General features: G+C 40.1%; 8 protein-coding genes and 4 long non-coding RNA genes across 13 annotated transcripts; 9 read left to right on the forward strand and 3 right to left on the reverse strand.

Moving 5' to 3' along the window:
- Positions 1-5,948: 5,948 nt before the first annotated feature.
- LOC124269217 (exportin-T-like) lies at positions 5,949-27,136 on the reverse strand. Its single transcript, XM_046704233.1, is given in 24 exon segments — positions 5,949-6,039; positions 6,562-6,677; positions 7,262-7,310; positions 7,880-7,947; positions 9,194-9,383; positions 9,916-10,201; positions 10,630-10,772; positions 11,111-11,276; positions 11,475-11,569; positions 12,066-12,185; positions 12,559-12,627; positions 12,825-12,839; positions 12,841-12,954; positions 16,690-16,761; positions 17,855-17,917; positions 18,531-18,726; positions 19,147-19,226; positions 20,426-20,695; positions 21,471-21,554; positions 21,854-22,072; positions 22,607-22,676; positions 23,104-23,160; positions 24,608-24,693; positions 26,746-27,136. Coding segments are annotated over 24 exon segments (2,775 nt in total). The 5' UTR covers positions 26,806-27,136; the 3' UTR covers positions 5,949-5,952.
- A 2,913-nt stretch (positions 27,137-30,049) lies between these two features.
- LOC124269219 (60S ribosomal protein L18a-like) lies at positions 30,050-38,113 on the forward strand. The gene is made up of 5 exons (XM_046704235.1): positions 30,050-30,206; positions 31,928-32,107; positions 35,193-35,322; positions 37,318-37,427; positions 37,970-38,113. Exons 1-5 carry the CDS (start codon positions 30,189-30,191, stop codon positions 38,063-38,065), a joined length of 534 nt encoding a protein of 177 aa, XP_046560191.1. The 5' UTR covers positions 30,050-30,188; the 3' UTR covers positions 38,066-38,113.
- On the forward strand, positions 33,923-34,809 carry LOC124269220. Its single transcript, XR_006896461.1, has 2 exons — positions 33,923-34,023; positions 34,686-34,809. It is a non-coding gene; the product is annotated as an uncharacterized LOC124269220 (long non-coding RNA).
- A 1,605-nt stretch (positions 38,114-39,718) lies between the features above and the next one.
- On the reverse strand, positions 39,719-64,376 carry LOC124269218 (complex I assembly factor ACAD9, mitochondrial-like). Its single transcript, XM_046704234.1, is given in 20 exon segments — positions 39,719-40,920; positions 40,957-41,088; positions 42,570-42,642; positions 42,878-43,006; positions 43,516-43,593; positions 43,982-44,080; positions 44,082-44,106; positions 44,427-44,506; positions 44,696-44,824; positions 45,177-45,296; positions 46,378-46,448; positions 46,836-46,911; positions 47,440-47,513; positions 48,451-48,553; positions 49,985-50,135; positions 50,769-50,869; positions 53,256-53,362; positions 62,174-62,275; positions 62,967-63,060; positions 64,060-64,376. Coding segments are annotated over 19 exon segments (1,914 nt in total). The 5' UTR covers positions 64,261-64,376; the 3' UTR covers positions 39,719-40,920; positions 40,957-40,987.
- Positions 64,377-64,596: 220 nt separating this feature from the next.
- LOC124269221 lies at positions 64,597-69,451 on the forward strand. The gene is made up of 3 exons (XM_046704236.1): positions 64,597-64,653; positions 66,145-66,480; positions 66,826-69,451. Exons 2-3 carry the CDS (start codon positions 66,156-66,158, stop codon positions 67,143-67,145), a joined length of 645 nt encoding a protein of 214 aa, XP_046560192.1. The 5' UTR covers positions 64,597-64,653; positions 66,145-66,155; the 3' UTR covers positions 67,146-69,451.
- A 7,761-nt stretch (positions 69,452-77,212) lies between these two features.
- LOC124269223 lies at positions 77,213-91,724 on the reverse strand. Its single transcript, XR_006896462.1, has 3 exons — positions 91,711-91,724; positions 84,935-84,938; positions 77,213-77,406 (listed from the first exon to the last, which is right to left on the reverse strand). It is a non-coding gene; the product is annotated as an uncharacterized LOC124269223 (long non-coding RNA).
- On the forward strand, positions 79,015-86,094 carry LOC124269222 (39S ribosomal protein L46, mitochondrial-like). 2 transcript variants are annotated; one of them, XM_046704238.1, is made up of 7 exons: positions 79,016-79,474; positions 81,164-81,215; positions 82,492-82,702; positions 83,389-83,522; positions 83,997-84,139; positions 84,450-84,575; positions 85,327-86,094. In XM_046704238.1, exons 3-7 carry the CDS (start codon positions 82,560-82,562, stop codon positions 85,477-85,479), a joined length of 699 nt encoding a protein of 232 aa, XP_046560194.1. In that variant the 5' UTR covers positions 79,016-79,474; positions 81,164-81,215; positions 82,492-82,559; the 3' UTR covers positions 85,480-86,094. The 2 variants fall into 2 exon arrangements, with proteins under 2 accessions (XP_046560193.1, XP_046560194.1); XM_046704237.1 differs by lacking the exon at positions 81,164-81,215 and having other exon boundaries at positions 79,015-79,474.
- A 4,962-nt stretch (positions 91,725-96,686) lies between the features above and the next one.
- Positions 96,687-116,396, forward strand: LOC124269224. Its single transcript, XM_046704240.1, has 10 exons — positions 96,687-96,782; positions 98,704-98,762; positions 99,300-99,325; positions 100,442-100,781; positions 103,508-103,805; positions 108,839-109,014; positions 109,321-109,418; positions 111,916-111,982; positions 112,440-112,604; positions 114,911-116,396. The coding sequence occupies exons 1-10, from the start codon at positions 96,772-96,774 to the stop codon at positions 114,919-114,921; spliced, it is 1,251 nt and encodes a 416-aa protein (XP_046560196.1). The 5' UTR covers positions 96,687-96,771; the 3' UTR covers positions 114,922-116,396.
- A 6,881-nt stretch (positions 116,397-123,277) lies between these two features.
- LOC124269260 (coiled-coil domain-containing protein 66-like) lies at positions 123,278-151,913 on the forward strand. The gene is given in 25 exon segments (XM_046704270.1): positions 123,278-123,375; positions 129,661-129,722; positions 130,024-130,049; positions 130,604-130,955; positions 132,325-132,469; positions 133,679-133,753; positions 135,569-135,630; positions 135,632-135,877; positions 136,078-136,178; positions 136,881-137,093; positions 138,103-138,175; positions 138,741-138,891; positions 139,205-139,286; positions 139,807-139,879; positions 140,799-141,075; positions 141,427-141,514; positions 141,759-141,920; positions 142,009-142,153; positions 143,023-143,091; positions 144,158-144,424; positions 147,806-147,810; positions 148,767-149,003; positions 149,006-149,689; positions 150,052-150,138; positions 150,465-151,913. Coding segments are annotated over 25 exon segments (3,756 nt in total). The 5' UTR covers positions 123,278-123,364; the 3' UTR covers positions 150,528-151,913.
- A 12,170-nt stretch (positions 151,914-164,083) lies between these two features.
- Positions 164,084-180,946, forward strand: LOC124269225. Its single transcript, XM_046704241.1, has 5 exons — positions 164,084-164,154; positions 178,859-178,878; positions 180,010-180,138; positions 180,406-180,471; positions 180,840-180,946. Exons 1-5 carry the CDS (start codon positions 164,099-164,101, stop codon positions 180,890-180,892), a joined length of 324 nt encoding a protein of 107 aa, XP_046560197.1. The 5' UTR covers positions 164,084-164,098; the 3' UTR covers positions 180,893-180,946.
- Positions 180,947-192,232: 11,286 nt separating this feature from the next.
- LOC124269226 lies at positions 192,233-193,195 on the forward strand. Its single transcript, XR_006896463.1, has 3 exons — positions 192,233-192,393; positions 192,655-192,720; positions 193,089-193,195. It is a non-coding gene; the product is annotated as an uncharacterized LOC124269226 (long non-coding RNA).
- A 2,339-nt stretch (positions 193,196-195,534) lies between these two features.
- LOC124269254 lies at positions 195,535-209,453 on the forward strand. Its single transcript, XR_006896473.1, has 4 exons — positions 195,535-195,545; positions 208,523-208,657; positions 208,913-208,978; positions 209,347-209,453. It is a non-coding gene; the product is annotated as an uncharacterized LOC124269254 (long non-coding RNA).
- Positions 209,454-288,358: the final 78,905 nt, after the last annotated feature.

Below are 288,358 nucleotides of genomic sequence, written 5' to 3' on the forward strand. Positions count from 1 at the left end.
TAGTGATTTAAGTAAGTGATATTGTAATAACCCCTCTTGGGGAACTTCATAAGGCATTGAGACTTAGGATATTTCCCTTATAATAATCCATAGATATATACACTATAAGTGGGGTATTACCTTACTAATATACTGATATATCAATATATATATATAAACTGCTACTCTAACGTAGCTGTACACTGAATATAACTCAGTATGAGCTTAAGGTTGAATAACCTAAGCTAAATATGTACATAGCCCTAGAACTCCATGGAGTTATAAGCTAGTGAATATATGTATCATATATCTAATAATCTCGTAAGTGAATATTAACGCCACGAGGGACTGTCAATTGCTGAGCTTGAGGACCAAAGGACCGAAATGATGAATGCCAGAGACGCCCCTCGGTGGTGATATCTCTGAGATAGTGATTAGCAAACACCATGTTAGATTTCCAAAAGCATCCTTCCATAATTGTATTCAATGAACAGTTACCATGAAGGGCGAGGGTGGATGCCAATGCCCTGATTTCATGGGGATTTGATGCTGTTGGAGGTCCAGTCCTGCTGCCTTATAGGCGTAGAAATGACAGTTCTTATCCATATTGATATGGTGGTGCGAGAGACTTCTGTCTGATTTGTAGGCGATAACGGGATGAACAATCTTCTGAGCGATCTTAAGCCTTGTTTTGGAAACGGCGTAAATAGATTATGAGAGCTCGTACTGGGCATAGAGATAAGTCCAATGTATCTTGAGATCCAAGAATTGAGGATAAGCGCAGGGATGTGAAATAACCTGTCTGGTTGACCTGGTAGTTGATTTTTAGCGATGAAATCCCATCTTAATCCCAGGTGCTGTCTTTGATTTTCATCAAACTGTATCCTCTCATAATCTAGAGCATGAATTTCAGATATTCTGGCTGCCGTGGCTAGCGATAACAGGAAGACTGTTTTCTGTGAGAGAAATTCAAAGCGTTATCGATTCCAATGGTTCGTAATCCTCACTTGTGAGGTGTCGTAAAACTACATTCAGATCCCAAGCTGAAGCGTGGAATTTCCGCTTTTGGTCCTCCATCGGAAAGCACGTAGTAAGGCCAGTAACTCTGGTGTTCTTGTTAATTTAACACCCGTTCTCATAGAAATCACAGAACTAAGCTGCAAGATATGTTGACAATGTCGAGCCTTTTAAATGTTTGTTTTGCCGTAAGTAACACAAATAGTCTGCCACTTGAGGATGCGTAGCATCTCTCGCTGTAAAACCCTTGTTTGTTGCATAATTTTGAAACTTTGCCACTTGTCATCATTACAAGTTACGCGTTGAGTATCGTAAAGGCAAAGCGTGACGCTTTTGCCGCCCTGGTAGAATATCCTCTCTTGTTTAAACACATTTTAATACAGTCCATACGTGAAGTTTGAATACTTCTGGGTTTCTGTGCACCTGTTTGGTGTGAGGATGTATTAACAGGTTTGCCGCAGGTAGTTCTAGTGCCGGTTGACCGATATCTTGTATTAAGGCGGAAACCACGTTCTGGCCGGCCAATAGGAGTGACCAAAGTGAGTTGTAGGCTCTGCGTTTGGTTGATTTTCTGTAATACTAGAGGTATTATTGCTGGGGGCGAACGCTGCGACGCATTGAGGCCTTCCCATGAAATGCTTAGAGCCGTCTGTTGCCCATGCTTGTGGGTCTGGCACTGGTGACAATTTTAATGTCGGTAGTTGATTGTTGAACCTTGTGGCTTAATAGATCTACTAGCGGGCTCCTATTTGCTTGATTATCTGTGCAAATATCTCTGTATTGAGCATCCATTCTGTCGGCGACGGTAGATGTGGCCGAGAGAGTGCGTCTGCTAGTATATTCCTGGCTCTCGAATGTGGCATGCTTTGACATGTAGATTTAGATCTTGGATTAATTGAACAGTTGAAAGGTTAAATTCAAAAGGTTAAGCGATCTCGTTGAGCCTTGTCTGTTCACATAAAACGCCACTGTCGAAGTTGTCGGTATGTATCATCAGGTGCGCATTCTGTAGAATGTTGCTCCAATGTCTTATGGCGTTGATTACAGCTTTCATCTCTAATCGTTTATGTGGAGTTTGCTTTCTAGCTGAGTCCATAACCCTGATGCCGTCGGTTGGAGAGATGAGCTCCCCAACCTTGGAGTGACGATCTACATATAGATGGGTCTTGAATTCCTGCTCTGCTAAACAAATCCCTTCGCGAGACATTCGATTTCTTTGTCCACCATAATAGATGAGGTCTCGAGATGTATCGGTAGACTGAATGGTTGTAGGTCGTCGAGATGTGTATTGATCGAAGACCTGTAACGGACGTAACTGTAATCTGCCTATGACTGTCAAGTCTTGGGCTGATGTTAGAAGACCTAGTAAGCTCTGCCATTGTCGAAGTGGTAGCGGTGACAGTAGAGCTGGTGGAATGATCTGTTGGATCTTGAGCCAACGGTCTTCTGTAAACGACTATACGGTTGAGATTGGTGATAAATCGGATTCCTAGGAATTGCAGATCTTGCGATGGTACTAGGTCCGACTTGTGTAAGTTTACTAACCATCCCAGCTGTGTTAGTAGCTTTATGATGTAGTTTAACTGTAGTTTGAGATGCTGTGGATCTTGATCTACTTGTATCCCGTCGTCGAGGAAGAACGCACTGCGTAGCCCTTGACGATGTAGATAGATAACAATCGGTTTCGTTATCCTCGTGAATAACCATGGGGCTGATGCTATTCGAATGGGAGTACTTTCCACTGGTAATGTAAACCCGTCTAGCGTAAACCGAAGGTATTTCCTGGATTGGGATGTATTGGGATGTGCAGATAAGCATCTTGTAGATCTATACTGCCCATGTAGTCCATGGGGCTTAATCATCTGCGTCAGAAGGCGTAGATGTATCATAGTGAACCTGGGTGGTTTGTTTAAGTAAGTCTTGTTGAATAAGCTCATGTTGTAAATGAGTCTGTATTTCTCCTTGGAGTTCTTCTTGGGTACTAGGAAAACTGGGGAGTAGAAACCTGGTTCGATGTTTCCTTGCTCTATTACTTCTATGGCCTGCTTGGTTAGGAGTAATGTAACCGCCTCTCTTAACTTTAGTAGTTGTTGTGCCTCTACCTCGAACTTGTGAGGGTTGACTGTTAGTGGAGGCTTGGCCTGTAGTGGGATATGAAATCCGGCGTTGAAGAATGTTGGAGACATAGGTGTCTTGAAGTATTCCCCAGTTTTCCCAGTGTAGTTGAAGACGCCCACCCACTTGTGACGGTTGTACTGGAACGGCTGGGGTGGAAGACTCCAGTCGTTCGAACCTGTCTTTCAGCGTTTATAGTTGCGGGAACCTCTGGGTGTCCTGCCTCGCCCTGACCCTCCTCTATAGTTGCCATATGGGCTAATTTAAAAGAATCTCTTCCCCTGGAACTGGCAATCTTCCTGTCTCTAGCTCTTTGTAGGCCCCGTGAATTTAGATCTCCTGAGTATCTTTGTGAAGTCTGTCGAATGACACTGGCTAAAGCGTGTCCATCGATTTAATCATCAGGACTTCTCTAGAATCCTTGGTGACTTCTTTGGAGACTGTGTCTATTCCTCCGTCCAAATATGGATGGGGAAGACCACGGGGCTGTATATAGTGGAGCTGTAAAGTTCTCACCCCAGTTGCAGGAAGCTAGGAGGCCTTGACGACGAGCTAAGGTCAGTGCTGCTGAGACAGGCGTCAGATGATCTGTTAAAACTGCTGGTCCTTCTTTTGCATCAGTAGGGCCGAGTAAATCATTCTGTCATCTTCAGAGGTCGTGTTCAAATCTGGAGATAAGTGTCTCATTTATTGTTCTAGATCTATTTAGACCGAAGAACATACTCGTCATGGTTTCTATCTGAACCAATTTCCGATCATCAATCTTGTAGTACTTGTTCTTGGCATCGGAGATCAGCTTATAGTTCTCATCGATGTCTTGCGCTTTGAAGAAGGGTTCCATATTATGCGTGGAGAACTTCTTGCGCTGAAATTTGGCAGATGTGGCGTCTGAACCTTTGTGGCTTTGTTAAATGCTGTATCTAGGTTCTGAGGTACCGCTACGCAATCGGGTCGATTGGGGGTAGTGTAATAGCATCTGCGTCATCTTCTTTCATCAGATAAGTCTGCGCCTTATTGCCACTCTTGGAAGGTGATGAGAGATCTAGATTATTGACCATCCAATATCTTATCTCTGCATCTGAGAAAATAATTCCTCCATCATCTTCCATTCCATCATCATAGATAAGAGGTTGTTGCTCTTCTGATGTAGGGCTGTGTGGCTCTATCTCTATATCGTTTGACGCTTGTGGAGATCTAGTTGTAGGCTTATGTGCAGACCTGTGAGGTGATCGACGTGGTGATCGGCGAGGTGATCGTCTTGGTGATCTATATCGATAGGTTGACCTTCTTGGCGATCTATGAGGGGACTGATAGCTTCGCGAAGCTCTTGTGTAGTCCCTTGCTGATCTTTTAGATGAAGACGATCTGGGTTCAGGTGTCCTTCGCGAACGCCTTATGCCAGCCGAAGCCAGATCGTCCGGTCCTGGGGAACGATGATATGACCTTAGCGAAGGCTTGCGTGTGGTCTGGTGATCAGATTCCATATCTGAGTATGGCCTTGAAAGGTGATGATGATTCTTCCCGCCGCGAAGGCCTTCGCGAAGGCTGTACATCTGGGTCCTTCGTCGAGGTGGTCTGTGACTTCCTTCAGCGAAGGCTGCATTGTCGTGGCTGCTACGTTGACAGATGGTGCCCTGGGGTGCTGTCACGTTGGAGCCCTTCGAAACTTCGGACCCTGGGATGGCTGCTTCTCCAGTCTATAGTGGCCTTCCATCATAATCATGATCTGTTTCCTAAGATCGTTTGGGATGATCTGCGACGTAGTAGATGGTGCCCTTTCTGCTGTGTTAGCGGTGGGGCCCTCAGCGATCTCGTCTGACATCAGTGTAGAGGCATCAGGCTGCTTGTTGATCTCTGCTGACGTCACTGTCGCTGTCACTGGTCGCTTCTTGTGGCGTATGTCGGGTATGATGATCGGCTGGTCATCGTAGAGGCCCAATTCTGCTGCTGGAACGATCTCGTCTGAGAAAGTTCTCGATGACTTCGTAGATTTCCCTTTGGAGGAAGACGCTGCCCTGGGGGTACGAAGTCTGCGTTGAGAAGACGTTGAGGCCCTCTTGGACTTTGTCTGCGATGACTGGATGTCTGGAGAGGCCGGTCGCTTCTTAGAGGTGACGGACTGCATCCCACGTCCCTCTTCCGATGGGGTCTCAAGCAGAACACCAGACGGGAGGGGATCACTCGACAGCAGTTGACTGGATGGGCAATCCGACGTATCGGCCATGTCTACACCTAGTTTGCGTGACCTATCTGCAACACGTCTCAAGACGCAAAGATGGTATTTATCAAAGGCAGAATTGGTTAAATTTATGCAGTAACTGCAACGTGAGTCAAACGCACAAGGCGTAGTACAACTAGGGCATACCACATGCGGATCCGCAGCGGAAAAACGTAATCTACAAATAGTACAGTTTTTCATCAATGTAAAACTAGCTGAACAATCACGAACTCACGTGAATAAACAGTAGAAATACGATTAATTATTAACGCAAATAACTGAAGGATACTAGCTATACCTTTATAGTAAACTATAAAAGGTAACTAACTAAGAAAAACCAAAGGATATAGTGTGTAAGGAGACACAGGCGCTCTCACATCCTGCTCACTGGGCGAAGAAGGAGAGAGTGAAGCATGAGGCCAGAGGGTGGCGACACCTGTTCCCGCGCTTACGGCAGGGGAGGTAACTCGTGGGTGAGTACCAATTAGTGATTTTACATTGAAGGGAGCTTCAATTAAGGAGATACAAGTGTTCCACTATGTTCGCAAGAGGAAGGGGACAAGCAAAAGAGCATGAGTCAGGATAAGGAAAAAATATAACTGCTGTTTTGTGGGTTTATATGTTTATACTCCATTCAGGTAAGAAGATATTACTGAACCTACCCTCTTGTCAAAAATGCTCTTCAAGCACATGGCACATTCACCCAGAGCCTGAAACAGCAACAGTGAGTGATTGAGTGAGTGAGTGAGTGGCAGTAACCACAAAAGGAACTGAGTAGAAGAATTTGTTCAGTTTTCTCCAAATTTGAAAAGTATTTCTGTTATATTACAGTTGTCAGCTTGATTTTGAAGGAACACTGAAATGACACAGGTCCCCTCTGGTGAACCCACAAGTATCAGAATGGTGCTGACAAACCTGGGTATAAGATATTGCAAACTGGGATTAGTCACATTTTCTGGCATGGCAGGGGACACAACAGCAGAAGGAATGATAATTTGGGCGAGGGTGCTTACCTGGTTGGCCATGCATGCATGGTAAGGGAGGTAACTCCACGTAGTGGGGGGCCGTATACTCAATAAAAAGGCTTTTTTTATTTATTGTACAATCTTTTATTAAAACATTGTTACAACTGTCACATGACATTTTCAGTCACAGAAAATGCATATATGTACCCCAAGGAAGATCTTTATGAAAAAGAATGTATGATATATAACATCGGACTGTAAACTCACTAGTGCTGTTTGACCATCCGTGAGGTCAAAGGTTGGTTTCATCGGTGCCAGGAAACATGCGGGAATTATACTCTTGTACAGGAAGTCAAGGAATCCCACAATGCCATTGTTACCACCTGAAAGAGAGGCCCAATCTTAGACAATGGCTGCAAAACAGACATCATCTGACTTTTTGTGATGCTCACTCCTCGTCACAACACAAGTAATCATGATAAACATGGCCGTCCAAATCTGTATGATGTTCAAAAACCTAATTCCCATATGACAACAGCAGTGTAGGAGGTATTGGTTTCAGTTCTTAACACTGTTTCAAATATCATTACTGGGAACTAAAATTGGAGCACAGCAACATCAGGGACATGATTTAAGGTGGGTCATTGTACCCAGTCACATGACTTGCAAAAATTCAGAGTTCATACAAACAACTGTTTTCACTTTTCAAAGAAATTTTTTTGTTGGAGGTTAAATTAGAGTACTGCTGTACAGCTACAAGTGACCCCAGAGGTACAGCACAATCCTGTACAGATTAACACACTGAGGTCTTCACACAAATAGGATGTCTTATGTTCATTAATAACGTCATTTCCAAGGACTTAAACACAGTTTGATGCAAACTTCTGCCCTGGTATTTTCGATGGTAAAATGGTATATCAAGCATTTAAACAACAATCTCTTCAACACGTGGAAACTCTCAACTCACCCCACGCATCGATGAGTTTCTTCAAGATGTTGAAGCACAATTTCTGGCTCTGAAATTGAACAGAGGACAAAAATAAACGAATGCTGACATCCATGTGGGAATTACATTCACATTAGCACTAAGCTTTGTTAAAATGGACCTTCATTTTTTCATGCGAATATTTTGGTCAACAAATGCAATACCTGAAGAGTCAACATGATCAATAACATGAGATATTGAGTTGCTCCACAGCTGTCACTGGCTGTAGTTTCCACACCAGGCACACAACAGTGTAGTCCGGTGTGTGTCAGTCAGTGTTAATATTGCAACAGGCGACACCAACAGAACACACGGTTCTAGTGGTAATTTGATGTTGCTCCATCAATGTGTCAAGTATAGTGCAGGGTTAGATCAGATATTAGTTCTGAAATACCACTGTACAGTATATGTCATGGCAGATAGCTCCAAGTCTGACAAACTGAGGATCATTATCAAGGTGATATCGTTAATTCAGGCTGATCCTGTCATACCTAAGGGAAGTAATCCTGAATAGAGACCTGCAGTTCCAAGTGCCCGACCACAATGCCTCTACAGATCAGTGTCTGACAACTGGTCTAGATTGTTTAACTCAGCACTTACCTGAGGATCAGGCATCTCCACGGCGCCCTGGACGACGGACATCAACACCTGGTTCAGGTTCTGCATGTCTGGAACAACACCGCCATGTTATATACTGAAGTCCCTGTACTCTTGTGATACTTTCTGAATCAACAGAAGCTGTAAAGACTGGGCGACACCATATATCAGCTATACCTAATAAAATCTGGGAATGTGAGACCAGTCAATACTCTACTCACTTACAAGAGACATTACTTAAGATTCAGTGATTTCATTTTATGTTGGAGAATGGCCACATGAATGATCATACATGTTAGTCGGCTTGCGTGTCAGTGTGTTGGGGGATGGTGATGTGGATGAGTGTGGAGCTCGGGCTGGGCCTTGGCCAGGGGCTGGGGCGGTTCATGCTGAGGCTGAGGCTGGGCTAGGGCAGAGGGACAGGGGCTGGGGCTGGGGGCTGGGGCAGAAGGGCTAGGGCTGGGGCAGAGGGACAGGCTGGGACTGAGGGTCTGAGAGTCTGGGGCTGGGGCAGAGCGTCGGGCTGGGGCTGAGGGGCTGGGTCTGAAGGGCTGGGGCAGAGGGACGGGCTGGGGACTGAGGGTCTGAGGGGCTAGGTCTGGGGCAGAAGGCAGAGGGACGGGTTTGGGCTGCGGCTGGGACTAAGGGGCTGGGTTTGAGGGGCTGGGGCTGGGGCTGGGGCTGGGGCAGAAGGACAGGCTGGGTCTGAGGGACTGGGGCTGGGGCTGGGGTTGGGGCTGAGGGGCTGGGTCTGAGTCTGAGGGGCTGGGGCTGGGGCAGAGGGACGGGCTGGGGCTGCAGCAGAGGGCGGGCTGGGGATCAATTGTGCCACCCCCCAGGTTGATATATAAAGAAGCATTATACCTGAGACAGGAATAATAAATGTAGTAACTTTAAAATGCATAATAATTAGTCTGACTGACTGACTGAGTTTGGTTTTACGCCGCTTTCAGCAATACTCCAGCAATACATCACGGCGGGGGACACCAGAAATGGGCTTCACACATTGTGCCCATGTGGGGATTCAAACCCGGGTCGTCGGCGTGACAATTGATGTATCTGGTCCAACACTTCTAAGTTAAGATGGTAGGAAATGTAGTAAGTGTTTGCCGGGACAGGCCTTGGGTTGGGGCCACAACCAAGAATTCAATATATCTGAGCTTCAGACAGGGGTTCAAATGTACCTCATACAACTTAAAATAGCAGACATATTTTAAGGAGCTGAATACTGGGCTGCATGTCTACTTATGTCTTCTCTCTGTGTAAGTGACAATGACTGTACAACACTTCCTGCTGTGTGGAATACTGGGTTCGTACCTTGAGTTTTGAGGACTTCTAGTGCATCATGGGTAACGATGGTGGACAGGAACTGGTAGTATCCTCGCTGCAGCAGTTTCCTCTCTTCCCTCACCTCCTGATCTCGCTCATCAGCCGGAGATGACAGAACTTGAAAGATCGTCGTCACAAACGGCATGAATACCTCGCTCAGGAACGGCCCAATGGCGGACTGAAACAACAGTAAATCAGATATCAGGGTTAATGATTATGTTTTGTTTGTAGTTTAATGGTGCACTCACCAATACTCATTGCACAAAATACACGTCGGTAGCGTAAAAATAATTAAGCCTGAGCCAATCCAAAGAAGCGATCAAACCATTACTAAAGATGTCAGCTATAACAGTAAGTCAAAGAAGTCACCAAATCTGACCTTCACCTTCATAAAGTCAGTTCTTATGACTGGCCGTGATTGATGGGAAATATTACAATCCCAAATCCCCATGGGAGATTCCAAATCAAGCAATAAGTAGCATGTCTAAATGGTTCCAAACAATGTAGACAACTGACAAGCAGACAAGCAATACAGCATACATCTGTAGTGGAGTCACAAAATTCCTTGCTGTTAAATTCCAATGACACACAATGAACCAAGTCATGAAGTGAACCCCCCTCAGGCTACTAGGGACCTATTCTGATGTTGAGTCTCCTGATAATATATCATTGCATGTTCTCTACTGGTTGCTATGGCAACATGAACTCACCTTAAACTTCATGATGAGCTGATTCATGAGTGGGATGAAGTCGTACATCTCCTTGGCCTCGGGCTGCTTCAGGAGGTGCTCCAGTGTGATGGGGATGAAGGGCAGGATCTCGTCCTCCATGCACACCACCATCCGGTGCAGGTACTGCCGCACACCCATGTGGATCAGCTGGCGGTGCACGGGCGTGTTAAGCGCACTCAGGAACAGCTTCAGCAGCTCCGTGAATGCTGCAATGCAGCCGCTCTGCTTCATTGTCTGCTGGCTGGAGAAACCCTTGCTGGCACGGCTGGATGGAAGAGAGTGAGTGAGGTTTTTGATGCTTTTAGCAATATTCCAGCAATATCACGGCGGGGGACACCAGAAATGGGCTTCACACAGGATGAAAGGGAGAGAGTGGGTTTAGTAAGTGAGTAAATGAACAGTACAACAGTTAGATCATGGTCTGAAAGCTTAGCATGAGAGGAAAGTCTGCACTGGCACCATTCATAGGAAGTACAGGTTTGGAGCTGACAAGAACTCAATCAAAATCAGAGCCAATTACGGATCCAAGGCACAACAACTCTGCACAGCAAACTGTGAAAATTGTTTCCTAAAGAAAGTGCTGAAGGTGAAAACATTTAAGCTTATTCATGGCAAGAAATTATATGAAAATAACCACTCCCAAATCATACATGCTCCATTCCTAAGTGGTGCGGAGCTATTTATCGATCTCACCTTGCTAAAGACATGGCGGTAGAAATACATCTAGCATACAACAGTCTACGGGACTCATCCGTCTCAGTGTACAGCTTTGTCAGCAACTCTTCAAATTTGTTCGCAATTGGTGCCAAGAGATTTTTCATCAGCACTTGTTTCTTCTGGAAACACAAGAAACTTATTTTATTCATCTCTGGTGCAAATAGCCCAACATAACAAAAAGGCAAGTGCATGAGCATAAAATCAGTGATTGTTAACAAGAAAGGGTTTCATCCAACCACATAAAAGGCAATGTTGCTGATTTATAGAAATAATTGCATTTCTTGAATTTATTAGAAGACATTCATAAACCAAACAGATAAAAATGCCAACATGACATTTTTTCAGTGTCAGCAGCCTTGTTTATACATCTGTCGGAGACACTAAACAGAACACAGATCAAAATGTTTTAGGAAGTTTCTGACAACTCTTGTGACATGGCACATATTATCATACTGACCTCTGGTGCCAGGGTGCTGGAGACGACGAGTATACCAGCTGACTCATACATAAACAGCTGGTCATCGTCCGACAGGAGGTGCAAGTAGCCGTTGTCCGGGGTGTTGAGGACAAGGAGGTCCTGGAGCCGTTTGAGGACGTCCTCCAGGTAGGGCTGCATGTGGCCTCTGAGGGACACAGACACATTAAATACAGTCTTGTCAACTTCTGTTATCCATGTCAATATTATTCACTAACCATGTCAGTATTATGTAATGATGTACTGTTTTGACATCATTAATCCCCAATATTTCTAGGAATAAAGTGAATAAAATCTTAAAACAGGAACTATCTTTCATTCATAACAAGATTTGTGTGAAACTTACTTTAATCCCTTGATGAATCTTGAAAATAAGTATGACGTGCGACTACGGACTTTCGGAGACTGGTTGCGGAACCCCCTCTCATCTAAAAACGCCATCTGAAAACAACCAGTACATGAAGGAGACATCCAACTAAGGGGGCATAGATGGATCCAGTGGGGGGTGCAGGGGTGCGCAACCCCCACCCACCTGTCCTGAAAGTTTATTAAATGACCATTGAAATGGAAAATGAAGTGTGCATCCCCCTTTCTCCAAAAGTTGTATCCACCCCTAGCATATTTCTAGCAGAAGACTTTGACTCCAGGCTCCTCAACCATGTTATTCTAACATAACATCTGAATCATGGTAAGGAGTCCCTTGTAACACCTGTTGATTGTGTCAGAACTGTATGGACAACTTGCAGGAAAGACGTCCATCATAATCACACTGATAACCTTATCGTTTGAATCAACCTCAGGGCCACCAGGAAATATTAGTGATAACACGGCTGTAGATCCAGCACTCAGACACTTAGGCTAATGCATCACAAAGCTGACTTCGGAAATACATAATGGCTGACTGGAGTACAGATGTAAATGTTGTGATTCAACTTACCAGAACCTCTGGGATGTGATCTGGTTCGCAGCTAAAGAACTTGTCATATCGGACGACGGTCTCAAAGAACTGGAGCTGTATCATGACATGTCCACTGCAGCTCACGCGGCTGGTGATCAGCTGGAGACACACACAAACAACACCAGGTTAAACAAACCTCGCAGTAATCACGTCAGAAAGTCTACCAAACTCTAGTGCACAGAGAGATTTACAAGACACTCTTCTAACTTTGTTCACATCTATGTAATGTATTCTGAAGAAAGCATTGCAGTCTCTACCGCTCATAAGAGGTTTCATATTACTGTACTTAATCCTCACTGTCACTCCAGATCAACTACAGTGATTTAGCTATAATTGGGTGGTATTTTCGTTTGCTGTTTTTGTGCTGCATGCACGTGCATGTCTTGTTGGTGATGATTCAGGCTGCTGCTGCTGAGATGAGTCCTAATCAGATAGTCACATGTTAGAAAACATATCAAGGAAGCCAACTAACCAGTCTCATCATTTCCTGAAGGGCGGAAGCCTTAGCGAGGTTGCCGCTGAAGTGTTGTCCTTGAGACGCCTGTAGACAAAAGAACATACCAGAGTTACACAGCAGTAAATAATTCTGATATTTGCATGATATAATGAGAAACATTTTATAATGTCAAACAAACTTTATATAATGTCTACCCTATTCCAATCAATCTTTAATTGATCACTGATTGCTCTTTTATCGAATTCCAACAACTAGGTCATCCAGCCCATTATTCTACTGACCGGCACAGCCTCCCCCCAGCATGTACAGCAGGTTGATGGCCATCTCAACGTCCTTCAACTCCACCGCCTCCCACTGTGGCAGCGTCCGTGTCACGATGTTGTGCACCGTCACAATCACCAGCTCCGAGTCCTGCAGGGAGACAACAGCCATGTATTCCACACACATCAGTCAGTCAGTCAACCAAACTAACTATTAGAGTTTCCCCAGAACAAACCACCATGTCGTACAGATCCCTAGCGATGTGATCCCAGTGAAGGAGACTAGGCTCCCACAAATTGTTGGCCTTACAAGTTCTTACATTCAAGGGCATTTGGCAAGCAAATCGTTATTTAATGCATTGGCTTTATTATATTGGGTATCCAACACAAGTTTGGGTTTTAACTTCAATTTGGGACATACTGCTACTTAGTACAGACTTAGGGCCGAATACCAGCCTCAGGACATGTTATAACATGGATACGACATCTCCCACTCTCAGAAATCTAATTCCACTGCAGGGCTTCAATAAGACATGTGCCTTCAATACGAACTAAGGTCTAGAGTCTAGAAAGGACACAGAAAGGAAATATACCACGTACCGATGGACACACAAAAATAATCCCTGATTCTTGACTGGAAATATAAACTATTTAATGGAAGTAATTATCAAATCTATCAATACAGCTTCCTACACCATTATATTACTTAACAGAACCCTCATAAGTCCTGTGTTGACCCTTGACACTAGGTAAGTGAGCAGGCTTTTACGCCGCTTTTAGCAAAATCATCCACCAATATCACAGCGGGGTACACCGGAAATGGGCTTCACACATTGTACCCATGTAGGAAATCGAACCCGGGTCTTCGCATGACAAGTGAATGAATGCTTTAACCACTAGGCTACTCCACCACCCCCTCAACACTGGAGGGGAAGGGGTGGGATGGGAAGTTGTATGGTAGTTGAAGGTAAAACCCTTCCTTTGGAATGATCTGAGTGTACTGACACACATCATGAATGCACATCAACAACCAAGCGAGTGTAGGTGACTCCTAACGTCAGAGGGTTCAGTATCACCGTCTGATCAGTGTAAAGTCATCATTCATGTTGCAACAGGCGACACCAATGCTACAAGCTGTGACATTGGTAATTTGATGTTGCATACATCAGGCTCAATTGTCTTATAACACTGCTGGTAGGCCAGTTGTATACTGATTTTAACTTTTTTTTTAAATGTCTGTTTTATTCATTTATATGTTAAAAAATGTCACAGTAGATGTCATGTGGCTATATCAAATTCTTGCTCAAACTAAATTTGTTCTTTCTGCAAAAATAGATTGAAGCAGCTACAACATTAGACATTATTGTTTATATCCAAGTGCTGTTTATTAATAACAAGAAGACAAAGTCATCAATATCCCCTGCAATGGTAAAATACTCTTCATGAATATGTCAGTTAGTTACAACTATGTCAAATGTTTTAGTGTGTATATAGCAGTGAGTGAGTAAGTTTAGTTTTATGCCACATTTAGCAATATTCCAGCTATATGGCGGCAGTCTGTAAATAATCGAGTCTGGACCAGACAATCCAGTGATCAACAGCATGAGCATCGATATACGCAATTGGGAACTGATGACATGTGGCAACCATTTTGTCATGGAAACGTAAAAATATATTATACTCAGAAATCCAAAACTACCAAAAGGCACCAGTTCACCACTAGACCTGACTATCTGCCAAGTTTGGTGAAGAAATATTGAACAGTTTTAATGTTCTGCTCTGGAAATGTGCATGGACGCAGGGACGGACGGATGGAGTGCGTTTTAATACCCCCCACAAAACATGTTGCGGGGGTTAATAAATGGGTTATAGTTTTGCAGTAAACTAGCAAAGTTCCTATTTCAACGTATGACATTATATGTTTGGGAGTCTTCACCACGTGCTTGATGAAAGCCTCGAGTTGCTCTCCAACTGTCACTGGCTGTAGTTTCCACACCAGGCACACAACAGTGTAGTCCGGTGTGTGTCAGTCAGTGTTAATATTGCAACAGGCGACACCAACAGAACACACGGTTCTAGTGGTAATTTGATGCTGCTATCTACCAAACAATCTACAGATTTTAGCAGTGTGTGGCAACAAGGCATAGTTCATAACAGAGATGAAGTGAGTTAACTGTTTGGCAGTATTTCAGCCATACAGAGATGAAAGATAGCATGCAAGATACTGTGGTACGTACTGGGATACTGTGGTACGTACTGGGATACTGTGGTACGTACTGGGATACAGGAAACACTACTGCAACAAAGTGCAATATGGCAGACAAATACCCTCACTTGTAATCATCAACACAGTGTGTAAGTGTGTAAGCAATTTCAGCTCTACAGCTGTCACTGGCTGTAGTTTTGACACCAGTCACACAACAGTGTAGTCCGGTGTGTGTCAGTCAGTGTTAATATTGCAACAGGCGACACCAACAGAACACACGGTTCTAGCGGTAATTTGATGCTGCTTTCTACAAAACAAATAAAACATTGACACAATGTAGGGGACAGTCAGAATTGAGTGTTACAGCTTTGTTCTATAGTGTTCTGTTATCAGAAAATCCTTCAAATACCTGGTAATTAACAAGAAAATCACAGTAACTATGGAACTAAAACAAAAACTCTAAGACAAATATAAATGTGTTTAACAACATTTTACTCCTGGATGCATACTTGTGGAAAAACTAAGTCAACAGTCAGTGATGTAAAGGTACACAGTATTATTGGTATATCAGTTTATTGAGGTTCATTCTCTCCATGATAGGTATCACAATACTAATGCTCTAGTCTGTATATTGGGTGATTTCATCATGTATTTAATGTTATAAATTAGCCAAACACCTTCAAAATGTATTCTGTAATTTTAAAACTAAAAGGCAAATCCTCAAAGTTCTTAGATACATTGTGTGAAGCCCATTTCTGGTGTTCCCCCGCCGTGATATTGCTGGAATATTGCTAAAAGCGGCGTAAAACTAAACTCACTCACTCACTCCAAGTTCTTAGTGACTTCTCAGTTACCTCCCTTAAGTGCATGCACTTCCTACACTTCTGCCAAAAACATCCATGTCTCAAAGATGGCAGCGTGGTCGGTCATTATCACCAGCATCTTGTTATGTTCTATTTATTAACTTTTCTGATTGCTTCTGAACTCAAACTACAATGATATGAATCTCAATCAAACACTGTGAACCTCCAGCACCTATCCCTACCATCATGAATATTGCACTGCATGGATTTCATACTGACGTCATCAGTATCAAAGTATCATTTTCTGTAGTTTCCAAGTGTTTAGAAATATTGAGAAGCACAAAACATGATATTGATGATAGATATGTTGTAGGTAGTAAAGTTTCAAGTTTCAACCTGTGACACTATAGGTCTGGTAGTCTTCACCAAGTGCTTCATGAAAGCCTCAAGTTTCTCTCCAACTGTCACTGTCTGTAGTTTCCACACCAGGCACAAAACACTGTAGTCCGGTGTGTGTCAGTCAGTGTTAATATTGCAACAGGCGACACCAACAGAACACATGGTTCTAGTGGTAATTTGATGCTGCTTTCTACCAAACAATCTACAGATTTTAACACTGTTTGGCAACAAGGCATAGTTCATTACTACTTTTAGATGCAATATACTATTGAGACGAAACACTACTGCTACAAAGTGCAATATGACAGTCCAATTCCCCTCACTCTGTCAGGGTACCCAATAATTGCCTCCATGTAGAGGACCCAAATGGGGACTCCAACTCTGGTGTTCTCTACCGGCCAACTCATTAACCAGTTAGCTACCTAGCATTTCTTGATACCTCCTCCATTGTTGTTAAAATGTTTTAAGTCGCACTCACCAGCTGAGCCAGGTTGTTGAAGATCACCTTCAGCTGTTTCCGATACTCCTGAAACATGGCCTCATCTTCCCCCTGTATCACGTGACAAACACACGGATTACACACAACTTACAGTTGTAAATCAGTTCAAGACAAAGTATTCCATGTTGCTTTTTTGTTGATCGTTATTGAACACCACACTCAGCAACATTCCAGTTATCTGTCGGCGGTCTGTAAATAATCGAGTCTGGACCAGACAATCCAGTGATCAACAGCATGAGCATCCATCTACACAATTGGGATGTGATGATTCCTTTCGAGACATCCTGACCAATAATAATAACAACAAATAATAGTGCATATTTATAATGTGCACATATCCACGCTCATAAGCATGCTCTTGGCGCTACATAAAAATACATACATAATATATACAGAGTTGAGAAAATGACAATGAATAGGTGCATAATGCATAAACATATTAAGGCTATTGACGATAATATTGAGCAAAGAGGTAAGTTTTGAGATTTGATTTAAAAGAATCCAGAGATTCAGAGTGTTTGAGGTCAAAGCGGAGAGAGTTCCACAAGACAGGGGAAGAGTAGGAGAAAGTTCGGTAGCCAAACGTTTTATGTTTGTAGTTAGACACTGTGAGAAGGTTTTGCTGCAGTGAGCGAAGTACCACTGACTGACTGAGTTTGGTTTTACGCGCTTTTAGCAATATTCCAGCAACATCAGGGCGGGGGACACTAGAAATGGGCTTCACACATTGTACCCATGTGGGGATTCGAACCTGGGTCTTCGGCGTGACGAGCCAACGCTTTAACCACTAGGCTACCCCACTGCCGCAAAGTGCTGCTGTGAGCAAAGTATGCGGGCTGGACTGTAGGGGTTGATCAAGTCAGCAATGTAAGGCGGAGTTTGGCCATGAAGGGACTTGCATGTCAGTCACAGCGTCTTGAATTGGATCCTGGCTCTCACGGGTAACCAGTGGAGCTGCTTTAGAACTGGGGTAATGTGGGTGTGTTTAGAAGTGCGGCTGACGATGCGGCGGCTGTACTTTGGACTTTTTGTAGTCTGTCAAGTAGGGTGTCAGGGAGGCCAATATAGAGACTGTTCACTACACACAAAGTTGACCTTTGACTTAAGATTTTTAAAATGGTAAAAAGTACAAAAAATCTGTTACCTCTTGGTCGAAATTGTAAGAATCGTCATACTTCATTTTCTTGACTATTGTGTAAAGGAGACCCTGCCAAAGAAATAGAATCAATGTCAGCACAACCAGATACAAGAATACAACAACATCGTATGAACATTTTCAGACAATATACGAAACATTTCATCTGGCCATATAAATCGAATAGTTCCCATGATGAGATTGTCATCCTTCACTGCTGAATACCTCATGACAGTTTATTCTCCCCAAGTATGTATGTGATGTAGATGCAGAAAGTAGGAGGTTCATGTCTACTTAATCATGTCTATCATTGGCATACAACAGGGTTTAACGGCGACAAATTACCACATCCTATATCCATAGAAACAGCTGGCCCTGAAAGCTAAATTTTCTTCACTCGCTCATTAATTGCGGAATTTCAGACTTCCTTTATTTGGACACAAAATGATTGTAACATAACAGGTCCTAATAATTTTGTTTAGTTTGGTAAAATAAAGAGAGAAATATCCTATCTAAAGTTGACAGAATTGTGGAAATGTCCCAACAAGATTACTGTAGTTCTGTTTCAAGGAAGGAGAATTCCACCCTTGGTTAGCACAGGAATACTTGGTAGAATCAGTAATGGTGTAGTTCAATTAGTGCAGAAAGGAGTTAACTCAAAGCAGTGTTATATATGAAGTCCTACCTCCATATTGTCCCTCTGTTTGGGCGAGAGAGGAGCTATTTGTTTCAACAAGTTGATGTATTCTTGAGAGAAGTTTGCAACAGCCCCAGACACATCGTCATCTTCATCACCAAGGAACCGCAGCATGTACGGCACTTTGCTTTCCAGCGCTTGTAGAGTGTTATTTGCAGACTGTGTATCGCCACTCTTAGCTAACCTGCAATGGACATAGTCATTGAAGAATGGTTTGTGTCTTGGTAGATATAGATCACACAAAGTAACACAAAGACGAAAGTAACCAGAGACTTTGATGAAATGCACACAAGTGTATTGTGCTGACAATCTTACAACTCTAATAAGGAAATTTGAGACTTGAACCTGGCAAGGGGAACATCTGGCATGGCAAGGGGAAGTAACTCTGCACACCCCACACCCCTACAATTGTCAGGCGTCGAAGTTAAGGTATTATTTTGTTTGTCACATCAGTAAGCATGGTAAACACTGTGACAACCACTGAATCCAGACTGAATCTGTGAACGTTTGTATGAAAAACAATCCACTCAATTGGTGTTCAAACTCTAATAATCATTTCCTGAAACTACAAAAAAGATGCAGAAAATATTAGTTGAGTACTCACTTCTGCCATGATGTCAACAATGCAATGCCAACACCATTGATCAACTTGGACAGCTTGGACAGGAAGTCCCCCTCTTCATCCTTCAAAACAGATATAGAGGCATTAGGCATGTCATATTTAGTATGATTTGACTAACTTGAAAAAGGCAACATCAGGATTCAAACCCACAACCATAGGTTTATTGTGAAGCTAAATAAGGAATCTCTGTACAGTCAACTGAGCGGCTTAGATGACTGGGACACCCACGCCCCCATCAGCAGCAGTGACTGCATGGTATGTGTGCCAGCAATGTTACAGCCATATCATGACATTCTGTAACACAATCCAGTCTGGACCAAGCAAACCAGTGTCTGACCAACAATCCTCCCAATCCCAGCATTTATGACAACATGGCATACTTGGATCATGTTCTTCCCCAGAATCTAAGCTATGTTCCATGGCCGTCTTTAGCTGATGAACAAAATCCTTTTGAATGTGTTACAACACCATCATCAGCAAATAATCCAGCTTGTAAATAGTCAAATGAACACAATCAAGACAACCTAGTAACTGGAACTGCGAACAATGGCCAGTGTCATACCACTTGTATCTCTCCATCAGGTCTCATATTAAACACAGTCACAAAAAAGAGACCATCCGGGTTCCACTACACTAAATCAGTATCACATGCTCCCTGCGCGAGACCTGTATGTAAACAAGTCAAGAGAGACAGAGACATGTGACAGCTGTGATTGGATGAAATAGTGTAAGATGTTTGTTTTTTAAAAGCACATCCAACCAGTAATTAAAACTGAGCACAATTTTAAGTATTTAGTGCTGTCATTTTTATCACCATCACTTATGCTTATTGTGTGTACAGATATTTTCCAGTAGGTGACATTTGGTGCGGAACTGGGGTTGATGTGTTCCGCTTCCTGTGCTCGCAAAACGAGCCGGACAAGTTGGCCAGATATTGTGTTTTATGGTAGTTTAAAGGCCAGAGTGTACCCATGTGTACATGGAATGGCTGTTGATAGCCTGTCTATTTTTTTTTAAATTATAAGGTTACTATAGAAGTCTATGGGAAAACATTTGGTGGTGTGTAACCTCAAAAACAGTGTCTTGGTCGCCTATTTTGACCAAAATGGTTGATGGAGTCCAATTCTAACCTGGAATCATCCATCCCTTACTCAGCAGATAACATTCTTGTGATGATACATCTTGAAATGAAAAGCTTGTAATGTAATCATTATTACAGCAGTTTGTCATTTATTGTTTGGACACTAAGTGCTGCTCTTACCTCCGGTGGGTTGAGCACGCCAGCGTTGTCTAGAAACGTCATGAAAGACTCCACAAGTTTAGTCTTGCTGACAGGATCCATTCCCTTGCTGATGATCTCGTGGATACAGTCACACGCACTCTCTCTCACCAGGGGCAAGGACAGGAACCGCAGCAATGAAGATACAAACTTGTCATTGGCAATGAGGCTGATGTCAATCCAAGACACAAATTTGCCCACAACGTCCAGACAGGCACAGGTTATTTCAGGTTTGTTGGTTTCATACCCTGTCTGAAAACACAATAGACAAAGTCTTCTTATATCTGGCCATCATAGACTTTAAACCACATCCCCAAACATACAACGTCCCATGTCCACTAGTACCGACAAACGTACTACATTCCCTCTATCATGGTAGATAACATAACATACGTCCCATGTCCACTAGTACCGACAAAGGTACTACATTCCCTCTATCATGGTAGATAACATAACATACAACGTCCCATGTCCACTAGTACCGACAAACGTACTACATTCCCTCTATCATGGTAGATAACATAACATACAACGTCCCATGTCCACTAGTACCGACAAACGTACTACATTCCCTCTATCATGGTAGATAACATAACATACAACGTCCCATGTCCACTAGTACCGACAAAGGTACTACATTCCCTCTATCATGGTAGATAGCATAACATACAACGTCCCATGTCCACTAGTACCGACAAACGTACTACATTCCCTCTATCATGGTAGATAACATAACATACAACGTCCCATGTCCACTAGTACCGACAAACGTACTACATTCCCTCTATCATGGTAGATAACATAACATACAACGTCCCATGTCCACTAGTACCGACAAACGTACTACATTCCCTCTATCATGGTAGATAACATAACATACAACGTCCCATGTCCACTAGTACCGACAAACGTACTACATTCCCTCTATCATATTAGATAACGTTAACAATCTCATGACAACAACAGGTTGCTGTGAAAGAACAGTTTTAACCCAGAATCTGTCGGTGTTTCTAAGGTGTTTCCTTACCATGATCTGGTACCAGGAGTCGGCCAGCTGTGCCACACAGTGGTCCCGCATCGTGTCTTTAATCACAGTGTTCCGCTGTGTCTCCTGTAAAACAAGCCAAGATGTCACTCGTCATAGCATCATAAATTGATCTATCTAGCATTGATACAGTCGTAACTGTGGATGTCCAACAATAATTCACTTTGGTAGTCACTACTAGATTATTCTGCTTCAAAGTACAGCAGAACATTGTCAATTATGTCTTAAAAACTTGCAATTACTGCACAATGACTTAATATCAACAGTCACACATTGTAATTGTCAGATACACTGGGGATCTGTTCTGACCCCGACTACTCTGAAAGTACATGTCATGGATACAAATGCCCAATCTATTCTCTCACTTGTGGTGTGTGGACAATCTCTCGGTCCACCACCTCGCTGTCGATGGCCAGCAGTATCCGTAGGAACATGTCCACAGCAAGGTGACCCAGAGACAAGGTGGACAGTAGGTCGTCAAAGAATGTCTGCCATCGGTGGGGATAGTCCACAATGAACGCAAGGGAAACAATCTGGGCGACTTTATTGCGTAGGAAGTTCTTGCCTTGGCTTGCTTCATTTCCCTGAAGTAAAAGAATATGAATGTGTACCATTCCTTAAATATCTCTCAACATCTGATGGAGATGATCTGATATTCAGCTGGGGATAACACTGATTGTTTGTTGTTGAACACTGCACTGAGCAATATTCAAGCTACATGGTGATGGTCTGTAAATAATCTTGTTTGAACCAGACAATCCAGTAATCAACATCATGAGCGTCGATCTACGCATTTGAGATACGACGTGTGAACCAAGTCAGCGAGCCTGACCACCCAATCCCGTCAGTTGCCTCTTACGACAAACATGGGTTACTGAAGATCAATTCTAACCAGGATCTTCACAGGTGCTGAGGATAACAACAGAACCCAATTTGAGCCTCATTTCAAGTTTTACAAAACATAGTGATAAAATGTTCTGTAGGATATTACTGGTATATTTCCTGGGGACTCGTACGGGTGGTCACATTCTTACAGACATGATAAACCAGGTTGTTGATATAATGAGTGAAATGAGAGCATAAGAGGGTTGAGAGCAGCATGAAGGGGTTGACGTTACCTCCATTTGCAAACAGGCATTGATGAAAGACTTGACGTTGTTGTGGTCCTCTTGTGTGGACTGTGCATAACTAAAACGAGAAAAAAAGTCGACACTGAACATGAATGATGATAAAGTAATCAGGGATATAACTTCACTGAAACACTGAGTGGTGGCAACACAAGAAGACACTCTGAAAGGATGAAACTCTACTAGCCCCTGGGGTTGATTTAACTTCACACTAACTGAATCAGGTTGGCAGGGAATCGCTATATACAATCTGTCAATTTAGAAGCACTCTGTTCTTGTATTTATTTGGTATCATCGTCATCATTGAGTAGTGAGTATGGTTTTACACTGATGTAAGCAATATTCCAGCAATGTCACACACTGTACCCATGTGGGGAATCGAACCCTTTTCTTCAGTGTGATGAGCAGACGCTTTAACCATTAGGCTACCCCGCCGCTGTAAATCAATGTTAACTCACAGTTCCTACTTGGTGTGATATAGTACATACCTGTTCTTCAAATAGTGTTCCACAACTTGTAAACAAAAGAACTTCACATGGTCATTGCTGAAAAGAAATATTAAAGCCATGTAGGTGAGGTGAGGTGAAATTGGGTTTAACGTCGTGCTTGAGAATATTTCGCTCATATGACGACATGCATGCGTGTGCACATGTATGTGCGGCTGCTTGTACTAGCCCAGACTTAAGCTGGTTTTTAAAGTGCTAGCCCACCTCTCCGGGCGGATGCTCTAACTACTACACCACGGAGGCGGTCTAGAGCCATGTATGTATAAAGGTCATACAAATGGAGACAATTTACTTCAGACATGAACAAGCCATCAGTGATCTGTCATTGTGTAGTAAGTCTCATGAATAACGTAATTTTATGTGCTTATCGCTGCACTCAACAATATCCCAGCTAAATGACGGTGATCTACACAGTTGGGATATGATCACATGTCAACCAAGTCAAGGAACCTGGCCATGCAATCTCATTAGTCACCTTTAACAACAAGCAAAGGTTGCTGATGATCAATTCTAACCCGGATCTCCACAGGTGAATATCATAAGTAGCCATGATCATTTTCTGTTTTCTAAAATTACTGGCAGTAGTCGACAACCAGTTGACAAACTGTGAATCATGTAAAACATGAAACATATTACACCATCCTCAGCAAAGTATTAAATAACAAAATCTGAAAAGCACTTATTTATTAAATTGTAAACTGTTGTGTACACCACACAACAATTGATTATACCACTACATGATGTTACAGGCAAAACTGCAAAATGGAGGACTATTTAACATTTCACTTAAAGACAAACAAACTTAGATAATGCTGTACACACAACTACATCTTCAGAGAAGCTCTTGAACAAAACTACAATAGGCAGTATTTTTTTCATCATTAGCTCTGTGAACCAGTACCCAAGATTACAACCACAAACTCACAGAGTTAGGTATAACTTTCATAGTTCTTTTTAAACAAAAAAATATGTAATGTATTTATGTCAATAAATCATACTGCAGTATTTGTTTCAAACCATCAAGATTCCACTCAAACTTTCATACCTGCATCTAGGCAGGTAGCTGTCATGTGGCACGATAATCTTATGACTCACAGAACACTGTGGCTCACAATCACACAGACCTGTCAGGGGGTGGAAATAACCCATTGCTCGACGTCCCAGTCCAGTGTTTTTTTCTGTCGGGCAAGCAAATTTGTATATCACTATGTACAGACTGTCCAGTTGACTTTCTAATGTTAATTATGTTGTTTATTTGAAAATCTAAAAGAAAATTGGCCGGTATAGTGGAAAAATTATCAGGGCAAGGGATTTTACATGTGCCACTGTACCGGAGTACACGAGCAATTTTAAAGTTATTTCCACCCCTTCCTGTTCATGACAAACATAACAAAGGTATCAAGCAGTGAAAGATGTGACAAGCTTGGACAAGCAGTAACACATCAAGCAGTAAAAAAGATGTGGCATGTTACAAGTTCCGACGTACCTGTGATACCTGCCACTTGTTAGTGCTTGTGCACAGATCTTCCATCCATCCGGCTGCTGCTTCAGTTCTTCGAAGTACTGCAGGGCCTGGTGAGACAAGACATCACTATAGATACCGCTTGTCTTCATAATCCAGTGATCACCAGCATAAGCATCAATCTACGCAATTGGTATATTATGACATGTGTCAACCAAGTCAGCGAGCCTGACCACTCGATCCCATTAGTCGCCTCTTACGACAAGCAAGGGTTACTGAAGACCAATTCTAACCCGGATCTTTACAGGTGAGTGTTTGATGAAAACATTCAAGTTGATCCTCGTTGTATAACTGTCACTGTCTGTAGTTTCGACACCAGGCACACATCACTGTAGTCCGGTGTGTGTCAGCCAGTGTTAATATTGCAACAGGCGACACCAACAGAACACATGGTTCTAGTGGTAATTTGATGTTGCTTTGATCAATGCATGCATGGTGTTTCTACATTATACTGATGAGGTTAAATCTAAAGGAACCATGTTTAGTTCAAATAGATTTGTTCCATATTTTCATATATAAATGAAGGAAGTTAAGTTCTATGCAACTTGCCTACCTCTCTCTGGCCCTTTCAATACAGTGGTTTAATTATCACAAACCCAAGTTAAAGCATTATGATATCAACAGGATCTAGAAGTTCTTAATGCTTTGCAAAAAGATACACACTGATGATTGAAATCTCATAAAAAGAAACAAATTTGAACATTGCCAGATGAATAATTTAGCATGTTCAGCAGACTAAGGGCATCCAGCTTTATTTTACACACAAGTAAATTGTTACCATTATATATGCACATACCCTTCATGGGTTTTCTCAAAGAGACACTAACAGATTTTACCTATCCATCATATTTACCATTAATCTGATCTTGAGAACAGGTTGATTTCAAATGAGAATTCAAGCATGAGAGGTTGACAGTAATCCTTCTAACATTTGATCTTATCTGAACACGAAACAGTATCGATGATATATTGTGGCAGTTGTTGGTGACAATACTTTTCTATGATCAGAATTTGGCTTCTGGAATTTCAAAGGCACCTAGTAACTCTCTAGATGCCACATTAATGATTATGTTGTAAGAGTTCACCGTCTTGCCATAGAATATGTTGAAGCAAATACACAGTACATATGACGGCTAGAGTGCAGTTTACTGGGTGAAGAACCAGCCAGCTATGACTGCCGGACGCGGAGCAATTATTGCACTATAGCACTCCCGCTGTCTCGCTATATTGCTGCTTGCTTCACACGCCAGTGCTTTCCTCCAAATACGTGCACTTCTTCAGAGGCAAACAATTGAAACTTAGGGAGCCGACACATAGTTTGAGACAATCAACCCTTTCAATTGTTAGGTTTAGGTACGCTTTCCGATCTTTAGGTTTAGGGTTTAGGGTCCTCAGGGTTTGGGACCCTTTCCATCCCTTAGGGATGGAGTTTGGGTAGGGACCCTTTCCAATCCATAGGGAGCTTGAACATCTTTAGAGGGATACAACATTTTCCAATCGGTAGGGTTAGACCTTACCTTTGGGCAGTGTAATCTGACTACATCCAACTGAAACACATTTTGCCCCATCCGGGACCGTCGGTACAGTCCGAGAAACAATGGCGTCAAAAAATGAATGGGAAGGGTGTGGCACTGCTGTGAGAATGACCTTTTAAAGGAGTACTCATTAACAGTGATGGTGCTCGTGGTCCTGATGTAGAACATCCACTAATCATGTCACGCGTTAACAAAGTTGGTAATCCGGGAAAGCCTGTTCAAGACCCAGCAGCGCGCTATTTAATCTGAAAAAGTGCACCGGTAGTGCACTACTCCCCATAGGACATGCTATTGATTTTAATACACACCAAAACGTCTAAACGACACAAGCGTCTACATTTGTGGCCTAACTTGGATCACTCAAGTGAAAGTTCAACATATCATTTTCCAGGAAGTTACATAATTGAATTCAACCCCAAACATATGTCATATTTTTCTCTAATGTCTGCCGATTATAAAGGAAAGAGGAAATGACCTGACGACAGTTAATTCAAAAACTTGCCACGATTACGGTAGAACACAACATGCATGTGAGAACTTGGGACTATCGTTCTTCACATAACTTACCCTATTTTGGGCAAGGCTGTTGCCTTGAGAGCCCAACCCCTGGAGCGCCAGTTCGTCCATAATTGTCTCTTCCTTAGAGAACAGGTTAAAATGTTAAAATGTCAATATTCACAAGCGTAAACGTTGATACACAAACGTTGTTTACATCGTTAAGTTTGGCTATCTTCTACATAACCACGCCGTAAGCGTGACCCGCTTCCTAAACGATCACATATGCGGTGTTTCTTGCGGTATCTCGTCAAATGATAAGTTTCAAGTAAGCAGTGTGGGTCAGCTGTTCATGTGACGTAAGTGTTCGAAACTACCCATGGTTATTACAGCTCATTGCAATCACTGCATTGCATCTGAACGGTTCCACGTTTCATCATCGGCCCATGCGTCAGCCTCCATGTTTTTCGACATGGGTTTATGTAAAAACACACCACATATCCTACTGCGGAAATGGATTAGTCAGAAAAATTCCCCGCAATGTTCTAATTTTAGCAACCTATTTGATAAGAATTTAGCAACGTGAAATCATCAAACACCTTGTATATTACTGAGTGAGGCGTAAAGAACATGACAACGTGGTTGGTTGACGCTGTGTAGATGATCTCCACCTGGGAGGTGACCAAATGTACAGGGAGACGCCCAATTGGTATTTCGGGTTGAGCCCCTGGCAAAATAAAAAAATGTGTGGCCATCTTTTAGGGCCTCTGGGAAGCAGTAAACGTGTCATCCATGGCATGTCGTCCCTAACACTCTGGAGATCCACAAAGCCTCAGAATGTATCATGTTGCAATACACAAACCCCAACCCCCACCCCACCCTGACCGCAGCTCAGGGTGAGTATGGTTTTACGCCGCTTTTAAGAATATTCCAGTAATATCACGATAGAGGAACCCGAAAAGGGCTTCATACATTGTACCCATGCGAGGAATCGAACCCGGGTCTTCGTTGTGACACAGTGAAGGCTTCAACCACAAAGCTATCCCACCTCCCCTTACACACTTCAGACACAACATGACAGTCAGAGAATGTAGACTACTGTTATTGTGATAAAACTGTACACCGATATATTGATGTTATAAGAGTACAAATCATTCTAACGTAACCATGCAGAGACTATATCATAAGACGACACCGACTACCTCAAACCAGGGAGACTATATAACGCGTTGTAGATTATCCCTGCTCAAACAGAGAAATGTCGGTGAACTTTCAGTTAATCTAAATCGGTCAGCGACTCAAAACATTACACTACATGTCACATATATCTCACCTTGTGCGCTTGGTTCCAAAGTTAGTTTTGTGCTGGAAAGTGAACAGGTGACATATGAATATGAAACCACAGTATTTTTTAATTCAAATTAGGACACTGTTTAGTCCAACTAGACTAACATTAAGTTCTGAAACAATAATTTTTTGGTGAAAAAATCAAGCCTCCATTTAAATTGAAAAGGAGTCCGTGTGAGTTGGGAGATACAGCACCTGAGAGATCTGCAGCTGGACTGTCTTCATTTACAGGGCTATTGCACTATATGTGAGGTGAGGTGAGGTGAAATTGGGTTTTACGTCGTACTTGAGAATATTTCGCTCATATGACGACGTGTATGCGTGTGTATGTGTATGTGCGGCTTCTTGTACTAGCCAAGACTTAAGCTGGTTTTATAGTGCTAGCCCACTGAGACACCATGCCGCAGTGAAGCATGAATACCCCACTCAGACACATTATACTGACTCCGAGCCGACCAGTCCTTGTTGTACCCATTAATGCCGAGCGCCAGGCAGGGACCAACAAGTACCATATTTTAACGTCTTTTGGTATGACGCGGTCGGGGATCGAACCCGCGACCCTCCGCTCTCCGGGCGGACACTCTAACCACTACACCACGGAGGAGGTCGCACTATGTGTAGAAAGGACAGGGCGCACGGGAAAATAACGTGGATCTGAGAGATTGATCCATCTGACGACGGAAGAGTTGTTTTTCCCTGAGAGGACTTGGGGGCTCTGCTCTGCTGCATTCGGCAATATTCCAGCTGTACAGAATTCATACTGGCCCGGATATTCCAATGATTGATATTCTGAGCAACCGTTCTCTCTCATAGGATGTTAGAGACATCTTCTAACCCATAATTAAAAAAACGTGATAATAAAACATTATGGGCAGATTATATCGGTTATTTGTAGACTGCATAATGATCATTAGCTGAAATGGTACACTTATGAAAGTAACTCGCTGTACATAGGTATGATATCTGCGTTGTTGGCCCTGTCACTGACAACATATTATCTGTTAAAAAGATTCAGGAAATGAGTGAAATAATGATCCACTGATTATACACACAACAGTTTTCACATACTGTGTATCTTCTACATTCTGTCAGTGATCCAATACCCGACTCTAAGTGCACGGTCGGCTTTGCTGAGGCCAATACGGTAGATATGTTTACATGTGATAAGGGGTTAAAGCGTTAGCTGGTTATGCGCGTTATGCCTCTTGACCATGACCAATATTTAGAAGATTTTTTTTGGTAATGACTTAAACGAACTTTGTTTTGACTACCAACTGACCTAGGTCCGTCGTCCTCTTCAATGGGCTGTACGGTAGCCTGGTAGTTAAAGCGTTCGCTCGTCACGCCAAATATCCGGGTTCGATTTCTCGGCATTGGTACAATGTGTGAAGCCCTCTGGCGTCTCCTGCTGAGACATTGCTGGAATGTTGCTAAAAACGGTTTTTAACTATATTCACTTACTCACTTCTGTGACAATGTGCTCTATGGTTGTAGTCTGAGTAAGAGAATGGTGACTTTTAGGAAATCATCATTAACCATATAAATTTAAGTAACTTCGTGATGCAAGAATGCCGTCCCATTTTGTTCGTACTATTTATAATAAACAATTAACATGCTGTTTCACGCATCATTTATTTTTTAATTTTTTTAGATTAATGATTGAATCCACCGAGTCTCTTTCTTACTTAAAGACTTTGAAGTACGCCACAGGGCTGTGTTTTATTGTACGTTTTTCGTTTTTTACCTCGTGCAATTGGTGTCTTTTTATCCCCCCAGAATATTTTTAGGAACAAGCAGTGAAGAAATGTAACTCTTATTTTTTGCTTTTTTAGTAAATTATTTTGTTTGTTTTTACATTGATTTTGTGATATTGCTGGAATATTGCTAAAAGCGGCGTAAAACCAAACTCATTCACTCTTACGAAGGGCACGAAACCCAAAACGAGATTCAGTTCGTTAGATAATACGGTTGCACTTTTGGGAAAACCCAAGTATAGTCTCAGACACGCGAGACATATTAAACTTATCAAAAGAATTTGAATATATATTTCTAAACATACAAACCTAATATAAAAATAGTTTTTGTGTCACATCTGAATCACCCCATATCTTGTAATTAATTTATACCGGTGAGTCACGTGACTAACCCTTTTCCTCGTGGTAGCAAACATGAAGGCTCGTGGTGAGGTGCGTGCCCAATTTATACCTAAAAACGAACATATTAAGGTCAAAATAAAACATTGAATGTGACCACAAAGATTGTAACATAGTTGTATGCATGCGTAATGTAGATACAAAGGTTTTGTTGTACGTATAATTGGTAATAACCTGTATTTGATGTTGGCGAACAGTGTGTTGGGGAATAATAATGGCGGACGGTCCACACGTGCTGGGATTTACCGTATTTCTGCAGGGAAAGTATTTGTTCCCGAGTTGTTTCACCTCAAAGTGTGAGAGATGAGTATGAAGCATCGTGGAATTAAAATTATTAGGTCATGATAGAATGGTAAACTTGACTTTGCCTGGTGGAGAATGTATCCTGCCACAGTTCACGTGAAATGCCTGTTTTAGTACTGAATCATAGTTGATTCTTGGTTTGTTTTTGAGGTAGTTATGTTATTCGTGGTAACTTTAACGATATTCAGTCGTCAAGACTCTGTATTTGGACACTGTAAAGTTATGTATATTTCACAGAAACTATATAGAGGCATCACTTAATTGTGTCTTTCCAACCTTAATAAATTTCAGAAGAACATTAAGTTAAGCACTAACTCGAATTCCAAGTGGACAGGTTCCATGTGGGATTAATATTTCAGTGCAAAAACAAATGCAACCAGTCGCCTTCCCTAACTTAAACCTATTGTTTTGGAAGTGAATCTTGGGTGCAACAGATCATGTCTATTAAGGCAAACCAATACTTTGAGTCTGCGTCTTGCACCACTGGTCAAAAACCCAAGTCTGATATTCTGTTTTGCCTAATAAGTTCAGCTAATAATAGTCAATATCAAAGAAAAACTGATGGTAACAGTCAAATCCAGACTTCAATCACGTGGAATCAAGGAATTGTCAACTGTCTATATTTATGAAGCTGCCATACTTTTAAAGGAAATGATAAAAGTTGAGAGTTATGAAAGGCAGTTAAGAATGTAAATTGAGATTAATTTATTTCCAACGCAAATTGTATCCTAGTTGTGAGATTAGTGTTTACAATGCTTGGCCTGGGAAATGGTGGATATGTCACAACATATGTGGTTTTTAGTGGTGGTGATATAATTTCTTCAGATGTTTATGAAATAACACTTTTTTCTCTGCTGTACTAAAATATTGAAGATAACTACCAAAAGTCATTAAATTTATAAACTATGGATTCCTTTGATGTACTACCTTTAACCAACAGCACTAACTCGAATTCCATGGGGACGGGTTCCATATGGAATTAATATTTCAGTGCTAAATCAAATGCAACCAGTCGCCTTCCCTAACTTAAACCTATTGTTTTGGAAGTGAATCTTGGGTGTGACATAAATGTCAAAATAGAGCAGTGCTGGGAAACTCTTCTAATATGTCTGTCAAAACTGGCATGATATTTTTTAAGTGTTTGCAGTATTCAGTTGAATTTAATATTTGAGTATTGAAGTAAGAAAACAAGCCTATAGTAAACATGATTCATGTCATAGCCCTTGTAAATTAAGGATGGTGAGCCGAATTCTTCTCTCTATTTCATATCACTGTGCCCTCAATATGTATACTCAAATATGGGATAGTGTATGGGTTAATTCTTGGGGTAAATTGTAAGGTAACTAAATGGTAAAATTTGCATTACATCACAGCTTTAGATTTGTTGCTCAAAATTAAGCTGAAAAGCTAAGATATGATTGAAATACTAATTTGACATTTTTCTTTGACAGCTCAGAGAATTCAAGGTGATGGGGAGGGGAATCCCCAACCCCAAGAACCGCACCCCAGCAATCTACAAGATGAGAATATTTGCTCCAGATGCAGCTACAGCCAAGTCCCGATTCTGGTACTTTGTCAGTTTCCTCAAGTCTCTGAAGAAGGCTAATGGAGAGATCATCCAGTGTTCTGAGGTACGTCTTCAGATTGTGGGTTGGTAGGACCAAGGCCTAGGCATGATTCCTCACATTCCATACTTCCTCACTTCCTTTGCATGATATTTACAGTTTAATGATAAACCCCCTACCTGCTCTTATAATGAGAGTACACGTAACTAGGCATCCCCCATGTCTTGGCTTGAGTATTAAACTTTTCCTAGTTTTCCTTGGGAATATTTTTCAAATGAGGATAACTTGTCACAGGGCATAATGGTGTAATAAATTCATGGACTTTCCAGCAGGTTTAGTTGTATTGACAACTAGTACAGTGGTGTTTGTATAAGACATTCCTTGAGCAATCATATTCAGTGTATCGGTGGCAAATAGGCAAATAGGGCTGGCTGTGGTTATAAATCTAAATATCGATTCATTATCAATAAATATCAAAAGTGAGAAAAAATGCCAGAAAGTCTGGTAGAAATCAACATATTTCACAACACTGAGAGATGACACATTTGCAGGGTTACTATCAAGGAGACAGCAGAAGCAGATAGTTTAGATGCAGCCATGAACATACACATAGCTTTCTAGCATGTGTAAATTGAAACTTTATTTCATCTTGATAGTATATTTTGGATATTATCAGTGACACACTGTTCATGTCGATAATGTTTATTCCCATCAGTGATATTTCCGATCATCAATATTTTTAATCAGATCTAGTGGCATATATTGCTAACTCTTAAGTTGACCATAGGTGAATATGATTAAACAATAAGTTCAGGTTTAGTGGCCATGTTGATAGGCCCTGGGTTGATTTTTCTTACTCGATATGAACGGTGACATGCCTTGACTCTATCACTCTAAACATTCACTGTTGTTGTCTGGATGTGGAGATGAGGCCAGATAGACAGCACTTGGTCCCTCAGCCTCTTCACATCTGGAGAGGTAGAACAAGTAGAGCTGCTCACATTTGTAGCATGATGCCAGTGTGGTGGAAAATATTAAGAGGAGTCCTTGAGGTTATGTCATAGTGTCTGAATCTAAGGACTCCTGAATCTTTGAGTAGTTAGTGATGACAGGGAACCCTTGATTTACTATTTGTATCTTAAGGCCAGACACGGCACCTCAAATTGACATATTTGCTTCAATATGTCAAAATCGAGATTTTGATTTTTTTCGTATAATTAACACATGTACTTCACGATACAACACGTTGTTTTCGATAAAGAGTCTTATTTATTGATATAAACCCCTACAAACATAATCGTATATGTGATAATATTTAAAAATGTGTGAAATCAAACCCTGAAAACGCCGAACTTTCACCCCTAACAACGCCCTCCCAGCAGGGACGAACCATTCATGTTATACATCGCTAGAAAGCTCATCGTGTCCGCCATGTTGTTGGTCAAAAACATTCTAAAAATAGATATTCCACGTGAGGATATCTCTACTTTCCCGCGATAGGTATTCTGTACGAAAACATCCTTGTAAGGCGAAATATCCCACAATGCAACATTCGGCAAGGCGAAATATCCCACAATGCAACATTCGGTAATCTTCGTTACATCCTTATATATGGTAAGCGTATCCCACAATGCACCATTCGGCATATCAACAAAACATCGTCCTTTCCCGGTAACCATTCAAAATGGCGGCTGCTTAGCGAAAACATCGACCGATAAACATCGTATTTGATATATTCTTGACTAACAGTTGTTGTATTCTATAAAAATGAGAAGAACACAGTCAAAGCAGCCTACATTAAGAATAAGAGCCGCATAGTTCGCGACAGGCATGCTTAAAATGCAGTGTCAAAGATCCGACAAGTTTTGACAAGTAGCGATCAAGCATGTGTTTAGATTCTGACAGCTTCTACATTTTCGATGCATTGGAAACATCTGGGGACCACGCCTTTGAGGAAAACATTCCCAATGGAGTCAATGAAGGTAAAAAATAGTTTTTATTGAATGGAGATTCACGCATAGAACTTTCAAAATTTAAAGTTTTTGAAAACCTCCGATCTCATTTCCTTGTCAATGACAAACCTACACCTCAATCAATGGATGCGAAGGGATAGAGTTTATGTTGAAGCAACTGACTACTGAGTGGTTGTTGTATGGTGTAGGGGAGTTTTATGTCTTTTTTTCTTTGTATATGAATTGCTTCATGTATTTGGAATACATCCCTTCAGTAAACTGAGACTTTGAATGTGTTTATCTCGTGCTAAAGTAGGAAAAAACACGACCAAATTTATTTCCTTATTTTCTCCATATACGTCATTTTCGATCTTAGTGAACATAGTTCTCAGTTGTTACTGGCCCGATTTCAATGAAATTTTGTGTACATATAGCCAGTTGATTACTTTATGCAATAACAGAGAGACTTTTTCAAATTTGTTGCAGGTTTTCTTTTTAAAAAATGAAATATGAGTGAAAATCACCCCCAAAAGTGATTTTTTAAAACAAATTTTAAATAAAATAACAGTCTTTTTTAAAAAATATCTGTCATTGCACCCTACACACCCCAAGGTATGTTGTAAAGTTGAAATTATATAGATATCTTTATTAGTTTTAGAGAAAAACTTTCACTAAATTTCATCTTTTTTCAGGCTTGCAGCGTCCATCTTGGACGTTTCCATGGCAACCGGTGGCACCATCACCTGGAAAAGACTCTTTATCGATTGTTAACATGTATACCTCTAAGTTGAAACTAAATAAACCTAACAAATACTTGTTAAGCATTTTGTCATATGTCAGGTGCAGTGTCTGGCCTTAAACACTGGTATTTGTAAGGAAAATGTGGAAATGGTAGAAGAAAGAATGTAACATTCTGTATAGAGCTAAACTCATTGTTTTACTTTCACCCCCCAAAACCGGGGTTCTGTGAAGTAATTAAATGGTGTAGTGCATGGTATAGTAAATTTGATAATTACTTTAATTACAGGAACATTATATTTGGCCTCAAGAATTTGGTGCAATGTTTATTTTTGTGTGTCCATTAGGACAGAAATAATCACAAAAATGTCTGTGTACATTCTGTACAGGTGTGCATAATACTCCTTGTAGTACTGGTACATATTGTTGACTTGCTCCTCATGCTAACCCTTGTTTTTCAGGTGTTCGAAAAGAAACCAACCAGCATCAAGAACTTTGGCATCTGGCTGCGATACACATCCCGTAGTGGCACCCACAACATGTACAGGGAGTACCGGGATCTAACCGCAGCGAAGGCCGTCACACAGTGTTGTAAGTACCTGTTAATGTGGAACACAGTATCCATGTGGCTCACAGTAGCCATATCACAGTAACTAAGTGGCACACAGTAACCAAGTGGCACACAGTAACAATGCATATTACAGTAACAACGTGGCACGCAGTAACTAAGTGGCACACAGTAACCAAGTGGCACACAGTAACCAAGTGGCACACAGTAACCAAGTGGCACACAGTAACCAAGTGGCACACAGTAACCAAGTGGCACACAGTAACCAAGTGGCACACAGTAACAATGTGGCACACAGTAACCATACATATTACAGTAACCATGCATATTACAGTAACAATGTGGCACGCAGTAACCATGCATATTACAGTAACCATGCATATTACAGTAACAATGTGGCACGCAGTAACCATACATATTACAGTAACCATGCATATTACAGTAACAATGTGGCACATTACAGTAACCATGCACATTACAGTAACAATGCATATTACAGTAACAATGTGGCACGCAGTAACCATGCATATTACAGTAACAATGTGGCACGCAGTAACCATACATATTACAGTAACAATGTGGCACGCAGTAACCATGCATATTACAGTAACCATGCATATTACAGTAACAATGTGGCACATTACAGTAACCATGCATATTACAGTAACCATGCATATTACAGTAACAATGTGGCACGCAGTAACCATGCATATAACAGTAACAATGTGGCACACAGTAACCATGCATATTACAGTAACCATGCATATTACAGTAACAATGTGGCACGCAGTAACCATGCATATAACAGTAACAATGTGGCACACAGTAACCATGCATATTACAGTAACCATGCATATTACAGTAACAATGTGGCACGCAGTAACCATGCATATAACAGTAACAATGTGGCACGCAGTAACCATGCATATTACAGTAACAATGTGGCACGCAGTTACCATGCATATTACAGTAACAATGTGGCACGCAGTAACCATGCATATTACAGTAACAATGTGGCACGCAGTAACCATGCATATAACAGTAACAATGTGGCACACACTAACCATGTGGCACACAGTAACCATGCATATTACAGTAACCTTGTGGCACACAGTAACCATGCATATTACAGTAACCTTGTGGCACGCAGTAACCATGCATATTACAGTAACAATGTAGCACGCAGTTACCATGCATATTACAGTAACCATGCATATTACAGTAACAATGTGGCACGCAGTAACCATGCATATTACAGTAACAATGTAGCACGCAGTTACCATGCATATTACAGTAACCATGCATATTACAGTAACAATGTGGCACGCAGTAACCATGCATATTACAGTAACCATGCATATTACAGTAACAATGTGGCACGCAGTAACCATGCACATTACAGTAACCATGCATATTACAGTAACAATGTGGCACGCAGTAACCATGCATATAACTAACAATGTGGCACGCAGTAACCATGCATATTACATTAACCGTGTTGCACGCAGTAACCATGCATATTACAGTAACCATGTGGAACACAGTAACAGGGATTGGGAAAGGCAGGGGCCATGGGTCATTTTGCCCATTAGAATCAAAAATGGCCCATTAAAATTTTGAAGTTTACTATTGATACAAAGGCAGTGGCCCATTCTAACTTCAGAAAATGGTTAATAATCCTGAAAATGGCCCATTGTCAAAAGTTCTCTATCCCAATCCCTGTCAGTAATCATGCATATTACAGTATCCATGTGGCACATGGTAACCATGTGGAACACAGTAACTGTGCGACACGCAGTAACCATTGGGCACAGTAACCTTGTGACTTGTCTGGTGCTCATCTTCCATTTGACACTGAAGCAGCAGATGTTGGGAACCTAAGTATTGCTCTCCAATACTGTTTCTCAGCTGTAAGGTGTAGCATTGTCAGTTGGACATTAGTTGTACGCCCAAACTTTTGACTATTTACTACTAAACTGGTTGAAGTATGTGTGTCAACTAAACACTTCCTGTTTCAGACTGTGACATGGGTGCCCGTCACAGAGCAAGGGCATCATCCATTCAGATCATCCGTGTGGAGATCATCCCCGCTAACAAGTGCAGGAGGGCGAACATCCAGCAGTTCCATGTAAGTGTTGCCATGGCTACAGACTTACTATTTAGCCCCTTTTGGGGATTCCAGGTTGAAATTGTTCCGTAGCCACCAATGTTGGTTGGAAGAAAATGACCTCTGGTCGAGCGAACTGAATTTGTTTGCAGGTATTATTCACTCAGTGGATAGCAGACTGCTATTTACAGGCTAACGTAATGTTGCTGGAATATTGCGTATTGTGGCGTTAACTAAAAGCAAAACATTTTGTGTAGAGGAGGCAGTTTGCTGGTATAAGTTATTGTTAAGCATCACTACCTTGAGGGTCAAGATCCACAAAGCATTTGAGGCACTACAGTGTTAGTAAGCCTGCGATCATCTTTAGTTACGACAGGTTGTAACACTATGCACTGTGTGACGCAGATTAATATGTAAAAGCATTGTTCATTACCTGGGAAAGTTTTCTTGGTGATGAGTCTTGATTGGAATACAAATCCTTCAGTGATTGTAATTTCCAAATCATAAGTTGTGCAAAATATTTTATTGGTATATTTCATGACATGTAATATTTTTGTTTACAGAACAGCAAGATCATCTTCCCTCTGCCCCACCGTGTGGACAGGAAGCTGCACGCCCCCAGGTTCACCACACGAAGACCAACCACCACTTTCAACTAGGTGGTCCATATTGTGTACAGCGGCAAATAAATAACAAGGGGAAACAAAGCTGTTGTCATCTTTTCAAATGAGTATCGGCCGGTGGGGTAGCTAACTGGTTAAAGAGTCCGCTCGTCACGCTGAAGACCCGGGTTCAAATCCCCACATGGGTATAATGTGTGAAGCCCATTTCTGGTGTCCCACACCGTGATATTGCTGGAATATTGCTAAAAGCGGTGTAAAACTAAACTCGCTCACTCACTCAAATGATTATAATAATACGTGCTGTAACGATATGGCAGTACAGTATTGTACCACAATATGAGGCTCATGTTACAATACATTGGTTCACATCCGCTGAATCGGAAGACCTGCCATTCATTACATTACAAGTTACTGATGTAAATATTTGAGTGAAAATAACAAACTGTTCAAGTACCAGTATAGCATTTCCTGGTGGGCTATAAATAGCAGAATCTGCTATGCATCCAAGCTTATGGCTTTCCTTGACAGTATGTTAACTTTACTATCTGAAGTTTGAAAACTAATGATTCAAGATTTCCTAAGAAAGGGAAAGAATATGAAATACAATTCCAGCATTAAGATAAGAATCCTGTCAACCATATCGTTAATACCTCTGTCTTTGTTGCATCTGTAATATTCTATACAACATGATTTGAGCATTTATCATTTTAAGAAGGTTAATTTAGAAAAAGGCCCAATCATGACCCTTTATGCAGAAACCAGTGGCTTGATTGACAAAGTATACTCTTCGATGGCTCATCCAAACTTCAGGGATGTGTCTGGACCTAGTCTATATTGCACCATTCCCATACTTGTGGTTTTCAACAAATTTGTGAAACAAACTAAGCATCATATATGTGATATACCTGTAAGGAATTTCTCATGGTTGAATGTGCAAAACTCCTTCACAGTTCAATGTGTGACGCCTATTTGTGGTGTCCCCTGCTGTGATATTGGTAAAAGCGGCGTAAAACCATCCTCACTCATCCATATTATTTTTGGAGGATTGAGGTTTGGTACATGGAAGAGATATTACCAGTTTGAATTTCAACAGGAGGATGCTTGCCAGTACACACGTACCTCGGTTTATTAACTCTTTGCCTCTCTGAAAAAGACTGGCTCGCTTCATTGCTTGGTCATGGGACTCGTTCCACTGTGACCTTGCTATGGTGGTTTTAATGTATGTTAAAGAATGGGAAATATGAAAACTTTCATAGCAATCCAGAGGCTCCGTTGCACATTATTATTTGCCATATACTTTCTTACCTAGAGACTCTCTGACTTGGTTGACACGTCATCTGTTCCCAATTGCACAGATTGATGCTCATGCTGTTGATCACTGGATTGTCTGGTCCAGGCTCGATTATTTACAGACCGCTGCCATATAGCTGGAATATTGCTGAGTGAGGCGTAAAACTAAACTCACTCACTTATCTAGAGAGGGGTAGCCCAGTGGTTAATGTGTTTGCTTGTCATGCTGAAAATCCGGGTTCAATTCCCCACATGGGTATAATGTGTGAAGCTCAATTCTGTGTCACCCGCCATGATATTGCTAAATGCAGTGTGAAACAAAGACTCACTCACTCTTGCCTGGAGCTGATACTTTGGTGCTTCTTCACACGGATGTGTACATAAGTTTTCCAATACAACTTTCACATATCAATGATTTATTTACATTCGTGTTGTACAATATGTTCAAGGTATGAATCTACAAAATGGTCATGGCATCATGTTTTATAGAATTCCTGATTAATACAATGTCTATTTTATAATCATAGACAGATGGAAAATATACAGAACATCAAATTACCTTATTTGGATATCAGGTGAAAAAACCTAGGCACCATAAGTAAACACATCCACTCAAGATACACATCAACCTCTAACAGTACTTCGAATAAATATGATAAGCATTATTATCATTATCACATACCACTCAAAAGAATTTTAGAAACATTTGCCATGACAAATTTAACTGGGGTTACATGACAGAATTAAGTGGTTTTCTTCACTTTTGATGAATTAATAGTCTCCAACGTAAATTGGTGCATACAGGATAGAAAACACTCAAAAATTCTCAATAAATACTGAATTGATACAGTAAGACATCTCATCAGACCACAGATTCCATAACCTGACCCCATGCTGTTCAGTGGGGTACTGTGATACTGGAACACGTCCTGCTCTGGTTGTCTGGAGGTAGGGAGCTCATTTGTGTAATACCATAATAATGAAGATACTTCGTAATAGATCAAGGATGAGTGATTGACATTATAAGGACAAATTAATGATGATAGAAAAAAAGAGTGACGCAAGTAAATTTTGTTCATGCAACTGAACCGTTAATCTTAATGTAGCATCTTTTTAAACACAGCCAAACATCCCACTTGGCACCCAACACATAGTGTAACAGTCCCATGGGAGAATTATATCTGCAGTACGAGAATCAAATGTAGCTCTAATTTGGTCAAAACATTTCATTCCTCTTGACACTGATGCTACAATAGGATAAAAAACGTATTCAGAGCTGTGGCTGAAAACTTTTAAATTTGAATTAAATTATCATACACAGATATTTATGCTATAGGAACAAATATCTGTAGAGCATATCAGACTGATCAGAATAATTCTGGACTTCAGTGTCAGACAAGTCCTTAAAATTCATGTAGACATTTGCTGATACGTATGATTCAATTCCAGCCTTACACCCAAGTGATTCTTTGCCTCAAGTAGGTTTATACCTTTGACACAGTGTGAAGATCTCTTCATACAATTTTAGGTCATGGACATTGACGTACATCACTTAATGTTCCCAACATATGAATACAAGTTAGTCAAATTAACAAAACTTTCTTTTTGCAAGCTGAATCAAGTGGCGGGGACAGTGTGTATGGCATCCAAGAAGAGTTGTCTCCCTTCCTACCAGTTCCTCTGTAGTGGGTGCTCAGCAGCGTATCCACCATTCTTAAATATTGTCTCTGCGATCTGGCGATAGTTTGTATCCATGTTTGCCGCTGGACCTGAAACAGGTTTGGGAGCAAGTATTACGCTAAGAAAGGTTCTAAGTGGAAGAGGGGCGGTGGGGTAGCCTAGTGGTCAAAGCGTTTGGCTCGTCAAGCCGAAGACCCGGGTTCGAATCCCCACATGGGCACAATGTGTGAAGCCCATTTCTGGTGTCTCCCGGCCGTGATGTTGCTGGAATATTGCTAAATGCGGCATAAAACCAAACTCAAGTCAGTCAGTCGGTCTAAGTGGAAGACCTCTTCATGAACATTTTGTAATTGTTTTTAACACCACACTCAGGAATATTCCAACTAAATGTGGGAAGTGTACACATTAATGATAATAATAATAGCAAATGTGTACCATGCATACATCCACGCCTAAGCATGCTCAAAGCACACAAAACATAATGCCAAAGGTGAAGAGCTACGGTTGTAAGGCTATCTTGAACATGTGCGTCTTTAGATTTGATCTTAATGTTTAAAAGTCACAACAGTCTCTCAGGCTCTGCAGGAGACTGTTCCAGGCCATTGATCCTGCGTGGACAAAGGACCTGTTGCCATACTGCACTTGACTTAACTAGACAATCAAGGGATTGACATAATAAATATTGATCTCAGCAGTTGGGATACAGTGGCATGTATCTATGAAGTTACTGAGCCAGATTTGCCGATTCACTATGTCATTTGTCAATACAAGCATGGGTTGGATTGCTGAAGACTGATTCTAATAACATGCCTTCATTTAGAATTCTGTAATTATCATACTGAGAAAGCTGAAGGTAACACCCCCCAACTTGGTACTTTCCATGAACATCTTTGATTATCCAGTGTATAATATCTCCAATCTGTTGGGACCTGTTCCATAGACCAATAATAGTGCTACAATTGTCGTCAGGATATGTTGAAGTATGATCAATCTTGGTGCGTCACCAATCCCTTAGCCCGATGCTTTGAAATACTCTTTGAAGTTTCAGAATACATGCTATCATCATTCAAAGTGAAAAATGCTTCTTGAAACAAAAATAGTTTGAGTGAAAGACCCATGATGTGCAGATCAGTGTCAACTGCATCCTGTTAGCGTCAGTAGACTCAACTATCAAAGGAGACACATGTTGACTGTTCTAGAGGTCCACATGCTCCCCACAAATCTCCTTGTGATGAGTGAGTGAGTTTAGTTTTATGCTGCACTCAGCAATATTCAAGGTGTATGGCGCGGTCTGTAAATAATCAAGTCTGGACCAGACAATCCAGTGATCAACAGCATGAGCATCGATTTGCGCAATTGTGAACCGATGCCATGTGTCAACCAAGCCAGCGAGTCTGACCACCCAATCCCCTTAGTCACCTCTTACGACAAGAATGGGTACTGAAGGCCAATTCTAACCCGGACCTTCACGGGTATCCTTGTGACGTGAAGAATGAATTTATTCCTTAGTGTATCTCAGGAAACAGATCAGGAAATGGATGACAAATTGCAAGTCAATATAATGACAAACCCATTGCTAGTTCCTTCAGTTTCTCGTCTATCCTCAAGTAGGCCTCATTGCAAAATGTCTTAGCCAGGATCAGCTGAAAATACAAAGTAACATTGAACATTTGCCATGAATGTAATGGTGCTATTCACTATGATGAAATTGAGAAGCGGGTACAAGTATAAAACAGTCTAGAATTTACATTACTTAGTTACTTTGATTTATGTAAAATCTTTTTTGTCTGAGCTACATTGTCGCAATTACCTTTAATCCAGACACATTACAATCAATATGAAAAAACTACCTGTAGAGTTGCACTAACGAGCACCTACCTCATGGTCGGCATTGCGGAGACCTATACAGTAGGACCTCGACGACCGTCCGATACAGGCAGTCATGGCGTACAGGTCGATGGCAACATCAGCAAGACGCTTCAGCTCCATCTGCTCATGGATAACTTTCTGAAAAGAGAAACATGGAAGTTCTGCATATGTAATATATATCAAACTGACAGCACATGAGTGAATGGAGCATTCTGCCCAGTCAGCATAAAATGACATTCCATGTTTGTTTGTTATCTAATGCTACACTCAGCTGCATATTCCAGCTGTATGGTGCTGGTCTGTAAATAACTCAGTGGACCAGACAATCCAGTGATCAACATTGATCTATGCAATTGGGATACGATAACATCTGACAGATTTGTAAGGTGTTGATGTAGGTTTTGAAATGGAACAACTGTTTACCAGATCTGATGAGTGAGTGAGTGAGTTTGGTTTTACGCCGCTTTTAGCAATATTCCAGCAACATCACGGCGGGGGACACCAGAAATGGGCTTCACACAATGTACCCATGTGGGGATTCGAACCCGGGTCCTCGGCGTGACCAGCCAACGCTTTAACCACTAGGCTACCCCACCGCCCACCAGATCTGATGAGACCATGACATATAACTCATGACTGTAACTTACATTTCCATGTTTGGTGAGAACTCCTTCCACAGCCTTCTGGAATCGAAGAACTCCCCTCTCCAGCAAGGCAGAAGAATCCTGAAATTAGGGTACCGGTACATAAAAGTTCTGCAAGATAATGTAACATGTTCCTCTACTTCCAGTAGACAGCAAGATAGGCCTGGTTATCATGACTGGGTCAGCAAGTTTATTTAACTTCCACATTGAAATGCATGCATGTGAGCTATGTTGCTGCTTGTACTAGTTAGGGATTATGAGTTTTATAGTTACTGCTTACATTTAGATTCCATACCACTATTACAATGGATACCCCACTCAGGACACAGTATACCAACTCTATTCTATCCCCATATTGCTGAGAGCTTGACATGGCTGTGGATCAAACTACCAACCTTCCCGCAGTCATTATCTACAGTCAGCTGATAGCGCCAAGCGATGAGACATGGTTGAATTGTACAACTGTTACCTGGAGACTGGGATGCACTTCTTCACTGAGGCGGAGTGACAGCTTGGGGTTGTCAGAACTCTTCAATCGGCCAACAGCAGTGGAGAACACCAGCCCGGGGGTTAGCCATCGGGTTCCGTAGTTTCCTGTCGTGACAGAAACAAGGTTTCTGGGATACGTTTGATGCTGAGAGTTGCTGTTCCCAATTGTCATTAGAGTTTGGCATGTGACTAAATTTTAGTTCTTCACATCAACATTCCATATCCTCCACCCTCACACAGCTCACCCAATCAATACCCCCACCCTCACACCGTCTAATCTCCATCCCGCACACCATCAATAGCACAACACTTACACAGTCCATGCTCACTCTCACACCATCAATACACCCTACCCCACACCTTACACCATCTATGGCCACCCTCAACGTCTACCTCCAGATGTTACAGGATATATTGGTACCTACTTGACCAGCTCTTTCAGCTCCTTGCCAGCATGCTGAATTCCTTGCAGGGCAATAAACAGTCGCAGGATCTCGTTAGTGCCCTGAAATATTCACAGAGTAATTAATAACCAAAAAGATATTACTGATTGTTTTCCTTAGTAAATATGTGTTGCAAATACCTGGGCCTTATTCACCAGAACACAGAGATTATTCCACATCAAGCAACATGATGAACACTACCCTATAATCACATTATAAACGCTTGATGAAATGATGCCCTTTATTTGTACCTCGAATATGAGGAGAATCCTGGCATCACGGAGGAACCTCTCGTAGGGGTAGTCCTTCATGTAACCCAGTCCACCCAGAGTCTGCAGACACTCGCTGACACAGCTCCAACACCCCTCGGAGCTGAACACCTGCAACATCAACAGCAGCACCATCTAACAACACAGCTTCACGTCAACATCGTCTACTGCCGAACTAAAGTCAGCTGAACCGTTATTTGCTGCTGTAGTCATTTGGAAATGGAAAGCCTTCTAAAGCTGTGTATGTTGATTTTATTAAATCAAACAAGTTCTTCTCAAGTGATATTCCTTATGATAGAAGTAAGATTCTTGGAAATCAAGTGAAGAGTGCTGCATGTCATCAGGCAGGGACATGTTACATGCCTGTGACCAATCCCCCTGGATCCTCTGGACCCTACATACCGGTACACAGACCTCAGTAAATCCCTGAATTGTTGAGCTTCTGAATATCATGATGGCTAACCTTCACCATTGCAGCTTCCACAGCACAGTCAGGTTTGTCATACTGGTCAAGGGTGCCAGCTGTCAGGTAGGCCATGCTCTCCATAGCATACACGGTCACAGCCATCTTGGCAAACTTCTCCTGGATAACGACATTCAGTAGCACATGTTATGTAGTGTTAAACTGCATGCTACTGCGGTATAACACATGGTACTGTGTCATAATGAATGATGCTTTGTTATACCTTATACTGCATGGTACTGTATTGTACTACATGGTGTTTCTAAAACGTTGATACTGCACAGTACTGTTTTATACTCCATGGTAATGCTAACACGTTTATACAACAAGCATTGTCACTAAGGTGACATAATCCCCCGCCGCAAATTATCAAATCAAACTTATAAAGTAATGAGAGTTTAAGTTAAATGTCAACAAAAACATGACCAGTCAACCTCTCTTGATATCTTGCTCTTTAGGTGTTCAAACACACACATATTTTCAAGACTGACTTTGACCTTGACATGAATGTCATAGTGTATGACATATGCAAAAATAGTACTAAAGAAATTGCTTATTGAAAAACATGTAAGGGAAGTCTTGAAAGTCTGAAGAAAATCTAGTGAACCGTTCTTGAAATATCTTGCTGACAATTCAGGTTAACATGCTGAAATCTTCAAAGTGTCGCTGTGACCTTGAAAATTAAGTGAAGGTCACCAAAATTGAATGGGCCCTGCACCTTCCCTAGATAAAGCTTGGTTTCAAATATGAAGACAATCCAGTGAACGGTTCTTGAGATAGCTTAACATGCAGGTTTACATGCTGAAATCTTCACAGTGTCGCAATGACCTTGAAAATTATGTGAAGGTCACCAAAATCGACTGGGCCCCCAGCTTTGTATTGAATATGAAGAAAGTCCAGTGAACGGTTGTTGAGATAGTTCAACATGCAGGTACAACGTGAAAGTCCCCTTGTGACCTTGAAATGAAGGTCAAGGTCACCAAACCTGACTTGGACCTTTCTTTTTCTGTGATGAACCTAGGTACCAAATATGAAAAGAATCTAGAGAACAGTTCTTAAGATATTCCAATTTGTACGGACGGACGGACGGACGGACGGACAGAGCCTAATACTATATCCCCCGCTTCGAGCTAAACGCGTGGCGGGGGATAACAAGGTACTGGATTATACTGGAGAGTAGCAGCAGGTGTGAACATAGTACCTGAATCAGTCCAAACTCTGCCAGCTTCCGGCCAAACTGGGACCTGGTGGCTGCATGCTCTGCTGTCCAACCTGGAGGAGAGGAGAGGAGGCCATGATGATTACTTTATGCCACAGCAACATCCAACATGAGCAACTATCCATGCAACCTGCTTATGATTATGGCTTAAAGTAAGTATTTTAGGGTTTGAATATTTCCTCACATGTAACCATTGATACTGTATACATTTTTTCAATTTTTTTTCATGATATTGTTATTCTCTTGGGTCCAACCTATAGGTCAAGAGGAGATATTTACACGAGTAATTCTGTTCAAAATGTTTCAGATTAGTTCTAATATGAAACTGTTCATGACTTTCAAGACATAAATACAAGTCCTACATTAAACACTAATTCCAACAAAACCATTTTGTAACCTTTCAAAGTATCATTGAGAAACAAGTGTAAATAATATATCACCAATGACTTTCTTGAGTATCCCAGCTCCGGAGCTGCCCATGCTGAATCTGCCGCTGTTGAGGATGTTCATAGCCATCTTAAAGTAGATGACATGTCGGTATTGTGAGAATAGGAAATGGTAAGGAATGAAGTGATTTAGAGCACCTTTAAAACTTTCAGGGGTGTTTATACGGTGGGCTTGTGATATGATACATATTCTGATACAATGGGTGTGATACAATTTATGAACTGATACATTACTACATCTTTAGTTGATATTCTTTCTTTTGTCTCTTGAATCTTAACCTTGAATCATTTGTGGTTTAGAAATTAGACTACATGGTGCTGTGGTGATAATATTGATAGCCAACTGTGTAATGCTAGAGAATCTGCATAAGCTGACTGTTGAACAACTTCTGTCATTACACACGTTTCTACACAAATTTAACTTGTAACATATGCATAATATGTTTTGCAGCATTGGGGTTGATGCATTGTCTTGTAAGCCTTGTATCAAGATACAATACTACTGTATTCATACCCTGCTGTAGGCTATTAATAACACCCCTCCTCATGAAGGATCTGTACATTATGATGATGACCTCCAGATTAATGACACACTTGCCTTGAATCCTCCTCCCACCTCCCCCAACACATTCTCTACAGGAACAGGGGTGTTGTCAAAGTGAACTTCACATGCTGAAATGAAGTAAGGTTTGTTTGAAGCTTAACACTACCTATGTGATGATGTTATCTAAATAATCAAGCTTGTACAGGAAATCCAGTGATTGACACCATGAGCATTAGGGCTGCGCAATATAACCGGTTTACCGGTATTTACCCGTTCAGACATGAAAACGATACGTATTGTGATACGCTGATCAAAACACGGTATTTCGACTAGCATTCGGAAAACTTCGTAACACTCGGAAATCTTCGGATATTTCCTTGTTTCGGTTGTGCCAAATATTATTTACATTTTTATTTTGTCATGATTAAAGGTTGTTGTTAACGCTTAATCAAGCATAGTTATTTTGCTGTGTTTTTGCTTTATAAATCAAGCATTAACTCGATTTTAAGTAGTTTTATGTTTAAAAATACTTCTTGCAAATTATTGCAATACATAACGCAATATATGCTTTCGCATCGCAATATATCGCAATATGAAAATTCTCTGCAATACCCACCCCTAATGAGCATCAATTTGAGCAATTTGGATAGCATACATTGTGAGTGCCAGCCAGTTAGACTAGCATAGCCTGCTGAGGATTCATTATAAACCAAACTGTAAGACTGCAAATGAGGAAATGAAAGGTTGGGACATCTAAATATCTCACATACCATTCCATGACACAAAAAAACAAAGTAAACAAGAGTATTTAATAGATTGGGAGATATTTCATAAACAGGTGTTCAACTGCAGGTGTTTGGCTGCAGGTGTAAAATACCTAGTATTACTTTAGCATACGTTCACTAAGGTTGCTTTGTCATATACCAGGAAGTAATCTTTGTGTTGTCATCCTCTCAGTCTTATAAGTTGTGGGGCTAGAATGATGGGAACTGAGTTACAGGAAGTCAGGTGAGAGTGAGCAATGATGTCAGATTGGCAGAACTTTAGAGCACAGATCACACTGACTGTTTGATCCCCGGATTCCAAGCTTGTCTTCAGGTTTGCCGCTTGTAACACCACCAAAATCTCTCTCCACAATGAAGGCGGTCACTTTGTCTGTCTTCTCACCCTGAGGCAATGGAGAAATTTAAAACATGTTAAAGCTTGGCTTTATGAATTGTTAATGGAAGTCTGTAGCACAAAATGATCATAGCACTCTGACTGGCTAGTAGTCTAAGCTAGAATATGGAAGTTTTGATTGTTCAGTGGAAGATCCCAGGTCAGTATTACTTAAAATTTCATATAAAATTGTATTATTAGTATAATTTGAATAACAGAAACATGTACTCATAGTTTTCTGCCCTTGAGCTGTGGGACTGTTTTGACAGAAACTATTTGCAATGTCAGAGCAAATCAGTCACGCTATGATCTGCACAATCCTCAAAACATTTGTTAAACATTCAGTACATATGACTGACAATCTGGTGTGAAATGATTGAAGCCTGAGTGTTAACTTCCATAACAAAGACACAGAGCAGCAATATGTTCCACGATCACAGGAACTGATGTTACATTCATGCATTTACAATGATCAGTTTGAGGCACTGTGAAGATTTGGTTTAAATTCACTTTACAGCACACAACATCCAGTGTGACTCGTGAGTGTGGGGCTGGATGCTGCTTTTAACAATATTCCAGTTGCATTGCATGTCGAGTCAGTATGCTCAAAGTGATGCATGGCCTCAGACCTGTCTTCCACTTTGGTGATAACCACAAACATGGGTGCTGACTAGTGGTGGTCCGATTAATTGAAATAATCGAAGATTGGTCGCAATGGCCAAACGACCAAGCAATTGATCACATTTTCTCATAATCGAACACAAACGATTTTGGAACCGCTGTAATAGAGTTTGAAATACTTGATGATAGAACATATCTAGGATGTTGTCAGGGCCGGAAAACGTGTTTATTTCTAAGAAAACTCACTTCACTTTCTGAAAAGTCATGACTGAATATTTCTTGAAGAATCTGGGAAGTTTATGTTACACAGGAACTGAATCATTTTACACTGGATGTGAAATTTGCAAATGTAATTTGTGCAGTTTCAAAAAACTACAACAGAGAACCAAATGTTTTTTCTTAATACTTATCTGCAACTACAACCTCAATAGGAAAATCTAAAAAATGATGCGAACCAATTTTTTTCGATGATTGGTCGTTGGTATTGAACCAATCATCAATTGTGAGATTTCAACCAATTCCCAACACTAGTGCTGACTAACCTAGGTCAGGGTGATTTGAACCTACAATCACCGGTGTCTGACCTGCCCAAGGAAGGCAACTCTTCACAGCACCAGTGGTGACTGCTGGGGCACCTGTCAGCAACGCGCTTCCCATCAAGTAGTATGGTTTGTTACTCAAGCTGCTCAGCCAAGATCTTAATTCTACTTGAAATATGGTTGACGGATAGCTTGAAAGTCAAGATAAGCTCTCACTGTATAGTGTATGGGAAAATCCTTGAGAACTCATTGGAGGGTCAAGTATAATCTGGATAACTCACATGGCTGTCTGTGACTTCTGTCTTTGCGAACACAGTAAAGATGTCTGCAATTCCTCCATTAGAGATCCAGATCTTACTGCCAGTCAGGTGAAACAATTTGCCATCATCAGACAGAACAGCACGGGACTGGATGGACGCTGCATCACTGCCACTGGAGGGAGAAATGTAACCATGGCAACTGTTCTCAATCACAACTTTACAGGAATGCTAAAGATACAATGCCAGAGATTATGGGCCTTTTTACCTGTATGCTACTGATATGTATACTATGACCCCATAAAATTTAACATTGTACTATGATATTGAATAAGTGAAACTCTTCGGTTTACACATATTAGGCTTATTGCAATAACACAATGACCTTCACCTTTATTTTCAGTATATCCACACATCTGTCAGCAATGATAAGCTTCACATGAAAATACTTATTGCTGGAGTAAATTTATCACGGAAAAAGTTTGCCTTAAAATTCTGTTCCATGGGAATTCCACTTGAGTAAAATAGTACAAAGAACAGTTTCACTCCAGGAAGAGATGCTCTTTGACTAATAATTATTGTACCAACTACTGAAATATCTAAAGCCACAATGATATTCATTCATTTTTAAAGATTCCCCCAAAAGGCAGGAATATTTTAAACATAAGTTTATAAAAAAATCCCAACCTCTCAATGAATGACTAACATGAAAGCCTCAACATTTGCTTGATCATTGAAAAATCTGTTGATATGATAACTTTTTGGCCTGAATGTTCTAAAAGAACTAGCGTTGTTATCATGCAGCTACCTGGAGGGTTCCGTAAGGCAGAAGGCGGCTACGTGTTCTCCAGTGGCCAGACGAGGGAGGTACTTCTGTTTCTGCTCCTCGCTACCAGCAATCAAGATTCCCTGCAAGTACATAGCTGTCTTACATCTCAGTCTCCTCACCTGACATCAGCATGGCAGGGGGAGACACTCAAGGCCAGCGACACAACATGAGCGGTAAACCTAAATCGTGGGTGTTACTACAGGGAACCCATGACTCAACTCACAAGGCCAGCGACACGTGATGAATGGTAAACTTAAATCGTGAGTGTTACTACAGGGAACCCTTGACTCGGCCAAAAAATAAGAGTGATGTGAATGGGGTTTCAAGAAAATTGCACTTCTACAGCAATATACATGCATATGTGTGTGCCTGTTGTACTGCCAGTGTTTAGGGCTATCATGAGACCAATATATATATCACGACTGTGTTTGGGGCTACTATTGGACCAATATACATCATGAATGTGTTTGGGGCTACTATAAAACCAATACACACCATGACAGTGTTTGGGGCTACTATTAGACCAATATACATCATGAATGTGTTTGGGGCTACTATAAAACCAATACATACCATGACACTGTTTGGGGCTAGTAATAGTAGTATTAGATCAATACACACAATGACAGTGTTTGGGGCTACTATTAGATCAATACACACAATGACAGTGTTTGGGGCTACTATTAGACCAATACACACAATGACAGTGTTTGGGGCTACTATTAGATCAATACACACAATGACAGTGTTTGGGGCTACTATTAGACCAATACAGTGCATGACTGTGTTTGGCGCTACTATAAAACCAATACACACCATGACAGTGTTTGGGGCTACTATTAGATCAATACACACAATGACAGTGTTTGGGGCTACTGTTAGACCAATACACACCATGACACTGTTTGGGGCTACTATTAGACCAATACACATCATGACTGTGTTTGGCGCTACTATAAAACCAATACACACCATGACAGTGTTTGGGGCTACTATTAGACCAATACACACAATGACAGTGTTTGGGGCTACTATTAGACCAATACACACCATGACACTGTTTGGGGCTACTATAAAACCAATACACACAATGACAGTGTTTGGGGCTACTATTAGACCACTATGCATCATGACTCTGTTAGGGGCTACTATAAAACCAATACATACCATGACACTGTTTGGGGCTAGTAATAGTAGTATTAGACCAATACACACCATGACAGTGTTTGGGGCTACTTTAAGACCAATACACATCATGACACTGTTTGGGGCTACTATAAAACCAATACACACCATGACTGTGTTTGGGGCTACTATAAGACCAATATACATCATGACTGTGTTTGGGGCTATCATGAGACCAATATGCATCATGACTGTGTTTGGGGCTACTATTAGACCAATATGCATCATGAATGTGTTTGGGGCTACTATAAAACCAATACACACCATGACAGTGTTTGGGGCTACTATAAAACCAATACATACCATGACACTGTTTGGGGCTAGTAATAGTAGTATTAGATCAATACACACAATGACAGTGTTTGGGGCTACTATAAAACCAATACACACCATGACACTGTTTGGGGCTACTATTAGACCAATACACACAATGACAGTGTCTGGGGCTACTATTAGACCAATACACACAATGACAGTGTTTGGGGCTACTATTAGACCAATACACATCATGACTGTGTTTGGGGCTACTATAAAACCAATACACACCATGACAGTGTTTGGGGCTACTATTAGACCAATATGCATCATGACTGTGTTTGGGGCTACTATAAAACCAATACACACCATGACAGTGTTTGGGGCTACTATAAAACCAATACACACAATGACAGTGTTTGGGGCTACTATTAGACCAATACACATCATGACTGTGTTTGGGGCTACTATAAAACCAATACACACCATGACAGTGTTTGGGGCTACTATTAGACCAATATGCATCATGACTGTGTTAGGGGCTACTATAAAACCAATACACATCATGACAGTGTTTATGGCTACTATTAGACCAATATGCATCATGACTGTGTTTGGGGCTACTATTAGACCAATATGCATCATGACTCTGTTAGGGGCTACTATAAAACCAATACACACCATGACAGTGTTTGGGGCTACTATAAAACCAATACACACCATGACAGTGTTTGGGGCTACTATTAGACCAATATGCATCATGACTGTGTTTGGGGCTACTATAAAACCAATACACATCATGACTCTGTTTGGGGCTACTGTAAGACCAATATATATATCAGGACAGTGCAGAAGGCTAACATGAGACTAATTCATATGATGCCAGTCTGAAAACAACAATCATGGGCTCAAGGCAGATTTAACTCTGTCCAGTACTTGGAAGTGGACCAATGGGACATGGGAGAGTGTGGGATAACCCTACAGAACAGTGTGTTGTACATCAGACCAACAGACATCTGGTTTTACCTTGAGACCAATTGACTGGTGGGCAGCCAGTGTAACAGCAATACCGCCATCTTGTGATGTTATCTCAGCTATTCTAGCATATTTGGTTGCATTGAGTCCAAGTCCACCTGAGGGAAAAAGCTAAATCAGTAATTATCAGTGGCAATAACAACATGTTCATTCCATACATTTCAGTGATGATATACTGTGATGGTTTTGACATTTTAGGTTAAATGGCAGAGACACTAAATAGTCTTGCACTGTGTTCTAAATATGTTAGAATGGAAGAGAATGGTATTACACAGCTAAATATAATCATAATATTCATGATAACAAGCATTGTCACTAAGGTGACATAATCCCCCGCCGCAAATTATCAAATCAAACTCATAAAGTAATGAAAGTTTAAGTTAAATGTCAACAAAAACATGACCAGTCAACCTCTTGCTCTTTAGGTGTTCAAACACACACATATTTTCAAGACTGACTTTGACCTTGACATGAATGTCATAGTGTATGACATATGCAAAAATAGTACTAAAGAAATTGCTTATTGAAAAACATTTAAGGGAAGTCTTGAAAGTCTGAAGAAAATCCAGTGAACCGTTCTTGAAATATCTTGCTGACAATTCAGGTTAACATGCTGAAATCTTCAAAGTGTTGCTGTGACCTTGAAAATTAGGCCAAGGTCACCAAAATCGACTGGGCCCTGCGCCTTCCTTGGATAAAGCTTGGTTTCAAATATGAAGAAACTCCAGTGAATGGTTCTTTAGGTATCTCGCTGACAAGCATAACCTGTGTCTCTGTGACCTTGAAATTTAAGTGACTGGGCCCTGCACCTTCCTTAAATAAAGCTTGGTTTCAAATATGAAGACAATCCAGTGAACGGTTCTTGAGATAGCTTAACATGCAGGTTTACATGCTGAAATCTTCAAAGTGTCGCTGTGACCTTGAAAATTATGTGACGATCACCAAAAACGACTGGGCCCTGCACCTTCCCTAGATAAAGCTTTGTATTGAATATGAAGAAAATCCAGAGAACGGTTCTTGAGATAGCTTAACATGCAGGTAAAACGTGAAAGTCCCCATGTGACCTTGAAATGAAGGTCAAGGTCACCAAACCTGACTTGGACCTTTCTTATACTGTGAATCTAGAGAACAGTTCTTAAAGGTCACATGCAACGTAAAACACAACTTTGCAGATTCTGATACCTTTCGGTATGGACTTACCGAAACAAATCATCAAAAATGCAAATTCAACTTATAAAGTTGAAAAATAACGCGATGAAAAAAACCGTGCGAAATCGAAGTTCAAACGATTCACTAATTTTCCCCCGATTTTTAGGGGGAAAACTGGTTTCAACAGCTGGGCTGCACTCATAGCACGTGCGCAGTGAAACAGGTTTGCGCAACTTGGAAGCGGGCTGTCCGGTGAATACTCGGTGAAGGCTTTGGTGTGAGCTATTTTTCTAATGTTTTGTTGATATCTCACAGGGCGAGCTTTTATATGTTATGACAGTAAATAAACTGTTTATATAATTTCATTTGTCTATTTCACCACACGTTCTTCTTACCCAGTCACTTTCTCAGTTCGATACTTAAAAGCAATGTCATTATTTAGCGTTGACAGAATTTCTAACTGTGATATAGATATGTCGTTGTCACAGACAAAACTCAATGTCTTGTTTTATTGACACCTGTGTGTCTGCCTGCCTGTCTGCAAATGACAATATTCAATACACAACTGCAATCACTGACCACATGCAATTTGAACTTAACACCAATCAGGCTATACACCATAAACAAAACGCATTGATTTATGGCCCGAGTTCGGTCTCTGTCACATTATGTAATTACACAGACAGGCAGGTGTGATACTTGAACACATGACATGTTATGATGTCTGTTGATTGCAAAATGTTATACACAAAAAAATGAGCATGTATTTACAAAACCCAACATCTCTATATATACACACACAATGAGCCGTGAGGGCATCAGCAAATGAACCAGCCGTTACACTTGAGTAAACCCAAGTACACAATATTGCACTTTTGATTTGCGATTGTACGCTTATAATTTTGTTTATATGTTTTTTCATAACCAGCAATGTATATTATATGTCATGAATAAGTGATAATTGTGTTTTAATTATGTTTGATTTTTTGGTTGCATGTGACCTTTAAGATATTCCAATTCGTACGTACAGATGTACACGTACATATGGACGGAGCCTAATACTATATTCCCCGCTTCGTGCTAAACGTGCGGCGGGGGATAATAAGGCTACTTATATAGCGCTGAGCTCCACGCCATAGGGACATGCTCTAAGTGCAACATGACAAACATTATTACCCCAGATAACCCAAGCTACCTGTGAGGTACTATAAGATCATGTAATTTTCTGACTAAAATTGATATTTTATACTTATCCTGACTCATGCTTATTGCTTGTCTCCCTTTCCTTCCGAATGCTAGTGGAACACTTGAATCCCCTTTTGAAGCTCCCTTCAAAAAAGCGGACGTAAAATCACATACCAGGAGTCACCTCCCTTCCCAGGTTTTGGCGGGAAATGGCGCCACCTGTCTCCCATGCTCTTCACTCTCTCCGTATTTTATAGCCCGACACACTGATTTACTGGGAAATCCAGAGTGCCTTGAGGGGAGGTTGGGAGGGCTTACCTCATGAGTCAGGATAAGTATAAAATATCAATTTTAGTCAGAAAATTACATATTTTTCCTTATCCTGACTCATGCTTATTGCTTGTAGAATCCGATGGTATAGGTGGTGGGTCAAGCCACCTCTGGATTCCTTAGTGTTGAATTTACGTCCTATAAACCCCCATGGGAACTTTAAATGGCACTGCTGCTGTTGATCCATATGTCGAAATAATTTGGTAATTTGGGGTGACCACAATATATCAAACTCTTCTGTAATCGTACATGTGGATTTAAATAATTCCAACTCTTGATGGTCAAATCAAGTGGAGTAGTGACCCAATCCGTGTACCAGTAATTCCTTACAAGTACAGGGTCCAATATTCATGCTAGTCTGTTCTAGACGTGTACATGGACTATAAGCTCTATTCCTTGGAGTACGAGCTTTGCATGACATGCGGTAAAAGGGCGAGATACATCTCAGCGCCTTTGAGGGACCGTCAGTTGTTGAGCTACAACCAGAGGTCCAAACTGGTGGATACCGGAGACATCCTCAGTAGCAATGTCTCTGAGGTAGTGGTTAGCAAATACTGTCTCCGATTCCCCAAAACACCCTTCCATGATCGTGGATATTGAGCAGTTTCCATGTAGAGTGAGTGTAGATGCCAGTGCTCTAACTCCGTGCGGATTGGAGGCTCGAGGAGGCTCAAGTCCTGCTGCCTTGTAGGCTCGTAGTATGATTGCTCTCATCCAAACTGATATCGAAGTACGTGAGATCTTGTAGGTGACGATATGGGGATGAAAAGGCGTTTGAATTTTCGTCTCCTGTTTTTAGATCTTTGTAAAAAGATTTTCAGTGCTCTGACTGGGCATAAGGATAGATCCTGGATATCCTGTGGCCCAGGGATTGATGATAATGCTGGGACGTGGGACTGTCTGTCGGGTTGACCTGGCAATTGATTCTTAGCTATGAAGTCCCATCTCAATCCCAGATGAACGATGTTGTGATGTGCATCAAACGTATACATTCAAAGTCTAGAGCATGTATATCTGACATCCGTGCTGCTGTTGCCAAGCGATCAGGAAGAGAGTTTTCTGTGTTAGAAACTCATAGGATGTCCTGTCTAGTGGTTCATAAGCATCACTGGTGAGAAGCTGTAGAACTACGTTAAGATCCCAAGCCGGCGCTTGTTGACCTTCCAAATTGAAGGATCGTAGTAAGGCCAGTATTTCTGGTACTTTAGTCAGTTTAACACCTGACTTCCTGGTGATTACTGAGCTGAGGGTCGCTAGGTATGTAGATAGCGTTGAACCTTTTAATTGTATTATTTGTCTGAGATGACAAAGATATTCCGCCACTTGAGGACGAGTTACTTTCATCGCTGTGAAGCCTTTTCTTAAGGCGTATTTCTCAAAACTCTGCCACTTGTCGTTATACAAGGTGCGGGTAGATTTGCGTAAAGCTAGTGTAACTGCTTTCGCTGCTCTGGCGGAGCATTCTTCTTTCGTCAAGCAAGTTTTGATACACTCCATGTGTGTAGCTGGCACACTGTGGGGTTCCCGTGTGCTTGCTTGGTGTGCGGATGTATCAGTAGGTTCGGACACTCTGCGAGTTGCAGTTTTGGACTTCCAAATTCTTGTGTGAGAATAGGAACCCATATTGTCGCTGGCCAGTAAGGCGCGATCAAATCAGTTGCAGCTTCCTCGTCTGCTTGATTTTCTGCAACACTTGTGATATTAGAGCTGGAGGAGGAAACGCCTAAGCGTTTAGTCCTACCCCGGAGATGCTTGGAGCATCTGTTGCCCATGCTTGTGGATCAAGAATCGGAGAGACGAATGTTGGAAGCTGTTTGTTCAATTTTGTTGCAAACAGGTCTATTAGCGAAAATCTATCGTCTGTATGATGTATCTAAAGGCTTCTGGATGTAACATCCATTCCGTCGGGGATGGTTGTGTTGGACGAGATAGGGCGTCTGCTATCACATTCTCGGCTCCAAGAAAGTGGCATGGTCTCATGTAGATGTTCAAGTCATCTATTATGCTGAACAGATGAGAGCTGAGGTATAGTAGATATCTGGACCTTGTTGATCCTTGTTTGTTGATGTAGAATGCCACTGTGTCCGTGTGGATCATCAGTTGTGCATTCCTTAGTATGCTGGATCAGTGTAGTATGGTCCTACTGCTTTCATCTCAAGCATGTTGATATGCAGACTGCTCCTGACTCGACCATTTCCCTGCTGCCACTTCGTTGTCGAGGTGAGCTTCCCAGCCTTGAAGTGATACATGTACGTAGAGATGAGTGTTGCACTCCGCTCTGATAAGTAGATTCCTCCGCAAATATTCGACTTCCGAGTCCACCATAGAATTATGGTTTCAATCCGCCCGGTAGTCCGAAGGAGTCCAGACTATTGAAACGGGCGTACACGCACCTAAAGTTGGCGCAATTGTAGTCTTCCTCTGTGAGTCATGTCTTGGGCTGACGTGAGAATACTGAGTAGGCTCTGCCAACTTCGTAGTGGTAACGGAGAGAGTATTGCTTGAGATACGATGGCTTGTATCTAGACAACGATCCTCTGAGACGATGTTGTAATTCTGTGGAATCCTTGCCATGTCCGTAAAGGAAGCGAAGCAACCTCCGGTTCTGGGACTGCCATCGTTGTGAAGTCTATATATAGTAGACTGGCTGCCACGAACAAATTTCGTCAACGTATGTTGCTGCAATTCGTCGGATAAACAGTCTTCAATCTGCTGACAGGGAAGGTCTCTAAATCCCGTGAAGACGGTCAAATCACGCTGTACCCTGCTAACTGGACTGTAAACGGACTGTAAATGGAGCCCTCCTCCCATGTTGAAATGTTGTTTACAATCTGTAGACAACTTCCTGACATGTGAGCGATGTCCGACTTCTGCGCAGGGCGTTGTCTCTCATGGACCAATCAAAATGCAGCATTTTGATTCCTTTCCGATTCCCGCGATGTGATGTCACCGGTGTTGCAGGAAAAAGATCCTTGTAGAATCTTGTGCAGTCGTTGATTTCTTCATCAACACTTGGCCTTGTCCGTAACATCCCGAAGTAACACGAGTGACCACGTGTATAGAGGGCCTAATGGTAAACGCGCGAAAGATTTCGCCGCGTAATACCGATGTAGGTAGACTGACTCCCTGGCTGCTGTGACTGTTCTTTCATTCCTGAAGATAATGCAGTCGTCATCTTATACAGATGATCAGTTGAAATTCCATACTTGCTTAACGCTGTTACTTGTAGACTGTATTCATCGGTCTCAATGAAGCATCGTAAAATACCCCCTTTGTGTTGAATACACAAAGGTGTTTGTAGAGTTGATACTTGCAACTTCAGTGTAAGATCTACAACGGGAGTCGTTGATGATCTTGCAGTTCACATCAATCGCTGGAGCCTTTCATGAAGGGTTCTGTGTGAAGTAGTGGGAAATCCCTGGCTTAGACGTCGGGGATATGTTGACTGTGGAACTTCATAGACTTACCAAGGCTGCGCTGAAATTCTCCGGTAGTATCTATCAAGTTGTTAGCTCTGAACTGCGACGACTTGATTGCCTGAAGATCTGCCTGTAGGTGAATGATCTGTATATGGACATGAGTCCCTCCTGGATTCTTAAGAAACATCTTTAACCTTCATGAATGTGTAGGTTCTCAGCGTCGAGGAGAGTTTTTGTGCAGTTAATCCCGCTACCCTCTTCTGATGTAGATATATCTTTTTTGAAGACCCTGAATCCTTTCTGGAGATCAGTCTGAAGATCTGCCTGAAGACCTGCCTGAAGATCTGCATGATCGAGATGAGGGTCTCGTTGATAGCTCTTCTCGAAGAAGGTTCGTCTGGTTACTGTGTCTAACTGTGAGACTATATCATCAGTCAACATCAAGTACGAGAGTGCTTCATTGGCCTCCTTAGAGGGTGATGCGAGTTCCAAACCGGGGCGGTGGGGTAGCCTGGTGGTTAAAGCGTTGGCTCGTCACGCCGAAGACCCGGGTTCGATTCCCCACATGGGCACAATGTGTTAAGCCCATTTCTGGTGTCCCCCGCCGTGATATTGCTGGAATATTGCTAAAAGCGGCGTAAAACTAAACTCAGTCAGTCAGTCAGTCCAAACCATTGGCCATCCATGACTTGATTTCAGAGTCGGGAATTTTTTTTAATAATTCCGCCGTCATCTTCCGATTTAGCAGTATCATGCTCTGAGGATTGATGTCTCCTAGTGTCTGGAGACCTGTAAGGTGATCTGTATGAAGATCTATGTGGTGATCTGCGTGGTGATCTGTATGGAGACCTGCGTGGTGAGCTTCGTGGCGAACCTTACGTTCGCGCGAACCTGCGTTGTAGGTGAACAGCTCTGTCGAGGATTGGAGTCTTGTGACGAATCTCTGTGCCTTCGCACGGGTGTAGATTCTCTTCTCCTTGGTAACGAACCCTTGCGTGCGGGTTCGTGACGAATGTCCGCATCTGAGGTAGATGACGATCTACGTGGGTTCGGCCGAACGTAACTGGTGTAGGCTCTACGTTGGTAGGACTGCCAGACCTTCGTGCGGACGTTGTAGTCATGCTTGCGTGCAGGTTCGTGATGAACGTCTGTATCTGACATCGATGGTGATCTACGTGGGTTCGGCGAACGTCTAGTCCTTCCGCCGAACGTAGTCGGTGCAGGTTCCACGTTGGTATGGCTGCCAGATGTTCGTGCGGACGCTGTAGTCGAGCTGGAATCTTCCTGTACGCTCTGCAGGACGTTGGTTCCCAACGGACGTGGTGTGCAGCTCCGTTGACCTTCACTCGGGTTCGTCGCAGACGTCGTCTTCGTCGCAGCTCTCTCGCGTGCGAACCGTTGTTCCATCAGATCCAACATCTGTTGGGTAAATTGCTGCATAAAAGCGCCCGGGTTGAAGGTCTGCGTTGTCTGTTGTACTGACGACGCATCTGAGACGGATGAGGCTTCTTCCGAAGGGCGTTGATCCTTTGTGCCGAACGTCTGCGTTGAAAGGTTGTCCTGCGTGGTCACTGTAGAAGACGTCTTCGTCTTCTTCTTAGATGTGATCTCAGGGATGAGGATGGGCGGTTCATTGTAGACATCTACTTCTTCCAGAGGGACGATCTCAGCTGCAAAGGACCTCGTTTTCTGCGGTGCCCCATGTGGAGACTTCGACGAAGTCTTAGTTGTAGCTGACTTCTTCCTCTGGGAAGATGATGCCCTAGTCTTCTTAGATTGCGAAGAGGAAGTATCAGATGTAGATGACCTCTTCCTCGAGTCAGCATTGTCTATGGCGGCAACCTCCTCCGTAGATGACTCTGGTAGACCACCAGAATGGTGCATCTGCGCAGACACCAACTGCTGGTCCTCTGCAAGCTTAGCCGGTCTCGTCTGGACCTGTCCTTTGCACGTCTAGACAGATAATATGAATATTTGTAAAATGCAATATCAGACTGGTGAAAACACAACTGACAACGAGTGTCAGATAACATACAGGCTTGCAATTAGGACATAGGTTATGTGGATCAACAGCAGACAATCAATACCTACAACCAGGACAAAATTTCATCAATTGTAAACAATGTGAATAATCACGTAAAAACGTGATAAAACAGAGAAATTTGAGAATTAATTCCATAGAATATAGTAGGTAAACGTTAACTAAAGCCTTATACAGCTAATTTAGAAGAAAGGCCTAAATAATAAAAGGATATAATGCCGCATAGGGGACCAGGTGCTCTCACAACCGCCCACTCGGGCGAATCAGGAGAGAGTGAAGAGCATGGGAGACAGGTGGCACCGTTTCCCGCCAAAACCTGGGAAGGGAGGTGACTCCTGGTATGTGATTTTACGTCCGCTTTTTTGAAGGGAGCTTCAAAAGGGGATTCAAGTGTTCCACTAGCATTCGGAAGGAAAGGGAGACAAGCAATAAGCATGAGTCAGGATAAGGAAAAATAATAGTCTTATGACATCCCACCAGGTACCCATTTATTGCTGGGTGAACAGAGGCAATCGTGAACAAACTCACTTGCCTAAGGTGAGACCACAGGTGTGCCTTATTGTGGGACAGGACAAAAGTCCTAGAAACTCTCAGGAGTCAAGTTGCCAAACACAATCACCCAACGTTGCTTAACTTCAACTGATTTGTGATCAGTGAAAACCATATAAGAATCTATACCGAAACATTGCTATTGTGAAAATAAAGAATTTGATAATCCATAAAGTTTTGTCATCTCTCACAACTCTGTGGACAAATTTTGCTGCAGCATGCTTGTTGCTTCTTACCATATTCCTGTGGAATCTGCTGACCAAACAGGCCGAGGTCCTTCAACTGCTGCATGGTTTCTTCAGGGATTTGGGCATTTGTATCAATGGCTCTGGAATCAACTGAAAAAACAATATCTCTGGGTTGTGACTACACACAACATATATTCCCAAACATAATTAAGGTACGCGCCAATGTGAAAAAATAGAATAAAAATACATGTGTTGTTTGTTCCACAAACACTGAAATTATTTCTTACTGAATAAAAAATATGGACAGTATTTATTTGTAAAATATTTACTCATCCATCTTGTCCATGAAGATAGCGTTGTAGGAATCAAGTTCTCACACATAGGAAAATCAAACTTTGCACTTCCTATGCCAGTTTTTAACGTACTGCTAAAATATTCGGGACCGTTCATAATTTATAGCTAGTGGGGAGTGATGATGATTTTTATGGAGAAGCATATACAATGTGAGTGATACATCCCCCCAACCCCCCACTAAATTTCATGTACAAAGTGAGCGATCCTCCTTGCATGTCATGTACAAAATCAATGATTACCCAATGACACTATGTTAAACATGATATTTATTGCATAATATCTCTATGTACAAATTGCTGACACACCCTAGTACGTGTGTACAAAATTGATGACCCCTCTACCTCCCTAGAACAAAAAACCAAAAACAAATAAATAATAAAAATTGTTTTTTAAAAATCATCTACACCTCTACGACCCCCTAGCCATAAATTATGAACGGCCCCTTACCATTGAATCTGTTCATAATGATGAAAGCTAGGACTATTACCTCCTTCATCAAAAAATCTCTCGATGGGTTGCAGCATCTGATTGAGATCATCCCATTCTTCCTTGTCTGCTATTTCAGGATAAACCAACACATCCTGAAAGAAAAGCAGATTGTCTCCCTTTCATTGTCAGTATGTGCTGGTTGAAACAGTTCTTTGGATGTTTGAATTAGCTAATAATTGTAATATTGAGTTGAATTCATGAACGGATATCATTCAGTTCACCAAATATGCGAGTGAATGGTAACAACCCTATGAAGGATGTGAAGGACAGTGGAGCGCTTTGGGCAGTTGTCTAAAAACATCTATGGTAATCATTCAACGACTAATGCAAACCTAATAACATGTCACCGTAACACTGTTTCACTATGTATCTTATCTGAGACATAAAATACCAAACAGTTGTGACAGCTTTTATTGAATATCCCCTACTTTTTGTAAAGGTATATAAGCGGTATCTACACAGCCATAAAGCCCCAATCAAGTAAAACATGGAAGATATGGTTTCTTCGTTACAAAATTCTAGTAAGAGAAACATGAGGCCAAGTTCAAGTTGGATTTAACTTATTCCAATATCATAGGACTTCCAGGTAAGGTCTAACATTCATTACATGACAGTAGTTAATGAAGGTCCATCAGGTGGTAAGGTTTTCACTGTTGGACCCAATATCATGGCTCTCAGCTAGACCCTAAGGGTATATCAATGTTGTCCTTATATTGTATTCTATTTCTGGTTTCCCCTGAAGTGACATTGCTTGAATATTGCTTAAAGCAGGGATACTCTATATAGTCTCCCTGCTTAAAGCAATATAAAAAGAAAACTCACTCACTCTGTTATTAGAGATAATGAGTTGTGTGTTATGTCGCCTTAAGATTATTCCAGCAAATCCACGGCTGGGGACACCAGAAAGGGCTTCAATAATTGTACCCACGTGGGGAATTGAACCCTTGCCTTCGCCGGGAAGAGCGAACGCTTTAACCACTTGGCTACCCTAACAGAGAGCCACGATGCTGTCCTACGCAAGACATGACCCCGCATCTGGGCTACCCCTACTGTCCTCCTTTGTTCATAGAGAATAATTTGCATCTACTCACTTTATCAAATCTTCCAAGAAAGAGGTTTTTGGCAAAAGGAACATTCGTTGAAGGTTTAGATGTGGCGACTTCAGTCTTAGAATCTGTAGCAGACGGTTCCAGCGAATCTTGTGCTTGCGCTGGACTGCTTGATGCTGGTGCTATGAACACCCGGTATGCAATACCTGACCGTCTTGTAAGATGCCTGAGCGTTGAAATCATATTTGTAAACAGGCACTGGCCAAAACTCGGTGACTCTCTGACTCTCTGAAGCTTGTGTAAGTCAAAGATCTTTCGGGGTCGAAGTCTAAGTTGTTCTTCTGCTCTGAAAACAAAACAAAACCAATGTGGGAGACGTTATTAAACTGTGATAATCTAAAGGCATATTATATTGATAAAACGTTCCCAAAGCAAAACACCCCAAACACTGGTGTAAGGATTATATGGCATCTTATTAAAATATTTTTATTATCAATATCTATTTTCTAATTTACGCATAATCAAGCAATGCATGATACATTTTCACTTCCCATAATATGTAATAACCGCTCCCTAAAGCTTGCCTTCCGGTTTCTTCAGCTGTGTTTGTTACCTTGTCGATCGGACCTTTGAAAGGTAAGCTTGTTGTGAAAGACAGGGCGTCGTAGGTGTGTAAATAACGGGCCCATATTCAGTTTACTCTTGCATGATCATGTATGTATAATCAGTCACACATAGCCGAAAACAACCCACACAATTAGCGAAGAATAATCGACTAATTTTACAACAGATATAGGCCTACGTCTTGTAATGAAATGTATACATTAGATGCATGCCCCAGATGTACGGTATATTGATTTAAGGGCAGGTCTGCCAGTCAGTCAGTTATGATTCATCAGCTGTCATTATCGATTACGACTGTTGTCTACATATTTTTTACAGTGGGACGTTATTGGTGTAGATGAGTAATCGTGTAGAGTTTTTTATCTATGTATAATGGCTTTTTTATTAGTGTATATATATCTTTGTATTTGTGGATTTGTGTTGATTTGGCATTATTTATAATAGTTTCATATTTTCAGACAATATATGTTAAACAGCAATGCAAAAATGAAACTTTATGTGCTAACTTGTAAACATTGAATTGTTCCTTTACCTCTCTGATAGCAACATGTCTTAAGTCACTATGTTTAAGTTAAAAGGATACATGGTATGTTTAAATGGTACACAGGTAAAGGAGATTGTTTTTTCATTGATTTAGTAATTGCCACTCAAAAATGTCCATACATATAATCAATCGAACTCCAGTAAACATATTCAAGTGTTCATATATGTATTTGATATTTGTCAAGTAAAATAATAATGTTGTTAACATGCTAGGTTTTCTACAAATGCAAATTCCCTAAACCATGTTATCATGTTTGGTGAGCTGGCAAACTGTATTGCTGTTTTATTGAGATGCCTTCACCATACTTACACCCTTAAAATATACTAAGTACAGTCGTGCCCCGTTTATCCGAACCTCAGATATCCGGAAAACTTGCCTTCCGAACGAATATTCCTTAAAACGAATTCACAACATTGTAAAATTAGTCACTTATCCGGAAATCCGGTTTCTGTAACCGGATGGTCATTTTTACATACAAAACGCTAAATTATATGCATTTTTTTCTCATATATCAGGATGGATGAGCACCTGTCAGTATATTTACACACCTATTTTACTGAGTGGCCTTGCGTGCCCTAACCTAAAAGAGGTCAGCAGTCTTTGAAGTGTGAGAGGATTAACTTCCCATAATTAGCAAGGTGACATTGATGATTGACGTAAACCTTTTGTGATTGGCAAGGCATGACACCCCTGTTGTTTTGGTAGTGACTTTAATCTGGAAATTTATGTTAGGTGCAGGAACAATGCGAAAGCATGGATGACATGTATGTCTTTTTTCAATATAGTCCGCGGTTCAGATATGCAGAAATTCGTTTATCCAGACAAATTCAAGAAAAACACAGGTGTCTGGATAAGTGGGGCATGACTGTAAATAGATAATGAATGAAGGAATAGATAATTTATGAGTTGAACAGTTCATACCAACATGTTATAAATTTCTATGTGATATTTTTTGTTAGTTACTTCACAGATGGCAACTCAGCAAAGAGGCAGACTTCCTCCAGAAGATGAGAAACGGTTACAGTTGAACTATGAATTCCTTAAAAGTGAACTTGATGGAAAAGACATAGTTGATAAAATGTTTCAGAGTGGCATTTTCTCTATGGATGACATGGAAGAAGTAAAAAATGCCATGCCAAATATTCGAAGCAAGAGGGCTGAAGTCTTTCTAACTAAATTATTCAACTCAGGAAGCAATGGTTATACAGTATTCTTAGATGCAATTAAAGGAGCTGGATACCCGCATGTTGCTAAAATTCTCGAAAACACTGTTCTGGTTTCTGAAGTTGAAGAAGGTAATGATGAAAATCACAAGACTTGTCTTTTGTTGAATTTTAATAAATCTGTTTGCCCACTGTAATTAAACTTAGAATGAGTGGAAATCTGCAAGTGATCCAAGACTAATAAAATTTCTAATACTTGGCATTACCTGTTGGTCTATGGGATAGATAAATATTTATGACATCTTTTATCTCATTATCTATATTCTCATTGAAAAACAAATGTCACCCTGCATTATTTGAAATGTTTACACTCAGTGTGTCTTTGGATCGAAGATGTGTCCTCACCATGATGTTGAGGTGGAATTCAGATTGTCAAGTATATTTTCAATATTGGAATTTTATTGTCTGTTGTTTCAGAGGACTGGTTTGAGAGTGTGCCAGGTTCACGCAGGACGGACAAAATACAGGAGAAAGAGTTGAGCAGAATGGTGCAGGCATTTGGCATTGGCTGGGAATTCATCGCCATTGAACTTAAGATGACCAAAGCTCAAATTGAACAGGCCAAATTAGCTGGCCATACACCATACTTGCAGATGTTTAATGTATTTACGAAGTGGAGACAGCGTGAGGCAGGCAGAGCAACGTTCCAGGCATTTGTAAAGGCACTTCGGGCCTGTGAGAACATGTGTACTATAGACTGGGACATCATCAAGAATACAGTGCAAAACTCACATTGACACAAGGTTTAGAGTGCACCCTGGTTAATGCAGGGTATTTTATCTCCAATGTTTTACCATTTATACCCTGGACCTTTGTGCATTGACTAATATACAGGGCCTTTCTCCACAAAGATGTCTTAGCACTAAGACAACAGTATCCCTATTACATTAACTTAGATCTCTGTTACAGTTACAGTGCTAAGATCACTTAGGGCCCAAGGTTTTTGTCTCCTATCACTTAGGACAGAATTTTTGATTACTCATAAACTTCAAATCGGACAACAAATCAAAATGGCTCTTCTGAATGAGAGTTTGGCATTCATCTCCAGTCATCCATATAGTTGGAGTGAAGTAGTTTAGAACTGATTTGAAAACTGTTGTAGATTACTGCTGTAGATTACTTCTGTTTAGGCTGAAGAGATGCGTTAAGACAAAGAGGTAGGTCCTCATGTGTTTGCACTCTGTTAGAGACATGATGTAACAAGCTCAAATAGCTGCCACTTTGTCCCATCGTGAAAAAACAATGTAATTAGATAGCTATTTTTAGCATTTCCTCAAAAACAAAGCTACATCCAAACACTGTGTTGCAGTTGAAGTGACAAATACCTTGACATATATGATTTTCAACACAATCACAAAATGACAAATAAATAACATATTTCAAAATAAAGAATAAAGACTCAGCTTTACTTCAAATAACTGTAAGTTTGACACAACAGCGTTAGACTTTACTTGGAAAAGAGGTCCAGGGTAAATCGTAATCTAATGGAGATATACTCTTGTTAAACAAGGATGAACACAATCCAACAAGTTGTGACGAATATGCCTGAATCAGGTCCACTTACATAATGCTATGTATATGGTCATGTGTTATAATGCTATAGGGAACCCACACGTATTACAGGATCCTCCAAGTCTCTTTGCTAAAGCTAAAATGGGGATGAGTATTGGCTGCTGGGGCTGAGAAGGGAGGTGAATGTATTTTCAAGTAAATGTCCCAAGGTCTGCTATAGACACCAAGATGCAGGCTTGGTAACAGGAGTGATGTTTCTTCACTCCAATATGCTTGTAGTTTGTTTTTCTAAATACATTATTTTTAGAAGGAATTTCACACTTTATATCTTTAACATACATATATGTATATAAGAAAGATCATCAGAACCCAATTCATCGACATTGTTCCAAAGGTCATCAGACAAGTGTCAAACACATTCTCAACTTCCTGGGGAGTGTACAATGAATAAATGGTTAAGGATATATCATATTTATATAATGCCTTGCATATTCCCCTATTCCACAAACTAAGTGATTTGACAAATCACCCTGAATATACTTTTTATGATGCATGTAGAATTTTATTTCTTTAAGTGGTGTATAAAAACTGATTTACCAGTGACACTAAAGCCATGGTGCACAGATGCTTCATACTTACCATACTATACTTGCTGTTTCATAGTTACAAGATGATAATGTATATGAATTAACTGTGATATTTTTGCATGAATTGTTCATCTGCATAGTGCTGTATTAGCTTTAAGTTAGACTCATGTTTTTATCAAGTATTAGTAAGAGTGATGTCTTTATTGTATATATTCCCATCTATGAATCCGAGTGCCACAACTTTGTGTCAGCAAGGAGGTAATGCTGTAGCTTATCTTTTTTGTAGCCATAGTGATAACAATGTCCAAATATATGTGTCTGGCATAAAGCCAGCAAGTCCTGATAATATAATTCCTTTGAGTTCAACAGAGCCAGTCTACAGAGCTGGTTTTCTGATGACAGTAGTGTAGTGGGGTGCTGTGTCAGTTGACATGTTGCAGTGTAATGAAGAAAAGTACATAGCAACAGTGAGGGTATTAATGGATTGTACCACACAGTTCAAGCAGGAGTTTAAGAAGGATTCCCCTACTTGATACACAATATCATCATCCGTATTGACTGTGTCCAGTACTGTTCTAATGTATATTTTCATCATCAAGAGTGCAAGTCAACCTCGTTTAGCACTGTATGCATTATTTTGATTACGGGAAAACTTGCTCAGTCAACAGATGTTTGTTGACTCTCCCATTTTTACGTTTATCTTCATCATGTTTAGTTAAGGTGTATCCGGTACTGATGGATAGAAATTTGTGAAGGTCACATGTATGTTTTGGATAAGATCAAGTTTGTCCAAAAACCTTGCACAGTGACATACTAAGATCTAATATATGTTTTTTAGTTAGTTTTAAGTGAAATGAAATCACTTTTGATTTTCTCGTAATTTCTTGTTTCGATTTTGTTGAACTTGAATCGTGGAATAAATCAGATTATCACCTGGAAACATATAGACGTAGCTGAAGCATGTTTCCTTCAACCTATTAAGAGACTTTGAAAATACACAATGCAATTTAGAAAGTGGTCAAATGTAACATATGTTATATTTGGGATTACACTTTCTTTACACTGTTTTTACACTACCGGATGGGACTCAAGCCAACAAAAGTACTAGAATCTGTACTTTACAAAGAAAGTGTAATCCCAAATATAACATATGTTTTATTAAGAGACTGGTCATTTGTTATAGGCGGGCTGGACAAATGAGATTAAAGCTGGGTCTTTAAAAATGACAGCAAAAGAGGGGTTCACTAAAATATAATGAGGGAAACGAATAAGGGAACACCACTTCAAGGCAGTGTTTCATTATTTAATCTCAGATTTCCTCCCACAGCACTATTCAAAGCTGGTGATGAAAACTGGAAAGTATTAAAGGAATGCTTGAATTTTCCTGTGTTCCTTTATTTGTTTCTTTCAGTATACATAACAACAATGAAAAATGAAATGGTTCTCTTTTGGTTCAAATATATAGGCTGAAATCTTGAACATTATTGAGGGGCTGTCAGGTGTCATCAGGATTAACTGGGGTGGGGTTATGAAATAATCAGTCCTTTACATCAACTTTTGTACATTAGTTTTAACAGTTATGACTTGAATAGACACTCAGTGTCCCAAGTCAGTCAAGTACTGGTAACGGATAACTCTATTTCCTGTATGCACTCCATGTTTATGGTCAGATCCTTCATCAGATGATGCACTGCCACATGCACTTAACCATAAAACTGACCACCCAATCCACTTTGTCACCTGTCAGGACTGGAGTCACTGGGCACCTGTCTAACCTGTAATGCCTGGTATGATGATTTTTTACTGAAAATATGATGTAAATAAACATGATCAACAAAAGTCTCCTTTTGGTCATATATATAATAGTACAAGTATATAATTTAAAAACTTTCCAGCATGTGCCATTTTAGGTGACATCATATGGAGTGTTGACCCAAGAGTATGTCCAGTATTTTCAGGATGGGTTGCTTTCGTGAACTGAGTCAAGCTTGTACAGTTATGTTATTGTGTTTTTGTCACCAAATGAGTAATTTGTAGTGTTGGTAAACATTTACTTTCAGTTAACAATTTGTCTATAATATTTCTTTATTTATTAATGTTTTCAAAGTTTAGTTTACGTCAGAGGTGCACAGCTCATCTTCCAGACCTAGTGTTGACTGTCAGAGGCCTACTGTCTGCTTTGATGGGGTTCAGTTCGACTAACAATAGTGACCCCTGCACGATAAAATCCATGGATCCATGGAAAATTCTCATCCCTGTATCACTGGCACCAAGTGGTTTACCTTTGGCTGGAAGCAGACCATCATTGGTTAGAACAAAAAACCTACCCATGAAGACGCGAGAATTGGTCTTTGTCATAAGAGGCAATGAACGTGATCGGGTCTTCAGGCTCGCTGACTTGATTGACGCACGTCATCGTATCCCAACTGCGTATATCAATGCTTATGTTGTCGATCACTGGAATGGCTGGTCTAGTACCATATTACAGACCACATATAGCAGGAATGTTGCTGAGTGCAGCATTAAACAACAAACAAACAAACACCACTAGAGGAATGCAATCAAACCCATGACGTGTTGGTGATATTCTGTGACTAGGCCGACTGTTCGAATACTTTCCCTCTCTTGACTATGGGTTTGTGCATTTCCCAACTTTCAATCTTACCATATCTTGCCACACTTACTATAAAATACATTGTCAGGATGCAGTGATCTAATAATAACTATGATACTGGCTGACTGATGTTTGAGGCATCACTCAGACATTCACTAGCCATGTGCCAATATTCAAGTTGAGATTTCCACTCTTTAATCAGTATTTGTTTGTAGCATGAGGGACACCACGTGATGTTACATGTTACCCTCATCAGTCATCAAACCCAAAACTTCAGGATCTTGAGGTATATCTATGAAAATATATATATTTGCAGTGTAGGAAAGATGTAGAAAATCTAGCCTGTCCACAGGACTGGCAGGTCAAAATTTTTACCAGTCCTGCCAAAATCTAGCCTGTCCTCCAAATATAAATAAAACACCTTCAGCAGTAAATATTCAAAAAGGTTATAATCATTATATACATTGTATATGTCATTGGTTTGCTAAAATTGACCCGACATGAGGACGGACTAGATATTTTCTTAACCCATCCTCCACAAAATTCACCCGTCTCGGACGTTGGGACGGGCTATCTTTCCTACACTGATATTTGCATTAAGCCCTTAACCACTGCACTAGCCAAGGATCTACACTGCATCCACGTATCCTGGTATAGAAAAATGGACACAACTCTGGATTATTTGCTATAAATGCTGATCCTGTTGACTTGGACTTGTTAGTTCTTCTAAGGATAGGATCCTTTGAGGATTCCTGATCAGGTCATCAGATCCTGGCATGACAAAGGGATCCAACTCTTGGTTACTCGAGATGCTAATCATGTTGACTGCCATAGAGGATTCCAAGGCAGGGGTGTAGCTACCATTATAAAAAAAAAGCCTGGGCTCACACATGACACATGACGGGCTTACACATAAAAAGGTTGGGCAAGCCCTCAATACTATGTAAAGCTTTGCAACCTATTGGGCTAACACGAAAAACTTGGCTTACTACGCGCCTGCAAAGCTGAACACAGAAAGGGTCCTCATGTACCCAGAACATATCCTGTAAGGGAAATAGTGAGGTGTTTTCGTGGCTACATCCACCCATTCTGGAGTTACTCGCAGGCCACATTCATGAAACCCAGTTTACCTGCACATCTCATTCCAAAACATTGTTCCTGACACAAACCAGTTCACTCATATATTGCTTCAACTGAAATGAGGGATTGTGCCTTTCAAAACAGGTGAGAATGGTCTATTGTAGTCATTTATTCAATATTTTCACATTTTATTACACATCTCATTCACACGTGATGAGCAACTGGAGGTATAAAAATACAAAATACAATATATTCATAAAACACATGTATAAAAATAAAAATTATATTTGAAGCCTGTTAGAATCAACTACTGCTATACCACAGTAGTGGAAACTACAAGATGCTTGTGCATGAATGGAGTGATGTTTACAGTAGGGGTGAATACTGAGTGGGAAACAAAACAACTATTGTGATAGCGATAGTCTATTGCAACCAACTATTACAATACTACTGCATAGTTTCTTCTCTCCTTGAATTGTCTCATTTGAAGTCATTTCCCAAACGAATGTATAGTTTATATGAAGTAAAAACAAGTTGAAGTAAGACTTGAAACCCAGATCAAGTAAACAGTTAAAACTCAATGAAGCTGCAAGTCTGCACCCACACTGCGCATTTATCAATGGAAGTCAATTACTAAACTATCGATAGTCACACATACTATCGATGCATCAATAGTTTTTCATTTCTTCTGCCGACTAATTGTTATCGGAGACTCAACAATTGCAATGCATCGATAGTTTGATGCATCGTTACAGTAATGGACGTTAATTGAAACCTTGGAGACCAACTTCTCTTCAAAATACTTCACATTAAGATTATTAGCACTTTAATAGCTAAAATGATTAAAAGACAAAAAGCCATAGATTTCCCTTATCAAAGACTATCAGCCAAGAGTCATCCAGGGTAGTTGTATTAGCGAAAACATTTGCATCTTAGGGACCCTTAATAATTTATGCTTTTTTTGGTGTGTGTGTGTGTGTGAAGAGAGAGAGAGGGGAAAGAAATGATTGGGGGCTCCTCCAATTTTGTTCTGGGAAGCTGGGGTCAGCATTTTGTACATAAAAGTATGTTTAAAAATTATGCTTAGGAATTATGGGAAGGGGGGTCATTGATTTTGTACATTATATGGAGGGGGGTCACTTATTTTGTACATAAAATTTAGGGGGGATCATTCATATTGTACATGCTTCTCCAAAAAAATCATCATCACCCCCCTAGCCATAGATTATGTACGGTCCCTTATATGACTATTCTGTAAACATAGAGATTGTAGAGGATTGTTATCCAATGCTCCATTGTGAAAGTACAACAGAAATATTGTTTGGAAACTCTTGGAAAAGAGCAAATACCATGATTTCAAACTCTACTTCTTGTGTCAATCTGGCAGGTCAAATGTGATTTCTTTCACAACAAAAGAGTAGTCCCTCACATTTATTCTGATTTAACAATGGATTCTTGCAGAAAAAAGATTTCAATCTACTTGATTTTCAACTTAATGTTGCTTGAAAACAAATTCAGGTTATCAACAATACAAAACAAGTGGATTAGCTTGTTAACAGATAAAGCAGATGACTTCTTTTAAGAAATTATTATGTCACATAATTATCACTGTACATTATTGCATGAAGTTCTTGTCATATCACATATTGTGACATTTAATGTAATTTGATGATATATGCAACAATGACAACAAACACAATACAAAGTTACCTTTTAGGTGTAAATGTTAAAATTAAAATACATATTAAAATGTATATATTTACATTAGGCTTGAGAACATCTAATACTGCCATATCGCAGTCTTGGAAAAAGTCAAAAACTAAACTGCTCTTGAATCACTGGAGCTGATAAGCTGCCTCAATCGTTGATCTTGTCTGTGGTCACAATTCATCAATGTTTCAACGTCAGTTTCACAATGCTCTTCCAAAGGGCACTCAAAACAAATGAAAACGCATTTCGGTGGACGATTTGAGATGTAATAAACTGGATTATGAAGGATGACTCAAGGTTCACCTTGATTCCAGCGTGAAAGTGTGATTCAGACAGGCTCTGCTAGACTGGTGCCACTCATTACAACACTTGTCCAGCACAAACTTCTACTTCTTCTATAATGAGTGTTTGGTCATTTAACACCATACACACATCAAAAGACTGTCATGTGATCTTGAAATTCCTGATGTGAGGTCACATTAAGAGAATGCACACAATAGTATTCAGAGCGAGATTCCAGTCCAGTTACACCTGATTGTCTGGATGCGAACATGTCCACCCTGTACATGGTGTGGACCAAGCACTTCAGAAACTAATGCTATAAGCTGGGTTAGATGGTCATGTTAGATGGTCATGTTAGATGGTCATGTTAGCAGGTCATGAGGGTGAGCTGTAAAAAAGTAGTTGTTGCCTATTCAGGTCTGGATATGTTACATACACCACAAGTTTGAATCGAGAAGGAGATGTGGCCTTGTAATGTGTTCATGTTCTCAAGGAAACCATAGTAACAAACCATATGTCAACACAGTTGAGCTACAGCAGCATCACATGATGGAACTTCCAAATCTTGAAGCAACCTTTTAGCTATAAATTCTTGCTCTGTGTTACGCAAGGCAGTAAGAAACGTGTCAAAGGCATCAGGACCTCTTCTTACAAGTAAGTTAAAGAATTCTGTCACTTTTTGTCTTCTTGTTAATTTACTGTAAATTTCATCCAGCATGTCCTCAGAGAATACTCGCTCCTGAAACATATAGTCTGACACACCTGTAGTTATGATAACTTTTTCCAGCAAAAACATCCAATTCCTTTGTATAACGTTCCGGTGAGCATCTTCCATTATGAAATTGAAAAACCTGAAATGAATAACAGCCAGATATATTTTGGAATAACCGAAGATCAAGTACTAGTATTAGAATGTGCTCATGTCACTGATAAAACCTTATGTCCAGATACAATGAAACTAACACAAAGTGTGCAACTCATGATTTATCAGACAGCAGTAACCATATAATATAATATGGTCTCTGGTCAGAGTGTATATAAAATGGTTTATGCCAGATGCAACTAAACTGACCTCTTGGAAGTGGAAAATGTGTTGTCTTATAACCTTCGTGTGATGTTGAGTATTTTCATGTTAGCTGGGATGTTATTGATTTGTCACTTTTTAAAAAAAAAAATAAAATAAAATTTATAAGCACTTTCATCAGTGTACCAGATAAACATTTTATGACCTACATACTCAACTGCGGAAGCTGGAACAACACTTGCCTAACATGTTGAAATCTAACATGTTATATTTGGGATTACACTTTCTATGTTACATTTGACCACTTTCTAAAATGGCATTGTGTATTTCTATTGAAATCTGCCAGATAAAATATATTAAAAATCACATACGTATAACTTGCCTCTTTAAACATCATTCACACATGACGGATACCAAAGTACCACAAGCAGAATCCATCAACAATGTTCGCAATCACGTACATTTTGCCGGCAGTGACGCTATTGTGATAAGTTAGTGGTTGTCCCCCCTAACATCAAAAACGAAGTGGGTGGGCTAATTGGCTGGGACTGGATCGGTCTATTGGCCTAACTTGAGTTGTTTTAAAGGGCCACTGATCCAGAGCAATTTCCATGGACTGGTTGTTGCTTTTGTTATTGTTTTCCTCCAGTGAGTACCTGGATGATATCCCAGAATTCATAACTGGTTCGTTACCGCTGCTGCGCCACCCTCATGCGCAATTGATAGTATAAGTATAGACCGATCAACAAAGATGAAATCTTTTTTACTCAATAATCTTATGTTGACTTTGTTGTAAAATTATGTAGACTTTGATGAATAATTTGGTTTCTTATAAAAAAATATTCACTTGGGGAGAGTATTGAGCTTGGGTTCAGTACTAGTCAGTCTGAACATTGTATTAAATGGCATTATTTTGATAACAAACGAAAACATTTTATGTTTAACCATCTGCCAGTGGTAAAAAATGTTAGGACTGAAATAATGAAGTCAATGTACGTCTTTATATTTTGTCTTATAATCCTAATTAGTTTATCATCATATTTGTATGGATTTTGAAACTTAAGAAAATGCACACGATATGCTACTTAGTGAATATATAACATGATTGTAATATCTAGACATTTTATAGATTGCCAACGCGTATCATATTTCACACACACACACCCTGAGCGCGATCTAGTGTATGTTGTCTGTCTCATTACACTTCACGGTGAAAATAATGATTCTGTCGAATGCCATAACAAATAAATAAAAACAAAATGCAAATATTAAAATCAACACAGACTAATGTTATACTTATAGCAACAATATCAAGCTATTACCTTTTTCGAGGAATGTATCCATCAATATGTATTCAGTGTAGATTAGTAAATCTACATACATAAACACTATCTTTTGACAAAGGATAAAAGCAATCATAATCAATCAGCATGTTATAGGTTAATCCTTTGATCGATGTTTGAACTCAGCTGATAATTCCTCTTACTGTACTTCCATGTGCATATTACATAAAATGGTGTCCTCCCATTACGCAGACAGCCAGTTCGCAGACACCTTAAAACAACAACATTTACGGTTCAGAGAACAGATTATCTACTACCTCTTACCTACACATTATAATGGACTAGTCAAAATAAAAACACAGGAACAAACTGAAGCTATATTATTTATTTTGAAAGATGGACGAAAAGACAGTAATTTGAATTTTCATTGCTGCAATATAAAAACAGTTTGTTTTCATAAACATTTCTGTTTAACCTTCTAGTCTAACGGGAGTCGGCATCATCATATTGAAAACATTAGCTTAGCTATTAGGAATTCCGACACTGTTGTATCATATAAATCAAATAAAGTCAAATGTGAACCTAAATATTATTCATATGGAATAAAGAAGTTATATGTTTTGCACACAATATTAAGATATATGACGAGTGCACTTAATTACGATTTATTTAGAATAAATATTCAAAATATGACGCATCATGACAATGTGGCCATTATTTCCTTGAATGACCATTGTATACTACTCAAAGACATAAACTGTTACAATCTTTAGAAAGTATCGTTAAAATTAGAACACTGATTGGTATTAATCGTATCTTACATGACAATGCAGGTGTCTCATTTACTGCAAATCAGAATGTTTTCAAAAATGTTCATATCTATACCTCTCCAACAAAACGTAACTTCTGTTTGTACATATGCTATTATTGGGAGGGGGCTTTTCTATCAATAAACACAATCAAACATCTCAGTGACAAACCTGTTTTTAAATTCGATAGTAATTGATAGTAAACTAAAATTTGAGAAGAGAAATCATTTATCATTTAATCACAACAAAGTTCTATTTACTCATAATCAAACTTCTCAGTAGCGAACCTGTTTCAGGCTCACCCTGCTCTACTCACTAGACAGCGGACTGTTCCATTGTACTTGTAGGTATTACCCTAATTAACCTTCTAGTTTAGTGTCTGTCAACTGGCTGTCTGTCAAATAGGTGTCTGTCAATTGGGAGATAACCCATAAAATGTAATACATTTGCCAAATCAGACCTCAATTTATAATGATGAGTATTTACTCCAGACACAAGAAATGCCAAATGGGCACCTGTGTCGGGTAATCTGAGTGGTGTTATCACTAATTATACCTGTTATAAATTCATTAACTGACCATCAAGTGAATGATGACAAATAACGTGTAGGTTTACCACCAAACAAGGGTTACAGCAAGAGAGTAGTAATCCCTGTTTAGCATGCAAGTTTGATTGCCTGAAAAAAAACCTGATGGGCTGACACTGTTTTGAGGATACAAACGGAACTTCATTGTTACATAAGAAATATATATATGCATTTGCTGTGACTTAGTTAAAAACTGTATATACCTATGTACCTAAGTAAAATTTCAGATTTATTTTGCAATGGCAAAGTGGGGTTGTTTAGTTTATGGATTCAAATACATATATCAAATGTTGTATTGGATATCATAGCATACGTAATAGACATAATATTTTTACATGATTAAATATTGAGGTAAAAAACACAGAAATAGGATCAAATTGGATCAGTCACCATACCATCCAAACATTTGAAAATCTGAAAAAGCCTACACTGCTGGGATACTTTATTACAATCAGACAAGAACTACTGGGGATATTTTCAAATAAGGGGATCTGATGGGCAAGATTTTTAGCAGAGCCTGAACTGTGTCAGAACGTCTTGATCAGCACAGTTATTTCAAATACCAAACCCAGTTTAGGGGCTCTGTGCTCAGAGTGAATGAGTTTAGTTTTACGCCACTTTTAGCGATATTCCAGCAACATCACGGCTGGGGACACCAGAAATGGGCTTCACACATTGTACCCACGTGGGGAATTGAAGCCAGGTCTTTGACATGACGAGTGAACGCTTTAACCACTAGGCTACCCCACCACGCCTCCTGTGCGCAGAACTGTGAGTACGCCTCATCCAGATAATATAATAGCCAACAGATTCACGTTATAAAAATAAAAGACCGGTTTCTGGGTATTATAGTCGTACAAAGTTTGAAACTAAATGGTAATTACATTTCATCATCATATATTTACTGTTTTGGGAAGCATGTTTCTTTACCTGAGTAAGTGAGTTTCGTGTTATGTTGTCAAACTCTTTTATGATATAAAATGTGAAACAAAAATGAAAACTGTACTATAACTTAATAGAGTTCTTTGAATGTTTCTTCCGCATCCGACTCAACACGAATGCAAGGTGACAATTTCATAACACAGTTGATCTAATTATTCTAGACTTACTCTTCCAAACACAGACGTGTGATGGATCAAGGTGGTGTCAACTTGTTTCGATACCGAAAGTAGATCATAATATGATTCAAGAAGAAATCTTCACGCTGGGCTCTGTCTCTTCGTGTCATAAAAAACGCAAGTTGACGATGCGCAGAGATAATCGTAATATAGTTTAAGCTGCTAGCTCCATCTCATCGCGTGACACTTTCGTCACGCTGAAGACAACTGTGATTTGGAGGGCATAGAGAGCCAGGAACCAGTTTACCGTACGGGTGGCAGCATAGACTGGTTCCCGGAGTCTCCGCTTGCCATCGATGGCAGCGATAGTTTTGATGGACCGCAAACGGGCCATAGCTGTGTGGAGCTTTATTTTGTCGAACGAAGGGGAAGTAACTCTCGGGTAATATCTGACAGCATGGCTGCTAGTTGTTCGAGGTTTGCGGTACTACGTTCACTTTTTCGAAGAAACCGACTTCAAGGTGAAGTAAAAATGCATTGTTATAGTACCAGTTATTTCTTCAGATCACCATTATGGTCTTGGAGCAAGCACCGTGGAACAATCTGTCGTTCTGTATAGCAACAAGGCAATGTCCAACTTGTTTTTTACGGTGCACAGAGAGGTAGTTAATGCAGTCTGGTGCAGACAAACCAAGAAACATGTGTTGCAGCCTGTGCTGGTCCAGTCAAAAATGACCAAGGCGGCGGGTCGTGAGAGATGTATTTATTTGTTGTGTCGCTGTGGCATGACACTCTGTAATAATAATAACAAATATGCAATCCATATTTCCAAACACATTCACATATATACACACGGGTAAATTAAATATTCCAAAGAACAATTAAGATATTATCAAGCCACTGCATACATATGATATGCAGTAATATAATTACATAAGAGGTTCATAAACATAAGCTCATACTCAAACAACTATTAGTTGATTGTCACTGATAGTTAAACACATACTAAATCTGCATTGATTGATCATATATACATATACATGCAATATAACATTTGCATCTTGGCATATCAAGATGAGAAACTATAAAAACGCATACCCTGTGGGTGACACAAAAGTTAGTCTTTGACCTGGGTGGTCGCCAACGCTCAGAACACTGAGCAAAACTCGGAAGGTGTAACCTACTGTGTAAATAAGATAAATGACAGCACATTGTTGAAAGTGAGTACACAATGCAGACTACATATACATAATCTAAATATCATAACTTCCATATTTACAATTTCCTGATTATTACACCTAGGACAATAATCATACAGATAAAGCTTACAATATGCATTTAGATTAAAATAGTACACAACCATTACAATGAGATCTGACACATTCATCCATGACTCCATTCATAACATTCATGCTCATAAATCCCTAACTATGTACCATATCACACATTAGATTACTTAAAGGCATTTAATACAATCATTAAGGTTAATATATTCATACAGTAGACTTAGTTTAGTAAGTAATAATTTTAACTAACCTGTGGACTGATCTGTATGGTGGATGCAGTGCAGTGATTGTGACAAGTGCTGAGAGGTGTTAAAATGGTTGGTTACATAGATATTCAAAATCACCAATCAAGACAAAGAATCAGGCTTCAGTCCTTTGATCAAGACAATAGAGTAAATACACTAAAATGGAATAACCTGACTACCCTTAAATCAAGAATGAACTGACCCTATAAGCTGATTGAGCTCTAAAAGTATATACATGAGGTGAAGATAGACAAACAACTAATTAGATTACTTATTGTAAACAAGCGGTAGTCTGTTGAACAATCCTATACACTATATACAATGATAAAACCTGATTGGTACAAGTAAACAAATATAAAATATGTTTGATTTCATCCCTGTTACACATGTGTGAAGCAGGATTCAAACTCATAATCATAGTTCTAGCTTGCCCATCAGGGAAAGAGTTCCTCACGTATCCCCCGCCTATTTTTGTGATGAGCAAACACTATAGTTTAGTCTATAGTTTATAGTTAAAAATTAGGTGAGGAACTTTTGCTAAAAACTAGGAATGTTGCTTGGCTATTTACTTAATTTTCTTGTATTTTAACATTGTAGGCAATTCATCATTGTAATATGAAGCATAATTATGATAATGCTTCCACTCTTATTGATCTGGTTTCGTTGAAATACATTCCAGATACAATGCCGTCCGGTAATTCCGTGCACATAAGCACATCGATTGCAACACAGTAACTAACGCCACTTATTTTTTGTGGTTTACGTGGCTAAACATGGTGGTATGCATCATATTTACCTAGAAATATAAGTTTTATTGACGACTCTAAGATTCTAAGGTAGCATTATGCCATACGGTTAACTTTACCGGCGTTCTTACGACATTGCTTGCTGTCCGGTAATTCTGTGCAACATCCAGTTGGAGATCCGAAGTATGGAAGCGTATTAGGGCCAGATTATTTTCAAAATCACTTCATCAATGTAAGGAAGAGTGTTTCATATTAAATCCGATTATGAATAATGAAGAAAAAGGTTTAAAAGTCTGAAGAAAACAAATTTTCATAAAACTGTCAATTTATCTGTCAATTACTGATATTTACTTACCTTTAGTGATTAAAAGCCAGTCCCTCGTAGAAATGTCCCGATTTCAAGTGTAAATGTGGCAGCAGACGATGTTTACCTTCGATACGGAAGTACGTTATTGCAGCTGCGCGGAATTACCAGACTCACTTGTATATGTAAAATTACTTCTGGTGATTTATTAACTTGAACTGGGAACGTCTTAGCTCAAGCTTGTAACTGTCACTGACATTTGCTTCAGATTTTGGACCAAATATTTGCATCTGAACATGTGCAGTATGGTGTGAATTACAAATAACTACTATGAGATCTTTTCTAGTTGATATCTATTCTTAATTTGCTGAAGTAAAATAGATTTAAACAAAGAATTTATTACAACATAGTTTGGAAGAAGGTATGATATAATTATATGATAGATTAATGAACATTTTAGATATGCAAAAGGGCTTTGTTCATGTTGAGTGGCTTAAATGAAACAATGGTAGTCCTTGTGTATACAGTGATTTTAAGTCGATGACAAGATACTTATTGGTTTTTATTCACATTAAGGGCACTGGTATACAAACATTTAATGGGATACCTATCTGTCATGTTTGCTTCGTGCTATTAATAAAGGTATGAGCATAAGTGTGACTATCTGAAAGATGAGTTGATAAGGTTAAAGAGCCACATTTTAACAAACTGAACGTATATTTAATTAACTTATATAACTGTAAAGTATGTTCTTTTATGGATGCTTTGATTATTTACCATTGTGTTAGTAGCAGCTCCATAGCTAAAAATGGCTGTTGAAAATCTTAAAAACTGGTTTTAACTATTGTGCACATCCCTTTCTTAAGTCATGGTTGGTATTTGTCAATTCATTTTCTCAAAAAGTACTTGCTGTATTAGTAAGAAACTTCTGAAAACTAATAATGTGTTTTGCTTTAGGATTTCATTATCTGAAACGCTCCGCGAGCAGCTCCCAGACAGGCAAGTCGTTTCAGCAATGGCAGCTGATGAGTGCAGTGTGTGTGGAGAGATTCCCAGTCATAACAGAACTAAAAACCAAGATGGAGGACAGGTTTGGGGAGCTTCTCGACAAGATGGAGTTTGAGAACAGCCTTTTATCAAATCATGAGATACGTCACAGGAATGATATGTAAGATTCAAATGAAACTGTTTATGACTGTCATAGGATTCAAATCAGGCACTAAGTGTCTGCTCGTCACGCTGAAGACCCGGGTTCGATTCCCCACATGGGTACAATGTGTGAAGCCCATATCTGGTGTCCCCCACTGTGATATTGCTGGAATATTGCTAAAAGCGGTGTAAAACCAAACTCACTCACTCATGTTTACAGAAAGATTTAGTAGACTATGAAGATGAAGTTTGTTCAGTAATTACATGAACATTGATCTATCTACATTTGGTGCTGATGTTGGTAAAATTGTTGAGTCATGTGACGAGAGATCCTTATCCACATAACTATGGAGGTTTACCCCTTCAGCAAGCTGACACGGAGAGGTTGTCATCTGTGGGAAGACTCCTTGCTCTGCTACACTTGATGTAACTAGACGTTGATAATTATGAGATTGTCTGTGTTCTGCTTATGTATTGTACTGAATGACTGTGTTCTCTACTGTGGCTGACTCTTCCCACCAAAACTTTGAACTACTCACAGAATACATTTACTTCTAAAGATAAGGTTTTACAGTAAAATTGTCAAGAACATTGTCAGTGTGTTTCAACCATTTGTTATTTCAAACAGTAGTAATGTATTTTATGCTTGAACTATCTGTACCTCTAGCACTCTATGTTTTCTGTACCTGTAGTTGGGGTTTTCAGATTGAGAGAAGCGAGACGCAAAGAGGATGACTTTGAAGAGACGGAAGCCGAGGCCGTCACACAGACAGCTCTTGACCTGGAGGACATGTGGGAGATGGAGACGAAACAGTTCACCCCAGCTGACCGCCTCACTGGTCAGTGCACTGGTCAGCGCTTCGCTCGCTGAACAATAGGATGGATGAGAACACTTTCAAGAGAGAAAATAAAACAGTTCTCCATTTTCATTATTTTCATTGGTAGTTTGTCTCTTCACCCTGAATTGGTCTGAATGTGGTTGATCTACTTAAGGCAGGACCTGCATTCTTCCGTACTAACTTCTTTAGCTATCACAGTATAGTGCAATATGGTTGAAACAATCTCTGTCTTCTCTTCGAATAAAACTACTTCTTGTGTCTATAATTATGTGAAATATGAAAAGACAAGATGATTTCAAATGATAGATGACTGTGCGAACTGAATACCTTTTTAAATGCAAGAATCCGGATAACACAAGGCCCAGGGGTTGCATTCTTCACCAAATATGACGATACATGATATTTCAGGTGATTACCTGTGATGTTTCAGCTGATGATCCCTGATATTGCAGTTGAGAATACCTGATGTTTCAGATGCAGACAAGTCTGGAGACAAGAAGTCCACGGACAGGAAGTTGACAGAGAAGTTGGTACTTCTGGTGAAGCAGAAAGTCGGGGACAAGCCGCTGTGGGTGTTTCCCCAGGGAAGTTGGTCGGAGGGAGAATCTTTGAGAGAGGTGGGTCACAACATTACAACAGTCAGCATCATAAAGCAACAAAAATGTTTAGTATTAAAGTACATGGTCTTGACTTACTCAGAGATGATCTTGGACAGTTTGAGGGGCTGTGCCTTTCCCTTTCAATTGTCAGTGGCATTGTTGAGCTGTATCACATAACTCTCATTTAGAACTGGTCTTTAGCAAGCCATGCTTGTTGTAAGAGACGACTAACTAATGCTTGCTGACTTGGTCTTAGATTTTAGATTTATGATTCTAAGTGACTGTCCATCATACATGCAATGGATGATTGTTAGATTTGGTTGAACAGACTGCAGAGAGAGTTCTTGGTGTCCGTTGTGGGGAGGAGTTATCTGCCCAGTTTGTCGGGAACGCCCCCTGTGGCGTACACCAGTACGTCTTCAGGTCAAGTCCTGAAACAGAAACAGGAGTAAAGGTATGCCTTGATGGGGGTGTTTCAACCAGTTAACATGTTGTTAATTATCAGTTAAGAGCATGAAACATGAATTATTTTGTTACCTTTTGACCAGCCCATTTTAGAGTGTTCAATTAGAACTCTCTGCCCTTATTCCTACATTGTGTATCATTAAGCAATAATTGCTTACTCACCCTTCTTCATATCTGTGATAAGAAGGGACACTTCTTTATGGGCGGGTGGTAGGGTAGTGGTTGAAGCGTTCGCTCGTCAAGCTAGAAACATAGGTTTGCTACCCCACATTGGTACAATGTGTGAAGCCCATTTCTGGTGTCCCCAGCCATGAGATTGCTGAAATATTGCTAAAAGTGGCGTAAAACCTCACTCACTTTATCTGATTGAGTGTATATATGTGTAAAAAAAGAAAGGGTGATTTCCTTTTTAACATAATGAATGTTGTGATGTCATTCTTCCTGTTTTTTTTGTAACCTTTATTCAATAAGAAGAGAAATATACTGTGTTTAATAATGTGAAACTAGGTTACCAGTAGATCAAACTGCACTTTATTGAATTAAGAACTGAACATTAAGTGTGAGGCTTCATATGCTTATCCTTAAATCCAGCACAACATAAATTAGAGTATAAAATTAACATGATTTGGCATGTTAACCTTGAACTTCAATCTACTTAATATCACCAATTTGACACAGTGACAGTGCTTGTTGCATAATAATTCTGGCTAGTGATGTTTGTGTAATGTTGTTTTTTTCAGCTGTTTTTCTTCAAGGCTGCGTACAAGACAGGCAGTGTGAATGTAGATGAGGACAGTACTGAAGACTTTCTGTGGGTGACAAAGAGAGAACTGAGGGATTACCTGCATCCCTCGTATTACAGCAGTGTTAAGTCTTTTATACTTGATATATGAATGTGTGACTTGTGTTTGTGTGTCTGTCATCTCACTTGGCTTAAGAGTATGTTTGGTTCTTAAACCCAAGGTCCAGGGCCTAGATTTTCAAAGCTCTCTTAGAGCTAAGATAGTTGTAAGTTAATGTTAATGTATGGCACTTCTGACTATCTAAGAGCTAAGAGAGCTTTGAAAATCTAGGCCCAGGATCCCATTTCGGACCTAGACCAAACAAGGAATTTATTCTGTCATTCTGGAGGAACACTTAGTTCATAGATTATACAAATGTGAATCATATTTATGTATTTGTTGGTTACTAGAAATGATTATATATGAAAAGAAATCGACAGTGGTGATCTTTCTCTAAGACTAGTCTGAGGGTGTCATCATCCTACGGTGCTCAGAGTTTGTTCTAGTTTGTTTTTGATGTGCAGGAATCAGCGTAAAAGATCAGGTGTTTGATGAGAATTGTTTCTAATGAAATATTAGTTCAACAGTTTAAAAAATCCTGGTTAAATATAAGCATAATTAGAGAACGCCCAAACACTTTGTAGACTGCTCTGTGAGTGAATCATCATGATCAAACTGTGGACGCTGGTTCTTGTGTTGTATTGAAAATAAAGAATACAACACTAACACAACTCTGAACTTGTATTAGCCAAAAAGTTGATGGAACATTTGATTGAGCATCTCTTGCCAACTTGCCAAGCATGCACTGGAACCTGACACTTCCTTGGGTGCATTTTGTATGTCTTTAAGGCCTAAAAAAAAAGTTGTGGTTCCGATTACCCGACCGATGCTTGAATTCTGGTGCCGACCCTGTTTTCTTTAAGCGGTGTGAATAAAATAAGCTTTCAGATACAATTGTTTTTCCCCAGCACCGACGGACATTGGTCATTCTGATAGAGAAAGTCAACATGATGGCTGCAAGCTTGATTGAATAAACAATTACACATTGATAACTTTACTTCTAAAAAAAAATGAAAAAAATCCTACCTACCTACCCTAAATATTAAAGAGGTGTAATCGGAACCACAACATGGTTTTTATTTGGCCTAAGAGTAGCAGGGTGATATAAATCACAATACTTATTTAACTGTAGACTTAGGCCATGGCTAACTGGAGCACTATGTAACGATCACAGGTGACTGTATCCTGACGGAGAGAACCATCTGATGACCTTGGTTTCAGCAGGGATACTCTACCTTATATAGTCTCCCTGGTTTCAGTAACAGTATGAGACCTATTAGACCCTGTGATAAAATTGTTGCCAAGGAGCTTTATGTGGCTATGTGATAGTGGTTCACACAGGACCCTTTTTAAGGGCTGCATTTCCAGGATTGCGAGGGATATCTGACAAGACAGTGAAAGACAAGATCCATGGGGCAGGCCTCAGGGTCAGATGTCAGTCCGTTTTCACAGAACAGTGTCTTAACATCATTACTAGGCCGCCAGTGGTTTTAGGCTGGTGGGAGGGCCCTGATAGTCTCCAACCCCCTGTATACTGGGGTTGACGAATTGGGCCACATAGTTTACAGTTATCAGTGTTAACCAAACAAGCCAAACTTCAATCTCAGTTGGGACTGGATCCAGCGAACATCACCACACCACAGTAACAGAACAAGAAGAAAATATGTTGTATAGACAAATTCTCTGAAGAGTGTGGTTAAAGCGTTCACCAGAGACCCTGGTTCAGTGTGAAGGCCATTTCTGGTGTCCCCCGCCCTGATATTGCTGGAATAATGCTAAAAGCGGCGTAAAACTCACTCACACTGAAGAGCGCATGTAACCTGACGAAAGAAAACAGCATATATAATAGAGGACATAGGTATAAACACCCTGCCATCAGCCTATACCGGCATCATAAATGAATATCGAGCAAATAGAAATATACGTGCCGGTAGTCAAACAGGAAATAATCAACACACTGACATGGCTGACACGTGTCATTGTATCTAATTGGGTAGATCGAAGCTCATGCTTTTGATCAGTAGATCGTCTGGTCCAGTCTCGATTATTTACAGACCGCTGCTGTACAGCTGGAATATTGCTGAGTGCGGCGTAAAGCAACAAACATACAAAGCCCTCATGAACACGTACATGTGCACTATGCAAAGTGAAGGCAATGTTGTATCTTTTGTAATCGGATACAGTTGTGTTTAAAAAAGAAAAAGAACCAAAAGTTAACACAAATAAAGTTGTTTGACAGAGATAGTTTCATCAAAACTGGTGATGTTCTGATAAGTTTTCAGAATTACATACTGTCGTAAACAATTGAACCCAAACAGTGATCATTTTGCCTAAACACCGTGGAAAACCGCCTGTAAATGTGTATGATTCTTACAGTAGACTCAATAGACGAGAGTCTATGGAGTGGAGGGGTGTGAAGTCGGATTTATAGTCAGATATGAATGAGTGAGTGAGTGAATTTAGTTTTACGCCGCACTCAGCAATATTCCAGCTATATGGCGGCGGTCTGTAAATAATCGAGTCTGGACCAGACAATCCAGTGATCAACAGCATGAGCATCGATCAGCGCAACATGGACCGATGACGTGTGTCAACCAAGTCAGCGAGCCTGACCACCCGATCCCGTTAGTCGCATGGGTCCTGTTAGTCGCCTCTTACGACAAGCAATGGTTATTGAAGATCAATATTCTAACACGGACCTTCACGGGTCAGTCAGATATTGTTATAAGGTAAAAATGCATCCCTAAAACCACGAGAGAATTACATCCGATTCCGTATTTAGATTTCCAGTTTTGCTCAGGAGTCACAACGGTTAGGCACGGTATGGAGACGGAAAGTCTCCTCAGAATGGCGTTTAGCCGTAGGCTATAGAAAGAGACACAGAACACATTCGTCCTGAAATACATAACAGATTAATCTTACATTGAAACAATAACAAATCAATTAAAAGAGGTGGTCACCGAACGGTGCTGCCCGATATTCATCCAATCACGACACACGATATTCATCCAACCACGACACACGATATTCATCCAACCACGACACACGATATTCATCCAACCACAACACACGATATTCATCCAATCACGACATACATGAGTGCAAGGTCGGATACACGATTAACGAATTAAAACGAGGAGTTGAAGCATGTGACCAAAAATCAGGCTAGGTTCGAACCATTTAAAAAGACATGTTTGGCATTACGAGCTCAGAGTGCGGGTTGTTCTAACGTAACATTTAGGAAGCTAATGATCCACGCCACTCAGTTGCCCGTGTGGTACGAACCTGTCTGTTGTTGAAGTTGTATGTAGAGAGATGGGCTGGGACTTAGTAAAAACTATGTGAGTATAAACTTGGTGTTGCGTTTATCTTTGAATATATGTGTGCCAGTACATGAATGTTAGGTGGTTAGTTAGGAGTCACGGTCGTCCGACCCCTAACTCCTTGACTTAGCATCCTGCAACGGACCAAGCGAGTAGAGCATCATAGCTACCATCTCCCAGGAAAATGTGGAACGACCATATAGGTAACTGGAACGACCATATAGGTAACTGGAACGACCATATAGGTAACTGGAACGACCATATAGACTGGAACGACCATTTAGGTAACTGGAACGACCATATCGGTAACTCGATATTGCGACATAAAGATATGACGATATAGCGATACTGCGATAAAGCGAAATTGCGATAATGCGAAATGGTTATACGCGACATGGCGAAACAGCGATACTGCGATACTGCGATATATTCATCTTTATATGAGTTTTTGTTTATGTGGTATGTGCGTATGTGTATGTGTGTGTGATGCGTCCATGTTGTATTTGAATCAGTATCGTATTAGCTTAAGTCAGAAAGCAGACACTTTCTAGGGATTTCACGTAATGATAATATTCGGTGTATGCAAGTGGATTATATTCAGTAGTGATCTTCTATGCGTGCATAGCATGAATATGGTGCTATTGTGTAACTCATCGTCTGAATCATCAAAATGCAGCAACAACCGAATAATACATACAGAAAGAAACAAACATGATCGACGAAACACCACGAAGAGAACATAATAAGATGGAGTGGTTATTATTATTTAAGACTGGATCTCTTAAAGCAGCTGTTCAACTTCGGCGTCATATCACCGGTAATTTAAGCACCACGGAACAACGTCGGCGAATGGACTCATTGTTCCATCCATAAGTGTAGAAAATTACACTAAATGCAAAAAGGTTTTATTTATTTACTGGTTTTCTTTAAATAGTCATTACTAGCATATCATTTAGCTGATTATATTCAATCTTAATACATACAACACGAAGTAAAGGTTTGTTATTGTACAAATTTATCATTGTCTTATCTTTAAAACCATCGTATGAGTTACAACCAAAAAGTGTTATTAATAAATTTACTTTATATGTAAAAATAAGGTTCTGCTTTTTTAAAAATAAAGTGTACTATTCAGCTTTTTCTCGAATTGGGTAAACTGCGATGCCGTTTTGGGATGTACATGTCTGTTAAGGCCTATGACAAACGGCGCGTAAACGTGTTGCAACTAAGCATACACGTGAGCGTTAATTAAGCACCACCTGAAACTAATGGCAATTTTAAAACTTCTAATTCAAACAGGTGATCATACTAGAATGCACGAATGCACATGTAAAGCACGTGCTTCACCCAATATATAAAACGCAGTTCGTCGCAGGTTCATGTGCTGCAAAGGCGCCTAGCACACTGGGGTATATATACTCTCCCCAAAAAGAAACGCATGTAGGAATTTCAACTGTATTTTTATGTATATTTTGAAACATCTTGTAGGCTTTATGAGTCAATGAAATATAGCGAAATTGCACTCTGGGAATGCAGACTTATCCGTCTTTGGCACCAACTCGAGGAAAGTCAGTTTGAGTGTCACATGGAGACGTGTGGTGGCGGTGAAGTCAATACCTCGTGTGACCACCGTGGGCAACCAGAACTGCACGTCATCACCTCGGCATCGAACGAATAAGTCTCAGAATTTTGTGTTGCCCAATCGCAGCCCACTCTGCCTGTAGTGCCTGTGCGAGTTGCTGAAGTGTCTGGGGCTGAGGGTTACGGCGTCGCACCCGTCTGTCCAGGGCATCCCACAGATGTTCGATCGGGTTTAAGTCCGGTGATCTTGGGGGCCAGGGGAGCACATTGATGTTGTGACGTCTCTAGTGTGACGTGCTGTGTGTGGCCTGGCATTGTCCTGTTGAAACAACTCCCTCTGGCGATCAATGATTGGAAGGAGGTGTGGGCGTAGGTTTTCGTCACAGTACCGTTGGGCTGTCAGGTTGCCCTGGATCATCACCAAATCACTTCTACGGCAGGTGACATCACCCCCACCCAATCACTTCTACGGCCGAATCTGTCCGCCTGGGGAACGTAAGCGTCGGCACGTTCACGTCGACGTCTGTACACCCGCATTCTTCCATCGCGTCGTTCCAATAGAAATCGTGATTCATCACTGAACCAGATTCTACGCCAATTCGGTAGGTTCCAGGCCTGAACGTTGGTGCACCATTGAACTCGATGTCGACGATGTTGTTGTCGAAGCACAGGGCCAAAATAAGGTCTTCTGGCACGTAAACCAGCCTCTCAACCTGTTCCTGACGGTCTGTGCAGAAAGCCTCCTCAATCCGGGTATTTGTCGAGCGGTACTGGTCTCCGTAGCTGTTCGATGACGCAAGTGATGTACCCGGATGTAGCGATCCTGCGCCGCAGTGGTCGCTCGAGGTCGCCCACTACGAGGGGCATCTGCTACCGCATTCTGCCGGCGATATCTCTCCCAGAGCCGTGAAATGGTGCCTTGGTGAACATTCATGCGTCGGGCAACTGCACGTTGAGACTGGCCAGCTTCAAGCAAACCAATGGCGATATGACGGTTGGCTTCACTTAGACGTGGCATTTTGCGTTCGTCAACAATATTCCAAATACAGTGAATAATCGACAGACAGCGATCAACCTTTTATACCCATCATTGAGACTATCTGATCCCCAACTTTCACGTGCATTACATGTGAATTGTGTATTCTGTGACACTACACGCCGAAATTGAAAATCATGCTGTTAAATACGGGTATTTTCCGGATGGTGCGTTTTGTTGTGATGTTTCAAAACATAAACACCATAGGACTCATAAACAGAGCAAAACCTTTTGTAAAATGAATCACGTTTTAATTCATTGCTACATGATGCGTTTCCTTTTTGGGAGAGTATATTTCAAAATTGCAGTATGTGCACTCTGAACTGATATAAAGTTCTAAACATTAACTTTTCTTGACACGGCATGAAGTAGACTTTCGTAAAACGGAAACTTATTGGCATGAATGACGCCTGCATGCCATGTCAGCATCGGTGCCAAAGTGAACATTATAACGGTTGTTAGTTGACTTGTAAGTAAGCACGTGGTCACCGGTGAACTGAAGGATCGTCCAAGACCAGAAAGATCGAGAAGGCCAATGACCTTGTTGATGCCCCATACCGAGGAATTGTGGCGACAAAGGAAATTGGCTGGGCAGGGGTACGTCGTCAATTAGACTCACCCATTTGGAGAACAACGCCATCGAAACATCACCATGACGTACAAGGAACCCCGATAGAACCCCATCAAGCACCTTAGAGACTACATTGGACGCCAAAATAGAGCTGGGGCTTCTCCTGTACAAAATCTGCAGGATTGGCGCATCGACTCCGTGAAGAATGGCAGAGGAATTCGATGCTTAGACTTACGAGGCATGATTGTCAGTATGAGGGGGAGACTGACACATGTTATCCGTGCGAGGGGTGGCAACACCAGGTACTGATGCGGTCGCCAGTGATGGTTCATACAATCACAACAATTATATTATTTGAGAACTTTTTGACAATTAGATTGGTGACGTAGTCATGGTGACCAAACTTTCCGGCATTGTCCAGCAATTTCAGTTTTGTTTTTGTTTTAATCAGAGTCAAATATTTCTGTTAACATTTTAATACACGGGATTTTTTATTTATTTTTAACGTGTAGTGTTTCTGTACTTATTTAGATAAAATGTGGGTGATGCTTCATTTAATCCTTTTGTGTACATGACCATATCCACACGTTTTTAACTGTTTGTTTCCAAATCGTTTTCCAGTGGCATCATGTTATAACAACTACAAGACAGCATGCTTAATACCATGATCCAGACTTTCATAATCTATGAATAATATATTATCTATATAGACAGAATGATTAATCATATACATTTATTATATATCTGAATTCATACTTTATTAACTAGAATTTTACCCCCAAATGTTTACATTCCCATACATGTACCTTCCCAGTAAAATCCTGGTGCTCTAGCCTCGACACATCTGATAAAAACAAATGAATTGGACCTACTTTTGTATCAAATACTTTAATCCAATCATGTGTAATATTGTATCCAGGGCTGTTTAGTTGGGCTATCTGTCTCCTCAAACACAGAAGCTCCTCAGCAGGTCAACAACACTTTATTCGGCGTCAAATATACAATTACATGATATTGCAGCAACGCACAGATAGCATCTCAGAGGGGATCATCAGTCCACCTGCCTTGCCGTTGTATGAGGGTCCAGTCCCGTTGAACGCCAGAATTCTATATATATTCTCACTTCCAGGCATCCTTGTATCGTATGTACAGTACATGTATGGTCAGTCCGCAGTATCCAGTACCTCATCCACAATATTAAGCTTCCGTGGCCAAAAGGCCATATGCAGTTGACCTACCTATACATGGCTTTGCTGACGGCCATGGTTATAATGGTCAAACTGCTCTGTAAAGATTTAGATATACTACTTTTACTTAAATCAATGAGTGAGTGAGTTTAGTTTAACGCCACACTCAGCACTATTCCAGCTATATGTTGGCGGTCTGTAAATAATCGAGTCTTGACCACACAATCCAGTTATCAACAGCATAAGCATCGATCTACGGAATTGGGAACCGATAACATGTGTCAACCAAGCCAGCGAGTCTGACCACCCGATCCCGTTAGTCGCCTCTTACGACAAGATTGGGTTACTGAAGATCAATTCTAACCCGGACCTTCACGGGTGACTCAACTCACTGACAGGAGCACACGAACGTATCTATACTCCACTTTAAAACCTATATCCCGCCAAATTGCCAACGATAATTGTCAAAAACACTGAGATCTGAGATTGATTTACTACACCTACTGAAATTATTTGGTGTGCAATGTATTATGTACTTATTTATAGATAAAGAAGATAACAACTTTTCGTTTATAACGATATTTTCCTTTCTTGATAAGCAACCACCATTCTTAAAAATAAATCCTTCAGAGATCGATTTCCCATAAGATCAGGCAGATCGATCAGGTACCGTAAGAGCCCAACTCTATTCTGATGGCCTACAGAGTATCACAGTTTGGAATATGTCATCAGTCATCGTGCTTTTGGATGAGCTATTTCAGTAGAATGGATGGTTTTACGAGTACGTTTATCTCACATACTTCCCGCTATCTTATTATCAAATCCTAAGAATGAATCAACTTACCCGCTTTTCTACATATCGCCATATCGCAATGTCGCTGTATCGCCATATTGCGTCACCAAAATCGCAATATCGCCTTTTCGCGTAACCGCCATATCGCCAATGGCGCGCCGTTTTATCGCCATGTCGTGTCGTGTTATCGCAATGACGTGTCGAGTTGTTGCCATTTCGTGTTCCGTTATCGCCATATCGTGTCTAGTTATCGCCATGTCGTGTCGTGATATCGCTATTTCGTTTTTTACTGTATCGCAATATCGCTATATCGTGTCGCCATATCGCAATATCGTGTCGTGCTATCGCTTTGTCGCGATATCGCCTAGATTTTTTCAGGGCGACAAAGCGATGGCCCGAATGAGCCACCATTCTTAGACATTACGTACATATATAACGTCTTAAAGCGACACATGGGAAAGAACACTCTGCCCAAGCATACTGAATAGTGCTGGTATTGGCATACAACCTGGATACAATACATCATGATACTAAAATTTTAGTCACAACGATATATTGCCAAAGTATACGAATCCCGATACAAGGGTATATACGATACGTATCACGATACTAAAATCTTTAATTCTAACATCAACTATAAAACACCTCAAGATCAAAACAAAACCATTTTAAAGTATTTCGTCAAATTCCACCGGCGTTTTTCAATGTTCATTCGCAAATGAGATAAGTAAGTTTATACAAGGACTTTGTGAATGTTAAGGTCACATGCAACCAAAAAATCAAACATAATTAAAACACAATTATCACTTCTTCATGACATATAATATGCATTGCTGATTATGAAAAAACAAATAAACAAAATTATAAGCGTATAGTCGCAAATCAAAAGTGCAATATTTTGTACTTGGGTTTACCTCCCTCGAAACGAAGCAGCCGGGATACCGAACCCAGTCAGAGCGGGTGGGTGTGCACTCAAGTGTAACGGCTGGTTCATTAGCAGATGCCGCCTCCACGGCTCAATTGTGTGTGTATATATAGAAAGTTTGGTTTTGTAAATACATGCTCATTTTTTGTGTATAACATTTTGCAATCAACAGACACCATAACATGTCATGTGTTCAAGTATCACACCTGCCTGTCTGTGTAATTACATAATGTGACAGAGACCGAAGTCGGGCCATAAATCAATGCGTTTTGTTTATGGTGTATAGCCTTATAGGTGTTAAGTTCAAATTGCATGTGGTCAGTGATTGCAGTTGTGTATTGAATATTGTCATTAGCAGACAGGCAGGCAGACACACAGGTGTCAATAAAACAAGACATTGAGTTTTGTCTGTGACAACGACATATCTATATCACAGTTAGAAATTCTGTCAACGCTAAATAATGACATTGCTTTTAAGTATCGAACTGAGAAAGTGACTCGGTAAGAAGAACGTGTGGTGAAATAGACAAATGAAATTATATAAACAGTTTATTTACTGTCATAACATACAAAATGCTCGCAACTGTGAGATATCAAAAAAAAACATTATGAAACTAGCTCACACCAAAGCCTTCACCGAGTATTCACCAGACAGCCCGCTTCCAAGTTGCGCGAACCTATTTCACTGCGCACGTGCTATGAGCGCAGCCAGCTGTTGAAACCCGTATTCCCCAGAAAAGTCTGGGGAAAATTAGTGAAACGTTTGAACTCCGATTTCGCGCGTTTTTTTTCATCGCGTTATTTTTCAACTTTATAAGTTGAATTTGCATTTTTTGACGCTTTGTTTCGGTAAGTCCATAACGAAAGGTATCAGAATCTGCAAAGTTGTGTTTTACGTTGCATGTGACCTTTAATAAAATGCGAGCGCTGTGTTTGACCAGAGACCATATAATAGATATGGTCTCTGGTTTGACACAGTCCCTGACGCAAGAATTTCCGAGAAACTTATGAAGGGAAAATAAGTATGCATATATTATAATCATCAAACAAAAGTAAGTCTTCCTTGACAGATATCGCGATTCGGCAATTGTCAAAGTTCAACATCGATGTATCGTGGCCCATTTGAAGTATTTTATCGGGATATACAACAATGTAAAATTTTGTATCGATTCACTGTACATATCGGCGGCTCATGGATCGATGCATCGATGCGTATCGATGAATCGTCACACCACTAATGTTCATGCTATTGATCACTGGATTGTCTGGTCCAGACTCGGTTATTTACAGACCGCCGCCATATACATATCTAGCGGGAATATTGCTGAGTGTGGCGTTAAACAGCAAACCAACCCAATCACGGTATTCACAAGTATTCACTACCACTTTTCTCGAATAATCAGCTGAAACTTTTGGTATCCACAACACTGAATATGGTAGCGTATAGCAAAGGTACAAGTAGGCTTTCAACAGCCATTACATGTACATGTATGTTCAGCCTTGCATTAAGCATCCATAAGGTTCTATTGAATATTTTAAACCACACATTCTTGGTCATCAATATTTCAAAAGGAGAATTTAGCTGAGAGTATTTTCTTTGTATAGAATTTGATTTGCGAAACGGAACTTGAATCAGTTCTATTTGTATGTTTTTGGATGTATAAACTGTTTTCAGTTTTACGTTTTGTCGCATTTCTGAGTCAATACCATTGATGTGATGGGACAAAGAGACTGTTTTCTTTACTCAGCTGTCAAACATCTCAATCAAGACAAGTTTTTTTCAGGGTGGGTTTTGTTTAATCGTTTACTTACCTCCCTTTACCCGGAAGTCCTTGTCGCGCAGGTGCCCGTGGTCGTTGTGATTGACTACAAGAATTATCAGGTTGACAGTTTTGACAAGTGGAGATGATTTCAGACAACTGACAAGATGAGTTTCAGGTAAAGTTTTGAAAACCCTATATTTGTTATTTGTTTTGATATTTTAGTTTGCTTTCTCTTTTAACGTATCTAGGCGTGATAAGTATGGATCATGTTCGAAATGGAATACTGGTGTTGGTGTTATCGCATGTTTGATCTCCGTGCTCTGTTGTTTTGCTTTTCCCAATATCTGCATTGACCAGGTTCGACACTGTCACGGGGGTATTGCTCTGTACAGTACGGCACGTTTGACGAGCATCCTAAATTTACAAATACAAGATTGACCAGGCTCATAGAATAAATGTCTGCAAACCACAGTGAAATTATTGTATTATTAAAAATGGAGAATGGAAATGTGGTCTTAGTCATTCATGTAGGCCTAGGACGGTTCACTTCTAATTCATTACGTGTACTCTGTTTGGCTAAACTTCAAGATATTTTGTAGATACAGGATAATGGGATTGGGAAGAATGTACATTGTATGTCATGGTAATTAATCATGGTCTTATTAGGCCCCATTGCCACTAAAATATATTGTGTAAAAACACACATACATAAGTTTAGTTTTCAAACTTTACTTTGACAATGGCGACGTTTTGGTATAAATTCTTAAACCTTTTTCAAGAATATGGGTTAATGATGGGGGTACACCAGCTTATATACAAGATACATGTTCATATGATAATGAGACAACAATAACCAAAAAAATTTTAAAGGTGGGAAAACAAGGCATCAAAGAAAGTTACATGGTGAGCTACAATAACATGATGATGAGCTAAGATAACAAACAGACGTATTTTATTTCCTAAAAGCATCACATTGGGGGCATTCAAGTACCACCACCGGCTAATGAAGACAATAGTATTTTGGTAATTAAATGTGATAATGTAAACTCTATTGTGCCCAAAGACAGAGACTGAAAATGTTCAAATGTTGACATTGTGAAGGGTGTGTAGTGACATGTAAATCAGTATTTTAGTCCCTTTCAGAAATAAGACTTGAGTATGACAGAAGTAAATGAATCAAACACAATGAACTTGAACTTCAACTAGAGATTGAAGCAATGTCTAGAGCAGGTAGATAGGGAACATGTTGTACAAGAAATATTGCTGATGTAATAGTGGTGGTCCGATTAGTCGTAGTGACTAAACGACCAAGCAATCGATCACAATTTCTCATAATCGAACACAAACAATTCTGGAACACTTGTTTTCATTAACAATATTTTTCACAAGGTTGGTTTTGTCTGTTACATTTCGTAAGCACTACAAGCTCGTTTCAAGTCACGATTGAATTTATCTTAAAGATTCCAAGAAATTTTTGTTCCTAACATACTAGTTATCCTTTAAAGATGTGAAATTTTGCCCAAAAAACCACAAAGAACTACTTGTTTTTTATCTTATTTTTATGTGCATTAAGAAATTTTATAAATGATGCTAACCAATTATTTTCGATGATTGATCGGTAGTAATGAACCGATCATCAATTATGAGGTTTTAACCAATTCCCAACACTATGATGTAATCTGAGCGCTGATTTGTCAGCAGTTGCTTGTGTCTCTGGAAAGAACAAGGTCATGTGTATCCATTGTTCGTGGGCAGTGGATGGATGTAGTGTATACAAATCTGGAAGCCTAGATTGTAACAAACATCCAGCAAAGAAGATGTTCATACATGATTGACCGATTTTTGATTATCTGGGGTTCTGAACTTTGTTCTCAAACTCTGACATGTTATATACCTGATTTTTTCGTCATTAAAAAGAAAATTATCTTAGCTTAGGGGCAAGTTCCTTATGAAATCAAAGACCAGCATGTTAGCCGACAGTGGCGTTGGACAGATAAAATGTCAGAACCCTGCAGCTGATTTAATGACACTGACACCAAAGTAAGGTTGTGAACTTAGGTTTGCGATAATTGCATTCTGTTTCTTTTTTTTTTCAGTTCTGCAATTCGATTTGAATTGGATGCAAGGGACAAACCTCTTGTCTTTTGGCAGCTTGGTACGTGGCACTAGTGACTTGATATATTTCTATCTGTTTTATGCAAATTTTACTTTAAGGTAAATTGTGACACACTGAAATGTAACAATTTTGGAGTTGTGTGTGAGGTAATTTGTTTTCAAATGATTTAGTTGCATGGGAGAAGTTTTCTCTTTTCACCATTTTGTTATGTTTTTACTCTCGACATATAGCATTTGAGATGTGACTGATAGACGACTGAATCAGTTATGTTAATACCACACTTTGAAATGATAGTTATTTATAGATCTGTATATATGATAAAAATGTTTGCAGAGTATATTAATCAGTTCATTTACTTAATTCAAATTAGCCAGTTATTTATACAAAGAAGAAATCTAAAGCTTTTTGGTCTCTTATCCACAGGACCAAACGTTGGTATCCAGAATATGTCTTGAATAGATCTATGTTAAGGTCATTGATGTTGGTTACCATAGCAATTAGTAATATAATCTGGGTGAGGCAAACCATGGACGCTTATATTATTCCATCATTATAATGGGGACATTTTTATTGCAGCAAAGGAGAAAAAGAACTCTAGAAAAGTAAGTTATCAGGAATTTTGAAAATGCATTTTATATACGTCCACATAAAACAGTTTTTGTCTCTCATTTGCCAATCATAAAAAGTTTATTTTAGGGTTTATTGAATTTGGTTCCAATTCCAATGGTTTTAATGTTATTTTTCTCATTTCCCAGTTGCACATTTGAAAGAAACTTGTCCTGACCCACCTGACCCACTTTTTGATGTAACCTGTCATAACCCACTTTTTGATGTAACCTTTTAATGACACACTTTTTGATGTAATCTCTGATGATAGCCAGTAATGGTGTTCATGATTCATCCCCTTGTTTTGTGTTCAATTTGTACAGTTGTGAATTTACATTGGACTGGTTAGAATATCAAAATATACTAAGAAATGAATTATCAACCTATCTTGTACTTGCCCATATTCTTTTTATAAAAGTTATGAGATACAAAACTGTTAATCACCAAATTAATGTGGCCCAAAATTATTGCGAGTGTGGACACATGTTCTAAAATATTTTATGAAGTTAATGCAAGTAGCCTTCCCTTTAAAATATATAAATATTAAAATAATCCTCCTTACAAGTTGGTGCTATAGTACTGACTGACTGACTGAGTTTGGTTTTACGCCGCTTTTAGCAATATTCCAGCAATATCACGGCGAGGGACACCAGAAATGGGCTTTACTCATTGTACCCATGTGGGGATTCGAACCCGGGTCTTCGGCGTGACGAGCCAACGCTTTAACCACTAGACTACCCCACCGCCCCTGGTGCTATAGTAATGGGTGATAGTAGTTTGATTGAATAATATATTAGGGGCGGTGGGGTAGCCTCGTGGTTAAAGCGTTGGCTCGTCACGCCGAAGACCTGGGTTCGAATCCCCACATGGGTACAATGTGTGAAGCCCATTTCCGGTGTCCCCCGCCGTGATGTTGCTGGAATATTGCTAAAAGCGGCGTAAAACCAAACTCAGTCAGTCAGTGAATAATATATTAGTTGTTGCTGGAAATTATACTTCATCTGTTACTAGTGCTAGACTTGCTATCCACCAAGGGATCTGTGTACCTTGTAGATCCAGGGTATTAGGTGTTATTAACCGATTTTGATGGTATATAAAAAAATTCTTTTCAGTTTGATTATAAAAGCAGAAATCAAAGATTTCCACCGAGGCGATTGCACTTTGAGGAGCACTGTGAAGAATGTCGTTTCAATACGTCTCACAAGCATTCCCACAAACATCTTCCGAGAACCAACTTTGTGAAGAAAAACATGACAGACATCCGAAGTAAATACCACAGCAATTGCAGTGACCGTAGTGAGAAACCTTTTGCAAACAATGTGATCAACCGTTGTACGCCTCGGCGGAGGAACACCAACTCCATCACGTTGACGGACTTACAGCTGAACACGCTGTTGGATGCGGTGCGGAACATGTCTCCCAGCAGTCCGAGCACCATCAGATTCAAGCTGGGTGAGATTCACTGTAGTGTTGTCTTATCAAACTGCAGTGGCCCCAGGTTATTACAGAGACCCCTTAAACCATGCTGACTGTACGGGGCAGAGGGTGGGGGGTAGCCAAGTGAGTGAGTGAGTTTAGTTTTATGCCGCTTTTAGCACTATTCCAGCAATATCACGGCGGGGGACACCAGAAATGGGCTTCACACATTGTACCCATGTGGGGAATAAGAACCTGGACCTTCAGCATGATGGGTGAACGCTTTAACCACTAAGCTACCCTGGGCGGTGGGGTAGCCTAGTGGTTAAAGCGTTCGCTCATCACCCCGAAGACCCAGGTTCTATTCCCCACATGGGTACAATGTGTGAAGCCCATTTCTGGTGTCCCTGCTGTGATATTGCTGGAATGTTGCTAAAAGCAGCGTAAAGATTCACTCACACTTACTCACAGAGTTAATGGATCAGCCTGGGTGGCTTGTGTGATTAAATGTCATCATGACCCAACGATGTGGATTGTTGCTTATGTTGTCAATCACCAGTTTCTCTGGCTTGGAATTGATTGTTTCACGGGTCGATGTCTATTCCCATCCCCTCCAATCTACCAGTGTTACATGTCTGTTTGTTGGTTGTTGTTTGGTGGGGAATTGACTTAGAGCAGAGAGAACCAGAGAGGAAATAATCTTGGATGGGGTAGGGTAGGGTGGGGTGGGTGGAGATGGAGGGGAATGTACTGGGATTGACATAAGGGCCAATTCTCCAGGGGTCAATTACCAGGGGGAGTTTGCCAGGCGGAGGGAATGGGCCTGATAGCTGGAATATTACTGAGGACACTGTAACAAAATCAACAAAAGGAAACATAAAACATTGTGATGTATTACGAAATGATTGAAATATGGAATTCTTCATCTTCATTTAGGGGAAGCAGTAAAAGACACAACACATACTATGTTTTTCATGTACTGTGGGACAGTGGTCACCTTGGGATGCTCAAATTTACAACATGTAACAAAATATTTATGATTGTGTGGATGACACTGCTACAAAAAGGCATACATCAGAGAGTATGACCCGAGGGAGAAGCATACAACGTATTTATCTTTCCGCCATGTTAAATGTTCAAAACATCATTTTGTTTTATGTCAAAGATCGCGACCGACTATGTGAAATGTAAACAAAATGGCGTCTGCGTCTCGACTGGATTTTTAAAATCAGTGAAACATATTCTGACAAGCGTAAAACTGCTATAAAAATGGTTAATTATGTTTAAGTTGAGTGTGCAAACCACTCCATGTATAAACTAGCTTAAATAAAGCAGTGAAAGTCGGTAAAATAAATCTGTACAAAGTGAACACAAAAACGGCTGATCAAACGGTTTTTGAACTCCAGGCACGGCATGCATCATATTATGACGTCATACGATTGTTAGCGCTTCAGCTTCTTGGGGGAGAGCTTGGCGGATACCATGGAAACGGGTAATATCTTTTCCAGTTGTCACCCTCCTGGGAGGGGTGACACGGAAATTTGTTAAAGCGTCATTGACCAATGAAATTAAAGTATTTTACATGAAGGTAAGATAATGTAGCCTGTCGAACCTGTTCCAGGCAGGCCATTGGGGTAGCCTAGTGGTTAAAGCGTTTGCTCCTCACGCCGAAGACCTGGGTTTGATTCCCAATGTGTGAAGCCCATTTCTTGTGTCCACCACCATGGTATTGCTGGAATATTGCCAAAAGCGGCGGAAAACTAAACACTGACTCACTCTACCAGGCATCACTCTGTGCGAGATGCATCCACCCAGTCAGTGAGCTCCATCACCTGGTCCTATGCTGAACATCAATGATAATGATTTGATGTGTCGATAAATATTTTTTTGATTTTTGTAAAAAAGGGAAAGGAGTCCATTTCCAAGGTACCAATTATTCTTTGCTTGTATTCAGAGGCGTTGCAATGAGTATTGGGTGGTTGCGATTTGATTTGTATGGACTGTTGTTCATGCCATCGACCTTCGGTTTTATTGGCCCTAAATATGGTTCCCAGTGTCCTGCCCGTGTAGATGTTGCTGTAATTCAGGTTGATGCTGATTCATTGCTGACACTGATAGCATACATGGAATCCCCGACTACTGGTCCCTATACTTTTCTGTTGTGATAACACGTGAAAATCCGGGTTAGAATTGATCTTTAGCAACCCATGCTTGTTGTAAGAGGCGACTAACGGGATCGGGTGGCCAGGCTTGCTGACTTGGTTGACACATGTCATTGTATCCCAATTGTGTAGATTGATGCTCATGCTTTTGATCACTGGATTGTCTGGTCCAGACTCGATTATTAACACTGTCACCATACAGCTGGAATATTGCTAAGTGTGGCGTAAAACTAAACTCACTCACTCACTGTTGTGATATGACAGCTTTTATGTAATATAATTATTTGGTATCGGAATCTGAATAATTGACTGACCATGATTTCAGTGGAGAAGTTCTTCATTTCCCCCCTTCAGCAGTGTACACACAAAAGTAATAGTATCTGCAGAATTGAACATGAAACTTCTCTTCTGTAACAACTCTTCTGTTATATATCAGATATTTTATTCATTAGGATAAATAATTCACTTGCCATTCAATTTGCAATTGTCTTCCGTTTTGTTTAGTTACTGACTGTACATAAGTCAATTGTGGCAAAGAAATTAAAAGTGTGTAACCATGGTTACCCCAGTGGTGTATGTTTTTATTTTTACTGTTTTCAGATGGAAAGTTGAATAAAATAAACGTTAACTCAAACAGTGACAAAGACTCCCAAGAAGGCGAACCATTACTGAATACTAAGCAGAGTCAAGCCACAGTTTCTGAGAAGACGTACGACCTTGACCCTGCTGCTATGCGCAAAGAGATTGTACCAGTTCTGCGCCCCCTGGAGCTGGAACGTCCTCGGGGTGTTGACCGAAGTGGGATGTTTGATGGAGGAAGCCTGTCTCCGATATTGGACGAGCTTGAGTCGTCTTCAGATGATAAGTGCCTTAGTAGCACAGCAGATCAGGATGGCAGGTGAGATAATGGCAAATATTCAACATCTGGGTGCGGGTTTATTGATAGATTTCATAGTCATCTCTTGTTCTAGGATTTTAAAAATGTATCTATTATTTAATATTTAAATCATTCGTAGATGTGTTTATTGCATTTATAGTAAGTGTGTATAGTTAAATTATTTGTGATTTGTGATTTGTAATAAGTGAATTTGAGATGAAAGTTTAAGATAACTTTTTGTTGTTTGTAAGAAATTCAAAACTTCATTACACTGCTTGCTGATGTGAATTAGTCGGCATTGAAGTGGTTGTGGCTAGAAGAGAGCTTGCTTGGATACATTCAGCTTTTTAGCTGCGTAGAAAATTCTGCAGGTTCAATTTAAAAGATATTTTGGTTTAAGAAATGCCATTTTACCATATATTTAAGAGAGTTATAATTCCCCAGATATGTCGTGATAAATACAATCTTTCTCAATTGCAGTCTGACAGTAAATATTTTTTATTTTGTTTACTACTAGTACTCCATTTTATCTAATGCATTTCTATGCTAACTATTTTCTTGTCCCTAGATATAAATAGAGTTTATCCTGACCGTGTTGTTTTGTCTACACCCATGCTTTTGTCCTCTCTTATTTGTTTAATGTAGAATAATGACAATCATTATGGATATACAGTACAACCAGAAATTATTGAGAATTTAAGATTGTAATTTTGTTCCTTCTTTTTCACTCATTACTCACGTATTAAATGTCAATATTAGCAGAACATAACTCCAGATTCAAAGACAGGTGAACAGTTAGTATTTTGTCAAGTCACCATGGGCAGCAATGCAGGCTTCAATGCGGCGGGGCATACTACTGATCAAAGAAGTTAGAAAGTCGTGGTCCATGCTGTCCCAATATCGGACCACCTCTTCTTTCATTTCAGCAATATCTGTCAGATTTTTCTTATTGACACTTTCCTTAAACATTTTCTATTGGATTTAGGTCAGGGCTATAGCTTGGCAAATCTAATAATGTCATATTTTGGGTCCGAAACCAGGCCTGTGAATGCTTTGAACGATGTTTTGGGTCGTTGTCCTGCTGGAAAATCCAAACATTTCCATAGAACACGTGAGCAGATGGAAGTAAATGTCCCTCGAGAATATCTGTGTACCGCTCACTGTTCATATTCCCTTCAAATACACAGAGGGGCGTTGCCCCTAACACAGATATGCCACCCCACACCTTATATTTCGAACTGTACTTTGGGCGCTAATACAAAAGTTTTTCAGTTTGTTTGGTCCAGAATTTCAGTGTATTAGGAAACAGCCACACAGAACTTTCATCTGAGTAAATCACATTGTCCCAGTTAAAATTTCTATGCTGTACGCACCAGTTCAACCTTCGCTCCATATGTTCAGGTTTCATGATCGGTGATGGAATCCCTAGACTTTTCTGCCAACCCATTGCATACAGCTCAGTTCTTATTGTCTCCTTACAGACAGCCACAGTCCTCTATCAATCATATCCAGCCTTAAGGTTTCTAAACTCCTTCATTTTAGAAACAAGAATACCAAGCTGCCTCCTGTCACAGACAGTCAATTTTCTGGGCCTACCTGCGCCTCCCTGGTGCTCAATGCCATATCCATTTGCAATATTTTTCAAAACACGATAAACAGTGCACGAAGGGATGCCTGTTCTACTTGAAATCGCTTTAGCTGATCTGATGTCCTGGATCCGGTTGTATCATTGCTTTATTAACTAATGTCAACATTAAACCCTAATGATACATTAAATCCTTAATGCATCATTAGTTAATGGCATCATTAAAAACGGTTGTATCAAACACTTATTAGCCTATCATTATCTAATGACGTCTTAATGTAAATATTTCGTTAAATCCGGGGATTCCCCTAATTTTTTCCCACAATTCTACGCTGTAAACATGTAAGTGTTTCTCTCGGTCGTCTGTCAAAATGGCATCTTTAGGGCTAAACCTCGGAACAAAAACAAACATTTCGACTGCTGTGAAGAAACACGTCTAAATAATTCTGAAACGTCGCCGATAAACCTAGAATCGGTTGGGATGTTTTGGAATATACACGAACACGAACGCCGAAGTGAGCTTTCCGCCATATTGGATAGTGTGTACAAAATCAAGTTTCGCTAAGGCCAGTCATAGGACGCCTATTATTATATCATGTATATTTCATATTCAGTTGTGACAAATGCATCGCCTTATTCCTCATACATTTTAGAATCAAATTCCAAATGGTCTTTGTCACTATAACCAAGTGTCTAAGAAAAAACAAAACATATTGGGTGTGAAAACGGGACGTTGTGCTCATTACACAGCGCGCTTGCTAGAAATATAATCAAAGCAAAAATCAGATTTTATACTGTGCAGCATTTTCTCAATTTTTTAGACATCAGTTCGTCTATTCGTAGCATGCATGAGCTCAATATTTTTAGAATATGCACGGAAAGAGTGTCGTAGCAAGAACTAGAAAACTTAAAACTTTCTATGTAATTTTATAGCTGTAGGTAGATCCAGTGCGGTGCAAACGAAATTCTGGCGCAATGTTCACTTTTCCAGGAAGTTTAATGACGCTCTAATGATACCCCAGGACCTTCATTAAGTTAATGATGCACTAATGACAACAGAGCATCATTAAAACGTTAGTACAACAGAATTTAATGATACAGTAGTTAATGAACGTTTAATGGCACGTTAATGCTTCATTAAAGTTTGATACAACCGGGTCCTGTTATAATACTCTAAAATCAACTTCCTCTTCTCTAAATCATCCATACTGAGGATCACTGAAAATGTCGTCTGCTAGCATCAAAGAGAAATTGTGTATGATTTGTTCACATTTCTTTAGGTATTGGTGGGGTAGGACAGTGGTGAAGGCACTCACTTGTCACAGTAAACAGGTTTGATTCCACACATTATCTCCAACATGATTATGTCACATTCAGTTGTTGTAGCAAGCAATATGAGAGAGGACAGTAGCATTGGTTTGTGTTGTTTGTGGCCAATCGTTATGTGCTTATCCATGTCTTCCTCCGACAGCAGCACCACCTAGCAGGCCCACGAGGAACTACTGTAGCTGTTGTACTAACAGCTGACGATGTGACCAACAGCCATCACAGGTACCCAATATCCCCTAATCCCAGCCCCCATTGAATATTGTACTTGTGTATGTCTTGAGAGTTAAGAAATATTATTGGTACATAGATTGCTTGATAGGCAAGTAGCTTTATTAGTAGTTTTTTCACTAATGAAGTGTTATGACATATGTTGCAACATCTGATTGACTAAATAGAAGACAAAACATGTTGTTTGTAACTTTACATGTGTATTTAGATAGCATAATGTGGGGTTTTACAGTAAGTGTGACATTTGCCTTGACACAGACTTCTGAAGGCTTCACATTTGGTAGCCCAGGTCTTGAATGAACCTTGTACAAGTGCCAAGGGACATTACTCTGCACACATTATATAAATCAACTTATCAATTTGAATGTCATATATAATTATGTTTGAAATGATATTTTGTGTCATATGCTTTGTATTGAAATATCCCTAATATGTGTTTTTTATTAGATGTTGTTAATCTGGTACTGGTGTGTAAATAACATTATCTTCATAGATCTAACTTGTATAATTATCTTTATAAATGTTTTTTTATCATTGCTTGTATTCAATTTTCTTAGGAAGTTAGTAGTTCTGTGTTGTGGTACTAGAAAACAATTCTTCTAGCCTAGTTAGTTGTTCATGCTCGTTTAGAGTGGAGTGGTCTTACAGCAGGACCACAGTCACCATCTGTGGTTTAAACATTGTGTTGACATATAGACACACCCTTCATGGAACTTCTACCCACAGCCCTGTCAGTGGGACAACATGGTTTAATGGCTCAGTGTCTTGTGGAGATGTTTGACATCAGTCCTAGTACAGGACCACAACCACTGTCACGTCTGTGGTTAAAGTGTCTTGACATATAGACACACCCTTTATGGAACTTCTACCCATAGCCCTGTCAGTGGGACAACATGGTTTAATGGCTCTGTTACCTTGTGGAGATGTTTGACATCAGTCCTAGTACAGGGCCACAATCACTGTCACGTCTGTGGTTAAAGTGTCTTGACATATAGACACACCCTTCATGGAACTTCTACCCATAGCCCTGTCAGTGGGACAACATGGTTTAATGGCTCAGTGTCTTGTGGAGATGTTTGATATCAGTCCTAGTACAGGACCACAACCACTGTCACGTCTGTGGTTAAAGTGTCTTGACATATAGACACACCCTTCATGGAACTTCTACCCATAGCCCTGTCAGTGGGACAACATTATGGCTCTGTTACCTTATGGAGATGTTTGACATCAGTCCTAGTACAGGGCCACAATCACTATCACATCTGTGGTTAAAGTTTTAATGTATGATGTAATTTGATTGGATGGGGTTATGACCTTGAACTTTGCTCCAAATGGAGGTGATGGCAAATAGGTCCAGGGAAATTATCATAAAAAATGAAGATGATATTACACCGGATAATTGGTAATTACTTTGACAGCATATCTAGACAGCATTGTCTGCAAGGGAAGGAAGGGTAGCCAAGTGGTTGAATCGCTTGTCCCCAAACCAATTTCAATCCCTACATGTGTTTTCAGGGTGTTACCATCATTATTGGTGCCCATATTGCCAAAATGTTGCAAAAAGAATCATACAGTAATAAGAAATTTCATGTTTTTGTAAACTTTAAATTTTTCCCATACATTGAAGTTTGGTCACTTTTAAAATATGTTAATATGAATTTTTGTTTGAAACTCAACTTGGATATCTTATAATGAGCAGTTTTCATTCTGAACCAGAAATGTCGATTGCTGATGTCAATGAAATACTTATGGAAGCATCATTAACAATCTCACTCATTGATGCCCCGATTTTGAGAAAAACTCTTTTGTCTTGAAAAGCACTTATCATCACATTGTTATCAAATGATTTAATGATTGAGTGAATCTTGAAGTACAATGTATAGTTAGTGCAGCAGTTTCTATAAACTTACAGCAAATCCTCAGCTCCACATCCAACAGAATCAGTTAAGGTGGCAACAATCCCTTCCGCAACGGTCTCCATGTCCAACTGGAGTGACCCCTCATTCAGCATAGACTTACCTCCCCTTGTTCCACAACAACATCTCACGTTGGCTGAGAAGAAGAAACCGCAGTGGGTGCGGGAGAGAGGTTAGTTTACTTAGTTGTCATGGTTACATGAAACTAAACAAAATGGATAATATCTGGGTACTTCTAATGTCAAAACTCTCATAGTGCTTCATGCATTATATTTTTAAATGATGCATTCATGACAAGTAGGAAGCATCACTCAGTGATGCATCATGGCTGAAAAACCCAGGAAAATATACTACTCAAAGGAACTTTAAGAATACTTCTTTTTGTCATATGCCAGTTTTTCTAATTAGATCCAAGATGGGTTTTTGTTGGCCCAAGAACATTTTCTTTAGCGTAATTTTTTTTTTTTTTTTGTACCAGCGGAGTTTGATTCCTGCTATGACCCCTGGGGTCGGCGGAGTAGAAGCAAGACCAGGCAATCCATGAGTCGAGCTGGCAGCATCCTAACAGATTATCCAGTGAGTTAATAATTTTTAGTTTCTGTATCTTTCAGCAACTTAGTGTCAAACCATCAATGTTGTTCTGGAGAAAATCATCCCGATGAAGGTGTATGTCTGATAGTTCCCTGCAGGTGATGCATGTTATAAGTTGTGTTATTCCCTGCAGGTGATGCATGTTATAAATTGTGTTATTCTCCTGCAGGTGTTGTATGATGTAGGTTTTGTTATTCCCTGCAGGTGATGGATGATATAAGTTGTGTTATTCCCTGCAGGTGATGCATGTTATAAGTTGTGTTATTCCCTGCAGGTGATGCATGTTATAAATTGTGTTATTCTCCTGCAGGTGTTGTATGATGTAGGTTTTGTTATTCCCTGCAGGTGATGGATGATATAAGTTGTGTTATTCCCTGCAGGTGATGCATGTTATAAGTTGTGTTATTCCCTGCAGGTGATGCATGTTATAAATTGTGTTTTTCTCCTGCAGGTGTTGTATGATGTAGGTTTTGTTATTCCCCGCAGGTGATGGATGATATAAGTTGTGTTATTCCCTGCAGGTGATGGACTATATAAGTTGTGTTATTCCCCGCAGGTGATGGATGATATAAGTTGTGTTATTCCCCGCAGGTGATGGATGTTATAAGTTGTGTTATTCCCTGTATGTGATGGATGGTATAAGTTGTGTTATTCCCTGCAGGTGATGGATGTTATAAGTTGTGTTATTCCCCGCAGGTGATTGATGATATAAGTTGTGTTATTCCCTGCAGGTGATGGATGATATAAGTTGTGTTATTCCCTGCAGGTGATGGATGATATAAGTTGTGTTATTCCCTGCAGGTGATGGATATTATAAGTTGTGTTATTCCACGCAAGTGATGGATGATATAAGTTGTGTTATTCCCTGCAGGTGATGGATGTTATAAGTTGTGTTATTCCCTGCATGTGATGGATGTTATAAGTTGTGTTATTCCCCTGCAGGTGATGGATGTTATAAGTTGTGTTATTCCCTGTATGTGATGGATGATATAAGTTGTGTTATTCCCTGCAGGTGATGGATGTTATAAGTTGTGTTATTCCCCACAGGTGATGGATGATATAAGTTGTGTTATTCCCTGCAGATTATGGATGTTGTAAGTTGTGTTATTCCCTGCAGGTGATGGATGATATAAGATGTGTTATTCCCTGCAGGTGATGGATGATTTAAGTTGTGTTATTCCCCGCAGGTGATGGATGATATAAGATGTGTTATTCCCTGCAGGTGATGGATGATTTAAGTTGTGTTATTCCCTGCAGGTGATGGATGATATAAGATGTGTTATTCCCTGCAGGTGATGGATGATTTAAGTTGTGTTTTTCCCCGTAGGTGATGGATGATATAAGATGTGTTATTCCCCGCAGGTGATTGATGATTTAAGTTGTGTTATTCCCCGCAAGTGATGGATGATATAAGTTGTGTTATTCCCCGCAGGCGATTGATGATTTAAGTTGTGTTATTCCCTGCAGGTGATGGATGATATAAGATGTGTTATTCCCCGCAGGTGATTGATGATTTAAGTTGTGTTATTCCCTGCAGGTGATGGATGATATAAGTTGTGTTATTCCCCGCAGGTGATGGATGATATAAGTTGTGTTATTCCCCGCAGGTGATGGATGATTTAAGTTGTGTTATTCCCTGCAGGTGATGGATGATATAAGTTGTGTTATTCCCCGCAGGTGATGGAGGATTTAAGATGTGTTATTCCCTGCAGGTGATGGATGATTTAAGTTGTGTTATTCCCCGCAGGTGATGGATGATTTAAGTTGTGTTATTCCTTGCAGGTGATGGATGATATAAGTTATGTTATTCCCCGCAGGTGATGGAGGATTTAAGTTGTGTTATTCCCTGCAGGTGATGGATGATATAAGATGTGTTATTCCCCGCAGGTGATGGATGATTTAAGTTGTGTTATACCCTGCAGGTGATGGATGATATAAGTTGTGTTATTCCCCGCAGGTGATGGAGGATTTAAGTTGTGTTATTCCCTGCAGGTGATGGATGATATAAGTTGTGTTATTCCCCGCTGGTGATGGAGGATTTAAGTTGTGTTATTCCCTGCAGGTGATGGATGATATAAGTTGTGTTATTCCCTGCAGGTGATGGATGATATAAGATGTGTTATTCCCTGCAGGTAATGGATGATTTAAGATGTGTTATTCCCCGCAGGTGATGGAGGATTTAAGTTGTGTTATTCCCTGCAGGTGATGGATGATATAAGATGTGTTATTCCCTGCAGGTGATGGATGATATAAGATGTGTGATTCCCTGCAGGTAATGGATGATTTAAGATGTGTAATTCCCCGCAGGTGATGGAGGATTTAAGTTGTGTTATACCCTGCAGGTGATGGATGATATAAGATGTGTTATTCCCTGCAGGTGATGGATGATATAAGATGTGTTATTCCCTGCAGGTAATGGATGATTTAAGATGTGTTATTCCCCGCAGGTGATGGATGATATAAGTTGTGTTATTCCCCACAGGTGATGGAGGATGAGAAGAAGCTGCTGCAGAAGATACAGGATAGATCCAAGTGGCTGGCAGAGCTGGGTCAGTCCTTGTGTCTTCATTAGCTGAGGGACATTGGGGTAACCTAGTGGTTAAAGCATTTGCACATCATGCTGTAAATCTGAGTTTGATTCTCTACAAGGGTACAATGTTTGATGGTGTCCCAGCCGTGTTATTGCTTGAATGTTGTTAAGAGTGGCATAAAACCATACTCACTCACCCTCACTTGAGGCCATTTTGTTAAAGTTTTTGGCAAAGAGAGTATTAATGGAACAGAAATTCTCCTGCTATTCTTGACATTTGTCAGAGAACCTTTGGGATGGCAACAGCTGAGCAGAGTTACATGAATACAAAGACATTTCATGATAGTATTTAATAAGACAAAGCTTTGACATTGCTTTCATTTCTCATTTCTCATTCTCCTGTTTGTGTCAACATCATTTAATATATGCAATATTTAATGTGATTTTTATAGATATATTTCCTTTTTCCACTACAGAGAAACAACGAGAAGAACAGCGACTTCAGAGATTTGAGCGACTGGAAGCTGACAGAAAAGCCGTTCAGAACTCTTTCATTGACAAGTTCTCTCAGGAGCGGAAGCCTGTCCCTCTACCGTCTCAGATCAACATTCAGAAAGATAGGTTGGTGTTTGGTAACCAATGTAAGTGAGACTGTTCAGTGGGCATCTGGTGGTGGATTTGTGAACTGTAGATGGGCACCAGGCTGGTAACCCCTAACTTACTAACTGGATTGAGCTGTGAACATGATTCCAGGCAGGAGCACAGGGCTGAGTCTTGGCTGATCCTCGTCACCATCTTAGATTCCTTAAACACACAACAGGGCTACAGATAAGGGGCATACAGGCGTAATGTACGCCTCAAAATCAATTAAGTACGACATAATATAAGATTTCAAGCGTATCGTGAACGCACATAAATACCTTCGTACGTCTAGCATTTAATTTCCGAGCGTATCATGCAAATGGAAATCTATTTCGGATAAATACTTGTTTAGTTTCTTTTGCGAAACACGATTTGACACATAAGGAAACCCCGACAGTAGGAATCCCTTGCGTTGCCATGCAACGATATGCGTCACTATTTTTCGATTGGCTAAAACTACACTGTTCCCATTTATATCCAGTCGGACCTGACATTTCGCGCATCACACAGTCGCTCAGTTATTTCTCACGCGTCTTCAAATACAAACACATGGTTGGAAATAGTGATCGATGAATCGTCCAGACAAACCGCATCAACTTGCTTACACAAAAACATGTCAGTACTCCTTCAAAATTCTCAGTACACCTCCACTTACAATATGATGTGTAAGTACACTCACACACCCAAAAGTTATCTGGAGCCCTGACACAAGATATTGGGACTGTTTTGTTTCAGTATAACCTGATCCTAATGGTTGAAGATGATCCTTGCAGGCTCCTTGTGTTGTTATTGCACTTCTACGGTTTTTTAATGTAATAGCCTTGTGCAGTTCATTAGTGCCTTGGCCTTGTGCAGTAATCTAATGCTTTGTCTAGCAGTTCTTTAATGCTTGGGCCTTGTGCAGTTCTTTAATACTTTGCCTTCTGCATTACTTAATGCTTTGGCCTTGTACAGTTCTTTACTCCTTTGCCTTCTGCATTACTTAATGCTTTGGCCTTGTACAGTTCTTTACTCCTTTGCCTTCTGCATTACTTAATGCTTGGGCCTTGTGCAGTTCTTTAATGCTTTGCCTTCTGCATTACTTAATGCTTTGGCCTTGTACAGTTCTTTACTCCTTTGCCTTCTGCATTACTTAATGCTTGGGCCTTGTGCAGTTCTTTACTCCTTTGCCTTCTGCATTACTTAATGCTTTGGCCTTGTACAGTTCTTTACTCCTTTGCCTTCTGCATTACTTAATGCTTGGGCCTTGTACAGTTCTTTACTCCTTTGCCTTCTGCATTACTTAATGCTTTGGCCTTGTACAGTTCTTTACTCCTTTGCCTTCTGCATTACTTAATGCTTGGGCCTTGTACAGTTCTTTACTCCTTTGCCTTCTGCATTACTTAATGCTTGGGCCTTGTGCAGTTCTTTACTCCTTTGCCTTCTGCATTGGCCTTGTGCAATTTAATGCTTTGGCCTTGTACAGTTCTTTACTCCTTTGCCTTCTGCATTACTTAATGCTTGGGCCTTGTACAGTTCTTTAATGCATTTGTCTTGTGGATTCCTTTTATGCTTTGGCCTTGTACAGACCTCTGCCATATAGTTGCTGAGTATTGCTGAGTGCGGCTAAACTCACTCACTCTTTAACGCTTTGGCTTTGTGTAGTTCTTTTATACATTGACCATGTACAGTTCTTTAATGCATTTGTATTGTGCATTCCTTTAATACTTTGGCCTTGTGCAGTTCTTTAATACTTTGGCCTTGTGCAGTTCTTTAATACTTTGGCCTTGTGCAGTTCTTTAATACTTTGGCCTTGTGCAGTTCTTTAATACTTTGGCCATGTGCAGTTCTTTAATGCACTTTGGCCTTGTGCAGTTCTTTAATACTTTGGCCTTGTGCAGTTCTTTAATACTTTGGCCTTGTGCAGTTCTTTAATACTTTGGCCTTGTGCAGTTCTTTAATACTTTGGCCTTGTGCAGTTCTTTAATGCATTGGCCTTGTGCATCCCTTTAAAACCAAGTTCTATGGATAAACAACTTCTTTATTGCAATGAATGTGACATTTCATATTGCTCTAGTTTGATATTGTTGATATCTTTTAAAGAAATATGTGTGTAAGTTTGACTGATAACTTAAAAAAAAAGACTGACATGTGATGTAACTCACTGTTTTTCAATCCCAAATTATTAAAAATATAATAACATATACAATCTAAAAGTGTCTATTGCAGCAGGTAACCTATTATTTCATATATATGCTGATAGACTATGTTTTGGTAAACCATTTATTTGAAACACAACTTTGAACTGATTTGTTTTCCGTTTCAGATCTGTTGTAACTACTATGCCAGCAAGACCCCTCAACAGAAAACTTCCAAGATGACCAGATTCTATGCACGATGACTCAGTATGGTTCCATGCACATGTGGTAAAGTGTGGAGCCATCTCACAGACAGCATCTCTCTCTGCTTGATCACCTCTTTGATCATGTGGACAAAGGCATTTGACCTTGGATCTGAAGGTCAATGGTTTGAAAACCATCACAGGACTCCTGAATGTTGAAGGTTGCTGGACACAAGGCTTCAACTCAGTCAAGACTCTACACCTTCCAAATTAATTCTTTAAATGTGATATGTGTACTTCCAGTTTCTAAATATACATTTCAAGTGGAAATATAATTTGTGGAGGTTTTGTTGATATGATTCTGCACTTTATGTTTCTGTATTAAATAAGAATGAGCCCAATCCATTGATATGTGATTAACAGATGTATTGATAATAGGTTCTGAGTTGGTATATTGGGCTTGACATTGTTGTCCAGTAGTTGTCAGTTAAAACAATTGACCGACCACTTGGTTGCCATTTTGAAGTTTCTTGGATGTTATTCAATACTTTATTTCAGACATTTCCTTTTTGGCATAACAATTTGTGAATCAGAATTTTACCTAGACACCAGATATGTCACCCTCCTTGACTATAATTCATGTGACGTTTCACAAACAACAACTCCTTAACAGTTTTGTGAAGTGTTGACATGTCCCATTATTTTGAGAATAAGGTGGTTGTGTTCCGAGTTTACAGGTCTTCATCCTTTGCATTGCTTCCATGTAGAATATAGTTACGTTTCGTGGGCATGTTGCTCATTTTCGATGCCATGGTTACATGTTATTGACAGGCAAGGTTTGCAGGGATACAGTATATCAGGGCGGACTTGAGAATTGTGATGCTGGAGAGTTTGGATAGTCTGACAGGACTATGTTCAACTGACTTTTCAGGGCTTTTACAGTTTAGGGAAATAATTGCAGCTGTTACCTTCGTGTTTAATTCTGAACATGAATGACCTTTCCGTTTCAGGTAAAACCTTTTGAAATACAAATATGACTGTGATTATTTATTAATCATCTCAAATCGTTTTGTGTTGGTCCCAATGGAACTGATTCACCTGTGTGGTACAATGTTATTCAGTGATACTGTGGGTTTTTTTCAGTCATTTGCTAGATTGTCTGGTCCAGACTCGATTAAGTGCAGACCACCGTCATATAGGTCAAATATTGCTTAGTGCGGTGTTAAACAACAAACAAAATATATTTCCTTTTTCATATTGTGAAGGTTGGGGTAAATTTTGATTTCTATGGGATATTTTTTGTTATCAATGTTGATCTGTTAACCTGCTCCAGGGCTGTGCTGATGAGGCAACCAATAACCGGTACTTTCCTGTGTGGCCTTTCTAAAGCACCTAACGTATATATCTGAAATATGAAAGCATACAAGTATTGATTACACAATGCCATTTAGAAAGTGATCAAATGTTACATGTTATATTTGGGATTACACTTTCTTAGTAAAGTACAGATTCTAGTACTTTTGTTGGGTTGAGTCCCATCCGGGATTTGAACCGACACCCTCAGAGTCGGGCACCTAATCACCAGCACACAAAGTCAGCCGACTAACCCGCTCAGCCCGAAGCCACCGCGACTTCCACAAAATGAAAGTCGGACAACTGGTAGTCTAGACTGCGGACTTTGTGTACTCCTCTGATAAGTGTAAACTGGCTAGGCTCCCACAGCCGAAAGCTATGATTACACAATGCCATTTTAGAAAGTAGTCAAATGTAAGAAAGTAATCCCAAATATAACATATGTTACATACAGGTATTGATCTTCAAGCAGTGAATTCGAATATAATATATGTCAGGTTGGCATGGGAAACATTATGTCTGCACAAGGTTGGAGTATTTTTACATACTCAATTTCTTCAAGTCAGATCTGTACATTGTGTTACACATTTTCTCAGTCTGAAGGAAGTATTAACAAGAAACCAAAGTTTTGTTTTGACTGTTATTTAAGACATCACATCCTTTAAACTGGACTCAAAGCAGCTATGGGGATGAGTGAGCGCAGGGTATTTAGTGTGATAGAATGCAGATGTTGTACGCTGGATAACTTAAGTACATGTTGATGTTGAAAAGGTGTGACATGCTTGTCACATTGTCTTGTTGGTATGTTTATTGAATGTTTTGCTAGATTTCCAAATGTTGCACAAATACCATAACATTCTTGTTGTGGAATGTATAGCTTTAACATGTATTGATATCTGTTATTATTTTACAGGTATGTTTTGTTTGTTTATATGCTCTTCTCAAAGTATGTGATAATGATATTCATTCCTATAATCAACAACAGATAGAATCTCTTTGGAAATCTGTTGACATTCATGATTTTGTTCATGCAGAAATACTTAAATGTCAAATAAAATGATCAAATGATGTTATTAATGGCCCATCCCAGAAATACTGGATTTTCAGACAGAGGTGCTTTGTTGTTTCAGCACTTTACTTTTGGATTGCTCAGAGTTTCAGCATTGTGTAACAAATTAGAAACCAAAGTCAAGAACCTTTTATATTACAACTAGTGTGTTACCCTTTTTAAATAAAAAAGAAAACTTCATGTACATGAAATTTTGAATTGACATTCAAAGGAATATGTTTTTGCCTCAATTTCATTGTTTCCTTTTAGGATGTTTTTTCCCTGCTGCAATGCAGAACGGGGGACATTGTATTCAGCATTGTCTGTACATATGTCTGTCTGTACATCAGTACGTACATCCCGATTCTTGTTAACACGATATCTCATGAACTGTTGTACCCAATGTCTTCAAATTTGGTGACACAGGATTATGCAGACACGGGTCGATTTGGGTGACCTTGACCTAATTTTAAAGGTCACAACGACATTTTGACCACGGTTCAAACTCATGTTAGCACAATATTTCATGCACTGTTGTACCCAATATCATCAAATTTGGTGACAGCCTACATTGGGAGTTTACACAGACACTGGTTGATTTGGGTGACCTTAACTGTATTTACAAGGTCACCACGACACTTTGGTCACTTTTCAAAATCTTGTTAACGAGATATCTCATGCACTTGATGTACCCAATGTCTTCAAATTTGGTGACAGCCTACATTGGGAGATTTCACAGATACAAGTGAATTTGGGTGACCTTGACCTTATCTTCAAGGTCACCATGCCACTTTGACCACTTTTCAAACTTATGTAAATGTTGTACCCAATTATAGCCTCCGAGCTGAAGAATATGTTGCCATTTCTTATAAATTTGATGTCAGGAATTAACATATAATTGGTATGAGGCTAGGGTAGGATAGGGTAGGGTAGGGTAGGGTAGGGTAGGGTAGGGTAAATAGTGGGTGGGGTACCTGGGTAGAAAATTTGGCCCCGTACCAGCTCTAATACTGACAGTGGATGTGTGCATCTGCATCTATACATTCAAATATAGTAGATTCCTGAAACATCTTCAGTTTTAAGAGAAGATTCTGAAAAGTGACCTTGGCTAAAAACTACATCACACAAATGGTAATCTTCTATGTGACCAAACGATTAAAACTAGTAAATATGTTATATTTCATTCTTCGTGTTTGTGGCAAACACTTGTAGAATTGGGAGAATACAAAATGTATGTATATCGTGACTAAAAGGAAAGAGCTTATTTTGTAAGGGGGGTCAGAGTTGAAATGAGGCTATTAGAGAGAATCGCACCTTCAAATAAATGTTTGGAATAAATATTGTCAAGACCTTTTGTTCAAAATGTATTTTGTGATATTTTCATAGTTATCATGACCGCGCGTATTCTTCCTTTATGTCATGGAAGGAAATATTGTGTTTGTGTTGTATGTCCAGATTAAGAAATATATAGTACTTATGTGGGCCTTACAAGCTGGCAGTTATAGTTTCCAGATTGGCTTAAGGGCTACATTATAAATATTTAGTCTTTCACTTTTTGATACTTGAGATGTACAACAAGATGTTACTTTGTGTTTTTTCATTAATCAATCTGTTTTGTAGGATAATCTTTAGGTGCTAATTGTTTACTAATATTTGGGTTTGATAATTTTACATTTTATTTAGTTTGTGAGTGTTTTTTCTGCTGTGGTTTTGCTACAGTTTATGTTAAATCCATGTCTGATGAAGCCCTTGATTGTATGTTTAACAATTACTGGGCTGTAGTCACTGACGCTGGCTGGGTCTGTGAAAGATCAACCTTATTCCGAAGTCCAGCTGAAGTGTCATTCCGCCATGCATGCCAGCAGTGTTATTGTGATGGCCTCATCCCATGGTAATGTAGAAACCCCATATTACTGGACAAAGTGATTGATACAGAAGGTGCCATTTTGTCCGACTACTTCATTCAAGTCTTTCTTTAATTAAAGTGATAGATACGTATGATTCAGGCCCCGATTTCTCGAAACAAACTTAAGTCTGAGTTTTTACTTAAGTTAGAGTTTTTACTCAAAATCTGAGAAAATGCAGGCAAATGCATTTCCCAGAATGAACTGAAATCGATATTAAATTCAAACATAGGAGACAATTTGATTTTGGTGGCTAGATTACTTAAATTGTTTTGGCTTTTTTATTTTAAAAATGCTGTTGAGTTAAAAATTCAGCAGTTTCAAATTGTCAAACTCAGTTTGAACTTTCAGTAAAAACTTAAGTTTGTTTCGAGAAATTGGGGCCAGGTCAACTTTCAGGGCATTAATTGTTTTGTACTTCTATATACAGTAAAACCGTAAAACATATGGGGCTGATAATTCGGAGTAATGAGAAACCTATACAACACAAATGCAGTCTGGATTTTGTTACAACTAAAATGCTTTAATGAGTGTGGTAGATGTGGGTGGAAATATCACTTTAATGTGAATTTTGTTTCTTAGATGTGTTTTATATTGCATTTAACCCCAATTTCTTTCATATTTTTTGGTACCTGTGTGTTTAAGATAATGATTTTGATTTGAAATGGCATCTCATCCCTTTTAGCTGTATCAATTCTATATCTATAGTATTACTGCTATTCTCATATCAAACATGTATTATATCCATATCATGTTAATGTCTTTTGTGATTGGTTGGTTATATTGTGCTCTATTCCAATTAGCTGGTTATATGGTGCTGTGTGTCTGATTGACTTGTTATTTTTATGTTGTGTGGAAGAAAATTGATATATGCAAGTTCCATATCGGTGCTTTTGAAAACATGAAACAATTGTTTAGTTGCATATTAAAGACATCCTGTTGCACTTGGGGCAAGTTTCTGGTTCTGAACAGCTCCTTACACCAAACCCTGCAGGAAGTTCAGGTTCTAGACCGTCCCCAGCAGCCAATGGAGGCGAGTTAGGTGATGCCACTTACCTCATATTGTTGATTGTAGCATATAGTATCAATCACTGGATTGTCTGATCCAGAATTGGTTATTTACAGGTCTCCATTCATTTAGCTTGAAGTTAGGTGAAATATGACCGACTGTGACATTAAACAGCAAACACACGCAAACAAAACACATGCAAAAACAAGTGACGCATGGTTAGATACAACAGGAAGGATATAGGGGCGTTGGGGTAGCCTACTGAATAAAGTGTTGACTCGTCATGCTGAAGACCCTGGTTCGATTCCCCACTTAAGAAGCCCATTTCTGGTGTCCCCTGCTGTGATATTGCTGGAATATTGCTAAAAGTGGTGTAAAATTCACTCATTTTTCGATATACAGTGGAAGCCCTCTAAACCGGCATGCGTTGGGACCGGCACAAAATGCCGGAATAGAGGGCATGCCGGTTTGGAGAACTTTCCCTTTTCAACCTGAGAATGATCTTCCGTGTGCCGTAACATACGACTGAACAATGTGTTGATTGTCATCATATTCTTTATTCATCAAAAATACATGTATATAACACAAATGTACATGTTCAGTACAGCTTCCAGTACATTTACGTTATAATTCATAACTCCGAAGTTTCAAGTCCGAAACTGTTTTCTGTTCAAGAGTTAATTCCAATCTAGCCCGCTTGACTGGTCTAGCCATCTTGACACAGTGAGCGACTGACAAATTGTGACACGACAATTTATTTATAATACAAGTGACACGTGGCACTCATCAATTTACCTCACCTACTTATCCATACTCCTTTTATCAGGCAACATCAATGAGCTTAATGCCGATGGTAATCCACTGTGTTGTTAATACACATTCAGCCAATCAGCCAATTAACAGGAGAGCCGAGATACCGGATGCCGATTTAGAGAGCATTAATTACTGTACAATCAGTCAATTGGGCGGCCTTTGTTGTGCCGAAATGGGAATAGACTGATGCCGGATTAAAGGGCGTGTAAATAATCATAAATCAACTAGCTTCTGACGGCACCAAATTCTAGTGCCGATATTGAGGGCTGCCGGTTTAGAGGGCTTCCACTGTATATCTAAATAAATAAGCAGGTTATGGTGGAGAGAGTGTTAGATTCATTTAATGTCTTGTATGACAGCGTATATGTTGTTATTATATGATTTAATATTTTTATCAATGTCATTGTGGAATGGTATTGTGTTTTGGTGATGATTAATTGAGAATATTACCAAATTGTTGAACATTGTTTTCACAAATGGCTGTACAGTATTGTGTGTACTTCATCAATACTCATAAAATGTTATTGCATGTTAATCTAGATGTGACCCATTAAAGAGATTATTGGAACAATGAAGTGTGTTGTTTTTCTGTGTTCTTAATGATGGTGGAATTAGTTTCCAGTACAACATCAGCTGGACTTGGAAGGTCTGTTAGAAACACTTCTCTGAAACATGGCTGTCGTTTGTTACAGAGGACCTTTTTGTGTGAAACTCCACATTGAATAACTTCTGATTTTACTGACAACGGACCACTGTAGAATGTGTAGCTATAATATTGCTGACAACAGACTTCTGTTGATTATGTGTAGCTAAAATATTGCTGACAACTGCCCACTGTTGAATGTGTGTAGCTATAATATTGCTGACAACAGACCACTGTGGAATATATTTGTAGCTATGATACTGCTGAAAACAGGCCACTGATGAAGATGTGTAGCTGTAATATGTAGCTATAATATTACAGACAAAAGACCACTGGAAAATGTATAGCTATAATATTGCTGACAACAGACTTCTGTGGAATATGTGTAGCTACAATATTGCTGACAACAGACCACTGTGGAATATGTGTAGCTACAATGTTGCTGACAACAGACCACTGTGGAATATGTGTAGCTACAATATTGCTGACAACAGACCACTGTGGAATATGTGTAGGTACAATGTTGCTGACAACAGACTTCTGTGGAATATGTGTAGCTACAATATTGCTGACAACAGACCACTGTGGAATATGTGTAGCTACAATATTGCTGACAACAGACCACTGTGGAATATGTGTAGCTACAATGTTGCTGACAACAGACCACTGTGGAATGTGTAGCTAAAATATTGCTGACAACAGACCACTGTGGAATATGTGTAGCTACAATATTGCTGACAACAGACCACTGTGGAATATGTGTAGGTACAATGTTGCTGACAGCAGACAACTGTGGAATATGTGTAGCTACAATATTGCTGACAACAGACTACTGTGGAATATGTGTAGCTATAATATTGCTAACAACAGAGCACTGTTGAAGATATGTAGCTATAATATGTAGCTATGATATTACAGACAAAAGGCCACTGGGAAATGTATTGCTACAATATTGAAGACAACAAGCCACAGTGGAATATGTGTAGCAATAATATTGCTGTGCGGACATGATTTTGTAAGCAAGCCTTACACTGAGGGTGCAGACTGATAAATAATATTTTATACACATTGGCCTCATGTCACTGAAGCCTTTTCAGTGACTGCTGTGGACACATGTTAAACAGATGAAGATCATATAAATGAATCTGAGCTGACAATTGAGGCTGTCAGAAGTTGATGAAAATCAGTTTTGGATTTTTTAAATGGATGAATGAATTACTAATAAAACAATTGATGTCAAGATTTATGTATTACATTTGACACAATAATTATTAACTATGGACAAACAAAGTTTGAAACTAGTGATGACTGGATTACCTGTAAATAATCTTCCAAACATGATATTTGGTATTTCTTTGTTTCTGTGTACATATTATCATTACACAGCTGCTATTCGAGAAAAACATCATCCAATACTGTTAATCGAATTTATAAGACACCGCAATAAATAAAATAAACCAACTCAAACACCTTACGTGCTAAAATGATTCGAACTCAGTGTTTGCAGTTATGAAAAATAACTGACCATGATATTGGGATTACCTCCCTTGGAACCGGAAGCGCCTGTACGCATGATCGAGAAAATAGTTGTTGACGACGGTAAACTTTATCTTGTCTATTTTATTGATCGAGATGCTGTTGCTGATGGATACGGAATAGTTGTGACATCATGAGCTTCGGGTAAGCGGAGAAGTGTACTCCACAATCATAGTTCCAGTCGTGTCAAGTCTGTTACATTGAAGTCAGGTGGGTTTGGTGCAATAAGCGTTGGCCAGTCTGAGCATGTCTTCAACAAGTGACAGTTGCCATGCTTTTCGTTTTCAAATTTATCCGTTCCTCATATTTTGTATTAAAAAATATTTTATCACAATACCAACGACATTCCCGACATATTAACAGTAGCACAGCTACTTCAACGGGTAACCCGTTTCGTTATCATGATTATGGTGATAATTAGACTCGATCATGTTATGAGCTGATCAAAGTCAAAACATTCATTATTGCCATTAACCTTACCTATCTCACATTTTCTCATGATATGTGTCGTGACATTACCATCTATGTGATCCAAGTCAGGGATCTACCATAGAAATCCCTGATCATGCCTGATTATGGACAACTGCACAATCTACCATAGTTGTTCAATAATTTTGTGTTGAATTCTAAGATGACTAACGGTTAGAACAATCGAAAAAAACCAACATTATCAGACAATAAAGGTATAGTTTTTTGATGACGTAACAATTGAATGACGTTATCCCGTCACTGCGCCATTCTAGTGTGCCCCCTCGTAATCGAATTATTTTACATTACATCACAATGTAAGCGACGTCACGATGCATGTCAGTTGTCATCGCCTTGTACGGCCTCCTACAGTAACCTACTCCATTGCATCTCGTTTCTTGGTTTGCAGTTGCTTCACGCAGCTAACATCACTGGTGGAAACATTACGTTTATGTTTTACGATGGTTAAAATGTGTCAATTCGACTCACAAGTTTTCAGCGACACGGTAACGTTCGCAATGTTTACATTCCCACAATGCAATCGTGGAATGTCGCTGACTACTCAGCTTCATCTGGATGTACTGATCTAAACTTACGCTTGTAGTAGAAATGCGACGCTCATATTGCCCAATATGGTTTACGTTAATGACAGATGTAATTAAAATAATTCAGAGAAGATATTTAATCCGAACGTAAACCGCCATCAAACTGTTATCATTTTTTTTTTTTCTGGTAACGTCTTAACGAGGGGGCAGCCTTAATGCCAGTTAGGGCAGACAGGATCAATAGGTCAAAGAATAATCGTTTGTTTTCTGCCCTGAACTATTATAACATCAAAGCACTGGGACTACCCCAATGTGTTTTAATTATAATAGTTCAGAACTATTAAACTATACTTTATTACAAAACATATTGCGGTAGAGCGAACTTTATTTCCTAAATATATCGATATTTACCATGTTTACAATAATTAGATTTTACATAGATATCTGCTGGAGCTAATCGAAATGAACAGAATGCAAAATGGTTATGTGTATAGTATTGTATATGGGTTGCAATTTACTTTCATGACTCTTATCATTGTGTACGGTAGCTTTTATTAAATTATGTTACAATATAGTTCAACTGTTCATTATGTTGGGATGAAGGATGATTTACCATGGCAAGGACTAGCAAAGTAGATGGCTCCCTTGAAGTTGAATATGACATGGTATATCACATCATCTATATTTGTTTTTCACCAACTGTGTTCATTGTTACTGTTCATGGATGGGATTCACATGATGTTTTCACTGCATTATGACTAGCTACTAGTCCCTCATTGTATATATGTATACTATCCACCCACTTTGTTAGCGCTTTGAGCATGGGCCTTGTGCATGGAAAAGGCGCATTATAAGTTCACATTTATTATTATTATTATGTATGTTTGATAGAAGTGCTTAAAAAGTAAGGGAACACAAAATGAAATTTGGAACTTGAGGACAGTAAATGTGAGGACAGTGTGTTTGGCAGCAAGGATGGAACTCATATATACTGTTATCAGTGAAACTTGATCTGTTGAGATAGAAGTTTGTCACAGTAACAAGAAGAAAAGTTATTTTATCTGTTGCCACTTTTGAAAACTAATGTGTGAACCAGCTTGTGTTCAGTACTGACAGTGACCCTGCCTATACAGTTTTCATGGTTATCATGGTCCATTATCTGAGGCTATAACAGGAAGGCAAACTGTACCAATTGTGCCATTATATAGCAATGATATTATATTTCTTTTGGAACTCAATGTATTATCATATTGCAGTGTAAATCGCTCACTATTATCTTATTACTCTGTTTGCCGGCGTTTGATCATGTCTGTGGTGTATTTTTAGAGCAAAATCACAAACCTTGTGTCATGTTCCACATAAGCACATGGAAGTGATATTCCTGTCTGAAGACTGAAGTTATATGAGCATGTACATTCACTGCAGAAGACTTCATGAATATGAGATGCCCGAATTTGATCAGTAAAGGGAGATAAGTAAAGATATACAGTTACTGAGTTAGTGAGTTACACAATTTGAAGTGAATGCATTAGATAATTAGTCATAGTTTTGTTGTACTATTAGATTATACAGTTTGAAATGTGTATTAGTACAGAAGCAGTTTAAAATTAATTGGCTTTTGGTGATTTGACTTGTATTTTACACATATATCTCAAGTTATGTTTTATACTCTCCCTTACTTGAACAATGTTAAATTGTAGTCATAATATAATGGGATGAGATGGTATGTTTAGGATAATACATTTTAACCGATACTTTACAGTACATTATGGTTAGATTCCACTTTGACCATAGGGTCAAGATGGCCTAAAAGGCAAAATCAACTAATGGTCTATGAGATGAAGCCATCATTGGTGGTACAACTGACTGCAGCATTTCAACAGAGAATTAAAGACTATTGGCACTGCTATACTGAGTGTAACAAAACCTAGTAGAAAGTCGCGTCAGCTAACCTTTTGGACTGACCAATCAGAATACAGCTTACCAAATCGCGAAAGTTCACATTCGCACATACCGTTTGAACCTTTACCTAAAAAACTCGAATAATTCTGAATGCTATTTTCCACATGATCACTTCCGAGTTATACACATGGAGGACGCAATGAGTAAACAATCGCTGAAAATAGCGTTTTTGTCAATATTCAAGGATGTCATCTTGCGGAAATATAAGCTAATAGTAACCATGTCATTAAAAACCCCTAAGCGTACATACTGCAGGTCAAATATCTGTGTTTCATGCAGATTTTCGTTTATTGATAGATCAGTGTCAGCGACCAGGGAAGAGAAAATCCGTTTTGTAAGTCCCGCCGAACCCTAACAAGTAGCCATTGTCTGATTGGTTAAATCCGTTCGGCCATCTCACGTTTGATTGGACGGTCATAGATTGCTCAAAGGTTAGCTGACGCGACCTTCTACAAGGTTTTGTTAGACTCAGTATAGCAGTGTAACGAATAATACTGAGCCTAAGTTTACTTAGACTGAGACTTTTGGGTTTAATCACTTTTTGCAATATTTACTGAACATACAAATTAGATATTTTTACTCTTCTATGAAGTCATCCTTCACAATTGGACCTCATTTACTTCACATACACCAAAGAGACCAAAGAAGATGCTTAACATTATTGAGATATGGAGATTTACAAATTATGAAAAGCATAGACAGGTGAGAGGGTTTTGCTAGAAAACAAGGATTTTGTCCTTTTTATAAAATATTATAGAAGACAAAGTACATTATATATCAGTGTGCCCAATTTATGATATTTCAAGATAAAGATTTTTCCAACACTAATTTAAATAATGAATACCTCTCAGAACTTTACAACAAACTTCTAACATTTAAACCTTGATAAAGCTGATATTTCTCAACCCCATTAAACTCATAGAATACTACTATTGTTACGGCTGAGCTATGCTTAATTCACCCAATATAATTGTTGTCAAAAAAACCCCAACAAAGCTTATAACATTACCATATATGTCTGGTGTTGTCTACCCTGAAAACAGATGTCTGATATTTGGACTTAAGATTGTTCTATATCTTATGATAATGAACTGAATAACCGTAAGGTTGAGGTAATAAATAACAGTAAATAAACAAACCCACTGATCATGCTGGAATGTCCTGGTGTCAGTTTTCTCCTGCTACTTTGTAGCGGTCATTTAACTGTTGACTGAGTTTGAGCAGTCCTCTCATCAACCTGCTCTACAGTCAGGCCTGTAGGGTGGAGATGTTGTCGACGTTGACATCTGATACTGCCGCATTACTGCATGGAACTATCACCACACCATCGGTTGAGTGGGTTGTCGTAGGCAGATTGCCAGTGTACCATATACGTTCTGCTAGCAGTGGTTCAACTTAAGCATGAAAGACTGGTGTCCCTAGATTCAAATACCACCTGAGAAGATATCAGTGACCCCAGGTTCCCCTTTATTTTAAACACTGAGGTGCGCAGATTGGGAGAGATGTATGTTACTGTAATGCAGAGACCCAGTAAGTGGGAGAGTTTATTTTTACTCCACTCTCAACAATATTCCAGCTATATGGCAGCGGTCTGTAATCCAGTCTGGACCAGACAATCCAGTGAATGAGTGATCAACAGCATGAACATCAATCTATGCAATTGGGATACGATGACATCTGTCATCCAAGTCAGCGAATTTGACCACCCAATTCCATTAGACCGCCTCTGTGGTGTAGTGGTTAGAGCGTCCGCCCGGAGAGCAGAAGGTCGCGAGTTAGATCACCGACCGCATCATACCATAAGACGTTAAGATATGGTATTTGTTGGTCCCTGCCTGGCACTCGGCTTTCATGGGTACAACAAGGACTGGTCGGTTCGGAGTCAGTATAATGTGTCTGAGTGGGGTATTCATGCTTCACTGCGGCATGGTATCTCAATGGGCAAGCACTATAAGACCAGCTTCAGTTTGGGCTAGTACAAGCAGCCGCACATACACATACCCACGCATGCACATCGTCTTATGAGTGAAATATTCTCAAGCAAGACTTTATACCCAATTTCACCTCACCTCACCCCAATTCCATTAGTCGCCTCTTACGACAAACATGGGTTTAACTGTTACTGAAGATCAGTTCTAACTGGTATCTTCACTGGTGCAGAGACCCAAAACACCCATTTTTCACGATTGGGTTTTGACAAGGACCCATCGACTTTAATCTAAATTTTTACCTCTAGCCATGGTAACAGAATTTTATTTAGCTATGTTTATCATTATTTATATTTATGGTTTAAAGGCCTTTCAGAGCATATTAGCTATAGAAACATAACAGCAATATAGGGGTGAGTTCTGTCACCTTATTGAGTACTTTACAGTAGATCATGTGTTCAGATTGAAACACTCAGAACAAGTGCGCAAGATTGCTGTATCCGTATTTTAGGTTTTTAGCAGCTATTCTATGGCTTATCACAAAGATCACACATGTATTGTACAGGGTGGTTGACACATAACATGTAGGCTGTGGCAGAATAAAAACACAGATACTATCATAATTGCTTCCTGGGCCAGTGTGGGGTTTTGTGAATACAGGTGACTGACAACATCTTGCTGGCTATCACTTCACACTGCATGGCGAGTCTTGTTTATTCTACCCTGAAGTGGTTCTTTCAGTTCAGATCACATATATCTCGACTAGTGTTTTTCACCTTTTTCTGTAGCATTCAGCAGAGGTAATTAGTATGATTATAGAGTTGGGTTTCCGCTCTTGCCTGTTTGTGAGGCTTTTGTCTTGACTTTCTTGAGGACAACTTTTTGTGTGGGATCATTGACTACGTAAACATGAGACTAAAAGATTTACTGCAAAAATGGAGTACATCAATTTCAAAGAACAGTCCTTGGAAGTGAGTGTTCATCAGTAACCATTGTAACAGTTGACTGTCAGATTTCCGCTTCTTTTTTCTTTCAATGGATCATTGACAGGGGCCAGACATACTTGGCAATGTTACTGAGACTTGCAGACTGGCACCTGTACCAAATTGCTGTATTTAAAGAACAAAGAATCTGAAGTCAAGATGCCAACTCACATTCACTGATACTGCAGCTTCAAAAATGAAAGATTAAACAAATTTTACATATACCATGACAACAAGGTGTAATTTAATTTATTTGCTACCTTTGGTAAAAAAAGACTATCGAAAATCCATATTTAACATAGGTACTGTATGTTACACTCACAGTGAGCTTAGAGTGAGGAAGTATGGTTTGATCTTGTTTTAGGAATAATTCAAAAATATCTTGAAAATCCATGAACTGAATAAAATCCAGGACTGATGGGCAAATACTTTGACCATGTTCACTACCTTCCTAAAGTTACTTTGGAAGAGTTTATGGCTATTTTCTGTGATTATCTGATACTGTCTGCGTGTCGACTGACGTCTGTGTTCCATGTATTCCAGGTCATCCATGAGGTTCGAGGTGGGCGGCCAGGCTGGGAAGCCAGCTATATTCTGGGATCAGGGTGAGTGCCTATAGCACCATATTTTATGGACCATTGTAAGAATATTTTGGTGAATTCTGAGAAAAGGCAAAATATTACTTTTGGACAGAGCCATTCCCAGTGTAATGGTCCACTTTCAGTAATATTTGAAAGAACCGTTCATGGATGTGAGTAAACAGCATAAAACACTGTGTATGTATTGCGTATACGGTATGTAGAAGTTCCCAAAGGTATGTGTCCAAGAAGTAGGGCCACCTGACTGACAGGGTAGTTCCAATTCTCCTGATGTTCAACTTACTGATGAAGTTTGTTTTATTTTCAGGCAAGAAGCCAAACAAGACCAGAAAGGTAACTATGACATAGACATGAACTTGAAATTTCTAAGATGAGATTTATACATGTATTTGTGTTTTACGTGTTAAACACAGAGAAATAACCATGACCATGACTCCTGGTTGAACCTGATCATGTGTCTAGGTTTGTTACCAACATACTATACAGCTTATATAGGAGATTTCACAAATGTGGTGAATGTATCATCCAGGTTTTCCTCCCACATTAAGCTGATGAAGTGATATACCTGAAATACTGCTTAGAGGGGTGTTCCCCAAATCTCTCCCTCACTCAGGATATATTTAGGATAAACATACTGATTTTCCAACACAGTACGTTTATCTCCATTCTACCCTAACCTTTTTATTAAGATTTAAAAAAAATACGTACTATGTTGGAAAATCAGAGGTATATAACGTGATTATATACCTCTGAATGACTTTAATTAACCAATCATAATCCATTATTAACTGAAGTCATGGTAGAATTCAGATTAGCAAGTTAAGATTAGCTAGTGAAACTGAAAACATGTTGGTGTTATCTTATACATATTTCTTTGTTGTCCAAAGTTTGGCTACAAGAGCAAGGACATGCGCCACCCAATACGATCTAACCCAAATGATGGTGATCCATTTGAAGAAGAGGTGTATGTTTATCGCCATGACAATACAACGTCTAAGCCAGATATGGTTAATGCCACTGCAGACAAGAAGCCACCAAATCCGCCCCGACCAGAAAAGGATTTCATTCGACGGAACCGAGAACGCTATGCTGAAAAGAAGAAGAAACAGGCAAATGATGTGAAGGTGGAACACCCAATGGCAAACACTGTCACTCTAACACAGGACCAGTTGAATGCTATCTTGGCCTCTGTTGGGAAGATGGCCTCGGGCAAGGAGAATGCACTGAGAATTAGCATAGGTAGGAAGAGATGAAAGACGAAATCAAAGTGCACCAATGTTATCCCTGAAGTTAATTAAACTTTTGTCTGCGAAAAATGTTTGAACAGAAAGCTGACAGCAACTGTTAGTTGTTGTTGATATTTAACACTGTTGACTACAGAGCCAGGTAACATTCATTGCCATGTCACTGTTTTTGTTGGTTACTTGCCTCCTCTTATCAATTATTAATATGATTTTGGGTCACTTGCTTTGAAAAGTTTGGCACCAGTTTATATTATGCTTTGTTAATTATTAATACTCTCAGTGCTAGTATCGAATTAATCCAGCAAGCTAAAGGTGAAGGGGTTATGATATGGGAAAAAACCCCTGCAATGGTTCAATTTTGTTCTGTGCTGCAAATGTAAGAACAGTTGGATCTGCGATCCAAGTTACATAACGGGGTAAAATGGTTGCCCTGACCATGTATATTACACTGCTGGCTCATGAATAATTCATGATGCTTGTATCGTTAGGTTATAGAGTCAAAAACAAAATGTCCTTTAAAGGCGGACTGACACGGGTCATACTGTGGAATCGATATATACCGAATTTGACCGAGTTGTATCGTCTGAGTGATTAATCAAATTCAACCAACCTTACAGTGGGCCACTCGAACTCATGCTGATTGTGTTGCAAGTGTGTAGGGCCTGTTCTAGTTATTTGGCAGGTTGGATGTGGCCCGGCCAAACAAATTGTGTTTTGGTGTCATGTGGTAAATGTTTACATGCAAGCGCGAAATATGGCTTCGTCTGCTTCAAAGAAACCAAGCATCAGTTTTTCACAGGAGGAACTGGAGTGTTTTGTGCCTCATTATCTCATTATTTCAGTAATAGATGGTGAAAACTTTCTTTTCCCATCCGAAAAAAGTTGTAATACGAATGTTCATCTTCAATTTCAAGTTCTTTATGAGATGGGTGTATGCTCCGTGAATGTAGTGATGGAGAATCCAACAACTTCTCTTTTCACTTTGTCATGGCTGTCTTCTCCACATAGTATCACACAATAGATAACTGCTGCTAAGTCTGCTTCAGACATTTTGATACCATGGAAACAAAATACCGCGAGATATTATGAGATGGACACTAATATGGGCAGAACAAATCATGTGAGAGGTAGCAAATCGATCAGTGGATATTTGTTACCCCTACCGAACATGTTGAAAAATGTATGGAAATGAGCAGGTCGTTATGATGTGCTGACCCATGTGAGATGCGTTTAAGGCTTTGCAATGTTGAGTCTGATCTATTGTTTTATTGTCGTATGGTAATAACCAAGTCACAGAGCATATTCACCTGATCCACAATCAGGTTGGTGAGACAGTCCATACAGTTGGACCATGTCTTCTTCAGATAAGGATAACAATGAGATCTCTATTGCTGACGCTGAAACAGAGAAGACTGACCAACAGAAGGCTTCTCCTCGAGAAGAAGACAAGGAGAAGAAGGAAGAAGGCAGTATCTTCTCACTTCTCAATGCTTCCAAGAAAGATGACGGGTAAGGTTATTCCACCTGTGAAAAGCTGTACCAGACATTCACCGCATATATATCTTTAATCATCGTTTAATAGTGAACATGAACATGAACTATTATTACCCTTAAGATAAATTTGTTGAATTCTGATTGGTTAATAGCAAAAACATACAAAACCATGTAGGCGAGTTATCTCCCGTTATGACCGTTCAGGAAAAATAATGGCGAAACGTTTTGGGTCTCATTCTACCGAAGGTTGAATGTTGTTGTTTAAAGATAAGCTAAATTAAAGATCTTAGTAATAAACTCGTCACACAGTGTTTGTGAAAGGGTGTACAGGACTGTAAGACTCTTGTAAATTCCGTATTTCCCGAGGCGGCGTAAATACGGAATTTACAAGGGTCTTACAGTCCTGTACACCCTTTCAAAACACTGTGTAACTGATAGTGTGTAAGTGTAAGTGTGGTTAAAGTTTCACATATAAAAATGTTTATGATGTTAAACATCATAGAGTATTCAATTTCAATAACTTGATAATGACGCTCTGTGCCAAAAAGCTGTTGGGCAGGGGTGGCAAACAGGTTCGAGTGGTTGGGTTTGCTGACTTGGTTGATGCATGTCATCATATCCCAATTGTGTAGATCATATCTCATGACATCTATTATAGGAGGGGCGGTGGGGTAGCCTAGTGGTTAAAGTGTTGGCTCGTCACGCTGAAGACCCGGGTTCGATTCCCCACATGGGCACAATGTGTTAAGCCCATTTCTGGTGTCCCCCGCCGTGATATTGCTGGAATATTGCTAAAAGCGGCGTAAAACTAAACTCTGTCAGTCAGTCTATTATAGGATCGGCTAATCCAGACATTACTCTTTACAAACTGCCATGTATAGCTGGAATATTGCTGAATATAGTGTTTGAACAAATAATGAGACAAACAAATGTACTTGTTTTGCCTTTAAATCTTCATTTGTGGACTATGATAAGCTGTTTCCACAGGACAGGAAGACATCTTAATAAACATCCTGAACTAGAGCTTCAGACCACAGACCAAAGTCTGCAGCACGACACGTATACACCATACATGATTGTATTGAAATTCTTTGTCAATATGTATTATGAATGCTAAACATTAACAAGTGGGGATTATCCTGATGTGTGTGTCTGTGTGACAGTATATTGTATATCAAAACCACATACCGATACTTTATTTGTGAACATGTTTTGTTTTGTAAGGCAAGTTTCAAGTCGCAAACTAAGAGCAGGACATGTGTCTCCTCGAAGGAGAGATGGTAGACGCCAACACAGGAGGTGATTACTGGAACTAGTGCAATACTCTTCTCCACAGAGGCTGTAGCATGCCTTGCAGTTTCTCTTTGGCAACTAACTGCATTTTCAGTTGATTCCTTTGTTTAGATGTTACTGTTTAGAATAGTTTGGTTTTGTTATGTTTTCCATTTGCGCTTACAGTGTTATAGTTGATAGTCTTCTGCACAATTATTTGGAATGTTAAGTTTTTATAAAAGTTCAGTATAGTTTTGTTTGGTCTTCATGTCACATGTCAGTCACGTGTCATTATGATTTCAATTTATCGTTTCAATTTATAAAAGGTGTCCATTGAGCTTGTGACTTGCTATCGTGTGTTTAAGTCTCATATTGATCATAATCTTTGGTTTGTCAACACAAGCAAATCTATCATGTCATCTTTCTTCCTGATATGGCATCCATCTGTACCTGAAATACTGATCAGTCATATTTAGACTCATATAAAAATAAGCTCAGCTGGTTCATCTTAGATTGTGTTTTTCATTGATAGTTAAGTTTGTTTGCACATTTGTTCTATTTGTCAATGATGTTTTCTTTATTTGTTCTTTTCTCCTGTAGTATTTGCTTGTGGTATGAATGTTTTACAGGTGTCACTAACAGCATGATCAATGCCTGATGGGCAGCTTGTTTCACTGTAACATACAATTTGCCATTTTGTCCATTTTCTAGGAGAAGCCTTAATGTAGGGGTCCAGTAGTGGAGCTGTTGCATTAAGTAGATTGTGCCTTGTAGCATGTGCTTTGAGCCTTGTCAGATAGGTCAAAGTTAGTTTGTAATTATTTGTCTGTTTTCCATAATCTGTCTGGTATCATTGTGAACATAGGGAACTTTTTGATGAATATATAGAGAATCTCACTTAAGTGTCTACTCGGCAAGCCTTGGAGATTTGTAACTTTATTAACTATTGTATATATAATTGATATCAGCAGACATGAGGGTGAGATTCTGTTTATCATCAAAAATCACTCTATATTAGTTTTCAATGAAAAATGAACATCTCTGAACACTGTACTGCCATTAGACTTGCAGTGCAGCAATGTCATTGTGATGTCATCAAGTTTATGACATCATAGCATTGTGATGTCATCAGTTTTTTTATATAGCATTGTGAGTCATATAATTGATGATGTCAAAGCATTGTGATCTCATGTAATTGATGACATCAGGGCACTGTACAAAATCTACTGTCAAAACGAACAAGCAATATCTCCAGTGGAACACAGTTTTGGATAATAAATCATAGTTCTATAACACGTTCAACGCTGCATCAGTAGTTGTAGAAAGATTAAAAATGTTGCTGTAGCAACATTTCAATGTGAAGATAACACCCTTCATTTCATCTGCTTCTCTTTAGAAATCATGATGATATATTTTTCAAATATTAAGTATTTCAAAGAATGGTATCAAGACATGCGCTATGAACATCAAGAATAACATTGAAGCTATGTGTACACAAATTGAGTAGCTTGGCTTGGAGCATGTTAGGAGGAGACGGCTTCTTTAGTCTTACTTGTATAAAGAAGATAGGTGAGCTTCTGTACCTCAGGTACTCCGGTTAATGAATGTTTTTTATGCCATCATGAGCAATTTATAACAGTAAAAATCTGGAATTTGTAATCTTAAAATTTCAATTTGACTTCAAATGTTGTTGTCCCGAGTACATTACATGAAAACATATGTAAGACGTGATCCATTTGGAATAATTATGTTCATCATGTAAATTTGTTATTTAGGGTTTGATTATGTGTTATCCAGTATTCATGATGAATACATTTTTAAGTAAGGAAGTGATCTTTCCAGACGGGACGATGATGCATCAGAGTCTGTGTTATCTGTGAAAGAGAAAGGCCGAAAAAGTCAAGGGGGGAAAATCTAACAAATCTGACAAGAAGGTTGTTGAGTCTGAGTCAGGAGACTCACAGGGAAAGGAGAAGTCAGATGTCACCAAGTCAGATGATGCCAAGGGAGATAATCACGAGGCCAAGGGAGATAATAAGGAAGACAAGCAGGAAGGTGGTGACCATGTGCTTTTCTATGAGAGTCCACGGGTACCATGGAAACACATGACAGTTGCGGAAAAGAAGAGGCTCCAGTGGGCTCGGGAGAGAGGTGGGGTCTTCTTCCTTCACATGGAGATATGCAGTGCAGACCTTTTCTAACTCAACATGTCAATATTTCCACCCCTTAATTGTCATGAAGTGGTCTTTCAATTTAAACTCTTTCTACCATTTTAATTGTATTATTCTTGAAATGGTGTAAACATTGTAAAGATGCATTGTGAGTAACTGATGACATATATTGACTTGTAGCTGAACTGGTTCAGAACTATGATCCCTGGGGCCGGCCAGGAGCAGGTGCACCCCTCCGGACCAGTGGTGGGGACGTGCTAGCTGACTTCAATACAAGAAAGGTACAAAGCCTCACCACTTGGCACATTATGTGTGTGATCGTACTGTATGTATGTTATGTTGCCAAGATATCAGTCCCCTTGTAGCCTTTTAGCTGAAGCTCTTCGGCTGGCAAAAACGTCAAGGTTACAATTACACTAGTAAGTCTTGTAGGACCAATTTATTTGAGAACGCTTTTGGACAACTGGCAGCTCTGTAAAGCGAAATATCAATATCAAAACTGTTTATGGGAGTTGCACACAGATATGGTTACTGAAGCATGGGAGTACATTGTGGTAAATTAAGATAATAAAGGACTGTTCATAATTTATGGCTATTGGGGGGGGGGTGATGATGATTTTATGGAGAAGCATGTACTAAAAGTGAACCCCTCTAAAATTTAATTACAAAAGTAAGTGTTCCTCCCCCAACATGTCATGTCATCATCATCACCCCCTCAGCCATAAATTATAGATAGGAGAATATGGTGGTGATGGATTGGGTTTTCTGTCATGTAAGTGGTGTTTATAGAATCAAGTCACACATCTATTATCACAACTTTTATGTGACATTAGATTATCTCGAAACTGCCGTCAGACATTTGGTATGGTAACTGTGATGTGACAAGCATCAAGCACCAACACAAACCAGCGTGTCTACCTGATTTCATAATCAGATAATCAAATAGCTAGGTTATTGATGTGTCATCATCATGTCTGCTACAGGATGAGCTGAACAAATCTGTGGAGAATCTGCCAGAAAAGAAACAGACAGCAGCAGCAACAGACACACATCAGACAGTGGCAGACAGCAAGCAGACGCCACATCAGACAGTGAGAGACACCAAGCAGACGCCGACTGCAGACAAAAGCAAAGATAAGGTGGGGCAGGACAGAGGTGGTGCGCACTCTATTCTGGAGGGCAAGGTAGTCCTGGCAGTGAGTACCCCATGCTGTATGGTGGTTGCCTCCTGTGTCGACTCTCTGCTTCTCGTGACGGGTCAGTCATGGGTTTTCACACACTTCCATCAGTTTATGCTTATCTCTGGACCATATTCAGGCATGTCTGTCGTTTTTAGGTAGGTTTCATATGGCAGATTATTTCTGAACACTGGGTATGATTTTGTCAGTGGAAACTACAGTATTTGCAGGTTTCAGTGTTAATTATTGGGTATTTTTTAGAATCATATTTTAGGTGACTAAAATTAACAAATACAGGAATATTCTGAAGTACGTAGGTTCAGCAGTTTGCTTTAACTTGTTTGCATTCTTTGTTTAGTCCTCTGCATCTCGGCTTAACCTACTTAGTGGCTAAGAAAATCTGTTAGAGCAGAACTAATTGATCTGGACTGAGAATAACTAAAAAACTCCAAACCTGAATCTAATCAAGGCCATCACCAACAGATGTGCTTCTCTCATGAGGAATTGTTTGTAGGTGGGAATGTCTGTAGAAGTGTATGAAAACCAATGACCTGACTGTTGTAATAACAGCCATTTCTGTCTGTGTGATATGGCTCATTGAATAACACATGTTTCCGTGTCTGTGTGATGTGTCTCACTGGATGGTATCCGTTGCTGTGTGCGATTTGTCCTATTGGATAACATCCATTACTGTGTCTGTGTGATATGTCTTTTTGGATAACATCTGATACTCTGTGTGATATATCTTATTGGATAACATTTGTTAGTGTGTCTGTGTGATGTTTCTCATTGAATAACAGCTGTTACTCCGAATTGGATAACATCTGTTTACTCCATGTGATATGTCTCAATGGATAGCAGTTGTTACTCTGTCTAGGCGTTATGTCTTATTGGATAACACTGTTAGGTGTCTGTGTGATATCTCTCACCAGTTTACAAGTAATACAACATGGTGTGTGAGGCAAGTTGACACTGTTAAGGGAAATGTTTATATATGTGTGATATATAGCTGAAGATTTGATTCCAGGGTTTTGTCATTGATGAGGACAAGGTTCTAACTGCGAAGCAGAGTGAAAAGAAAAAGTGGTTGGAAGAACTTGGTGAGTATCTTCTGGAAGCTGCGACTGTGCACCACTCGATTCCTTAGGGTCATTGCTGAAGTACAGTGCACTCAAAATATGCAGTAGAAACAGAATGTATGCTGACCATGTTTGTTGCACACAGCACGTAACATTGATAAGATTATCCATACTAGGAAGGGGTAAGGGTGACTCAGACATCTGAGGTGTAGGAATTGGCGTTGTAGAATTATGTCCCTTGGGAATGTCAGGATCTGATAATTATGGATTTGGCCTGCTTATGATGCTTTGTATTAGCACCATTCTCATGCATATTGTAGAACAACTGTTTCACTTCATGATTTGATTGAACTGAATTACCCATCATATACAGCCTTATCAAACTTGCTCACTTTCTCACTCTGGTTAGTGAAATGTTATTATAATCAATGCCTATTTTGGTAGCCTGTTTGTCAAACATGGGCTTGTCACAAGGTTTGTTTCCTGACAAGATGTTATGTGTGAAGCCCGTACCTAGTGTCCTTTGCCATGATACTGCAGGAATGTTGCAAATTCCCAACTCATTGCCTCACTCACTCTGTTCCAGAGAGACAGAGAGAGGAACAGCGGCTGAAGAAACAGAAGAGCAAGGAGCGAGACAAGGCTGGCCTGGATGACACCTGGGCTGACAGATTCGGCTCGTACAAGCCTGCTCCCTTGCCAGAACAAGAGACTGTCGTCCTCGTCATCGATAAGAGGTGACTCCTGCTATATGGGTCATTGAAATGAGATAGAGCCTGAGAAGTGTATAGAAGATACTGTTGTTTTGTTGGTGTCCCAATCATACAATGGTTATAAGAAAAGAAACCATAGTAAATAGAAGTGGCTTATGAGGAGTTTTATGCCTTTGGATTCCATTAATTTACATGCGAGGAATGGTGTGCCTGGTTTTCCTTTTGAGGTATCATTTCTGAAACGTTTAGCATGGTTGGAGTTTTTCAAACTTTCTTCGCTTTACAACCACATTATACAAAGTGTTTTAGTTACACATGGTTATCTCCCTTTGTGCAGATCATCTCATCTAGAATCTTCCAGTGCTCCTGACATTGCTGACTCACAACCTGCTGCTGTAAGGAGCTCATTTAAAGTTGGCGTAAGTAATGCTTTGATAGTCATGATATGGACAATAACATATTTTGTTTACTAATTTCTGATGATAGAATTCCTTGTCTTTTTCATGGTTTTAACTCGAATAGAAAATCCAAACCACTAGATCTCATTGGTCAAGGTCTTGAATTGTCTGTTCCTCACAATTCAGCAGTGATGTCACAGTGACATCCTGTGTAGATTTATCTACCATCTCAAACAGTAGTTTCTACACAGCCAATGAAATGCAAGCAAAGGGTGTAACTGTCAATAGAGCATTACCGATTCTGTTTTGAGTGGTTGGGTTTGCTGACTTGGTTGATGCATGTCATCATATGCCAATAAAGTAGAGATACAGCTTTTTATTCCCTACTTCTGATATAAATTATACTGACACATGTGATATATGCACCATGCTGACTCAGCTGGCAGGTATTTTAGTGCCTCTGCTCTCAGTGTTTGATTATGTTAGCTATTGTATGTGAGGCTTGGCCTTTTTCAGAAATGCAGATTATCTTGTTTTTTAGAAAGCTACACCAAGTGATGAAAAAATCCTTAAAGATAAACAGGATGAGAAGCGCAGGTGGCTTCAAGATCTTGGTATGTATGCTTATTTAGCACAATTATCACAGGAGGAGTGATTGTGTGGATGAATGAGTGATATTTTTATGCTGCTTTTAACAATATTCCAGCAATATCACGTCAAGGGGACACCAGAAATTGGCTTCACACATTGTACCCATGTGGGAAATCCAACCCTTTAGCCACTAGGCTACCCAACCACCCCTGAGGAGTGATTTGGGACAAATCATTAAATAGTCACGTCCAGTTATTAATGCTATCAGTTGAGTGAAGAGTAAAACTGTGCAGTCAGAGGAAAGATACAGGATAAAATCTGTCGCTTAGTGATTGGAATCAAGCTGACTGCTGATGAATAGAGTGGTATTGCTATCAGGAAGTCTCCCTGTTGCTTTCACAGGGTTTATTACAAATGGAGACTCCCAACTTTAAACATGCCTGGAGGCATGTGATGTTATTATGGGCACAGCTGGCAGGTATACTGTGTGGCATGTGATGATGATGATGATGATGATGATGACTGACTGAGTATAGTTTTACGCTGCTTTTAGCAATATTCCAGCAATATCTGTGGCTGTATCAATGACAGCTTGTATCCATGATGAGTACAGTGATGGTGTTTGTGATAGAGAAGTGGGACAGTGGAAATAGTTTAGTCATGTTTTGTTTCTTATTGTTTTGTTTGTTGTTTAATGCAATATTCCAGCAATATGGCAGCGGTCTGAAAATAATCTAGTCTGGACCAGACAGTCTAGTGAACAACAGTATAAGCATCGATCTACACAATTGGGGTGAGATGATGTGTCATCCAGGACAGCGAGCCTGACCACCCGATCCCCTTCAATTGACTCTATGACAAGCATGAGTTGTTCTAATCCGGATCTTCACGGGTTATTGAGTCATGTCATTCCATGACGACTACATGATGTGTTTGTTACAGAGAAGCAGATGGAGGAGAACAAAGCAAGGAAGTTGCGTGACAAGGAGCGGGACGCTGAAGCTGAGACATGGGCGGACCGCTTCACCCAGAACATCAACCAGTCAGCACTGGACAACAGTGATCTGCAGGACACCATAGGTCGAGTCAGTGATCTGCAGAACACTGTAGGTCGTGTCAGTGATCTGCAGAACAACGTAGGTCGAGTCAGTGATCTGCCAGACAATGGCGGACGTGTCAGCAGTGCCCCACAGGTTTCTGCCAGGGATGCCGATGACATGTAAGTGGAGGGAAGCCATGTTGACAAGCCATGAGCAACAAGCTTATTCTGGTATTTGATTTTGTGCTGCAGAATACTGTCTCGCAAAGTGACAGGATGATGTCCCTTGTTCCCATTGAAACAAGGGGAAACAAACCATTGGGAAACAATGAACCAATGAGAAAGGAACTTAGTAAACAGCACCACAGGTGTTTCAGATCTGAGAAGTTAGCTGATAAATGTTCACTTTTATCTACTGCAGATTTATGGTAATTTTTTTTGCTCTCTTGACTGTACAGAAATGGGTGCTTACCATTTAATTTATGGATACAATCTGAAGTTCAGAGGTTTGCACATTTATCTCTGTTGCAGGAGTTACTTGCGAGGTCAGAACGTCATGATTGATCCCATCACACGCAAGGAGCTGGAACTGAAAAAAGAGAAATACGTTCATCACCAGGTAGCTATGTTACATGACTGGTATAACAAAGAGATTCCCAAATATCTTTTTCCAAAAGTAATTAAAACATTAGAGAATGTATCGTTGACCTGATGTTCTGGTATTGTTGTCGTCTAGCCAAATGTTTAATGAGGCATTTTAATGAGTTTGTAGTTGAAAGACAAATAAAGCTGGGACATTGACATTTGTTGTTGGTGATGTTTGCTTGCCCCTGGCTGTTCACCTTTCTGACATTTGTGTGTAGGAGGCGTTGCGTATGCAGATCGAGGAGAAGGAGCGGCGGAAGCGCGAGGAGCGTGAACGGAAGATGCGAGAGGAGATGGAGGAGGAGATGAAGATGAAGAGTGAGAGAGACAACTTGCAGAATCAGTTTGATAATGAACAGCAGAAGATACGCCAGAAGGAGGTATGAGTTACAGCAGTACAAATTTATACTTCAGAAACAATTGTTTGAAGGATTCAAATCAGTCACCAAATGTTGCTGTGTGTTTTAGGAGGCCCGACAGCGGCGGATCAACGAGCTGAAGATGGCAATGGATGAGGCCCAAGAGAAGGCTCAGCAAGAGAAGCTCATCAAGAAGATGGAGCACCTGCGTCAAGGGGGACATGATATCAGCCATCTCAAGGCCCATCTTGATGGTAAGGGGGCACCTGCAGGGTGGATGTTAAGGGGGCATTTCATGTAGCAGTCTTTCACCAGTTTTTGTTGAAGAATTTATTGCCTCCATTGACTATTGTTTATAGTCAAGGTCACTCCAGAGGTGATTCTAGGTAAGGAGATTTCTAGGTAAGGAGATTCTAGGTAAGGAGATTTCTAGGTAAGGAGATTCTAGGTAAGGAGATTTCTAGGTAAGGAGATTCTAGGTAAGGAGATTTCTAGGTAAGGAGATTCTAGGTAAGGAGATTTCTAGGTAAGGAGATTTCTAGGTAAGGAGATTCTAGGTAAGGAGATTTCTAGGTAAGGTGATTCTAGGTAAGGAGATTTCTAGGTAAGGAGATTCTAGGTAAGGAGATTTCTAGGTAAGGAGATTCTAGGTAAGGAGATTTCTAGGTAAGGAGATTCTAGGTAAGGAGATTTCTAGGTAAGGAGATTTCTAGGTAAGGAGATTCTAGGTAAGGAGATTTCTAGGTAAGGAGATGAGAGACAGTACTCAGCTAGTTTAGGGTCTCCCTTTCTTGACATCTTAGACTATTACTGCACATCCAGATGAGCTACGGTACCATGACGTTATCAAATTAAAGGAAAACGAATCTTGTTTAACCCTCCAATACCTGATGGAGCTGACAACGCTCAAAACCCATGACTGCTTTAGAGAATTCACAATGTCTTAGTGGTGCACCTTCTTTTTCTTATATTTTCATCTTATTTTTCATTGTTTCTGCAGATTTATGAACTCAGTTTGCTTTCTCAGGGATGCACCTTTTATCTTAAATTTTGTCATCATTTTCATTGTTTCTGCTGATTTATGAAGCCAGTTCTGTTTGCATCTGCCACTGTGTTGTTGTAGAGCCGGACGCCAGACAGTCTGTGTTGTCTGACCTCAGTGACCCTGTGGTCAGCGCACGCTCACTTCCAGGTATCTGCACCCCGGATCTCGCACAGCATGCACTTTGTTGACGTCAAGTCAGTCATGCACGTTGTTAAAGCTCAGTCAGTCATGCACCGTGTTGAAGCTCACTCAGTCAGTCATGCACGTTGTTGAAACTCAGTCAGTCAGGCACGTTTGGCACATCAGAGACACCTGTTAATCCTGCATGTTTTGTACAATGAACGATGTTAGTTAGACATTCCATGGATATATGATGGGTTACCCCTGAAGACTTGCTCAATGCAGACTTCTGGCATGCATGATGTTACCAGTATTGTCAGTTCTGTACCACACCAATGTCTCAACAATTTAACAGTTGTTCAGATCATCTGTCATAGGCACTATATTTCATAGTTACATTTCCATGCACCTGTTTGGTTGAGATTTTTCCTGCACAGTTTAAACGTTCATCACAGGGCAGTTGCAAGAAGCTTGCCATTATACTGTCCCTTCCCCTGATGAAGCCTCACAATGTCTGGCATGTTGATATAGGAATGCATGCTTTGTCTGATAATTCATTGTAACTATATACATGTTTGAAATGGGGTGTCGGAGCCATATGTTGTACCAAGTTGATAAGGTTTGTTTGTTGTTAAATACCACACTCAGCAATATTCCAGCTATTTGGCGTTGGTCTGTAATTAATCAAATCTGGACCAGACAATCCAGTGATCTACAGCAATCTACAGAATTGGGATATGATGACATATTCAAACCAACTCAACCAGCCTGACCACCAATTTCAGAAGGCAGTAAATGCATGCATCAGTGTTTATTTTTTGTGTAGCAGTTCAAATTTAAACTTTGTACAATATCAGTCAGTAATGGGTGTGAATCAGGTGAGATTTTGCAAATTGAATTGCTTTCTTCCGAGTTAACTTGTATTTTAGGAAAGCCATACAATAGTCTAAAACATGAGTCAAGGTCTATAAGGACTCCCATGGGCAAAGTCAAATTGTCACAAACATTTCTCCTTCCTTCATGATAAATGGAGTGTACTTGTTTGGATCAGGGGAGATTATATTGTGTAACACTGAGTTATCTTCCCTTGCAGCCATGTCCCCTCGTGTCCAGCAGGTGGAGCCTGTGCATGTTCCAAGTCTTAACCTCACTTCAAGACAAAGCCATGACTCCAGCAACACGAAGTATGGTCTTCCAGAAATCTCATCTCGAACTGTGGATTTGCCCCACCCCGTCGTGGGGAGTCATGACCCGTACACAGAGAACAGAGTCCTCACTCCAAGTAGGTACCGGCATCCCAGTCAGCCCCCGCGCCCCGACCCTAGCTCCCCTAGGCGTGAGATCGGGACACAGACTCTTGGTAAGCTGTTGACGTAGGGAGACCCGTGTAGAGGCAGGTGCTTGCAGTGTTCCTGTAGTTGCTGATCAGGTTGTATATATCCACGCCGTGTGACAGGCAGACTGCATACATACGGTATCTGGTAGACTGGGTTTCATACAGGTTGGCCTGCTTTGACAATTGATGTGATATGACAGTAGAATGTGAAATTAAACCTTCAATCAATTATTGCAAAGACATGGAGTTGGATGTCCATGTAGGGGAAGTCATGTGAGTTGGTCATGCCAGTGTTAATAAGTGGACAGAGAGGCATCAAAAGCAGATACCCTATGTACGCATAAAACAGTTATGATCTTGAGTGGCAATCTTTCCTTAATTATTACGTCTGAAGTCAGAAAAAGGATTCACTGTAACATCAATGTTTTAAAGACCAGACCAATCTTGTTTCATATTTTCATAAACTGCCGAGAAACAAGCAACCAATACAGTTGTCAGGGTTCATTTAAGACTTTTACAAAAATCAGTCAAGTCAAACACTGCATTAAAAAAGGAAAATCTTTGGATATAATTCATGGTAAGTGCATCTAATAAAATGAAAAATAGTTTGACTGGCCAAAAGAGCATCACTGAAATCGATAGTAATTAGCTTTTTGAATTTGCCACTTGAAAATATCTGCTTTGGTCTGCCATTGCAAACCAAGACCTTGTACCACAGCTGCTTTATTTGATTCCTTCAGTCTGGCCATGTGTCTTCCTGACAGTCTCTGTTCTCAAGCTATTAAGGGTATTAATACAGACCTTTCTGCTCCCCTTGTTTAAAACCTCTTGGAGGAAGACTATTGTGCTTGTCCCCTTTGCACAAAGCGATCTTACTGCTGCGACTTCTGTAAACCTATGTTAAAGTATGAGAGTTACGATCCCTTTATCACAGAGCGATCTTACTGCTGCGACTTCTGTAAGCCTTGTTAAAGTATGAGAGTTACAATCTCCCTTGCACAGAGCGATCTTACTGCTGCGACTTCTGTAAGCCTATGTTAAAGTATGAGAGTTACGATCCCCTTAGCACAGAGCGATCTTACTGCTGCGACTTCTGTAAGCCTTGTTAAAGTATGAGAGTTACGATCCCTTTGCTAAAGGTGATCTTACTGCTGCGACTTCTGTAAGCCTATGTTAAAGTATGAGAGGTACGATTCCACTTGGACAGAGCGATCTTACTGCTGCGACTTCTGTAAGCCTTTGTTAAAGTATGAGAGTTACGATCCCCCTTGGACAGAGCGATCTTACTGCTGCGACTTCTGCAAGCCTTTGTTAAAGTATGAGAGTTACGATCCCTTTGCTAAAGGTGATCTTACTGCTGCGACTTCTGTAAGCCTATGTTAAAGTATGAGAGGTACGATTCCACTTGCACAAGGCGATCTTATTGCTGCGACTTCTGTAAGCCTATGTTAAAGTATGAGAGTTACGATCCCTTTGCTAAAGGTGATCTTACTGCTGCGACTTCTGTAAGCCTATGTTAAAGTATGAGAGTTACGATCCCCCTTGGACAGAGCGATCTTACTGCTGCAACTTCTGTAAGCCTTTGTTAAAGTATGAGAGTTACGATCCCCCTTGGACAGAGCGATCTTACTGCTGCGACTTCTGCAAGCCTTTGTTAAAGTATGAGAGTTACGATCCCTTTGCTAAAGGTGATCTTACTGCTGCGACTTCTGTAAGCCTATGTTAAAGTATGAGAGGTATGATCCCTTTGCTAAAGGTGATCTTACTGCTGCGACTTCTGTAAGCCTTTGTTAAAGTATGAGAGTTACGATCCCCCTTGCACAAGGCGATCTTATTGCTGCGACTTCTGTAAGCCTATGTTAAAGTATGAGAGTTACGATCCCTTTGCTAAAGGTGATCTTACTGCTGCGACTTCTGTAAGCCTTTGTTAAAGTATGAGAGTTACGATCCCCCTTGGACAGAGCGATCTTACTGCTGCGACTTCTGTAAGCCTTTGTTAAAGTATGAGAGTTACGATCCCCCTTGGACAGAGCGATCTTACTGCTGCGACTTCTGTTAGCCTTTGTTAAAGTATGAGAGTTACGATCCCTTTGCTAAAGGTGATCTTACTGCTGCGACTTCTGTAAGCCTATTTTAAAGTATGAGAGGTACGATTCCCTTAGCACAGAGCGATCTTACTGCTGCGACTCCTGTAAGCCTTGTTAAAGTATGAGAGTTACGATCCCCCTTGCACAAGGCGATCTTATTGCTGCGACTTCTGTAAGCCTATGTTAAAGTATGAGAGTTACGATCCCCCTTGCACAAGGCGATCTTATTGCTGCAACTTCTGTAAGCCTATGTTAAAGTATGAGAGGTACGATTCCCCTTGGACAGAGCGATCTTACTGCTGCGACTTCTGTAAGCCTATGTTAAAGTATGAGAGTTACGATCCCCCTTGCACAAGGCGATCTTATTGCTGCAACTTCTGTAAGCCTATGTTAAAGTATGAGAGTTACGATCCCCCTTGGACAGAGCGATCTTACTGCTGCGACTTCTGTAAGCCTTTGTTAAAGTATGAGAGTTACGATCCCCCTTGGACAGAGCGATCTTACTGCTGCGACTTCTGTAAGCCTATGTTAAAGTATGAGAGTTACGATCCCCCTTGGACAGAGCGATCTTACTACTGCGACTTCTGTAAGCTTATGTTAAAGTATGAGAGTTACGATCCCTTTGCTAAAGGTGATCTTACTGCTGCGACTTCTGAAAGCCTTTGTTAAAGTATGAGAGTTATGATCCCCCTTGGACAGAGCGATCTTACTTCTGTGACTTCTGTAAGCCTATTTTAAAGTTTGAGAGGTACGATCCCCTTAGCACTAAGATAGCTTTGTGCAACCTCCACCAGAAACAGGAAAGCATGATGAAGACTGGGAATCAACATCTACCCTCCTAACCATAGCAGCCTAGTGCATTAACAACTTCTGACCTGGAACACACCTGAAACCTCCACCTTTAAAGCCAGCACTGTTTCATCTTACTAATGTATTTATGCCACTTTCTACTGCATACCTGAAATAGCCATAACACTGTAGCATAGTTGACCCGTTGTCTGAGGTACAGGAAGAATCCTATGATCGGGGTTCCCTTTTTAGCATTGATCATGATTCTAGTTTGTCATCCCCCGTAACTGATCTTGGACTTCACGTCAGTAATAAACATCCAAGAGTGTTATCAGGCTTTCCTCCCATATAATGCTGTTACAACTGAAATCCCAAGTACAGTGCAAACCAGACTTGCTTGCTCTTCCTCTGTTGTTGAATACCCTACGTTCCAAAGTCCTATACCTGCAGCTAGTAGATGTGTCTTACTGTACCGATAGAATGTCTTGTAGCTGTAGTTGAAGAGAGATCACAGTTCCCTCCTCACCAGGCCAGGTATGTATGGTAGAGTGATAACAGTGTGTTGTGACATATCTGTAGACATAGACATACTGCTATACCAATGTTCTAGTCCCTCCATAGTATATATAGTAATGAACAGTCTCAGTGGGTGAAGATATATCTCTATATATTGTATACTCATGTTCTAGTCTCTCTACACTATATATATATATACGAGTCACAGTGGGTGAAGTGATATATTGGTGGCACGGTTAATGCTTTATGGTTCACATGTTATGTGGTTACAGAATATATTTGTGTCTGAAACAGCTCATGCCAGGGACAGATTTGTTCTCTGTGTGTTTATAAATGTGTTGCAGTGGGCTTCCTAGGTGCTGTGCATCTGTTGCCATTCCCAAATATATATAACAATGTATCTTTCAAGCATTTATTTTTCATTTTGACTTAAGTTGCACAAACCTGTAAACCAAAATATATGAAAAAGTGTCACCATTATTGTCTAACCTCCACATCAATAACCATTGTTATCCCAGTGAAGTGCTGTGAAACCGTCTAATACCTTTGTTGCAAGGGGTCAGTGAGGACTCCTAAAACTCCATTTTGTATACTTTGACTTCAGTATACACTGCAGTATGAGTGATATTGTTTCCATGTGTTCTTGTAAATTACATATCAGCCTTTGCTAAACCAAAGAAATGCTTAATTTTCATTTATTTTCATGTCTAAGAACATGTAATCTTGGGTCATTTTTTATGTCTGGAAATGAAAAATGTGTTTTATCTGACAGTCTTGCTTGTTGTGACTAATTCTGAAATGTTTTCACTTCACAAAGTCTATAGTAGACATTGTTAACATGGGTTTTGTTAAGGAAATGGTAAGCATATGTTCAGCTTATTTTAAGCATCTTTTATTATTGCTTCAGTGGAGAATATGAATGAGAAATTTGGTGAGAGGAGACGTGAAATCAGTGAAGTGGGCATCGGTTCAAGGAGGAGGTGATGAGAGAAAGACAGGCAGAGAAGACGAAGAAAGTGCGTGTGATCAGTGCTAAGAAGGAAGATAAAGCAGAACTGAAACGCGGGAGGCAAAGGGAAAGAGTCGCGAAAGAACATCAAGGAGACAAAACCAAATGGAACTACCAAAACCCCAAGCTTCGCAGGAACGTCAAACAGTCGGAGCGAGATCCTTTCTATGAAAAAAAGCGACAGAGGAGTGAGGAGAGGAGGGCAAAAAGAGGGGGAAGGAGTTACTTGCTCTTGTTGAACTCAATAAACCTATTATTCCTGACCAGGTGGGCAGTAACAGATCACGTGGTCCTTCGCCAAATAAAGAAGGATATTCACCCAGGAATGAGTATGATACAAAATATAGATCACTTTCGCCAGATAGACAAAATGTGAAAAGACGGAATAACAATAGTTTGTCCCCCCACAGGAGTCAGGAGAGGATGAGGGGAGGACAGTCACCGGGGAGGAGGCGCTCACCCTCGCCCCCCATCCCCACCCTCAGGACTAATGAAGTGTCGGGACTCTCCCCTCCTGTCCCTGCCCTCAGACACAAGCGTGATGTTGGCAGGGGCACCCAGGTCCTCCGTCTGGACAATGGTTATGAAAACAGTTATGACAATGACCAGTATAGTTACTCCAACTACAATCCCCCAGCCAGTGACAGGAAGTCCAAACAAGGCCATTACCTTGATAGGAACCCTATTGAGGCACCAGTTGATGGGGGGGATTTTGTACCCTTTACTCGGACCACTGAGATCCTTGACCCAGCCAGAGCTGTCGAGCCCATGCAGTTGTCGCGGGAGAACAGTAAGATAAAGAAGGGTCGGAAGGCGTATGTGGAAAACCATAATCCTGGTAGCTATGGCAGAAGCGTGGAGAATCTCCACGACAAAACAGACAAGAATGTAAGTACAAAGTTATGTGATTTGGATAACCTTGTTTGTGGTTGCTGTTATCATAGTAATCAAATACCTTTTCAAATGCGGTTTTGGTTGTCAGGCTTATTGACTTGGATGATTCATATTGTCATTTCCCAGCTGCATATATCAATGCAAATGAAGTCAATCACTTGATTGTCAGGTCCAATGTACACATTGCTGGAATATGCTTGTCATTAAACGAGAAACAACACACATGATTAGAAAAGGAAGAAGGGTAAAAGTTACGCTTGGTCAGTCGTCATGTGCATCCTTGTGGTGATGTATGGATATGGACATTATATGTCCTGTCATTGCTGTACACTTAACATGTGATTCCTTTCTTCCAGGATCCCATCCTGAACCCTGACCTGGTCAAAGGTCACCCAACAGCCAGGCAGGACATGATCCTGCAACAACTGTCCACTCTCAAGAAGGTCAGTCTCATAGTGCCCCATTATATATCAATGACAATAGTTATTATGTTTCCTTTGAATTATTTCCTCTGCCTCCTTGCTGTATCCCATAATCATGCCTGAATCTATTATGGGCTTGAAACCCAGTTCACCCTGATTTCCTAACGTTGTGTGGATATTCAAGTCTTCTTCATATCAAGAACCACAGGAATGGATGTAGGGGTTAGTTAAAGTTTAGTGAAACGTGGGCCCTGGAGATACAGAAGATGATATATCCACAAAATCCATTGAAGTTTGGGAGATTTTAGAATAAAGAAGGCATGAAGATGGTTTGTTTCCTGTTTCAGAGTCTGATGCAGAAACGTCGAGAGGTGGAGACGTGCATGTCCCCGAGTGACCTGGAACGGTGAGGGGAGTCAGGACAGGCGGCATCTAGTCAGACCATCGTGGATGGTACAAGCATCAAACTGGGAGGAACTTCTCAACATGTTCATGATATTAACATATGTATAATGTATTTGTATATAGTGATATTGTAATTGTAATGTACAGATTAGAGTGAAATGAAGTCAATGTTTACATGTTTGTGGAACCCGTTTATATTTTTATATACACTTCCATAATAAAAGTAGCAAAAGTTGTTTTTGGGAAGACATTTGATATATTTTTTACAGTCAGAAGAAATGTTTTTGTTGGTCATTATGTATGTACACATCTTAAGTGCTCTTGAGTGCCGTAATGGATATGTTGGTGTTTTTGTGAATACTTACGTGTTAAAAAGTGCTTAATTTGATAACAAGGGCAAGTTTGTTACAATAGTTTCTTCTCATATGGCATTGTGATATTGGTTGGGCAGATCCACTGTCAAATAACACATGAGAGATAGAACAGATGTTTTTTTTGACAATTGGTCACCATAGGAGCAGATTCAGGGCGACATGATCTATGTTCAACAGTACTTAGCAAGGTGGGATGTTTTTTTTAAAGTGAAATCATATAATCACCGAAAATGTATCTGTTATCTCTATTCTGTTCTTTTGTAGCCTTTGATAATGATTTGAAAATTGAGTTTAAAGTTATACATAAATTCTTCTAAATAACATAAGACCAAGAGAGTATTAGTATTATGTAATAGTGTTATGTTTTAATCCTTAACTATTTAGAGGTGTATTTGTTAAAGACAACTATGATGCACTCAAAACAGTTACAAATCACATCATGGTTTACATTGACTGAATTTCTGCTGCTGTGAATTGTCGTTTAGAATATCATCACTAAGTAAAGATGCTGTCCAACTCTTGTTAGTACTGATAGTAATCAAATGTTAATAATAATAATGATAATTTAGCTATTAATGGTTTTTTTTTATCCAAAATATTCCTCATTTAGAAGGCAGGACCACTGTTAGGAATTAGCCTGAGTTAGGTAGACTGCCTCTTGTGAAGGTGAGAAAGACCGCAGGTCTATCACTTTTAACTTCAGACAGATGGCTTCTCTTCAGCCTATTGGTTTTGTGGATGAGTGAAAATACAAATTCATTTCTAAATCTGATCATGTATCCTTTCAGGCCTTGATAGTCTGACTCAGTAGGTTGTTGTGATGTCCCTCTTCTTTTGTTCCATTCATAGGCCCTCAGTTGCAGGTGCTTGGACTGGTCAGTTACTTCCTGTAATCCCTATACCTATAATGCCTGTATTTACCAAGCACAACTGTGATATATTTATTGGTATGTCTACTTACTTAGATCTGTTTTAGTAACAGAATGTGTTTGATATCAAATAAAATATCAGCATCAAGTTGTTTGTTTATGGTTTGTGAATGGTAGGCCTGGGTCGAAGACTGATTTCTTGTTAAAAATGTGCTCTTTAACGATGTTGACATTAAACCAGAAGCATTGTCACCATACCCATGACCTGGGAGTTGTTCACATCATTCATTAGTTTGACTGGTCCAGACTTGATTGTTAACAGACTATTGTCGTATTGTATGTTGTTAAAACAACAAACAGGTTATGAGAAATTAGCAGGGATATTGCTGAGTATGGTGTTAAACAACAGACTGTTTGACTGCTGTAATATTGCTGAAAGCAGTGTTCAGCAGTGAGTTAGAGCTGACATGTCAATTGCTACACAACATGAACATAATTATACATACAGAAATAGTTTAGTCAGGTCTTAGACCACGCACATTACATATCAAATTGTACAGGAACAACATATTATCACTACCCCCACAGTGTATGAGTGAGTGAATTGAAGAATAGTTTCAATAATGCCAGAGCGTCAGCATAATGCACGGTAAAGCTCAAGGTGGAAGTTTACAACTTTGGTGAAACACATAAGCACAGGTATGGTGCAGACAAACCTAGAAATAAACAGATAGCTGGGATCTGACCACATGATAATAGGTTTCTGGGATGCAACTCTGCACAGCGAATTGCTATGCCTTAGAGGATTATAGCCCCTTCCATGTTAAAATTTTTGCCTGTTCATACAGTAGCTAATGATACTAAAGTTAGTGTTGACTGGAAAAATATAGCCTACGAATGATGTTTGGAGAGATAGGTTGCTTTCAGGTGAACATTTTTTTCAATTGTGAATTAACACACAGATGAACCCCTTCTCTGGAATAATTTGTATGCCACCAATTTTCGACTGGTAGTACATATTCTCTAGTACAGAAGGTTCGTTTCTGACTTAACTTCAGTAGTTTCTGAAAAGACCTGGCCCCACTGCAGCCCCTATGGACCATGAGGAAGGACATGCATCAAGGTTGGGGACGGTCTCTACTAAAAATCTGAAAAGTGGGAACGAAAGTAACCATAAATAATTAATGGTTCCAAGTTTCTAACTGGTTCTGAATAATGACCTCTGAAGATTCATCCATGTTACTTTCCTAGTTTCTAAGAAAACTTGTCCCCATTGCAGACACGATGCACAAAGTAAAATGGCATTGATCTAGGGCTGGTAATGATCGTATATTCACAAAATTGAAACATTGTAGCAAGGCAAGTAACCTTTGTATCAATTTTACAAGTCTGTCTTGATAAATATCACAGATTAGCATGACGACTATTATTCATGTAATTTTTGTAGTTTTTGAGAAACTTATCCCTATTTCACGAAGAACGTACATGACATGAAAAGCTTGGAGCAAGGGCGAAACAATTTTTTATTAACTTTTCTAACTTTGAGATCCTGACCAGTAAAAAGTCATAGACACCCTTTATCAAACTGTTTTAAGATAGAAACTAGAAACTTGTATGTGTACAATTTCATTCCTGAAACTTAATAGTATGTTTTGGTCAAAATCTGTTTGAAATCGGACAGAAGGGGTAATAATGATGCATGCGTATAAATGGTACGGACTCGTATGTACGCTTCCCTCAATGCCACCATGTTTTAATTACTAGGGGTAACATTTTTAAGGATACCTCTGCTGTGACTATCCCCATTGCCTTCTTTGACTGTAAGGGGCGGTGGGGTAGCCTAGTGGTTAAAGCGTTGGCTCGTCACGCCAAAGACCCGGGTTCGAATCCCCACATGGGTACAATGTGTGAAGCCCATTTCTGGTGTACCCCGCCGTGATGTTGCTGGAATATTGCTAAAAGCGGCGTAAAACCAAACTCAGTCAGTCTTTGACTGTAAAACCTTTAGCTCATCTTTTAACAGCATGTGAATGTAGGGAGACAATACCAGGGACATTCTGGTGTGATGTTAATATTGGTTCAGTAGATTTAACTGTATTCTTACACCAAAGGTTAAGTATGGAGGGACACATTGTTATCACTGCCTTCTCACAGCGTCTACCTCATTACATAGTTAATGTTTTGGAGTTACCTCAGCCCTAAGATCGCTTTCCAGAACAGCGCTCTGACCTGTTTTCCGTTGTATGTGTAGAATATGTACATACAGTTGTTTCACGCTATGATGAACGCAACTTTTGGTCGTAAATAAGGGTTCTGTTTAACCTTATTTCTATACTGTCACTGAATTGGAAGAAGTGACATTATTTCAATTGTTATTTTATTTACAGAATAAAAGAAAATGCAGCAAAGAAGGTTCTGCTTATCGTGCTGTCAAGATACCTTGCTGGTTAGACTCATTAGGTCAGCTCTCCGTCCGCCTCCCAATGCGAAAGGTATATATGTTATATCAACACTGACGGGAGATCTCACTCCAAGAGAATAACATAGTAGGGGCATTTCCTGCTTTTTATATGAAGGAACCTCAAAAAGCCTTTGTCGAAAAGTCTACCAGTACGCCTAATCAGATGTTATGAAATAGCAAATCCAATATTTAGACCAGTACAGAGATGATTGAGATTAAGAAATCTTATTTCGGCGCCGTGGCCAATTACCAATACTTGATCATTCATCACATTTCTGGGGCGGTGGGGTAGCCTCATGGTTAATGCGTTCGCTCGTCACGCCGAAGACCCGGGTTCGATTCCCCACATGGGTACAATGTGTGAAGCTCATTTCTGGTGTCCCCCGCCGTGATATTGCTGGAATATTGCTAAAAGCGGCGTAAAACCAAACTCACTCACTCACTCATCACATTTCTACATGATCACATTTTCTTAAACGATTCAAGCCATTGGTTTCATGTCACCAATTTTATCTGTCTTCACAATGACTTTTTTGCGAAGTTAACTAAACAGATTGTCACTATCTGTCTGGTTTGTTTTTTCTACCACTGCTTAGAGCTGTTGGCCTCGACTGTTATGTGAACACATGGGGTCTTGCTTCTAGACGACCTCAGATAACACGGTAACACTTAACCATGCATGCGGAAGGTTATACTTTCCCCGCTACTCGGAACATTTTGATCAGCAAAATACACCCCCAATATCTACTGACCACATTCTTCACAGGCAAAGTCCAGCATTGCATGGTTTTCTCAGAATGGAGCCCACGTGAGCACGGACAGCTGTTGTGTGTAACCCATGTAACCCAGGCAACTTGGTCGTCTAGGCAGGCCCTATAACTTCCCATGGTGGGAGGACAAATTTACTCTGACATGCATGTGTCTTCAGGTAGTTCCGAATTTTGCTCAATTTTCCAACAAGATACTACTAAATCTGTTTTAATGAGTATATTATAGAGTCAATATGGTTTAGCCCTAATCGTTGCGTCCGAAACTGCACCTATATCCTGTATCTTGTGAGAGAGACTCGATCTGTTTGCTTTCGTCATCGCTTATGGAAGAGCCGGCATGGCATATTTCATTGTCAATAGACCAAATGAATACCGTTATTTAACTCGCAGTGGAGATGTCTTGCCAATGTAAATTTACGTTGAGAAATATGGTATATTCTAGTTTCTAATATTATGGGCAAACACTTGTTACCAGAGGGGTTGAACGCCACTCAACATATGCATAGAAAAGTTGACCTCCACGTCGGCGACACATCACAAAAACCGTTCAAGCATCTATTTTCAACCTTGTTACGTACATTTTGTCTGAGCTTTTGTCAACGTGAGGATGTGTTTCAGATTTCAGAGAGAGGGTGTGTTGAAGCTGGAGAACATACTCGTCTCTGTCGGTTCTTAAAGTGACCGTTTCTCGTATATTTTCTTTAATTGAACTGAGGATACCATTATTGCTTTGAGACCATGTCAATGACAACAAGGTGACGACAAGAGAATAACACAGATTTGTTATCTATGAATACATGAGAGAGTTGATAGGATAGGTGGTGAAATAACGTGAGCAGCTTGCTACCAATGGAAACTAATTTCAAATAGTTTTGATCGACTTTAGTTAATAGTAAATGCTTTTATCAAATTGTCATATGTCAACGCAAGTTCATGTTTTTATCCAAACCACTCCTCCCCATGGATTCTCAACGCATTCTGTCTTTCCCTATTTGATAAAAAACGGCTAAATTTAGTGGTGAAATCGGGGAAGAAATGACAGACAGAGTGTAACAGTCACTGAACTAATTTCATCTAGTTTTTCTATTTTGCATTAACATGAACTAGTCACTTGTGTGAGTTTCCGAAAATTGAATTTCGGCATGTAGATTCAACCTTGTTCCTCATACTTTGAAATACGTAATACAAAACCATACGCAGCGTGTGCGCTATAACGGGGTGTTGGCGTAGTGGTCTCCAGTCAGTATACTTATTAGACAACCTATTTTCCAAACTATACAGTGTTTGGAATTAACTATAGTCTAGAACGCAGTGATTCGCGGTCAATATGTATATGAGTGAGTATTGTTTGACATGTTGTTCAGCTAAACATTTTACTGTAAAAAAACAGCCGTACCACGATATACTTTAATCACTTGTTGATGCTAAGTTACCAAGCTGAATCTCTGGCCTACTGGCGACAGCGGTAATAACCCTAATTCACTCACTCACTACAACCCTAAACGTTACTATTCCCGAATGTGTAAATAGCCCACATGTTATAGGATACAAACATATTTTTAATCATGAATTCGTGCACTTACCTTGTCGATAGTTTCAATGTCCATTCAAAATGACAACGGGCAGTTCGTAAGTGAATACGTTTAACTGGTATCTTCATTATACGCATCACAGTGGCACTAATGTAGTCACCAACAAGTGTCTTTTCTCATATTTATGTCGGTCTTAAGGCATTCTCGCCGTCTTCACCCTGATAACGTGACATTCGACGTCTGCTTCCATTCATGGAGATTGGAATTAACGCGCATGAAAAACTCGTGCAACGGAAGTGAGCACCGATTGGTTCAACTCGTAACCATGACATCACGTGATAATGCCGGCGAACACCTGTTGACATATACAACGTTCAAACCTCATTTTGACACTTGTTTATATAAATAACCGACTCCGACAACGTGTTACATATCTAGGACGATGTGGCAGCGTAGTGGTTTGCAGGCGTTGATCCATTCCGAAAATGGACTTGACGTGTGATGTCGATGCCTGCTGACTGGAACAATTCCTTATTTAACTCAACGTACTTGTCAGCCTGTTTAAAGTCATTTCTCTTTGATTGACTTGAATCAAACCTGTAAAAAATGCGGTGTCGGGGGCAAAGCTAATAAATGATGATGTGTTCCACTAATGACATAATGACCATTTGTTAGTGGTTCGTAAATGAACAAGTGCAACCTTATGGTATTGTAAGAGTTGTGCAATAACCACTGCTTATAGGAGATTATCTGTTATCGTCATTGAAATGGTATGGGTATTTAATGAGGATAATCAAAATGTTCTTAGAAATGTTGTAAAATGCATGCAATTTTTCGGGTTCATGTGATAAGCAACGTAGTCTGGTAATAGATATACCGCCTCGCACATTTAAGAATCCATGCTTACATGTAGCAGTTTGTTCAGGTAATTCAAGAGTTGATTTAAATTATTTAGTTATTTGGAAGAAGAGGAATAAAGTGCAAAATATGTCTTTTCCTGGAGAAAGCGAGGTAACTCCTACAATCTTGCCATGTGCCGTGAGCTCTCAATGCAATCCCAATTCTATATTTCAAGCCCAAGACCTCTGGTCAATTCCCCACATGGTACAATATGTAAAGCCCGTCTCTGGCGACCCTGATATTGCTGGAATATTGCCAAAGGCGGCGTAAAACCATATTCTTTCACAACAGCGGGAGGGTAGCAATAGTGTCATGTGTTTGAATGGAGTTTAAAATAACCTGAAGGGTGAGTGAGTGAGTGAGTTTAGTTTTACATCGCACTCAGCAACATTCCAGCTATATGGTGTCGGTCTGTAAATAATCGAATCTGGACCAGACAATCCAGTGATTAATACCATGATCATTGATCTAGGCAATTGGGATTCGATGACACGTGTCAACCAAGTCCGTGACCACCCGATCCCGTTAGTCGCCTTTTACGACAAGCATGGGTTGCTGAAGATCAATTCTAACCCGGATCTTCACGGGTCAGAAGGGACTACCGTAGGGAGCGGCAGGGGGAGCGTACATCAGATTGTATTGTAGATTAGATGTGACGGGTCACCAGATCCCCACCCCTAGGCACCATGCACACCACGTATTTAGTCTTGGCATCTAATTTAAGAATTCAGGATTCATGCCATTGTACTCAGTTCACTCTTGTAAATTTAACTTTCACATAAAATGCATGTCCATGCGTGTCACAAGGTGACGTCTATAAATGTTATTGGTTGATCAGACAAAAAATATATGTAAATAATATATTTAAATAATGAATACACAGTGATCATGCAGACATTTCCTGACATCCAATGTACTGCACTACAACTTCCGGGAAAAGAATTTATCAGGTCTTGGCATCCATAGCACCGAAAGGGTGTTGACACTCACACACAACTTCGAGAAGCACTCCAGATCTGGCTGACTTGTGTGTAACTTTTTGTTTGAACCCCATTTTCCCAATATTCTAGCAATATCTCGGGCTTCACAAATTGCACTCATGTGGGGAAACGAACCCGGATCGTAGTCTTGACGAGGGAACGCTTTCACCACTAGGCTTTAGACATTGTACCAGTGTTGCGGATTGGAACCCGGGTTTGAGGCTTGATGAGAGGACGCTTTACCCACTGAGCGTCTCACATTGTACCATTGTGGAAAATCGAACACAGAAAGACTTGACCTAAAGACAGATATAAATTTATGTTTTGTTTCTCAACATAATTGCGAGAATAAGTCACACTAGTTGATTGTACCCACGACGATGGCAGAGGCGCATTATCTTCGTCATGGAGCACACCTTTTCTCAAGTGCCCGTGTCTTGTAGTGTTTCTCTGTTCATTGCCAGACCTTTTTGGAAGATCACCGTGATAATCTGCAGAAAGTAGTCTGGACAGGCTTTGCCTTGTTTAGTCATAGGGACATTTCCGGATCATTGTTAGGACCCAGGTTTCATTCTTTGTCACAAATCGTTGCAAGAACCTTTTTGAATCAGCATCAAACAGAGCCAGATTATGGTGTTTATATCAAATATCACCAACATATTGAGCTGATGAGTTCTTCATTGACAAAGTTTCTGTGAGAACAGGCAGTGCTCTCTCCTTTGAAATGCCTACTGAACCAGCAAGATGATGCGCAGTCATTCGCCGGACGGCGATCACTATGCATGTATCTCTGGATCCTCTGGATCAATTCTGTTCCAGGATGGACCTCTCCTACAAATCTCGCCCAGATTAAAATCTGCTGCCTTCATAGGAGAAGGTATCTTTTGCTGGTGTTGGAATAATATGGCGTTTGAAGTTAAACCTCTTTTCTGGAAGAACTTTCATTACTTAATGTTCCTATATTATCCCCCTTATCCAAAGGTCATCTTACTGACAACCTGTATCATCTGTATCAAACTACATCAGCAACATGTGTGTAAAGATACACGTGTACTAAATATTGGCTTGATTGGACGCAGTGACTGTCGGGATATTGAAATGTGTTCAAAGTGTGTTTACTTTCTTCATAGGAACGTGAGGTCAGGCGAATTAGTATGAATAGGTGCTAATATGACTTTAGCCATTTTTCCATTTTTGTTGAAATTGTGTTTGGGGTTGTTAAACAATATCTAAATAGGTACAATTCGCATGCGCACTTCCTGCCCTCTCCTGTACACTGACATAGTACGAGTTGTGGATCCCTGAACGGTAGAGAGGATTACCAGTGTAAACACTACATTAGTTATTGCCAGCACTACATAGGAATCGATGGGAAGCAGACAGCCATATGATTCTACATCAATAACTAGCTGGTGCAGACAGAATTGCATCTTGTATATGAACCGCCCGACCATAATATAGGCGGAAAATACGGTTAATGAATGACGTTTATACCGGAGTGTTGAATGATCGGCTGTTTTCGGATACCGGGTCTAGAGAAATGATTATCGTTCTCACGCGCACGTCTGTCTGTGGTGCGCGTGCTTGTGTGTGCGCGCGTGTGTCATCGAATACACATGTACGGTTTTGCGTTCGTGTGTGTATACGTGTGCGCGTTCGTGTGTCTGTTCTTGTGTGTACTCAGTTTAGTCCCGACTTCCAGAATTGTAACAGTTTATAGTCCTGTCACTTTGCAGAGTCGGAGCTGCCCACTTCTTGTTTTGTCTATTTAATTGTACGGCAACTGAAAGGCCACAGTCGTCAGAGAATGTACTGATGCCATTCCACAAAAACGGTGGATTCTTTTCCAGTAGAGACAACCTTACTTGTCCTTTCCCACTGTCACCTTGGCAACCACTTAAACGTCTATATATCAGCTGTAGGTTTTGTGTTCCAGCTCGTTTATTGCTCGAGGGTTCTTATTTTTGTGTAAGTGCCTCGACTCGAGTGATTTGTTGTTTATGGCGATACTTACTACAACAATGGTATTTTAGAACCAACATAAAATCAAAACATGCAGAGCAACATCTTCATTTTAGTTCAAACAAATGTTCTTAGCTATTAAGATAGCTGTAATAACCGTTAGTGATCTTAAAACACCTACATACTACCTTGGTAATTCTGCGAGTCAAGACTAGACTAACAACTAGTCTCTGAAATAAACACATTTTACTGAAGAAAACAGTTCATATACACACACACACACACACACACACACACACACACACACACACACACACACCCACAACAAAAACAAACAAACAAACAAAAACTCAAACAAACAACAACAAAAAAGAAACAAAACAAAAAAAACCACCTAGTATACAATGAGAAGGAGCCATGTAACCTTGCATGGGCTCTCTGGGATATGTTTGTTGCAGGGTCGGGAGGGTTAACTAAGTCAACACGTGCACTGGTGATGAGTTCCTTTCAAACAAAGAACATTTGAAGAGGGTTTCAGGGGACGGATTTTTGAGTAACGAATTTTGAAAGATGGATGTATTTTTTAAAATATCACTGATATTTCTTTTCTAGAATAGCGACAGTTCTACGAGCCATGTTGGCAGCATGATGAGTGATTGGTGGTGGTGAACATATACATGGGAAGCCGCAAGTGCTCATGCACTGAAGATCTTTAATCTAACACGCCAGTCCAGGAACTCGATTTATTTTTTAAGAAATGTCTTTCATTTGTCTGCATGTTAAATCATTGCCCTATTTCTTTTTCCCCTAGGTGAACATTTCTATAACGTTAGAACAGATGAACCTTTGACGGAATGTAAATTAAGTTTATGTTTTAAGAGAATTATCTTCCGTCGCCAAAGTGCCGTTTTTGTTTACCGAAAACTGATACAGTTAGAACAGCTGCTATTTTTAGAAATATTCCGCTGAATCGTTGATTTTTTGCATTTATTTAGTATCCATGACAGCCAGTTATTTCAAATGTTCGAAGACCAAACTCTTCAGAACTTCGCGGTTTGTATATTAAAACAGTTTCAGATTCAATGACTGCCCACCTGAGATATAGTTTTCAGATTAAATAATAATAATACATTTGTAAAGGGCCTAATATCCAACTAACAGATGTTCAGTGGCGCTAATACAGTGATAAAACTGAACATATATACATAAAATAGAGAATGATTATCTACTGGTACACATATAGAAACAGGTGAGTCTTAAGCTGTGATTTAAAGGTGTCTTTAGTGGTTGTATTTCTGAGGTTTTGGGGAAGCGAATTCCAGAGTTGTGGGCTGACGAAAGAGAAGGCGCGTTCGAAAGTCCATTTAACACGTAACAATTTAATTCTGGACTCACAAAAAGTCCAGAAACTCTCCGCACTGTGGGCACTTTCTGACAAGGGATTTGACAAAATTAAACATGCAGTTGTTATGAATATATGCCAAGGATGCAAAAATGAAAAAATCTTTTTTCGAAAACTTTAAATTTAAACTCACTCGCCCATGGGCGAACAGTGGCCCATGGGCCGACCCATGGGCGAGAATGTTTAAGTTTGCTCTGAATTCATGTTTTGGAGGTTGTATGTTTACAAGCATCATGACACAAATTTCAACTCATTTTGACTTAACTTAGGGCGATATTAGAAAATCTCGCCCATGGGCGAAAAATATGTTGGCCCATGGGCGAGAATGTTTAATTTCGCTCAGAATTCATGCTTTGGTGAGGTGAGGTGAAATTGGGTTTAACGTCGTACTTGAGAATATTTCGCTCATATGACGACGTGCATGCGTGTGCATGTGCTTGTACTAGCCCAGACTGAAGCTGGTTTTATAGTGCTAGCCCACTGAGATACCATGCCGCAGTGAAGCATGAATACCCCACTCAGACACATTATACTGACTCCGAGCCGACCAGTCCTTGTTGTACCCATTAATGCCGAGCGCCAGGCAGGGACCAACAAGTACCATATTTTAACGTCTTTTGGTATGACGCAGTCGGGGATCGAACCCGCGACCTTCCGCTCTCCAGGACCCAGGACGTATTATTTTCAGCAATACAAACCCCTGTGTACTTACGTAGGGTTACTTCTGGACGAACATCTTGACTTAAGGATTACAGCTAAAGCAGTATCTCAGGCAGCAAGCAGAGCACTGGGGCTGGTGATTGCAAAGTGTAAAGGAATTGGAGGAGTTGACTTCAACGTTTTCACCAAGCTGTATGATAATCTTGTCTTGCCAATTATTACATATGGAGCTGCAATATGGGGTCAGAAAGACTTTTCGTATATCAACAACGCTATCCAGAACAGAGCAGGTCGGTTCTTCCTGGGAGTTGGGCGGTATACCCCAACTGATGCAGTACTCGGAGAGCTAGGATGGATTCCTGTAGGCATAAACCAGAGTCAAGCGGTGTTGAGACAGTGGTGTAGACTCACGAACATGAAGGATGAGAGACTCAACAAACGAATCTTTCTATGGGATAAGAAACTGGCATCGTTCCGTTTCAAGAATTGGAATTTTAGAGTCCACAGACTGCTGAGTGAGAACAACTGTGAATCCCTGATATCACTTGGCCAGGTGCAGCTATCATCAATAAGAACTTTAACTGAAAACCTCCAACATAAGTACACTAAAAACTGGTGCCGGCGAATTGAATCAAATACGGGAAAACCACGCACATACTGCACTTTTAAAACTGCCCATGGAACGGAATCCTATGTATTAACACGACTACCAGGCTATTTCCGCGCGGCTATCGCCAAGTTCCGGTGTGGAGTTACTCCAATTAGAATAGAAACAGGCCGATACGAAAACCTCCCCCCAGACAAACGCCTATGTCCCCTATGCAGTAACCTCTGTATCGAAGACGAGCGTCACGTCCTACTACAGTGCCCTGCATACGACGATCTAAGATATGATCTGATACAAGAAGCCAGCTCCTTCTTTACCGACTTCATTCTGTGGCCAGAGAGTGTGAAGTTCACAGCGATTTTAAGTCATAACCATTTAATGGTTAAATGTGCCAAAGCCTGTTTTAATATACTTAAGCGTCGTCGTAATCTTCTATATTCTTAAAACTCCTCTCTGAGTGTATACTTTTTATCGTATAAATTAATTATGTTTTAATTGTGTATGCCTATGTTTTACCTTTTAAGTATTATCTGTATGTATATATTTTCATATGATATGTTAATGCATTTTAAATTTTTTTTTTTTAATTTTTACCTTTTTATTTATATTTTTTTTATGGTATATACTTGTGTATGTGTGTGCCTCTCAATTACTACACTCGCTCAGCCTGCCTTGCCCCCTTCAATGCTCCCATACCACCCACACACCCCACCCCAGTTTAACCTCTTTTTCTTTCTTTACCCATTATTTAATTATAAACAGCTTAACTGTTTCTAAAACAAGCTCCCACTATGCTATACAATTAATTATTACTTCAGCTCCCACCTACCCCGTCTGCGACATTGGCTACAGCGGGAAGTCGACGTTAAACTCATAATCATCATCATATGCAGTCACTAGGAACTTATAACATTAGAAGTAATGTCATGGAACAAGTTATCCAACTACAGTATGACGTGATATTGTATAGTAGATGATTTGAGAATACAGAAGCACTGAAAAAGCATCGTTTTTTACCACCAAGGGCATAACACTGGTGACCCAGTTCAGGATCGAGTGATGACTGATAATATTGTCAAAAATGCCGCTTTGCAACAATCTGCGAATGATCCAGAGTTCTATCATTTGTATGTGATATGGCTTCACAGGTGAGGTGAAATTGGGTTTAACGTCGTGTTTGAGAATATTTCGCTCATATGACGACGTGTATGGCTTCACAGAACAACACAAAGGTACTACCTTGTGTTGGAAACTGTATCTGACATGCTGCTTCAATGATACAGTGATTCATGAAACAGAATAAAAATCACAGCAAGATAAGCATCAGTACAGTAGCTTATTTATTAATTTGTTAACGTACATCACGCGAAATAACTCAGTGGAAATGTGGCTCCTCAATGGTATGCGTGTACGCACAGATAATATCAAAACATACCCGTCGGAACAGTCAAAATTAAGAAATTGTTGAATATGAAATATTACTTTTCATTTGTAATTCTTGTAACATAAACAGTTTTGTGAGAGCTTTAACTGTATTGAAATATGTCTTGTCAATCCGATTGACATTCGCCAATAACTACTTCCAAATATAATAAATAGTCTATGCTGCTTCAGAACAAATAGAGGTCAATTAGGGATCCCCAACTGGGTAATTAAGGAAATAAGTCAATACACTTTCACTTCCTGCCCAGGACGTCACACGTCACCACTCCGGAGCCTAAGGCCTTGTCAAACCTTCTCACAAAGGAAAAAAAAAGCATCACAACAGTGTTTTTATTCTACATGACACTCGGTATGTCGTCATAGTATTCATTGTTGAATAAATTCTATCGTCGGCAACCCCACACTTGCGAGGTGTACCTACCCAGGTTCGCACGTTTCGTTTTAAGATTTTGTGATCATTTTTTGTAATTCCCGTTTGCCCGTCACGGCTTTTCTTCGCCCGAGGTTTTAGGGAGTACCATCCCCCACGTCCCCCAAACCCCTATTTAAATAGAAAAATGAAGCAATTCCACATACATAAACATGCAAAGTACACACAAGATGGCAATGCTAACACTGAGACCATTCTGATTTATTGAGCAGAGTAAGATTGGCACTATTTTGCCGGTTCTGCCACTTTTGCACTGTACCTTTTTACCTGAGGCGTGCAGATTCTTGGTACTTTTAAGTATGTCATTTATTTATTTCGATTGGTTATTTTGGTGTTTTAAGGGCTGGGGCCCGCTGAGTGAGTCTATTATGATAATTGTATTTTTATTGTGTTGTTTAACGAGATGGACATTAGTGGGACGCATTGATAGTAATGAAAACTTATAAGAAGATATTATACCTCAACATACAAACCTACCCCGATAGCTCCTCCTGTACGTCCTGTACATATAAGCAAGTTGGGTTTTCTTTTATTTAGGATTTATTATTGCTAAACACACATTTAACCGAGCTGAAGAAGGGTGTCTCCAATTGCCTGTTCGCTGCTTTAAACACCTGCAAATTTATTCCATGCATGTTTTTGCTCTCATAAGTTAGACATCCCATTTGTCAGACACGCCAATTATCAGACAACTTTGGATCAATCAGGCGTGACTGTGATTACAACCTAGTTTTACCCACTGACGTAATAGACCTGTCCCATAGACTAACGAGATGTGTTCACATGGTGTCCTCTCATTTGTGAGAACTGGGATTGGTGAAGTATTACTGCTTATGTTAACACCGCTCCCATGCAACATAAAATATAAAATGAAATATATTGTTAAGTACATATGTATATATATATACAGATTACATCAAATACAACTATTTGCTAAGTAGTCACAATTAGAGACTTAAAGTTGTGTGTGTCTAACGAGCTATTGTAGGAATATAAATCAATCACGAGAAGGTTTTTGAGTTAATTTCAGTATTTCCCTGTGAAAATTTGAAGGTTGTGTCTTGATGATATAATCATGGACGGATTCAACTATTTTCAGGTGTACACAAGGAGTGAATTCTTTGTTTCCGTTCAAAATATTATCCAGGTTATAACGGGTAGTTGTCATCCACAATAGCAACATGTCTATTAAATGTCTGTTATACTTATCGGCGTTTGTGTCGCTATATCCGAGCCTGAGGCAGCAGTGAACGATTTGACAAAAACAAGAGCCATAATTAAGATCAATATAAATCTTGTTTTCGGTTTTTTGTAATTAGGTTTAAAAATTCTTTGAGACTGCATGACTCTTTGGAATTTGGTAGGGCATTCCATAAATTTATTGTGTCAGGTAGAAAGGGTTTGGCATAAGGGGCATTTCGACTGTAAATTTCAGAGTTATTTCAGAGTTATTTCTTAAACTATAGCTTGTAGTTTCGGAGACGGAATAAATCTGAGTAGGTAAATTAATTACTCTTTGATCACGAAGTTACCTAATTATTAAAGACATTTACCAGAGTATGTTAAACAATTTGTCTTTTAAAGTTTCATTAGGTTACCTCCACAAGATTCAGTTACATATCAAATCAGTAATCAGCTAAGGTGAATCCATTCTATCAGACTGGGGAGTATCGTGTGCTTTCGTTGTTAATTACCTACTCCACTGTCTCATCACTGGGAGTCTCACAACTGGGAGTTCTCACAAATGGGAGTAGACCTTTCATATTAGTGGTTAGTGGTATATTTTAACACTAATTATGAGTTTGTTACTGTTTGTGCATAAATACTTTGATCAGAATACTAATGATGTCTTTCAGTGGCATTTAGAAGTTGTACATTGATGTCCAAGATATTTTTATGGATTAAACTTCTTCTTTAATTTCTCTCACGACGTTTCGAGACCATTCCAGGTCCCTTCATCAGGTGAACTGGCAGTTAGGACTATGACGTCGTCACTATGACGTCATAACTGAGTTATGACGTCACAATGCAAGTGACATCACAGTACACTAGGGAGAGTACTGTATAAGTGAGTTTGAAGAGTTAATTACATAATGATGAAAATTCATGCTAAATAATAGAGTTGAAAGTTGAATTGTCAATACACAACAACTGCTAATTACACAAAAGTTACTTGATAGCAGGCTTTCCAAAAAGAATAGTTGACTCGTTTTTCTTTTATCTAAAGTTAATCAAGAGGTCCCACGCACCTGGCAGGTATACACCTTGATCACTATTCATTGCTGGTTTATGTCTCCTTATCTCCACAGCCTCCTGTAGTTTTCTCCGACGCCAGTCGTTGTTATTTCTCGAAAGCACCCTGATATCATTCCACATGATTACATGACTTGGGTTATTTGCCTTGTGCTCCGATATAGCTGACTTATCATTTTGTTTGCATACTGACGACTTGTGTTCAGCAACCCGGGTGTTAATGGGCCTGAGAGTCTCGCCAATATATTGATTGCCACAGCTGCATGGTATTTGGTATACACATCCTCTAGGGTTGGGGCTTCCATTGCTAGATCCTCTTCCATTTGCCCGGAGGAGACATAAACCAGCACTGAATCGTGATCAAGGTGTATACCTGCCAAGTGCGTGGGACCTCTTGATTAACTTTAGATAAAAGAAAAACGACAGAATACTAATGTTTATTGACTTCGGCTTTTCACAGTTTGTGTTCATAATGCTCACTTTGATCAAATCAGGAGCATGACTTCTCCCACTTTGTGTTCATAATGTTCATCAAAACAGGATTATAGATTTCCCATGTAATTAATTGAGTTACTCCCAGAGGTACAGAGGTGGATACGACGGGCTGTTGGGCTTCCTCTGCTCCCCCTATGAATAGCTGACAAGAAACTTGAAACCAAGATCGAGTAAACAGTTAAAACATAAACTCAATGAAGCTGCAAGTTTGCACCTAAACAATTTAAAAAATCAAAACAACACAAATATGTAATAAGAATAAATAACCATCACTAAACTATCGATAGTCACACATACTATCGATGCATCGATAGTTTTTCATTTCTACCATCGATCAATTGTTTTCGGAATAATTGCAATTCATTACAGCCCTATTAATTATATTGCTTAATATATTCTTATGCACATAACTTTGGATCAATCAATTACCCAATAAAGGTAACAGTGCAGTGTACCCGAGTGCAACCAACCATAGCTTTTGTTGATTTAACGTGTCTGACAAATGGGACGTCTAACTGATCGGAGGACACCAGAGAGTAAGTTGCATGCAATATTTTTAATATTGCCCTTGTGGATTTCCATTATGATTTGCACACAGTGTTCATCACTATCTATGTAATTGTATTATTGTTATGGATCGGCATTGATATGCATGTTTATGCTTGTTTGCCAATCCCGCCATGATTACTTGAAGAAAACATGTTAGTGTAAACATATTTTATTCAAACTAAATTGAACTAGGATTGGTAAACAAGCCGTAATGGCTTATTTGAATACCTCTCCATTTCATTATGAAAACATGTTTAAACTATACATTAACATATCCATAGTATTAATATGTAGTCTGTACATTAGGCAATGAGGAATACACAATATATTCAAGATTGAGTTTGCTTTTACCTTTTTATCTTTTTATAAATTGTCAATGTTTTTGCTACAGCCGAAAAGATTTACCTTGACCTCGTTATGTACAGGTCCGTGGTTGTGGTCTCTTGGTATTTAAGAAACCATGTCGTTAAGACAGTTGAGAGTGTTGATCTGTATGCAGTTCGGGATAATCTTTTTCAGTAATTTAGTATTTATTGAAAACAGGGCTGTTCCCACTTTCATCGTAGGGATGGGGAAGCACCACCTGTGTGCACTGAACCATTAATTAATGTGTCTCACAACTGGGAGTTCTCACAAATGGGAGGACACCTATTCGGGAGGACACCCCGTCGTCACAACATCAAACATCCAAGGATTTTTACCTCGACCCAAAAGTCTAATTTACGGGACTACCCACTAGACATCACTTGCTTGATAACGGTTTTAGCAGCTACGGCGAAACGGGGTGTCCCCAGTTTGCCAGCAGATATTTTTTAAAGGTTTCAGGTCACTGAACCATTCTAATCTCTTGAAACAACAGGTGATAGACTTTTTAGTTACCCCTTAGTTCACCCCTGAGCTGGTGACCACAGTTCACCTGAACTGACACTAACACGAGTGAGTGATTAAATTAATGATTGATGTTATGTTTAAACTGAACACATCACTTATCTCGTTGACATATCAATTTGATAAGGTCACAACACAACTACACAGAAATAACATTGATGCAGTTGCAGGGGGGTGGTTGTGTGAGACCTAAGAAGAACAAATATCGCCAGCTTGAAGAACGGCTAGACCGCGAGGATAGACTGCTGCAAGATGGTGTCGAGATCTCTACTTGCTTACGGTGTGTCTCACCTTGTGGGACTATGAATAATGATGTGTGCTTGTGATATTGTGTACAATGTGATATTTTGTAATAATGTATGTTTGTAGCATGAAGGTAGTGCTAATATTGCCTAATGGTTGTATTTCATAATACTGTTGATGAGATTGATGATGATTGATGATGATGATGATGATGATAATATGTTGAAATAAATGAATGAATGAAGTCACAGCGTCAATTTTATGGGCAGCCAAAATACCCTGGACCATATTACACACGGAACAACCTGCCCTGCATGTGTGTCCTCTTATCCCAGGTTACCCACTTCTGCCTGCTGGGAACCCCCCGGGAACACACCCTTACATTATAATAAAGAAGTTGTATATCCATATAACTTTCTCCGTTGTTCAAATTATCATAGTCTCAACAGATATTGCATTGTCATACGAATTCATAAGAGATTTTCAAGTTATTGTGTTGTCATCCACATGTTGATTTACCTGGTTTCTTCCTCATTTCCAATTTCATCATTCTGAGTTTCACCTCAGTTGAGTATTTCAGTGTAGCTCGCAAAGACGAGGTCACGGAGCGGAACGATGACGTTTAGTGTATCTCTGCGTTCAGTTACGTAATTTCCGCAAAGCGCCTGCGACAATTTGCACCGAAAAAGTCGCTGTGTCCCATCCGTTGGTCCTGTGTATTGGAGTTAAACAGCAATGACTTTCAAGTGTATTTTGCTTTCCATATATACAATCCATTGATCACCCTGGGTTAGGTGTGAGATGTACAGGTGCTAGTGAGAGTGTGTTTTTTAAACAGCAACATATTGCACATTCTAAGGAAATATCTAATTGATTGTTTTATAAGGTGTAGATATGGTGTTAAGTTCTCTTATGTGCATTAACTTATTTGTCATGCTAAATTGGTGTGTATATATGTGTGATTGAACAACCCTGTTTACTGAGATAGGAATAGGAACTTTCACATTTCTCAAGACGTGCACATGTATGCGTATATGCTCTTGAAAACCTTGTTTGGCAAGATGTGCCTTTCAATTTTGCTATTGTGTGCATGTTCATATTGTATTCCAATTTTGAACATATGGTTTAAACATATTTATATTCTCAGAGAATCTGGTTTGGTAAACAAGCAAAACATTGCTTTTATTAATACCTCACCAGTACATATATACTATAACAGAATGCACAAGAACTGGATACACAAAACGTCAAATTGATTCCTATCATAAGTAGTAGCAAACTGTCACTGACGCCTTCGGCTAGGTGGATAAAACCGGACGCAAAAATCCCCATATACCCCACATCACAATAGTACACAGAATGTATCTTACAGAAAATACATATATATAAAATACATATAAAAGAAACACATAAAATACATTTACATACTCATAAGCCTTAACAGGCTTATGAGACACTGTTATCTAGAGGGTCAAAATATACATCATAGAAAGATTTTTCATAAAACCATATAAATACATAACTTTGGCAAAATATCTTAAATCTCTCTTCATGTAAATAAAGCATCCAAACATGCTGAAATCCAGTCATATATTTCACTAACATGGTACTGACTAGTCGATTTGAACCACTGCTTCACGGTTCACTGACTGCAGTGGATGCATGTTTTTTCCATGGGGTGGGGTATAAATGATTTATTCTGCCTGATGTTTTGTACAACACCATCCAAGCAGTGTAAGACTGTGCACCCGGCACGGTAATTTGTTCGGTTGTAGGAAAAAAATATAGGAAAAAAGTCATGGAAAAAAGTGATATATTTGGGTAGGAAAACAAGTTATAAACTCCAAACAGGTCAGTATTGATAATGTATTTAAGTCATAACAATATTATCATCAACAGCACTACCACATTTGAACCTAACTTATAAAATTAATGTAATCATTCAAGTAAAATACATGACATCAGAAAATATCATCATAACACTTTCATCTGCAACAGCACTACATCAGTCAGTTGTCCCAGCATATTTTATTTAACCGAATGTTCCAGCCAATGCCGTGGAGAGTTTGAGTCACAGTCTTACGGCCAGCGTGTCTTATATTAGCTGCTAGAAGGAAGCCATTTGAGTAAAAGCATTAACTGATAATCCCATGAGTTCATTAATCGGTGTGATATCGTCAAGCTCAAAGCAAGTTAAACAAACAATCATGTGACTTGTGACTTTTAATCCCACAATCCGTTAAGAACAAAACAAATAATAATCTGTTCATTTCTCCTGTTTTGATAAGATCCAACTGCTTACAGCGTCACACTAAAGGAATAATTATCTTGAAAGTGAAATAGTATAAACAAAGTACAGGACGTTTTTATAACAGTTGTGGTTGAATTAGTTTTTTACTAATAACTGGAGAACATTTGTTTTATTAATGACGATAAAAGTGGAACATATAAAATATAGTATAAACAAGGTAAATGACCACCCGATCCCGTTAGTCGCCTCTTACGAAAAGCATGGGTTACTGAAGATCAATTCTAACCCGGATCTTCACGGATTCGGCGCCATTGGGAACCGATGACATGTGTCAACCAAGTCAGCAAGCCTGACCACCCGATCCCGTTAGTCGCCTCTTACGATAAGCATGGGTTACTGAAGGCCAATTCTAACCTGCACCTTCACGGGTTTCACAGTTTGGTCTTCTTGAGAGGGTAGGTAAATCTCAAAACATTTGAAGTAAATTTAGATATACCCGGTTTATAATAGAAGGATACTTGTGTTTGTAGGTGATGGCTAAATTTGTGCACAATCGCCAACGTATGAAGGGACCATATAAGTCCTTCTAGGGTGGGTGGGGTGAGGGGTGGTATGGGAGCATTGAGAAGGGAGGGGGGCAAGGCAGGCTGAGCGAGTGTAGTACAAGATTGGTTGAGTGGCCTTGACTGAGGGGCTATGGGCGGCCTTGACCATGGAGTTTTGTTAAGGTGGGTGCTTGAGAGGTGGCGGGGTCGGTGGTGGCTGGGGGCGCGCGGACCTCGGAGGAGACAGTAGTTGTTGGGAGGTATAGTTGGTGTGAAATAATGAAGGAATAGAGAGGCGCGCGGACCTCTGAGAAGACAGGTGGATGGAGAGAGAGGTGAAGTTATAGATGTCTTGATAGTGAGCAGAAAGTGGATCGAGATTGCTAGGTTGAGAGGTGGGCGCGGACGTGGGAGAGGACAGTCACGCACATATGGTGAATTTGGAGTGACTACATACCTATCCGTGAAACAATAGACCGATCAAGTCTGTCAATCAAAACTGGCGCATGCGTCAATTTTGGCCAATCAGCAGACCGGGCGCGCTGTGTGGATTTGTCAGACTTATTTCTGGGGTCAAACGATGCCTCCGAAGCGATGTGCTTCGAATTATGCCATTTACACTCGCTATATCTATTACATATTGCTGCGATTTGATGTGTACCTTTACCAAAACCATTATGGTGAAGACAAAAGGAATTGAGGCGGATCAAGGAGCGCGACGATCAGTTAAATGTCTGCACAATCGTTCACGAAACCTTCGTCTGCCTGCAGATGAGAATTTGCCCGAATTTCCACACTTTTGCACATGTGCAATATCATTACCAATTGATGACAACAAATAGCAGTTTAAGACTTTGCAAGGGTTATAAACACGGACAATTCTTGTAACTACAAAATTGTTTTTGCTTAACGTGTTTAGTCCCTACTGGGCATTGAGTTGGTACACCATAAAGCTCAAATGAGACGGTCGAGAAAGCCGTGACACAATGTAAACAATCTGCCAGCGAAACTTAGTTTGTTGGCTCCTGCTTTTATATGTTTTTTGAATAATACATTTACTAATAAGATAATTCTGAAAGTGATTGCTAGTATCATAACTCGTCAAAGTTATTTCAACATCCAGAGAATTTGAAAAAGCAACCCTACTTTTTGGTCACATCCTGGTCAGGCATTATCCAGTCCTGGAACAGAATAACTTACAAAAATCTTAGTTGATTTTTAATGTAATGGAATAAATATTGAAACATATATTTAACCCAGATTTGATGTAATTTTTCTCATAAATCATCAGTTTTTGAGGAGGTTACTAATATTTGAAGACTGAGCCAAAGCTAGTGTTTATTAAGTTGTTGGTTTTGGACAAATTGTTCAAGGTTTGTTGATGGTTATTTGGAAACTGAGCTTCATATTAAACTGCACACTGGTTTGTAGGAGGTGAACGCTTTTCATGTGTGTTTTCCTAAACTTTTGCTATGAATTTTACCAAATTTTGAATCAACCTTACTATAATTTTTATGACACTAGTAAGTATCTCAGAAAAGGAAATAGATCAAAATTTAGAAATGTCCTCTAGGGTTATAGTCTCAGATCTAATAAAACAAAGATTATAATTGTTTAAGAAGCAATAATGTCGATATGTATTTGTATTGACAAAAAGCTTTGAACTTTGGATATATTCTTTGCACCTTATTTGCACTAGTAGTTATAGCAGTTAAATATCTCTGAAGAAAAAACCCAATATTTTTGTATTTTGTGTAACATTCTATTTCAATGCTAGTTAATTGTTCGGATAACAGCTAGTGGATCCTCTGTTCAAAGATTTTGCATCACAGGTTTCCTATTTCTGGAAGATGGGTCTGCTAGTAGGTGCAATCTTGGATCTTCTTTGTGTTCTGGTGCTGTAACATACCTGTACATAAACGCTGGTAGTTCATGAAGTCCAGTATTGAGGAAGTTTGTATGTAAGTTAGGATTCCACAACAAACTACATACATTGTATAGAAAAATAAAATGGAAAGGATGGTTTTAAAAAATGGATTTCCTTATATTCAGTGTCATTTTAGGATGGCGTACAGATTTTGAAGAGGGAAACTTTACTGAGAATTGCTGCAGATCAGCTGCTGAACATACTGTTTTCAAGCCCAATCACATTTTCCAGATTTCCAAATAAGTTCACTAAGTTGCGCACTGTGACTGATTTGTTTACATTAATTATATACAGACAAATAAGGTGCACAAGGTAGTAAACGAGAAATATTTTCTGCTTTTTATTTACCATTTATTTCATTCATTAAAACATAGACACCAATGTTTTCAGATTATTTAACTACGTTTGAACAACGCCAACGGATAAGTAAAGGCGCCACGCGCAACGTTGACAATCTATTTATAGATCTAGATACCGAAACGATCTGCAACATGAACATGTCGATGTGTTCATGGTTTTTTATAAAATTAGGATGGACATTATTTTTGGGGAAAATCCAAGAAACAAAATTCAGTTACCCTTCCCCTGCTGATATCTTTGACGGAGGTGAATTGCTAGATCGATTAATTGATTCGAAAGAAAATACGCTTCCTATTCTCAGCAGCTGTCCGAGACGATTTTTCATCGGGCATGTAACTCATTTTCACTCGCCAATTGCAATCTGCCAACTAAAAGATATTAAAAATCACATACCTATAACTTGCCTCTTTAAATATCATTCAAAACGACGGATACCAAAGTACCACAAGCATAATTCATCAACAACGTTCTCAATCACGTACGTTTCGCCGGCGGTGACGCCATTGTGATTAGTCAGTGGTTGTCCCCCCCCTGACGTCAAAAACGAAGTGGGCGGGGCTTATCGGCCGGGACTGGATCGGTCTATTAAAGTAATGAAACAACAGGCGAGAGCTTTCAATACAACTAATAGCTCATGACAGGTAATTAATGACAGATGGTCGGCTTGGGATGTGCTGACAGTTATAGCCAGGGAAAGCCACTTTTAAGAAAACAAGAGTAGAAAATGGTTTGGCTCAACTGGCATGGGTATGGTTGAGTGATCGTGTGAATGTGGGTCTCCCGGCAATGCACTATTAGCTAATCCATGCTACCGTAAATAATGCAGATTTTTTAACATCACTCTAAATTAGCTGAATTAAGTCAAAAATGAGTTAAAATTCGTGTCATGATGCTTATAAACACACACCCATTCATTTACAACCTCCTAAGCATGGAAAAACATGTATTTTGAGTAAAAGTAAATATTCTCGCCCATGGGCCAACATATTTTTCGCCCATGGACGAGATTTTTTAATATCGCTCTAAATTAGCTGAATTAAGTCAATATGTGTTGAATTTTGTTTCATGATACTCATAAGTATACACTCATTCATTTACAACCTCCAAAACATGGAAAAACATGTATTTTGAGTAAAAGTAAATATTCTCGCCCATGGGCCAACATATTTTTCGCCCATGGACGAGATTTTTTAATATCGCTCTAAATTAGCTGAATATGTGTTGAATTTTGTTTCACGATACTCATAAGTATACACTCATTCATTTACAACATCTTAAACATGAATTCTGAGCGAAATTAAACATTCTCGCCCATGGGCGAGCGAGTTTAAATTTAAAGTTTTCGAACAATTTTTTTGCCGTTTTTTAATCCTTGGCATATATTCATAACATTTGCATGTTTAATTTGGTCAAATCTCTTGTCAGAAAGTGCCCACAGTGCGGAGAGTTTCTAGACTTTTGTGAGTCCAGAATTAAATTGTGACGTGTTAAATTAAGAAGTTGTTCATGCATATATCTTCTCCTAACTAATACTATAACATAGACTAACCCACATTAAAATGCACTAACACACTAACATGCATTCATCGATACTAACATAGACTAGCCCACATTAAAATGCACTAGCACACACTAACATGCATTCATCCATACTAACATAGACTAGCCCACATTAAAATGCACTAACACACACTCACATGCATTCATCCATACTAACATAGACTAGTCCACATTAAAATGCATTAACAGGGTGATGCTGGCACAGTCAGGCTGGTAAGGCTCATCATCAGCTCAGGGCGCTTGTCCCCTCTACACGCAGCCCGGACAGCGAATGGGATTTCTCCCAGGAAACGCTGCCTAGTCGAACCCACCAAGAACTTGTCAAACGGGAGCTATGATATGCTGTGTGTGCCAAGGAAGGGCATCCACTAACAAGGTGTGGACAGTCTCTGTACATTCATAGCAAAGTCGACATTTCACATTGATATTTTGTTTAAGAATCACAATTTGGGGATTGCGTGTGGGAAGTCAGAAGCAAACAGAAAGTTCTCAGTTTCACATTTAAGACCAGCAGAATTCATCCAGGCGGTTGGATTATTATCATAATTATTATTATTGTCACATTAACAAAGTATGCACTCGAGTACAGCTGTTGCTATCGACTGCGTAAAACAGAGCGTAACTATCATCAAAGTTGTCACCCATACAGGATGGGAAAGTTCATATCTCGTAATCTAGTGTTGAAAGTGTGGTCAAACTTAATACGCTTTAACACCACAAACCGTTATCACGCCTGCAAGGGCGATACATCAAAATTAGTCCTGACATCCTTCTCCCAGCTGTTCTGTGATGTCAGAGATACCCAACAAATCCACCAATCAGAGGACGTTCTACTGTCCCTAAGATATCATCGTTGTTTTGAGGTGTTTGTACTGTTCTCTTCACACGTTTTTCATGTAAAGCTGTATAAATATAACCTGTGTATCCCCAATCTGCAGATACTTGTTCATCTGTCTGCTTTGGGTAAGTAGCGTTTTTGTGATACTGTTTTCGTTAAATGTTCTGATGCAGGATTTGTTAGATATATATATATATATATATATATATGAAAACTTTAAATTAAATCGTAGTGTTAACCGGAATCCGATTGTTTGAAAAAATGGGACGAAAATAACAAACTTCTTGATAATTAACTGCATAATTTTCTTGAATGATAATAGCTGTTCCGATACAAAATCAATTAAATAGATGCTCATGATGTTGATAACTGGATTGTCTGGTCCAGACTCAATTATTTACTTACCTCCACCATACATCTATTGCTGAGTAGAATATAGATATTGCTGTATGCGGCGTTAAGTTCATGAAATGACTATTGAAATTCTCTCGTGAAAATGAAGTGTGCACCCCCACTTTCTCAAGAGTGAGCACCCCCCCCTCTCAATAAGCTGTATCCTCCCCTGTTATGCAATATATGTACATCTGAATTTGAGTTGTCTTGGATTTTCATGAATGTACATGCATCTTATACCCCGAATAATGCATAAATGTTCACATATGTTGCATGTAAGTTATTCAGTTATGACGCCATTATTGCCACCAATGATAGATAGTAGAAGAAATGGTGGTCATATATTTCATTCTCTCGTTGTTTGGGGAGGAACCGGCCTTGGTTGGAGTCAAATTAGGGGAAGGACTGGCCCTGGTTGGAATCAAAAGAGGAGAAGAACCAACCTTAGACGGGATTGAAAGAGGTATAAAACCGGCCTTGCAAATTGGTTGGAATCAAAAGAGGGGGAGAACCAGCCTTGGTTGGACTCAAAAGAGGAAGAACTGGCCTTGGTTGGACTCAAAAGAGGAAAAGAACCAGCCTTGGTTGGACTCAAAAGAGGGGAAGAACCAGCCTTGGTTGGACTCAAAGGGGAAGAACCAGCCTTGGTTGTAACTCAAAAGGGGGAAGAACCAGCCTTGGTTGGAATCAAAAGAGGGAAGAACCAGCCTTGGTTGGACTCAAAAGGGGAAGAACCAGCCTTGGTTGTAATCAAAAGGGGGAAGAACCAGCCTTGGTTGTAATCAAAAGAGGAAAAGAACCAGCCTTGGTTGGACTCAAAGGGGGAAGAACCAGCCTTGGTTGTAATCAAAAGGGGGAAGAACCAGCCTTGGTTGGACTCAAAGGGGGAAGAACCAGCCTTGGTTGGACTCAAAAGGGGGAAGAACCAGCCTTGGTTGGAATCAAAAGAGGGGAAGAACCAGCCTTGGTTGGGATTGAAAGAGGGAGGAACTTGCCTTGGCTGGAATCTGCAATCGAAAGATGGGGAGAACTGGCTGAGGTTGGAATTATAAGACGTGCATTCGAAGAACTTGCGTTATTCATAAAACATTTAGCAAAGTTATCAGCTATAGGAGTGATCGTTGATGAACTGAGGAGAAACGGCTCAGATACTCATGACCATGTTTATGCAATATTTGAAATTCAGCTCTCCGAGGAAACACCCCATATTTGATTTCCAGACATGCACGCCGTGAAAAGCGATTTACAGGTTTCAAATTCTGCTTGAAAACCCATGTTTTCAAGAGCATCTTTCTCTCTCTCTCTCTCATGAGACATCCTTTGAACATTCTAGCCACAATTTCTAAAAGGTTTTCTTCTATGAATGATATGATCTTTTTGTTTTCGAAAGGCCGAGACAAATACAATAAAATGTCAGTAGTTTGTTCCACTGGTGACTGTAATTGTAATATGCAGAATGATCTTTGTATGTTCGTAGCTGATCAGGATGCGTCTGTTCCTTGTCCTCCTGCTTGTGGCCCTGGTGCTGTTGCCGGATTCCGACGCCTGGGGGAGGAGAAGAAGGAGAAGGAGGAGGGGAGGATTTTTTCGTAGAATTGGTCGTGTCGTGAGACGCGCTTACAGATTTTACAGGAGGAATCAAAGCACAATCCACAGAATAGTCGGTGAGTGCAGAAATATATGCTCTTATATCGTCAGACTTCCAGCTACATTTTGTTGAAATGGAAAGTGTAACAATCACGAAGAACAATAAGGCTACATACAGTATGATGAACGCAATGAAAGTTTCTTGTTCATTCCAAAACTACGTTATGCATACAATCGATGCGTTTGGTCCAACGCCCGTTTAAAATAAATACCAGATAAAATAGTTACAAGAGGTTTAACGACAAAACCATTTTAAAAACATTATCCACAAAACAAAATATTAAGGTACCTTTTAGAGGAAACTCCAAATTTGTTTTCTTCTTTTACTCTATCTTTTTATATGTTTTTAAGGGCAGGTGTTTTTACATATCCACAAACATAGAAAGTTCCTTTGCCCCCGTAGCACTGCTGAAAGTCAATGATAAATTTACAACCTACTTAGGAAAGTTTAGCAAGGCTGTACAAATAGATATCCAGTATCAACGTGTTTACATTGAGTCAGTTTCATGCCCAAACCGCAAACTCTTCGCATGCCAACACCCACTCAGATTTCCCCCATCCTGACACTCAGAATACCCAATGTGAGTGAGTTAGGTTTTCGCCGTGTTTAGCAATAATTCAGCAATATTATGGCGGGGACACCAGAACTGGGCTTCACACGTTGTACCCATATAGTGAATCGAACCAGAGTCTCCGACAGGACGAGCGAACGCTTTAACCATGAACTAGGTTACCCCTGTCGTCCCCCCTGTACACCCGAATATAATGGAAGTATATTTCAACAATAAAGTGCAGGCGCTAATTACTCCAAATGTAATCAAATATTCTTGTAAAATGTGATGGAGATATGTTGGGGTTTTGTGAATAGCACTAGTGTAGTGATATCTAGATAAAACAATGTCATGTGATCACGTGTAGTAATGCTCCCGGCACGTACCTGTAAGCCTGTCATATTCCCTTGACCTTTCATTGAAAAGCGGATCCTGGGGCGAAAATGGGACGCAACTACCGTGTTACCATCGTGTGACCAAGGAATAATAATTTAGTTACATCGAAGAGTACAAAGTGTACGTATTTGTCAGATGATTCCAACCTGGGTTATGCGGTGTATCTGCATTCCGTTGACAAATGCCTTTCTTTGATTACAGGAGCCATAGGTAAGCGCAGTATCGATGATCTTGATCAGAACAAGGATGGCAACATTGACCAATCAGAAGCTGAGAAATTGATGGAAAGACGGGAAGCCGAGTTTCTACTTTCACTTGCTGATGAAAATGGTAAAAATGCTATATTTTCATTCTTTCTCTTATCAAGCCTTTTTTAAGACTTAAATAAATGTCTATATCTTTAAAGTAATTATCATTTTTTAATTTTTAGTTTAGTTTATATATATTTATTTATTTATTATTTATATTGTTCTTGTTCTCTTTCTTTCTTTTTTTTGGGGTGGGGTGGGGGTGGGTGGGTTGGGGGTAGTGAGAGGGGAATTGAGAAGGTAAATCCGTATCACGTCTTGAATGCATATTGACAAATCATATTTTCAGGAGACTCGAACATAAGTCTGGAAGAGTTCTCGAGAAGCATCGATGACTTCCTGACCATGGATTCAGGTAATGGAAAATTGGAATTTGATTAGAGTAAAAGATAACGGTGTTAGGGTCTACACCGTAACGTCGCACCTACTGCAACAAAGAAGGTGTCTATGCATAAACAGCGTTCCTCTTCATCATACCAGCTTCTAAATGCTGCTTACAGAGTGAAAGAGGTAGTTGAGAATTAAAGGAAGATGGGCCCGGAGGGGAGGGGTTGTTGGTTGAACGGGGATGTGGATAAAGGACAATAAAGAAAATAATAAAGAGAGAACCAGGCTCAGCGGACCCTGTGCCAAACGACCACCCAATACGCAATTTACTGATTCGATCTATTTTCTGAACAGAGAAACTGGTTGCGTTAATTGGTGTACATTGTCTCCTTTCAGATCCGGGATTGCAGGAAGAGTACAGTACTGCAGTGGAAGAGGACGCAGAATGAAGCTAGCGATCAACTTGTTGATACAATGATTTAAATAAATCATCACAGCAAACATTTAATGTTTTGTGTCCTCTCTATTTAGTCTACGACCCTCGCAGGCAGGTGCTGTGAAATGTCATCTCACGTTGTTTGGTGAGTCGTGGTTTGAAAAAAACCCCACTTTTCAAAAAGACACGTTACCAATGTTCATGTCAGCTCGATTTAATTCGAGAAGTTGCGGTTGGTTAGTCCAGTGGTTAAGGCGATGGCTCGTCACATCGATGATCCGGGTTCGATTCCCCATAACGGTACATTGTGTGAAGCCCATTTCTGCTGTTTTCTGCCGCGATACTGCTGAATATTTACTAAATGCAGCGTAAACCCCAACTCACTCACTCTGTTTCGAGAAGGTGCGGTGAGGTAGCCTAGTGGTTAAAGCATTCGTTCCCTGTGTAAGGACTGCACATTGGCCGCGTCCACTAATGGGCGACACACCATATAACAACAATAGAAATATCCAAGACCTATAGCAAAGTATACGTCAATTACTTCCTTAAGTTGTTATGACATGGGCGAAATGTAAACAATGTTTTCAACACCGATCTGTGCGTTAAGTTTCGCTCGCCATTGTTACACGCTACATTGTAAACTACCACATTCATTAAATATTGTTACCGTACACGAAACAAAACACCAGGAGTGTCGTCCTTGGTTAAACAAGCTTAAAAGCTGACAACATGACTTCGATGAATATACACCGAAACATTGCAACTGATTGTCAAAAATAAAATTTAATTTTAGTGATTTTGGTTGGGTCAAGTGAGAGTCACTGGAGGATCTGAGATTCCGCTGAGGTGAATAAGGGGAGATAAGTTCTTTGAGATGATGAGATTGATGATGATGATGATGATAATATGTATGAAATAAATGAATGAATGAAGTCACAGCGTCAATTTTATGGGCAACCAAAATACCCTGAACCATATTACACACGGAACAACCTGCCCTGCATGTGTGTCCTCTTATCCCAGGTTACCCACTTCTGCCTGCTGGGAACCCCCCGGGAACCCCCCCTTACATTATAATAAAGAAGTTGTATATCCATATAACTTTCTCCGTTGTTCAAATTATCATAGTCTCAACAGATATTGCATTGTCATACGAATTCATAAGAGATTTTCAAGTTATTGTGTTGTCATCCACATGTTGATTTACCTGGTTTCTTCAACATTTCCAATTTCATCATTCTGAGTTTCACCTCAGTTGAGTATTTCAGTGTAGCTCGCAAAGACGAGGTCACGGAGCGGAACGATGACGTTTAGTGTATCTCTGCGTTCAGTTACGTAATTTCCGCAAAGCGCCTGCGACAATTTGCACCGAAAAAGTCGCTGTGTCCCATCCGTTGGTCCTGTGTATTGTAGTTAAACAGCAATGACTTTCAAGTGTATTTTGCTTTCCATATATACAATCCATTGATCACCCTGGGTTAGGTGTGAGATGTACACGTGCTGGTGAGGGTGTGTTTTTTAAACAGCAACATATTGCACATTCTAAGGAAATCTCGAATTGATTGTTTTATAAGGTGTCGATATGGTGTTAAGTTCTCTTTCGTGCATTAACTTATTTGTCATGCTAAATTGGTGTGTATATATGTGTGATTGAACAACCCTGTTTACTGAGATAGGAATAGGAACTTTCACATTTCTCAAGACGTGCACATGTATGCGTATATGCTCTTGAAAACCTTGTTTGGCAAGATGTGCCTTTCAATTTTGCTATTGTGTGCATGTTCATATTGTATTCCAATTTTGAACATATGGTTTAAACATATTTATATTCTCAGAGAATCTGGTTTGGTAAACAAGCAAAACATTGCTTTTATTAATACCTCACCAGTACATATATACTATAACAGAATGCACAAGAACTGGATACACAAAACGTCAAATTGATTCCTATCATAAGTAGTAGCAAACTGTCACTGACGCCTTCGGCTAGGTGGATAAAACCGGACGCAAAAATCCCCATATACCCCACATCACAATAGTACACAGAATGTATCTTAAAATACATATATATAAAATACATATAAAAGAAACACATAATGTTTTACATACTCATAAGCCTTAACAGGCTTATGAGACACTGTTATCTAGAGGGTCAAAATATACATCATAGAAAGATTTTTCATAAAACCATATAAATACATAACTTTGGCAAAAATATCTTAAATCTCTCTTCATGTAAATAAAGCATCCAAACATGCTGAAATCCAGTCATATATTTCACTAACATGGTACTGACTAGTCGATTTGAACCACTGCTTCACGGTTCACTGACTGCAGTGGATGCTTGTTTTTTCCATGGGGTGGGGTATAAATGATTTATTCTGCCTGATGTTTTGTACAACACCATCCAAGCAGTGTAAGACTGTGCACCCGGCACGGTAATTTGTTCGGTTGTAGGAAAAAAAATATAGGAAAAAAAGTCATGGAAAAAAGTGATATATTTGGGTAGGAAAACAAGTTATAAACTCCAAACAGGTCAGTATTGATAATGTATTTAAGTCATAACAATATTATCATCAACAGCACTACCACATTTGAACCTAACTTATAAAATTAATGTAATCATTCAAGTAAAATACATGACATCAGAAAATATCATCATAACACTTTCATCTGCAACAGCACTACATCAGTCAGTTGTCCCAGCATATTTTATTGAACCGAATGTTCCAGCCAATGCCGTGAAGAGTTTGAGTCACAGTCTTACGGCCAGCGTGTCTTATATTAGCTGCTAGAAGGAAGCCATATGAGTAAAAGCATTAACTGATAATCCCATGAGTTCATTAATCGGTGTGATATCGTCAAGCTCAAAGCAAGTTAAACAAACAATCATGTGACTTGTGACTTTTAATCCCACAATCCGTTAAGAACAAAACAAATAATAATCTGTTCATTTCTCCTGTTTTGATAAGATCCAACTGCTTACAGCGTCACACTAAAGGAATAATTATCTTGAAAGTGAAATAGTATAAACAAAGTACAGGACGTTTTTATAACAGTTGTGGTTGAATTAGTTTTTTACTAATAACTGGAGAACATTTGTTTTATTAATGACGATAAAAGTGGAACATATAAAATATAGTATAAACAAGGTAAATGACCACCCGATCCCGTTAGTCGCCTCTTACGAAAAGCATGGGTTACTGAAGATCAATTCTAACCCGGGTCTTCACGGGTTCGGCGCCATTGGGAACCGATGACATGTGTCAACCAAGTCAGCAAGCCTGACCACCCGATCCCGTTAGTCGCCTCTTACGATAAGCATGGGTTACTGAAGGCCAATTCTAACCTGCACCTTCACGGGTTTCACAGTTTGGTCTTCTTGAGAGGGTAGGTAAATCTCAAAACATTTGAAGTAAATTTAGATATACCCGGTTTATAATAGAAGGATACTTGTGTTTGTAGGTGATGGCTAAATTTGTGCACAATCGCCAACGTATGAAGGGACCATGTAAGTCCTTCTAGGGTGGGTGGGTGGGGTGAGGGGTGGTATGGGAGCATTGAGAAGGGAGGAGGGGGGCAAGGCAGGCTGAGCGAGTGTAGTACAAGATTGGTTGAGTGGCCTTGACTGAGGGGCTATGGGCGGCCTTGACCATGGAGTTTTGTTAAGGTGGGTGCTTGAGAGGTGGCGGGGTCGGTGGTGGCTGGGGGCGCGCGGACCTCGGAGGAGACAGTAGTTGTTGGGAGGTATAGTTGGTGTGAAATAATGAAGGAATAGAGAGGCGCGCGGACCTCTGAGAAGACAGGTGGATGGAGAGAGAGGTGAAGTTATAGATGTCTTGATAGTGAGCAGAAAGTGGATCGAGATTGCTTGGTTGAGAGGTGGGCGCGGACGTGGGAGAGGACAGTCACGCACATATGGTGAATTTGGAGTGACTACATACCTATCCGTGAAACAATAGACCGATCAAGTCTGTCAATCAAAACTGGCGCATGCGTCAATTTTGGCCAATCAGCAGACCGGGCGCGCTGTGTGGATTTGTCAGACTTATTTCTGGGGTCAAACGATGCCTCCGAAGCGATGTGCTTCGAATTATGCCATTTACACTCGCTATATCTATTACATATTGCTGCGATTTGATGTGTACCTTTACCAAAACCATTATGGTGAAGACAAAAGGAATTGAGGCGGATCAAGGAGCGCGACGATCAGTTAAATGTCTGCACAATCGTTCACGAAACCTTCGTCTGCCTGCAGATGAGAATTTGCCCGAATTTCCACACTTTTGCACATGTGCAATATCATTACCAATTGATGACAACAAATAGCAGTTTAAGACTTTGCAAGGGTTATAAACACGGACAATTCTTGTAACTACAAAATTGTTTTTGCTTAACGTGTTTAGTCCCTACTGGGCATTGAGTTGGTACACCATAAAGCTCAAATGAGACGGTCGAGAAAGCCGTGACACAATGTAAACAATCTGCCAGCGAAACTTAGTTTGTTGGCTCCTGCTTTTTATATGTTTTTTGAATAATACATTTACTAATAAGATAATTCTGAAAGTGATTGCTAGTATCATAACTCGTCAAAGTTATTTCAACATCCAGAGAATTTGAAAAAGCAACCCTACTTTTTGGTCACATCCTGGTCAGGCATTATCCAGTCCTGGAACAGAATAACTTACAAAAATCTTAGTTGATTTTTAATGTAATGGAATAAATATTGAAACATATATTTAACCCAGATTTGATGTAATTTTTCTCATAAATCATCAGTTTTTTGAGGAGGTTACTAATATTTGAAGACTGAGCCAAAGCTAGTGTTTATTAAGTTGTTGGTTTTGGACAAATTGTTCAAGGTTTGTTGATGGTTATTTGGAAACTGAGCTTCATATTAAACTGCACACTGGTTTGTAGGAGGTGAACGCTTTTCATGTGTGTTTTCCTAAACTTTTGCTATGAATTTTACCAAATTTTGAATCAACCTTACTATAATTTTTATGACACTAGTAAGTATCTCAGAAAAGGAAATAGATCAAAATTTAGAAATGTCCTCTAGGGTTATAGTCTCAGATCTAATAAAACAAAGATTATAATTGTTTAAGAAGCAATAATGTCGATATGTATTTGTATTGACAAAAAGCTTTGAACTTTGGATATATTCTTTGCACCTTATTTGCACTAGTAGTTATAGCAGTTAAATATCTCTGAAGAAAAAAACCCAATATTTTTGTATTTTGTGTAACATTCTATTTCAATGCTAGTTAATTGTTCGGATAACAGCTAGTGGATCCTCTGTTCAAAGATTTTGCATCACAGGTTTCCTATTTCTGGAAGATGGGTCTGCTAGTAGGTGCAATCTTGGATCTTCTTTGTGTTCTGGTGCTGTAACATACCTGTACATAAACGCTGGTAGTTCATGAAGTCCAGTATTGAGGAAGTTTGTATGTAAGTTAGGATTCCACAACAAACTACATACATTGTATAGAAAAATAAAATGGAAAGGATGGTTTTAAAAAATGGATTTCCTTATATTCAGTGTCATTTTAGGATGGCGTACAGATTTTGAAGAGGGAAACTTTACTGAGAATTGCTGCAGATCAGCTGCTGAACATACTGTTTTCAAGCCCAATCACATTTTCCAGATTTCCAAATAAGTTCACTAAGTTGCGCACTGTGACTGATTTGTTTACATTAATTATATACAGACAAATAAGGTGCACAAGGTAGTAAACGAGAAATATTTTCTGCTTTTTATTTACCATTTATTTCATTCATTAAAACATAGACACCAATGTTTTCAGATTATTTAACTACGTTTGAACAACGCCAACGGATAAGTAAAGGCGCCACGCGCAACGTTGACAATCTATTTATAGATCTAGATACCGAAACGATCTGCAACATGAACATGTCGATGTGTTCATGGTTTTTATAAAATTATGATGGACATTATTTTTGGGGAAAATCCAAGAAACAAAATTCAGTTACCCTTCCCCTGCTGATATCTTTGACGGAGGTGAATTGCTAGATCGATTAATTGATTCGAAAGAAAATACGCTTCCTATTCTCAGCAGCTGTCCGAGACGATTTTTCATCGGGCATGTAACTCATTTTCACTCGCCAATTGCAATCTGCCAACTAAAAGATATTAAAAATCACATACCTATAACTTGCCTCTTTAAATATCATTCAAAACGACGGATACCAAAGTACCACAAGCATAATTCATCAACAACGTTCTCAATCACGTACGTTTCGCCGGCGGTGACGCCATTGTGATTAGTCAGTGGTTGTCCCCCCTGACGTCAAAAACGAAGTGGGCGGGGCTTATCGGCCGGGACTGGATCGGTCTATTAAAGTAATGAAACAACAGGCGAGAGCTTTCAATACAACTAATAGCTCATGACAGGTAATTAATGACAGATGGTCGGCTTGGGATGTGCTGACAGTTATAGCCAGGGAAAGCCACTTTTAAGAAAAAACAAGAGTAGAAAATGGTTTGGCTCAACTGGCATGGGTATGGTTGAGTGATCGTGTGAATGTGGGTCTCCCGGCAATGCACTATTAGCTAATCCATGCTACCGTAAATAATGCAGATTTTTTAACATCACTCTAAATTAGCTGAATTAAGTCAAAAATGAGTTAAAATTCGTGTCATGATGCTTATAAACACACACCCATTCATTTACAACCTCCTAAGCATGGAAAAACATGTATTTTGAGTAAAAGTAAATATTCTCGCCCATGGGCCAACATATTTTTCGCCCATGGACGAGATTTTTTAATATCGCTCTAAATTAGCTGAATTCAGTCAATATGTGTTGAATTTTGTTTCATGATACTCATAAGTATACACTCATTCATTTACAACCTCCAAAACATGGAAAAACATGTATTTTGAGTAAAAGTAAATATTCTCGCCCATGGGCCAACATATTTTTCGCCCATGGACGAGATTTTTTAATATCGCTCTAAATTAGCTGAATATGTGTTGAATTTTGTTTCACGATACTCATAAGTATACACTCATTCATTTACAACATCTTAAACATGAATTCTGAGCGAAATTAAACATTCTCGCCCATGGGCGAGCGAGTTTAAATTTAAAGTTTTCGAACAATTTTTTTGCCGTTTTTTAATCCTTGGCATATATTCATAACATTTGCATGTTTAATTTGGTCAAATCTCTTGTCAGAAAGTGCCCACAGTGCGGAGAGTTTCTAGACTTTTGTGAGTCCAGAATTAAATTGTGACGTGTTAAATTAAGAAGTTGTTCATGCATATATCTTCTCCTAACTAATACTATAACATAGACTAACCCACATTAAAATGCACTAACACACTAACATGCATTCATCGATACTAACATAGACTAGCCCACATTAAAATGCACTAGCACACACTAACATGCATTCATCCATACTAACATAGACTAGCCCACATTAAAATGCACTAACACACACTCACATGCATTCATCCATACTAACATAGACTAGTCCACATTAAAATGCATTAACAGGGTGATGCTGGCACAGTCAGGCTGGTAAGGCTCATCATCAGCTCAGGGCGCTTGTCCCCTCTACACGCAGCCCGGACAGCGAATGGGATTTCTCCCAGGAAACGCTGCCTAGTCGAACCCACCAAGAACTTGTCAAACGGGAGCTATGATATGCTGTGTGTGCCAAGGAAGGGCATCCACTAACAAGGTGTGGACAGTCTCTGTACATTCATAGCAAAGTCGACATTTCACATTGATATTTTGTTTAAGAATCACAATTTGGGGATTGCGTGTGGGAAGTCAGAAGCAAACAGAAAGTTCTCAGTTTCACATTTAAGACCAGCAGAATTCATCCAGGCGGTTGGATTATTATCATAATTATTATTATTGTCACATTAACAAAGTATGCACTCGAGTACAGCTGTTGCTATCGACTGCGTAAAACAGAGCGTAACTATCATCAAAGTTGTCACCCATACAGGATGGGAAAGTTCATATCTCGTAATCTAGTGTTGAAAGTGTGGTCAAACTTAATACGCTTTAACACCACAAACCGTTATCACGCCTGCAAGGGCGATACATCAAAATTAGTCCTGACATCCTTCTCCCAGCTGTTCTGTGATGTCAGAGATACCCAACAAATCCACCAATCAGAGGACGTTCTACTGTCCCTAAGATATCATCGTTGTTTTGAGGTGTTTGTACTGTTCTCTTCACACGTTTTTCATGTAAAGCTGTATAAATATAACCTGTGTATCCCCAATCTGCAGATACTTGTTCATCTGTCTGCTTTGGGTAAGTAGCGTTTTTGTGATACTGTTTTCGTTAAATGTTCTGATGCAGGATTTGTTAGATATATATATATATATATATATATATATATATATATGAAAACTTTAAATTAAATCGTAGTGTTAACCGGAATCCGATTGTTTGAAAAAATGGGACGAAAATAACAAACTTCTTGATAATTAACTGCATAATTTTCTTGAATGATAATAGCTGTTCCGATACAAAATCAATTAAATAGATGCTCATGATGTTGATAACTGGATTGTCTGGTCCAGACTCAATTATTTACTTACCTCCACCATACATCTATTGCTGAGTAGAATATAGATATTGCTGTATGCGGCGTTAAGTTCATGAAATGACTATTGAAATTCTCTCGTGAAAATGAAGTGTGCACCCCCACTTTCTCAAGAGTGAGCACCCCCTCTCAATAAGCTGTATCCTCCCTGTTATGCAATATATGTACATCTGAATTTGAGTTGTCTTGGATTTTCATGAATGTACATGCATCTTATACCCCGAATAATGCATAAATGTTCACATATGTTGCATGTAAGTTATTCAGTTATGACGCCATTATTGCCACCAATGATAGATAGTAGAAGAAATGGTGGTCATATATTTCATTCTCTCGTTGTTTGGGGAGGAACCGGCCTTGGTTGGAGTCAAATTAGGGGAAGGACTGGCCCTGGTTGGAATCAAAAGAGGAGAAGAACCAACCTTAGACGGGATTGAAAGAGGTATAAAACCGGCCTTGCAAATTGGTTGGAATCAAAAGAGGGGGAGAACCAGCCTTGGTTGGACTCAAAAGAGGGAAGAACTGGCCTTGGTTGGACTCAAAAGAGGAAAAGAACCAGACTTGGTTGTAATCAAAAGAGGAAAAGAACCAGCCTTGGTTGGACTCAAAAGAGGGGAAGAACCAGCCTTGGTTGGACTCAAAGGGGGAAGAACCAGCCTTGGTTGGACTCAAAAGGGGGAAGAACCAGCCTTGGTTGGAATCAAAAGAGGTGAAGAACCAGCCTTGGTTGGACTCAAAGGGGAAGAACCAGCCTTGGGGGGGAAGAACCAGCCTTGGTTGTAATCAAAGAGGAAAGAACCAGCCTTGGTTGGACTCAAAAGGGAAGAACCAGCCTTGGTTGTAATCAAAAGGGGAAGAACCAGCCTTGGTTGGACTCAAAGGGGGAAGAACCAGCCTTGGTTGGAACTCAAAAGGGGAAGAACCAGCCTTGGTTGGAATCAAAAGAGGGGAAGAACCAGCCTTGGTTGGGATTGAAAGAGGGAGGAACTTGCCTTGGCTGGAATCTGCAATCGAAAGATGGGGAGAACTGGCTGAGGTTGGAATTATAAGACGTGCATTCGAAGAACTTGCGTTATTCATAAAACATTTAGCAAAGTTATCAGCTATAGGAGTGATCGTTGATGAACTGAGGAGAAACGGCTCAGATACTCATGACCATGTTTATGCAATATTTGAAATTCAGCTCTCCGAGGAAACACCCCATATTTGATTTCCAGACATGCACGCCGTGAAAAGCGATTTACAGGTTTCAAATTCTGCTTGAAAACCCATGTTTTCAAGAGCATCTTTCTCTCTCTCTCTCTCATGAGACATCCTTTGAACATTCTAGCCACAATTTCTAAAAGGTTTTCTTCTATGAATGATATGATCTTTTTGTTTTCGAAAGGCCGAGACAAATACAATAAAATGTCAGTAGTTTGTTCCACTGGTGACTGTAATTGTAATATGCAGAATGATCTTTGTATGTTCGTAGCTGATCAGGATGCGTCTGTTCCTTGTCCTCCTGCTTGTGGCCCTGGTGCTGTTGCCGGATTCCGACGCCTGGGGGAGGAGAAGAAGGAGAAGGAGGAGGGAGGATTTTTTCGTAGAATTGGTCGTGTCGTGAGACGCGCTTACAGATTTTACAGGAGGAATCAAAGCACAATCCACAGAATAGTCGGTGAGTGCAGAAATATATGCTCTTATATCGTCAGACTTCCAGCTACATTTTGTTGAAATGGAAAGTGTAACAATCACGAAGAACAATAAGGCTACATACAGTATGATGAACGCAATGAAAGTTTCTTGTTCATTCCAAAACTACGTTATGCATACAATCGATGCGTTTGGTCCAACGCCCGTTTAAAATAAATACCAGATAAAATAGTTACAAGAGGTTTAACGACAAAACCATTTTAAAAACATTATCCACAAAACAAAATATTAAGGTACCTTTTAGAGGAAACTCCAAATTTGTTTTCTTCTTTTACTCTATCTTTTTTATATGTTTTTAAGGGCAGGTGTTTTTACATATCCACAAACATAGAAAGTTCCTTTGCCCCCGTAGCACTGCTGAAAGTCAATGATAAATTTACAACCTACTTAGGAAAGTTTAGCAAGGCTGTACAAATAGATATCCAGTATCAACGTGTTTACATTGAGTCAGTTTCATGCCCAAACCGCAAACTCTTCGCATGCCAACACCCACTCAGATTTCCCCCATCCTGACACTCAGAATACCCAATGTGAGTGAGTTAGGTTTTCGCCGTGTTTAGCAATAATTCAGCAATATTATGGCGGGGACACCAGAACTGGGCTTCACACGTTGTACCCATATAGTGAATCGAACCAGAGTCTCCGACAGGACGAGCGAACGCTTTAACCATGAACTAGGTTACCCCTGTCGTCCCCCTGTACACCCGAATATAATGGAAGTATATTTCAACAATAAAGTGCAGGCGCTAATTACTCCAAATGTAATCAAATATTCTTGTAAAATGTGATGGAGATATGTTGGGGTTTTGTGAATAGCACTAGTGTAGTGATATCTAGATAAAACAATGTCATGTGATCACGTGTAGTAATGCTCCCGGCACGTACCTGTAAGCCTGTCATATTCCCTTGACCTTTCATTGAAAAGCGGATCCTGGGGCGAAAATGGGACGCAACTACCGTGTTACCATCGTGTGACCAAGGAATAATAATTTAGTTACATCGAAGAGTACAAAGTGTACGTATTTGTCAGATGATTCCAACCTGGGTTATGCGGTGTATCTGCATTCCGTTGACAAATGCCTTTCTTTGATTACAGGAGCCATAGGTAAGCGCAGTATCGATGATCTTGATCAGAACAAGGATGGCAACATTGACCAATCAGAAGCTGAGAAATTGATGGAAAGACGGGAAGCCGAGTTTCTACTTTCACTTGCTGATGAAAATGGTAAAAATGCTATATTTTCATTCTTTCTCTTATCAAGCCTTTTTTAAGACTTAAATAAATGTCTATATCTTTAAAGTAATTATCATTTTTTAATTTTTAGTTTAGTTTATATATATTTATTTATTTATTATTTATATCATTCTTGTTCTCTTTCTTTCTTTTTTTTGGGGGTGGGGGTGGGGGTTGGGGGTAGTGAGAGGGGAATTGAGAAGGTAAATCCGTATCACGTCTTGAATGCATATTGACAAATCATATTTTCAGGAGACTCGAACATAAGTCTGGAAGAGTTCTCGAGAAGCATCGATGACTTCCTGACCATGGATTCAGGTAATGGAAAATTGGAATTTGATTAGAGTAAAAGATAACGGTGTTAGGGTCTACACCGTAACGTCGCACCTACTGCAACAAAGAAGGTGTCTATGCATAAACAGCGTTCCTCTTCATCATACCAGCTTCTAAATGCTGCTTACAGAGTGAAAGAGGTAGTTGAGAATTAAAGGAAGATGGGCCCGGAGGGGAGGGGTTGTTGGTTGAACGGGGATGTGGATAAAGGACAATAAAGAAAATAATAAAGAGAGAACCAGGCTCAGCGGACCCTGTGCCAAACGACCACCCAATACGCAATTTACTGATTCGATCTATTTTCTGAACAGAGAAACTGGCTGCGTTAATTGGTGTACATTGTCTCCTTTCAGATCCGGGATTGCAGGAAGAGTACAGTACTGCAGTGGAAGAGGACGCAGAATGAAGCTAACGATCAACTTGTTGATACAATGATTTAAATAAATCATCACAGCAAACATTTAATGTTTTGTGTCCTCTCTATTTAGTCTACGACCCTCGCAGGCAGGTGCTGTGAAATGTCATCTCACGTTGTTTGGTGAGTCGTGGTTTGAAAAAAAACCCACTTTTCAAAAAGACACCTTACCAATGTTCATGTCAGCTCGATTAAATTCGAGAAGTTGCGGTTGGTTAGTCCAGTGGTTAAGGCGATGGTTCGTCACATCGATGATCCGGGTTCGATTCCCCATAACGGTACATTGTGTGAAGCCCATTTCTGCTGTTTTCTGCCGCGATACTGCTGAATATTTACTAAATGCAGCGTAAACCCCAACTCACTCACTCTGTTTCGAGAAGGTGCGGTGAGGTAGCCTAGTGGTTAAAGCATTCGTTCCTGTGTAAGGACTGCACATTGGCCGCGTCCACTAATGGGCGACACACCATATAACAACAATAGAAATATCCAAGACCTATAGCAAAGTATACGTCAATTACTTCCTTAAGTTGTTATGACATGGGCGAAATGTAAACAATGTTTTCAACACCGATCTGTGCGTTAAGTTTCGCTCGCCATTGTTACACGCTACATTGTAAACTACCACATTCATTAAATATTGTTACCGTACATGAAACAAAACACCAGGAGTGTCGTCCTTGGTTAAACAAGCTTAAAAGCTGACAACATGACTTCGATGAATATACACCGAAACATTGCAACTGATTGTCAAAAATAAAATTTAATTTTAGTGATTTTGGTTGGGTCAAGTGAGAGTCACTGGAGGATCTGAGATTCCGCTGAGGTGAATAAGGGGAGATAAGTTCTTTGAGATGATGAGATTGATGATGATGATGATGATAATATGTATGAAATAAATGAATGAATGAAGTCACAGCGTCAATTTTATGGGCAACAAAATACCCTGAACCATATTACACACGGAACAACCTGCCCTGCATGTGTGTCCTCTTATCCCAGGTTACCCACTTCTGCCTGCTGGGAACCCCCGGGGAACCCCCCCTTACATTATAATAAAGAAGTTGTATATCCATATAACTTTCTCCGTTGTTCAAATTATCATAGTCTCAACAGATATTGCATTGTCATACGAATTCATAAGAGATTTTCAAGTTATTGTGTTGTCATCCACATGTTGATTTACCTGGTTTCTTCCACATTTCCAATTTCATCATTCTGAGTTTCACCTCAGTTGAGTATTTCAGTGTAGCTCGCAAAGACGAGGTCACGGAGCGGAACGATGACGTTTAGTGTATCTCTGCGTTCAGTTACGTAATTTCCGCAAAGCGCCTGCGACAATTTGCGCCGAAAAAGTCGCTGTGTCCCATCCGTTGGTCCTGTGTATTGTAGTTAAACAGCAATGACTTTCAAGTGTATTTTGCTTTCCATATATACAATCCATTGATCACCCTGGGTTAGGTGTGAGATGTACACGTGCTGGTGAGGGTGTGTTTTTTTAAACAGCAACATATTGCACATTCTAAGGAAATCTCGAATTGATTGTTTTATAAGGTGTCGATATGGTGTTAAGTTCTCTTTCGTGCATTAACTTATTTGTCATGCTAAATTGGTGTGTATATATGTGTGATTGAACAACCCTGTTTACTGAGATAGGAGTAGGAACTTTCACATTTCTCAAGACGTGCACAGTTATGCGTATATGCTCTTGAAAACCTTGTTTGGCAAGATGTGCCTTTCAATTTTGCTATTGTGTGCATGTTCATATTGTATTTCAATCTTGAACATATGCTTTAAACATATTTATATTCTCAGAGAATCTGGTTTGGTAAACAAGCAAAACATTGCTTTTATTAATACCTCACCAGTACATATATACTATAACAGAATGCACAAGAACTGGATATACAAAAAACGTCAAATTAATTCCTATCATAGTAGTAGCAAACAGTCACTGACGCCTTCGGCTAGGTGGATAAAACCGGACGCAAAAATCCCCATATACCCCACATCACAATAGTACACAGAATGTATCTTAAAATACATATATATCAAATACATATAAAAGAAACACATAATGATTTACATACTCATAAGCCTTAACAGGCTTATGAGACACTGTTATCTAGAGGGTCAAAATATACATCATAGAAAGATTTTTCATAAAACCATATAAATACATAACTTTGGCAAAAATATCCTAAATCTCTCATCATGTATATAAAGCATCCAAACATGCTGAAATTCAGTCATATATTTCACTAACATGGTACTGACTAGTCGATTTGAACCACTGCTTCACGGTTCACTGACTGCAGTGGATGCATGTTTTTTTCCATGGGGAGGGGTATAAATGATTTATTCTGCCTGATGTTTTGTACAACACCATCCAAGCAGTGTAAGACCGTGCACCCGGCATACACGGTAATTTGTTCGGTTGTAGGAAAAAAAAGAAAGAAAAATAGTCATGGAAAAAAGTCATAGATTTGGGTAGGAAAACAAGTTATAAACTCCAAACAGGTCAGTATTGATAATGTATTTAAGTCATAACAATATTATCATCAACAGCACTACCACATTTGAACCTAACTTATAAAATTAATGTAATCAATCAAGTAAAATACACGACATCAGAAAATATCATCATAACACTTTCATCTGCAAGGGAGATTATAAGGAAGTATAGCATAGTGGAGCATGTATAGGAATGCAGGTAGGCTGCATAATTAGTATAAGGGGATTTAATAAGGAAAGAAAAATGGGTTAAGTTGGTGGGGGTTGGGGGTTGGGGTTGGGGGTAAGGGAGCAGAAGTAGGCTGTGGGTAAGGGGCCGTGGCTGTCGGTGAAGATTGCAGGTAAGCTGGCTTGGGTGGATGGCATTGACCTTGCGTTAGAGGGGTTGGGCTGCTTTGTTTACGTTTTAGTGGACTGTGATTGGCTAGGGGATGGGCGCGGACCTCGCAGCGGATTTAGAACACTATAGATGAATGAAATTGACTCCCAGGTCTAAATGTGTAGGCATGTGCTGGTGATAGAGTGATAGTATAGGTAAGTGGAATTTTGACGCCTGATCTAAATATATAAGCTAGAAGTGAGTGGTAGTGAGAGGGTTTGTTTGGGAGGTTCTAAATTTTTTGGAGAAAGTTAGAGTTTTGAAGGAAGGTGGCTATGGCATGGAATATATTGGGCGGGTTGTGGGGGTTGAGAAGGAGGTGTATGTTATTGTGGTATTTCGTGGGAATGTTGTTGTGTAATTGCTTAATGTTTGTTTGTTGCAGCTGGTAGTGTGTGAATATGTGGTTTATGTCTTCCTGTGTGTTGCAGTGTGTGCATAATCCGTCTGGATGTCTGTTTTGTTTATAGAGTGTATAGTTTAAGTAAGTGATGCCTGTGATTAGTCTGGTAATTGCCGTGTCAATGTTTTTGATATTTGAATATGTGGGAATTTTTCTTATTGGGGATTTTATAATGGATGTGACCCAGGTTGATTTGTTTGTGTTGATGTTGTGTTGAAAGTTGGTATTTGATATGTTTGTTTTAATGAGTTTTTTTATTTCTGATTTGGATGTGTGGAAGTTGAGGTTTGGTGATATGTGGGATGTGGCGAGTTTGGCTGCTGTATCGGCGGTGTCATTTCCTGAGATGTTTGAGTGGCTGGGTATCCATGTGAATGTGATATTTTTGTTTGAGCGAGTGAGTGAGTCTGTTTGGATTATTATATTGTGTATGAGGTCTGGGCGCGATTTAGAATGCATGTTGTGAAGTTGTTTGATAGAATTGAGTGAGTCGGTTAGGATAAGGAAGTTTGTTTGGGGAAGGGAGGGTATTAGGTGTAGTGCAGTGAGAATAGCAGTGAGTTCGGCAGTGTTTATTGTGGTGTAGTTGGTATAGTGAAAATTTGTTGTGATGGGAGGGGTTTGTTGAACATGTATGCCTAGGCCTGTGGGTTTGTTAGTGCTGACTGATGCATCTGTATACTAGTATATGTGTGTGTGTTTGGGGTAGTTTGTATTTAAGTAGTTGTTTGTGATATTAGCTATGGTGGGTTGACGGGTGTTTTTAGGTAGTTGTTTAAGGATTGTGTCAAGGGACATGTCTGTGATGGGTGGGGGTTTGTCGTGAATGTAGCTAGTAATGGCAGGTGTGTGTTGTATGGTGTTTAGCTGTTGTGCATGTAGCAGACTGTATAAGTGGGTTAGGCATGATGCTTTAAGTGGGTTTGATTTGAATTTTTTAAGCGTAGATTTTTTAATGTTTTTATATTTGTTTGTGATTAATTTAAATATGGGGTTGTGTTGGGCCCCAGCCCAGTAAGTGATTGTGGTTTATTTTATTCTCTGTGTGATTGAAGAGGTGCCTGTGAGTAGAAGTAGTGTGTTGAGAGAGGTACCACTCCTCGCGCCGAGGGCTAGTTTAAGGGCTTTAAATTGGATGGAATTAAGTTTTTGAAGATTATGGGAGGTGAGGTTGTGGAGAACCGGTGCGGCGTAGTCCAATCTCGATAATATGAGAGTTTTGTATATATTAATGAGGGTATGTTTGTCGGCACCCCAGTTTGTGCCGCTGATGGCTCGCATTAAGTTAAGATCTTTTTGACATGAATTGACCAAGTTATTAATGTGGGGTGTCCATGTCATGTGGTGGTCGAAAGTTACTCCTAGAAATTTCGCTTCTTTTTTTAATTCAATTTCTTGGTTGTTTAAGTGTAGTTTGGGGGTATGGGTCCGAGATGGTGTTGTGAGATTTGATTGTTATTTGTCTCTCGTTTAGAAAAGAGTGAATGAAATTTAGTATTCGACCGTGAATGGCATGTTTTTGAAGTTTTTGTAGTAGGCCGTTATGCCAAACCATGTCGAATGCCTTGCTGAAGTCAATAAAAATGGCCATAGTGTATTGTTTCTGTGCTTGTGCTACTTTGACATCTTGTTCTAAATGTAGTATGTGGTCTAAAGTTTGTCGATTTGGAGTAAAGCCGCTCTGGTCCTCCTTAAGTAAGTTGTTGGTTAAAATAAGGTGTTTGAGCCTGTTGTTTATAATTGTTTCAAGGGTTTTACAGAGGTGGGAGGTAAGGGAGATGGGGCGGTATGAATCAGGCTCGTTATTGGGTTTCCCTGGTTTGAGGATTGGTACCACTCTGGCTGTTTTCCAGCTGTTAGGGATAGTTCCTGTGGTCCAGATATGGTTGAAGAGGGTAAGTGTGAGGTTAAGCATGTTGGGAGGTAATTTATTTAGTATTGTGTATGTGATGGTATCTGGACCTGGGGCTGAGGCTGATTGTTTGTTTTTGAGTGCAGATTTGAGTTCATGTATGTTGATTATTTTATTTATGGGTTTGTCTGTGTGGGGAGGTTGTGGGGTGTAAGGGGGGTGGTTTTTAATAGTGTTTTGGAAGGTGGGTGGGTAGTTGGTGGAGCTGCTTGTAGCCGAGAAGTGGCAGCAAATGCATTTGCTTTGTCTTTGTTTGTGGTTTGGTCCGGAAAGTTAGGTGAAATGGTTTTTTTTGAAATGCCCTTTATGGCTTTAAATTTATTCCACAAGGTCCGGGGATTTCGATGAGATTGCCTGAGGGTAGAACAGAAATTTCTCCAGTGGGTGATTTTTGCTGCCTTGATAATTTGTTTAGTTTTGTTACGTAGTTGTTTAGCTAAATGTAATTTTGAACGGTCCCTTTTTGATTGGTTTAGGGCCTTTTTTCTAGCCTTTCTGGCATTTATAATTTCATGGCTCCACCACGGGACTGTTTTTTGTGAGGGGTTGGGCCGAAAAGTAGGGATGCATTTGTCTGTGATATTTAGAATTATGTTTGTAAGATTGCTGTTAAATGTGTTTATGTCGGGGCTGTAGATGGCTGAGGTATTTACTTGCTTGCATAATGTTGTGATTTTTTTCCAGTCTGCTTTGTTTATGTTGTATCTGGTTTCTGTGGGTGTGGGTGTGGGTGTGTGTGTGTGGGGTGGGTGGTGGGGTGGTGGTGGTGGTTGCATGGGTGGGAATGTGTGAGGTAATGGTGATTTTGATGGGGCAGTGGTCGCTGCCCAAGGTGTCGGTGTGTACCTCCCAGATACAAGCTTGTGTTAGGTTGGGGGTAGTGAATGTGATGTCTATGGCTGTGGGTGTTTGGAGGTGGGTGAGGGGGTAACGGGTGGGTTGATTGTCATTTAAGGAAGTTAGGTTATGTTGGTCTAGCCAGTCGACGAGGCGGGTTCCGTTAATATCAGTGTAGGGTCTTGTGCCCCACAGTGGGTGACGTGCGTTAAAGTCTCCGAGTAAAATGGTGCTGGGAGCTATGACAGTATTGCCAAATCTTGGGGGGTGATTTTGATAGTAGGACTTCTGTAAACGTTAATAATTGTGATTTCTTTGTTATTTAGTTTAGTGTTGATAGCCAGGACTTCTAGATTGGTTACGGGAATTTGCAAAATGGTATAATTTAACTTCGCTGCAATGTAAATGCCCACCACCCCGCCAGGGGGGCCTGGGTAATTATGTGGCCGAGGTCTATCTTTCCGATAGTCACAGTCTTACGGCCAGCGTGTCTTATATTAGCTGCTAGAAGAAAGCCATATGAGTAAAAGCATTAACTGATAATCCCATGAGTTCATTAATTGGTGTGATATCGTCAAGCTCAAAGCAAGTTAAACAAACAATCATGTGACTTGTGACTTTTAATGCCACAATCCGTTAAGAACAAAACAAATAATAATCTGTTCATTTCTCCTGTTTTGATAAGATCCAACTGCTTACAGCGTCACACTAAAGGAATAGTTATCTTGAAAGTGAAATAGTATAAACAAAGTACAGGACGTTTTTATAACAGTTGTGGTTGAATTAGCTTTTTACAAATAACTGGAGAACATTTGTTTTATTAATGACGATAAAAATGGAACATATAAAATATAGTATAAACAAGGTAAATAACTGGCCTACGTTTGGAGTGCAAGGTCAGCATGTATATAAAGTTAAACTCATAACAGAAATGATTTATTTTCTACACGGATGAAAGGTTCAGTACATCACAGGACAATGTTAGCAGCATCCGGGATTTGTTATAAGAAGTAAGGTTGTAAAAACGTAATCAAGAAAGTTGACCCAACAGTGATTTCATTTATGAATTGAGCGTCTTCCTTTCCCTTGATATTATATTAAATTGGTCGTTTGCCAGCATCTCTTGACATTCAGTGTGATTAGGAACTGAACCACGACTGACAAATGCACTGTTTGGTGATGATCAAACGACAACGAACATCTGTGTCTTCATTGAAAGCACCGTGGTTGCGATGACACGTGTTCGAGGCCCCAAATTGCCCCTTGTCTATGTGACAGTGCCCGGATGACGAGGGAGATTAAAGGAGGGGCGGGGACTCGGAAACTTCAGAAACTACATCAGCAAATCTTGACTTGGTTGGACACAGTGACGGTTGGGATATTGTAATGTGTTGAAAGTGCATTTCCTTCTTCATAGCAATGTGCCATGAGGCGAAATCCTTGAAAAAGTACTTATATGACACCATCTTATTTTTCCATTTTTTGTTGAAATTGTGTTTGTGGGTTGTCAAAGAATGTCTAAGTATGTACAGTTGGCATGCTCACTCCCTGTCCTCTCCTTGCTCTATACTGACATGGTACAACAGAGTTGTGGATCCTTGTACGGTAGAGAGGATTACCAGTGTAAACACTACTGGTGCAGACAGAATGGCATCTTGTCTATGAACCGCCCGACCATTATACAGGCGGACAATACGGGAAATGAATGACCTTTACACCGGAGTGTTGACTGGTCAGCTGTTTGGGGATACTAGTTGGGCTGTTTGGGGATACTAGTTGGGCTGTTTGGGGATACTAGGTGAAGTGAAATGATGCAACAATCTGCTTGTTAGATTTTCGTTCTCACGTATGGGTATGTGTGTGTGTGTGCGCGTGTGCGTGCTTGGGTGCGTGCCCTCGCACTGGATGTTGAACGTTATCTTTAAATTGAACTTTTGAAAATAATGAGGGAGATTCAGAGAGGGGCAAAACTTCAGAAACTACATCAGCAACATTTGTGGGAGTAGATACGCGTACTACGATCATTTTTTTTGTAATTCCCGTTTCCCCGTCACGGCTTTTCTTCCCCCGAGGTCTTAGGAGTACACCCTCCCCAAAACCCATATTTAAATAGAAAAATGAAGCAATTCCACATACGTAAACATGCAAAGTACACACAATATGGCAATGCTAACACTGAGACCATTCTGATTTATTGAGCAGAGTAAGATTGGCACTATTTTGCCGGTTCTGCCACTTTTGCACTGTACCTTTTCACCTGCAGCGTGCAGATTCTTGGTACTTTTTAGTATTTCATTTATTTGTTTAGATTGGTTATTTTGGTGTTTTAAGGGCTGGGGCCCGCTGATTGAGTCTATTATAATAATTGTATTTTTATTGTGTTGTTTAACGAGCTGGACATTAATGGGACGCATTGATAGTAATGAAAACGTATAAGAAGATATTATACCTCAACATACAAACCTACCCCGATAGCTCCTCCTGTACATCCTGTATATATAAGCAAGTTGTTTTTTTTTATTTAGGATTTATTATTGCTAAACACACATTTAACCGAGCTGAAGAAGGGTGTCTCCAATTGCCTGTTCGCTGCTTTAAACACCTGAAGTTGTCTGATATTTGTCAGACACGCCAATTATCAGACAACTTTGGATCAATTAGGCGTGACTGTGATTACAACCTAGTTTTACCCACTGACGTAATAGACCTACCCCATAGACTAACGAGATGTTTTCATATGGTGTCCTCTCATTTGTGAGAACTCCCAGTTGTGAGACACATTAATTAATGGTTCAGTGCACATAGGTGATGTTTCCACATCCCTACAATGAAAGTGGGATCAGCCCAGCCCGTTTCCACATCCCTACAATGAAAGTGGGATCAGCCCAGCCCACTACCCACAGGAGGCATAGTTCATTGATGAGTTGATTAATGAAATAGATTATCAAAGATTATATTTAAACAGAAGAAATAGTTCATTGAATATTTTATTTATTCAGAAGAATATGTAATTATGATAACGCATTTTTATAGACTATTATGAAGTTTGAAAGTCATTTTGGTTTAAACATATTTTATTATTATTTATGAAAATGAATTGGGATTGGTGAAGTATTACTGCTTATGTTAACACCGCTCCCACGCCACATAAAATATAAAATGAAAGTACATATATATATATATGTTTGGAGAGGATGTTGCCCATTATTTCATGGAAAATTGGAAAAGATTTCTAGACGACTGCTTCATAATTTGGCCATTTTCTGAGGAGAAACTAAATACTTTTTACGAACTATTAAATAGCATGGACGAAAATCTTGTTTTCACTATGGAGGCAGATCAAACTAAAACAGCTTTCTTAGACACAATGGTCATCAAATCGGGGCGGAAATTGGACACAGATATCTTCTACAAACCTACAGATACGAAACAATATTTAAACTTCAAATCTTGCCATCCGAGCCACACCAAAAGAAGTCTTCCATATAACCTGGCACGAAGAATATGTACAATAGTTTCAAACCAAGACACCCGCAATCAAAGACTGAATGAACTTAGGACGTTTTACTATTACGGGAATATCCAAAATCTCTTGTTGAAGACGGAATATATAAAGCTTTACAGCTTAATAGAGACGATCTTTTGACAGGAACGATGAAACAAACCAATGAGGAAAAAGTAATTGATTTTGTATCTACTTATAATCCGTTGAACCCAAATGTGTTCCAGAACATAAAACAAATATGTGCATCTTAGAACAAGATGAAAACTGAAATCAATGCTGAAATCTAGAAAAATAATAAATAGCAAAGACAAAATCAGAATCTTAAAAGATACTAACAAAAGCCAAATTTATTTCAAAGAAACAGAATTTATCAAATCCTACTGTGTCTAGATGCAACAGAGGTAACTGTGGAACGTGTCGACATATTGTTGAAGGACACTCTGTAACTTTCACGAGACACGGAGAATTCTATGTAAAACAGAATTTTGACTGCTCTTGCAAAACATAATATATGTCATAACATGCACAGGCTGTAATGAACAGTATATTGGTCAATCAGAAAATTTAAGAGCCCGGGTTCGTGTCCACAAACAACAAATAAAGTGTCCTGAAACCCGATGTATCCCACTGAGTGAACATCTAGATGTCTGTGCGAAAGGAAACGATGTTAAATTTACAATATTTCCTTTTTATCAAGTTCAAAATTCGGACAAAGTAAAACGAATTTTAAAAGAACACTACTTCATAGACAAGTACAAACCAATGTTAAACCATTGCAAGCTGTGACCTTGTCGCTCTAGAATGTTGTCCCTATTATGACGTCACAATATATATGTAATGACGTCATACTGTAACCGCTACAATCTCCCTGAAGAGTAAAGAATGAAACATGTTGGAGAAAAAGGCATTCTGTTTTTATTTATCTATGCAATGCAATTTATCGAGTCTAGACCAAATTGTCCAGTGTTTGACACTATAAGTATTGATCTACACAACTGGTATACAATGACAGGCATCAGCCAAGTCAGCGATAAACTATTTGCTAAGTTGTCATAATTAGAGACTTACAGTTGTGTGTGTCTAACAAGCTATTGTAGGAATATAAATCAATCACGAGAATGTTGTTGAGTTAATTTCAGTATTTCCCTGTGAAAATTTGAAGGTTGTGTCTTGATGATATAATCATGGACAGATTCAACTATTTTCTGGTGTACACAAGGAGTGAATTCTTTGTTTCCGTTCAAAATATTATCCAGGTTATAACGGGTAGTTGTTATCCACAAGAGCAACATGCACTGTCTATTAAATGTCTGTTATACTTATCGGCGTTTGGGTCGCTACATCCGAGCCTGAGGCAGCAGTGAACGATTTGACAAAAACAAGAGCCATAATTAAGATCAATATAAATCTTGTTTTCTGTTTTTGTAATTAGGTTTTAAAATTCTTTGAGACTGCATGACTCTTTGCAATTTGGTAGGGCATTCCATAAATTTATTGTGTCAGGTAGAAAGGGTTTGGCATAAGGGGCATTTCGACTGTAAATTTCAGAGTTATTTCTTAAACTATAGCTTGTAGTTTCGGAAAGGGAGTAAATCTGAGTAGGTAAATTAATTTCTCTTTGATCACGAAGTTACCTACACAAAGTGTTTAATTATTAAAGACATTTACCTGAGTATGTTGATCAATTTATCTTTTAAAGTATCATTAGGTTACCTCCACAAGATTCAGTTACATAGCAAATCAGTAATTAGCTAGGGTGAATCCATTCTATCAGACAGGGGAGTATGGTGGGTTTTCGTTGTTAATTACCTACTCCACTGTCTCATAACTGGGAGTCTCACAACTGGGAGCTCTCACAAATGGGAGTAGACCTTTCATATTAGTGGTTTTAACCCCTGGCTGCCGAGTTTTTTTCAGGCGCACATTTTCATACAGTTTGAAAAGTGAACGTTGTGCGAGAATTGCTCTCGCGTGGTCCTGGATCTACGTAAGGCTATAAAATTACACAGAAATGTAGAATATTAAATTTCCTATCCGTTGGTATAAATATAAGTGCAACTACCTTGGCGGTTTGAGAAATAGACCTTGCTAAATGTTGTCCAAATTTTTGTTATGCGTTAAAAACAGTAAATTTCTCCGCTTTTATCGCGCACCGATAAAAGCACTGTGCTACGAATTTTTAATGGGCCATCTTTACGGAAAGTGTGAGCGAAGGAAATACAGCCTGATATCTGAACGACATAAGTGTATATGAATTGGGTTTATGTGCTTGTGCATAGCGTTATACGCTCAACATTAAAAATGACTCGCAATAAATGTCAAAAATGTATTTTCTTCTATGACGTCAAACGACGAAAGAGAGGTCATACACGTATAATGATAAGGGGGCATAACTCCGTTATGCGTAACACTAGGTCAATGTAACTCAGATCACTTTGAGAAAATGTGTTGTGGATACGGACGCTATATTTTCGTTATTTTATATTCTGGTGAACCTCACTATTCCAATTCAAAGTTCCCCAATGAGAACGGATGCGCTTTGGTAGTTTCACAATTTATAAGAAAAGATGACAACGTATTACATTTGAAAGCACGTAATAGCGATTTGAATGGCCCTATCCGATATATAAGTTAGTTCTTAGATTCCCATATTCTCCTGTTTGTGTAGATGTAATTTGACTAATTTTGCATCGTTATTACCAGAGTACTAGCCATATCTTCAAATGTAACGAAATTGCTGAAAATAATACAACATTTTACTTGACGTCATCGCTTGTTTTATGCATTTTGCGACGTCGGAAAACGACGACATTGGTATGCTGATTAGTTTATATCTCACTTAATTTCCATTAATTGTATAAAAGGTCTAGACTTCTATGTCAGAATTTTACACTCTTTAGACAAAACATAAAATGACTGATTTTTCCATTTAAATAGTGTCCTGAATATACAATTGTATCAACAATTAGACAGTTTGACAGCGTATCTTATTGTGACCAACACGCGCACCTGTTTGGCATCAATTTAACGTAAATAAAAATAATATTTCACAACACCCGAACATTTTGTTTGGGATAAGAATTTTGTTTGTTTATGATTATGAAGCTATTTCTCTTCATACGTATGCAATGACAGATGCATAAAGATAGCTTTTGAACTATATATTAGAATATGGATATAAGATTTGTCCGAATTAACACATGAGATGGTATATATATTTTTCAACAATTTTCCTATGAGTAGTTAGAGTTTGATATCCTGTCATCACAATATTATTTAATCGAATATGAATTGAATATATTATCGAAAACAATGATAGAGAATCATAAAACGTTGCCAACAAACGCGCACCTTGCCGATCTATATGCATCATTCTTTTGTCTATAAAACGACACAAAATTATGCAATGAACAAGACAATTCCTTTAAATATGTGTGCATGTACATTTCATACCATATATAAATAATTGTCATTAATATTATCAGTTTTGCGTATAAGGTTGAATCATATCACCGTTCATTAACCTGTTCATATGAAATTGCAATATTAGTCCAAATAAATTGAATATTGTACATCATAGGAACTAAAGTAATTGCAGTTATGGCTACGTTTGATCTTCTAACACTTGTGTAAAGGTTTAAAATATGGTGTATTGCAATAAATATGTCACTTTCTTATGTAAATATGATTCAAACAATCAAAAACTTTCAAAGAATAAAACACCGTAAACCCTATATGCATGTATGATATGATGTTGAACAAGGCTAAATGTAGATACTGAAGTCAGTTTCATGAAAAAGTATCCGAACTATGCGCAAAATATACATCATAATACTGACAGTGTAATCGGAAGGATATGGCGATTGTGTTTACTCTTGTTCAACCGACCTTCACCTCAAAGAAATTGCCTAATATGTACAACAATGTTGACGTATGACATCACTACCGCTGACCGATTTCTTACAAAATGGCGGCTTTGCTGACAAGGGTACACAGGATTTTGCGAGGACCCTTCCACTGATTCAGGGATCGTTTGTACATAAATATGAGATGTAAGTAATCAGAATGATTCTGACTATCTGTGTATTGTTATATGTTTTTATCGTTTTCACTATAAGTAAGGGAAAAGGCCAGAAATGCAGATAATTACCGTTGTCGTTCTGCGTGATTTTGCGTCAGTCATGGCGTCACGCTGCACGGAAACTTTGACAATTTCTTATGAATTATCAAATCATTGCATTGTATCTATTAATAATTTGCTATTTCTTGCTACGATACTCTTTCCATGCATATTCCAAAGGTATTGAGCCATTGCAAGCAATGAATAGACGGATGAATGTTGAAAAATTTCAGAAAATGCTACCCAGTGTAAAATCGGAATTTGTCTTTGTTTACATTTCAGAACAAACGCAGTCTTTCAAGCACAGCGTTCGTTTTCACACCCAATATGTTTCGTCTCATTTTATCTAGACAGTTGTTATTGGTGACACAGACCAGTTGCAATTTGATTCTAAAATGTATGGGGAATTCAGTGATGCATTTTTCGAAGCTGAATATGAAATATACGTGATGTAATAGGCGTCTCAATGCCGGCTTTCGCGAAACGTGATTTTGTAAACACTATCCAATATGGCGGAAAGCGCTCTACGGTGTTCGTGTAAGTGCATTTTCGAAAACATCCCAACAGATTCTAGATTCATCGGCAACGTTTCAGAATTATAATTAGCGATTTCATGTAAAACTGATATCAGTGATCATGAATATGTTATTTTTGAAATTCAATACTCCCAGTAATTATCCGATTTTCACATTTCAAAACATACAGCAAATAACGCTGTGAATCGCAATTTCGTACTGTGTCAAAAATGGCGACATTTTCGATGAAGCCAATTTTGAAAGGTCATTTTCAGCACTTGAGCTTTGTCTAAAATAATAGTAGATGGTATCAAGAAACAGGAAATTTCCTGCAGAATTCGAAACTGTGAAGTGTATTTGTGTGCGTGGGATATTTTGATTTTTAATGGACTTGATATTGAGGGTTGAAGGGGAAGGACATATATGTCCCTGTGGCATCCAGGGGGTTAAGCTGACTTATCATTTTGTTTGCATACTGACGACTTGTGTTCAGCAACCCGGGTGTTAATGGGCCTGAGAGTCTCGCCAATATATTGATTGTCACAGCTGCATGGTATTTGGTATACACATCCTCTAGGGTTGGGGCTTCCATTGCTAGATCCTCTTCCATTTGCCCGGAGGAGACATAAACCAGCAATGAATCGTGATCAAGGTGTATACCTGCAAAGTGCGTGGGACCTCTTGATTAACTTTAGATAAAAGAATACTAATGTTCATTGACTTCGGCTTTTCACAGTTTGTGTTCATAATGTTCATCAAAACAGGATTATAGATTTCCCATGTAATTAATTGAGTTACTCCCAGAGGTACAGAGGTGGATACGACGGGCTGTTGGGCTTCCTCTGCTCCCCCTATAGCTGACAAGAAACTTGAAACCAAGATCGAGTAAACAGTTAAAACATAAACTCAATGAAGCTGCAAGTTTGCACCTGAACAATTTAAAAAATCAAAACAACACAAATATGTAATAAGAATAAATAACCATCACTAAACTATCGATAGTCACACATACTATCGATGCATCGATAGTTTTTCATTTGTACCATCGATCAATTGTTTTCGGAATAATTGCAATTCATTACAGCCCTGTTAATTATATTGCTTAATATATTCTTATGCACATAACTTTGGATCAATCAATTACCCAATAAAAGTAACAGTGCAGTGTACCCGAGTGCAACCAACCATAGCTTGGAGCCATAGGTAAGCCGCAGTATCGATGATCTTGATCAGAACAAGGATGGCAACATTGACCAATCAGAAGCTGAGAAATTGATGGAAAGACGGGAAGCCGAGTTTCTACTTTCACTTGCTGATGAAAAATGGTAAAATGCTATATTTTCATTCTTTCTCTTATCAAGCCTTTTAAGACTTTAAATAAATGTCTATATCTTTAAAGTAATTATCATTTTTAATTTTAGTTTAGTTTATATATATTTATTTATTTATTATTTATATTGTTCTTGTTCTCTTTCTTTCTTTGGGTGGGGTGGGGGTGGGGGTTGGGGGTAGTGAGAGGGGAATTGAGAAGGTAAATCCGTATCACGTCTTGAATGCATATTGACAAATCATATTTTCAGGAGACTCGAACATAAGTCTGGAAGAGTTCTCGAGAAGCATCGATGACTTCCTGACCATGGATTCAGGTAATGGAAAATTGGAATTTGATTAGAGTAAAAGATAACGGTGTTAGGGTCTACACCGTAACGTCGCACTTACTGCAACAAAGAAGTTGTCTATCCATAAACAGCGTTCCTCTTCATCATACCAGCTTCTAAATGCTGCTTACAGAGTGAAAGAGGTAGTTGAGAATTAAAGGAAGGTGGGCCAGGAGGGGAGGGGTTGTTGGTTGAACGGGGATGTGGATAAAGGACAATAAAGATCATAATAAAGAGAGAACCAGGCTCAGCGGATCCCGTGCCAAACGACCACCCAATACACAATTTACTGATTCGATCTATTTTCTGAACAGAGAAACTGGTTGCATTAATTGGTGTACATTGTCTCCTTTCAGATCCGGGATTGCAGGAAGAGTACAGTACTGCAGTGGAAGAGGACGCAGAATGAAGCTAACGATCAACTTGTTGATACAATGATTTAAATAAATCATCACAGCAAACATTTAATGTTTTGTGTCCTCTCTATTTAGTCTACGACCCTCGCAGGCAGGTGCTGTGAAATGTCATCCCACGTTGTTTGGTGAGTCGTGGTTTGAAAAAAACCCCACTTTTCAAAAAGACACCTTACCAATGTTCATGTCAGCTCGATTTAATTCGAGAAGTTGCGGTTGGTTAGTCCAGTGGTTAAGGCGATGGTTCGTCACATCGATGATCCGGGTTCGATTCCCCATAACGGTACATTGTGTGAAGCCCATTTCTGCTGTTTTCTGCCGCGATACTGCTGAATATTTACTAAATGCAGCGTAAACCCCAACTCACTCACTCTGTTTCGAGAAGGTGCGGTGAGGTAGCCTAGTGGTTAAAGCATTCGTTCCCTGTGTAAGGACTGCACATTGGCCGCGTCCACTAATGGGCGACACACCATATAACAACAATAGAAATATCCAAGACCTATAGCAAAGTATACGTCAATTACTTCCTTAAGTTGTTATGACATGGGCGAAATGTAAACAATGTTTTCAACACCGATCTGTGCGTTGAGTTTCGCTCGCCATTGTTACACGCTACATTGTAAACTACCACATTCATTAAATATTGTTACCGTACACGAAACAAAACACCAGGAGTGTCGTCCTTGGTTAAACAAGCTTAAAAGCTGACAACATGACTTCGATGAATATACACCGAAACATTGCAACTGATTGTCAAAAATAAAATTTAATTTTAGTCATTTTGGTTGGGTCAAGTGAGAGTCACTGGAGGATCTGAGATTCCGCTGAGGTGAATAAGGGGAGATAAGTTCTTTGAGATGGGATGGAAACCTTTTATTGTAGAGACAGTCGTGCTGATTTATCTCCAAGTGATTCTAGACATTTGGAAACAAACGACAAGTTTGACACAGGTCGAAAGTTTTTAAATTGGTTGGGATCAGATCCAATTTTCTTGAGTATAGGCGTGACTATAGCATGTTTGAACACAAGGTGAACATGACCGAGGGAGAGTGATGTGTTGAATATGTCCCACAATGCCGGAGCCACGCGATCAATCAGAGACTTGAACAACCAGGTGGGAACAGCATCGAGAGCCGATGATTTGGAATTGGCACTTTTATGCCTTTCAAAACGATATCGACGGACACGTGACTGAAACTGTGGAGCGGCTGTCCAGAGAACTTGTGTTTCTCGTCAACTAATGAACTGCGACAAGTGTGATTAACATGAAGGTTCCGTATCCTGTGTATCTTGTCTTGGAAGAATGCTGCAAAATTATTTGCAAGTGCTGTGGAATCATCGTGTTCAGGAAACCTGTGTTCTGCATTACCTTTAAGCAATTGATTTAGTAGTCAGAAGAGTTCTTTGCTGTTATTTCTGTTGTCTTCGATGGTTTTAGACACAAAATATTTCTTTGCACTTCTTAGGGCATAATTGACATTTTTTCTGGCAACCTTGAACATCTGGTGATGAATCTCAAGCTTGCTTTTACGCCATGTCTTCTCCGCAGCCCTGGCCAAATGTTTCCTATGTCGGACCCTGTCATCATACCAACTGGTATTAGGTCTGATTATGACTGATTGTGTCCTGAGAGGTGCATGGGTATCCACAGTTGTCACAAGACTGTCATTTGACAATTTCACATTTCTTATCAATATCATTGTTGGTAAGAACATTGGCCTCAATGTCACACTGATTTAAATCATCAACAAAAGCATTCACATCAATATTTCGAGTCTTTCGGTAGGTAAATGTTTTCCGGACTGGTCCAAGCTTACCAAGAGCAGTTGAAGCATTAATTAAGAAATGGTCTGAGATTTGATGATCAAATACATCCTTTACTGAAATGAGGTCATCAGTGTCTCTGGTAATTACCAGATCCAGCGTATGTCCGCGATGATGAGTGGGACACCTGACGTGCTGTCGAAGATTGACTGATGACAATAACTGTAGGAATTGTTGTGCATACGTCCACGTTGGATTGCTGATCATTGGATGTTGATGTCCTTGATGCGAGTATAAACAGTGATACCACATAGCGCGTTGGCGTTCGACATTGGTTGAAGTCTGGAATACTGTGGCAAAATGTGTCATGTAATGTGTTTATGCTCACTTTATCAACCACTGGTTTGTCATAATTATCAAGGGTGAACACTGACATGGCTCTGTCAAATGTTACTGACAGGGTTGTCCATGGCTCAAATACTATAATGTCTTTCAATCAACCACACTTTCTCTTTCTTGAAGTAGTAGCATTAACACAGAAACTTTTAGCACAACGCTAGCTTAACATGTAGCTATGGTCTTGACAGCTTGGGCAAGAAATCACCGTGCTAATAATCAGATTGACCCACATGCACAACTAGACAGTGCTTTGGATGGCAATTACTTCCCCAGTACATTAGTAGATCTTTACATACATTATAACATTGCAGAACCCCGCTCTCGAGAGCTGGACGAACACCCCATCCCCCTTGTCTGCCTGTCGTAATATAGCATGTAGTTATGTCTGAGTAAGAGAGGCACATTTCAGTTTGTTGTAATCATATTGACAGCCAGCACTTCAGCTGAACAGGCAGACTAGTACTTGATAAAATGATTCCCCGTGAGTTTACTGAGTGTCTGTCATAGCCTGTAGGTGCCCCTTCCTGACTGACACATTCCCCGGGGGTGGGGCCGGGGTAAGTGAGAGTGTTAGTCTCACAGACAAACTCCTTCCAAAATACATGTTTCAACCACTCTGCTTCACACCACTCAATATGAACTCGATTAATTTTTAAACATGTCTGTCATTTCTCAGCATGTTAAATTACTCCGAATATTGTTTTTTCCCAGGGTGAATCTTCTTATAAGGTTAGAACAGGTGAACACCTGTAAAATCGTAAATTGAGTTGATATTTTAAGAGATTATTCCGTCTTTGGTTACAGGAAACTGATACAGTTTAAAAATAGTTCAAATGTATTGTTTATGTTAAAAGATCCTGTGAATCGTTTAGTTATTTTATTTATTGACATCTGCTATCGTATCCATGACAGCCAGGTATTCCATCTTCCAAACTTTGTGGTTCTCCTAGCTGCGTTTGTGCCATAAACTGTCGGGAGCAAGAAAGTATGCACCGTTGTTTTGTGTTATATTAAAATGAAACAGATACGAAATGGTTATTTGAGGATGCTCTATTTGATGTCAAAGTCGATAATGTGTTGTATTTCAACCTATATATCTACGCATCGGGTCAGTAGGAAATTGCCTAATAATACATACCCACTGTCTGACAAACGGAGGAATCCAGCCCATGTCTCCATTAACCGCAACATTTGGAGCGTATTTACCCACTCCTAAAAAAACCTCAAAGCACGATGGTGGACAGCATTTACACATGAAATATCTCGATGACCCCAAATGGAAGCCCCATTACTCAGAACCGACCAGACCATCGTATCGTACAGGTTTGTATACGTAGAGTACTGCATACCTCCGACTGCCTTATATTTGCAAATAAGAAGTCCTAATGCTCTTCTACCAGACTTAACCGCTCCGTTCGCCATAGCGTTATAATCTAAATGTTCAGTGAGCAATAGGCCCAAATAATTATAACAATCCACAACATCTAAAAAGGAACTCCCAACATTAAAAACAGCACACGTTCTGTTGACACTTACGTTCCTAAAATGTACAATTTTAGATTTTTCATTATTTATACAAATGCCATTATCTATACACCAGACATTCAAAACCTCTAACAGACTGTTCAGATCATCTGTAGCATCTGCAAGTAAAAACTAAATCATCAGCATACGCTAAAGCTGCAATCACGGTGTCCTTGACATGAATACCAATCCCCACTTCTCCAAGTTCATTAATGAGAAAGCTAAACAGAATTGGAGAAAGTAAACAACCTTGCTTCAGGCCCCGATTTACACCAAACCACGGGGTTAAAATGCCATTAATACAAACACTACATTTTACATTCGTATACAAAGATTGAAGAGCTAAAAACATTTTACCATTTACACCAATATTTCTGGAACTAGCTGGAATAAAACATGTATTAAATGCACGCAGTTTTATCATTTCAATCACAACTTTCAAATCCTGTGATGAAACTTCACACAGCCGTGCCACTGCCTACGTTTGGATGGCAAAGTCAACATTGTAAACTTTAACTCACAGCAGAAATGATTTAGTTTGTACATTGATGAAAGGATCAATACACCAGAGGACAATGTTACCAGCAACCAAGATTTGTTGTTAGAAGTGAGGTAGTAAAAACGTAATCAAGTTGAAAGTTGAACCAACAGTAATTTCATTTTTGATTTTACGATCTTCCTTTCTTTTGATATTTCATCAAATTGGTCGTTTGCCAGAATCTCTTGACATTCAGTATGATGAGGAACTGAACCACGACTGACAAATGCACTCTTTGGTGATGATCAAACGACAACGAACATCTGTGGCATCTGTCTTCATAGAAAGTATTGGGACTTCGATTAATGACACGTGTTCGAGGCCCCAAATTGCCCCCGTGAGTGTGACAGTGCCCGGATGATGAGGGAGATTGAGGGAGGGGCGAGAACTCGGAAACTTCAGAAACTACATCAGCAACATTTGTGTGAAGAGACACGTGTACTAAATCTTGACTCGGTCGGACACAGTGGATGTGTGTGTCAATGCGCACAGAGCATTTATTAGTGAATGATGCGCTATATAAATGCAATTATTATTATTATTATTATTAATGTAGTATCATGTACAACTGGGCGTTCGCCGGTATATACGCGTGAGCGTTCGTGTGTATCTCCTTGTGTGTGTTTGTCTGTTTAGTCCCGACTACCAGAATAATACCGCTTAGAAGTACTATCACTTTGGAGAGCCCATGCTGACTCTGGTCGACCCTCTTTTTGCTTTATCTACTTAACGCCGGTCGCACGACGATTGAAAGGCCACAGTCGTTAAAGAATGTACTGATGCCATTCCTGCAATTTGTGACAACCTTACTTGCCATTTCTCACTGTCACCTTGGCAACCACTTAAACGTCTATATATCAGCTGTAGTGTTTGTGTTTCTGGTCTTTTATTGCTCGAGGGTTCTTGTTATTGTTTAAGTGCCTCGACTCGAGTGATTTGTTGTTTATGACGATACGTACTTCAACAATGGTATTTTAGAACCAACAACAAATTAAACCATGCAGAACAACAGCCTCATTGGAGATCAAGCAAATGTTCTTCGGGACTAAAATAGCAGTAAAAGCCGTTTTCTATTTTAAACCAGTACAGACGACCTTGGTAATGCTACGGCATGGGGAGGGTCAAGGCCTGAATTAGTGATGGCGTCAAACATATAACATTAAAGACGGTTTGAGGGTTTGGGGGACATGTTTCTAACAATTGTGCTTCACACAAGTCAACATAAACTCGATTTATTTTTAAGAAATGTCTATTTTTTTGTATGCATGTTACAGCGTTGCCCTTTTCCGTTTTTCCCAGGTGAACGTTTCTATAAGCTATGGGCAGATGAACCTCTGAAGGAACGTAAATTACTTGATGTTTTAAAAGAATATTCTACCGTCTCCAGAGTGCCGTTTTTGTTTACTAAAACTAATACAGTTAGAAAAATTGCTCAAAGGCATATTTTTAGAAATATTCCGCTGAATCGTTGATTTTTTGCATTTATTTAGTATCCATGACAGCCAGTTATTTCAAATCTGCGAAGACCAAACTCTTCAGAACATCGCGGTTTGTATATTAAAACAGTTTCAGATTCAATGACTGCCCACCTGAGATATGGTTTTCAGATTTACACCACAACACATACAAATCGAATTTGGAAAGAAGAATCATCTGGAAGGAAGAGAGTCTTGTTCACAGTCAGAGAACTGAAGGTAATACAAACTGCCACGGAGACCAAAGGATACGTCCATGTTGGATTGTGATCATTGGATGGTGATGTATTTGAAGCGAGTATCATCAGTCATATCACATAGCGCATTGGCATTCGGTGTTGGCTGAAATGTGGAATACAGTGGCAAAACTGTGCCATGTAATGTGGCACATTACTCTATCAACTCTATCAAATGCTCACTCTATCAACCACTGGTGTGCCATAATTACAAAGGGTGAACACTGACATGACTGTCTCACATGTTACTGACAGGGTTGACTATGGCTCAAATGATGTACTTTCTTACTCTTTCTTGAAGTAGTAGCATTAACACAGAAATTGTTCACACAACGCGTGGCTTATCATGGAACTATGGTCTGCATTGACAGCGTGGGCAAGAAGTCACGGTGCTAATAATCAGATTGACCAACAGGCACAACTCGTCAGTGTTTTGGATGGCAATTACTCCCTTCCCTTGTCTGACTGTCGTAATATAACATGCGGTTATGTCGGGGACTCGGAAACTTCAGAAACTACATTAGCAACATTTCTTTGAAGAGACACGTCTATTTGGTTGGACACAGTGACGGCTGGGATATGTGTTTTTGAAGTGTATTTTCCTTCTTCATAGGAACGTGCTGAGAGGTGAAGTGTGGTTTAACGTCCAAGACTAATGCACTTATCTGTGTTCGTGGCTGCTTGTACTAGTCCTAAAGCAAGCTTGCTAGATAGTGCTAGCTCATTGAGATACCATGTAACCTGGATACACCACTCAGACACTGCCAACTTCAAGCCAACCTGTCCTTGTTTTGTCCTCTTAATGCTGAGTGCCAGGCAGAGTAACCATCTACCTGCATACTGTATACATATGCTCTACCTTGATGAAATTAAGCTTTCAAATAATCGTGAACTTTGTAAATGAGTGCAATAACATTCGGAGTGTACATTATTGTGCACACTATCATTAATGTCAATTGGACTCATGCTTCACATGCAGGTCACGAGTGGCTGTTCTCCTCTCATTTGCTGTGGCGCCCTCGTTGTTATTGAGTGTAGGGTACAAACATTTTCCATGTCCGGAAGAAAATTTTGCCAAAGGCAGAGTCAGTTGGACAATTGTGACTATATCATGAGTATATATTTGTTTCAGCAGTATTACAGCTGTTCGGTGTTGCTTGTGGAGCAAAGCGGTGTAGTGGTTAGCATGCTGGCCTCTAACGCCAAAGGCCCGGGTTCGAATCCAGGTGGATACACCAAACATTTGTGACCTGGGTCTCATACTGTGTTGTGTCCCTGGGCAAGGCACTTCGTCCACATTGCACTTAGTCCACCCATCTGTTTAAAAGGTGTACGGACCTATACGCACGCGTGAAGCGCTCAGTAGCCACTTTGACAGTACAATTCCGTCAGGGTAATAACGTAACGCCAGAGAACAGCATTTGATTAGCGATCTTATTATCATTTTTAAATCCAGTCTGGACCAGACAATCCAGTGTTTGTCATCATGCGATACGATGACAGAGCATCTGTTTATGAATCACTATGAAATAGTGATGGCAGCTGGTGTTTGCGAAAAGGTGAACGTGAGCATCATATTTGTTGACAATGTGTTTTGGTGTGGTCAAACAATGTCCACATGACACAATTCCAAGAGAACATGCGCACTCCCTGTCCTGACGAGGGAGATTGAGGGAGGGACGGGGACTCGGAAACTTCAGAAACTACATCAGCAACATTTGTGTGAAGAGACACGTGTACTAAATCTTGACTTGGTTGGACACAGTGACGGTTGGGATATTGTAATGTGTTGAAAGTGCATTCCCTTCTTCATAGCAATGTGCCATGAGGCGAATATCCTTGAAAAAGTACTTTTATGACATCATCTTATTTTTCCATTTTTGTTGAAATTGTGTTTGTGGGTTGTCAAAGAATGTCTAAGTATGTACAGTTGGCATGCTCACTCCCTGTCCTCTCCTTGCTCTATACTGACATGGTACAACAGAGTTGTGGATCCTTGAACGGTAGAGAGGATTACACTACTGGTGCAGACAGAATTGTATCTTGTCTGTGAACCGCCCGACCATTATACAGGCGGACAATACGGGAAATGAATGACCTTTACACTAGAGTGTTCATTGGCGGGCTGTTTGGGGATACTAGTGGAGTGAAATGACGTAACAATCTGCGTGTAGGATTATCGTTCTCACACGCACGTATGGGTATGTGTGTGTGTGTGTGTGTGTGTGTGCGTGTGCGTGTGCGTGCGCACTGGATGTTGAACGTTATCTTTAAATTGAACGTTTGAAAATAATGAGGGAGAAAATAATGAGGGCATCTTGTCTATAAACCGCCCGACCATTATATAGGCGGACAATACGGGAAATCAATGAACTTTACACCGGAGTGTTGACTGGTCGGCTGTTTGGGGATACTAGTTGGGCTGTTTGGGGATACTAGTGGAGTGAAATGACGGAACAAGCTGCGTGTAAGATTATCATTCTCAGGTATGGGTATGTGTGTGTGTGTGTGTGTGTGCGTGTGCGTGCGCACTGGATGTTGAACGTTATCTTTAAATTGAAATTTTGAAAATAATGAGGGAGATTCAGAGAGGGGCGAAACTTCAGAAACTACATCAGCAACATTTGTGGGAGGAGACACGTGTATTACATCTTGACGTGGTTGGACACAGTGACGGTTGGGATGTGTTCAAAGTAGACTTTCCTTCTTCATAGAAGCGTTCGGTGACGTGAAGTATGGTTCAACGCCCAAGACGCCCAAGACGCTCTGTCCACTCGGCTGGACTTGGCTGAACAGTACGTGAAGGTTATTCTTACTACTAAATCTTATAAACCTTTATCACTCACTCACTCACTCGTTTCTTGAAGAAAGCATATTACATGTCCCCGGATATAAAGATGGTTTAAAATGAACATATTTGAAAATGATCAGTTCAACTTGAATAATAACTGTGAGAGTCTTTCGTTCCCTCGAATATTCGTCGAAGTATTTTTTTATCCCGATAACGACTTTCATTATTCTTTTGTCAGCATCAGCAACTTAGTATAGCAAAATAATTTCTTAAAAAAATAAAATAAAATAAAATTCTATCGAGGCGCAATGAAATGTCTTCTATGCCGAATAGCTGGTTCAGTCCATCCACATCACATGTTTTTAACCCGGAATAGGCAGGTTATGTATCCGTGGTACTCCACTTTTAATCAAAACAACATCTGTGTTGTAAATAGACACCACTGACACGAAACAGGGTAGGGTTGGCCATCGTATGCACTGTGTTTCCTCTCGTAAAGCAAGATAGGAAGTAATGATTTTCTTTACAGGATCTTTGGGAAAATTACAAATTAAGTGTCAAACGGAGTTTGTAATCCAATATGTTTTCTTACATGACCTTCTGCATACTTCCTGTTCTGCCATTAGTATACTTTAAGGTTATGCTTTCTCCAGATATCAGAACGAGGAACATCAACATTCTTATGTTTCTCTGAACACACAATCGAAATGCAGTGTTGTCCAGTGACCTTTGGTCTTGATCTCTCTCCGCCATACTTGGCTCTGGTCAGTCAGTCTGGGAGTAGAGATCGACATGTTGCCAGAAGGCACAATCTACTCCGAATCCAGACTGTCGACTTCTCCAAATGTTCATTAAGTCAGGGTAGTTTCTGAATATTGAAAGAACGTTGCGTCTCTGGCACTGATCAAGAAAAGACATGAAAACCTGTTATGACGATCTGTATATATGAAGCAACAGATATACCTGAATACTGTACCCAGGTACACATGATCTATTTTTCGTCTTGAGTATGTGCCAAAGAAAAGTAACGTTGTTCCAACATTTAGAGCAATACGAATTAACACATTACCCTGACTTATCCGAGTTCGATTTGGCTTTAGCAATTCCTGCTTGTAGAGGTGACTATCGGATGGTTGGGAACACTTGCTTGGTTAAGCATGTCATCGTGAGATCTCTGACAACAAGCAAAATGTTTGTGTAAGCTAAAGAGGATAACGAAAAATATGACCGACCACTGAGTCAATACACCATTTCTAAGAGAAAAATGTACCTGTGCTTACACAAAGTTCAGCAAATAATGAGTCGGAAATGAAATTATGCGTCTTTTAACACAGTTCCAAAAATCTGTCTCCTCGTGATTTTAATTTGCACAGCACACAATTTGAATGGATGCATGATTGTGGAGAGGAATGGCAAAAAAACATAAGATATTTTAATGTTCATCGAAACACAGGATCTCGCACCAACGATAGTTTGTCTCAACGCCAGTGTTGGTCACAGTCGATATTGACATTGTTAATTGAGTTACACAAGCCTTCTTTGTGGGCGTGTCGCTGTCTCCTGTCATCAGGTATACATTTTGTCAATATGATGTTGTCATTTTCAGTAGCATAATGTCAACACCACGTTATACAACCACATTTACTCTTGTCGATAGTATATATACTGACTCACTTAACTGTATTGGGCGGTATTATCTGTTAGGTTCACCCCTTGTCTGACTGTCTGACTGTCATCATGTAGCAGATGTTATGTTGGAGTGAGAGACGCACAATTCAATATGCTCTCACCATACTGACAACCTGCACTACGGCAGTGAAAGTTTCTATTTTTTAAGTTGATTCCCAGTGAGTTTACAGACTGTCTGCACGTGTCCCATCCCTGACGTAGATTTCACAACTGACGCATTCCCTGGGGTTTGGGCTGGGGAAAGGTGTAGTGTTAGTGGAGGTTTACGATATTAATATCTTTCAGTGTCAACACACACACAACACGTGGATACCTGTTACATGTGTCTCTTGTAGCCTGAATCCTGTAGTATTTCTCCTGTATCCGATATTCTGTGAACTTTCCAAGCCATCCGTGCTCTGGCCAATCTTTCATATCCAGACATCGACGAAGCTTGTATGTACTGCTTTTTTCATTTATTGAGATCAATGGTCTGTAGTCTGGTATCGGCGGGAACCTCCACACTCAATCAATCCAAACTGACGAGGAGAAAACTCCATTAGAAGTGCATGCTTCTGTGGGTTGCTTGTGTGGCTTATTCCAGATCTATCTGAGTACTCGTGAAGATTGCAGACTTAACCGTGCTCGACACTGTACAGTCCGTGTACCATTTGAGGTGAACACTTGTCTGTGTGTTCAATGTGTCGCCATTTCACGAGCAGTGTTACCTCTCTTTGTCAACCCAGGCTACGCTGATCTTAGATCGCATCCAATATCTGTGTCAATGTTCTGACTCATGGTTTTTCAGTCCCTCTGACCCTGTGTTTCTCTGAAGTAATTAACCCGTAAAGATCCGGGATACAATTGGTCTTCAGAAACCCATGCTTGTCATAAGAGGCGGCTAATGGTATCGGATGGTCAGTCTTGCAGGCTTGGTTGACACATATTATCTGATCCTACGCAGATCGATGCCCATGCTGCTGATCACTGGATTGTGTGGTTATACAGCTGGAATATTGCTGAGTCCGGCGATAAACAACAAACAAACAGATTTTAAACGATTTGGTTAGCTATCGGTTTATCATGCCTTGATAGGACTGGAACACAGCCAGCTTGTCCCACATTCCCCAGTCACACAACAACACTAGTACGACGTGGTGTTGACGTCTTGCCATAGGTCCAAGTTCTCTTACCCGCTGGTTACACTACACTATGATAGTATTTACCTCTCAACCGCCCTGTCTACACAATCACCTCTGGAGACCAGCAGAGGCTGGCGGTGTCCTTGTCTAGCCTCACTACCACTTGGCGTACAAAACTGAAAGTAGACGACAAGAATTTGGAGGTCAAACATCTGTTACATGTTGATTCCCATGTTGAAGTTTAAAGGTCATCCGGGAATCAGTCAATAATAATATATATAATAACTAAACTATGAAAGCATTCCTCTCTCAGTAATATTAATTCAACGTGCGTCTAGGCGGAGTATCCAGGTGTAATGATCATCACACACAAGTCAGGTATTCTTATAACTTGAGATGTATTGTGAAATCAGAGGCAATAGTTAAGTCCTCTGATATACCTCGGAAAACACTACCAGCTCTTTCTACACCGTTCTCAGTGTCACTGGAGATGTCGATGGTGTTACATCACAAGTCTAAGTATAGTCTGTCCCTCACTGAATAGCATATGTACAATGTATTACACTTGGAAGCGCCTTAAAACTAAACTCACTCACTCACTCACTATTACACTTGGAAATTGTTCCACAAACACTGACCCTCTACACATGCTACTTGGATGATGACCTGTCTCATGCTTCCAATCTGTACTCTGCCTCATCCAGATTATCTCCAGATGTTGTCCGGCAGTGGATGCACGCACGTCTCTTTACACAGGACGTTTTGGTAACAGTATCTTGCTTGCCACGCTGAAACCCATTCACGTCACCGTTAAAGTTCCTCTCAGCTTCTGCTATTGAACGAAACAAAACAAAACATGGTGGTTATTTGAAATTAAGCTAAAAGTAACAGTATTCCAACTGACCTAACATCGTGCTGACACAGTGCTGAGCAGTTTTAATGGTGATTAGCAAAACAATCTGAAAATACTGTTAGCCAATCACAATCTAGACACCACAGCTATAAGGACTTTGGGTGATAATGTTCTGTCACACCTCAGTCCCATGACCAGCCAGACTGGCAACATGTATGGAATATACACCATTCTCCAATAATTTGCAGCCAAACGATATAAGATTGCTTGTGCTTTTTCATTCGAAACAACCTCTTTGGAGTCCAATGCAGTATAAACTATTTGATGTGACCGTTTACATTCTTGCTGTGAAGCATTCAGAGGGAAATGTATGCCCGCAATAAGGACACTGGCTATTTGAAGCGACTGCAGTTAGGAAAACGGATGTGGTTATTTAAACCAACTTCAAACAATACATATGGAAATAACACTGTTTTCTAAACATTTGATCCTTCAGCAAACGGGTTTTTGTTTGTCAGTATCAATAGATACTTTTATTTGTCTGCATGGCAAATCATTGCCCTGTTCTTTTTTCCCTAGGTGAACCTTTCTATGCGGTTCTGACAAATGAACATCTGAAGGAACGTAAATTAAGTTGATGTTATAAGAGAATATTCTACCGTTGTCAGAGTGCTGTTTTTGTTTACCGAAAACTGATACAACTGCTCAAAGGCATATTTTTAGAAATATTCCGCTGAATCGTTGATTTTTTGCATTTATTTAGCATCCATGAGAGCCAGTTATTTCAAATCTACGAAGACCAAACTCTTCAGAACTTCGTGGTTTGTTTATTAAAACAGTTTCAGTTTCGATGACTGCCCACCTGAGATATGGTTTTCAGATTCACACTATAACACATAAACATCGAATTTGGAAAAGAAGAATCATCTGGAAGGAAGAGAGTCTTGTTCACAGTCGGAGTAATTTAACTGCCTTGGGGACAAAAGAATACGTCCATGTTTGATTGCTGATCATTGGATGTTGATGTCCTTGATGCGAGTATCATCAGTCGTATTTCATAGCGTTGGCATTCGGTGTTGGTTGAAATGTGGAATACTGTGGCAAAATTGTGTCATGTAATGTGTTGATGCTCACTCTATCAACCATTGGTCTGTCATAGTTATCTTGGGTGAAAACTGACATTGCTGTCTGACATGTTTCTGACAGGGTTGTCCATGGCTCAACGCTATACTTTCTTTCAATCAAGCACACTTTCTCTTTCTTGAAGAAGTAGCAATAACACAAAAACGTTTAACAAAACGCGTGGCTTCACATGGAACTGTGGTCTGTATTGACAGCTTGGGCAAGAAGTCACGGTGCTAATAATCAGATTGGACAACAGGCAGAACTCGCCAGCACTATGGATGGCAATTACTGCCTCAATACAGCAGTAGATCTTAACATATATTGCAGAACTCGGCTCTAGAGAGCTGGACTTACGCCCTCCCCTTGTCTAGCTGTCGTAATTTCGCATGTAGTTATGTCGGAGTGAGAGAGGCATATTTCAGTTTGTTGTGATCATATTGACAGCCAGCACTTCAGCTGATGAGGGAGAGTAGTGCTTGGTAAAATGATTCCCCGTGAGTTTACTGAGTGTCTGTCATAGCCTACAGGTGCCCCTTCCCTGACTGACGCATTCCCCGGGGGTGGGGCTGGGGTAAGTGAGAGTGTTAGTTTCATAGACAAGCTCATTCCATCTCAAAATACATGTTTCAACCACTCTGCTTCACACCACTCAATATTAACTCGATTTATTTTTAAACATGTCTGTCATTTCTCAGCATGTTAAATTACTCCGAATATTGTTTTTTCCCAGTGTGAATCCTTTTTATAAGATTAGAATAGGTGAACCTCTGAAGGATCGTAAATTGAGTTGATGTTTCAAGAGACTATTCTGTCTTTGGTTACAGGAAACTTATACACTTTGTTAATATCTCAAAGGCATAATTTAGCTGAATCTTTTTATAGGATCCTCTGAAGGATCGTAAATTGAGTTGATGTTTTAAGAGACTATTCCATCTTTGGTTACAGGAAACTGATACAGTTTGAAAATAGTTCAAAGGTATTGTTTATACTAAAATATCCTGTGAATCGTTTAGTTATTTCATTTATTGACATCTGCGATCGTATCCATGACAGCCAGTTATTCCATCTTTGCCCAGACCAAACTTTGTGGTTCTCCTAGCTGCGTTTGTGCCCTAAACTGCCGGGAGCAAGCAATCACGCACCTGTTTTCTGTGTTGTATAAGAATGAAACAGATACGAAATGGTTATTTGAGGATGCTGTATTTGATGTCAAAGTCGTTTATGTGTTGTATTTCAACCTATGTATCTACGCATCGGGTCAGTAGGAAATTGACTTTAGAACACCATATTCAACGTACTCAGCACGTTGTAGCATAGTAGATAAAACAGTCGCTGATAACGCCGAAGTCGATGTTATTTGACACCGTCTGACAATGTTCCCATACAAGTGATGTGTGTCAGGCCAGTTTCGGCGTGGATATAGCTGGAATAAAACATGTATTAAATGCTTACAGTTTTATCATTTCAATCACAACTTTCAATTCCTGATGTAACTTCACTCAGACATCACACTGAGTAGGTTTGGATGGCAAAGTCAACATTGTAAACTTTAACTCACAACAGAAATGATTTATTTTGTACATTGATGAAAGGATCAATACATCAGAGGACAATGTTACCAGCATCCGAGATTTGTTGTTAGAAGTGAGGTCGTAAAAACGTAATCAAGTTGAAAGTTGAACCAACAGTAATTTCATTTTTGATTTTACGATCTTCCTTTCTTTTGATATTTCATCAAATTGGTCGTTTGCCAGAATGTCTTGACATTCAGTGTGATGAGGAACTGAACCACGACTGACAAATGCACTCTTTGGTGATGACAATCTGTGTCATCTGTCTTCATTGAAAGTATTGGGACTACGATTAATGACACGTGTTCGAGGCCCCAAATTGCCCCCGTGAGTGTGACAGTGCCCGGATGATGAGGGAGATTGAGGGAGGGGCGGGGATTCGGAAACTTCAGAAACTACATCAGCAACATTTGTGTGAAGAGACACGTGTACTAAATCTTGACTCGGTCGGACACAGTGACGGTCGGGATATTGGAATGTGTTGAAAGAGTGTTTTTGTTTTTTTTAAAACGTGAGGTCAGGCGAATATCCATTAAAAGTGCAAATATGACAATAGTCTTTTTTCCATTTTTGTTGAAATTGTGTTTGTGGGTTGTTAAACAATATCTAAATAGGTACAATTGGCATGCGCACTTCCTGCCCTCTCCTGTACACTGACATGGTACAAAAGAGTTGTGGATCCCTGAACGGTAGAGAGGATTACCAGTGTAAACACTACATTAGTTATTGCCAGCACTACATAGGAATCGATGGGAAGCAAACAGCCATATGATTCTACATCAATAACTAGCTGGTGCAGACATAATTGCATCTTGTATATGAACCGCCCGACCATTATATAGGCGGAAAATACGGTAAATGAATGACCTTTACACCGGAACAATTGAAGGTCGGCAGTTTGGGGTTACAATTGTAGTGAAATGACGCAACACGCTGTGTTCAAAATTAATGTTCTCACGCGCACATGTGGATATGTGTGTGTCAATGTAGTATAATGTACAACTGGGCGTTCGCCGGTATATACGCGTGAGCGTTCGTGTGTATCTCCTTGTGTGTGTTTGTCTGTTTAGTCCCGACTACCAGAATAATACCGCTTAGAAGTACTATCACTTTGGAGAGCCCATGCTGACTCTGGTCGACCCTGTTTTTGCTTTATCTACTTAACGCCGGTCGCACGACGATTGAAAGGCCACAATCGTTAAAGAATGTACTGATGCCATTCCTGCAATTTGTGACAACCTTACTTGTCCTTTCCCACTGTCACCTTGGCAACCACTTAAACGTCTATATATCAGCTGTAGTGCTTGTGTTCCTGGTCTTTTATTGCTCGAGGGCTCTTGCTATTGTTTAAATGCCTCGACTCGAGTGATTTGTTGTTTATGATGATACTTGCTTCAACAATGGTATTTTAGAACCAACAACAAAATTAAACCATGCAGAACAACAGCCTCATTGGAGATCAAGCAAATGTTCTTCGGGACTAAAAAAGCAGTAAAAGTCGTTTTCTATTTTAAACTACTACAGAGAATATTCTGCCGTCGCCAGAGTGCCGTTTTTGTTTACTGAAAACTAATACAGTTTGAAAATTGCTCAAAGGCATATTTTTAGAAATATTCCGCTGAATCGTTGATTTTTTTGCATTTATTTAGTATCCATGACAGCCAGTTATTTCAACTCTGCGAAGACCAAACTCTTCAGAACATCGCGGTTTGTATATTAAAACAGTTTCAGATTCAATGACTGCCCACCTGACAAATGGTTTTCAGATTTAAACTACAACACATAAAAAACGAATTTGGAAAAGAAGAATCAAAAGGAAGAGAGTCTTGTTTACAGTCAGAGAACTGAAAGTAATACAAACTGCCGTGGAAACCAAAGGATACGTCCATGTTGGATTGTGATCATTGGATGGTGATGTATTTGAAGCAAGTATCATCAGCCGTATTACATAGCGCGTTGGCATTCGGTGTTGGTTGAAATGTGGAATACTGTGGCAAAATTGTGTCATGTAATGTGTTGATGCTCACTCTATCAACCACTGGTGTGTCATAATTACCAAGGGTGAACGCTGACATTGCTGTCACACATGTTACTGACAGGGTTGACTATGGCTCAAATAATGTACTTTGTTTCATCAACTTCCCCTTTCTTGAAGTAGTAGCATTAACACAGAAATTGTTCACACAACGCGTGGCTTCACATGGAACTGGGGTCTGTATTGACAGCTTGGGCAAGAAGTCACGGTGCTAATAATCAGATTGGCCAACAGGCACAACTCGCCAGCACTATGGATGGCAATTACTGCCCCAATACAGCAGTAGATCTTTACATATATTACAGAACTCGGCTCTAGAGAGCTGGACTTGTCTGGCTGTCGTAATATAGCATGTAGTTATGTCGGAGTGAGAGAGGCACATTTCAGTTTGTTGTGATCATACTGACAGCCAGCGCTTCAGCTGATGAGGGAGAGTAGTGCTTGGTAAAATGATTCCCCATGAGTTTACAGAACTGTCTGTCATAGCCTACAGGTGCCCCTTCCCTGACTGACACATTCTCCGGGGGTGGGGCCGGGGGAGGTGAGAGTGTTAGTCTCACAGACAAACTCCTTCCAAAATACATGTTTCAACCACTCTGCTTCACACCACTCAATATTAACTCGATTTATTTTTAAAAACGTTTGTCATTTCCCACATGTTAAATTACTTCCCAATATTGTTTTTTCCCAGGGTGAATCTTTCTTATAAGGTTAGAACAGGTGAACCTCTGAAGGATCGTAAATTGAGTTGATGTTTTAAGAGAATGTTCCATCTTACAGGAAACTGATACAGTTTGAAAATAGCTCAAAGGTTTAATTTATAAAAAGACATCCTGTGAATCGTTTATTATGAGTCGGTATTTCTTTTATTGACCTCTGTGATAGTATCCAAATATGCGATGATCACACTTTATGTCTCCAAGGTGCTTGTGTGCTAGGATCAGGAAAGCACACACCGGTTTTTGTTTTGTCTTAAACTGAAACAAATACGAACTGGTTACATAAGGATTGTGTACATGATGCGATAAACAAAGTCCACAATGTTCCGTATTTCGACCAAAATACCGATACAATCGGCTCATTTATCTGCACGTTAAATTACAGCCATTGTGTGTGTGAATTAAGGACAGATGAACCTCTGAAGGAACGTATATCAAGTTGATATTTTACGAGAATGTTCAACCGTCGTTAGAGTACAGTTTGAAAATAGCTTAAAGGCATAAAATTTCCACGGAATCATTTAGTTTTTTATGTATATAGTATCTGTGACACCCAGTTATTTGAAATCTTTGTTGATCTCCGAGCTACCTGTGTGCCATGAACTGTCAAGGAACAAAAAAGTACACACCTGTTTTTTGTGTTGTCTTAAACAAGAAATGGTTACTCGATTATCGTGTCGTATTTCTTGCAATCGAAACTTGCACGGTCAGTAAGAAATTGACTTTGCAACAATTATTTCAATCAATTCTGTACCCTGTAGCCTAATGGATAATGCGCTCGCTGGTAGCACCGAAGGCTAGAGTTCGGTTCCCCTAAAGTGCTGTGTAACAAGCCAGTTTCTGTGTCCTCCGCTGTGATATTGCTGGAATACGTCATGCATTGAAAGGCATACAATTTTATGATTAATGCAAACTTCTGACTCCTGTGATGTAACTTCACACAGCCATCGAACTGCCTACGTTTGGAGGGCAAGGTCAGCATGTATATAAAGTTAAACTCATAACAGAAATGATATATTTTCTACACGGATGAAAGGGTCAGTACATCACAGGACAATGTTAGCAGCATCCGGGATTTGTTATAAGAAGTAAGGTTGTAAAAACGTAATCAAGAAAGTTGATCCAACAGTAATTTCATTTATGAATTGAGCGTCTTCCTTTCCCTTGATATTTTATTAAATTGGTCGTTTGCCAGCATCTCTTGACATTCAGTATGATGAGGAACTGACAAATGCACTCTTTGGTGATGATCAAACGACAACGAACATCTGTGTCTTCATTGAAAGCACCGCGGTTGCGATGACACGTGTTCGAGGCCCCAAATTGCCCCTTGTCTATGTGACAGTGCCCGGATGACGAGGGAGATTGAGGGAGGGGCGGGGACTCGGAAACTTCAGAAACTACATCAGCAACATTTGTGTGAAGAGACACGTGTACTAAATCTTGACTTGGTTCGACACAGTGACGATTGGGATATTGTAATGGGTTGAAAGTGCATTTCCTTCTTCATAGCAATGTGCCATGAGGCTAATATCCTTGAAAAAGTACTTATATGACATCATCTTATTTTTCCATTTTTGTTGAAATTGTGTTTGTGGGTTGTCAAAGAATGTCTAAGTATGTACAGTTCGCATGCAGTACGTTTTAATGTCCATCGAAACACAGGATCTCGCACCACCGATAGTCTGTCTCAACACAGTCAATATTGACATTGTTAATTGAGTTACACAAGCCTTCTTTGTGGGCGTGTCGGTCTGTCTCCTGTCATCAGGTATACATTATGTCAATATGATGTTGTCATTTTCAATAGCGTAATGTCAACACCACGTTATACAACCACATTTCTCTTGTCGATAGCATATATACTGACTCACTTTACTGTATTGGGCGGTATTATCTGTTAGGTTCATCCCTTGTCTGACTGTCTGACTGTCATCATGTAGCAGATGTTATGTTGGAGTGAGAGACGCACAATTCAATATGCTCTGACCATACTGACAACCTGCACTACGGCAGTGAAGGTTTCTATTTTTTAAATTGATTCCCAGTAAGTTTACAGTCTGTCTGCCCGTGTCCCATACCTGACGTAGATTTCGAGACTGAAGCATTCCCCGGGGGTAGGGCTGGGGAAAGTGGGAGTGTTAGTTTCACGACGCACCACCCTCCATCTTGCAGAACCATTGTTTATTGTTCCCCTTTTAGAGCGACCTGTACAGATGAGTATGGTTCATCATGTTGATATATTGGTATGGTATTTCTAATTTTGGCAGTTGCGTCCCATGCGCACGCCAGGAACCAATCATCATGGGTTCAAATCCCAGTTTACCCAATGATTCTAGGATTGGCAGCACCATACCGGTGCTCCTGCTGGTAGACGTTCCAAATTTGGCATCACTTCGAGCTTTCCTTCCACATTGTCCTGGAACGCTGTGATGGAACCGGAAGACACTAATTCAAGAAGAGTCAGTGAGTCAGTTTAGTTTTACGCGCACTCAGCAATATTCCAGCTATATGGCGCCTGTCTGAAAATAATCGAGTCTGGAACAGACAATCCAGTGATCAACAGCATGAACATCGATCTACGCAATTGGGAACCGAGGTGTCAACCAGGTCAGCGAGCCTGACCACCCGATCCCGTTAGTCGCCTCTTACAACAAGCATAGTCGTCTTTTGTGGCAAGCATGGGTTGCTGAAGACCTATTCCACCCCGGATCTTTACGGGTCAATTCAAGAAGAGGTTGTACCTATTGACCCATCAATTTTGACATGATGTCTTCATCTATGGCCTGGAATAGCTGAACAAATATAGTCAGTGCAGATACAACTAATCAGACATCCTGTTGGAAGTTTACGATATTAATATCTTTCAGTGTCAACACACACACAACACGTGGAGCCCTGTTAAATGTGTCTCTTGTATCCTGAATCCTAAAGTCTTTCTCCTTTATCCTATATTCTGTGAACTTTCCAAGCCATCCGTGCTCTGGCCAAACTTTTATATCCAGACATCGACGAAAGCTTGTATGTGCTGCTTTTTTCATTTATTGAGATCAATGGTCTGTAGTCTGGTATCGGCGGGAGCCTCCACACTCAATCAATCCAAACTGGCGAGGAGAAAACTCCATCACAAGTGCATACTTCTGTGGGTTGCTTGTGTGGCTTATTCCAGATCAATCTGAGTACTCGTGAAGATTGCAGACTTAACCGTGCTCGACACTGCACAGTCCGTTTACCATTTGAGGTGAACACTTGTCTGTGTGTTCAATGTGTCGCCATTTGTTACCTCTCTTTGTCAACCCAGGCTACGCTGATCGTTGTATCGCATCCAAAATAAGTGTCAATGTTCTGACTCATGGTTTTTCAGTCCCTCTGACACTGTGTTTCTCTGAAGTAATTAACCCGTAAACATCCGGGATAGAATTGGTCTTCAGAAACCCATGCTTGTCATAAGAGGCGGCTAATGGGATCGGATGGTCAGTCTTGCAGGCTTGGTTGACACATATTATCGGATCCTAGGCAGATCGATACCCATGCTGCTGATCACTGGATTGTGTGGTTATACAGCTGGAATATTGCTGAGTCCGGCGATAAACAACAAACAAACAGATTTTAAACGATTTGGTTAGCTATCGGTTTGTCATGCCTTGATAAGACTGGAACACATCCAGCTTGTCCCACCTTTCCCAGTCACACTACAACAATAGTACAACCTGGTGCTGACGTCTTGCCATAGGTCCAAGCTCTCTTACCCGCTGGTTAAACTATACTATCATAGCATTCACCTCTCAACCGCCCTGTCTACACAATCACCTCTGAAGACCAGCAGAGGCTGGCGGTGACCTTGTCTAGCCTCACAACCACTTGGTGTACAAAACTGAAAATAGACGACAAGAATCTGGAGGCCAAATATCTGTTACATGTTGATTCCCAAGTTGAAACTTAAACGTCATCCGGGAATCAATATATATAATAACTATACGATGATATCATTCACCTCTCAGCAATAATAATTCAACGTGCATCTAGGCGGAGTATCCAGGTGTACTGATCATCACACACAAGTCAGGTATTCCTGTAACTTGAGATGTATTGTGAAATCAGAGACAATAGTTAAGTCCTCTGATATACCTCGGAAAACACTACCAGCTCTATCTACACCGGTCTCAGTGTCACTGGAGATGTCGATGGTGTTACAGCACAAGTCTAAGTATAGTTTGTCCCTCACTGAAGATCACATGTACATTGTATATATACTGAGTCAAAAAAGAAACTTCACAAAATGTAATTTGAAAAATAATGAATATTTTTTCTCTGATATACATCTTTGTATCCGAAATGGGATCCCTATCTTTCGACTCTAGAAAAACGTTAGCAAAACCCACTCAAACCCATCCATTCGTCGTGCAAATGACGTTAGTGCCAAATCCGGTTTTGCTCTCCCCTGAACTCGTTCCTTTCATGGCGGCTCATGGCCCAGGTCTACAGTTCCAGCATGATAATGCTCGGCCGCATACCGCGATGTTGACACGAAATTTCCTTCAAAACGCTGGAATCAACGTCATGGACTGGTCATCAAGGTCCCCTGACCTTAATCCAATAGAGCACGTTTGGGATGCACTTGGGAGAAGGCTTCGTGGTCTTAGGAACCAACCTCAGAATTTGCAGGAACTTGGCGCTGCCTTGCAAGAGCAATGGCGCAGAATCCCCAACCACGTGTTCACAAGCATCAGGCAGTCGATGAGGAGACGGTGTTTGGCAGTGGTGAATGCGCGGGGCGGCCATACACGATATTGAACTGAGAAAATTCGCATTTTTATTCTTGTGACTTGACATTCTGTATACCCATGGTTTGGAACGGCGGTGTAGCCTAATGGAACTGATTATGGCACTGTCAGTGTATCGAGTACATCACACAGATCTTAGCAATGAAATAATAACAATTTAACCATCTTACCATCTCTTGTTCTTTTATGGTGCCCTGAAGAAAGAATGTGAAGCTTCTTTTTTGACTCAGTATATTACACTTGGAAGCGCCTTAAAACTAAACTCATTCACTCACTATTACACTTGGAAATTGTTCCACAAACACTGACCCTCTACACATGTTCTTGGATGATGACCTGCCTCATGCTTCCAATATGTACTCCGCTTCATCCAGATTATCTCCAGATGTTGTCCGGCAGTGGATGCACGCACGTCTCTTTACACAGGACGATTTGGTAACAGTATCTTGCTTGCCACGCTGAAACCCATTCACGTCACCGTTAAAGTTCCTCTCAGCTTCTGCTATTGAACGAAACAAAACAAAACATGGTGGTTATTTGAAATTAAGCTAAAAGTAACAGCATTCCAACTGACCTAACATCTTGCTGACACAGTGCTGAGCAACGCTACGCGTTCGGTTCCAATTGAAATTTAGTCGCCATCAATTCAGTAAAGCATGTCTCTGATTTTCAAACACACTAGGTTTATCTCCTAATTAAAACTGCTCAGCACTGTGTCAGCAAGATGTTAGGTCAGTTGGAATGCTACGCGTTCGGTTCCAATTGAAATTTAGTCGCCATCAATTCAGTAAAGCATGTCTCTGATTTTCAAACACACTAGGTTTATCTCCATTCTACCATGAACCATTTAAAATCGAACTTCCTCGCTCTGCGGAAGACACTGCGTAATCCGGCATGGGACGAGAGGCGAATTGAACTCGTCTGTGAAGGGAGCGGTAGGTGCCGTTCGTATTTTTTTAACATTGCAACATAACAATATTCTGTCCAAAGAAATCAAACTACTGTTTATTCAATGCAATTATGTAATACCCGAGATCTTGGGGGTTTTTTCATCCCAACTCCACACGACTAAAACCAGCCTATTGTTTGTGTGCCGTGAAACTGTACCCCCCTGGCCACACTATAATGGAATCGTCTGACCTACTTATTTTCTTCGAAGTAGATAGTTATGCAACAGTTTGAAATGGCGGACGAGCCAGTGTTTACATTTTGCGAAAGGTTGAAATTTGAAGTGACAGTGGGCAATACTTGACTGACTGTCGAATCTGAACCCTGTAGAATCGAAGGATAGATACTTTCCTGATCAACCTACGACCTGTAACTTATCAAAGACTGTTGATTTTTATGACCGGCCGATCATGATTTCACGTACTGCCTCCACCCCGGCATGCGACAAAAGGGTGACAGTGCTGCTGCTTAGTGTACATGCGACTAACTTGTGGTTCCTTGGAACTTTGTTTTCATCGTTTGGGACTGGACTGTGTCCAAGCGTTTTTCAAAGTATATGAACATAACAGTGACAACCTTGCGGGGAAGCTGGCAGAGAGCAGAATTATGTTCTAATTCGCTTCGCTCAAACGAACATAAAACATTTACCAAGTATAACATACTCGTAATACAGGGTGCTGTCTACCGCGCCTCGAGTGCGAGCAGGTTTATTTCTGAAGTTTACATAGCAAGAACTCATCGACACAGATCACAGATATAAATGCGATATCGCGCAAGTCCATACACTGCCCAATCGGTTATCCTTCCATAGTTCGCACGAACACAATGCCGGATCTCCACGTAATCATGCATCCTTGAGTCTTGTATACATCTAAGACGACTCAACCCTGAGCTGAACTGCCTCTGAAACAAGGTCCATAAAAGCCATCGATACAATTGCAAACTTCTATAATAAGTAACTCTAACGTTGACTTAAATGGAAATATAATCCCTTGCTTTACTTAATATTCGGGAACATAACCCATCGTTACTTTAAACATTTGCAAGTAACTACAGAAAAATAAACCATTTAAGACCCACACAAGAATTGCCAGCCTAAACATAAAGCATACTTAACTTAGAATATTGACCGTTCCACTCCATAAGATTCGTCTCTGTTGAGTTGTTGGCTGTGTCCCTGTCACCAATCCCAGGATGCGTGCAATTCTTTCTATTTACTTCTGCTGATCCTCAATCAAGTAACTTTGTATATCACCATAACATCACATCCGTGGCCTACATGTGTACAGCACGACCCAGTGGCCTACATTCGTAACACACGGCCCAGTGGCCAAACACACGGCCCAGTGGCCCTGTCCCCAATGAAAAGAAAAACCAAGGCAAAGCTACTCGCCTGAGTAACGCGTAGACCTCGAGTGACGAAACAATATCTTCAACCCACCTTGTAACCTTCTACCACGTGACTAAACAAGCACAACTTCTCGTGCAGCACATGCCCCCACGGTAGTCCGTCTAGACTACCGTATTTTACTAGATAAATTTATTTATGTTCTAATTCGCTTCGCTCAAACGAACATAAAACATTTACCAAGTATAACATACTCGTAATACAGGGTGCTGTCTACCGCGCCTCGATATAAAAGAACGGGCCTGTTGATGCAAACCAACTTTACTTCCAACAAATGCCATACAAAAACAACCTTCAAATTCCCAAATTTGCAGACACTAATAGTAATGAATTAACATCGTCTTTCACGTAACCGTCTTTTGCCGTCTCTGAAGCCCAGCGGCCATGTCTTTTGAACAATCTGTCCGGGACACCGGCGTTAGCAGCAGCACTGGCTCCCCCTGAGCGAAGACTGTGCAAACCAATTTTAGTGGCATCTTCACCAATGAACGTAATTTTCTCTAGGAATATTTCCCTAGCTCTAGTATAGGACAGCGGAAATTTCCCTTTCAACTTGTATTTGGATTTACTTTTACAATAACACATCTGTCTAAATATGTAATCTTCGGAAGAATCAACTATATCTGCTGCCTCAAGATACCTCTTTAACATAGTAACTGGACATGTAGGAGAACTAGTGACGGAGATCAAAACACTTCTCCCGTCTCTGTAAACGTCAGTTTTACTTTTACCGAGAAATATACTTATATAGCCTTTTTCAAAAGTAATATCATTTCTTTTTATGTTCACTACTTCAGAAAATCTAAAAAATCCTGCGTATGAGAGCAAAGACATTGATAAAAACCTTAAATCTGGCAAAGTAGCGTTGTTCCCACCAAACATCTGTACCAGCTTTAACAACATATCTGGGGTGACTGGATCTTTCTTAACCACAGGTTTAACACACGTTCTCATTGCTGATTCTTTAACATTAATAACCAGGTTATCTGCACAAGGATCAGGTAAACCTGCGATCCTATGAGCCCATGAAATACCGTAAATTGCTTCTATTATGCTACAACTATTTTTACCGCTTTGAATCAACGAGACTAAATACAGCGAAACATGAAATGGTGATGCTGGGAAAAAACTAATATCTTCAAAACTGGAGGCCCATTTTCTCCAGTTCTTATAGGCTCTCTTATACTTGCTTGTAGTAGTTGGCACCCTTGATTTCAACACTACATCGGGTAACTTGTCAGCTAGAATCTGTAATCTCTCATCCTGAAGAGTTTTTCTCTCACGCCACACTCCAGCGGTAAACAGCTCTGAAAATGTCCAATGACATAAGTACCATTCTATATCCTTATGGCTAATGCATAACCTTGGAAATTGTCAAAAACAGATTTTCTACTGCCTCCCTGAAAGGAAGTACTACCGCTTAACTGAATAAAATCCTTTACAAAGGGGCGAACTGTACCATTATCAAACAAAATTGACCAATACGATGCCGATGGCCAGTAGGGAATGACCAGTGATGCTGGAGCCCTATTGTTCAGAGCATATTTAATAGCTTTTGTCACTAAAGATATAGGGGGAACTACCCAGTTGTTATCTCTAGACCAATCTTGAGTGAACGTATCGACCGCCTCCGAACCTGGATTCCAAAATCTGGAGTTAAACCTATTCAGCTTAGTATTGATATGACTGGCAAACCTGTCTACGGAGTGAGGACCCCACCTGTTGTTTAACAGCTGAAAAACACGATCCGATATGGTCCAATCATCATAATCTTGGAATTTACTCAAACTGTCCGCTTTATCATTCTCTGACCTAGGGATCCAACAGAACTGAAGATTTATGTTGTTTGACCTTACATATCTGAAGATGGACAGAGCTATCGCCTGCAGTGCGGGGGAAAAACTACCGCAAGTAGCAATGTGACAACATGCTTTATTATCTGAAAACCACTTAACTGACTTATGTCTAAGAAGGTGTCGAAAAGACAACAGTGCCAATTCAACAGCTTTTAATTCCCTCCAAGTTGAACTGAATGTTTTCTCCGAACTATTCCATGTACAGTGAAAAGTGTGGGTGGTATACTGAATGAATGCTGCACAACCAATCGAACTAGCGTCTGAAAACACGCTTACGAGGGGAGAGAACTCTTGCTGGAGACTTCTGCTATTAAAATTCAGAACATTATCTCTCCAAAATACTAGCTCTGACACAAACCCAGGATTATCATAAGAGGTAACGACTTTATCCCAGTGAGTGTAACCTTGTATCTGCAAATACATTTGCCTGGTTAATAACCTACATACGTCTCCAAATACTGGCATAAGGGAAATGACTTTACCGGTTGGTCTGGCAACGTCTCTTGGAGTAAACTTGGGTAGCAGGGACATAAACTTCGAAAAACTTAGGTTTATATCGTCGAGTTTCCTGTAAGGAATGGAAATGACGCCGTTGTCAAGGTCCCAGTTAAAACCAAGCCATTCTAGCTGTCTTGAAGGTGCCCACACTGATTTCTGATCGTTGCAGACAAAACCTGCCTTAGCTAACGTAGATCTAACGAAAGATGAATGCTTGCTGCATAAAGCTAGAGTCTGAGCGAGGCCGAACCCATCATCCAGATACACGACGATATCAACGGAATTCTGTCTCCAATACTTCACGAGTGGTCTGAGACACTTGGTGAAAATATATGGTGCAGAAGTCAAACCTAAAGGGAGAACAGTAAAACAATAATACTTGATATAACCGTTATTATCTGTCCACGAAAAACCTAAAAACTTGTGCTGATCTTTGTGAATATCAATGTGATGATAACCTGACTTTAAATCGAACTTAAACTTAATTTCCCATTCTAAACGGAATTAAATATACCATTTACCAGGTAGGTAAATGTGTACTAATGTTTTGCTGCATAATTTTTATAGATAGGGATGTATTTTTACAAGGCTTTCTGATTTATATGTTAGATATTGTTTTGTTTATGTTTGGGGCTGTGTATTGTAACTGAGTTTGAATATTTATATAATAGAAGGTAATATGATAGTGAGGTTCCCTCATAATTGGGGGGGGGGGGGGAATCATATAATTGTATTTTTCGAGTTTAAATAAATGTTTTAGCAGTATTTCCATCACGTCTGTTGTGTTGATATTAGTCATGTTGGTGGTCAAGCTGAAGTAGTGCGGCAGTGTTCTATACGTGCGCAGTGAAGCGCAATGAAGTCAATAGCATTTTTAATCCGAAAATTTCCAATTGCCTATGTGGAATATTCGAAAGTCAGCGTCAAAATCCATGGAGTTGTTGTTATGATCCGCCATCATTGTGGTCAAACGGAAGATAAGATTTGTCAATGCGCGGTGAAGAGGCCTTACAATCAGATGAACAACCAATCAGAATCTAGTATTTTCTTGATTCATGGTAGAATGGTGATTAGCAAAACAATTTGAAAATACTGTTAGCAAATCACAATCTAGACACCATAGCTATAAGGATTTTGGGTGATAATGTTCTGTCAAACCTCAGTCCCATGATTAGCCAGACTGGCAACATGTATGGAATATGCACCATTCTCCAATAATGTGCAGCAAAACGATAATAAGATTGCTTGAGCTTTTGGAGTCCAATGCAGGATGAACTATTTGATGTGATCGTTTACATTCTTGCTGTGAAGCATTCAGAGAGAAATGTATGCCCGCAATACGGACACTGGCTATTTGAAGCGACTGCAGTCAGGAAAACGGATGTGGTTATTTAAACCAACTTCAAACAATACATATGGAAATGTCACCGTTTTCTAAACATTTGATCCTTCAGCAAACGAGTTTTTGTTTGTCAGTATCAATCGACATTTGCAAGGTTAAGAAAATTAATGAAATGTCGTTTATTTGTCTGCATGGCAAATCATTGCCCTATACTTTTTTCCCTAGGTGAACCTTTCTATGAGGTTCTGACAGATGAACATCTGAAGGAACGTAAATTAAGTTGATGTTATAAGAGAATATTCTACAGTCGTCAGAGTGCTGTTTTGTTTACCGAAAACTGATACAGTTGCTCAAAGGCATATTTTTAGAAATATTCCGCTGAATTGTTGATTTTTTGCATGTTTTTAGTATCCATGAGAGCCAGTTATTTCAAATCTACGAAGACCAAACTCTTCAGAACTTCGTGGTTTGTTTATTAAAACAGTTTCAGATTCAATGACTGCCCACCTGAGATATGGTTTTCAGATTTACACTATAACACTTAAAAATCGAATTTGGAAAAGAAGAATCATCTGGAAGGAAGAAAGTCTTTTTCACAGTCGGAGTAATATAAACTGCCTTGGGGACCAAAGAATACGTCAATGTTTGATTGCTGATCATTGGATGTTGATGTCCTTGATGCGAGTATCATCAGCCGTATTTCATAGCGCGTTGGCATTCGGTGTTGGTTGAAGTCTTGAATACTGTGGCAAAATTGTGTCATGTAATGTGTTGATGCTCACTCTATCAACCACTGGTCATAGTTATCTTGGGTGAACACTGACATTGCTGTCTCACATGTTTCTGACAGGGTTGTCCATGGCTCAAACGCTATACTTTCTTTCAATCAAGCACACTTTCTCTTTCTTGAAGAAGTAGCAATAACACAAAAACTTTTAACAAAACGCGTGGCTTCACATGGAACTGTGGTCTGTATTGACAGCTTGGGCAAGAAGTCACGGTGCTAATAATCAAATTGGCCAACAGGCACAACTCGCCAGCACTATGGATGGCAATTACTGCCCCAATACAGCAGTAGATCTTTACATATATTGCAGAACTCGGCTCTAGAGAGCTGGACTTACGCCCTCCCCTTGTCTAGCTGTCGTAATTTAGCATGTAGTTATGTCGGAGTGAGAGAGGCACATTTCAGTTTGTTGTGATCATATTGACAGCCAGCACTTCAACTGATCAGGGAGAGCAGAGCTTGGTAAAATGATTCCCCGTGAGTTTACTGAGATTCTGTCATAGCCTGCAGGTGCCCCTTCCCTGACTGACGCATTCCCCGGGGGTGGGGCTGGGGTAAGTGAGAGTATTAGTTTCATAGACAAGCTCATTCCATCTCAAAATACATGTTTCAACCACTCTGTTTCACACCACTCAATATTAACTCGATTTATTTTAAAACATGTCTGTCATTTCTCAGCATGTTAAATTACTTCCCAATATTGTTTTTTCCCAGTGTGAATCCTTCTTATAAGATTAGAATAGGTGAACCTCTGAAGGATCGTAAATTAAGTTGATGTTCCAAGAGACTATTCTGTCTTTGGTTACAGGAAACTGATACACTTTGATAATATCTCAAAGGCATAATTTAGCTGAATCTTTTTATAAGAACCTGTGAAGGATCGTAAATTGAGCTGATGTTTTAAGAGACTATTCCGTCTTTGGTTACAGGAAACTGATACAGTTTGAAAATAGTTCAAAGGTATTGTTTATACTAAAATATCCTGTGAATCGTTTAGTTATTTCATTTATTGACATCTGCGATCGTATCCATGACAGCCAGTTATTCCAACTCTGCGTAGACCAAACTTTGTGGTTCTCCTAGCTGCGTTTGTGCCATAAACTGCCGGGAGCAAGAAAGTATGCACCTGTTTTCTGTGTTGTATAAGAATGAAACAGATACGAAATGGTTATTTGAGGATGCTGTATTTGATGTCAAAGTCGTTAATGTGTTGTATTTCAACTTAAGTATCTACGCATCGGGTCAGTATGAAATTGACTTCAGAACAACTTATTCAACGTACTCAACACCTTGTAGCATAGTAGATAAAACAGTCGCTGATAACGCCGAAGTCGATGTTATTTGACACCGTCTGACAATGTTCCCACACAAGTGATGTGTGTCAGGCCAGTTGTGTGGATATAGTTGGAATAAAACATGTATTAAATGCTTACAGTTTTATCATTTCAGTCAAACTTCCGACTCCTGTGATGTAACTTCAGACAGACATCACACTGCCTTCGTTTGGATGGAAAAGTCAACATTGTAAACTTTAACTCACAACAGAAATGATTTATTTTGTACATTTTTGAAAGGATCAATACATCAGAGGACAATGTTACCAGCATCCGAGATTTGTTGTTAGAAGTGAGGTAGTAAAAATGTAATCATGTTGAAAGTTGACCCAACAGTAATTTCATTTTTGATTTTACGATCTTCCTTTCTTTTGATATTTCATCAAATTGGTCGTTTCCCAGAATCTTTTGACATTCAGTATGATGAGGAACTGAACCACGACTGACAAATGCACTCTTTGGTGATGATCAAACGACAACGAACATCTGTGTCTTCATTGAAAGCCCCGTGGTTGCGATGACACGTGTTCGAGGCCCCAAATTGCCCCCGTGAGTGTGACAGTGCCCGGATGACGAGGGAGATTGAGGGAGGGACGGGGACTCGGAAACCTTCAGAAACTACATCAGCAACATTTGTGTGAAGAGACACGTGTACTAAATCTTGACTTGGTTGGACACAGTGACGGTCGGGATATTGTAATGTGTTGAAAGTGCATTTCCTTCTTCATAGCAATGTGCCATGAGGCGAATATCCTTGAAAAAGTACTTATGTGACATCATCTTATTTTTCCATTTTTGTTGAAATTGTGTTTGTGGGTTGTCAAAGAATGTCTAAGTATGTACAGTTGGCATGCTCACTCCCTGTCCTCTCCTTGCTCTATACTGACATGGTACAACAGAGTTGTGGATCCTTGTACGGTAGAGAGGATTACCAGTGTAAACACTACTGGTGCAGACAGAATTGCATCTTGTCTATGAACCGCCCGACCATTATATAGCCTTTCGTTCCCTCCCTTTTTTATCCGGATAACGACTTTCGTTATTCATTTGTCAGCATCAGCAACTTACCATAGCAAAAAAAATCTTAAAAATAAAAAAAATCCAATTCTATCGAGGTGCTATGAAATGTCTTCTATGCCCAATAGCTGGTTCAGCCCATCCACATCACATGTTTTTAACCCGGAATAGGCAGCTTATGTATCCGTGGTACTCCACTTTTAATCAAAACAACATCTGTGTTGCAAATAAATACTACTAACACGAAACAGGGTAGGGTTGGCCATCGTATGCACTGTGTTTCCTCTCGTAAAGCAAGATAGGAAGTAATGATTTTCTTTACAGGATCTTTGGGAAAATTACAAATTAAGTGTCAAACGGAGATTGAAATCCAATATGTTTTCCTACATGACCTTCTACATACTTCCTGTTCTGCCAATGGTATATTTTACCGTTATACTTTCTCCAGATATCATAACGAGGAACATTAACATTCTTATGTTTCTCTGAACACACAACGGAAATGCAGTGTTGTCCAGTGACCGTTGGTCTTGATCTCTCTCCGCCATACTTGGCTCTGGTCAGTCAGTCTGGGAGTAGAGATCGACATGTTGCCAGAAGGCACAATCTACTCCGAATCCAGATTGCCAACCTCTCCAAATGTTCATTAAGCCTAGTTGTTTGTGAATTCATATTGCTCTGAATATTGGAAGAACGTTGCGTCTCTGGCACTGATCAAGCAAAGACATGAAAACCTGTTATGACGATCTGTATATATGAACCAACAGATATACCTGAATACTGTACCCAGGTACACATGATATATATTACGTCTTGAGTATGTGCCAAAGATAAGTAACGTTGTTCCAACATTTAGAGGAATACGAATTAACACATTACCCTGACTTATCCGAGTTCGATTTGGCTTTAGCAATTCCTGCTTGTAGAGGTGACTATCGGATGGTTGGGAACACTTGCTTGGTTGAAGGTCGTCATCGTGAGATCTCTACCAACAAACAAAATGTTTATGTAAGCTGAAGAAGAAAAAGAAAACTGACCAACAGGCGCCTTGGTCACGATCATTGAGTGAATACGTCATTTCTAACAGAAAGATGTACCTGTGCTTCACATAAAGTTCAGTAAAAATGCAATGAATCGGAAATGAAATTATGCGTCTTTCAACACATATTCATAAAGATTTCTTCTTGTGATTTCAATTTGCACGACACACAATTTGAATGTTTGCATGAGTGTCGAGAGCCTGATACTGACACACGTGTTCCTTATGAGAAAAACTCTAACGACCATTACTCATTGCTGTGGCTTGCTGATAACCAGGAATGTGGAAAGCATAATTGCCAGACATTTTAATGTTGGTCACAGTTGGTCACAGTCAATATTGGCATTGTTAATTGAGTTACCCAAGCCTTTCTTGTGGGCGTGTCGCTCTGTCTCCTGATATCAGATATACATTTTGTCAATATGATGTTGTCATTTTCAATAGCATAATGTCTACACTGCGTTATATAACCACATTTACCGATAGTATATATAATATATATACACACACACTTTATATATATGTATATACACTGAACATCACACCACCTGTATTAGTTTGGATTTCCAAGAGCATAAATGAGCAATCGGTGTAAAGTTTACATACTTTTGTAGTCCAATGATTGTTAAAGAAAAGAAACAAGAACCAATCCAGCAAAACAGTGAAGTTTTAATTCAGCTGACCATGAGAGAAAGATGGAGTCAAACAGGAAAGTCAGTAACGTGTATGACCACCGTTAGCAGCAGCACAAGCTGTGCAAAGTCTCCTCATTGAACTGATAAGTCTCTCAATAATGTTTTGAGGCAAAGCATTCCACTCTTGTTGCAAGGCATTCTCAAGTTCCCCAAGGTTGTTGATCTGTGGGCGACGTGAGAGACGTTGGCCGATGTAATCCCACAAGTGTTCAATGGGAGAAAAATCTGGTGACAATGCAGGCCATGGAAGTAGAGGAATGTTGTTGTTTGCCAGAAACTGTGTTACAACACGTGCAGTGTGCGCTCGAGCATTGTCCTGCTGGAATGTGTGCAGATCTTGATGTTGGTTAAAGAAGGGAACGACGTTGTTTTGAAGAATGGTGTCACGGTAGTAAAGGGCATTCACTCTGCCACGACAAACTACCAGAGCGGTTTTGTGATGATAACTGATCCTTCCCCACACCATAATGCTTCCTCCACTCCACCGATTTGTTTGCACAACACAGTCCTTATGGTAACGTTCTCCCCGTCGACGCCATACCCGTAGACGCCCGTCAGCATTTCGCAAGTGAAAACGTGACTCGTCGGAGAACACAACACCATGCCAATGTCGTAACAACCACAAACGATGCAGTTCAGCCCATCGTCGGCGTTCACGGCGATGTCTGCCAGTCAGGAAGGATCCAACATAAGGGCGTCGACACCGTAATCCTGCCGCACGGAGACGGCGTCAAACGGTGGAAGCACTGATCAAACCACGTCGGCCTTGGACAGCGTTGAATTTTGTTGTTGTCATGTGATGTGTTCCATGATGTGTTCGGACAATCCGTTCTTTACTGTACAGCATTATTTATTGTCTTTTGTGTTATTAACAACATTTCCAACGCTCATTTTCACTCTCAAAACAATCCTATTACCATATTTCAAAAATTTACAGGTGGTGCATTTTCAATGATGTTCAGTATAGATATATACACACTGACACTCCACTGTATTCATCTATACTATCTTCTTGGTTCGCCTCTTGTCATGTAGCAGATGGTATGTAGAGACGCATAATTGAAGCTGCTCTGACCATACTGAAAACCTGCACTACGGCAGTGAAGGTTTCTATTTTATAAATTTATTCCCAGTGAGTTTACAGACTGTCTACACGTGTCCAATCCCTGACGTAGATTTCACGCCTGACACATTCCCCAAGGGCTGGGGCTAGGGCTGGGACTGGGGAAAGTGACAAAGTTATTTTCACGAACATCCTTCCATCTTGCAGAACCATCGTTTATTGTTCCCCTTTTAGAGCGACCTGTACAGATGAGTATGGTTCATCATGTCGATATATTGGTAGGGTATTTCTAATTTTGGCAGTTGCGTCCCATGAGCACCACAGGAGCCAATGATCTTGGGTTCGAATCCCAGTTGACCCAATGTTTCTTGGATTGGCAGCACCATACCCGTGCTCCTGATGGTAAACGTTCCAAGTTTGGCGCCACTTCGAGCTTTCCTTCCATTTTGTCCTGGAACGCTGTGATGGAACCGGGAGAAGATTTAATTTTAGAAGAGATCATACCTTTTCACCCATCAATTTTGACATGATGTCTTCATCTATGGCCTGAACTAGCTGAACAAATATAGTCAGTGTAGACACAACTAATCAGACATCCTGTTGGACGTTTACGATATTAATATCTTTCAGTGTCAACACACACACAATATGTGGAGCCCTGTTAAATGTGTCTCCTGTATCCGATATTCTGTGAACTTCCCAAGCCGTCCGTGCTCTGGTCAGTCTTTTATATCCAGACATCGACGAAAGGTTGTATGTGCTGCTTTTTTCATTTATTGAGATCAATGGTCTGTAGTCTGGTATCGGCGGGAGCCTCCACACTCAATCAATCCAAATTGACGAGGAGAAAACTCCATCACAAGTGCATACTTCTGTGGGTTGCTTGTGTGGCTTATTCCAGATCTATCTGAGTACTCGTGAAGATTGCAGACTTAAACGTGCTCGAAAGTTTACATTCCATGTACCGTTTGAAGTGAACACTTGTCTGTGTGTTCAATGAGTCGCCATTTCACGAGCAGTGTTACCTCTCTTTGTCAACCCAGGCTACGTTGATCGTTGTATCGTATCCAATATCTGTGTCAATGTTCTGACTCATGGTTTTTCAGTCCCTTGACCATGTGTTTCTCTGAAGTAATTAACCCGTAAAGATCCGGGATACAATTGGTCTTCAGAAACCCATGCTTGTCATAAGAGGCGGCTAATGGGATCTGATGGTCAGTCTTGCAGGCTTGGTTGACACATATTATCGGATCCTAGGCAGATCGATGCCCATGGTGCTGATCACTGGATTGTGTGCTTATACAGCTGGAATATTGCTGAGTCCGGCGATAAACAACAAACAAAGAAAAACAAACAAACAAACAAACAGATTTTAAACGATGTGGTTAGCTATCGGTTTATCATGCCTTGATAAGACTGGAACACATCCAGCTTGTCCCACCTTCCCCAGTCACACAACAACACTAGTACGACGTGGTGCTGACGTCTTGCCATAGGTCCAGGCTCTCTTACCCGCTGGTTACACTATAATATCATAGCATTCACCTTTCAGCAATAGTAATTCAACTAGCATCTAGGCGGAGTATCCAGGTGTAATGATCATCACACACAAGTAGCTTGAGATGTATTGTGAAATCAGAGACAATAGTTAAGTCCTCTGATATACCTGGGAAAAAACTACCAGCTCTTTCTACACCGTTCTCAGTGTCACTGGAGATGCCGATGGCGTTACAGCACAAGTCTAAGTATAGTTTGTCCCTCACTAAATAGCATGCACGTGTACACTGTATTACACTTGGAAATTGTTCCACAAACATTGACCCGCCACATAACACATGGTGCTTGGATGATGACCTGTCTCATGCTTTCAATCAGTACTCTGCCTCATCCAGATTTTGTACAGATGTTGTCCTGCAGTGGATGCACGCACGTGTCTTTAAACAGGACGTTTTGGTAAAGTATCTTGCTTGCCACGCTGAAACCCATTCTGAGACCTTTAAAGTTTCTCTTCGCTTATGCTAATGAACGAAACATAAGCAGACATGGTGGTTATTTGAAATTAAGATAAATAGAATAGCATTCCAACTGACCTAACACTGACACAACGCTGAACAGTTTCAGCGGTCTTTTAATGATTTAACGTTATTTGAGGCTATATAACTACCGGTATACGTCCCCAATTCGTCAAACACAGTACAGTTGTCCCCTAAATATCACTGTTTACTGAACATTTGATCCTTCACCAAACGGGTTTTGTTTGTCAGTATCAATCGACATTTGCAAGGTATAAAAAATACAACTGAACAGATATCGAGATAACTGGTGGCTCGAGGAACTGGCAGTAAGTGAGACTGGTTTAACTCATCCTCAAGCAGCACTGGATGTATGTTACTTTGTGTTTGCTTGACGACGGCGATGGAACGCCCGAAGTGATGTAGTTCTTTGACGTGCACCACGACAATAGTGCTGAAAGTAAAAGTAGTATCAGGGCCAATATGGGGTTTGACCCCGCCTTAATTAGTTTCTGGCATCCCAAAGGGACGCAACTGTCACTGGTAACTATCACTGATACAGATTAAGGGCCTAATTGTGTGACAGTGCCCGGATGATGAGGAAGATTCAGGCAAGGGCCGTGTACCGTGTACATACATCGGCTACTTTGTTGGAACCGCATCTTTATAATGTATTTTCCCTCTTAAAACAAAATGATAAGATGGAGGCATGTGTGTAGGAAAAGACCGAAACAACATCAATGGATTCCACCTTTAAGGACATGAGAATGTGATGTCGTCCTTGAGTGGAAAAATAATTAAAAAAATTAACGAAATGATTCGTGGATGTATGTTTTTGGTGCAGAGATGGCTTTATTCACACACAAATGAGTTATTATTCCTTAATAGTAATTTTTTCACATAGCTGTTTTGTGCACTCAGTTAACAGCTTAGCGATGTGGGTGTCAACTGAGCTAAACAACTTCTCTTAGAATATTTCTGTTTGGTTTGTGCTCTCTGACCAATATCGTTTCTTGTTCACTGTGACCGCGCCAAGTACCTTTACGACCTGTCCTCATGCATCGAGGAAACACTAAATATTTAGAAACCTGTACAGGAACTAGGTAACTGTGTGCTATTTCATACCTGGTTTGTTTTAAAAACATATTTAATATGCATAAATATGTAGGTATGACATAGCTCACAGTTACCTAGTTCCTGTACAGGAGCTTGATTCACGCGATCTAGTTGTCACGACGATTCCAAGACTGCACACTAGTGGCACTGCACGATACCATGCTTGTAGGTATCACCAACATGTCTAACGTCTACAGCACTGAAGGCTTCATCTGGCACCAAGATGACGAGGAGACACACTGTCATATGTGATGCTGACCAAACTGTTAAACAATAGAAACCTCACACCTGTATATATGTCACTCATTTCTGTCCAGGATACCAGTCACTTATCTCAGTCCAGGATACCAGTCACTTATCTCAGGCTCTCTACCAGGTCCAGGCTCTCTTACCCGCTGGTTGCACTATAATATCATAGCATTCACCTTTCAGCAATAGTAATTCAACTAGCATCTAGGCGGAGTATCCAGGTGTAATGATCATCACACACAAGTAGCTTGAGATGTATTGTGAAATCAGAGACAATAGTTAAGTCCTCTAATATACCTGGGAAAAAACTACCAGCTCTTTCTACACCGTTCTCAGTGTCACTGGAGATGCCGATGGCGTTACAGCACAAGTCTAAGTATAGTTTGTCCCTCACTAAATAGCATGCACGTGTACACTGTATTACACTTGGAAATTGTTCCACAAACATTGACCCGCCACATAACACATGGTGCTTGGATGATGACCTGTCTCATGCTTTCAATCAGTACTCTGCCTCATCCAGATTTTGTACAGATGTTGTCCTGCAGTGGATGAACGCACGTGTCTTTAAACAGGACGTTTTGGTAACAGTATCTTGTTTGCCACGCTGAAACCCATTCTGAGACCTTTAAAGTTTCTCTTCGCTTATGCTAATGAACGAAACATAAGCAGACATGGTGGTTATTTGAAATTAAGATAAATAGAACAGCATTCCAACTGACCTAACACTGACACAACGCTGAACAGTTTCAGCGGTCTTTTAATGATTTAACGTTATTTGAGGCTATATAACTACCGGTATACGTCCCCAATTCGTCAAACACAGTACAGTTGTCCCCTAAATATCACTGTTTACTGAACATTTGATCCTTCACCAAACGGGTTTTGTTTGTCAGTATCAATCGACATTTGCAAGGTATAAAAAATACAACTGAACAGATATCGAGATAACTGGTGGCTCGAGGAACTGGCAGTAAGTGAGATTGGTTTAACTCATCCTCAAGCAGCACTGGATGTATGTTACTTTGTGTTTGCTTGACGACGGCGATGGAACGCCCGAAGTGATGTAGTTCTTTGACGTGCACCACGACAATAGTGCTGAAAGAAAAAAGGTATCAGGACCAATATGGGGTTCGACCCCGCCTTAATTAGTTTCTGGCATCCCAAAGGGACGCAACTGTCACTGGTAACTATCACTGATACAGATTAAGGGCCTAATTGTGTGACAGTGCCCGGATGATGAGGAAGATTCAGGCAAGGGCCGTGTACCGTGTACATACATCGGCTACTTTGTTGGAACCGCATCTTTATAATGTATTTTCCCTCTTAAAACAAAATGATAAGATGAGGCATGTGTGTAGGAAAAGACCGAAACAACATCAATGGATTCCACCTTTAAGGACATGAGAATGTGATGTCCTTGAGTGGAATATAGAAACCATTTAACGAAATGATTCGTGGATGTATGTTTTTGGTGCAGAGATGGCTTTATTCACACACAAATGAGTTATTATTCTTTAATTGTAATTTTTTCACTTAGCTGTTTTGTGCACTCAGTTAACAGCTTAGTGATGTGGGTGTCAACTGAGCTAATCAACTTCTCTTAGAATATTTCTGTTTGGTTTGTGCTCTCTGACCAATATCGTTTCTTGTTCACTGTGACCGCGCCAAGTACCTTAACGACCTGTCCACATGCATCGAGGAAACACTAAATATTTAGAAACCTGTACAGGAACTAAGTAACTGTGTGCTATTTCATACCTGGTATATTTATAAAAACATATTTATGCATATTAAATATGTTTTAAAAACATACCAGGTATGAAATAGCTCACAGTTACCTAGTTCCTGTACAGGAGCTGGATTCAGTCATCAGATACCAGTCACTCATCTCAGTCCAGGATACCAGTCACTCATCTCAGTCTAGGATATCAGTCACTCATGTCAGTCCAGGATATCAGTCACTCATCTCAGTCCAGGATATCAGTCATTCATCTCAGTCCAGGATATCAGTCATTCATCTCAGTCCAGGATATCAGTCACTCATCTCAGTCCAGGATATCAGTCACTCATCTCAGTCCAGGATATCAGTCACTCATCTCAGTCCAGGATATCAGTCACTCATCTCAGTCCAGGATATCAGTCACTCATCTCAGTCCAGGATATCAGTCACTCATCTCAGTCCAGGATATCAGTCATTCATCTCAGTCCAGGATATCAGTCACTCATCTCAGTCCAGGATATCAGTCACTCATCTCAGTCCAGGATACCAGACACTCATCTCAGTCTAGGATATCAGTCACTCATCTCAGTCTAGGATATCAGTCATTCATCTCAGTCCAGGATATCAGTCACTCATCTCAGTCCAGAATATCAGTCACTCATCTCAGTCCAGGATACCAGTCACTCATCTCAGTCTAGGATATCAGTCACTCATTTCAGTCCAGGATATCAGTCATTCATCTCAATCCAGGACATCAGTCACTCATCTCAGTCCAGGATATCAGTCACTCATCTCTGTCCAGGATACCAGTCTTTCTTTCCATGATATCGGTCTCTCCCTCCCTCATATCGGTCACTCATTCACTTACTCCAGGATATCGGTTACTCATTCACTTTTGGATTTCACTCACTCACCCTCCTTGATATCGGTCACTCACTTACTTGTGGATATCAGTCACTCATTTAACCCTGGCCACACGAATATCGAAAGCCAATTGGCGAAAGTATTATGACTATCTTAGCGCTAAGAACGTTTTGTGTAACATGGCCTTGACCTTGGCATCAGAGGTAACCATTGTTCAATTTGAACATTGTCAATATCAAATTCAATATTATATTTCTTTTAACCCGAAAAAGCTCATTGTATGCCTCCAATCATACAAAGTGATCTGCGGTAAGCGGTAAGATCACAATTCCACTGCTGCCCAAGCTTTATGTAGTTACGGAAAAAGCCGAGAGGCACCGAACAGACAATCGGTTTCACTACGCCCGAGAGACAAGAAGCTATTCACTCAGCACAGTCGTCTGTTTCCGTTTCTGCCGGAAATCCCCTTGCCTGGGTTCCGCTGACGTCAGCGCCTTACAATTGCACCTCTGCATTATGGGGTAACCCTAAATGTGTACAGGAATCCCATAGATTGCATTAATACCACATCCGTTTGAAATGAACTGTTACTATGGAAAAATCGTCTTGTTGATCATATAAGTGGCATTTTCAATGAAAAAATGGTCAAGTACGATCAGAATCGAAATAAAACCACGTGCACAGGTCACGTCGGCGGCTACATTGTAGATTCCCGTGACGTCTATTTGTGACATTGTTACGACATTCGACCTGATCACTCCGGAAGTGCGTCCAATCGGCTCTTTCCGTTGTCTGTCGGAAATGCCTGTGGTGAGTTCCGCCCATGTCTGTCACTGTTCATTAAACCTTTCAGCCACAACACTCTTTAATGCATTAATGCATTACGTCCTTATACAAAGGATTGGGTAAAGACGCTGTGAAGAGTTTTGTCCCTTAACGATACCAAGATTCGTTGGAAGATAGTGGCACAAATCGCATTTGCAGTTATGACCCTGGCTCTGTCAGCATGTGTATGTGGTTCATAAAAGTGGCAAATGTCAAGAGTCGGCCTCAGTAGAGGCTCTCACTCCACAAAAAGCTCCAGAGCTATATGATCTCTGAAGCTTCCAGGAATACGTCCATGAATTACTAACTTCAAGTTACTCTTGGCCATAAAATAGGTAAATATTGTAAATTCCCTTAACACACATGGGGCATGGATGACATCCTCGCAGAGTCGCATCCCTTGGGCGCGTACAAGACCTGTGATTGTGGATTTGAATCCCACATTCGCCCTGATAATGTGTTTTGTTTTGTTAACACCATAGCCGTAGATCGTGTGTGAGAACTGGGTCACATGGGGCGTTCCACCGACATCAAGTAAACGCCATGATGACGTTACTTGGTTTGACGAACCAAACTTGTGGGTTTTGTGGTCATGATGACAACCTCAAAGAAGGCTGCATGTATATAGATTTTAGGAAATGAAAGGGGTGAACTGTGAAGTTTGAAAATCTTGTAATATTATTGAAAATATCCCAAAACTGAGTTAGTCAATATGTTTAATGATAATAATAATAAGATTCGCATATTATATATGCTAATCTTATTATTATTATTATTATTAAACAACCTGTAAATGTCAGCAAATTAATGTTTAATTACAGTAGGGAAATGTTGTTCCCCTCCTCCGCCCCGCCATCCCGTGTATGGTCTAACACAATGTGATACAGCTCAAATACGTTTCAAAGTGGTGTCAAACTTTCCCCCTCACTCACTGATGTTTAAAGACAACATTTTCAACATTACGATATAATTAGATTGCATAATTCGAAACTGATCTTGAATTAATCAAAGTGATGCTAAATTAAGATAAACGTTCATTCATCAACATAATTCTTGTAATGAAGTCACGCTTCTCATCCTAAATATATTTTTAAAGGATTGACAGAAAGTATTTCTTGATTCACTAACGCTAAAAGGTGTTTTGCACCAGACCTTTGCATCGATGGTCTTCCATGCCGCAGTACCAGGGAGCAAGTAACTGGATTAATTAAACTGAAATGGCACTGCGAAGCTAGACACCTTCACAACGGTTTATTCATTGTCGATCTGGGACATTTTAATCTGAAAAAGTATTCTTCATGTCGAATGTAAAATGAATTGTCTTGAAACTGGTGTTGCCGATGTCATGTTTCACCTCGATGGCCATTTATTTCTCCGCCAAACGACCGGTCGATGTTGTGAACTGCAGATTACTGCATCGGGAATCAGAACATGGTGTGCACACAGCCTTCAATATACACTGCACTGTAATCAGGATTCTGGGACAAACCACTGTACTGTTGTAAGCATGTGTAATAACGGTAATCCTTTGTGCAGAGTAAACAGTTCTAGTGGGCAATAGGTTTAATGATGTTTTGAAAAGGACATAAGTTTGGACAACGTTATGCTGAAAGGGAACACGAGGCAGATCGCATACGAAACCAGTCTAACTCCGGACTAGTCAGCGTACACAAGCACGTGTAATGTAAGTGCAATAATTTTGAACGTGACGTGACGTGACGTGACGTTGAATCCAATTTCACCCAATGTCGTAACTTTCCCTCATGGTAGCATTTTGACTCTTGGACCAAATCATCCTGACCTCTTTTGTGAGGTTCGTGTTGTTCTCCCTTACTGACCTCATTAGTGGGCTTTCTTTGAAGAACTTTCTGATACTTCCAGATCTTCATGAGCCTGTTACTAACTGACAGACTCGACAATGTACAGATAATCATCCTGTCAGGAGAACAAATCACAGAGTTGCTGACGGTAATTCTCAATGGCCATCATCGACTTGAATACCACTCTACCTCCCGACAATGACGTGAAGGACCATTACATCATCAACACTGCCACTACAAGTGCAAAAGTAGCCAAACAAAGATCTTATGTAATGGTAGGTGGGATTCTTGTTAGCAGTGATGAATGAATATAATTATAACATTTAGAGGTGAAATGACTGAAGCCTCAAACGGTTTCACAATTACGATGGAGTCGTGATATGAATTAACTATTACCTTGGAACATGCTTGTAATAATCTGAGCGAGATGCATTGTGGGAGCAAGTTACACAGAGGCATTAAATATATTCATAAACTATTATATTCGAAACGTTTTGGATCCCATGTTGTTTGAATTGTCGCCAGGACTTAGACCTCGTTGCACTGGTGTTCAGACACTCTGACATGGTCTGTGAGATATCTGTATCCAATTCCACAATAAGACACTGGACCTCTTGGACTAGCCTGTACCAACATGACATGTGGTGTAGTTTTCACACAGTAACCTGCGCTAACGTAACCTAACCGGGCATCTGGGGCGCAGGTTATCGCTGACACTGAATATAATTTTGATGTCACACAGTTTGTGACTGAGCAGTTCCGAGCCTATTTATGTTTGCTAGTTATTTTCCAAGATACACGATGCTGGACTTCCTGGATTCCGTTGGTGTAGAATGCTTTCTCTTGGTGGTGTGCATTGTCGCCCACAGCAGATATGACGCCAACATTTGCACAATGCCAGACATTTCTTTAACTTTGTGAAGAGATGGACATATGATGGTACTGGTGAATATGGAGCGTGTTCATTCGTTAGTCTCTCGACCTTTAGCCTTGAGGTACTCACACAGTTGCCCATGCAGCTAAGTACAACATTAGCCAATATAAGTTTGGTAGGTAGTCGCAGGTTAGACTATCATTCACTTGACAAACCCGGCTCCCAAACGACGTAAAATGTTCACAAGGTATTATGAACCTAGAGAGGTATAGTCATCAGAAGTCAGGCGCTTTGAATCCTTCTGTATATGACGTGGTCTGTGACGTAGTGTGTGGCGTGGTATATGACGTGGTCTATGACGTAATCTGTGACGTGGTCTGTGACGTGGTGTTAGTCATCTGTCAGCTATAATGGTGTATTTATCAAACCCTTCCTCTGTGACAGATGAAGGTCTACCTGATCCTGTTGCAAAAGAATGATCATCATCCCCTATAGACGACAGCGAAAAGAGAATACCATGCCCCTTTAAATATGTCCCTGCCGAAATATGCTGCATGCTGATGTATTTGTATGGAAGCTGTAAACATGGAGATTATTGTACGTAATACATGCAAAATCTCGAAGGTTTACGATGCATCCGTCTCATTAAGCGAGCATTCCATGTCTCACTTTGTCTGCCTCTGCCCAACACACTTTGAATTCAGTCGACCAAATCGCCAGGACGACTCCAAGTACAGCTTTATCTATTTCATTAGTTAGATCGTGCTACAGTGATATGTCAGGTATTGGGGCACTCGCTCGATCCAAATTCCAATAAACGCACAGAAAGACAACCATTTATTGACTCGATGCTTCAACCAGTCGATCAAGTGGTCACTCAAACCACTCAATTGATCATGCTAAATGACTAATCCAGTTAATGGTGTCAGCTTGCAGACATCCAATATTATGGAATTTTAATATTTTCAGCAATGTTTCCAAGAATATTTATGCAAATAATGTAGTATTTGCCTGTGTAATATCATGAGTTTCTCAGAGTTGTTTTGTGAATTGCTATCGATACCAATGCTTTGTATATTACAACATCTACCTGGGGAAACAAATGTAATTAAGGCGCTCTCTCTCCGTCCACCAAGATTATTTCAGTATTCTTTGTGACTACCTGTATTACGTACACAATGACGCCCAGAACTCCTTTCTGTTCATGGACTCTAGGTTTCCTTGTTCGACTGGTCACATAATGATAGAGGAAATCTGGACAAAATGGAATCAATTTGGGAAATGCTGCTTTAAAAACTCGTGCACATCAACACAATAGGTTCCTTTGTAAACTGAAGCACTCCGCTGTATTGGGTGGTATTATCTGCTAGGTTATCTCCTTGTCTGACTGTCGTCATATAGCTGATGCTATGTAGGATTGAGAGACGCACATTTCAGTTTGCTGTGATCATACTGACAACCTGATCAGGAAGACTAGTACTTGGTAAATTGATTCCCCTTGAGTTAACAGACTGTCATAGCCTGCAGGTGCCCCCTCCCTGACGTACACTTCATGATGACGAATTCCCTGGGGTGGGCTTGGGAAAGCGAGAGTGTTAGTTTCACGAACTACCATATATTGTTAGAGAGTTCTGGCAGGAATACCTGATCAGTATCTCGACTCAGTGGAGACACAACAGTTGGCTCGATTCCAAAATTCGACCAAATTACATTTCTGGGTTTATTCGTCAACTTGAAACAAAGTCAAGTGTTTCTCCCACTTAATAACCGAGTTCTACCCACAGGGATGTTCATACTCCAACTTACAATCGGCAAACCCACTGGAGTTATCCAGTCAGAGCAGGTTCCAGTACATAGAGAATCTCACCCAAGTGTCTACTGATATCAATTATATCAACACGAGCTGATAAAGTTACAAATGTTTACTTTTATCAACGAGTATTGATATAACTGATATCAGTAGACACGAGGGTGAGATTCTATTTATCATCAATAATCACTCTTTATTAGGTTTCAATGAAAAATGTACATCTCTGAACACTGAACTACCATAGGACTTGCAATGCAGCGATGTCATAGCAATGTGACGTCATCAAATTCATGACGTCGAAACATTGTCAGGGCATTGTACAAAATCTACTGTCAAAACGATATTTCCTAGGAGATATAGTATGATCTCACACAAGCAATATCTCCTGTGGAACACAGTTGATCATGCTTCCACTCACTGGTGTATCTGGTCCCAAAGACAATTCACATCCACTGACTTACTCACTGGATCCAGAAAGGAGAGCCAATGAAAGTTCCTCTCTCGATCTAAACTGTTTTCATTATTTAAATCGTTGCATTTTTCCATAAGCTCAGATCCTTTACACAAGTTGGATAACTCTCATCGTCAAGTCATTGTAAGTCAGTCAGTCTAGTTAGATCTTTATCTCCTGTTTCACGAGACATAAAACGGTACACCTGTTAACTGTAGGTGTCAGGAAGCTCACGTGTGGTCAGATCTATTCTCAGATTTGCAATGAGTTAATTCCGAGATGTCATATGAAAACACCGAGTGTCCTGTAACACATCTTTGGAGTGGTATACATATAGAGTATAATCACTTCTTAACCCAATCAAAGAAGACTTCCTGACATCTGCCCTGAGTGAGTCCAGTCTAGCCTGGGGCTGGGGCTGGCAATGTACTGACCGTTGGAACTCTCCGACCATGGTCACGTTACATCGTCCCCACACGTACTGACGCATCTGTTACATCCAATATGACGCAGGGAGCTCCTGCAGCTTCTGTCGGATACGGTCCTGCTGTTTCCGTGTCACTGATGGCATTATTCCTGGAGGCAAAGGGCGAGTAAATATTTATTATTGATCCTTGGTTATTTGATTTAAAATCCTGAGCGAGACAATTTCTCTTGGCAACCATGACACACACAGTTTCCCACCCGTCAGTTTAATTCAAGTTCTCCTTTTTCTAGTTTGTGACTGGTCATATCTTGTGAGAACTGACAGCACGTCCTGATCCTTGTTCCACAGACCAAGTCATGTCTGGAGGTCATTGTGATTTCACTGTAATTAATGTCATGATAACGATGGTTATCTGAATTAATGTCCCGGTGGCACAGACCACTAACTCCGTGTTCAATGTCAGGGCAGCCTGCCCAATGTTTTACATAAACCCGCAAGTCGCCTCGAGGCTTGTACGAAGCAAAAGAAAGTCGTTCTCGGATCAGTACTACAGGTCTGAAATATACCTGTTGGCAAAACATGAACTTGTTTGGAATCGGCGTCAGCTCTTCAGTAGCTGTTTTATCTAATGCGGGTTCTGTATATGCGTACTTTTAGAACTATTCAAACGTTATAATAGCTTTCCTCATCAACAGCCGTGTACTTAACTGTGAGAACTGACTGACTGACTGACTGACCGAGGACCGAGGATCGAACCACGACCTTCCGCCCTCCTGCAGATGTGCTATCCACAAGACCACCGGCGATCGTGAGATACTGGCCACTTCTGTCACCACAATACAATGCATGGTTATATGTTGTCAAGGACTATGGATGGAAGGACACGTCCGATGCAATATCTTTGTGAGACCCAGCCCATCGGTCAGTCGTGACGAGAGGAGCTGTCCAGATAAATCTGACTGACTGAGTATGGTTTTATGCCGCTTTTAGCAATATTCCAGCAATATCACGGCGGAGGACACCAGAAATGGGCTTCACACATTGTACCCATGTGGGGATTCGAACCCGGGTCTTCGGCGTGACGAGCCAACGCTTTAACCATTAGGCTACCCCACCGCCCCAACTGTGAGAACAGTTCTTGGGGGACATGATGCGGGATAATATTTACCTTCATGCTTCGAAGTCGTTTTGGAGTTGTGCACAGAAGAATGTTGTAACATATAATTTTTTTCTGTATCAGGAGGGATGGTCCAGATTTGAATCTCAAATTCCGTTATGATCTTTGGTTTATGACCACCATTCACCTTTAAACAATGACTTTGTACACAAATCAGTATATTAATACAGCTCTGTATATCTTGTTTCAAATGTAATAATTATATTGTCAAAAGTAGAGTGATCTGGTTACGATGGCGTTCGTCATTAGTTCTTGTGTCTTTTGTGTTTGGCTGTCGCTGCCTATATTCGTCTCAATATCTTATACAGAAAACCTCAAATTCCAACACGTCACAACGCGACATACTTCCCCCCGTACGATATTAGGGGTGGTCAGGTAACCGAGTGGTTAAAACGTTCTCTCGTCACGTGGAACAAACGAAGATCCGGGTTCAGTGGTCCTGAAAGTGACGTAAAAGATCCAGTGGTCAACAGCATGAGCATCGGTCTAACAAAGTGAGCGAGCCTGACTACCCTATCCGGTTAGTCGCCTCTTACGACAAGCATGAGTTACTGAAGATCAATTCTAACCAGGATCTTCACGGGTCTCATCCGGAATCGATATGTCTTATTACAGTTGTGCCATAAAGTCTTGGAATCAGGTGTCTGGGTAGTGAAAGCATTATACGGAGGGGATTAATTACTGCCGACGTTGACCCGTCCACGACGATGATTCTGGACACAATATTTGAATATATATTGGCGTGACTATTGAGGTGGCTATGTCATTGCCTTCATATTGACCCCACTGTCCTCGTGTTTGGCCCTTCAAGTTGAACTGCAGTAGGAAGTGCTTTATTCGTTTATTCGAAGCCATGTCTCTATCCTGAATTCCGTACACCCATACAGTTTTCAGTCCTAGTGTTAATTCATGCCATGAGTTACAGGTGTCACCTGGGGGAAGTGTCTGTATTGGGGGCGGTGTCTGTCTTGGGGGCGGTGTCAGGATACTACGAGCTCAATAAACTTCGGGGGAGACTGATGGTCGGGGGCTCTGCGAGAAATCAAATCACCTACACCCCTTCAGTAATACTCTCAGCGAGTTTGCGATTACGATTTCCACGAGTAACAGCGATGATTTATGTTTGCGTGAAAATATCGGATCTGGTAGGCAGCCAGTGGTTTTCGTAACCTTGCGACAAAGCTAGGAGCCGGTATAAGCAGGTTCCCGGCTCCCTTTGCGCGCATAACCTTGCGTATATTGCGATATGCGAGACGGGGCCCAGCTTAGTGATTTCGGAATGGTCATGGAATGTGAATGTGGTCAGTTATGACGTGACTATTTGATGACGTCACATGGAGTGAGTGAGTGAGTGAGTTATTATTTAACGTCATATCGGCAATATTTCAGCCATATCGTGACGAGAACACTTGACATTAAATAGAATATATAGAGAAATAATAAAACCTGCCGACGAAGGACAGTAAAACAACTAGAATATCACAATTACATCTAAAACTAGTATTGAGAGTTAAAACTGATAGCACTATGTGGACAATACAATTTAAAAACAAGCTATAGATCGCCAACACCAGAAGGTAGATCACCAAACTAGGGACCATGGGGACTTACAGTACCTTGGCTACCTGCATGGACCCTAGTTGGATTTACACCATCCCTTCAGCTGCTGGCGATTGTAAGAAATGTTAGCTATAATTAAAAAGACAAGAATGCTACGTCTAAAAATCCTGGCAAGTTTAAATTGACTTTGAAAGTTTTGGGACTTACGTACCCCCCTCAGAAGGACAATAATTTTACGCTACGTCAACCCCCTTTGAGGGTACAGCCACTAACAATCTCAGTAACTAATATAAACTACCAATAATAAAATATTTATCTACTTACAAATCAGTTAACAAATCTAATTCTTTTAAAAATTCAACTATTAAATGATAATTAACATTATAAAAAAGATCCTTCAATGTTTTGACATTAAAATACTTATCCCTTGTGATGGAATATTCAACACAGTCAAGCAGGACATGCTTGACCGTGATTCGTTCATCACAAGGGATACAAAACGGAGGATCCTCACCTTTTAACAGATATTCATGAGTATATCTCGTGTGACCAATACGACATCGTCGTATGATGACCTCTTCAAATCTGGACTGACAACCCAAGTAGGTGTAACCGATAGTTGGTTTTATTGCATGTAATTTATTAATACCTGCTTGGGTATCCCACTTCTTCTGCATCAGATCACGGATGTAAGTTCTAATGCAAGCTTTGCAATCAGAGTATGGGATCAGAAGTGGTGTCACAGATTTGTTGAGTGCTGCCTTAGCAGCAATATCAGCCATCGTGTTCCCAGAAATGCCAACGTGGCTGGGTAACCAACAGAGGACGATGTCGCACTGGCCAGTTGCAAGCTCATTATACAATTCAATAATTTCTAATAAAAGTGGATGTTTACAAGAAATATTTTTAATAGCCTGAAGACATGAAAGGGAATCGGAAAAGATTATGTACTGTTTATGTTTAGGATGTCGTTGAATATATTTAAGAGCCGTTAATATGGCGTTTGCTTCTGCTGTAAAAATGGAGCTGTTATCTGGTATTCTAGAAGATATTGTTCGGGATCCAATGACAGTGGCACATGCCACTGCGCCACCGTCCTTGGACCCGTCTGTAAATAAGGATTTGTATGTATTATATTTATTTCTTAATTGACTAAATTCTTGTTTATACTGTAATTCATTTGTTTCTGATTTTTTAAATGTAGTTAATGTTAGGTCAACCTGTGGCCTAACCAATTGCCAAGGTGGAGAAGAAAGAAGACGGGAAGGAGATATAGTTTCAAGATCAATGCCGGCAGCAAAAATAAACGGTTGAATTCTGTGCCCAAGAGGCGGAACAAGAGAAGGTTTCCTATTGTATAGATCCTCATAGAGGGGATCGAAGACACAAGTAAATGCAGGGTTAGATTTGTTAGAGTATAGTTTTGTAGTATATTGTAAAGATAATTTTATACGTCGTTGTGTAAGAGATGGCTCATCTGCTTCGACGTAGAGACTGTCAACAGGAGAAGTTCTAAAAGATCCCAGACAAAGTCTGAGACCTTGGTGATGGATAGAATCTAATATTTTAAGGTTGCTTTTACAGGCTCCTCCATATACAATGGAGCCATAATCAAGTTTGGAGCGAATGAGTGATCTGTATAAGTGAAGTAGGGTAGTTTGATCCCCCTCCCCATTTTGAATTGGAAACAACTTTTAACAAGTCGAGGGCCTTCAGACATTTAGCCTTTAGTGATTTAATATGCGGCAAAAACGTCAAGTGGGAATCAAAAATAAGACCCAGAAACTTAGCCTCCTTTACAACTTTGATAGGTGTGCCGTTTAGAAATAGTTCAGGGTCTTTATGTGGTTTGTATTTACGGCAAAAATGTATGCAATTAGTTTTGGACTTAGAAAATTTAAAACCATTCTCTAGACACCATTTATTTATTTTGTTTAGACATAACTGCATTTGCCGTTCAATAGTATGCATATTTTTGCCACGACAAGAAATATTAAAATCATCCACAAAAAGAGATCCATCAATTGAATCATTTAAAACCTTTGACAAACTGTTGATTTTGACACTAAATAAAGTCACAGACAAAATACTACCTTGTGGGACACCCTGATCCTGATTGTAATGATCAGACAGGGTAGAACCCACCCGGACTTGAAATTGCCTGTCAGTTAAAAAGTTGGATATAAATTGAGGCAAGCGGCCTCTCAATCCAAAATCGTGTAAATCTCTTAAAATCCCATGTTTCCATGTTGTGTCATAGGCTTTTTCTAAATCGAAAAAGATCGACACTGCATGCTGTTTTTGAATAATGGCATTTTTAACAAAGGACTCTAAACGCACTAAATGATCGATGGTACTTCTGTTTTTTACGGAAACCACATTGAATATCTGTTAGAAAGTTATTAGTTTCCAAGTACCACACAAGTCGATTATTTATTATGCGTTCCATTGTTTTGCAAACGCAGCTAGTTAATGAGATCGGTCGATAATTGGAAGGATCAGTATGATCACGCCCAGGTTTAGGGATGGGTACAATGATAGCATCGCGCCATGAAGAAGGAAACTCTCCAGATGTCCAAATATCATCGAAAATATTCAAAAGGGTCTCTAAACCTGATTCTGGTAAATGCTTCAGAAGTTGATAATGGATGTTATCAGCTCCTGTAGCAGTATCATGGGCCTGGTCAAGAGCAGTATGGAGTTCATGAGTCGAAAATAACTCGTTGTAATCTTCCCCATTATCTGAAGTAAAATTGATAGATTTCTTTTCTTGCTGTTTTTGATACTTTTGAAATTGGGGTGCATAATTTGAGGAAGAGGAATGTTGTGCCAGTGTTTCGCCAAGTTTATTAGCAATATCGGATTTATTAGTTAATAACTGGTTTCCGTCTTTGAGATGGTGAATGCTAGATCTAGAGCCCCTTACCTTTTATTTTCTGGATCATATTCCATACCTTAGAAATAGGCGTTCGGGAATTGATATTAGACACATAGTTTTGCCAAGATTGGCGTTTATTTTTTTTGAATGTACGCCGTGCTTTAGCATTTAAGATTTTAAATTTGTTCAAATTGTGGACCATAGGATGATGACGGAAATAATCTTCAGCTTTTTTCCGTGCCTTCCTAGCCTGTTTGCAATCAGCATTAAACCATGGTTTCCGTATGTGTGGAATTGTAGAGGACTTGGGGATACACTTATCAGCTATGTTGCTTAATATGTCAGAGAAATCTTTTATAGCATCAGGAACATTAATAAAACGTTCAGGTTTAAGTTTGTCAGTACAGAGTTTTTCATATAAAGGCCAGTTGGCCTTTTTTAAAATTCCACCTTGACGATGGAGGAACATCATTTGGGTTCACGGGTTTTAATATTGTTGGGAAATGGTCACTTCCACAGAGATCATCGTGGACTGACCATTCGAATTCACTCAACAGGTTGGAGTCACAAATAGACAAATCAAGAGCTGAATATGTTCCTGTGCCAGGATGTAAATATGTCTTTGAACCGTCATTATAAAGACATAGATCATTATTTGAGATGAACTCCTCCAGTAATTTACCTTTTGTGTTGCTATTAGTACCACCCCAGAGTGGGTTGTGGCCATTTAAATCACCCACGATCAAGCAGGGTTTAGGAAGTTGATCATAAAGAGCTTGTAGATCAGTTAACTGGATAGCAGATGAAGGTGGAAGATACAATGAACAGAGAGTAAATGCAACTTGCAATGTAAGTCGTACTGCCACGGCTTGGAGATTTGTTTTGAGTGTGACTAAGCTATGGAGGACGTTATTCCTCACCAGGATAGATGATCCACCAGTAGCTCTGTCACCTGGGGGAGAAAAGTAGTGATATGCATTAAACTGACGTAGGTCAAAATGATCTGTCTGCTTTAGATAGGTTTCTTGAATGCAGAACACTGACGGATTGAGATCTTGGACTAATAGCTGTAAGTCATTAAAATTAGTTCTGAGTCCTCTACAATTCCACTGAATTATTGGAGAAGACATTATTTCTTCCGCGGAGGATGTACGGGAGATCTACCCCTCGCATTCCTTGAGGGTGACAAGCTATGTGTCCTACCAGAGCTATGGTCAGACACATCCATGTCCTCAAGGGATCCAAACTTATTATAGAGCTGGATCTCATCATTTGAACCCTTAGCGAGTCTATCGCTTTGGTTGAGTCTATTTAATTTGGGGTTTCCTTTCACAGTTTGTTTAACCAGAGGTTCTTTTACAGGTTTTGATGGATATGAATCTTGTCTGGGTTTGGGACTGTAAGACCGTCTTGTGTCTGGTTTTGTCTTTGGACATGCGGGAAGAAGAGATATATTTAGATGAGGTCACTGTAGCTGGTAACACGTCAGCAGTCTGTGTAGCAGATTCTCCTCGCACTGACAGTTCTTGACTAGGGACAAGTATAGGAGATGTAGAAGTAATCCATGTCAGCTCTGTCTGACATTCGACTGAAACTGTGGTCGTGGATTGTCTTTTAGTAATTGAAGCATAAGATTCACCTGGGTGGACAGTTGGTACAAGTTTCTTAGCTTCAGCATAACTGATGTTTTGACTGTGTTTTACTTTATTTACCTCCATTTCCCTCTTCCAAACTGGACAATCTTTTGACGACGAGGAATGCTTACCCGAACAGTTGACGCATTGTTTAAAGTTGTTAGTACAGTCTTCTGTGACGTGTGATTGCTCCCCACAATGAGCGCAAGTTATTGGGTTTGTACATGAATTTATCCCATGACCAAATTTTTGGCATTTAAAACACCTCAACGGATTAGGAATATACAGTTCAACTTGAAGATTGCAATATCCTGCTTTTATTGATCTTGGTGCCGATGGAGACACAAATGAGAACAAGTACGTGTTGGTTGGTACCACTTCTGAGTTCTGACGCCTTGTAAATCGTTTCACGTACGTGACGCCTTGATCTTTGAGTTCTAGCATGATATCAAGTTCTGTCATGTCCTCTAAAAGATGATCTCTATCTCTGACAATGCCTTTACTAGAATTGAGGGTCCGATGGATTGACACTGAAACAGGGAATCCAGCCAAGTTATCAATTGACAGCAGGTTAGACGCTTGATGTCGTTTGCTACATTCTATGAGTAACGATCCAGATCTCATTCGTTTGATATTTTTGACGTCACCTGCTATACCGTACACTGCTTTAGAAACAGCAAACGGGTTGATTTTAATTGGTTTCTTCTCTGGAGATTCTATCACTAGAAATCTTGGCCAGTATTCTACTTGTTTTGATGGTCTACAACTATCAGGTGTATTTTCATCAGTATCAAGCTGACGGGTTTTTTTCAAGGGGGTTTCAGGATTCATGGTAAAGTATATAAGATTCATCATCCCAGCTCCCCACCCACCACGGAGTATCACAAGGACAATGCTAAAAACAAGCGGACCTCCTACTTGCAGCACCAAGGATACTGGGATGATATACTCAAGCAGAATAATAGAAAGTAATTATTCTACCAGATTGGCCCATGAGCCACCGCCTTCTGGGCATACGACTCTAGGCAAAGTACAAAATTGAGGTTTTTTGAAATTCAAACAGAATAATCACAAGCCAATGCTTCTAACGGAAATTTTACAGAGTTTATTGCATTTGTGCAGCAAAATAGACATGCACAGGGCTTGGCATGACCAGCCGATTGGTTGAACCGGGCCCATTCAACCACCCGTCTAGGTGAAGTAAGGGTCGAAGTGGTGTATTGGGCAAAGGAACGCTGTTCCTGGAGCCCTTGCCCTCAACCACCAGAATCCCGTCCTCCACCGACACAGGGGCGCAACCCACGGCAAACGGGTTGGTGGACCTAATATCCCCCCGGGTCCACAACGGGGGGTTGAAGGGCTCTTAGCGTGACCCAGCACCCACCACGAGGAGGTGGCCCTTCACGGGTGCCACGTCACATGGAACACCATGCCGTCATATGAAAGACTGTGAGTCATGGTGTTTGTACGTCATGGTGGCGACAGGCCAATGAGTTAAGTAGAGTTTATTACACACAATGAAAATTGTTATTTCGTACCGTCTCATACTGAGGCGTGGTGTTTCCTCGCAGAGCCAACACTCAACTTAAGCAAGAAATCCACGTTTTCTACAAGACTTTTGGGTTGAACAAATAATTCGTTCCGATCCTGACAGACTCAAAGCACGATGAGCACCGGCGTCAACTGTGTATCTGTCGACATGTACATTGGTCGAGATATATTACAAGAATTCATGTTACTGATTGATCAATGCCAAAGATGTTCCAATTTTCAAAGCAATATAAATTCATAAACTGCCTTGAAAATGATTGAGATCAATTAAACATAAAATATCTGACAGGTGCCCCTGCCGACAACATTCCACTGTAACCGTGGGCACGACAGCGCACTGTCACGACAACGGAGGTATGTATATACACTGTATTCATAAAATGCAAATGTATTCATGCAGATGTTCGCAACTTAGACTTGGTCACTTTCACAGAGGTCATCATGCTGGCAATGCGGCCATCTGTGATAAACAGGAACCAATGTGTAGTGCAGTCCATTGTCTTGTAAGCATCCTGTGGGTCTACCTTAGACTGGGGCTTTTGTCACGGAGCATGTCCGATCCTGCCTTATTTCAGGCGCCATTGAACTGGGATCAAACATTTTAATCGTTTTATTACACATAATGCAAGCCGCGTTTATATATTTTTATTCCCCTGCTACAGAATCATGGCATATTCACACGCGAAACGTATATTCATTAATCATTATAAAATGAAGTTTCGTTTTAATATGCAAACCACACGCCCTTGTTCTTTTAGATAAACAAAGGGAGCGAATAAACAGATCATAACATTAAAATGGCAGGTACCATTTTTTCTACGATCGATGTAGAATCGATATAATATTCTGGATCAATGTTCATCGAATCTAGATGAAAATTGCTGAACACAGAATCTTTTGTCAGTACATTCATTCTAATATCCTGTTTCACAATTCTGACAGAAATATCGTTGCAGGTACTCCCCCTTGCTTCCAAGGTTGCTGATGCAGCTCTTGAAGACGTCACTGATGGGGTCCCCAATCCTGAAACTCACTCATCATCCGGGCACGTTCACAGAATCGGATCGAGGGGAAATTGTAGATATCATCGTATATCAGAATTCACTGTTCTCGTCGACGGTACAATGAAGGTGAACGACTGATACACTGATACAGACTTGTCCTTGCATAAACATTGAGGATATTATCTATTTTAATATTATGTAACTTTACAATATTTTAGATTTCTCAATAGCAATTGATTTTATGTAATCTTATCCCGACTGAATATATCGATGCTTATGATGACAAGGACTGGATTGTCCTGTCCAGGTTTGGCAATTACATAAACGTGAAGCATGCAAAAAGCCAAACATAACACATCACTGAAACACGAAGTAAGGTAAGCTAGGCAAACAAACTCATGAAAGGCCACATTGTAGTCAGTGTTTTCACCAACCTACTCCAGGGTGGGGGTGGGGGTGGGGTGTGGGTGTGTGTGTGTGTGTGTGTGTGTGTGTGTGTGTGTGTCAGGTTAGAACTGATCACTACCTCATACCCTGATCGTGTCGGGTTTTCGGGTTCGGTGATTTGGTGGATACTGTGACACGGTACCCCGACGGTGCTCACAATATCAACCACTGGGATGTCAGCACCAGATCGAGTTTTTTACAGGTTACTGCGGCATTGCTTGACAAGTGAGTGCTAAGATGCGTTTATGTAGACAGAGTGTAAACTGCCGAGACATATATTTCACTACCGATCCTTTGAGAGAGTATTCCAGGAATGCCAGTGCCAGTCTGATGGACATGGGTCAGCGTCTTTGGAAACACCACGACAACACTCCACGAATAATCCTCGGTGCGAACAAGGTATTTGTAAGACGAAACGGATCGATTTGGATTATACTTACATCAAACCCGCGCAGACACTACGTTGCTGAAGTACTGCCAGTCTCAACTAAATGGAATTGAGACCTAGTTCTAATGCCCTCGTCAGACACACGTACAGACGTAAGGTTCACCATTTGTCTCTCGCAGTTAATGACAGTTTGAAGACGAGATCGGTATGTTCTGTGGGACGAGAAGAATGTAGCCAGTACAACGACGTGGTTTCCAGGAACCGGTCACTGTGACAATAGAACAGCAACTCTATCCTTAGTTTTAGAAAGTAAACTGCAAATTGATCTCTTTTCAAATGATTTTAAAAAGATATTTACGTTATAAATTAAAAACTTTAGGAACGTAACCAGATCCAAAACTGCGCTTTTCCGATCTCATTTAGAAAATACAATATCCTTTTTATTAACTTTGCAATAGCTATATCACGTAGGCATTTGGTAACTTTGCGTACTTCTACCAGTATGATGGTCATCTCCTGTATCTGTATCTATGTCTGGAGAGAGGATGTATAATTTAAAGGGACATGTCCACGGCGTTTTCACCCGTATACACATGGAGCGTTCCCCATGATATCATGTCACAAAATAACATGTTGATGAACAGAAGACTCATAAAAAACCGCAGTTTAAATTCTTTTGGGTTTGTTACGGAGTTTTGCTAAAAGACTTGAGCAGTAATCAATAAAAACAATAAGTATGAACTGGGCCTTTAAATGATAAAAAACAAAAGGAAATTGATGAGATGCGAGAACAATAAAAAGGTTTGTGTTTTTTTGTAGTGAGAGATATACTGCTTGGCGCTACGGTGTGGTTAGGAATAACATTTGACGCCGGCGCTTTTTTAGCTTTGAGTCTGTCTGAATAGGAAACGAATTAATTGTCCATGCTAAAAATCTTGTAGAAAACATGGATTTCTTTTCAGCATTGCCACTCAGTGTGTCGTGTCAGTCTGTCACAGTTAGTAATAAGAATTTTCCTAGTGAGAAATAAACTCATGTAGAAACTCAGTACAGCCCGACTTGTACAGAAATCACGACCTTACATATAACGTCATGATGTTCCATGTGAGGTGATCGGATAGTCACGTCATAATTGACCATGTTCATATTTGGAGTAACCATTCTGAAACCCCAGAGTGAACAAGGTAGGTCTAATATTGTCACACAAACATATATCGCTGTTACTTGTGGACATGTGATGGGGCGTCACGGAAGTCAGGCGAGAGATGTGGCTTCTAATAACAGAATAAAAGACCTAATACTGCTGTTCAACATGAATGGTCGTCAGCCAACGTGGTACCAAACACGAGGACAGTGGGGTCAATATGAAGGCAATTACATAGCCACCTCAATAGTCACGCCAATATATATTCAAATATTGTGTCCAGAATCATCGTCGTGGACGGGTCAACGTCGGCAGTAATTCATCCCCTCCGTATAATGCTTTTACTACCCAGACATCTGATCCCAAGACTTTATGGCACAACTGTAATAAGACATATCGATTCTGGATGAGACCCGAGAAGACCCGGGTTAGAAGTGATCTTCAGTAACCCATGCTTGTCGTAAGAGGCGACTAAGTGGATAGGGTGGTCATGCTCGCTGACACATGTCATCGTATCCCACTTGCGTAGATCGATGCTCATGTTGTTGTTATCACTGGATTGTCTGGTCTAGACTTGTTTATTTACAGACCGCCGCCATATAGCTGGAATATTGAGTGAGTGTGGCCTCACGTACATTTCAGCACAGATCAAGTATTTCAGGCTGTGAGGAGTAAGGGGATGTGCGCGTCTTTGTTAATTTATCATATCATTTGGATTCGCCCAGGTGAATGTGCCACCAGACTGGTTTCACGTGATGTATCCCTGGGTGGAAACGAACCCGGGTCTTCGTCTCACGTGACGAGGGAAAGTTTCAATCACGCGGTTTCCTCACCACCTCTAATATCGTACTGAGGGATATATATCACGTTGTGACGTGTTAGAACTTAAACTCTTTAGTACCAGATATTGAGACGAATATAGGCAAGCGACAGTCAAACACAAATAAACAAGAAATAATGACGACCGCCATGGTAACCAGATCACTCTACTTTTGACAATATGATCATTACATCTGAAACAAAATATACAGAGCTGTATTCATATACTGATTTGTGTACATCATTCGTAAAGACATCTTGAAATTACAAGAGAAAACAAACTGAATGTTGAAGGTAAAGTTTTATTATAATGAGAGGGTTTGTTTACATCAATACAATTTATATTATATCACGGTGTGTTAATGTAATGTTGGAGAAGAAACGAGGTGAGATAGCACTTCAACTTCAACGAGAGGTGAATGGTGGTGATAAACCGAATTTGAGATTCGAACCTGGACCATCGCTCCTGATAAGGCACATGTTCAGTGTTACAACATTGTCCTGTCCACAATTCCAAAACGACTGACAGACTTTGAAGAATGAGGGTAAATTTGATCCCCCATCAAATCCCCCGAGAACAATTCTCCCAGTTATGTACATGGCTGGTGATGTGGAAGTATGTTCTAAAACTACACCTATACAGACCCTGTCTGCATTACATATGCTTCAGACCTGTTGTACTGATCCGAGAACGAGTTTCTTTTAATTCGTACAAGCCTCGAGGCGACTTGCGGGTTTATGTAAAACATTGGGCAGGCTGCCCTGACACGGAACACGGAGTTAGTGGTCTGTGCCACCGGGACATTAATTCAGATAACCATCGTTATCATGACAGTAATTACAGTGTAATCACAATGGCCTCCAGACATGACTTGGTCTGTGGAACAATGATCAGGACGTGTTGTCAGTTTTTACAACATAATATGACCAGTCACAAACTGGAAAAAGGAGAACTTGAATTAAACTGACGGGTGGGAAACTTTGTGTGCCATGGTTGCCATGAAAAATTGTCTCGCTCAGGATTTTAAACTAAATTACCAAGGATCAATAATAAATATTTACTCGCTTTTTGCCTCCAGGAATAATGCCATCAGTGACACGGAAACAGCAGGACCGTATCCGACAGAAGCTGTAAAACTTCAATGATGAGGTTGTAACTTGGCCTTGGTTGGAGAGTTCCAACCGCCAGTACATTGCCAGCCGCAGGCTAGACTGGACTCACTCAGGACGGATGTCAGGAGGTCTTCATTGATAGTGTTAAAGAAGTGAAAACACTCTTTATATACCACTCCAAAGAAGTGTTACAGGACACCCGGTGTTTCCATATGACTGCGGTTGGGATATCATTGGATAACAGATTGACTGTAGTCATGAAGGCGTTTATACTCTTGCTGTGTACAAGTTGCTGTATAAAGTTGCCATAATAAACAAAATCGTCCATTTGCTTTGGAGGCCGAAGTACGCTAAGTGTTCACCTGAGGTGTCTTCCCCTGGTGTGAGGCCTCTGTGACCAGTATTTCAGTGTAAGGGATGATATGGGAGTCCGCAGGTCTTAGACTTGGAGTTGACAAACCGAGATACATGTTCAGGGCGAACCGAGATACATGTTCGGGGCAAACCGAGATACATGTTCGGGGCAAATCGAGATACAAAGGCACGATATTAGGATTCAGGTGAGTCCAAGGGGCGTAACTCAGACAACTTGAGCTAGCATGCCCAGCGGGACACCATGTCTTATGTAGGCTTTGTTAGATCTTGGCGATGAGAAGAACCCACGTGTAATAAAGGTCTGAATTTAATGGAAAAATGCAACGAGTCAAATAATGAAACCATTTTACAATGAGAGAGAAAGTATCATTCGCCTTCCTTTCTATTTTGAGCTAGTAAATCAGTGTAAGTGAACTGCCTGATAAGCTTTTAGGGCCAGATGAACCAATGACAGAAAGCATGAGCAACGAGATGACGTTTAACACGTCACACAGCTGGACATGACATCAGATGAGTCACACCTTTCATTTTAGTTTGCTAGACAAGGACGACGTACTGGAACCTGCTCTGACTGGATAACTCCAGTGGGCTTGCCGATTGTAAGTTGGAGTATGAACATCCCTGTAGGTAGAACTCGGTTATTAAGTGGGAGGACTTGGTTTCACGTTTCACGTTCACGAAAAACACTTAGTGAAACCCAAAAGTAGGTTCATAAACCTAGTAATATAATCCATGCGATAATGGGATTGGAACCAACGAGTGGTTTCCCGCTGGATCGATATGAATGACACGCTATGTAACATATGTCAAGTCGGGGATTTGTTCATGTAACTAACACTTTCATTTCCCCACGTCCCACCCCCACTGGACGCTTCAGTCAGGGAAGGGGCATCTACAGGCTATGACAGTCTGTAAACTCACGGGGAATAAATCTACCTGGTACCACTCTCCCTGATCAGCTGAAGTGCTGGCTGTCAGTATGACAGCAAATTGGAATGTGCGTTTCTCACTCCGACATAACAACCTGCTGTATTATACAGCCAGACAAAGGGCTTCAGTATACAAAGGAACGTCTTGTGTTGATGTGCAGGGATTTCTAAAGAAACATTTCAGAAATTGACTCCCTTTTTGTCCAGATTTCCTCGATTTTCTTTGCCCAGTGGAACAAAGAAAGCTAGAGTTCACAAACAGGAAGGAATTCTGGGCGTCATTACGTACGTATGCTGTATTAAAGCATTGGTATCGATAGCAATTTACAAAACATCTTTGAGAAATTCATGATATTACACAGGCAATTATTACATATTATGCATGAGTATTCTTGGATAAGTTGTTGACAACATTAAAAGAATCCACATGGTTACAAACTAAAACGAAGAGAAGCACCGAGTCAACTGCTATTCCTAACCACGTCACACCGCCAGGCAGTGTATCTTACTTTCTGCTCACTACAAAAAATATAACTTTTATTGTACTCATACCTCATCAATTTCCTTGAGTTTTTCATTTAAAAGACCCAGTTTATCACTTATTGTTTTTGTTGATAAATACCGATTTTATCGATCGGTGTTTTTGCGAAAACCCGTAAACAAACCAAATGAAATTAAGCTACGTTTCTTCTGTTACCATGTGACATATGTCGTTGAATGCTCCATGTGTATACGTTTTAAGACGCCGTGGACATGTCCCTTTAAATTATACCTCCTCTCTCCAGACATAGATACAGGTAATGCAGGAGATGAACATGATACTGGTATAGACTAAGACTTGATATAGATGCTATGAATGATAGAGTGGACGACATTGAGAGTTGTTTGGATAGCATTAATAATCTAGCGTCAAGAGTTGAAAACCAAGAGAGGCGAAGTAGAAGGAATAACCTCATCCTATACGGTGTGCCCGAGAGTGGGAATGAGTCCTACAATACATGTAGGGAGAAAGCAATAGACGTCATAAACAGAGCTAGGGACAAGGTCAAGAAAGCACCGCTACAAAAGAGAGACATTGAACGCGCCCACAGAATCTCTGTAAAAACGACAATACACCACGCCCACTCATTGTAAAGATGTGTCATTGGGACGACAAGATGCACACTATTGGATTGAGAGAAACTCTTAGAGAAATGCGACACGGCGTAGCAAATGACCTGACATATAACCAAAGGCAACATGCTAGACGTAAAAGAGGAAATGACGACACACAGCAAAGCCAAGACAGACAAATAAACAATAGACAATGTGACACTAGAGACACACTTAGGACACATCATGACTCTAGGGACGGCTGGCAAAAGAGACGTTCTCTAAGGTCAAACTTCCGCTTCCAGGCCCCTGGTCGGAAGACTGTGAGATAGGGGTGTGGCCAGGGCCTTGATAGTTTACGGGTGCTTCAAACAAGTGTACCCCAGACTATGATAACAATGAGGTACATTTTGTATTTTGGAATGTATCAGGTCCGATGACTAAGTTACAGGATCGTGACTTTATAGAATTCATAAGTAAATGTGATATTATTGGATTGTCAGAATCTTGGTGTAACAAACATATTTCCAGATTTTATAGCTATAACAAAATACGGAGATAGAATATCCAACTTTGGTCGCCTTTCGGGTGGGTTGCTACTTCTTATAAGGGATAAGTTTGAGATTTTTGTAAAATGGACAAAAATCCTTAAAACTGGAATATTTGTCTTACTAGACAAAAGAATGTTCAATATAGATAAAGATGTAGTGTTCTCCTGTGTGTATATTCACCAAGAATCGTCAACCTGGTATAGTATGTTGTCACCTGACTGTAGTAACGGTGTGTTATTGTTACAAGAGGAGCTACTAGATGTTCTCTCGTACTGCGACGAAGTCTACATTATGTTAGGTGGAGATTTTAATGCACGGACGGGTACTGAGCCGGATTTTGTTGAAGACGATATTCTTGAATATTTAGATAATGATAACTCTTCAGTGTATAATTTCCTACTCGACCGCTTCAACATGGTACGGACTTCATCAAAGTGTTAAACAACTTTGGAATATGTTTGATCAATTTATGTAGTGTCCTAAATATACATTTTCAGAATGGAAGATGTGGGTCAGTCTCAGTCTCAGAGGTTGGTGACTGCACGTTTATTGGCAATCAAGGTGCAAGCGTCGTAGATTACGTAATCTGTTCAGCTAGATTGTTTGAGGTATGCTGTGATTTTAACAAAGTGTCACGCAGCGAATCGTCATATCTCCCCGTCATGGTTAGCTTACGCACCTCTGTACAGAATGAGCCCGTGCAACCTCATAGTAATAAGATTGCTTTCAAATTTGTCTGGGCCACCGATAAAGCTGACCAATTTATGTCAAACTTGTTGAGCAGCAACTGTGTTTCTTTAATAGAAAAAGCTGTCGACGAAGTGCTACACGATATAGACAAAAGTGTTAGTTACATGTTAGAGGCCTTATACACGGCAGCAAATGATATGCTTAGAGTGTGTTCTCCTAATAAGTTTAGTCAACAGGTTTGACCATGAATGTGAGCTCCTAAAAAAGGAACGATGGAAATATTTAAACAATTTTAGGAGAAAAAAGGATAATAACTCTTTACACGAATACAATATTAGTAGAAATAAATATAACAGTGTATGCAGAGAAAACAAAGCGAACTTTTTCAAAGGGAAGCAGGTAGAACTCGAACATTGTATATGCGTTTCTAAACAGTTTTGGGCCACTCTTAAAGGGCTGAATACTAATTGTTGTTCACAAAACAATATACCAATCGAGGATTGGTTTTCTCATTTCAAGGAACTATTTTCAACCTCCACAGGGAACGAGGAAAGCTTTTGTGCTACCTATGAATAGAATGAATTCGATAAGTCGTTTTGTCAGTTAACTTCAGAGATTCTTGATTCACCTATAATAAGAAATGAAATTTCAGAAAGTATTGCAAATTTAAATAGAAATAAGTCTGCCAGTGAAGATAACCTGATTCCTGAATTCTTTAAATATTCATCCGAAATCCTCCTCCCCTACCTTGAAATCCTTTTTAACGTTATGCTTGAAAAGTTCTACTTTCCAGAACAATGGACTTTGGGGATTGTAATTCCCTTGCACAAACAGGGATCAACTAATGACACAAACAATTATAGGGGTATAACTCTTTTGAGTGTTTTCAGTAAGATTTTACCAGTATTATACATAGACGTTTAGTATTTTTGGCCGATTCCTTTGATAAGATAGATGAAGCACAAGCCGGTTTCAGGCATGGGTACTCTACAACTGATAATGTCTTTATTTTGCAGACACTTGTGCAGAAATATTTAGCCCGAAAGGGAGAAAAAATGTATACCATATTTGTAGATTTTGCTTAAGCGTTCGACTCAGTTAACAGAAACATGCTGTGGTCCCTTTGTAAATCTCAAGGTATCAGTACTAAAATTGGTAAATTATTACGCTGCATATACCACAACGTGAAGGCTTGTGTTCGAAACAATAACAACCTATCTGATTCCTTCTGCTGTAACATTGGGGTAAGACAAGGATGTATACTAAGTCCATTTCTGTTTTCGTTCTTCATCAACGAACTATCGCTACAAATATACGAAAACTGTAACGAGGGCATCCAATTACATCCAGAAAGTATGAAAATCTTTCTACTCCTTTTTGCTGATGATATTGTTATGTTCGCGAGCACAGTACCTGGACTTCAAAAGCTAATAAATCAACTTGAGACTACCGTGAACAATGGAAACTGAATGTCAATATCGATAAGACAAAGGTCATAGTTTTCAAAAATGAAGGGAAATTAGCAAAACGGAAAAAATGGTTTTATAAAGGTGAAAAATTGGAGGTTGTAAGAAGTTACAAATACTTGGGTGTACTTTTTACAAATCGACTAACTTGGTCATTGCACTGCAACAAAGCCGCACTACAGGCTAAACAGATTTTAATAGGCATTTTAAGAACCATAAGACCGCTCCCAAATATATGCTTTGACACCTATTTCAAAATCTTTGACACTAAGATTTGTCCTATTCTACTGTATGGGGGTCAAGAAATCTATGACACATTAGAGAAGGTACATCTATATGCGTGCAAAAGATTTTTAGGAGTAAACTCCAACACCCCAAATGTTACAGTTTATGGGGAATGTGGGAGATACCCTATGTATATATTTAGTTACATAAAAGTAATAAAATATTGGATAAGATTGCTTAAAATGCCCAGCACCAGATTCCCCAAAATATCTTATAACATGAAGATGCTTTATGATGATAGAGGTAAAAATAACTGGACCTCTGGTGTCAGAAAGATACTTCAGTCTTGCGGCTATGATTATATCTGCAAGACATTAATGTTAAGAAATTCAGAACAGCATTAGCCCGTTTCAGATGTAGTTTCCATGATCTTCTAATAGAAAAAGGTAGGCATTTAGGGATACCACGGGAAAAACGATTGTGTAAATATTGTACTTATCAGGAGGTAGAAGATGAATATCATTTCTTGCTTGTTTATCCATTGTATGCAAATATCAGAAAAGAATACATAAAGAAATATTTCTACTTGAACCCCCGAAAAGACAAATTCTATACCCTCATGGCATCCCAAAATCACACAGTCACAAAATATCTCGCAATGTATATATACCATGCCATGAATATGAGATCCTCTGCATTACAGATGTGATATTATTTACTATATATTCTTTTATATTGCACCCTCTGCTACTGTATGTAAAATGTACTATAGGCCTACGGCCTCTTCAGTACTATAAATAGAGATTGATTGGTAGAAGTACTCAAAGTTACCAAATGTCCACGTGATATAGCTATTGCAAAGGCAATAAAGCGGTATTGTATTTTCTTAATGAAAATGAAATGAAAACCATAGTTTGGGATCTGGTTACTTAGTTTAGGTTCAAAATAAAAATATATTTTATAAAGATCTTAAATATATTTTAAAATCATTTTCAAAAGAAATTAATTTGCAGTTTACTTTCTAAAACTAAGGATAGAGTTGCTGTTCTATTGTCACATTGACCGGTTCCTGGAAACCACGTCGTTGTACTGGCTACATTCTTCTCGTCCCACAGAACATACAGATCTTGTCTTCAAACTGTCATTAACTGCGAGAGACAAATGGGGAACCTTACGTCTGTACGTGTGTCTGACGAGGGCATTAGAACTAGGTCTCAATTCCATTTAGTTGAGACTGGCAGTACTTTAACCACGTAGTGTCTGCGCGGGTTTGATGTAAGTATAATCCAAATCGATCCGTTTCGTCTTACAAATACCTTGTTCTCACCGAGGATTATTTGTGGAGTGGTGTCGCGGTGTTTCCAAAGACGCTGGCCCATATCCAATAGACTGGCATTCCTTGAATACTCTCCCAAAGGATCGGTAGTGAAATAAATGTCTTGGCAGTTTACACTCTGTCTCCATGAACGGATCTTAGTACCCACTTGTCCAACAATACCACAGTACCCTGTAAACACTGACTCTAGACCAGGTAACCCGGTGGTTGATATTGTGAGCACCGTTACAGGTCACCGTGACACGGAATCCACCCAATCACCGAGCCTGATGGCCCCACACAGTAAGCCTCCTGTTGTGACCAGGGTATGTGGTAGGGGTCAGTTCTAACCAAAATCCCCGTGGAATTGGTTTGGCAAAACACCGACTACAATTTGGCTCTTCATTAGTCCGTGTTGCATATCTTACCTTACCTTGTGTTTCAGTGAGGCGTTTTGTTTTGTATTGATTTAATTAGGAGATAAACATACAGTGTTGGGAAATCAGAGGTATATAACGTGATTATATACCTCTGAATGACTTTGATTAACCAATCACAATCCAGTATTTACTGAAGTCATGGTAGAATATTGCTTAACGTGTGTGTGTTTAACCATCACCAGGTTGGTACTGTAGATACTGAGGGAGAGTCCAGCTATGTGACAGTCTAGACTACTCTCAACATGTGACAGTCTAGACTACTCTCAACATGTGACAGTCTAGACTACTCTCAACATGTGACAGTCTAGACTACTCTCAACATGTGACAGTCTAGACTACTCTCAACATGTGACAGTCTAGACTACTCTCAACATGTGACAGTCTAGACTACTCTCAACAAGACAACCCAGTGGCTGACATCATGAACATCGATATACGTACATTAGATAAGATGAAATGAAATCAAATTGCTATTGAGAAAGCGAATAAAGAATGTTAAATTATGTAATATAAAGATAATATCCTAGATGTTAATGGTATAAACTTCAGCCAGTTCGAACATCCGTTGTTGTTTCCGCCATGTTTGATCCTCGGTCAATGTTTCAGGAAGCACAGTCAAGCTGGCGTTCGGCTCTCAGCATCCAGTACAGCTGCAGACGGAGACTCAACTAGAATTGTTTGAGTTCCAATGTACAGATAAAGGCTGCAACAAATCAACCTTTCTCAGTTCAAGAACTCTGATGAGTGAGCATCAGTCGTCCATCTTCATTGAAAGCACCATCGACTGGAACAGTGATATATGATCATGTCCACAAATTCCAGTCGATTCGATCTGACTCCATCAGTAACCTCTTCAACAACTACATCAACGACGTTGAAAGCAGGAGGAGGCAAATAATAGGTCCATCTGCAAGGCCATTTCTATCAGAACTATGTGTTAGGATACTGAATTATATTCACTGACAATGAATTCTGAGTTGAGCAATGTTCGTCTTGATGCCATTGTTTTGTTTATTTGTTTGCTGTTTAAAGCCACACTTAGTAATATTCCAACTATATGATGACTATCCATAGATATGGTCAGTCCAGTGATCAACAACATGAACATCGATCTACATGACTGGAAAACGATGACACGTGCCAACCAAGTCAGCGAGCCTCACCACCCGATCCAGTTAGTTGCCTCTTACGACAAGCATGGATTACTGAAGACCCGGATCTGATGCAATCGTAATTCCATATTGTTTTTAAAGGGATGTCATTTCAGAGGTTGTTTAACTAACGGTTAAGGTTACATGTAAAACCGAAGCTTCAGTCTGTAATGAATAGACGTTTCGCATGTAAATGTGGCATGTGAATAAAAATCTAATAATGCAACTTCGATTGTTTGTATAAAAACGATTAAAATGTTCTTTTTTAACCCAGTTTAATGGCGCCTGAAATATGTGATAGGATCAAACATCTAGAACCAATGTGGTAATATTCACAGAATTCTCATTCAATGGGAAGTCAAGTTCCCTTCTAAAGACCGTCAGTGGGTAGATTCTGCCCAGTGGTCATTGCCTTCACTGGACATACCGAAACACCTGGTTCGAATCTGAACATGGATAAACATCTGGTATCCGAGTGGTATCTTTAAAGACAAGATAGTTTGTTTTTATTCCGGCTAAAGCCATTCTGAACCACGATATTGATGCCTACTCAGCCTCGAGGCCAAGGAACCTGTTTTTTTCTATTATCTTTTACCTAAGAAAAATAGTCTTCGGAAGCTGATCGATATGAGCTTCGTCTGCATCCTGCCCGAGTGAAGTAAAGCCTCGGTTTGACTACGGGGTCTTTTTTCACCTGTACCATGATTGCGTTACCATAGCACCACTGCTAGCACCAGCCACCTGATCAACAGAGAAGCCACAGGTTATTTATTCAGACACGGTCCCCTGTTACCTCACCTCTCAGTGATAACACAAGCTGAGTTCCAACAACATTTATTCAAGATCGGAATGAAACAGGGCTAATAAATAACTAGTGAATGGATGTTCGTTTGTATCCTGATATCACAGTCGGCCTGGGATCGAACCTGGCACCAGGCTGGTGGTTGATAGCATCAGCAATGTCGAATCTACATGGATGATGGCACAATCTGTCCCGTCAACCATTCCACTGTCATCCACCCGATCTCTATCACTCAGCTTTACGATTTAAGTTTACTAGCAATTATCACGGTGTAGAGCCACCATGAGATGAAATACGGCCTCCGGGGTAGCCTAGTGGTTAAAGCGTTCGCTCGTCACGTCAACGACCCGGGTTCGATTCCCCACATAGGTGTTATGTGTGAAGCTCATTTCTGGTGTCCCCCGCTGTGATAGTGCTGGAATATTATTAAAATCGGCGTAAGACCATACTCACTCACTGAAATACGTCTTCCAGATTATGAATGGGGTTGTAAAACCTGCGGGATAGTGAATGGCGAATCTCTCCTGGCTCCGCTCGCCTCGCCTTCCTCAAACGGCGTGAACGGCCATTACGTCATCATCATCACCGTCACTGTGATGCCAAATGCAGCAGTATGTCGTGCTTATGTAAAATCCCACTGTAACTGTACAATGCAATTGATGTGTACTTCCTGAGTTTCAAGTGAGATCATCGATACCGATGATTAATAGGATAACAGGCAATCGGGCCTTAGCTGTCGATCGATTTACATATATGCAAGGGGATATTAATTCGCTTCAATAGAAATAAATCTTAAATCAAATATTACTTTGATAAACGAGTATATTAAGAAGCGAATGTATTTATTCAGTTTAAACTTTATAAATTAAATGTGTAGTACTCAAAAGAACTTACGGAACACTCGAATCTTTCAGCCAGCACAATTCGATCTGAACCAATATCAAGCCAGGATCGGAAAACCTGTCAATGAGCTTGTCTCTCTTGGTTCAGTATCGGTGGTTCGGACGCTGATCAGCCATGATAATTCTGAACACTGACCCTTCCGCATTTGAATTTTTATTGGTTTGTATAGCTGAGTCTGTTGGTGCTCCAGTTTATCCACTGAAGGCGTCAATAGATGGTTCTGACACTTGTAGTTGTCTCCCCTTGGGTGTCACGTGGATCGTGGGGAGGGGTGCTGGCCAGTCTTCCTGGGCTTAGACGTCAGTGGAATCAGAAATGTCAAGTTATGTTCAATCGCGATTGTTAACACCTTATTTGGATTATATTGATCTGTAAAACAAACAGCTCGATACCATACGTCTGCCACCTGTTGGGAGGTCTTTGGTGGAATCAACAGCTTGTGATCAAATGGATTTGAGATAAGTTAGAGTGGACTGACGGAAGAAGGGATCACCCTCTGCTGAGGTGACGATGGGGGCTCATGCTTTCAGTCACTGGTTTATTTGGTCCAAACATATTTCTTAAAATCACTCATGCGAATTTCGAATTATTTCTCGATTAGGATGACTGACTGACTGACTGAGTTTGGTTTTACGCCGCTTTTAGCAATATTCCAGCAATATCACAGCGGGGGACACCAGAAATGGGCTTCACTCATTGTACCCATGTGGGGATTCGAACCCGGGTCTTCGGCGTGACGAGCCAACGCTTTAACTACTAAACTACCCCACCGCCCCGATTAGGATGACAGAATGAAGCATATCTTTTTCTGTGTTTGAGTAACTGAGAATTAAAATCAGGCAGGACGCTGTATAGAATAGGTCCGGAACATCCCATTGTCTCCTGATTGCCACCGTGGTCCAGTGGATAGTGCTTCTGCCCAGAGAACGGGAGGTCGGTGGTTCGAGCCCCGGACGCGTTATTCGAAAAGACGTTGAAGATGACAATTGTTGTTTCCCAGTCTGGGGCTCGGTGGTTATACTGGTTTTACTGCTGCCTGTCGGTATATAAGTACAACAATCTAGCAGTCAATGTAAAAGACCATTAATACGTTTATCATATAACAAATTGTGTTGGGGCTGCCCAACCGGACTCCCACTCAACAATATTGTACCTTAACTCAGGGGCAAAAGAAACGCAACAAAACTAGATTCACCACCATATGGACATGTATATTAGCTAGAATAAACTGAGTGTATTCGCTAAAACGTACAAGGTGTACAGAACTTGTGTATGGAGTATAGAACTGTACCTTAACAGCCATCCGTTTGACACAACCAACATGTCCTCGACTCACCGCAGAGCAGGGAGGAAGAGCGAGTGGGATGTCGCGGATAGGTGCAACACATGACTGTTGTGCACAAAGTATGGGAAGTACACAGACAGGTCACACCCCACGGGAAGTACACAGACAGGTCACACCCCACGGGAAGTACACAGACAGGTCACACCCCACGGACAAACTGGCCGAGCAGCAGACATGCCTTGGACCGGAAGACCAAAGGTTACCACTCACTCAGGAAGGTCGTTATTTCCGGATGCTTCACCTGAGGAACAAATTTCTCACTGTTACGTCACCCAAAGGAAACCTACGATCAGCAGAAGGAAACTTCCAACATGGTCTCCGAGCCTTTCGACCGTTCCAGGACATGACTTTGACGCTTGTTTATAGGCAAATATGGACGATAACGTTGTCAGAAGTCTTGTGTACTCCGTTCGACGTCGTGTTGGGGAGTACATCGACGCTCGAGGTGGCCACACCCGATATTGAGGCACTTCTGTTCAATTTGAAGCTTCACTGTTGCGACGCGTCATGTGTTAGTGTGATCCAGTTGTAAATGTAAGCCTGTTCGTTGTTTTACACAACTGTTATTGAAAGATTGTTCTTTAATACAACAACGTTACAAGGTGCTATTACTTGTGGTTGTGTTGTTTGCGACTTGGAAAAAACACGGGGGCATTATTATTATCAACCAGGTCACGTGGCCTGACCATCTGATCCACAAAGTCAGATCGCACAAGGCTGCTTTATACCTGGTGTAACCTATGCTCACCATGGGGAGCTAGGCATTTAGATATTCACACGTGCAAATATTTGCTGATATTTTCCATCTCTCCTGAAAAGTGTATTTTAATGAAACTGAATTTTGTGCATGATCGCTTTAGTATTATTTGAAATATGTGCTTGTATATTACGGTTCAAACGTATTACGTGGTTACCATGGCAACTGTATCAAAGATACAATTTTGGTTCATTATTCAGCAATGTTTGCATGTGTCATTAAACAGTTTGATTGGAGAATGATGGACTTGACGGAGTCTTTGCGTCTTTACCTGCTGTGGTCTGTCAAAGTATCGCTCTGAAATGTGCTGACATGTGTTGGCTGTTTACTGTGGAAATAGATTCCCATGATTCTTCTGTTATACCGAAAACCTTATCTTGGAAACATTCGGGAAAATCTCGGTGAGCCACCACTCAACCTTGTGCTGTCATCAAGTCTTTGAAAACATTCCTGTTAAGACGCTTTCTGTTGTAGAAAACGTCTTTATAAATCCTCCTGATTTGTTTAAGGGAGGAAGCTTGTGAAAAGATTGAAAGACCCTACTGAACTATTTTATTGAGAATAAATAAACCCGATTCTTTATTTAATGAAAATTAACTTGTCAAACAATACATATGAACTGAGTTAAGAAAATGTTCCGTCATGAGTAAAACCTATGGCTAAGTACACAAATCCCACGTGATCTGTACTTAAGCTTGTTAACCATGCAGGGTAAGACCGTATACATCAACACCAGCTTTACAGAGACATTTAGTACCCATTTAGTTATTAGAGCCCATCAAACATCAAGGATCCTAAAACTAAGGCTGGCGTATGTCAGTACATCTGGAGCTTACATGTAAGCATTACGATGGCTTTTAGCGGTTGGAGGCCGAATCAGACCTCGGTGGTATTCCATTTTCTTGACAATCCTAATTCTATCTCAGCACATAGGAGTGATGATGAACAATATACTTATCTGGACATCATATAGACCAGGTACTATTTGTGGGCAATAGAATTTGAAATGTTCATCCTAGCAATCTAAATTCGGAATCACGCTTACAAGGGAGACAACTCAGGAGGAGAAGGACACAGCTACATGGACACCGCAATCATGTACCCCCGTATGCATGTATACTATCGAATATGTCTCAGGTGAAATGTACTCTACTTACAACGAATGTTGTCCATAATATACTCACATAGTCAACAAAATACAGTCAAGAAAATATATAGTCAAAACAATACTCATATTGGCCAAATAATACTCATATTGTCAACAAAATACTCATATAGTCGACAAACTAATCATATAGTCAACAAAATACATAGTCAAAACAATACCATATTGGCCAAATAACTCATATTGTCAACAAAATACTCATATAGTCGACAAACTAATCATATAGTCAACAAAATACATAGTCAAAACAATACCATATTGGCCAAATAACTCATATTGTCAACAAAATACTCATATAGTCGACAAACTAATCATATTGTCAACAAAATACTCATATAGTCGACAAACTAATCATATAGTCAACAAAATACATAGTCAAAACAATACCATATTGGCCAAATAACTCATATTGTCAACAAAATACTCATATAATCGACAAACTAATCATATAGTCAACAAAATACATAGTCAAAACAATACCATATTGGCCAAATAACTCATATTGTCAACAAAATACATAGTCAAAACAATACTTATATTGGCCAAATAATACTGATATTGTCAACAAAATACTCATATAGTCGACAAACTAATCATATAGTCAACAAAATACATAGTCAAAACAATACCACATTGGCCAAATAATACTCATATTGTCAACAAAATACTCATATAGTCCTTTTAACAATATCCGATATTGCTTTCATACGTGGTCACGTCAGGTGATACCTTGGGTCTAGGTGGGGCATCTATACTACACTGTCGTATGGTATGTCTGAAGGCTTGCACTATAAAGTCAGTATAAGACCAGTACAAGCACACACACTCTTTAACACGCAGCGGGGTGGTGGGGTAGCCTTGTGGTCAAAGCGTTCGCTCGTCAAGCCGAAGACCCGGATTCGATTCCCAACGTAGGTACAATGTGTGAAACCCATTTGTAATGTCTCCCGCTGGAATATTGCTGGAATATTGCAAAAAGCGGCGTAAAACTAAACTTACTCACGCGGCACGGGAGGCCCAGTTATCTAGGGCTCCGACAATCCTGCCTGCACCACTTCGGGCTTTCCTGTCATGTTGTGCTGTCATTGGAATTCTGAAAACCCAGCTCACTCACACGCACAGATGCGCTATACAGGAGAATACGGCGACTGTAACAGCAATAACAGCGAACACATAAGGAGACGTTTACTCTACGAGTGACATGTCACAAGTGACGGTTGTAATACGACAAAGGCACCTACGTGACAGAATCACGGGGGTCACATGTTGTAGAGTCAAACTCTAATAAATTGTGACCCGATATCAAATTATTTAAACCTTACTTTAAAGTCTTATTGTTAATTGACCCATGTTTGATCAAAGCCTTTGAGAATGCAAGTTAGCTGCAAAGAAAAGTATATAAATGTCTTAGATTGAAAGCAAAAACACCACTTGTAACAGTTTTGTGATTGAAACTTAGCAGTGAAAAGGTTAAACAGTTCATCTCATCCTGAATCTTCAAACAACAAGAATACAGACAATTGATGTCATCTATCTTCATTCCCCGCTAGGACAATGTTGCAGCTACCATCATGGCCGCAAATAACCCCGGACTGTGTGGCAGTGCCCGGATGATGACAGGGCTTCTGGGAAGGGGCGGAGACTTCATCAGTTACAGCTTCAAAAAGACTTGACACGAAATACACGTCTTCTGTTCAGCTGAGTGTGTGTCTTGGAGCTGCTTCTGAATGCTCTGGAAGGGGATGTGTTCGTTAATATATTTATCAAAAGGTCGGTGGATGTTTCCTCACTCTCGTGGATCAGCAGACCGCTTCTTATATGATGTCTTGTTTTTTTTATTCCATTTAGTTTGCTACCTTGGAGCTCTTTTGAAGAAATTATGAATGGATATCTTGGTTCCGACATTGAGGCAAATCTGCGTGCATGCTGTGAAGGGTGTTACACGTTAACGCCTTCGTCCCTTGTTGTGACAAAAAAAACTGAATTGTGGATCGAATGGTCTTAATGTCACCTGACTCCATCGTGCTATTGTTTGATGCGTCTTGACAGTAGTTAAGTAATGGTCTCAGGCAGGAGGATTCGCTGTGTGGAACCTCGTCTCTTTGACGTAACTATAGTCAATGTTTATTTGTGGTTCGAATCCCATATTCGTCCTAATTGTTCATAGATTTTCGTATTATACATCATCTCGACATCACCTTCAAGTTCGCCTACACAACTGCAAATATCATCGTCTACATCAACTACTCTTAATCTACTATAACGTCAGTTAGGTCATCGTCTTCTACATCATCAACGTTATCGCAATACGACATCTAGCGCATCAACGAAATCGACATTTCTGTATCGTCCCTTACATTGAGTGCGAACACTAGTTCTAGAGACCTAACATTACCTTCATGTCGTGTATATTACATCATTTATTACAAGTACGTTATTTATGTGTGAAATCAATCAATTTTGGTTCTCTATTTAATGACCGCAGTAACTGAATGTGTATGGAGTTACCTACTTACAGCTGGGTAGTTTGGAACATACTGCTTTCAGATGGCGTCGTAAACATTCTGTCTAATTCTAAACCAGACTTGTTTGCTGAAACATTGCTCAACATAACTTATTTGATAGATGACATTTCGAAAAGTACGACAAGGTTATAACGGATGCAAAACCACTGTTAACTACCGAAAAGGTTTATTATGGAACTATTGGTAATAGCCTTTGCGAAATCTAATAAATGATGCGTTTGATGTGCTTCAGGAGGTTCGACTTACGATAGATCAGAGGAACCAACCTTAGGACCATTGCATGTTGACCAGACTGCACGGACGGTAGTCAATCATTTTAATGTTCATATTAGGACAATCTACCTACTGCAGGAGCGATATCAGGCCATTAACCGCATCCAAGACCGTCCTCGCAGTGGGCGACCTTCAGTAACACCACAACGTCAAGACCGACAGATTGTGCGCAACCATCTGCAGGATCGCTTCACCAGAGCGACGGAAACGGCAGACCATTGGGACACACAACAGACCCATTAGTGCCGATACAGCGCGTCCACGTTTGCGCGGAAGAAACCTCTGCTGTCACAGACCATATCATGGCCCTGTCCCCACCACTAGTCACCGCAAAAACCGACTGCAATGGGCAACTCAGCATCGAATTGGCGTTACTGTGCTTTTTTCTGATGAAAGCCGATATTGTGTTGGGACAGCCAATGGCAAAGTGAGAGTATGGCGAAGGCGTGGGGAACTGTTTTCAATAAGTGTATTGTTGAAAGAGACTCGTGGGGTGGTCCAAGCATCGTGGTGTGGGTACAATCGGTCTGAACCAGAGAGTTGGCACCGTGGTGTTCCAGATTCTCGGTCCAGGACGTGGAAATGACGTCACAGAAATCACATCTTCCAGCAAGACAACGCTCGTGCCGACACTGCCAGAGCAACATTGGACTTCCTAAGACAACATGGCATCCAAGATTAAAACAAGGCTGAATGACCTCCAACAAAGGCCGACAACTGCGGCTGGACTCGATCAGGCATTGAGTATGAACCCAAGAGTCTATGGTCTTGATCAACCGGCTAATTCATTCCATGTACAGACGATGTAACGTTTTCATCGATGCCCATGGAGGCCACACACGATACTGAGTTTCGGGTATCTTAATGATATCATTTTTGGTGATTTTTTGTGTGTGAACTCTAAATGTGATTCAAGCAAATGTGTTAACCATAATTGTCAAGTTTGAACTCAATCCTCCGTTTTGATTGTTAGTTAGAGTGAATTAAATTGTGTGCTTTAAGAAACATCTATCGGTATGACGTTTCTTTCGCGGTTCAGTATATTTCACCACTCGCATGGGTACTGGACTTGACCATGTCGCGTGACAGTTTGTGATGATGAAACGCTCGGATGAATTTCGCATGTTTTTTGTGCTATACCTGGATATATCTGTACGATTTGAACAGGAGTGTGTCGTTTAGTTTGTAACCCATTATCTGTGTGACCTGCAGAATGAAATCAGCCTTGGTGAACCATTATGGATGTCTAAGAGTTGGAGTAAATTACTTAACTGAAACACCTGTCAATTGACCTGCCCTTGCATGTGTTTGTGGCGGATGACACAGGTAAAACTACCATGTTACTCGAAACCAATGTTTATGGTATGATAATTGTGCAATGGACTCGGCTTTAGAAGATACTTTTATGATTGCGGAAAGGATTTGTCGCGGGTTCTTTTTCTATTTCACCCCTGGAGTGGGTGATGTGCATTCTTAATAAATTATCTAAGATTATCTTGATTACTTGAATACGTTTCTGACAGTCAGTAGACTTATACAAGTCGCGTGACAGTGAAGTATTAGCTGACTGTGTGTTGTTGACTGACGTCATTGTCCCAAAGGACGTTGATTTATTTGTGTGTGTCTGGATGATCTCCAAGAATACCCTGACTGATTGGTGTGATGTCGAGGTTAAAGTCAGTCTGACACACCTGAGGCAGGTGAAAATATCAGGTAATGGCTGTGATCAGCTGATTCAGGGACCACCACTGTATTGATTGCTCTTGTCCGTCTGACCATTACATCATCATCTCCTCTAGCCCTGACCGCTTGTGCTTGTCAAAAGAAGATATATTAACTGTATTCCTCATTACAGTTTAGTATTAATTCCATGCTTGACGGATGAACGGAAAATATTACGACGTTGAATATTGATTTCAAATTCTCCCTTTTGCTGAAATATTGCATATACTAATTGTAAGACTGTTCTCACTTTTAACTACATGCATTGTTTAAAGTTTTGCCAATATGGTATTATCAAGTTCTGGTCCGAAATACGTGTGCATGACCATAATAGCTGACGTCATAGATTGGCGCCGTTAGCTTGTAGTGATTCAACAACTATACACGCCATGTTAATCTCACAGCACTGTGGTCATGTAAAATGTAAATTTCCGTCAGTGTGTGTACACGTTTTTAGAGAACCCAGGTCGTGAAGATGTAGATGTCTCGTGACTGGTATTTTACTTAGAGGAACCAGGTTCATAACGACCCGTTACCATATGATGACCTCCACATGTTGATAGCTGAACAAGTCCTCTGGGCAGCTCGATGTCATGGTCTTAACTTTACAGCCGCCAATCAGCAAAGCAAGTGATTGACTGATTGCAAAATTATGGCTTATTTGGGTGGATTCTTTGCATTTGTGTGAACTGTATGTGTGTCCTTAAATAATTTGTTTTACGGAGAGTCCCC

This window comes from Haliotis rubra, unplaced genomic scaffold (genome assembly GCF_003918875.1).
Source record: "Haliotis rubra isolate DU_JTF1 unplaced genomic scaffold, ASM391887v1 Scf143, whole genome shotgun sequence".
Taxonomy (NCBI): domain Eukaryota; kingdom Metazoa; phylum Mollusca; class Gastropoda; order Lepetellida; family Haliotidae; genus Haliotis; species Haliotis rubra.

Excerpts from the sequence above, each read along its gene's own strand:
- LOC124269219 (XM_046704235.1), top strand. Across the intron at positions 32,108-35,192 it reads AGATCATCCAGTGTTCTGAG|GTGTTCGAAAAGAAACCAAC; the intron begins GTACGTCTTCAG and ends CTTGTTTTTCAG. Across the intron at positions 35,323-37,317 it reads GAAGGCCGTCACACAGTGTT|ACTGTGACATGGGTGCCCGT; the intron begins GTAAGTACCTGT and ends TTCCTGTTTCAG.
- LOC124269221 (XM_046704236.1), top strand. The coding sequence starts at position 66,156 with ATGGCAACTCAGCAAAGAGGCAGACTTCCTCCAGAAGATGAGAAACGG. Across the intron at positions 66,481-66,825 it reads GGTTTCTGAAGTTGAAGAAG|AGGACTGGTTTGAGAGTGTG; the intron begins GTAATGATGAAA and ends CTGTTGTTTCAG.
- LOC124269222 (XM_046704237.1), top strand. The coding sequence starts at position 79,411 with ATGGCTGCTAGTTGTTCGAGGTTTGCGGTACTACGTTCACTTTTTCGA. Across the intron at positions 82,703-83,388 it reads ATACGTCACAGGAATGATAT|ATTGAGAGAAGCGAGACGCA; the intron begins GTAAGATTCAAA and ends TGGGGTTTTCAG. Across the intron at positions 83,523-83,996 it reads CCCAGCTGACCGCCTCACTG|ATGCAGACAAGTCTGGAGAC; the intron begins GTCAGTGCACTG and ends CTGATGTTTCAG.
- LOC124269224 (XM_046704240.1), top strand. Across the intron at positions 98,763-99,299 it reads TCTTGTCTTTTGGCAGCTTG|CAAAGGAGAAAAAGAACTCT; the intron begins GTACGTGGCACT and ends TTTTTATTGCAG. Across the intron at positions 109,419-111,915 it reads GCATCCTAACAGATTATCCA|GTGATGGAGGATGAGAAGAA; the intron begins GTGAGTTAATAA and ends TATTCCCCACAG.
- LOC124269225 (XM_046704241.1), top strand. The coding sequence starts at position 164,099 with ATGACTGATAATATTGTCAAAAATGCCGCTTTGCAACAATCTGCGAAT. Across the intron at positions 180,139-180,405 it reads TTCACTTGCTGATGAAAATG|GAGACTCGAACATAAGTCTG; the intron begins GTAAAAATGCTA and ends TCATATTTTCAG. Across the intron at positions 180,472-180,839 it reads CTTCCTGACCATGGATTCAG|ATCCGGGATTGCAGGAAGAG; the intron begins GTAATGGAAAAT and ends GTCTCCTTTCAG.